A 288,358-nucleotide genomic window follows, 5' to 3' on the forward strand; every position below is an offset into this window, starting at 1 on the left:
ACCCGAGGCACTCTCTGCTTAGTGATCGCTGCTGCTGCCGAGACCCGAACCGAGTCGGCCCAGAGACTCAGTACTAAGCACTTCGCATTGCTACTCCGCCATCTTACATTCCCGCCGGCGCGCGGCTCTAAATTGCCCAGCGCCGGGTAGGCGGAGTCAGCGGGGAAGTTTACACCCCGCCCTTTCCGATTAGCTGAGCGCCGGCGAGGGGCGGGTCCTTGTTGTAGTTCCGCCTACCGCCGGCTGTCTCAGGGATTGACTGGAGGCCCTGAAGGGGGCGAGGCTAAGGAATCGCCCCGCCCCCTGTAACGAGGCAGTCTGAGAGGGCTGACTGAAAAACGCTGAGATACGCGCGCTTGGCTGGGGGTGGAGGGATGCTGATGACGCGTAGGGCCAGATCTTTCCCGCAAGTCACGCTTTCTTTTTTTCCTTCAGCACCTGAAAGCAAGCCTGGCTCTGGTTTACAGTTTCTTTTAAAAATATCTGTTTATCAGGATGGCAGCCACAGTTCGTCTGAATGAAGGGGAGATTTCTGAACGTGATTTGAGTTTGCATGTTTCTGAACATGATTTTTGTCTTTTTGTAAGGATGGGACTGAATTAAAGCACGTTTGCATCACAGACAGACGCCCATAGCACAGGCTCATCCAAAGGGCAAACACGCAATTTCAGTGTCGCCTTTGCCTGGCAGACAGGTCCCAAGGGGAAAGTGACTGAGGTCAGGCTACCTGAGTCATCCAGGAACACTGGAAGAGAAGTCTCATTTTGTTTTCAGCGCTGGGACCAAGTATGTTCAAACAAGTGATGAAGTATGGATTTTCCACAATATCTGGGCAATAAAGGTCTGATTTATCTGACCCCTGGAAAGGAGAGAAAATTTAGAATACTTATGGGACTTCAGATAAAGAACTGCGGAGGAATCAGAAAACCTGGTTTTTGGTCCTGTCTGCCTCATGTTATCCTCAGCATCATATTCTGCGTGTTGCTAATGTGTCCTTCTACACCACTATTTTATTATTTTTATGATGATAACTGCTAATTGGACCAAAGAGGGCCTTTATTCTCACCGCATTTTCATTAAGCATATTCCAACCATGGGTTAGAAGAGAAAAATCATACAATTTTAGAATCATACAATTTTAGTTATGAGTGCTATAATGCTCATAACTTCAAGCTGTAAAAATAAAAGGGACTTCAAAAATCATCTAGTCTACTGGCTTCATTTTACATATGGTTGAAACTGAGACCAGAGATGGGAAGGAATTTGTCCAAGTGGCAAAGGCAGAAAATATTTAAAGCGGCATCCTAGCTTTCCCTTCCTGCCATTTTCAGCAGTGTCCGCAGAAGACCTCTCCTTCTGACCTTTTGTCATAATTTTACGAGTTCAGAAATGTAACATAGGCCCAGGTGTATAGGAATACTTGAAGAAGGAAGTAGACTGCAAGGCAGAATATTAGTAGTCTTCCATCACATTTCATTCATCAAATATTTACTGAGTGCTTCATTGCATACAAGGCAGTACACTAGGCACTGAGGGGACTATAAAGTATTTGCCTCCAAGGAATTTGTTCTTTCAATATTTATTGAAATATTTATTGAATACTTCTAATGCACCGGGCCATGTTCTGGGCACTGAGAATACAGCAGTAAACAATCAATCAGAAACCCCTGCTCTCATAGAGTTTATATTCTCAAACAATAAACATGTAAATGAAGAAATTGTATAATATATCAAGTGGTGATAAGCGATGTGGCGAAAAATCAAGCAAGGAAGCAGGAAAATGCACCATGAGGGTGATGGAGGGGAGGAGGAGTCTAATTTTAAGAAAGGTAGTCAGAGAAGTCCTATCCGGGAAGTTGACATTTGATCAAAGACCTCAAGGAGTTAAAGGAATGAGCCATGTTGATATCTGGAACAAGCAGAGGGCACAGCAAAAACCCTAGGACAGGAGTGCATCTAACTTGTTTGGGGAATAGTAAGGAGGTTGATGTGTCTGGTGCAGAGTGAGTGTTGGGGCCGAAGGGGTAGAGTACACCAGTAAGAAAAAATAAGATCAGTGAACTAAGAGCAATTGGTGGGAAGGTGCCAACCATGTAGGACCTTGTAGGTCATTTTAAGGCTTTTTGCTATTACTGAGGAAGGATATTTACGAAAGAATGATATGATCTGACTGCTCTCTTAAAAGGAATAGAACATAAGCAGCAAGATAAGAAGTAGAGAGACCAATTAGGAGATGGCTTCCGAGATGAGACATTTATACAAATATTTATAAGACATGGCACAATTTAATACACTACCCTAGAGAACCCTGTGTTTGAGTAAAGGGTAAGCTGCTGTAACACAGACCCTAAAACACAGTGGCTCAAATAACACAGATTATTTCTCTCTTGCATAGCATGCTCCCAGGCCAATGGGACAATTCTGCTCCATGCTAGGTCATAAGCACATCCATGTTCCAGCCTATGGGAAGGAGGAAAGAGAAGACGCAAGGGATTTCATTTTAAACAAATCACGTGGAATTTGCTCATTTCATTTTCCATCACATCCCTTTGGAATGAGCTTAGTCACGTGTCAAGAGCTTAGTTGCAAGTCACACCTACCTGCAGGAAAGACCAAGAAATGTCTTGTTAGGTGGCCCTGTACTCAGGATGCAGAGGAAAAAGGGCTTTTAGAGGTACAACTAGACATCCGACCCAAACAAAGTCATATGCAGACTCAGCAGTAAAAAATCTCACCTCTGCCTGGGACATCCTGGCAGTATTGGACATCCTGTCCAGACAACCTGGAGGTATTTCTGGCAGTGGAAGCACATGAGCTAGGCCTTGAAGGATGGGCAGGGTTTTGACAGTGATGAAATACAATTCATATATTGTGGCAAGACAAAATGTTTCTCTGCCCGTTTGGGCCTCCTCCCTCCCCTTTAGTGTGTATTGTGTATCTGCACTAACCAGACCTCCCTAGGAAATAACCTTCCTTCTCAATCTTGTAAGAGGTCACCATGACCCACTACTCACTTTGTATGCACAGATCAGGATTATGTAAACTGTCAGTATATGATTTGATGTATAACCCTATGTCTCAAAAACTTATATATAACTGTGCTTTGACCTTTAACGGGCCGAACAGTCCTCACAGCTTTGTGAAATATTGTCTCCCACATTATAATCCTCAGGTTGGTTTGAATAAAATTTTCCATTTCTTTCTTAGATCGATTAATTTTTTTGACAACAGGCAATGATTGGCATAAGGTGGTTCTCCCCTGGCAGGAAGCAAAGGTGAAGAAGTAGAGGTTTTGAGGAAAGGGAAGTAGTCTGCTTTGGCTGGAGTATCAGGTACCATGTTGAGATTTTATTCTGCCCATGGTGGGAAGCCACTGACTATTCTGGAGTAAGGGAATGACATGATCATAATTGTGCTTTTGGTAAATTTAACTGTGTGAATTAATAATAGGGAAGAGATTGGAGGCGGGAAAATCAGGTTGGGAGGGTAAGTTAGTAATGTCCTTAATGGGGCCAGTAGCTGTAGGGTTTAAGAAGAGGGATGAGAGATGTGAATCTCAACCGTCTGGAAATCATGAACCCCTTTGAGAACTTTATGAACACAAGGGACCTTCTCTCCCTATAAATGATCAAAGAGCCCTGCGCTCATTAGATTAAAACTAATAATCCCATTAGGGCAAAAACTAAGTAATCTAATCAGAGAATTCCAGAATATAAATGTATGTGGGAAAAATGCTGTTGTCTTTGTTCCTTTTGTCTCTGTCTAGAAAGGTAAACAATGTTAGGGCATGGGGGATGGATGTCTTAGTCCATATCTAAGGTAAGGTAGTCTTGCGGAGAAAGTTTAAAGGAGACTTGAGTTAAGGTCATCTAGGAAAAAAAATGTCCTCAGACCTTTAGGGATGGATGAACGTGGACAAATTAGGCCATCAGAATAGGAACAATGTGTGTGAGGCTGGCATAAGGATCCTAAGATGAGAGGTTTTGAAAAGAGTATGCTGAGTTATATGTAAATAATGATGGGTTCTGTAAGTTTGATATCATTCAAAAGAAATGTGCTGTGGGACTTCCCTGGTGGCGCAGTGGTTAAGAACCTGCCTGCCAATGCAGGGGATACAGGTTCGAACCCTGGTCCGGAAGATCCCACATGCCGCGGAGCAACTAAGCCTGTGCACCACAACTACTGAGCCTGCGCTCTAGGGCCCGCATGCCACAATTACTGAAGCCCACGCGCCTAGAGCCCATGCTCCACAACAAGAGAAGCCACTGCAATGAGAAGCCCGTGCACCGCAAGGAAGAGTAGCCCCCGCTCGCCACAACTAGAGAAAGCCCACACGCAGCAATGAAGACCCAACGCAGCCAAAAATAAATAAATTAAATAAATTTATTTTAAAAAAGAAATGTGGGACTTCCCTGGTGGTCCAGTGATTAAGACTCCATGCTTCCACTGCAGGGGGTTCGGGTTCGATCCCTGGTCAGGGAACTAGGATCCCACATGCCGCGAGGTGCAGCCAAAAAAAAAAAAAATTTATTAAAAAAGAAATGTGCTGAGATCTTTCTATATGCCAGGCCCTCTGGAGGGTGGGTATACAGAGAATGAACAGTACACAATCCTTTCCCCCTTACAGGCAAGACAGATAGTTACAGAAATAAGGTTAAGTATGGGGGGTGGGGTATGAGAAATGCAATCAAACTGAGAGGATGTGGGAAGGGTCTTGCAGGAAATGGGCCTCCTAAGACCAAGGATTGCAACCTTGGGAAGAGGGTTGTTGCAGAGAAAGAAGGCGTGCAAAAGGATGGTCATGTCCCAGGTCTCAGGTGAATCCCTTGGACGAGCTGCCAAGTGTGGGTTCTTGGCCTTGCGCAGGAAAGAATTCAAGCCATAGTAAAGTGAAAGCAGGCTTATTTAGAGAGCTACACATTGACAGAATGCAGCCCATCTCAGAAAAGTGAGAGCGGCCTTGGAAGAAACATACTTGACAGACAGAGTGTGGGCACTGAAATATGGGGTGGTTAGTTTTATGGGCTGGGTAATTTATAGGCTAATGGATGGGAGGATCATTCCAACTATTTTGGGGAAGGGGTGGAGATTTCCAGGAATTGGGTCACCGCCCACATTTTGGTCTTTTATGGTTAGCCCCTGAACTGTCATGGCGCTGGTGAGTGTGTCTCTCTCTCTTTTTTTTTTTTTTTTTTTTTTTTTGGCTGCGCTGCAGGGCATGAGGGATCATGCAGGATCTTACTTCCCCAACCAGGGATTGAACCGTGCCCCTTGCAATGGAAACGTGGAGTCCTAAACACTGGACCGCCAGGGAATTCCTGGGTGTGTCATTTAGCATGCTGACATATTACAATGAGCATATAATGAGGTTCAACTTCTAGTGGAAGTCGAATCTTCCACCATCTTGGGCCTAGTTGGTTCTAACCAGTTTATGTTGTGTCCTCAATGGCTATGTCTTTCTTTTAAAGGTTGTGCCCTGCCCCCTTCCTGACTCAGGTTTATCAAAGGCCCTGGGGCAGAGGCGAATGCACAAGTGGGGTGGGGTGAGGCGAGGGAAGGTGTGTTGGGAGCTGAGGCAAGAAAGGCAACTAGAAGCCTATGATGGTCAGTTTTATGTATCAGCTTATCTAGGCTGTGGTCCCATTTCCTGAATCAAACACTAATCTGGGGGTGGCTGTGAAGGTACTTTTTAAAAAAATTTGGCTGTGCTGGGTCTTCATTATGGCTTCTCTAGTTGAGGCACATGGGCTCTACAGCACACTCAGTAGTTGCGGTGCGTGGGCTTATGTTTGCCTCGAGGCAAGTGGGATCTTAGTTCCCTTACCACAGATCGAACCTGCGTTGGAAGGTGGATTTCTAACCACTGGACCACCAGGGAAGTCCCGGTATTTTGTAGATGTGATTAATATTCCTAATGGTTGTCTTTAAGTAGAGGAGATTTTCTTAGACAGTTTGGGTGGGTCTGATTCAATCAGTTGAAAGGTCTTCAGAGAAGAACTGCAGTTTTTCTGAGGAAAAAGGAATTGCAGCCTGCCCTTCCTGATGGCCTGCCCACAGATTTCAGACTTGCTGAGCCAGCCCCACAAAGGTATAAGCCAATTCCTTACAAGACATCCCTTAATATACACTTCCTACTGGGTCTTTTTCTCTGGTTGACCCTGACCTATACAAAACCAGATTGTGGAGATCTTTGAATACCAGTTTCCAGGTGCTGAAGGTAGAGGGCTGGAATCCTGATCCCCAAATTGGAGAGGAAGGGAGGAGGAGAAGCACAGACTATTTTGTTCTAGAAAAGGCTGAGGAATGCCCTCTTGTCCATATTTCACATTTCCAACTAACTCCAAAGCTCAGACCACTGGGAGAATTTTGTAAACACCCACCTCCTTGGAAGGACCCCCTCCCTTCCCCTCCCCACATAGGGCAGGTATGGCTTTGCTTCCTTCTGAGATTCTAGGCATTATAGGAGGGTCTAAATTCATCCATTTATTCAATCAGTCACTTCTGCAGGTATTTCTTCGGCAGCAACTATGGGCAAAATAACAGTGCTCAGCCTTTGGATTACAGGAATGAATAAAACACGACCTTTTCTTTGAGAAGCTTTACAGTCTCATAAATGACTACTTTAAAAGCAGGCAGAGAGAAAGAATTCCCCCTGTAGGGCTAGAAGGAAGGAGTTGCAGCAGAATCTCTCTTTCCTGGGCCTGCCACTTCCTTTCCAGCACGCAGGCTTGTGGGATCTTCCCCGACCAGGGACTGAACCCTCGCCCCCTGCAGGGGAAGCGGGGACTCTTAACCACCGGACCACCAGGGAAGTTCACGCAAGGCTCCTTCTAGCGTCACCTTTGACTAGCTGGACCTCCTTATCTTCAAGCAACCTCTCCTGCTCCTTTTGGGTATTAGCATTTCTTTCAAGACATTTTCTCTTTTCTGTCTACTGCCTATGTTCAGATTTTTCCCTCTCTCGAGGCCAGTGTGGCCTGTCATTGTTCATACCCTCACCTTCGAATCTTCAGCCAACTGCTAATTCAATGCCAAATTGATGGCAGGTGGGCGTCTCTCTTTTGTAAGCACATCAGAGGGCTTTCAGGCCACCAGAAAGCACATCACATCTGTAGAGACAGCCCAGTGTGCTGCAGCCCACGCTGAGGGCACCAGCTCTCAGGAGTCAGACCTTCCATTAGGCCCTGAACTCCCAAACTTATGTTCTCTGTGTCTTCAGCAAGCATGCAAGCTCTTTGAAGCCAGAGACCCTGCATTTCCCACAGCCTCTAGCACAGACCCTCAGAGTAGATGCATTTTATTTTATTTTTATTTTTTTAACTTGTGGGAGTTTTTTTAAAGGTTTTTTTTTTTGATGTGGACCATTTTTAAAGTCTTTATTGAATTCATTACAATATTGCTTCTGTTTTATGTGTTTTTTTTTTTTTTTTTTTTTTTTTTGCCACAAGGCATGTGGGATCTTAACTCCCTGACCAAGGATCGAACCCACACCCCTTGCATTGGAAGGTGAAGTCTTAACCACTGGACTGCCAGGGAAGTCCCTGGATGCGTTTTATTTTATTTTACTTTTTAAAAATATGTATTTATTTATTTTTGGTTGTGCTGGGTCTTAGTTGCGGCATGTGGGCTCCTTAGTTGTGGCATGTAAACTCTTAGTTGCGGCACGCATGTGGAATCTAGTTCCCTGACCAGGGATTGAACCCTGGCCCCCTGAATTGGGAGCTCAGAGTCTTAACCACTGTGACACCAGGGAAGTCCCCTTGGATGTTTGTTTTTTTGTTTGTTTGTTTCTTTGTTTTTGCTGTACGTGGGCCTCTCACTGTTGTGGCCTCTCGTGTTGCGGAGCACAAGCTCCGGACGCGCAGGCTCAGCGGCCATGGCTCACGGGCCCAGCCGCTCTGCGGCATGTGGGATCTTCCCGGACCGGGGCACGAACCCGTGTCCCCTGCATCGACAGGCGGATTCTCAACCACTGAGCCACCAGGGAAGCCCCCTTAGATGTATTTTAAACGCTTAAGGATTTGAACTGAAAACCTGGATTGACACCGAAGATATATTAGGAGGTGAGTATTAATGGCTTTTCAAAAGGATTCACTTTAGGAGTCCTTTGAAAGAGCAAAGGGCATACATGTAAATCATGGTTTTATTAACAAACGTGTATCTTTTGTGTGTGTGTGTGCTGGGTGGCGTGGCTTGTGGGATTTTTAGTTCCCTGACCAAGGCCCTTGGGAGTGAGAATGCAGAGTCCTAACCACTGGACCACCAGGGAATTCCCAACAAGAGTCTCTTAAAAGCAGCCCTGTTCCAGAAGATTTATCTCATAAAACAAAGTTTGCTGTTTTACCTTAGGAATTTGTGTGTGTGTGTGTGTGGTATGCGGGCCTCTCACTGTTGTGGCCTCTTCTGTTGCAGAGCACAGGGTCTGGACGCGCAGGCCCAGCAGCCATGGCTCACGGGCCCAGCCGCTCCACGGCATGTGGGATCTTCCCGGACTGGGGCACGAACCCATGTCCCCCGCATCGGCAGGCGGATTCTCAACCACTGCGCCACCAGGGATGCCCTTACCTTAGGATTTGCCTGGACCCTTTAGATGCATTTCACTCTCCTAGGGTTCCTGTGAGTTGGTTTCCTGTGAATATAGGCTTTATTGTACAAGTTCAGTATCCCAGTGAGTTAGAATCATCTGGGGATTTAAAAGAGATGGGAGATTTCAGCCCCCCTTGACAGAAGGGAATTAGATGAAAGCATCAGGGCCAAGCAGGCTCTGTGGTCTGTTCTGGTGCTTAACTTTTATGAGTTAGAGAGTTCTCCCAGTTTAATTACTGATCTGAGGAGTGTTTGGGTGATACTAGAAGTACTTGCCTTTGTCCAAAAAATGTTTAATGTAGAGAAAGTGTGCTTTTTTAAAGCTAAAAGGCCCTCTAGTTCAACCCACTCCTTTTATATGGCAAGACACTGATACTCAGAGAAGGGAAGTGAATGCCCAAGGTCACACAGCTAGTTCTTGGAAGAGCTGCAAGTAGAACCAAAATCTCCTGGCACCTACTGCAGCTCTGTTAACACAGCCAAGCTAGTGTGGGCTCAGGGCTGCAGAAACTGCAAGTCAGATCAAAGCCTCTTCCATTGTTCAGCAGGGTGAACATCTGTCCATTTTCTACTTGGCTCTTTGAATTTTTCCAGGTCCCTGGAGGCATACATGCCTGCTGTACCGGGTTAGCAAAGGGGCAGGAATGCTTGTCTTTGCCTCGCCTTCCTAGCAATTCCCCCTGTCCTTGGGGGCCAAGAGTCATGCCACTGCCATATAGCATTTTTCCCCCTTTTTTCCTATAAACTGTACTAGGAAGCAGGAATTGTAGTTACCTCCAAGAAACTGCAAAACAGCTTGCCCATACTGCAGATTTATCTTCAAATGTAAATGAGGGGAATTCCCTGGCAGACCAGTGATTAGGATTCTGCACTTCCACTGCAGGGGGCATGGCTTTGATCCCTGGTTGGGGAACTGAGATCCTGTATGCTTTGTGGCTTGGCCAAAAAAAATTATTTTTTATATGAGGTAGGAAGAGACACGTGGGTTTCTGAGTTTACAAGTGGGCAGGCTGAGGGATTGAGTGATTAGGGTTCTAGAGAAGGCAAAGAGAACACTGTTTACCTTGATGGTTTAGACACTCCCCACTGGCATAATCCCATAACTGAGAGAAGGGATTTCCAGCAGCCACGTTACCAAGGTCACAGGCATGCATACCAATTAAAATATCAGATACATTGCGTCCTGCATTGGATGTGACTAAATCTAACTTTGTAGGAAGCCCTGAGGCACAGCATAAATTGCTCTGTGTGTTAATCGGATGGCTCGAAACCAAACATATGCCTATAATACCAGTTTTTACTTGGGGAGAGGAAAAGGAGGAAGAGGTCATTTTGAAGGGAGAACAGGCCTAGAGGGTTATTACCATGTAGGGCATTGAGAAGCCAGAAGAATGCTTGAGGGCCCAGGACATCCTGGCGAGAACAGGGGGTAGGGAAGGAACCAGGAGGTGGGAATTGAAGCCAGCTTTGCCTTCTAAGCCACCTTGCCATGATCTGAGAACTGAACTACACCTGCCCCCCACCATGGGTTTTCAAAAATCGTTTCTCCTGCTGCCGTTGGCATGCTGCCATAGGTTGGCAAACCGCTAGGGTGGGAGTGAATGCATGGGAACTAAACACTGGGCACAGTAGCTAGAATTCGAAGCTGTCACCAGGAAGCTGGCTAAGAGTTTGGAGTTGAAAGCCGTTTCCTGTGACCTAAGCCTAAATGATGAAAAAAAAAAAGAGAGAGAAGTTCAAGCCTCCTTGAATTATAGCTGCTTCTAGTGAAGAGGATGAGAATGAAGAGAGAAGAGGAGGGTGTCAGAGAAACAAGCTGGGACATTGGCCAAAGGCCAAGAAGAGCCTTGGGTCTGCCTGACTGTGTCCACCCCAGGACGTGGGTCTCTACTAACGTAGCAGGTAGGCTTCCCAATTTCAAAAGAAAGGCCCAAGAGGGAGGATGCCTCATATATGCCTTTTTTAGGGGGAGGTGGTTTTGACGGAAAATAATGGATAGTTGAAGGAAACAGACACCCAGTTTTCTAGTGCTAGGATCTTGGTGCAAGCTTAATTAGTTTCTGTGGACCAGCTGCAAATGGGACAGTTCGATTTGTATCTGTTAAGCTCATAAGGCTAGGATTTGGGATTTTTTTTTCTTTTGCGGTACGTGGGCCTCACTGCTGTGGTCTCTCCCATTGCGGAGCACAGGCTCCGGACGCACAGGCTCAGTGGCCATGGCTCACGGGCCCAGCCGCTCCGCGGCATGTGGGGTCCTCCTGGACCGGGTCACGAACCTGCGTCCCCTGCGTCGGCAGGCGGACTCTCAACCACTGCGCCACCAGGGAAGCCCAGGATTTGGGATTTTTATAGCTGTTTTATTCAGCACCATGTCATTAATCCTCTGAGCCTCAGAGAGAGGCTGAATGAAGACTCAGCCATCTTCATTTTAGAGAAGAGACCCAAACAGGTGAAATGACTTGTATCCCATCATATGGCAAGTCAGCGGCTGGGCTGAAGATAGAACCAAGCCGATTCTAGGGGGAAGCGCTCACCTTAGCCCACATGGCCTCCCTGCTCTGCTTGCTCATTACAGATGCGTAAATCTCGGCCGGCACAGAATCTGGCTCCCCTCAGTCTGTGCCTGGAGCTGTCCCTGTGCTAAAGTGTATAAGAGGCAACACTGGGACTGAGAAGGAGGTTTTGATAAAGCTGCCCCATCTCCTTCCTGGCACCCTGTCATGCCAGGTCTCTCATCCCCAAAGAAGTGCCTGACCCCCACCTGTGCCCAGATCCATGGAAATAGGCCAGTCCTAGATGTCCTCCCCTTGGGGCCCACACCACTAGTTAGTTCATCTGATGGATCCTGAGTGTGTCCAGCATTTCCACCAAAGCATCTCTGGGGTAGAGGAGAGTGAATCTGGATGCTGAGAAGGTGGACATGGGAATGAAGCCAGAAGTATCAGGCACAAGTCTCAAGTGTCTTTGAAATGATATGTTTTCTTTACAGGGTGTGCAACTTCTGCATCCCTCTCCATATCTTGACATAAAAACATTGAAGATATCATTTGTGTGATATTTGCCTCCAAAATCTTTCAGAAAAATGCAAATGCATAAGGTGTATGGGTCACAGCCTTGGGAGCTCAGACCCCTATTTGAGGAACACAGGGGGTTACCCTCATTTTGATGGTGCCTTTTTGGACACAGCTGCTCTACCCACAAATTTTCATGCACAGATACCACTCCACCCCCTGGTTCCGAGAGGCATGTGGGCTTGCAATATCCCACAGCTCACACCCCAACGTTACCAATGTCTGGTTACCTACACGCTGCCTGTACCCTGAGCAACTGTTACAGGTTATCCTCTGATGAGTGTGGCTGCATCCATACCTCTGTTTTCAGGGGAAGGGCTTCAGAGGCGGTGCTGGGCTGAGTACTGCAGGGTAGCAGGTGAAAGCTTGGGCTGGGCTTGGAAACCAACTGGCTTACCGCTTACCAGCTGTGTGACCTCAGGATAGTGAGTTAACCTCTCTAGGCTTCAGCTTTCTCCTAAGTGGATATGCTCATAGTATCTCTCTCAAAGGATTGTTAAGGAGATTAAATGAGATCGTGGGGGAATTCCCTGGCAATCCAGTGATTAGGACTCTTTTTACTGCTGAGGGCACAGGTTAAATCCCTGGTCGAGGAACTAAGATCCTGCAAGCCTCTCGGCACGCCCCCACCACCAAAGAAAAGAATAAATAAAACTTTTAAAAAATGAGATTGTGGGCTTCCCTGGTGGTGCAATGGTTAAGAATCCACCTGCCAACGCAAGGGACACGGGTTCGAGCTCTGGTCCGGGAGGATCCCATATGCAGCGGAGCAACAAAGCCCGTGCACCACAACTACTGAGCCTGCACTCTAGAGCACGTGAGCCACAACTACTGAGCCCATGTGCCACAACTACTGAAGCCCACGTGCCTAGAGCCCGTGCTCTGCAACGAGAAGCCACCACAGTGAAAAGCCCACACACCGCAATGAAGAGTAGCCCCCGCTCACTGCAACGAAAGAAAACCCACACGCAGCAGTGAAGACCCAACACAGTCAAAAATAAAAATAAATTAAATAAATTTTTAAAAAGTGAGATTGTGCATGTAAAGTACTTAACACAGTGCCTGGCATAGGGTAAGTGCTCGTATACAGTTGTTTGTGCACATTTAAGGGCAGCAGTCAGGTTTTCTGTGTTATGGAAGGCTCCCAACCTACTACAGCCGCATATTCTTTTCAGCCAAAGCAGTGAACATAGGAATGAGGGGTCAACATGCAGAAGGACGGACATCACAGACAGGAGGGCAGGGAAGCTCAAACTGAGCTCATTGCTAAGTGGTGGAGCTATTACTGCCATCCTAGTGGCTGTTTGGAGGAACTTGATCCTAAGACATGCTAAATTCATGCTTCTTCCCAGTGCTGGCAGTTGATCCTTACCCACCCCTTTGGCAGTAAAGCTCTGGCTGAGGCAGGTCCTTTCAAATCACTGTTGATGAAATTGCCTATTATCCACAGTGCCTTGACAGCACCTTGGAAAAAATGTGACTGTTCCAGCACCACAGACATCCTGGGCCCACACCAATAGCATGAACACATTTTCCTTGAATGGACTGAAGTTGGAAAGGCAGGAGTCAGGCTCTGGGGACTTGTGTCAGGTACCGGATGGCTGGAGAGCATCAGCTTCAGGCTACGGCTCAGGCCAAAGCTGGTGAGCAAGATGCTGGTGGGAAAGATGTCCCTGCCAGCCCCCACTCAGGGCTCCCAGCTCTGCAGAGAAAGGCCCTGGGAGCACAGAAAAGGAGCACATCGATCACCTCAGGGGAGTTGGCAAAGCTTTTGGAAAGTAGTCGGTGAAACTCAGCTGAGTCCGTGGGACACTGGGTGATGGACCTGACTCCTCATCTTTGATAGGAGGATGCCAAGTTGCCTGGCCTCGTCCAACTGCACTGACCTGGATTAGTCATTAGTCTAAGGGTACATTAGTCACGTAGCCTTTTCACGAGGGACAGAGGTCTGGGAGGACTCACTCACGGCAGTCATCTCATTCAACAATCATGCATTCAACAAATACTTATTGAAGAACTACTATGTGCCGGGTGGGTACCGGGTGGGTGGGTACCCAGAGTATAAAACCAAATAAGAATGCTTTCTGACCATAAGGAGTCACCAGTCTAGTTCAGGAGCCCAAGTTTCTGCACTGTCCAGTCAGGTCATTTTGAGTGGTGGCAGGCCTCACTTTACACTGGAACCAACTTCCTGAGTCCCAACGTGATGTTGTGGGACAGTAGCCCTCGCAGGCAGCATCCCTGATGGGCAGCTCCCAGTCTGACTGTGTTGTCTCTGGCTCCTCCTCCATGCTTGGCTTTCAAACCACTATATTTACTTATTTTATTTTTAAATTTTATTTATTTATATTTATTTTTAATTTTTTGAATTTTTGAATTTTATTTTATTCATTTTTTATATACCAGGTTCTTATTAGTTATCTATTTTATACATATTAGTGTACATATGTCAATCCCAATCTTCCATTACATCCCACCACCACCACCCCCTTCCCCCCTTGGTGTCCATACGTTTGTTCTCTACATCTGTGTCTCTATTTCTGCCCTACAAACCGGTTCATCTGTACCATTTTTATATATGCATTAATATATGGTATTTGTTTTTCTCTTTCTGACTTACTTCACTCTGTATGACAGTCTCTAGATCCATCCATGTCTCTACAAATGACCCAATTTCGTTCCTTTTTATGGCTGAGTAATATTCCATTGTATATATGTGCCACATCTTTATCCATTCATCTGTTGATGGACACTTAGTTTGCTTCCATGTGCTGGCTATTGTAAATAGAGCTGCAATGAACATTGTGGTACATGACTCTTTTTGAATTATGGTTTTCTCAGGGTATATGTCCAGTAGTGGGATTGCTGGCTCATATTGTAATTCTATCTTTAGTTTTTTAAGGAACCTCCATACTGTTCTCCATAGTGGCTGTATCAATTTACATTGCCACCAACAGTGCAAGAGGGTTCCCTTTTCTCCACAGCACTAGTTGTTTGCAGATTTTCTGACAATGCCCATTCTAACTGGTGTGAGGTGATACCTCATTGTAATTTTGATTTGCATTTCTCTAATAGTGATGTTGAGCATCTTTTCATGTGTTTGTTAGCCATCTGTATGTCTTCTTTGGAGAAATGCCTATTTAGGTCTTCTGCCCATTTTTGGATTGGGTTGTTTGCTTTTTTAATGTTGACCTGCATGAGCTGTTTGTATATTTTGGAGATTAATCCTTTGTCCACTGATTCGTTTGCAAATACTTTCTCCTGTTCTGAGGGTTGTCTTTTCGTCTTGCTTGTAGTTTCCTTTGCTTTGCAAAAGCTTTTAAGTTTCATTAGATCCCATTTGTTTATTTTTGTTTTTATTTCCATTTCTCTAGGAGGTGGGTCAAAAAGGATCTTGCTGTGATTTATGTCATGGAGTGCTCTGCCTATATTTTCCTCTAATTGTTTTATAGTCTCCGGTCTTACATTTAGGTCTCTAATCCATTTTGAGTTTATTCTTGTGTATGGTGTTAGGGAGTGTTCTAATTTCATTCTTTTACATGTAGCTGTCCAGTTTCCCCAGCACCACTTATTGAAGAGACTGTCTTTTCTCCACTGTATAGCCTTGCCTCCTTTGTCATAGATTAGTTGACTATAGGTGTGTGGGTTTATCTCTGGGCTTTCTATCCTGTTCCATGGATCTATATTTCTGTTTCTGTACCAGTACCATAGTGTCTTGATTACTGTAGCTTTGTAGTATAGTCTGAAGTCAGGGAGTCTGATTCCTCCAGCTCTGTTTTTTTCCCCTCAAGATTGCTTTGGCTATTCGGGGTCTTTTGTGTCTCCATACAAATTTTAAGATTTTTTCTTCTAGTTCTGTAAAAAATGTCACTGGTAATTTGATAGGCATTGCATTGAATCTGTAGATAGCTTTGGGTTGTATAGTCATTTTCACAATATTGATTCTTCCAATCCAAGAACATGGTATATCTCTCCATCTCTTTGTGTCATCTTTGATTTCTTTCATCAGTGTCATAGTTTTCTGAGTACAGGTCTTTTACCTCCTTAGGTAGGTTTAATCCTAGGTATTTTATTCTTTTTGTTGCAGTAGTGAATGGGATTGTTTCCTTAATTTCTCTTTCTGCTCTTTCATTGTTAGTGTATAGGAATGCAATAGATTTCTGTGCATTAATTTTGTATCCTGCAACTTTACCAAATTCATTGATTAGCTCTAGTAGTTTTCTGGTGGCATCTTTAGGATTCTCTATGTATAGTATCATGTCATCTGCAAGCAGTGACAGTTTTACTTCTACTTTTCCAATTTGGATTCCTTTTATTTATTTTTCTTCTCTGATTGCCATGGCTAGGGCTTCCAAAACTATGTTGAATAATAGTGGTGAGAGTGGACATCCTTGTCTTACTCCTGATCTTAGAGGAAATGCTTTCAGTTTTTCACCATTGAGAATGATGTTTGCTGTGGGCTTGTCGTATACGGCCTCTATTATGTTGAGGTAAGTTCCCTCTATGCCCACTTTCTGCAGAGTTTTTTATCATAAGTGGGTGTTAAATTTTGTCAAAAGCTTTTTCTGCATCTATTGAGATGATCATATGGTTTTTATTTTTCAGTTTGTTAATATGGTGTATCACATTGATTGATTTGTGTATATTGAAGAATCCTTGCATCCCTGGGATAAATCCCACTTGATCATGGTGTATGAGCCTTTTAATGTGTTGTTGGACTCCGTTTGCTAGCATTTTGTTGAGGATTTTTGCATCTATATTCATCAGTGATATTGGTCTGTAATTTTCTTGTTTTGTAGTATCTTTGTCTGGTTTTGGTATCAAGGTGATGGTGGCCTCATAGATTGAGTTTGGGGGTGTTCCTTCCTCTGCAATTTTTTGGAAGAGTTTGAGAAGGATGGGTTTTAGCTCTTCTCCAAATGTTTGATAGAATTCACCTGTGAAGACACCTGGTCCTGGACTTTTGTTTGTTGGAAGATTTTTAATCACAGTTTCAATTTCATTACTTGTGATTGGTCTGTTCATATTTTCTATTTCTTCCTCGTTCAGTCTTAGAAGGTTATACCTTTCTAAGAATTTGTCTATTTCTTCCAGGCTGTCCATTTTATTGGTAGAGTTGCTTGTAGTAGTTTCGTAGGATGTTTTGTATTTCTGTGGTGTCCGTTGTAACTTCTCCTTTTTCATTTCTAATTTTATTGATTTGAGTCCTCTCCCTTTTTCTTGATGAGTCTGGATAAAAGTTTATCAATTTTGTTTATCTTCTCAAAGAACCATCTGTCAGTTGTATTGATCTTTGCTATTGTTTTCATGGTTTCTATTTCATTTATTTCTGCTCTGATCTTTATGATTTCTTTTCTTCTACTAACTTTGGGTTTTGTTTGTTCTTTGTTCTCTAGTTCCTTTAGGTGTAAGGTTAGATTGTTTATTTGAGATGTTTTATTTCTTGAGGTAGGCTTTTACTGCTATAAACTTCCCTCTTAGAACTGCTTTTGCTGCATCCCATAGGTTTTAGATCTTCGTGTTTTCACTGTCCTTTGTCTCTAGGTATTTTTCGATTTCCTCTTTGATTTCTTCAGTGATTTCTTGGTTATTTAGTATCATATTTTTTAGCCTCCATATGTTTTTGTTTTTTACGTTCCCCCCCCCCCGTAATTGACTTCTAATCTCATAGTGTTGTGGTCGGAAAAGATGCTTGATATGATTTCAATTTTCTTAAATTTACTGAGGCTTGATTTGTGACCCAAGGTGTGATCTATCCTGGAGAATGTTCCACGTGCACTTGAGGTAATCTGCTGTTTTTAGGTGGAATGTCCTATAAATATCAATTAAATCTATCTGGTCTATTGTGTCATTTAAAGCTTGTGTTTTTTAATTAATTTTCTTTCTGGATGATCTGTCCATTGGTGTAGGTGAGGTGTTAAAGTCCCCCACTATTACTGTGTTACTGTAGATTTCCTCTTTTATAGATGTTAGCTTTTGCCTTATGTATTGAGGTGCTCCTATGTTGGGTGCATATATATTTATAAATGTTATATCTTCTTCTTGGATTGATCCCTTGATCATTACATAGTGTCTTTCCTTGTCTCTTGTAACATTATTTTAAAGTCTATTTTATCTTATATGAGTATAGCTACTCCAGCTTTCTTTTGATTTCCATTTGTATGGCATATCTTTTTCCATCCCCTCACTTTCAGTCTGTATGTGTCCCTAGGTCTGAAGTGGGTGTCTTCTAGACAGCATATATATGGGTCTTGTTTTTGTCTCCATTCAGCGAGGCTACGTCTTTTGGTTGGAGCATTTAATCCATTCACGTTTAAGGTAATTATCAATATGTATGTCCCTATTACCATTTTCTTCATTGTTATGGATTTGTTTTTGTAGGTCCTTTTCTTACTTTTTGTTTCCCACTTAGAGAAGTTCCTTTAGCATTTGTTGTAGAGCTGATTTGGTGGTGCTGAATTCTCTTAGCTTTCGCTTGTCTGTAAAGCTTTTGATTTCTCTGTCGAATCTGAATGAGACCCTTGCCGGGTAGAGTAATCTTGGTTGTAGGTCCTTCCCTTTCATCACTTTAAATATATCGTGCTGCTCTCTTCTGTCTTGGAGAGTTTCTGCTGAGAAATCAGCTTTTAACCTTATGGGAGTTCCCTTGTATGTTGTCATTTTCCCGTGTTGCTTTCAACAATTTTTCTTTGTCTTTAAATTTTGTCAATTTGATTACTACATGTCTTGGCGTGTTTCTCCTTGTGTTTATCCTGCCTGGGACTCTTTGTGCTTCCTGGACTTGGGTGGCTATTTCCTTTCCCATATTAGGGAATTTTTCAACTATAATCTCTTCAAATATTTTCTCGTGTCCTTTCTCTCTCTTCTCCTTCTGAGACCCCTATAATGTGAATGTCGTTGAGCTTAATGTTGTCCCAGAGGTCTCTTAGGCTGTCTTCATTTCTTTTCATTCTTTTCTCTTTACTCAGTTCTGTAGCTGTGAATTCCACCATTCTGTCTTCCAGGTCACTTATCTGTTCTTCTGCCCCAGCTATTCTGCTATTGATTCCTTCTAGCGTATTTTTGATTTCAGTTATTGTATTGTTCATCTGTTTGTTTTTTAATTCTTCTATGTGTTTGTTTTTTAATTATTCTAGGTCTTTGTTAAACATTTCTTGCATCTTCTCGATCTTTGCCTCCATTCTTTTTCCGAGGTCCTGGATCATCTTATCATTACTCTGAATTCTTTTTCTGGAAGGTTGCTTATCTCGACTTCATTTACTTGTTTTGAAAACTTTGTTTTTTTAAAATAATGTATGTATTTTATTTTATTTACTTTTGGATGCATTGAGTCTTCATTACTGCGTGCGGGCTTTCTCTAGTTGCGGTGAGCAGGGGCTACTCTTCGTTGTGGTGCACGGGTTTCTAGTTGAGGTGGCTTCTCTTGTTGTGGAGCACGGGCTTTAGGTGTGTGGGCTTCAGTAGTTGTGGCACGTGGGCTCAGTAGTTGTGGCTTTCAAACTCTAGAGTGCAGGCTCAGTAGTTGTGGTACACGGTCTCATTTGCTCCACAGCATGTGGGATCTTCCCGGATCAGGGATCGAACCTGTGTCCCCTGCACTGGCAGGCAGATTCTTAACCACTGAGCCACCAGGGAAGCCCCATTTAATTGTTTTTCTGGGGTTTTTATCTTGTTCCTTCATCTGGTACAAAGTCCTCTGCCTTTTCACCTTGTCTATCTTTCTGTGAATGTGGTTTTCCTTCCACAGGCTGCAAAATTGTAGCTCTTCTTGCTTCTGCTGTCTGCCCTCTCCCAAACCACTTTAGCCACGACTTTTGCAAACGTGAGAAAAAGCATCTGTGCCCAAGCTCTGGAAGGAAGTGACTCATCAGGGCTACTGTATATGGTTGTATAGTTTGTACAACCGGCCATCAAAGTAAGTGGGGCTGAAATTATCAAGATGTGTGCCCACAGGTCTAGCATCACCCAGAGGACTGTTTTTTGTTGTTGTTGTTGCTGTTGTTTTCTAATTCATCATGGTGGGTAGGTGCAGCAGAGAGAATCTTTTTCTAGTTGGCACAAAGGCATCTCATAGGCTAGAAGGGACCTGTGATTACCAGAAGGACCTAGAACAGGAGAAACAGAATCATCACCCAACATTAGGTAACTCTCTGAAAAGCCAGAGAAGTCAGCTGTGCTTAGGGTCCTGCTGCTTCTGTTGTATGGAAATACCCCTCTCCCAAGAAATCGCCAGAGGGCTTTGCAAGGGATTGGCTAGCCTGAGCTACAAGGCAGTCAAGCTACGTTCTGAGGTGACTGGACACGTTTCAGAGGGAGAGGCCCCATTTCCCAAAGCAACTTGAGAGCTGACCTGAATCCCTATCCCCCAATTCCCAGGCTGTCCTGTGCTGAGGAGCACATTGTTTTTATGTGCCCAGCCCACCCCATCAGGTCTGAGGTCACAGCCATGGTGGCCAGGTGAGTCAAAGGACCCAAGGTCAAGAGAAAGGAGTAGACAGTATCCAACTCCCGTGACCAACAGGAGACTTCTCAGAGGGACAAAGGGGAGGCGGGAGGAGCAGGGTCCTCATCTCTCCTCAACCACCAGGGCCCAAGTAGCTGGGGGCAGAGGCCCGGGGGAGCACCCAGCAACCAACAATTCAAGGACACAAGGACACCCACAGAAAGGCACTGCAAAGTCTTATTGGGATAGTAGGATGAATAGATTTAATCATTCTTGTTTGAAAAACAAGACATAAATTATATATATAGAATTTATATATTTTATGTAGTATATATACTATATACAGACATTAGAAAATGTGTTCTCTCCGTGAGGCTGAGGGAGAGGTGAAGGATGGCAGTGGAATGAATGACACAGGTGGGGCCTGAGTGGTGAAGGGGCAGGATCAAGAAGTTGGGACAAGAGGCAGACAACATCAGCACGCAGGCTCGCAGTGTTCGCGGGGGCAACAGTTCCCCACTGCCTGCATCTCTGGCCCATTAAACAACTTGGTCCTGTGGGAGGAGAGGCAAGGAAGAGGGGGGCTGGCTTTTGTAGAAGGAGCTCCTCTAATCCTTGCCGGGAGGAATTGCCACTCAGGGGGTCCTTTATCACACTCGGGGATACCAAGGATGGGCAGGGGTTAAGCACAGTGTACATCTTTATAAAACTCACATAAGAATGGGAGGTTTCACATGAGCCTCTCACGGAATGATGAAAGAGAGGCAGACACAGGGCACGAGCTTGTGGGAAATGGGGGGTATGGAGAGGTGAATGAGAAGCAATCTATACAGAAGAAACATTGGCTTTCTTTGTTCCCTACAATGGGCAATTAGTAGGGACTCCGTGTCTTCACTCCCAGGAACGTTGTAGTGGGGGCGGTGACGGCAGCAGATGTGTGTCAAGGAGGATGCTAAACAGTGTGGATTCCCTTCCAGATGACTCCAGGGGAGTAGGGAGAGAAAGAGAGAGAGAAAGAGAGAGAGAGAGAGAGAGGGAGGGAGGGAGGGAGGGGGAGGGAGGGGGAGGGAGGGAGAGAGAGAGGGAGAGAGGGAGAGAGGGAGAGAGAGGGAGGGAGGGAGAGAGAGGGAGGGAGGGAGGGGGAGGGAAGGAGGGAAGGAGGGAGGGAGGGAAGGAGAGAGAGAGATAGAGAGGGGGGGAGGGAGGGATGGAGGAAGGGAGGGAGAGAGAGGGAGGGAGGGAGAGAGAGAGAGAGAGATAGCTAGAGAGGGAGAGAGAGAGAGGTGCCGGACTGCACCGGGTAAGGCGCTCAGCTTCTTTTCGTAGAGAGACAAATCCACAGGGTCAATACACAGCCGAAAGCATATACTCAGGATTAACATATCACGCTAGCTTCCAGAAGTTTAAGATATAGTCATCAACCCCCCCGACCCCTCCCCCCACCCCCCACCCCCCATCTGTAGCTAAGTCGGACTCCTAAGGACAGTCTGTCTGGTCAAGAGATATTGAGAGGAGCCGCACGCCGGCAGCAACAGCCCCTGCGCTGGGCCGGGCTAGGCGTGCTCTGAGGCCTGCGCTGGGTCTCCCCAGGGCAGACGGGTTCACCAGGTCCCTTACCCAGAGAGAGCAGGGTGATCCCAGATGCTTGCTCCCTAGTGGACTGAGCCACCCTGCCCGTCAGCGAGGGGCAGGGCACTTTGGGGATGGCTGGTGTGGAGCTACTGGGCCCGGAGGCGAGCGCTCCCCGAGGCTGCCAGCGTGCCGGGCCGGCCACAAACAGCTGAGTGTGACTGTTTTCTGCAGACCCACTACCTGGGCACAGGCCCACCGGGGTGGCGCCTGCCGAGTGAGTGTGAGCCCAGGGTGGCCGAGCCTCTCCGCTCGCTCAGCGCTGTGGCCTGCCGCTACTGTCCCTGCTCCCCAGAGGGGCACAGGAGCCAAGAGGAGCTCCAGGCCCATGGGCCTCCTGCTTCAGGCCCGCCCCCCTCCGGCTCCCACGATGGAGCAGGAAGCGGACCTGACGTCACGTCTCAGCCCTAGAGAAGAGAGGCAATACAGCTCTGCGGCGGGCATAGTGACCGGGGTGGGGTGGGGGGGCATTGGCCCTCACAGTGACGCCCAGAGGCCAGGGAAGGGGTGAGGATACCCAGGGTGGCAGCTGCCGGGAGCCCTCAGGGACAGCCTCGACGCACGGAGCTGTCACTCCCTGGAGACTGAGGACTCTGGGACCCCGACTGGCCCAGAAGACACCTATACTCACAAGATGCAAAGACCACAAAGCTCAAACCTGGGGCCACGGTTGGGGAAGGGGGGCAGGCCCGGGCAAATGGCCTACTTAATAAGGGTTTTTAAGGAGCGGGTGAGTGTGCTCGTAACAGTCGCTGAAGCGGGGGGGCCCGGTGTGCGCCCCGCGGCCACTGCCTGCTGCTGCTGCTTAAGGCTCCGGGCGGTGGACTCCTCGGCTGCGCGCAGCAGGAAGGTGTAGTTCCTCACCACCTCTTCCACCTTGGCCAGCAGCTCTTGGCGCTGGGCCTCAGAGCGCACGATGAACACCAACCGCACGAACGTCTCAATGAGGCTGCTCAGCACCTGGAAGCTGCCCGTGATGGCCGCCAGCATGTGAGTGGGGCTCTTGTCCACGTTGGCCACGCGGCGGCAGGAGGCCCGGAGCTCCTTGAACTTGAGAGCCAGCTCGAGCTTGTACTCAGAGATCTGGGAGACGTAGGGCTTGGGGGCGCGGGCCTCAGGGCTGGCCACGCACTGCCGCAGGACCGTCAGCAGCTCGTTGGTGTCCAGCCTGGCAGCCAGGAAGCCGTCAGGCAGGCCGTAGGCATGGGCCCGTAGGGCGTTGATCTTGGCCAGGCTCCCCTCGAAGGTAGACACCCGCAGGTCGATCTCCTGGGTGCGGGAGGCCTCCGGGCTGCTGCAGGTGGCGGCATCCAGCACCTGCAGGGTCCTGCTCACCACGGGCACCACCTGCTCATCCAGCTTCATGCCGGGCAGGATCTTCATGGGGATGGAGTAGGAGAGCTCATCCTTGCCGTCGCTGGTGTCATCTGCCATGTCGCACTTGCGGTAGTAGAAGCAGTAGCGGATGGAGCAACACTTGCCGCTCTCGCTGTCCTCGTCCAGCTCCGCGGGCTTCCGGTACACCTCTTCTGGCAGTGAGAACACGGCCATCTGTCTGGGGCCTTTGGTCTCAGGGGCAACGTGGACGTAGGAGGGGTCTCCCAGGATCGGGGATTCCAGTGACTTGCTTTTGGGACCCACGCCTAGGGGGAGGCCTGCCTCTACCTCCTTGGCCTCCCTGGGCAGCATGCCCAGGGGTGGGTGCGGGTAGACGTCCGAGGTCAGCGAGGCCCTGTCGCCCTGGTCCAGCTCACTAATGCTGTAGCGGCGTATCAGTTTCCTATAGTTGGGAGCTCCTAGACACTCGCCCCCTGAGGCACATGTGGTCAGGCATGAAACCCCACTCTCAGGGTCCGATCGGCACTCTCGGGATTCCAGGCTGGTGGAGCGGATGCGCTGGACACTGGTGGGGCTGCCGAGGCTCAAGCCTGGGCCGGCCTCTGGCTGCCTCTGGGTAGGGGGGACCCTGTCCCTCTCCCTCTCCCGGAGGCCGGGCACCGGCGTTTGTGGGGCCTGAGGCCGGGCCCCCCGGCACATACGCTTGCAATCACAGCTGCGCCTCTGCTCTCGGGACATGCCAGGCCCCTGCTGCACGGGGCTGCTGCGGAGCTGGCAGCTGCAGCGGCCTGGAGCTGGGGGTTGCAGGTACTCGGTGCCCGACAGCTCCCCCTGGCTTGGTGGCTTGAGAAGTTCCTCAAGGAACTCCAGCTCATACTGCTTTACCTTCTGCAGCTGGGCCTGCCGCTCATCTGTCTCCTTCTTCTGGCGGGTTGGGAAGGTGGCAGAGAATAAGTTGCGGAGCCGGAAAGGACCCCGGGATGATTTGGGCTTGGTGGGGCCTTCGGATGCCAAGTGGGCTCCATCCAAGGTCGTTTCGATCTTTCTGGAGGGCATGGTGCTCACCTGCCAGCTGGCAGCCTGAGGCCTCAGCGGGCTCTGGCCTCGCTGCTGACAGCTGGGGCTCTGGCCTTGCAGTGGGCAGCTGGGGCTCTGCAGAACCATGGGGTAGCCGGCTCGGGGGACCAGGCTGGTGTCTTCAAGCTTGCTGCTTTGGGGGGTGCTCTCCAGCTGCCCCTTCTCCCCCTGGCCGGAGACGTTGCCCTGCTTGTGCAGGGAAGGCTTAGCACCCTCAGGCCCGCCCTTGCCCGCCACCTCCCCAGTACCTTGCTTGCCCACTGACTCTCGACTCACTCGAGAAAGATAGCTTTTGGGAGGGAAACTTTGAATAGGCAGCCTGTCCTCTTGTGAGGAGAGGTGCAGGCTATCAGCTCGGCTGCCTGTGGGTGCTCTGGAGCCGGAAGACACCTCTGGGCTCAGCTGCGGCTGGGAATTCCGTGAGGCCTCTGGAGCGCTGGGGCTCATTTTGAACTTAAGATTCTTATTGGAACTGCTGCTCATCATGCTAACTTCTGGCCTTCCCATGCTGACCTCTGACCTCCCCATGCTGGCCTCTAACCTCTCCCCACTGTTGGGGGGGGTCCCCAAGGCCCCGCCAGGGCCAGATGGACTCTTAGTATGAACCACCTGCTGTAGGGCAGCCGAGATGACGGCTGGGGTCACACCACCCTTCGAGTCCAGGATGAGCTTGGGGCTCAACCTGACCTCCTTGGGTAGGCTCTCCCTTAGCTCAGAGACCCGCTCCTCACTGAGGGACGGTGTGGCCGCCCCCAGTGACATCTCTAGGCCCGCCCGAGTGTGGCCAGGCCCTTTGTCCTCAGGAGCTGGGGACAGCAGGCTCGGATCTTTCTGATCACTCAGCTGAGGGGACAGTGCTGGGTGGACAGCCAGGGAGTATGTTCGCCCGTGCTGGGGCTGGGCCTCTGATGGGGGCACCTTCCTCCGAACACCAGGGGCGCCAGGACTCTGGCCTGTGACAGCTGGCTGGAAGGACGGGTTGGGGTCTGGGCGCCCGAGAGAGTAAGGGGCTGTGAGAACGGCCTGGGCTGCACAGCTCTGGATGCGGAAGGGCAGGTCCTTGCGGGCCAGGAGGCTGTCCTTGTTGAGATGCTGGGCCAGGAAGTAGGTGGTATTCTGGTGTTGCTTCATGGCTGACATCACCTCCGACATGTCCGTGAGCTCCGAAGAGTTGGTTTCATGGCCCGAGTCCAGCGACGATTCAGGGGTGATTGTGGCCAGCACAATCAGACCTGGAGGGACAGGGATAGGGTCTGCAGCATTTACTCGTGTCAAGTCCTTTCCAACCATATGTAGAGAGTCTATGAGGGTCAAGGTTAGTCAGCAGGATTTCAAGCTGGAAAAAACCAGTCAGGCCTGGGGGGCCTGCAGGGCTGAGGGTGGGAGGACGGAAGGGGAGGGGAAAAACAAAGGCAAGCTGGGAGAGAGGTGATGAAGGGCTGGAATCCGAAAGAGAAACAAGAGGCCTAGAGAAGATCTGGTAAGTTTGATGGCAAATTAACATGCAAATCACAGGCAAAACAACATGCTAATCATCACTATTTTTAGATTCAACAGCTAGGACATTTTTGTTAATTGTCCTGAAGAGAGCCAGCAAAGAGAGCTCCCTCTCTCTGGCCCTCCTCATCTGGCCAGGCCTGCCTACAGTCCCTGCAGCTGAGGCCATTTAGCTGAGCTTGGCCTCTCTCTGGCTATCACATGGGCCTCTAGCCTGGGAGCAGCCAGTGCTTGGAGCTCCAGACTCTGAGCAAAAAGAAATGCCAGGCCTGGAGGCCGAACACATGGGGGCTGCCCGACACCAAGGATGCGCTCACATACAGAAAAGGCAGGTACTCGCCCTGGTCAGCGAGGCTCCCTCGGACCTCAATTGCTTCACCCTCTCTGTCCACACTTGCCCTCGCCTCACAGGCTTTCTCATATGCCTTATTCCTCCCTATTTCCTTCCTGTCACTGTTATCACTGACCTCTTTGTTTGAAGGCGTATGTGTGTGGAAGGACGTATGTGTGACTATGGGTGCATGTCCGACATCCATGTTTGTCTACAAGATGGATGTATGTGGGTCTATAACAGGGCATAGCATGCATACTGTATAGTTCGCCCACTGAATAATAATAATAATAGTGGCTACCACTTACTGAGTCCTTACTACATGCTAGGATGTACTTTGCATGAATGATCTCATTTAATCCTCACAACAATACTACGTGATAGGACTATTGTTCTCAAATCCATTTAAGATGACAAAAGTGAGGCTCAGAGAGGGTTAAGTGCCTTGCCAAAGCAAAGGTGACACTGAAAGTGGTGAAGAAGCCAGGACTTGGATGCGTCTGACTGAGAGCCAAAGCTCTTAGGCGGATAAAGGCCTCAGCCCCGAGCGGTGAGGGCTCCTGGCTCCCCTGATCCCAGGTCCCTAGGTGGTTAGTTGGTCATTTTGTTTTTCTTCCAGTCATATGCATGCTGGATGTTCTTTGCCTGTCTTCTATATCTCTCACAATCTTGCTCTGATCCTCCATCCTGGCCTGGCTCCGTAGCTTTCACGGCCCCAATGCCTGGGGTCCATCGGCAAGACATTTCCAAAGCGATGGAATGGTGAGAGCCAGAGCTCTAGCGGGGACTGAGCAGCAGATCCCTGCCGCAGATTCGTCGCTCCCCCGACCCTATCTGAACTGCCTCTGGCCCATCCACTGCCCTGACACACCACGCTGACTTTGACCTCTGCTTGGGAAGAAGAAATGTCACCTGCTGGGCCTGCCTGGCCAGGAGAAGGAAAGGGAGGCAAGAGGGAGGAGGAACGCGCTGTTACCTGCAGTCTGAGGGGCTGGGGGGTGTGGTCCATCCTCTGAGGCTGCCAGGGCTTCCAGAGCCTGCAGAGTGGACACCAGGGCATCATCTAGCTCCTGGGCATGATCTCGGACTGTCCGGGTCTGCACGCTGTCAATCAGTGTCACCGGAATCTCATCGTACAGGAGCCCACGCAGGTGGCGTCCTTGCTCCTGGCTCTGGACGGCCCGGCGCTTGGGGTCCTCTTCATCAGAACTGTTGTCTCGGAAACCAGGAGGTGGGGCAGCAATGGCAGGCAACAGCGAAGTGCTCTCATCTTCCTCCTCTTCCTCCTCCTCACTCCCGGGGGGTGGGAGGGACATCAAGTCTACCATATTGTCACGAGAGGAGCCAGACCTCCCACCTTTGCGAGGGCCCAGCTGCTCCTGGAGTTTGGCTTTGCAAGAGTCACAGTAGAAATTCAGGGCTTCAGCCCCAAGGGAATTGTCCAAAGTGTAGGACCGGGCCCTGCTGGCACAAGGCTCGTGGTCTAGGCTAGCTGCATCAAAGTCACCAGGGATCACATCATAACCTTGGCCAGAACTCTTGGACGTGGGGTCAGACTTGGTCCGCGGCCTGGTCTCCTCAAAGAAGATCAAGTTCTCATTGACATCTGTCCGGCTTTCCTGATCCTTCCTTTGTTCGCGCATGTGGAGGTAGCAAAAGCTGACAAGCTCAGAGTCGGCAGGCGGGGGCGTGCAGCGGCTCGACTTCCTGGGGCTGGTGCCCATGCTGCCCACATAACTACTCTCCTTTTTCCCCAGGTGGCCCCCAGTGACAGGGCGGTGGGCGCTGTGCATGTAATCTAAACCCAGAAAGAGAATCAACACATGAGCCCTGGTGCTGAGGACTGTGGCTGAGTTTCCTTGGCGTCTCGGGCCTGGGTCTCTGGTGCCCAGCTGGGTGGTAGGTACTGAGGGAGCATTATCTGGCTGCTAGAGAGCAGGGGAAGGGGCAGCCGTGCTGCTGCTGCCTCTGAAAGTAAAGTGAGTAGAATCAAATGGCCCCATCACCTGTGAAATGGGAAAAGGCATGGGCTGGGGTGGGGGTGAACACCTTGGTATCTGGGCACAGCTGGACTCTTACATGGGTATGTCTGGTCTGAGAGTCAGCTGTAGGGTGAGGTTTGTGTTATGTCGCCCCTGGAACTGTCCCTGTCTCCAACCCCACTCTATTCAGAGTCTGTCCCACCCCCAGTGCTCTGTTACACTCGTGTTACGCTGGATCTCGAGGCAGAAGGAAATGAATCTGACAGGTTAGTAGTGGTTCAGTGGGCAAGTGTAAAATAGGCTAGTGCAATCCCAAGAGTGTGTATTTCAAACAGGATTTTCGATGGAGGGACCCTAAAAGAACAGAGCTCTACTAGTAAAATTCAGTGCACCTGAATGTGTAAAGCATATGAGGGATACACTGGGATGTGGGAGGGTGGGGGGAGCATTTTTGTCAATTCCTCAAATCATAGCACTTCTCTGTATTGATACAGGGCTAGCCTGCCTGCTCGACATACATGTGGCAAAATCTTCTAGTCAACAGTTTTTAACGATGCTAAGTGTGTGCATCTGAGAATTACCCATAACAAATGCTTTCTTTCTGGTTTCTCTCTTTTAGTCTGTTTTGGGGACCCCTTCCCATGTTATCTGTGAGAATATACTCAGACAATGCCAATTCCCTTTGCTATCAGCAGACTGACAGACAGATGGCAGGCATTAACTTAGGCTAAGGTCATACACATGATCCTATTTAATCCTCACAACAACCCAGTGAGGTAGGTGCTATCATTATCCCCATTTTACAGACAAAGAAACTGATCCATTCGTTTTGTGACTTATACAAGGTCACATGAGTTGTAAATGGCAGCATGGATTCTTTTTTTTTTTTTTGGGGGGGGGTGCCACGTGGCTTGTGGAGTCTTAGTTTCCCGACCAGGGATTGAACCTGGGCCCTTGGCAGTGAAAGCACAAAGTCGTTAACCACTGGACCGCCAGGGAATGCCCTGGTACTCTGGATTTGAGCCCAGGTTTGAGTGTCTACAAAGCCCTTTTTTTTTTTTTTTCTTAAACATCTTTATTGGAGTATAATTGCTTTACAGTGGTGTGTTAGTTTCTGCTTTATAACAAAGTGAATCAGCTATATATATACATATATCCCCTTATCTCTTCCCTCTTGCATCTCCCTCCCTCCCACCCTCCCTATCCCACCCCTCTAGGTGGTCACAAATCACCGAGCTGATCTCCCTGTGCTATGCGGCCACTTCCCACTAGCTATCTATTTTACGTTTGGTAGTGTATATATGTCCCTGCCACTCTCTCACTTTGTCACAGCTTACCCTTACCCCTCCTCATATCCTCAAGTCCATTCTCTAGTAGGTCCGTGTCTTTATTCCCATCTTACCCCTAGGTTCTTCAAGACCATTTTTTGTTTAGATTCCATATATGTGTTAGCATACGGTATTTGTTTTTTCTCTTTCTGACTTACTTCACTCTGTATGACAGACTCTAGGTCCATCCACCTCACTACAAACAACTCAATTTCATTTCTTTTTATGCAAAGCCCATATTTTTTAACCATTACCCTATATAGTTCTCATCATGGTTCTCAAGATGCTGGGAAAAACACCTCTCAAATGCCCTTCAAATTCCAGCTGGACAGGGTCAATGTATCAGTGTTGTTTTTTGTTTGTTTGTGGTATGTGGGCCTCTCACTGTTGTGGCCTCTCCCGCTGCAGAGCACAGGCTCTGGAAGTGCAGGCTCAGCGGCCATGGCCCACAGGCCCAGCCGCTCCGCGGCATGTGGGATCCTCCCAGACTGGGGCACAAACCCGTGTCCCCTGTATCGGCAGGTGGACTCTCAACCACTGCGCCACCAGGGAAGCCCAGTGTTGCTTTTTATTAGTGCTTACAGCCATCACAAAAGCATGGTGCTGTCACTTAACAGTGGAGCCCTGAAATACATGAAGCAAAACCTGACTGAATTGAAAGGAGAAATACACAAGTCAACCGCAATAGTTGGAGACTTCAATACCCTACTTTCAATAATGGATAGAACAACTAGGCAGAAGATCAACAAGGAAATAGAGGACCTGAACAGCACTATAAACCAACTAGACCTGATAAAAATCTATAGAATATGTCACCTAACAGTAGCAAAATATACATTCTGCTTAAGTACACCTGAAACATTCTCCAGGACAGACCATATGTTAGGTCATAAAATAGACCTCAATGAATTAATTTAAAAGGAATGAAATCATATAAAGTATGTTTTTTGAGCACAACAGAATTAAATTGGAAATTAATAACAGAAGGAAATTTGGGAAACTCATATATGTGTGGAAATTAAATAAAACATTCCTAAATAACCAATGAGTCAAAGAGGAATCAAAGGAAATTCGAAAATACTTGGACATGAATGAAAATGAAGACACAGTATATGAAAACTTATGAGATCTAACTAATGTAGGGTTTAGAAGGAAATTGATAAACACCTACATTTAAAAAAGAAGAAGGATTTCACATCAATTACCTGACCTTCCACCTTACAAAACTTGAAAAAGAAGAGTGAACTATGGGAATTCCCTGGTGGTCCAGTGCTTAGGACTCAACGCTCTCAGTGCTGTGGCTCAGGTGCAATTCCTGGTCAGGGAACTAAGATCCTGCAAGCCACACAGCACAGCCAAAAATAAAACAAAACAAAGCAAACAGAAAAACAAACTAAACCTAAAACAAAACAAGCAGAAGGAGAGAAATAATAAAGTATAGAGGATACAAAAATGGAGAAAAATCAATGAAACTAAAAGTTGGTTCTTTGAAAAGATCAATAATAATAACAAACCTTTAGCTGTACAGACCAGGCAAAAAAGAGAGAAGATTCAAATTACTAAAATCAGGAATGAAAGAAGGGACATCACTGCTGACTCTACAGGTATGGAATCATTTATAAGGTGAATACTTTGAATAAGCTTATGCCAACAAATTAGATAACCTGAGATAAAATGGACAAATTCCTAGAAATACACAAATTACCAAAACTGACTTAAGAAGACAGAAAATCTGAATAGGCCAATAACAGGAAGATAAACTGAATTAGTAATAAACTCTCCCCAAATCAATCAAGTCAGTCAGTCAGTCAGTCAGTCAGTCCAGGCCCAGATGGCTTCACTGGTGAATTCTGTCAAATACTCAAAGAAGCATTTATAGTAATTTTTCAAAAACCCTTCCAAGAAATAGAAAAGGAAGGGATACTTCTCAACTCATTTTGTGGTGCCAATATTACCTTGCTACCATAACCAGACAAAGACATCACAAGAAAACTACAGACCAATATTTCTTATGAATTTAGATAAAAAATATAATACAGATCTCAACAAAATACTAGCAATCTGAATCCAGAAACATATACCAAGAATTATACACCATGACCAAGTGGGATTTACTGCAGGAGTGCAAGGTTGATTTAACATCCAAAAATCAATTAATGGGCTTCCCTGGTGGCGCAGTGTTTGAGAGTCCTCCTGCCGATGCAGGGGACGCGGGTTCGTGCCCCGGTCCGGGAAGATCCCACATGCCACGGAGCGGCTGGGCCCGTGAGCCATGGCCACTGGGCCTGCGTGTCTGGAGCCTGTGCTCCGCAACGGGAGAGGCCACAATGGTGAGAGGCCCGCGTAACACAAAACAAACAAACAAAAAAATCAATTAATGTAATACACTATGTTAATAGAACAGAGGACAAAAGCCACATGATCATCTCAATAGACACAGAAAAATCACTTGACAAAACCTTTCATGAGGGCTTCCCTGGTGGCGCAGTGGTTGAGAATCCGCCTGCCGATGCAGGAGACACGGGTTCGTGCCCCGTTCCGGGAAGATCCCACATGCCGCGGAGCGGGTGGGCCCATGAGCCATGGCCGCTGAGCCTGCACGTCCGGAGCCTGTGCTCCGCAACGGGAGAGGCCACGACAGTGAGAGGCCCGCCTAGCACACACACACACACACACAAAAAAACCTTTCATGATAAAATTCAACAAAATAAAAGGGAACTTCCTCAACACGATAAAGGTTAACTATAAAAAACCAAAGCCGGGCTTCCCTGGTGGCGCAGTGGTTAAGAATCCACCTGCCAATGCAGGGGACATGGGTTCCAGCCCTGGTCCGGGAAGATCCCACATGCCGCAGAGCAACTAAGCCCATGTGCCACAACTACTGAGCCTGTGCTCTAGAGCCCGCAAGCCACAACTACTGAACCCGTGTGCCAAAACTACTGAAGCCCATGCGCCTAGAGATCGTGCTCCGCAACAAGAGAAGCCACCACAATGAAAAGCCTGCACACCTCAACGAAGAGTAGCCCCGGCTTGCCGCAACTAGAGAAAGCCCGCATGCAGCAACAAAGACCCAACACAGCCATAAATAAATAAACAAACAAACAAACAGATAAATAAAAACAAAGCTAACATCATACTTGATGGTGAAAGACTGAAAGCTTTCCCCCTAAAATAAGGAAAAGTCCAGGATTTCCATTTTCACCACTTCTATGCAATACCATACTTGGATTTCTAGCCAGGACAATTAGACAGTAAAATGAAATACAGTCATCCAGACTGGAAAGGAAGAAGTAAAACTATCTCTATTTGTAGATGACATGATCTTATATAAAGAAATCCCCCCCCAAAAAGAAAAATCCCAAGGAATCCACTAATAAGGTATTAGAACTAATAATCTCAGCAAGGTTACAGGATAAAAAGCTTTTTTTTTTTTTTTTTTTTTTTGCAGTACGTGGGCCTCTCACTGCTGTGGCCTCTCCCGTTGCGGAGCACAGGTTCCGGACGTGCAGGCTCAGCGGCCATGGCTCACGGGCCCAGCCGCTCCGCAGCATGTGGGATCTTCCCGGACCGGGTCACGAACCCACGTCCCCTGCATCGGCAAGCAGAGTCCCAACCACTGTGCCACCAGGGAAGCCCAGGATAAAAGCTTAATATGCAAAAATCAATTGTATTTTTATGCACTAGCAATAAACAATCTAACAGTAGAATTAGGAAACAATTCTATTTAAAATAACATCAAAAAGAATAAAATACTTAGGTATAAATTTAACAAAAGAAGTACAAGACTTGTATACTGGAAACTACAAAACAGTCGTGAAAGAAATTTGAAGAAGATTTAAATAAATGGAAAGACACTCTATGTTCATGGACTGGAAGACTTAATATGGCGAAGATGGCAATACTTCCCAAATTGATCTATAGATTCAACACAGTCCCTATCAGAATCCCAGCTGACTTTGTAGAAACTGATAAGCTAATTCAAAAATTCACATGGAATCACAAGAGACCCAGAATAACCAAACTGATCTTAAAAAGAACAAAGTAGGAGGACTCATACTTCCCAATTTTAAAACTTAACTACAAAGCAATGGTAATCAAAACTGTGGTACTGGCATAAGGCTTAGACATTATAGGTTATATGGAATAGAACTTAAGAGTCCAGAAATAAACTCTCTTTTATGGTCAAATAGCCCAATTTCAAAATGAGCAAAGGATTTGAATAGATATTTCACCAAAAAAGATATGCAAATGGCCGACAAGCACACGGAAAGATGCTCAACATCACTAATTATTATGGAAATGCAAATCAAAACTACAGTGAGATACCACTTCACATCTGCTACAATGGATATAATAAAAACAGATGAACAATACAAGTGTTGGCGAGGATATGTTGAAATTGTAACCCTCCAACATTTCTGAAGGGAATGTAAAATGATGCAGTCACTTTGGAAAACAGTTTGGCAGTTTCTCAAAATTAAACATAGAACAGCAATCTTACTCCTAGATATAAATACCCAATAGGAATGAAAAAATGTGTCCCTACAAAAACTTGTACATCAATGTTTATAACATCATTATTCATAATAGCCAAAAGGTGGAAACAACCCAAATGTCCATCAGCTGACGAATGGATAAACAAAATGTGGTCTATCCGTACAAAGGAACATTATTAGTCAAGAAAAAGAAATGAAGTACTGATACATGCTACAACATGGATGACCCTTGAAAATATTATGCTAAGTGAAAAAACCAAGCTACGAAAAGACCATATATTATATGATTCCATTTATACAAAATGTCCAGAATAGGCAAAGCTATAGAGACAGAAAAGTCAATTAGTGGTTGCTTAGGGCTGAGTGGTGATTTGGGGGTGGGGGAATGGGGAATGAGTGCTAATGGGTACAGAGTTTGTTTTAGAAGGGGTGAAAACATTCTAAAACTAAATTGTGGCAAGGGGCTTCCGTGGTGGCACAGTGGCTGAGAATCTGCCTGCCAGTGCAGGGGACACGGGTTCGAGACCTGGTCCGGGAAGATCCCACACGCCACGGAGCAACTAAGCCCGTGCGCCACAACTACTGAGCCTGCGCTCTGGAGCCAGCAAGCCACAACTACTAAAGCCCGCGCACTGAACAAGAGAAGCCACCACAATGAGAAGCCTGCACACTGCAATGAAGAGTAGCCCCTGCTCGCCGCAACTAGAGAAAGCCTGCGACCCAACGCAGCCAAAAATAAACAAACAAATTTATTTTAAAAAGTTGTGGCAAGGATTGTACAACCCTGTGAATATATTAAATATACTCAAAAACACTGAGTTGTGAACTTTAAATGGGTGAAATTTATGGCTTAGAAATTATGTCTAAATAAAGTTGTTTATTTTAAAAAAAAAGCACAGCCCTGGGTACATGAACTCCCAATTATAAAAAGAGCAAAAATGTGCTCTGTACTTTAAAGGACCTTATGGGGTTTATCTCACATGATCCTGTCAATCCCTCATGAGGTAGGACTATTATTATCCTCATGATCACACAGCTGGGATATGGCAGAGCAGGGGCTAGAATCCAAGTCTTTCTGACTTCAGATCCCAACCCCTGTTGCTTTCCATAAACCATGTTGCCTCTCTGTACAGTCAATGTAACCACACTGAGTGGGTTCAATTTAGATCATAGTGGCTGTATCTAGGGAACTCTGGGTCAGCTGGGGGAGTAGTATGTAATGACCTCTGTGCCTTAGGTAAGAAGTGCTCTAGGGGAGCACTGAGCCAGGAGCACAAACTATCAGTTCAGGAAGTCTCTACCCGCAGGCACTGCCCCTGGGTCCTGGCCATGCACCCATGCTAACTCCTTGTGACACAGCTGAACAATCAGCATAGCCAGCCTGGCAATAAGCTGCCATCAGAGGTGGCTCCCAGGGGCATGTCCAATAAGCAGGTGGTGACTTCTCTCAGACAGGATCTGGAAGTCTAAAGGTGGCTTCCCTCCCCGCAAGATGGAAACATCTCCCAACATCAGGTTGTCAAGGCCAGGTGATGCACAGCCTGCCACTCGGTACTGTGATTTGCACATCCAAGGAGCAGCATGGGGCTGTGTGGAGGAGAAAATGTGCCTGGAAAAGCCCAAATCTCCTCCGGAAAGAAGGTTAGAAATGCCAGTAAAGCCAGGTGCGGTAGGCTGATGGCTGGGAGAGCGTGCCCCTCAGATTGTGAATCTGCTGTAAACTGCTCATCAGCTTTCCCCAAGAGGGATGCCCTAGTCTATCGCTCTGTACTCAGCCACTCGGAAGGCTGACTTAAAAGAAATGTTTTCAAAGAAACGGAACAGTGATCCAAGTAGATCAGCATATATATATGCTCAAATATATATCTCACACATGCACACACACACACACACACACACACACACACACACACACACACACACACACACACACACACAGAGCATGATGTTGACCCAACCAGCTTTCTATTACTTGGCCTTGCTGTATTCTATAGTCTGATGATCATTACTGGTTATAATGACCTAGAAGACTTGGAATACGTTCATGTTCTTTCTGAATCATCATTAAAAAAAAAAAAAGTCTGTTATGTTCAGTCTAGCTTTAGCACTCTGCATGTTGTGGAGTTTTAACTTCATGAAAATCAGTAAGCCATGCATGGGCTATGTAGTAGCCTTTAACCAGAATATTCGATTCACTAGACCGAACTGTTTTCTAACCATGGGAGAAAATGTAGAGTGAGTTCATCCAACTGTGGTCCCAGTTGGGGCCCCCAAAGCCTTATTTTCCTGGATTTCCCCAGGACACAAGCGAATTCAAGGCTGGAGAGATGGTAGCTGCCTCTGGATTTCCCACCAGCAGTACAGCTGGAGAACTGGTATTTGTCTGAGCCTTTCTCAAGCCCAGGTGTTGTTCTGTTGTGTCAGCTGAATTTCCCCTAAATAAATGCAAATGTACTTACTGCATTGACATGATCCCTTTAATCATCTGTCGGTATTCCCCCACTAGATTGTAAGCTCGGTGAGGGCAAGGACCACGTCTGTTACTCATGGCTCTATCCGCAGTGCCTGGCACATAATGAATACTAGAGAAATAGTTGTTGGGTGAATAAATGAAATACCTACTGTGGGGAAATACCTACTAATACCTACTGATTAGGAAACTACTCAGGATTACCTAAGAGGTAATCCCTTCCCTCCCACTTCCCCATTTTCCTTGTTTTCTCGGTCTCAAAGGAGAGGTGATGCTTTCCCTTTTCCACTTGTGGGTTTCATCCTTTTGGCCCAGCCGGCTGAGTATTGAGTTGGCTAGCTGGCAGCCAGCAGCTGCAGAGGAACGAGAGTAGAGGGCCAGCCAGAGAGACCAGGCCCTGAGTAGGCTGGAGTTTTGGCCCCCAAGGGAAAAGCCCAGCTGAGATTGGCAGGATTCCTGTTCCCTATAGGCCTTTGCTAAACAACAGTTAGCACTGGGGCTTCTGTTCTGAAATGAAAGTGCAGGCCAATGGAGGAAACCCATCTCAACTTTGCACCAGGGACTGATGGCCCCTCACTGTAACCTGGGCAGAGGTCTCCTAAGTGGTGCCACTTGCTGTTCCCCTTGCCCATCCTTGGGGCCATGGGATAAGATGTGCATACCAGCCCCCAACAAGCGGAGCTGTGAGGCTCACCCTGTCCCACTGGCCAAGAGCACTGGGTGGCTGCTGTTGAACCCAGCATCTAACAGTCCCAAATGCCACACATCTGGGCCTCAGCGTGGACTCAGGGCCTTGGGGAAGTGAAGCACTGCAAACAGCAGGGACACCACCGTGGTCCATGTGGCTCCTGTATGGACAGAGAGGCCTTGTGCTAGAGGCAGCCTGAGCCCCCGTCACTCTGCAGGCCCAAGGGGGCTCTCAGGAATCAGGGAGGGGCTCTAAAGCCATGCCCAGCGTTTCTAGAAGTCTCCTTTCCAGGCTGCAACACCTCCAAGAGAAATCGATTTGCCTTTGGAACAGCTTCCCTTTTTCCCTTTCTCCCTCTCTATCCTGCTCAGTAAGAGGTATCATTGGGTGTGATGACAGAGAGGAAGACCACAGGTGACAGTGACAATGCTAATGCTGGCCTTGCCTTCCTTTGGCCATCAGAGGTTTAATAGTACAGATGGCCACCCGCTTCAGAGCTATTCACCTGGAGGTGTGTGGCAGCTCAGCCCTCGGCTCCTTCTATTCTAAGTCAGTTCCTTTGCTTCTCTATGTGGAGTCTCCTTCATATGCTTTGAGGCCACCTATCCTTTTCCACATCCGTGGCGGATTGCCTTCTAATTCCTGTGGACGTGATGAGACGTAAACATGGGCCTATCACGACGTTCGTGATGAAGAGATCATGAGGTGAGAGGGTGGGTGTAGGTACACGGCCCACGGGGTGCTGGTCATCCATCAGAAGTGTGTTTCTAGGTGCTTCCCTGGTGGTTCAGTGGTTAGGACTCCACGCTTCCACTGCAGGGGGCCCTGCAGGTTCGATCCCTGGTTGGGGAACTAAGATCTTGCAAGCTGTGCAGCGTGCCCCCCCCCAGACCCCGCCACACCAAAAAAAAAAAAAGAAAAAGGAGTGTTTCTACTCTCAAACTCTTCGCTCTAGATCACATGTGACCACACCGTAAACCAAGACAGCCTTGAAGAGAGAAAAAAGAGTCAAGCGGCAAGGCAAGTGGATGGAGACATCAGCACGTGAGGAGGGTGACTCCTGGGTGGTCAGTCTCAGCTTCCACCTGTGATGTTTGGGTGCTGGGATGGGGAAAGCCTCGGCTGTAATACGTAGAGTACCTATTCTTTGGGTCTCCCCCTTCTCCTCCTACTCTGGGGTTCAGGGCAGCAGCATTTGGACTGTGCCGATTTGTCTCGAGGCCCCTGTTTGTGTCATCACCAGGACGGCCCTGAGGGGCGGCTGTACTGTGTTGCCTAACTGGAAAGCCTTCTGTTTGGGGCCACCACTTGACCCTGTTTGTTCTCAGTGATCGTCCCCTCCTATCTCCACGCCTCCTGCTGGACTGCATTCTGGGCCTACACAGCCTTTCCTACCCCAGCCTTCCACGGCCTCTTACTTCAGGCAGCTCTGTCAATGCCGACTCTGATGGACAAAGAAAGGATTTAGCTTCATTTTCCACCTCCACTTTCAACTAAGCCAGAACACCCGTGCGTCTCTCTTAGATCACTGTAGCTCTAAAGCCTTGCCTTAGATCCAATGCAATTCTCGAACTGGCTCTACGTATTGCTCGTTTGCTATTTTTATCTTACGTTCCTTGATCAACTCAGACACAAGGTATTATCACAGGCATCCTTTGTGGGACAGGCCCATCTGAAGGCCAGCTGTCTTTTCCACTGGCTTGTGCCACGCAGGACGCAGTGGTACAGCATGGGTTCCTGGTAAACCAGGCGCTGGCAGAATGGGGTGAGCATTCCTCCATGTCTCCAGGGTCCAAAGGGCCTCTGTTAAACTGAAATCCGAGACTGAGCCCTACCTGCCTTGATCATTGGAGGTGGAAGAGGCTGGCTAGTGGGCCTGGAGAAGACCATCTTCCTGGAATCCAGCAGGAGGCGGCAGTACCCCGCAATCAGGCAGGCGAAGTTGGTGGCTTCGGGCCACTCCATCAACAGCACCAGAGGCTGGGGGAGACATGGGAGGAAATGTGAGGACACAGGAAGGAGGGGAGCAGGTGCGTGTCCAGGAGAACAACAGCAAAGGCAAGGTGACTTGCATAGTTATGAGAACATACTTTCTGAACCCCAAATTAAGGCACATAGCCTGACAAATAATTTCTTCTGATTTGAGAATTTATTTTTAGTAAACTCTTACCCAGGTACCAAAACGAAATCAACCTTTAATTACACATTTAATGAACCATTTTTACTGAAAAAGACTAAAATAATATAATATCACATGACTTCTTTGTGGCTGTTTGGGTTTTTTGGGGCTCAGCAGATGTGCAGGGCTGCCGGGAGAACAGGGCTGAACCTGGGAGTCTAGGCTAGGTTGGGGAACATCCTTGACAGGAAGTTCCTCAAGTGCACAAACTATCTCTTGCTCATCGCTATTACCCGCCTATGGTACCCAGAACAGCTCCCCGGACATGGACACTCTGTGCAATCTGGTTCTCACTGTGTCTTCTGGGCCACAAAGTCTTTATGGTCTGCAGTCCTGCTCAGACCTTCATGGTCTCCCCCCGTTTTCCTGTTTCCCAAAGTGCTCTCACGATGTTAACTGGTGCTCCTTAAAAGAGTTCCTTGGTCAAATATGTGTGAAACGCTGAGTTAAACAAAGCTATGCAGATAGTTGTACTTATGGGAATTCTCAGATCCTTTAATATATTAACGTGCACTGTGAAACTTCAAGAGGGTTTTAGTATTCCAACTTTTTCCAACTATTTGATCGAAAAATCTATTTTCATAGAACATCTCATGGTAGTAGGGTTGCTTTTTCTGCTTTGTTTTGTTTAACCCACGTTGGAAAACACTAGCATACCCTGTTGACTTCTGTTCCTGACCCTAAATCAGTCAAATTAATCTTGGCGTTAGCTAGTTGACTGCTTCAGAGACCTGGCAATGATATACCAAAAAAATCAGCATCTTTTTAAGAAACCTTCCCAATATCTGCACTGTAATTTTATGGTTTGAAAATAAATCCAGGTCAGACTGAAGTCAGCCATGAGAGGATTCTCCCTGCCATATGGCAGTGGCCTCCATATAAAGACCACTGAAGACTGGCTGAAGAGGGAGCCGTGGGGTCGTGGGGCATCTTGTATTTTGAGGGTTCCCAGACCAGGAATTAAGAGCTAAAAGAATTAAGAGCAGGGAATGAGTCCCCTCTCTGACTAGTGAGGGGTGAGGAGTGAGGTGAGGGGTGATTAGGGCCCCCACTAGGGTACTGGCAGTTAAAAAGGGACATAATGAAGACTTGATGGAACTTGGTCACCAACTAGACTAGCCTTCTTTGGCTGGATCATCACCTTGGGAACAATTCTGAATCCAAACCAGCTCAGCTTTTAGCTAAAGTTGTACCAGTTTTCTTTGCTATCTCTCAGGACCCTGACACATAGCTTGAGTTGAATATTTTCAGTTCATATAGACCCGGGGTTGGCAAACTTTTTCTGCAAAGGGCTAGATCGTAAATATTTTAGGCCTTGTGGGCCACATGGGCTGTGCTGCAAGACCTCTGCTATTGTAGTGTGAGAAAAGCCACAGATCACCTGTAAGCTAAACAAATGGATGTAACGGTATTCTAAGAAAACTGTTTCCAGAAATAAGCAGTGGCGGGTCAGGTTTGGCTCATGAGCCATAGTTTGCCACCTGATCTAAGAGAAAAGCTTCTTTCCAGTTAAATACAATTGTCTGTATTCATTTTCACACCTCTCAGCTTGTTTCATTTGTCAACAGTGATCTCCTTGTCCACTGGAAATTCTTCTCTTGGCTTCTGTTTCTGTGAGGTGACACTGTGCTCTGGGTTCTATAATCTCTGACCACCTCCATCTCTGTCTCTCTCTTCTGGTGCAACCTCCCCACCTGATGTCCCAGGCTCAGTGCTCAGCCCTCAGTTCTCCACAAGGGCATCAACTTTCACTTTTGAGCTGGGGATCCCAAAGTCACCATCTCTAGTCTATTTCCCCCTTGAACTCTTCCTATCTCAGAGCTCGTACAGTGCTGGGTCTGTATCATACAATCTCGTGCTGGATCGAATCCTATCTTGAGTTGTTTAATAGTTATCGTTCATCCAATTATACAGCACGCCATGGTAAGGCATTTGGATTCTGCCCCACAGGCAATGAGTTAGTGACGCTCCTATGGAACTCATTCAATATCATCAGGGAAAAAAAAAAAAGGAACCATCCATACTCGGAAGAGCAATGGCTCCTTTCCAGTGAGAAAGGGACCAGGGATGAGATGTCACTTTTGGGTCATCATTTGGAAGGGGCAGAGGGGATGTTTGTACCTCCAGTTAATGCATGCTTCTCAATCACAACAGAAGGGTCAACTCTGGGTACAACAAAGTAACGACAGAAGGGGAATAGAATGGAGGTGGGGGGAGAATAAGATGCCCTTTCCTTTCTGCCTCACCCCCTACCACCAATGACAGAGGTTTGGGTGTGGACAGCTGCTACTGCCATTACTATGAGGTCCCAAGACCTACTAAGCTGGCCTCCAGAGCATTCACAGACATCATGGCCGTCCCCACTGCCACTGCTTTATTTCAGACCCTCAACGTCTTCCTCCAAGGCCAAAACTTCTCAAGGTATATGTGAATGGGTCACAAGTGTGCTGAGATCCTGAGCCCCTCAGCCTCTGGCCACAAGGTGCCTCATCTGTTTATTCCAGTGGGCCATACAAATTGTGGTATTTTCATGATATGGAAAAGGTGGGGACACACTAACCTCAAGACCTTCAATAGCCTCCTGATCGGCCTCTCTGCTTCTAGGCTCTACCCACTTCACCTCCATACTGCTGCCTGAGTGTCTTCCTAAAACACAACTCTCACTTAAAATCTTCAATAGCACATCACCTAAAACCCACTGCCTTCCAACGTCACACAAAGCCTCTTGTGACCCAACCTATAGCTCCAAGCGTATCTCCCACTAACTCTGCTCTCCTCCCGCCACTGTCCCTCACTGTATGCTCCAGCAACACCACATCATTTACAGGGTGCTAGAGAGGCCTTGTTGTTTTACCCATTCACACCTTAATCTATGTTGTTCCCTCTGACTGAAACGCTCCCGTACCCCACTCTATCCACCCAGCAAGCTGCTACGCACTGGCTAGATGGCTCATGGACCACGCAACCCATTGAGAGATGCACCTGCGCACCCCAGAATGGGGCCAACGCAGGTCCTGCCCTCGCGGAGTTTATAAACCATCGGGAAATAAGACATAAATGAAGGGAATTTCCTGGCTGTCCAGTGGTTAGGACTCAGCGCTTTCACTGTGGTGGCCTGGGTTCAATCCCTGGTCGGGGCACTAAGATCCCACAAGCCTTGTGGTGTGGCCAAAAAAAAAAAAGACATAAATGAAATAATCACACAGAAGAATATGATTGCAAGGTATGATAAGCACTATGAAGGAAAAGTAGAGAGACCTACCAGAACACAGAATATCCTGGACTGGGGTATGGGTGGATGGGTGGGTGTGAATGTGTGCATGTGTGACTACTTTGGTTTCAGAAGCTGGTTGAGGAAATGGCTTTGGCTGACAAACAGAATGAGAGACCACTGGACCAAAGCACAGGCTGACTGACTGATGGACAGACTGACAGACTAGCTGGCTGCAGAGTAGCCTGACTCACTGATGTCCTGGCTAACGGACTGTCTGCAGGACAGGCAGAATGCCTACCACCCTGACATCCTGACCGGTTGGTTAGCTGCCTGGCTGGCTGGTCTGCTGGCCGATGGACAGATCAGAGGCTGAGTGCCTAACTGGCTGATTGACTTAACTGTCTGCCTTCAATTTCCCCTCTTCTCTCTTACCCCAAATACAGCCCAATGTCGGTAATAAAACAGTATGAAGGCAAAACCTTGTGCCCAGAGAGGGCCGAACACAGCCCGAACTGGTTCAGCACAGCACATCAGCAGCCTCTCATCTGCATCCACCCACAGCCCACTGGACCCCAGCACCGGCCAAATGCAGCTGGCAAAAGGGACACGGAAGCAATTTTTGCCAGCAGGGGTAAAAATCAAATCCAAGGCAGGCAAGCAAAGAGACCGGATAGGTTTTCTTAGAAACCTTCAAAAACAACATTTTATTTTAAAAAGAATTTTAATGATCATGACGTCTAATGTAATGCTTGTCCCGACAGAAAGCACGAGAGCAGTAAGGCACAAACACGAGAAGAGGAGACACGCTGGACCGCAAGAGAGATACCTTGGGACTTTCCTTTGATGGTTTCTTTTCCCCCCTTATGGGCTTCTGTGGTAATGGGGTATGGTAATGGCCCAGAGCTGTCTCAGTCCCAGACTGTGCTGTCTCCTGAAGAAAGATATTTGCATACTACCTCAAGTTTGCCCCACTAAAAGCAAGTAAGCCCAGTGAAAACTGTTAACTAAATATCCCAGGCCATCTTCAAATGGAAAAGGAGAAAAGGAGAATGGAGTTGGAGGCATGGCCAGCCCTGAGAAGGTACAGCAGGCATTAATTTGACATGCTCTAGCCCCATCATCTCCTTCCTGGGGTGCCCTGGGAGCTCAAAGGCAGCCAGCACTTTGGGATGCCAGCTAGGGAGGCGACTGGCTTTGGGGTAGCCTTACCTCATGCTAGCATCCCTGAAAACAGGAAAAAAAAATTGGAATCCAGGGACCTGGAGGAGTAAGGGTACAAGATGATGGTCCTTGAGTCCCAGGGGATCGGTACCTTTGAGTTCTTGCCTCCACAGCACTCACTCAGCAAAGTGCAACCTTCTCATAGCCCCCTCCACGCACCAACACGATGTCCTGTTTATCCTGCGATGTAGGCTCTCACCTCTTCACCGACCCACAATTTGGACCGTCCGTGTGCTGTGTGCACAGCACTGTTGTTCAGTGCACTCAGGATATAGGCAGCAGGCAGTAAAGGTTAGGTATGACTTGTGCTTTGTGTGTGCAAGACAGGAATGTGTAAGGGGATACGCATGCACTCTTAGTGATTCTATGTTTCATCCTCACTCTTTCTTTTCCATTACCACTGCTATTCCTCCAGCTCAGGCCCTGCCCTTGTCACTTCACTCCTGCGCTAGCACTACGATCCCCTCCCCGCTTCCCTGGCTTGGCACTAGCCTTGCAAACATCCATCTGGTACACTGGTCCCAGTCAGCTTTCATCCTGTCACTCCTCTCTTCAAGGGCCTACAGTGGTTTCCCACTATCCTATCACATTGAATCTCAATTCCTCGGATTGGCCTTCAAAGCTTTTCACCAGCTTGTTCTGCCCACTGCCAATCTCTCTCCAATCTCTTTTCTCATTATTCTCCTCTCCAGCCAAGCAACTATGCTTATCGACCTGCACATATGGCTTACTTATTTCTGTGCTTTACTCTCTTCCTGTGAGCATATCTCACTTCTCCCTGCTAATCCATGCCTATCACTTCAAGATCCAGCTTCAAATACCCTCTTGTGGGAAGCCAGTTCTGGTTAACCCCTTCCTCTTCTTTTGTTCCACGTTCCACACCACACTTACCTACACAATTTTACTTCATATGAACTTCTCCTCATTGCTGCTTTGCTTTGGCAAAAATAACAGGTCTCGTTTGTTGACTACTTACTCTGTGTCAGGAAGTGTCCTAAGACATTTTACCTACATCTTCTCATTTAATCCTGAACGACAACCTTTGGAGGAAGGCTCTCCATTTTGCAGTTGAGGAAATCAGGGTTCAGAGAAGTTAAGACACCTTTTCAAGGCCACACAGCTAGGAAGTGGTAGAACTGAGATCTGAACCTGGTCTGTCTGATTCCAGAACTCCATACATGTTCCAATGTGGTGTGATTAAGGCAGGTCATGTGCCTTTGTGAGTCTCCCCAATAAGAGCGAGACCCCTCCTGGGCAGCATTCATGCCCACAACTGTGGCCAGATCACTCCTAGAAATGAGAATAGTGTTCCTCACTCAGGCAACATCCACTGACCCTGCTTGGGCTGGTTCCTCCCAGAGCTTTGGACCCAGAGGTCAGTGGTTCTCAAACCTGGCTGTACTACAGAATCACCTGGGAACTGAAAAAGAAATAAATCCTGACGCTCAGGCTGCACCCTGACCAATTAAATCACAATCTCTGGGAGTAGGGTCCACTCATCTGTATTTTTTAAAAGCTCTCAATGAAATTCTATTGTGCAGCCAACATTGAGAACCACTCGTAGAACATAGGAGACTTGGTTGGAAAGCTGTTTCTCAGTTTTAAACCCTTTTTATTTCTCAGGAAGCCGTATCTCCCCTGCATGTCTTGTCTTTCCTCCCACGCTTCCCTACCTGTCCGTTTGGATTTTTACCCATCAACATCTGAGGAGGGAAGCAATCATTGGTTGAGGAAGTGGCCCCAAGCCAATTAAATACCAGCTCCGGGCAGGTTCCTAAACCAATTCACAGGGAAGCCTGTGAATCACAGGTGGAAAAATTAACGTATTAAAGCTTCCTGGGTTCCACAAAGACAAAAATAAATAATTTGCTCTTTTAGAAAGAGCAAACATTCCACCTGTTAATCTGCTAACAATATCTCCCCCTGGGAAATCCTTTAACAAAGGAAACTTGCACCTCCTCTAACAGCATTCGCCAGCTGGCAGTCAGGCCTTCCGCCACCCACACTGGTCACTGGGTGTTCAAACAGGAGAGCCACGGAGGAGGCGGCTGACCATGACTGTCAGACTCTGCACAGGCGACAGCTGCTTGCCAGTCTGAACGAGCTGATCTATGGGAAAGGTTCTAAGATTCGAGAAGAGCTGGACTCTGGGAGGTGAAATGGGGACGAGGCTCTGCCTGCTCCCTGTCTCCCCAGGCCCCCTTGGTTCTGTCCACATACTCAGACACCCTCTCCTCCATGGATCCAAGTGTGCACGCCTACGGCAGGGATCCCTAACTGGCGTGCACATATCTCTTCAGCCTCGGGGGCAGCCAGGTGGGGCCTGGGGTGGCCAGAGTCCCCGGGGCTGATCCATTTAACCCAGTGTCCCGCATGAATGTAATTTTCTCTGTGTGCTGTGACACGAGAAAGGTTGGGAAGCAATGGCCTGGGAGGTAGCTCCAAGTTCCCCAATCCCCTGCCCATTGCTGAAAACCTGTCACAGGTTGATCAGACACTTTCTAGCCTTCCCTAGCACCGCCTGACCTTAATATGGAGTCAAGACAGTGTCCCAGAGGGTTGAGAACAGAAAGAAAAATGAGCCCCCAAAGGCCCAGGGTCTGAACCACTTCAGAATCACTGAACCTCACCTAATGGGTTGACACTCTGTTTCTCAAGTTTACTTCTTCCTCTGTTCCCAAGGCCTGTTCCTGGGAAGAAGCAGCCCCTCAAAGCCGCACTTACCTTGGCATCCATGATGCTGGTCTCCACCCGGGCCACGCCCTGGTTCTCCCGGAACAGCTGGATCTTGCTGATCTTGCTGAACTCGGACAGCACAGTGGTGAGGTTGGTTTTGAGGTCAATAACATGGCTGATGCCGTGACGGGGTCCCACTAGGAGGGTGGTGGCCGACTGCTTCTCATCCTGGTGCCCCAGCGTGGCGGGCAGCATTCAAAGAAAGAAGGGCAGAGGAAGTGAGGAGAGGAGGCAGGAGGAGGACATAGAAAACAGGCGTTGGACCGGTTCTGCTGGAAGGTCTGGAAACATCTGGAGCTCAGTGCCAGGGCCAGAGGACAACCTCGAGGGGAAAATGGTCTGGGATGCCCCTGTTCTCAGGCCATGGCCCCGATCATCGGTCCAAATGGACACATTAGCCTCAGCAGAAGGGAGAGTGAAGAGGGCGGCAGCAGGGCTGGTTCTAGCAAAATCATCAAATAGGTGAGGTTTATTTTGGTGCCTTTGAAGCACCCTCTTCCTACCAAGCCCCAGGGATTTTCCATTTGTTGCCTCAGGCCACTCAAGGCTCCCACCCGGTGCTCTGTCTGAACAGGTGGCACCCTGTGTTTGGTCTTTACCCTCCCTCACCAACAGCCACTTGAACTTGCACTTCTCACCTGGTGCTAAAAGCTGAAGTGACAAAGTAACTCTGCCCAAGGTGTTAAAGGTTGACTGGGCGCTTAATGACTGGAGGTGTGGAGGGGGACCTCCCTCCCTAAGAAGATATTTGCCCTTTAATAGGCACTACAGCAGTCTTACCCCAGAGGAAGGACCTATAAGAATTTCAGCAGTGGGCTTTCCGTAATCCCAAAATCCCAGTATGTAAATGGCCACCTCTGCGCCCCATGGACTGGATTCCCTTAAGTGGTCCTGACAGGCTCCTTGGCGCCATCAAGCTGGAGCCCTGTGCCGGCCCAGTTCCTGGCATTAGCATCATCCCGAGGAACCTATCCCATCTGCTCTAGATGCTTCGATAAGCGGATTTACATCAGTTGCCCCACGAGCATGACAGCATGCTCCCCAAAGCATGATGTGCACCTGGACCCAGTCAGCAAGATGATTTGAATTTCCTTTCTCCGAGGCTCACTATAGGGTAAACTAGCCTGGGGCACAGTCTCAGGGGGACCATTGTGCCCCCCTGGAGAGGAGCGTTGCTATAGTGAAGGCCCTGGCAGGGAGGGGGGAACGAATGGGCTAGGGGATTGAGGGAATATGGGTAAGAGCAATGAAACAGGGCAGGGGTCGGCAAACTCTGGCCCACAGGCCAAATCCAGCTCTCTGCCGGTTTTTATCCAGCTCACAGACTAACAATGGCTTTATACATTTTCAAATGCTCGGAAAAAATGCAAAAGAACCTTATTTTGTGACATGTGAAAATCACATGAAATTCACATTTCAGTGTCCGTAAACCAAGAGATAGTGGAACACAGCCAGGCCCATTTGTCTATGCGTTGTTGAAGGCTGCTTTCATGCTGCAATGGCAGGGCTGAGTAGTTGTGACAGGGACCTACATGGCCTGCCCGCCAAGCCTAAACTATTCACTTATCTGGCCCTTTATTTTTAGTTTTTTAACATCTTTATTGGAGTATAATTGCTTTACAATGGTGTGTTAGTTTCTGCTTTACAACAAAGTGAAGCAGTTATACATATACCTATATCCCCATATCTCTTCCCTCTTGCGTCTCCCTCCCACCCTCCCTATCCCACCCCTCTAGGTGGTCACAAAGCACTGAAATGACCTCCCTGTGCTATGCGGCTGCTTCCCACTAGCTATCTATTCTACGTTTGGTAGTGCATATATGTTCATACCACTCTCTCACTTCGTCACAGCTTACCCTTCCCCCTCCCCATATCCTCAAGTCCATGCTCTAGTAGGTCTGTCTTTATTCCCGTCTTACCCCTAGGTTCTTCATGACCTTTTTTTTCCCTTAGATTCCATATATATGTGTTAGCATATGGTACTTGTCTTTCTCTTTCTTACTTCACTCTGTATGACAGACTCTAGGTCCATTCACCTCATTACAAATAACTCAATTTCGCTCCTTTCTATGGCTGAGTGACATTCCATTGTGTATATGTGCCACATCTTTATCCATTCATTCAATGATGGACACTTAGGTTGCTAACCTCTGAAATTGAGAAAAGGGGGCACAGAAGAGCCTAGAGGGATACTGTAAACAAATATAGCCTCCTAGTTTACATTTTATCTTTTCCTTTTGTCCGCATCACGCAGCTTGCAGGATCTTAATTCCCCAACCAGGGATCGAACCCAGGCCCTGGGCAGTAACAGCGCGTAGTCCTAATCACTGGACTGCTGGGGAATTCCTGAAACGTTTTATTTTATTTTTTTGCCTCCTACTTTAACCATTTTACCAGAGGTGGGACCAGAGCGCCACGGGAGGGAATAGGGAGAAGGAGGAGGAAGAGGAGGGGAGGCCTTTAGAAATATCTGCTGACAGAGCATGCCACCTAAAAGATCTAATGGCGTCCCACCTGTCCCCCCAGCCAAGGACAAGTGCCCCCGAAGGGTTCCCTCCCCCTCACTGCCCTCACTGACCAGGCCCACAGTGTTGAACAAAACGCCCGTGAACGTCGGAAGTTCATTCAGAATTCGAAGATACTGGAGTTTGGCCTGAATTGCAGAGCCCTGTGGAAACAACCGACTCAGACATATGAGAAACTTGAGGTGCACAGGAAAGCAAACCCATGTTTGCAGGAAGGAGGGTCAACAGCTTAGGACAGGCGCTAGTCAGACCAGTCAGCAAGCCCCACTGTGGGACGCTCGGGAGAACCACACGAAGGTTCCAGTTTGGACAGCTCTTGCCAGACTCTAGCATCTCATCTCCCTTCCTAAACCCTCCTCCTATCCCCTGATCCTCATTCCTGAAGAATCCAGCTTACTCATTTCGTTCCTCGGTTAATTTAAACACCTTTCCCCAACTCCAACACCCCACGACATCTATACCTCTCTGCTGAGATCCCTGATGGCCACTAGGTACTGGCCCTCCCCAACTGGGGATCGCACTCAATACCTTTATCCTGAGCACCTCTAAGTCCCGAGCCTGCTCCTCCTCTGGCAGAAAACTCTCCATCAGTGGTACCCGCATCCCCCAGGCACTTGAGCCAGAAACCTATCACACTGGACTCCCCCCTCAGCCTCTCACCTGAGGGCCACCAGTCAACAGATCATCTTGATTCTACCTCCCAACTCCCTCTCCACCCTACCCATCCCTCTTCTCTAGCCCCGCAGTCATTCCCTGGATGTCCCCCACTTGCATCATGGTGGCAGCCGGGTTACCTTCGGTACTAATACTCCTTTTCTTCCACCCCTCCGCGTTTGCAGTTAGAGGGAACAGCCTAAAACATAATCACACCACTGGCCCCTTAAACTCTTCAGTGGCTCCATGCTGCCTACAGGGTGAAGGATAACCCCTTTCTACGGCACACGAGGCCCTCCATGAACAGGTTCCTGCCAACCTCTTTGGCCTCCTCTCTTGCCCGCACCCCACTCAGGCAGGTTCCTTGAACCCTCCGCACTGGTTTATGCTGATCTATTTGGATCTCCCTGCCTGGGAAAGTCTTCCTCCCCGCAACTCATCTAGACAAACTTCGATCTGTCCTTTAAGACCCAACTCTGGCATCAAATGCACCGATTCCTGGCCTTTTCCATCTCCTTCAGGCTGGGCTGGCTGCTGTTCCTTCGTGCTTCCAGGGCACCTGCACTGGTCGCACTGTGTTGTGACTGCCTCTTGTTTCCCCACCAGCCTGTGCCTGACTTGAGGGCAGAGACCGGTCCTTCTTCATCTTTGTATCTCCAGCCCAAACACTGGGGGTGGGGGGCGCTCAGAAAAAGTGTTTGCTGAGGAGATGGTTGGGAGCCCTGAAGCTCTCAGCTGGGAAGAAAACAATCTGATTAAATATGCACAGCAAGGTAGGAATGGCTTAACTCTCCGGGGAAATCTGCATCTTAAAAGAGAAGCTAGTTGGTAATGCAAGGAATCTGGCATGGGTGGAATATAAGGGGGCAACTGTGTCCAGTGTCTCCATCTGCATGTGGATTCTGGTGCCCCTCACCACCCGCCTGCCTCCTAGGCAAGCTGACTGAGCCTTGCAAGCCTGAGAAGGGCCTGCGGGGCTGGGAAGGCAGGGAGTGGGAAAGTGCAGGAGAGCACAGCAGTGACCTGAGTCCTCCACCTGCCACCCGGTGACCCATTCTCCAGGTCAGGCTTTGTCCCATGGGGCTGGGCTTTTATCTCCCAGAATTCCCTGTACCGGGGCTGATGAATTAAAAAGCTGATGAGGGACAGAGCAGTCGTTTCCATGGGAAACAGGTCTCCCCAGAGTCCAGTGCTGTCCACACGACAAGTGCTTCATCAGCACTGACTAAATGGGTGGAACGACCCAAGAATATTCTCCTCCTGCACCCTGGTCCCTTTGCTTTGAGGACCCTGGGCTCTCTCAGTGACTTGCCACTGAGCAGTCTCTGGGGGTGTCTCAGGCTTGGGGAAAACCCCTCTCCACAATCATGCCCCATATCTGGCCAAGCTAGATGTGTATCCAAGTCAAAAACAGTGGAGAGTGTTCCCCAGAGGACCACACCTGCTGGGAAACCACACAGGAGTCCCCCATGGCCACTAGTGCCCGAGCAGGGTGGCCGGTGGCCTACTCTGGATACCTTGGTGCTGCTGGAAGGATGTGTTTGGTGCGCCTTCAGCTGCTGAGAGAGAGATTTCCGGAGGTTCTTCTCTTTGATGCCCTGTAGGAGGGAGGGGGGAAGAAAGGGTTCCAGGCCCCACTCCTTCCTAAAAGCAGAAGAAAAGTAAGAAATTAGAGAGACAAGGTGAGACAGAGAAAGCAAAATGGTAAGACAGAAACTAGCTGAAATCTGAGACAGAGATGGAGGAATGGAGATTAGGAGAGAGAGACAGAGAGGGGCTGGAGGCAGGCGAGTAACATTGGCCACAGTTCTCTAGTAGAAGCTGTAGCTCAAGGGCATCCTGGTCTAGGTGTGAGGAATTCCAATTCTCACTCCCATCCCAGGCCCACATTCCTAAAAAGCAGAGCAAAGCTCAACCACTGCACCTTCTCCCTACACAGCTATTTGCCCCCATCCTGAAGGGCCCTGGCGCAACTCACTCCACATTCTTGAGTGAGATCTTCTGACTAGGTCGAGTAGCTGAGACAGTGATATAGATGTGGAGGGCAGCAAGGCCCAAAAGCATCTCTGGCTTGGGGTCCATTCCAAAGCGTTCTCGGATGACATCGTTCCGACTCTGTGAGAGAGGGCAGTCCAAACCCATCAGTTAAAGGAGACGTTCCCTCCCCACCCTCCCACCCCCCACCACGGACTCCCTTATATCCTAGAAAAAACTTGCGGCGTAAGTAAGCATCCTAGATCAAGAGGAAGAGGAAGATTCTGCCCTTGGGGAAGAGGTAACAGAGGAACCTCAGATCTCAGGACACTATTTGCTTCATTCAGCGGATACTGGACAGCCCCCTTCTCAGTGACAGGTACACAAAATGGCAAGGCACAAATGGTCAGAACATCTAGGGCGCTGCAAAAGTGAGACATGGCACCACTCCCTTTCTTTCCTCCTGTTACAAGAGACCTTCCTGCCTTTTCTCTGGGGTCTATACTCACCGCCCCCCAGCCCCAGCCCCAGGAGGCTCCTCTACCAGCTCAGATGGGAACAAAGGAAGAGAGACACCGGGAGGGATTCTCTACAGGTCTCTGGCCCAGAAGCCCACAGTGAGAGATGGATTGCAGTGATAGGGCAGATATTCTTTCCTTGAGGTCTGAAGATCAAAGTAGTGATGAGTCAGTCTTCCCTATGCTATCCTAAAAAGGGTCTCCTGGAACTACTGGCCAAAGGTATGACAACCCTCAAACCCGGAAGGTCAGAATCCCAGCTATCAAGGATTCAGCCTTGGTTAGACCAGTTGCCCGTTGTGCTGAGGTGAAACCAGGATGAGCTAAGAGACTAGAGAGCCACAGTGGTATCACTACAGCATAGGAGAAAGTGTAAAAGGAATTGTCCATCAGTGATCATCTATGCAGAAAATCCAATGGAATCTACAAAAAAAAAAAAAAACTACTAGAACTAATGAGTGTTAGCAAGGTTGCAGGATATAAGCTCAATATACAAAATCAACTGTATTTCTACATGCTTGCAACAATCAGAAATTAAAGTTAAAATCAAAACCATTTACAATAGCATCAAAAAAATGAAATAATTAAGGATAAATCTGTCAAAACATGTAAAAGACCTGTACATTGAAAAGTAGAAAACACTGCTGAGAAAAATTAGAGAAGACCTGAATAGATATATATTGTGTTCATGGGTTGGAAGACTCAAACCAATGTATAGATTCAACACAATCTCAATTAGAATCACGGCAGGTTTTTGGCAGAAATTAACAAACTAATTCTAAAATTCACATAGTAATGCAAAGGACCTAGAATGGCCAAACCAACTTTGAAAAAGAACAAAGTTGGAGAACAAACACTACCTGATTTTAAGACTTATTATAAAGCTACAGTAATCAAAAGAGTGTGATGTTGGCATAAAGATAGACAAACAGATCAATGGAATAGAATGGAGAGTTCAGTAATGACCCACACATATACAGATAACTGATTTTTCACAAAGGCACAAAGGCAACTAAATGGAGAAAGGATGGTCTTTTCAATAAATGGTGCTGGAACAATTGGATATCCATATGGAAAAAAGAAGAACTTTGGTCAATACCTTGTACCACATGTAAAAAGTTAACTCAAAATGGACCACAGACCTAAATGTAGAACCTAAAATGATAACACTTCCAGAAAAAAATAAGAGCAAAATCTTTGTGACCTTGGGTTAGGCAAAGTCTTCTTAGATATGACATCATAAGCACAATCCATAAAAGAACAAATTGACAAATTGGACTTCATCAGAATTCAAACTTCTGCTCTGTGAAAGACACTGTTTGGAGACCGAAAAGACAAGTTAGAGACTGGGAGAAAATAATTGCAAATAACATACAAGTGACTTGTATCCAGAATACACAAATAACTCTCAAAACTCAATAATAAGTAAACAAACAACTCCAATTTAAAAAGTGGGCAAAAGATTTGAATAGACACTTCACCAAAAAAGCTGCATGATGACAAGGAGGCACATGAAAAGGTGTTCAACATCATCAGTCAACAGGGAAGTGCAAATGAAAACCAGAGTGAGATACTCCTGCATGCTATTAGAATGACGGAAATTTAAAAAATACTGCTAACATCAAGTGCTGATGAGGATGTGGAGAAACTGGGACTCTAACACACAGCTGGTGCTTCTATAAAATGGTACAGCCACCTTCGAAAACAGTATTGGAGTTTCTTCAAGAAATTAAAGAAAGATAGATCTACCGTATGATCAAGCCATTCCATTCTTAGGTATTTACCCAAGAGAAAAGAAAGCAGATGTCATACAAAGACTTGTACGTGAATGTTCATAGAAGTTTTATTTGTAGTAGCCAAAACATGGAGACAACCCAAATGTCCATCAGCAGGTGAACTGGTAAACAAATTTTTATACATCCATACCATAGAACACTACTCAACAATTAAAAGGAATGAACTACCGATACACACAACAACATGGGTGGACCTCAAAATCATTATGCTGAGTTGAAAGAAGTGAGATCCAAAATAAGTGTTCATACCATATGATTTCATTTGTATAAAACTGTAGAAAATGCAAACTAATCTACAGTGACAGAAGGCAGGTCAGTGGCTGCCTGGAGATGGAGTATGAATTACAAGGGAGCCTGGGGAGGCTTTTGGGGGTGTTGGATGTGTTTACTATCTTGAGCGTGGTGATGGTTTCATGGATATAAACATATGTCGAAACTTATCAAATTGCCATTTTAAATATGTGCAGTTTGCCGTGTGTCAATGAGACCTCACTAAAGCTGTTGAGTGTAAAAAAGGAATACAGCTGAACACATCCTCACAAAGGGGAGAGAGAGGGTGGACAGGGTCTTGTCACCAAATTCCAAACTATCTGAACTAAACATCCATCTCTGCACCCAGCAAACATCCACTTATCTTTCAAGGCTAAGAGCATGCATGTATCACTTCCTCTGTGAAGCGTGCGCTGTGCCCCTCCCGGGGAGAGTTGGCAAATTGCTTCCTGAGTGCCCCTACTGACATTGTACCCTGCCATCCTCACCGTGCCTGTCACACTGTCTTTATTTGTGCACATTATCTGCCTATGAGCTCTAGCGATCTAGGATAGTTCTCCGACGACCTTGATTGCCAGCACCTAGCACAGGGCCTGGCCCAGAGTAAGTGCTCAGCAAATGCTTCTGGATGAACTGAATTGGGAACCATCTCCTTAGTGGAGCTCAGGATTGGGGATTGGGGATTGGGACCTCCTGTTACTCAAATGCACTTGTTAAACCAGGGTATGCTGTGAAGATGCCAGAGTTACTGGGGTTGCTTCCTCCTGAAAACTGATAAGATCTGTCTAGCCAGACAGACAGGACTTGGAACCAGAGCCAGATCAGGTTGCCAGGCCAACCAACTTGACCATGGCCTACAGCGGTAGCAGAAAATGAGAGCCTTCAGAGCTACCTGAAGGTTGGAAAAACTTACATAGCGACTTCATTGTGATGGCAGAACAGCCTGCCAGCTTGTTTGTCCATTGGGTCTGTCTGTCTGTGTATCCCCAAGCCAGACTCTACCTGGATGTACAGGTACTCGAAAGCAGCAGGATCCCGACGCAGCAGCTCCACCGGGTCTTTGGGAAAGAAACTTATCCGGAAGAGGCATTTCATTCCATGATAGTGTGTCCGCTGCACTACCTGAATCCCAGGGGTTAGAGGTGGGAGGAAAAGAGAGCTGGGATCAATGGCTGGGTGCCAGGAGTCAGTTCAGCGGCTCTTCAAGGCAGGACCTGAGGCAAAGCTAGGGTGCTGTTTCCTATTCTGTCTTCTGCCCGGCTGATTGCAATTACCATTGGGGAAAGTGATGAGGAGCTAAGTCTTTTCTGCTCTTCTGACCCAAAGTGACTAGTATTTTCAAACCACTTATCCACGACTTGGCCTTTATCAACAACCTAAGGCCCAGGACTTGAGGTAGGAAGCAAGGGCTCCTGGCAACTTCTCTGATTCTTCTTGCTGTGGGGCTAAATGCCTTTGCCTTGCAGAGGGGCTCAGCCTCAAGCAAAGGAAGTTGCTTATGAGAAACCAAATCAAAGACTTAAAATCCCATTTGGAGGTGTAGCTGAAACAAGCTGGCAATACGCCAGTAACTGCTGAAGCTAGAATGGGTAATGAGGGTTCATTATCCAATTCCTTCTACTTTGGTGTATATTTGAGATTTTTTTGTAATAAAAATGCTTAAAAATCCCATTTGGAACAAGAGACCAGTTGGATCCACAAGGCCCCTTGAGGGGCGGGGAGGCGCTCAGGCCTCCCTCCAGGCAGGACACCCACCTTTCCTTCACAGGTGGGAACCTGTGGGTCTCTGGACTGCATCTGGCTGAGAGCTAAACTTGAAGAATTCTTCTTTCCTAAATCCTTTCATTTTTGTGTGTCTGATTTCAGCTTTTGTTTCACTTCCTTTAGACATTTCTTCCCAGCCGTCCCTCTCCAACTCCTTCCCTCCCTCCCTGGGAATATTTTTTTTTTTTTTAAGCAACTGAGAAATTATTTATTTATTTGGCCACACCATGAGGCATGTGGGATCTTAGTTCCCTGACCGGGGATTGAACCCCCATCCCCTGTATTGGAGGCACGGAGTCTCAACGACTGGACCACCAGGGAAGAAAGTCCCCACTCCCTGGGAACACTGATTGGCCCTGGTTGCCTCTCTTACTCTTCATGGTGCATCACCACTGGTGAAATACTATCCAGCAATCCTGGATTTCCTTGGCCTTTTTCCAGAGGCTGGGAAGATAGGACACTTTCTCCTACTCTACTTTGGAACTTGACACGGTGACATGCTGTCCATGCTTGGTCCCACTCAGCCCGTTCCCAGCCCACATGTGTCCTAGCCTCAGGGGTCCCACTAGACTCCACTCGCTGACCCTTCCATATTACAGCCTTCACCTGAAGATAAAGTTTCCCCTCGCAGGACGAAAAGTCTAGCAGAGCCTCCAGGAGACAGTGGAGTTGACACTGCTCAATTCAGTCTTGCACGCAGTAAATCACCACCCCATGCTTTCCCCACTAGTGACCGCCAAGACTAACAACTGTCATGCCTTTCCTAGGTCACAAGAGACATTTTACAGAGTTTTTTTTGGCTGTGCTGTGTGGCTTGTGGGATCTTAGCTCTCCAACCAGGGACTGAACCCAGGCCCTTGGCAGTGAAAGCACAGAGTCCTAACCACTGGACCTCCAGGGAATTCCCAAGAGACATTTTAAAAGGCCTCTGTGGGTGGGTCATAAAGATCTCGATTGAGAATTGGGACTTCTGGGAGCTGGCTGAGCATATCATGATGAATTCTCCAGAAAGAGAGTATCTGGTGGCCTCTTCTCTACTAAAGGCTATTTGCAAAGCTATCAGGCCAGAACAAAGGAGTTACTTACATAAGCCAGGGGCTGCTTGTCCTGGAGAAGCAGGAACTTGTGGTTCTGTTCTGGCCCGGCATACTCAAGGACAAGGGCAAAGTGCTCAATGTACCTCAGGGAAAGCCGGTCCTGTAATGTCACCATGACATCCTGTGAAGACAAAAGAGCCTTGAGAGAGAGATCCCTTCCAGCTCTAAGATACTCTAAGCACCCAAAATGGGAGAAGGGGACTGAACATCAAGAAAGATAGTCCTGGGGAGAAGGCTGAGGCTGGGAAAGTGGGCCAGACAGAGACACTGGCCTTTATGGTAGCCTAGGCACGGTGCTCCAGGATGAGGAGAATAACCCAGGAGTGCTGTTCAGAGGCCTGGGACCTGGGGAACACCACAGGTGCAGGGGGTGGAGGGAGGTGTTTCTGAACTTGGCCGGGCCAGACATATGGCAAAAGAAGGTCATGGCCCTCCCTCCCCCTCTCTCTCCTTTCGTTCAACAAATTGTCTCCTGAATGTGTCCTAACTGCCAGGCACTGTGTTGGTTCTTCCCTCAGCTTCTCACATAAGTCAGAGTGTTCACTCTGGTCTGTCCGGCAACTCTTTACTTAGGAATTAACAAAAGCCAAAGCCACAATTACATGATTAAAAAGTAGACGATTTCTGGATTCATAACCTAAATTGAATGACTGGAGCTACTGGCAAAATGTTCATCTTTTTGATTTAGCTGGCTTTTAGAGACGATCAATTTAGCAACTTGAAAAATGCATCCACGCAAAGGAACAATGTCATGTGTTTTATGTACAGTCATGAATTTGACTACTTCTGTACTCTGTCTGCTCTGCTGCCCTACTTTTAATATCAGGGTGTCTGGAAGCAGATCCATGGGGGCTGCCCACATGTCAGTTTTGAGACTTCTACCATTCATTTGCTATGACTTCAGCATACACCGGCCTCCAGCGTGTGTGTTCGTAGAATCAGCATCGCTCACCAGCCGAAGGCCGGAAAGAAGCAGGCTTGGGAATGCGAAGCTCCCTTCCAGCCAGGGTTGCCAAACAAGCCCCTCAGTGAACATTGACAGCCGTTTAGCTATTCAGATGTTAGGCTGGAAATTGGTGGGTACTTGAGAATATCTCTTTGTATTATCCAAGTAGTCACAGAGGTGCCAGTGTTGCTGAAGTGCTGGCAGGGAGAGATGAGATTTTTCTCTGCAGTTCGGCTGCTTTGGGACTGTGGACAGCCAAGCTGGTGACTGCCAACCAGTGTTACACGTCTAACAGCTCCCATGCCAGGCTGTCAATTCACCCAGGTACCTCTCTGGGACAAGCAGCCTGGCAGCCTCTGTCCAAGTTCCAATGAACAGCCAGTGCACCCTCCCTGAAGTCATGGTAAGGTCACAAGCCAGGGGACGCTGCTGTCCTGGAAGGCTGGGGCTACCTGAAAGCACTAACGGCGGTGACATTGTGAGGTGGGAGGACGCTCAGAGGAGCCTCCACGGGGAAAGAGAGGAGTAAATGCTCCAGTGTGGAAACAGATCGACAACAGACATACCGGTCCATGATTTAACACAAAGGAGGATTCTGACACAGAGAGATACCCACATCTGGAGGAGGGGAACTTGGACACCCCTGGGTGGCCTAGTTTCAATGTCCCTCCCATAGATGGAAAACTTCAATAGTCAAGAGACCATTCTGGGGTACCCTAAGGAGTGTGTTTTGGTCCTAAATCCCCTGGGGGACCCACCCAGGTCTAAGCCTTCCAAAGAAACTCTCTGTTCAATCAACATGGGTTAGACCCAGGCTTTTGCAACTCGGGCGCTACTGGCACTTTGGACAGGACAATTCATCATTCGGGGACTGTCCCATTCCTTTCAGGACATTTAGCATCTCTGACCCTGAGACACTAAAATGCCAGTAGTATGCCAAACCATGGGAATGACCCCAAATACCCTCAGACATTCCCAAAAACTACCTGGGAGGGGGCAGTGCCAACCCTGGCTGAGAACCGCTGGCAAGGCCAATTCTGAACACCTGATAACTCCTCTTAGGGAAAGTTTCCTGGCCCAAGGCTTGCTTTATTTATAGGGTTGTCTTAGCCCCAGCAGGGGCACCTCAGGATATTCGTGGGCCAAGGTGGGTTTTCTGGGTAGGCAGCACTGATTGCATGGAAACATTCATCCTGGGGATGGCATTCTCTTTCTGGAGAGAATCCAGAAGAAGCAGGGGCAGATATTTCTATCCCAGAGCAGAGCTGAACCTGGGGGTTAATGGTACATCGCCTCTCCTCCTCAGGACTAAGGGCATAACTATAACTTCTAGATGCCCGGCTGAGCCATTAAGAATCAGAGCTCATTAATTGCTCTTCCTGTGAAAGGAATAGCCAAAGGGACTGTTGGTGGACTTTTGAAATCTTGGTTCAGTGCTTAAGAGCTGGTTGGTATTTAAAAAGCAAGCCATGGCTAATCTCCTGAGAGATGGTTTGTTGATTTCTGTGTGTAAACTTGCGTAGGTGTTATTGTATCAATTTAAATCACTTTTGCTTTATAAATGGTTTAGTGATCTTCACACTCCTTAGCTCCTAAGAGTCTTGAAGGATGCAGTGTAACACGGACATGAAACAGTTAGCAGATGTGTGCACACACGCATGTGTACACGCATGTACATGCGTGCACGCACCCCCCCACACACACACAAACAGTCGCTAGCACACAGTTGGGCATTCAACTTTCCCTCACCACAGTCATCCGAGGACTGTATGTTTCTGCAACAGGGTGCTCCCAGAAGCAGGAGTTCAAAGACCAAGACCACCTCGCTCTGGTAGCAAGCGGCTTGATGCAGACTCTGAGGAACCCAAGGACCAGCAGTGGTGTGTGCTCCAGAGGAGAGCGCCTCCTAAGAGAGGACAACACCAATCCAGGAGAGGAGACCCTGTGGGTACCTTAACAGTGGTCCGGCCATCAAACGTGAACGACTTGATCTGCCCATTTTCTAAGAAAACCTTCAGGACGTTGGGGATGAGGAGAAGAGCTTCTTTCTTCATCATCTTCTGTGAACAGGCAGGGAAAGGACAAGGGGGGGGGACTCATTTAGAAGGAGGAGGGAAGCCAGAGGAAGGGCACGGAAAGGAAGAGAAAGGAGTGAGTGAAGGAGACAGGGAGCCAAAGGTATGGAAGGACAGAGATACAGAGGAAAGAACCCATCAATGATAATGTTATGTGGAGACCACAACCAAATTCTCCAAGAAGACACTGGGCCATATCCAAAGCTCACCCTTTATTCGATCTCAGCACATCCACAGTCTACTGTGGCTCAAAGCTCCACGGCTCAGAGGGGGCTTGGCCCATAGCGACCACCCACACTCTGAAGGGCTGATGGAAGACCTTAGGAGCCTGCCTCACTCACCTGCTCCTATCTCCTGACTCCTGCCTTTCCACCTTCCTAGACGAGGTGAATTGGATTTTGATTTTAAAGGAGGTGGCAGGTGTGGACTATTAGAGAGGCCAAACAACAACAGTCCAGATCTAGGGACTGTCACAGACTAAAGTATGAAAACATAAGCAAGTCCTCCTGGGTCAGGGTGTGGTAGGAGGAGCGGGGGTGGTGCTATTGTGACATCAGATCATTTCGTGATGGAGTCAAGCCACAGTGGGGAGTGATGGGATCTCAAGTTGGAAAAGTGACTCCCTGGTTCTCTCCCTGATCCCGAGACGCCTAGCTCCCGGCCAAGCCCAGAGGCCCCGACTCCCAGGCTGACGATGCTCAGCAGTGGCTGGTTTTATTTAGCACACTGGGTTGGACTCAGATAATTACTTAATTGATTTTGCTTAAAAATAGAGTTGGCAAGGAACACCCACAGGATTTATTTTTGCTCTGGCTGCTTAATAAAGCCCTGGGACACCAAGAGAAAGGGATGATAGGGTAGCTGGGAGTCACCTGGGACTGGACTCCCCTGGGACCTTACCAGTGGTGCAGCTATTACGGTCCACACTGGGATGGTGATGGGGGGGTGTATTGTGACATCATTTCCTGAGCACAGCGCGAGTGAGAAGGTTGATCCCCGTGTCTCTCCCAGACAAGAGCCTCCACCATGCTTGGTGGCCTGTCCAGGAGCGACAGAGTAATCCTGGGGGGGCTTCCAGCTACTCTGGGGCATTTATGTGCAGACTTGTCTGCAGTGGGGGTGGCTTCTGCCTGTGGCTAGATGTGACATGTGGAGAGGGGAATCATGTTGGAGGAAGGGGAGTGGGGAAGGGAGAGGAAGAGAGAGGGAGAAAGGAGGAAAAAGGAGGGAAAGAAGAGGAGGGGGAGGAGGGGAGGGATTCTTCACTGGGTGGCCTGGCCTCGGTGGGTTACTCGGTGATGCCGAGACGGGATAGGTTGCACCTATCTGTACTCTCCAAATTCAAGCCTCACTTCCTCTGGGTGTTCAAGGGCTCAGGACACAAATGTCCCCTGAGTGACCTGGACCTCAGGATCTGCTTTACTCTGATGCACAAGGACTCCAAACTGTTCCCTCTCCTCTCTGCTCACTGGCCCCTGCTTCTCTTCAACCTCTTCTTCTGTGACTGACACGGAGCCCAGCCACCAATTATTCCAACGGCTTAGCCAATGGGGCCCAGTTGTCACTTGGGCTTCACAGCCTTCCTTGAACAGGGATGGAGGAGGGCCTAGGTGGAGTTTGGGTATGAGAGTCAGGGAAATGGAGACGGAAGACACCTCTGTCCTCTATCCATCCCTTCGTCTGGGTGGCTCTGCCTCAAAGAACTATAGGGGTGCCTGGTGCCCCACTGATTTCTCCACTCAGACTGGGCCTCCTAGTTTGTCTCAGCTGCAGCTGTTCCTCACTACAGAAGTGCCATGGGCCTCCCGAGAGCCCAGCCCAGGACAGCCTGTAAAAGCACACAGCGCCTGTTAGCTCCAGCTGTCCTTCCCTCACCCACCCCCCGCCATGGGATATCACCAACTTCTGCGGATTCCTAGAGGACTTGGAGTTATCATCCATGGCCGCTTAATACACATCTTTCTGTGCTCCACCCACCTCTTCTCATTTGCTTATCTGGAACAGATGGCTCAGTTCATGTTAACCCCACAAAGCAGTGAGAAAGAGTGGGCTGGCCATGACCCCCCAGATTGGCTGCTGCATGGCATGGGCGGTCAAGCATCACCTGCTCCTGGAAATCATACCACCCTGCGGTGGATTCTATACTGTCTCAGTCTGAGCCACTTGTACTCCCAACATCACTGACAGGTATCCAGAGGCAGGGAACAGGCATTTATTTTGCATCTCTTGTAATGCTGGAAACACAGCCGGTGCCTAATAAAAGCTCTGTGACTTAATGAGTCTATATCATTTCCCCCAGGCTGCTTCACCCTTCATTGCACAGTCTTCTCCAATTGAGACCTGGAGCTGTGGGATCACTTCAACGTGAAGAGAGCTCAATGTCACCGCATCTTCAGAAAACCGCTATTTCCTTCCTTCAAGTAGCCAAACGATGTTTATGGATCACTGTGCTAGAGATGGAAATTTCTTGAAGCACCGTGAGGATTCTGAGTGTATCGATACATATTCCTTCTCCCCACAATGCCCAGGGCTTCTCTGGACGCCACACACCCCTCACTCAATACCCACCCAGAGCCCCGAGGTCCCCCCCTCCAACCCCTTCATAATGCTATCTAGGAGCAGTAGATGAGCAACTGGCCCAGAGCGAGGCCTCGACGGCCAGGCTGACTCTGGCCAAGGGCCGAGGGGAGGAGGCTGAAGCTGCACTTACTGCATCTGTTTCTCCGGTTGCCACCTGCTCAGAAAATCGGACCTTCACAGGATTGGATCTCAGCTTGGCCTTCTTCGAAGCACTGATGAAGGCAGATTTGGGGGACTGGAAAAAGAACAGAGAGGGCTGGTGAGTTCTCCATCCCTGGGAAAACCTGACCTTGGCTGCATGGGACTTAAGATGTCTCCGTATGGGTACCCTTTGCCTTGCTGATCAATAAATAAGTATTGATTAATAATAAGCCAATAAATAAGTATTGATTCCCTACTAGGTGCAAGGCAATGTGCTAAGTGCTTCCTTAGGTGATTGATATGTTCTGTGTAAGCTGGGCATGAATCGAATTTGAGTAAGTTGAATCCCATTATTAATGTTCTAGGCCTAGGGGAGTTTGCAAAAATTCTTTGTAATAACAAGCACTGAAGTTTTTATATATTTGACTTCCTTAATGTGAGATATACCTAAATGGTGGTTTTTATTACATCTGAATATGAACATCGCAAAGGATTTACAGAAATAATCTTATTCACTTCAAAGATATGCCCTGCCCCTAGGATGGAGGCTCATAGAAAATATTATTTTAGATGTGGAAGAAAGGAGGTCTAGCCCTCCAAAAGGATTTCTCCACAATTTTTACACTATTTGGGAATAGATGCATTAGGGATTTTACCCAGGTGTCCTGGCTTCCTAGTTCTGGGCTCTCCACTACTTTGTTCATCCTATTCTATAAGAAATGCTCAATCAGCTAGGCTCTCCAGTTTTCGAAAACTCAGCAGGACGCATGGTTAGCAAATGCTGGAAACTAAGTCTCTCCTGGGTAGACCATGGATTTGAGGAAATGCAGGAGTCCTGGTGAGGGGCCCCCTCATGTCTTTGGGGGCATTTATTAATCCGTGTGACAAATTTAGGGAGGGCCCACTCTGTGCCAGGCACAGTTCTAGGTGATGAGGGATCCAGCAGTGAACAAGATGGGCAAAACTCCCTGGCCTCAAGGAGCGCCCATCCTAGCAGGGACAGACAGACAGACAATAAACACAGAAATATCTCTTAGGTAGCAAATAAGGACACGAGGACAAATCGAGCAGAGTGAGGGACTACAGCAGAGACTGAGGCCATGAGGGTGGGGAGTGGCCGGGGTGTTATTTTATTTTATTTTATTTATTTATTTATTCATTTTTTTTTTCCGGTACGTGGGCCTCTCACTGCTGTGGCCTCTCCCGTTGCGGAGCACAGGCTCCGGACGCGCAGGCCCAGCGGCCATGGCTCACGGGCCCAGCCGCTCCGCGGCACGTGGGATCTTCCCGGACCGGGGCACGAACCTACGTCCCCTGCATTGGCAGGTGGACTCTCAACCACTGCGCCACCAGGGAAGCCCCGGGGTGTTATTTTAGATGGGACGGTCAGGGAAGACCTCTTCCAGGAGGTGACATTTAAGCAGAGGCCTGAAGGAAGTGAGGTTGAGACCGCCATGAAGATATCTGGAGCAGGAGCCTTCCAGGAAGAAAGAATAAGAAAGTCTCTGAGGTGGGAGAAGGACTGGGGTGCGTGGGGAACAGCCAGGAAGCCCAGTGTGGCCAGAGCGGAATGACTGAGCGGGCAGCCGGAGAGGAGTCTGGGGGCTGGATCACGTAGGGCCTTGTAAGCCATGTCGGGAACTTTGGATTTTGCTCCACCGGAGGGTTTTGAGCAGACAGGGTCTGACTTGCACTTAAAACGGATGCCTCTGTCTGCTGCGTGGAAAATAGTACACGAGGGTGGCAGCCAGAGGAGGGAGACCCATTTGGAGTCTACTGCAGGAATACAGTTTAAAATATGATGGAGGCTTGGGCCAGGATGGTAATAATGGCGCTATGATCCCAAGTGAGTGGATTCTGGCTAGATTCTGAGGACAGAACCAAGATGCTATGTTGATGGACTGGTTGTGGGAGGTGAGAAAGAGGGGTCAGCTGGAAGAATGGAGATGCCATTTACTGAGATGAGGAAGGGGGAAATCAGGTTTGGGGCTCCTTCAAACTGTCTCCCCTACCTGCCTTGCCATGGAGCCTGCGAGCCCTACAATCAAGCATTCCTTTGTGTTAAGGCCCTGAAGGGTCCCCACCAGCTGCGAAGGCAATACATTAAGCTATTTTCTGCCATTAACGCTGCGGTTGGGATTCATTTACTAGATCAGCCACAGGAGGGCAGGGCCCTAAGATAAAGACACACCAGCAACAAACGTCCTCGTCAGCTCTTGGGCCCTGGTCCCAGCTGTGTTCTCTTCTGGAGCCAACAGTCTCACTCCTCACAGAGGGCAGACTGCAGAAAGCCACTGAGTCCAGCAGAAGGTCAGGCAGTGCGTCTCAGTGCTGGCTAGAGGGCTGAAACACCGGAGGGAGGAGCTTTAAAAAAAAACCCCGGGGTTTAAAAATTTTTTTAATTCCTGGGGATGGGGCCCAGGTATTGGTATCTTTTTAAGCTTCCGATGATTTCAAAATGCAGCTAAGGTTGGGAACCATTGAGCTAAAGGAACCCTAGACTTCTCATCCTGAGCCACAGAGACAATTTGTTGGCAGCAGGCAATATAGCACAAGGAAATCCAGGGCTGGAGATCACTGCAGAAAGTGATTACAGTATTGATTGTTCATGGAAGTCGAGAAATGTCTTTGTGTTGCACAGCTTGGCGCTCAAATCTTGGGTGGAGGCTGTGGGCTGCAGCAGGAGCAAAGGGAGGGGGCAAGATAGAAGGATCCGTACTTCTGTTCAGGCAGCTCTGCTTGACTCCATCTCCACAGTGGTCACATTTCCACCGGAGGTGCCAGACACGAGGTAGGTGAACTCTGTTCTACCTGACAGCCACCCTCTCTTTTCTCTGTGATCATCTGTCATCGAATGCCCTCATGCACAGTGAGGAATGAGGCATCTCTAGAGACCTGAATGGGCCATTTAGTCCACCTTTCATTTTTACATAAGAAACGGAGGCCAGGGAAGAGGATACCGTTTACTCAATGCATCAAAATAACTGAGTAGTGGAGCAAAAAACAGAACCCAGATTTTCTGAGTCTTGGATTAGCCATCATCCCCCACAGTGGACTGAAGCTGGAAGTCCATTCCTGGTCTTTCGGTCACTGGTCTGGTTCTACCTTGGTCCTAGTGAATGGATTTGAACAAATGAAGAACCCTAACTGGTACCCTCTTATGTGTCACGTATGGAGAGGGGACAGCCTCCTTGCTATCCTCAAGAATTATAGTCATTTCCAATGTCTGTTGTACAGCTGTTTTCAGCTTGTTTGTGCCTCACTCCTCATTGACCCTTGTCCTGTTGGTTTCTAAGACTCCATCCTATTCTCGGTCTTCAGCCTCGATCACTGATGGTGACTCACTCGTTGCCAGCTGGTCTCTACTACATGTCATGGAGTCATGTCTAGCTTCATGCTTTGACACAGGTGACGCCTACCTTGCAGTGTGACTTGAGGGGCTCTCAAAGGTCGCCCTGTCCCAAAGCATCTTCGAAGTGCAAATATGGGGCCTGAAGTTCTTGATACTAGAGTCGCTCATTTGAATTAAAGTATTGAGAATTGGGAAGGCCCTGGTCAACATTCAAATGTGGTACCTAGAAGGAGTAATGAACCCACTTCAGGGGCAAGCAGATTATGGGCCTGTGTGGGCCAGCTCCTGCCCACCACATATTTTAGTAAATAAAGCTTTACTGGAACACAGCCATTCTCTTCATTTATGCATTGCCTATGGCTGCTTTTGTGCTACCGTGTATGGCCTACAAAGCCTAAAGTATTTACTATATGGCCCTTTACAGAAGAAATGCACAGAGTCCTGCACTAACTCATTAGCATGCACTCACCCACTATGTCTAAAACTTACCTGATGATAAGAATCACTGAGAAATGCTCATTAGAACAGAGATTTCTAGGCCTATGCCGGATTTCAAAGGTCAGAATCTCTTGAGAGGGTAGTGCCCAGGAATCGTTAGAAATGTCCTAACACACTAAGCATAGACTGAGTACCTTAAAGTTGGGACATCTGAGCTCCTGACTGACCCCATTTTTCCTCCAAGCAGCCTGGCGTCTCATTTTGCAATGGGCACCCTTTCTGGCTGAAATGAATTTGGGCCTGAAACACGGGACTAGAATTGCTAAGTACCTCCGGGGCCATTGCAAGCCCCTTGAAGTAAATATGAAGCCAGCGGCTCCGTGGAATAAGCAACAGAAGTGAGAGACTGCCTTTTCCCTCAGGACTGAATTAAGCAGCTGGTGATTCTTTGACCATGTTTTAATTTGGTGTCTCTATTAGTACAGATTTCAGGGTTGTGTTCACTTATACCTTGGCCAAAGACAGGTATACGGCCAAACGTTTCAGTGTATGATAGGGCCGCACTTTGATAATTGTGAAAGGATTTTAAGAACATGGAGCTCAGGTTCCTGAAGCTTTGACAGCCTCCTGATTTCCCTTTCTGCTGCCTCATTTTCTTTGACACCTGAGCCTACTTATAAGCAATTCCCATAGCAACCACTGTGGGAGCCGGAGACAATGGAAGGCCATCCTGGTGTCAGGGGCCCACTGATAAGGGACCCAGGGGTCTTTCCTTCTTGCATTCAGGACAGCCTAGAGGGGAACATGTCCTCTCCCCGGCTTCCAAGGTCCCCCACAAACCACACATAACCCTCACTCCCCATCTATCGCCTAGTTGGGTGTTCTGCCCACAGCTCCCCGGACACATGGGGCTTCTTCTCACTTCTGTGCCTACCTCATGCTATCTCTTCACCATCCCCACCCTTCAGGGCCCCCAGCATCCCTTTCGCTCAGCTAAATGCCACCTCTAAAACCAGCTCAAACTCTACCTTGGTCCTGAACCCTTCCCCAACCTTGCTATTCCCCTCCCTGGATTTCCTGCAATACTCCTTGTGAATCCACACCACCATTGCTCATCTCCCTAACCAGGCTGTAAAAGAGATGACATTTTATATTGCTGTGTCTTCCCCTAGCACCAAGCGCAGAGTAGGCACAGAATAGAAGGCAGTAGTTGATTGCTAGGGTTAATATCAAATTACTTCATCAATTCAGCAGATAGGGTTTGAGTACCTACTCTCTGCCAAGCAGTATACTGAAGAAGCTCTGTGGAAACTAATTCTTCTGCGGTGGTTCCCATTATTTTAGCTGTTTTTCTGGACAGGTGGTTCCAAGCAGAGGGGACTGAGACTCTTTGCATACAGGCTAAGTTTTCAAAACCACAAAAGTAGGGTTTCATTTGAAGGGACTGTCTGCTTGCTTTGCCAGGGCTATTCTAAGTCACAAGCCAGTACTTTATTTTAAAAATATTTATTGGGCTTCCCTGGTGGCGCAGTGGTTGAGAGTCTGCTTGCTGATGCAGGGGACACGGGTTCGTGCCCCGGTCCAGGAGGATCCCACATGCTGCGGAGCGGCTGGGCCCGTGAGCCATGGCCACCGAGCCTGTGCGTCCAGAGCCTGTGCTCCGCAATGGGAGAGGCCAAAGCAGTGAGCAGCCCATATACCGCAAAAAAATTGTTTTAAATATATAAATATTTATTGAGGGCATACGATGTGACAAGGTCTAAGGGTACCAAAATGAATACATATTCAGTCAATCATGGGGAATAGTTGGTCACTCAAAGATTAAAGAACACTGTTAAATATATAGAGACTTAATAAGTGGCTATCTATGCAGTATGGTTTGAGGGCCCCTGGGAAAGGATCCCTATGACTGCCCAAAATACTCCCCAATGATCTGCCATGGTAACAGTCACTCCTTTAAAAGGAAAATGCCATCAGAAAGACACTACACATTAGACCGTGTACCCTGGCTACATATCAGAATCATTTGGGGAGAGTTTTCAAAAGATCAGTACCTGGGCTCCATCCCCAGAGCTTCTAATTCAGTTGGTCCAAGGCTAGAGCCCAAGGATCAATATGTTTTAAGAGCTTCTCAGGAGGTTCAAATGTATAACCAGTAGAGAACCACTGTATTAGACCATTATCAGCCACAGACTGTAGCAGTGGCAGGGGCCTTAAAGACTGTCTGGTTCAATGTTTCCCAAATTCTACTGAGCATCAGAATTACTTGTGGCTCTTATTAAAAAAGTACAGATTCTTGGGCTACAACCTGGACCTATCAGGAGATTTTCTTCTGGAGACTGTCAAGCTTGAACATGAGAGTCTGGTAAGAGGCACCCATGAGATGCCAAGTGCTACCATGTTCTGTGATGTAGCTGTAACAGTGAACATGCGCTGGGTGTCTTCAAGAAGCTTTCACTTTAGCGCGAGAGAAGATTCTCTCGGTTGATTTCTGCTATTCATAGTTGTGTGAGCACTGAACTAATGAATACTGAACAGTTGTTCCTAGGGGAAATGTGTGTGTGTGTGTGTGTGTGTGTGTGTGTGTGTGTGTGTGTAGCTCACACAGACTATAATCTTAAATTCTAAAAACAACTCATCCTGGTAGATTCAATTTTCTTTATTTCACCAGGAGAAAATGGGGTTCTGAAGTGTTGTGACTTGCCTGAAGCTGCCCCGTTAACAGAGTTGGCATTCAAACCCCATCCAACTGTCCCCAGAGCTGGAGCTTCCTGAAATACATTGCACTGCCCCCTACCATCTCCATCCTCTGGACCACTCTGCATGATAGCTAAAACAAGAAGACAGAGCATTGTCTTGTTTGACCTCAGCTGGGAATGTGCATTAGGAGACTCAAAATTTTCACGCTGTGCGCATGTCAGCAAATGACCAGGAAACTGCCGTGAGTACGGATTTTGGGGTCACAAATAAATTTTAGGCAGTGGACGAATCTGCAAATACGGAATCTGTGAATACTGAGGATCGACTGTACGGGTATGCAAGGCTGACATTTGGTTGGGATGCACTGGTATGGCCATACCTGTTGTAAAACATTGAGGGATTCTCTCTCACTGATTGGTAAGTAGTCAGTGCCCTAAGCTTCCTGGGTGCCACCTGACCTCTCCCCTGGGACCTCTTTATAAACTATCAACTAAAGGGTTAACACCTGGCACAGTTAGGCGGCCTGCAAGACTATGCTCCAGCGCCTGTGGCTGGCTTACATTTTGATTGGAAGGCCCCTCCTGTACAGGTTAGTAATTGTTTTACCTATCACTCCTGTGTATATGTGCTCACCCACTTTTCAATGTTTCTAGGGTTTAGAGAGCACAAGGCCAAGAACTAGAATGTAAGCTCTCTGAGAGTAGGAACCATGTCTGTCCTGTGCACTGCCACATTCCCAGCCTGGAAGAGTGCCTAGAATAGTAAGCATTCAGTAAATGTTTGGTGAACAAATGAATGAACTAGAAACTCTCACTGAGGTTAGTCAGGCAAAGGTGTTTGGAAGACGTAAGTCTCAAGCCAGGTCTTCAAGGAAACAGCCATGTGTTAGAAGAGATGTGGACTAGGACAAGGACAGAAGTCTGCAGGGCAGTGAGAACTAAGAAATGTACAAAGGAGAGACGGAAAGCAGCCTGGCCATGGCAAAGAGGCCATGGGGTGGGCGGTGGGGGCATAAGAACTGGGGGACAAAGGGGTGTTGGGGGTACTAGGATGAGAGTTGAGACAGAGATGCGGGGGGGGGGGTGTTAGGCCCTTCATTCTGCACCTAAGTTTGGACACTTGAGTTTAGTTTAGTTTTAGTTTAGGTTGCTGGAAGTTGGATTTCTTTCATTCCGCCAACAAATACTTATTGAGTGCCTATTCTATGCCAGGTGCTGTTCCAGGCACTGGGGATACAGCAGTGAACCACAGCCTCTACCCTCATGGAGCTTACATTCTATTAAGGGAGATAGACAATAAATACCTATAAGTATAATATTTCATGGGAATGTAAACTGATACAACCACTCTGGAAAGTAGCCTGGCAGTTTCTTAATAAATTAAACATACATTTAATATATGACTGAACATTCACACTTTGGGGCATTTGTCCCAAAGGAATGAAAACTTAATACTCACACACACAAAAACCTGTACATGAATGTTTATAGCAGCTTTCACTGGGCTAGCCAAAGTCTGGAAGCAACCCCAATGTCCTTCAGTGGGTGGATGACCAAACAGTGGTACATCTATACCATGGAATACTATTCAGCAATAAAAAGGAGCAAACTATTAATACAAGCAATGGCTTGGATGAATCTCAAGGGCATTGTGCTGAGTGAAAAAAGCCAACCACCAAAGGTTACATACTCTACGATTCCATTTATATAATATTCTTGAAATGATGAAATTATAGAAATGGAAAAAAGACTAGTGGTTGACAGGGATTGAGGGTGGTGAGTAGGGGCACCATTAAAGGGCAACATGAGGGATCCTTTCAGTGATAGAACTGTCCAGTATCTTGACTGTGTTGATACATGAAGCCACATATGTGATAGAGTGACACTGAAACTTACACACACATTGTACTGACATCAGTGCCCCAGTTCTGATATGGTACTGTAGGTATGTAACATGTAACCACTGGGAGAAACATGGTAAAGGATGTCACTGTACTAGCTTTGCAACTTCCTGTGAATCCTCAATAATTTCAAAACGAAAAGTTAAAAAATATAATATTTCAGCTCTGTTGGGAAAATTAAGCAGTATCAGGAGATAGTGGCAGGTAGATTCTATCTTAAAAAGGATAGTCCAGGAAGGCTTCTACAAGGAAGTGACATTTGAGGAGACCTGACTAACAAAAGTAACCCACAATGGGTCTCTGATCAGAGAGGTAAATTCCAACCACGCCACAAGCATCATTTTTGGGGGGAACTGGTAGCCATTTTCATGGCAGGTGATTGGGGAGTGAGGGCTGACTGCCCACTGCCCACTAGGCAACTAATCATGTGCAGTAAGGTGGGGAGGGAGGGGCCGATTGGTAACACCCACTGAGGGGTGGAGCTTGCAAGCCCCGAGACAGGAGAATTGTAATTGAGAAAGGCCTAAATACCAGAAAGCATGTGTGTGTGCGCACACACACGTGTGTGTTTGTGTGTGTGGTTCACATTAACACAGAAGATGGCTGGAGGCCATGAGGAGAGGCAGTAAATGCCAGAGTTTGATTTGAACCCCATCTTCCAGACTCGTGAGCCCATGCCTTGCATCTATGCACTGCCCCTTGCTTTGCACAGAAATGTCATCTCTCTCTGGATAATCTTTCCCTCCATCTGTGCCTGGGAAATCCTGCCCCATCTCTCAAGGTAGAGCTCAGGTGCAACCTCCTCTGTGAAGTCTCCCCTGATTTCATGTCTCCCATCCCCAACAGATGTGACCTCCCCTGTGGCTATGGGATGGGGTTGGGACATAAGTGCTGGGGTGCAGGGTAGAGTTGGGGACACCGGAAAGGGACAACTAGGCTGGAGGTGGAAGGAGGGCTCTGGGTTTTGCATGCAGAAGTTTTGCACTTGGGTTTGTGAATCTGAGTTAAGGTGACTATAAGGATGTGACCTAGCAGTGGACACGGTGCCTTCTGATTTCAACCTTTGAGAAGAAGGGTCTGGGGACTTTCACCTTTAATAAACAGTCCTGGTGACTATTAGGAGCAGGCACGTCCAGGGAACACTGTTCTAGTCTAAATCCCTGAATTTACAGATGACGTAACAGGTTCAGGAAAGGGAACTAACTCACGCAAGGTCACATAGCCAGTTAGTGACTGAACCTGGACAAAGATGAACCTGTTTGTCCAACTGTACCTCCCCAGCGAATTTGCAGTAAATCCCCCAAAACAGTGCTGTGTCTCACATATTGTAGGCCATTTAGTATACACCTGTGTGAATGAATGAATAAGATTAGCACCCACCGTCTGCAAGGATTAAGGGAATCGGACACTGGACAGGGCAATTTTGATGGGGCACAGCAAAAAGGAGGTAGAAAATACGTCTGGAACTGGGACAGTGGTGGGGCAGCTTAAGTGGGGCAAAGCAGAAAGCACAAGGCAGAACAAAGCACTGTGTAGTCTCTCTCCTCCCCTTCTCCCATGGCTATAACTTTCCAATATGGGGATACTCTTGTCTCAGTCAGGAGGAAGGGCGGATGGCAAAGAGGCTCACTCACCTGATGAGTGTGCAGAACTGTAAGAACGATGAATTCCTTAGCGCTCCTACAGAAAGAGGGAACAGGAGAGTAGTGTATCATGCACTGGGTACTCATCTAGCACAAGAAGCAACACCAGAATTCTCCCCTGGGCTGCATTCAGGTATATAGATTAGGACAGAGGGCAATCTAAATATGTGCATGGCTGCCTTGCCTGCCATCATTTGTGGCGGCTGACACACACCATACATATAGGTTCACACAGGCGTCTGAAGATGGTATTACCATGATCTCTGGGGTTGTCATTTTTTAGGTCTTTTAAAATATTCCTTCTCACATTCTCTCTGTAGAAATCCTCAAACCCTAGGAGTCATTTTATCTATAGGCTAAAAAGTTCTCAAGGAGGGCTTCCCTGGTGGCGCAGTGGTTGAGAATCCGCCTGCCGATGCAGGGGACACGGGTTCGTGCCCCGGTCCGGGAGGATCCCACATGCCGCGGAGCGGCTGGGCCCGTGAGCCATGGCCGCTGAGCCTGCGCATCCGGAGCCTGTGCTCCGCAACGGGAGAGGCCACAACAGTGAGAGGCCCGCGTACTACCAAAAAAAAAAAAAAAAAAAAAAAAGTTCTCAAGGAAATCTAAAGACCTGAATTATGGAACTCAAAGGGAGCACAGTCAGAGTCCTGGGAAACGTGTACCATGATTATTGGCAATTTGGTATTTAAGCAAGAGGAGAAACTGAAAGGAAAAACCCAAAGGAGGTCATTTGGTCATCATGACTCATACTCAGCAGATTTGTTTTAATTGAAGGACCAAAAAAATGAGAGCCAGGGAGCAACAGATGGAAGGCAAGACTCTCCAGACAGCAAATATTCAAAAGGATGAAGAATTTGAAACTCTTCAGACAAGAATTATGCCAATGATCGAACAAGCTGTGAGGTATGAAAATTCTCTTCCAGGAATACATAATCCTTTAAAAGAACCAAAGGAATGGAAAGAGTTCGCCTTGAAGGAGCTTCCCCTCTCTTTGTTGGCCTTTTTCAAATGTTTCTGGGAACAAAGGTGTTCAGGAAGCAAAGTCAAGATGCCCTTGGACCATTTCCCATATTCAATGAGGCAGAGTCCAGGGATGAATCATCTGCAGGGTCTGGGAAGCTCCCAGGGGAAGGAAGGAGTTGTATTCCAGGGAAAACACCATAGAAAATCCTGTCTCTTGACCAGGGCAGGTGCCTAGTGTAAATCGGATTATGTGACTCCTGTGCTCTGGCCCCTGCCACGTCTCCCCATGTCATGTAGAACAAAGCCAAAGTCCTTGCAGTAGCTACAACTCTCCCCCTTCTTTACCCCACTCCACATGCTGGCTTCTCCCCTGTTCCCCAGACACACCAGACACACTCCTGCTTTAGGGCCTTTACACTGGGTTCTTCTTGCCTTCTCTAACATCCTCATTTCCTTCAAGTCTTTTTTTGCTTGTTTTTTGGCGACGCTGCGTGGCATGCAGGATCTTAGGATCAAACTTGTGCAGTGGAAGCATGGAGTCCTAACCAGTAGACCGCCAGGGAAGTCCCCAAGTCTTTCTTCAAATGTCACCTCCTCATTGAGGCCGACACTGGCCGTGCTATTTAAAGTTGCACTCTGCACCCCTGTGCCCAGCATTCCTGATCTTCTTTATCCTGACCCCCTTTCTATTCTTCAATAACATTCATCAACTTCTAGTATACTGTACAATACTTATTTATCATGTTTATTGCTTATGGTGTGTCTCCTTCCACTAGAATGTAAACTCCAACGGGCAAGGATTTTCATCTAGCTTATTCACTGCTGTATATTTAGTGCCTAGAACAATGCCTGATGCACAGTAGATACTCGTTATGATAAATATTTACTGAATGAATGAATGATCTGCTAGCCCCTGAGGTTATCAAGTGAGTGAGTTCTGCCTTGACCCAGAAAATGCTCTGGGCTCCCTCACAAAATCAGGCTACCTTGTTCTGGGGTGCAAAGATATCCACTAGAAGCAAAGCAAAGACTTCCGAGGGGTCAGCCTGAAAGAACGCCAGCATATCTGATGGGATTGAAAGAACTCACCCCATATTGGTGTGGTGGTGGAGTGTGAAGGGTGAAGGGTGGAGAGTGGGGGAATGCAATGGACAAACTGAACTTGGAGAAGAGACAAACTAAGGGTCATCAGGGACCGGACACATTCCAAGATATTAAGCTGGAGGGGAAGCATGTCAAGGAAGACCTGCTCTGGACTTCAGGAGGGAACATTGCAAACCCCTCCAGAGCTAGCAAGCGGGTACCGCTCCTCTGCCTTTGAAGGGGAGGGAGGGGGTCTGGAGGCAGGTGGGCTTTGGGAGAAAAAGAAAGGCAAGTGGGATGGAAACACTCCAAATCAAGAAGGGTTGAGGAGACGGATGCAGAGATGGAACAGACTACAGCAGGCAGAGAGGGAGAGCGGGAGGGCGGGCACAGGGTTCCATTTGAGGGGAGACAGCCCAGGTCCTCCAAACTGAGGTCAGCCCGTGGAATCTAGAGCCATCGTCTCTACCATCTCATTCCTTCTCAACACGTGTATGCAAGGGGGTGTGGGGGTGCTGTGTGTGCATGTGGTAGGCATGTGGGAGTGCCTACGGTACGTGCGTGTGTGTGTGTGAGCAGGCATGTTTGTAGCGCACAGTGTGTGTGTGTGGTATGTGGTGTGTGTGTGTGGTGCCATGTTTTGTGTCTGTGTGCGTATGGTGTGCAGGTGGGTGTGTGTGTAGTATGTGGTATGCATGGTGTGTATGTATGTGGTATGTGGTGGCATGGTGTGTGTGGGGAGGTATGTAGTGGCACGGTGTGTGTGTGTGTGTGTGTGTGTGTGTGTGTGTGTGTGGTATGTGGTGGCTTGGTGTGTACAGAGGTAAAGGAGAGGAAAAGTCAATGTGATTACTCCACGGACAGAGGGTGGTGGTCCTGCTAACACCCCTTTCTCTCTCTCACCTGACCCCATCTGGGGAGGGCACTAAGGGGTCACAGACACTGTGAGCAAAATCCACAATGGCAGCTTCCCTCCTTCAACTCACTGGCCAGGGATTTGGATTTTCTTCTTGGGTTTTTTTGTGGGGGGTTGGGAAACAGTGACTTGCTCACATCGTACTTATCTCAGAATGTCCTTTGAATGGCTTGTTTGGTTCTCACTGCTCACTCGGTGTATCTCATTGGTCATTCATTGTTCTCACTGGTGCCTCATTTGTTCTCATTGGTCACTTACTGCACAGCAAGTTGAAAGCCAAAGGGCATATGGGTAAGGGGAGTAGTTGGGTGGAGGGAGGTGAGGTGAGCTCTGGCAGGAGGCCATCCAGTGATGTCAGCGGTGATGTCTGTTCACATCACTGGACGAGGCTAAGCCAGAGTGTGTGAGGGCCCTTGGGCCCCGGATGTCCTGGGTAGCCAGGAACCCTGGTTCGGGCTGCCCTTCCTGGCAGGGCTCCTCTCTCAGGGCCAGGGAGAGCTGTGGCAGCCATAGCTATGCCACTGGTGGGCTGGGGAGGGCTGTACTCAGCTCTTGCCAAGGCCCTATTACCTGATGAGTTCTATGAACCTCTCCCTGGGGGCTTCGCTCACGTCCTCCTCATTAATAGCCACAATCTGGTCACCAGCCAGGAGCTTGTCCTCAGAGGGGCCTCCTGCAGAGGAGAGGAGACAGGCGTGAGGGTTGGGAAAGCGCAGGTCTGGGTGGGAGGGAGTTGACACTGCCTGAGGGAGCTGACGTGGGTGCAGGGGACACTGCGGGCCGAGTGGTGCCAGTGGCAGGGCCGCTGTTTGAGGCCCGGGCCACTGCTGCCTGTGGTGGATGGAGGGTAGAGGACTGGAGAAAGAGATTGGAGTGGCCCTCCTTTGGCTGGGAGTGGTGTGGTAGCAAAGGCCTGGTGCTCAGACGAGGTTCATAAGTGCTTCCTGGCTTGGGTCTAGAGGGGAGCACAAACTTCCATTTCACCAGGAGGGATCTGCTTGGGCACAGAGAATGGCTTCCAGACTACTGGAGGGGCTACAGGTGATGGGAGGGGGTGAGGAGTCTTCTTACTTGAACAGTATCCAAACTCACTGGTCTGGAAGGATATAGGCACTCACTTGCCTGGAGACAGGGGGATGGACTAAAAGACCTGAAGGGTTTATTTTCTTTTACCTCTGAGACATGCTACTCTCCAAGAAATGAGAGGAACAAGGCATAGACCCTAAATCATGAACACTTGGAAATTTCCTTTCCCACCTTCCCATCTCTACTGTCAAGGGTTAGAAAGCAGACCTGCCTGAGGGCCTTACCTTCCTGGTTGGGGTGAAGGGTGGGTTTGAGGGCTGCCCCGGGCTATGCTGCTCCTGGTGTTTAGCAAAGACCTTCTTGGAGGAAAGCTTTTTAGAGATTCAGGGAGAATGACAAGTTGGCCCCAGCTTAACTCAAACCTGAAAAGAGATGTTTAACGACATGCCTCTCTCAAACCAGCTTGGACGCTTATTGGGATCCACTCAAAAGGGCCAGATCCCAACTATTCCTCTTCTACAAAGAAGTGTGCTGTGCAAATTCCACAAACATGAACAATAACAAGGCCACTGTGTCACTTGAGCACAGCTCGGTGGCTCTGGAGAGTGGGGCCTGTGTGCTAAGGGTGGCTCAGCCAGCAGGCCCAGTCTCCTGACAGCACAGTGACTTCAGAAATGGGGAGCATGGTGGTGAAGAGTCCACTCTTTGCAGCCAGCCAGCCAGGCCCGGACTCTTAACCTCATATCTGCAATTCACTAGTTGTGGACGAGACATTTAATCTCTCTGAATCTCTCTTTCCTCATCTGTGAAATGGAAAAATAACATCATAAGAATGTTGGGAGGATAAATGGGATGATGAATGTATAGCACTTAAAACAGCTGATTGATGTTGGTAAGAGTTCAATAAATGGTAGTTATCACATCCTCCAAGGGACAATTCCTTCAACTCATTTCATTCCTCGTATCTACTTCTGCCAGTTACGCCAATCTTTTAGGTAGAAGCCACTCTACCTATTCCCTCCCTCCCTTCTTTCCTTCCTTCCTCCCTTCCTTCCATCCATCCATCCCTCCTTCCTTCCTTTTAATGGAGGAGGTCCTCATGGAACTCAATCTCCATCACAAGCCTTGGCTCTCTGATGGCAGTAGTAAGCTCAGTTTACTACTATTTTCACAGAATGCTTTGTTGGCTTGTTCAACCATAACTGTCCCTCTATAGGATGCGTCTTATCTTTTCTTGTGCTCTCAAAAACAAGTTCTCTGCAATCAGCCTGCCAGCCCTGTGGCCTCCTGTGGTCTCCCCTGTGGCTTTCCTTCTCTCCACTTCTCCAACCCCTTCTTCTACATTCTCATACCACCTGCAGCAACCCTATGAATTCTGTCTCCTCTGAAGTTAAACCAGGGGCTCCTGGTGGTCTGTTCCTGTTTTATCTGGGTCCCTCTTTCCCAGGACAAATTTGATTTCTGATCAGAGAGACTCAAAAACCTTTTGCCAAACTGCATGACTGACTCGGGAGCCTTAGGTCAGCCATGAACTCTTGTACTGAATTGTTTTTTTACTTTATGCCCTCTAGTTGAAGAGCGAGCTTACAAAAATCTTTTTCTTTCCCTTGGAGGATTGCAAAATTCATCAAATTTCTGCTAGACCAGTTTGTACTCTGGCTGCTCCTCTTGACTGAGCGAGAAACTGTTGTAAACATCTAAAGCCTCAGGCCCAGCAAGTCAGGAATAGAGCTCCTTTCCGTCTGTCTTTTCTGTCAATGCCTAGCAAGATTCAGAACAAAACAGTGCTCAGGCCCTTTCCCCTTTCATTCATGACAGCAGGCTTTTACAGTTCTGGTGGGGTTCTCACTTGGTCCACCCCGCACGGTCCCATTCAAGCCCTGGTCCCATTCAAGCCCTGCTCCCCCCGCATGGCATCACACAGGCTTAAGTGCAAATCCCAGCTCTGCTGCTTCCTAGCAGAGTGACCCTGGACAAGTCATTTCTCTTCCTCAGTTTCCTCATTTGTAAAATAGGAATGGTATTACTTACCTTGTGGGCGCAGCTGTGAGGATTGAACAAGATGATGTGAAGCACACAGTAGTACCTACATCAATGGTAGGTGTTGTATTGCCACTATGGCATTCAGAGATTTCACTCTCCTCTCCCACCTATGGTCTACATCCTGACTCCAGTCTTTAATGGATGACCTATTTCATGAACGTGTACTAGTCTCCAGAGCCTGATGGTTAGATTCTTGGGGACAGGAAGTCTGTCTTGTATTTCCCTATAACCCTTCCGGGCTTAGAGTAGGCGATCAATACATATTTGTTGAATTGAATCGGATGAGTTTTCCTCATCCAAGGCAGTATGGCTCTCCTATGAAGGTTCCGTGCAAAGGGAAGTTGTATTAAGACCCAGACCCTACTAAACCGTCAACTACAGCCTCTGTCCAGAGCCCAAGCAGCCTCGGTGGTGTGTGGGGGTAAGTCTTAAAAGCCCAGCCCCCTCACACAGTTACTGGTTGGCAAGTCTTCACCCACTCTTCATGAGTTCCTTGGCAACACAGTATACTCAGGCGCTCTGCTCTTTGGGGCGATGTGTGGGTGTTGGGGGGGTAGGAGCCAGGGCCACAGGGACACTCTGAGGGACACCTACCTGGCCTCACAGATCGCACCACCACAGGCCTCTCACTGCCGGCCACGAAGCCAAAGCCATATATAGGGTCCCGGTGAATGGTCACTTGTCGCAGCGTCTCTGCTGGCAGCTGCACACATTCCATATCATTTGCGCTCTCTTCCTGTATCACATGACTGAGGGGAAGGGGAAGATGGGAGCAAAACGAGACGCAAAGGCAACTAAGCCTCAGAAGCAGCTGGGAGGGACGCCAATAAGGGTGCTGGCCATGGCACCAAGGAGTTCACGCACATCGCTTCCTACATCCTCTGGCACCAGCAGAAGTGATGACTGCCTCATATTTCAGACTGCAGAAAGAGTCTAGAAAGGAGAAGCCACTTGTCTACAGGGCCAGGGCCAACAGAGGAAATTGGCGTCATGGAGCCTGACATTAGAGTCAGTCCTAAAAGGAACTAACAGCTAGTTAGTTCAAAAGGTTATCACCCATTGAACTGGCTATTAACTCCCTAAGAGAAACCAGACCCTTGAGGGAAGGGACCACAAAACAGGCAAGGAAGTGGGGAAGCAATGTGAAGTCATTTCAGAATGTGGAGCACCTTCACGAAGTCCTTGTGTAATTTTTTTTTTTTTTTTTTTTTTGCGGTATGCGGGCCTCTCACTGTTGTGGCCTCTCCCGCTGCGGAGCACAGGCTCCGGACGCGCAGGCCCGGCGGCCGTGGCTCACGGGCTTAGTTGCTCCGCGGCACGTGGGATCTTCCCGGACCAGGGCACGAACCCGTGTCCCCTGCATCGGCAGGCGGACTCTCAACCACTGCGCCACCAGGGAAGCCCTCCTTGTGTAATTTTAAATTTTAATGTCCTTTAGGTTATATATAAAAATAAACTATTGAGATGCCATATGTAAACGAACGGGCTCACGTGGAGGACCAGCACCGATACAACTGTGCATAACGCCAGCTTATTTCAGTTACTGGGATAGCTGGAGGGCGGCTCCCGTGGGCAAGAAGGAGAGCTGCTCCTGTGGCTGCCGGAAGACCCGAACCCAGACGAGCTGGGAGAGGAGAAATCACTGCCTCAGTCCTCGGGAGAGATTATAGATAGCACTCCGGATGCTGACAGCACAACTTACTGAAGCTTAGGAATTACACTAGGACTTTATAGAGGGTCTACAGCAAGGGCCAGGGTGAAGCATCCTGCAGGCAAGGATGGGTCTGAGCTCACTATTTGAATCAAGAGTCCTAAGGAGTGAGGGCGTGGGGGACCCCGGGCTTTGTGAAGGCACTGTGTGCAGGGGCAAGGGAAGCGGCAAAAAGGGGAATGAATGGCCGGCAGGCAGAATAGGGCAGGTGGAGGTAGAAGAGAGCGGACCAGAGCCAAGAGGCCCAGAGCCTCAGCCCCCTGAATTGGCCTAATAAAAGAGATTGAGTTTCCTAGCCTAAGTGTGTGTATTCTCAAAAATTAAGGTTCCAGGCAGTGAGTGCCCTTCTGAACAAGATACAGAGGGCCGGGAGCTAATTAATCAAACTAGCGTAAGGTTTGGAAAAGAAGTTAGGAGGTTCTGACACTATGAGAGTGATTGTTGACTAGCTAAGAATACCAAATTCCTCGGGAGCACATGGTTGTAAGCAATTAGGTTGTTTATCAGGACACAGATTCGGTAGGTTTAGAGTAATCGTATAAAAGAGAAATTCATAGTCCAGGGCTTGTCTCTCTCCCAGAAGAACTCAGGCAGGAAGACGGACTGTGGCTGATTTGATTCCGACCACATCAACTCTGGCTGCACTCATGCTGGCTTGGGCTCTGTCTGGTGCCCCTGAGGGAGGTGAAAGGAGCTGCTAAGATGAGGTCAAGCCTGCTGAAGATGAATTCAGAAACTGGCTCCTTTCCTCTCATGCTGGTAAGACAAGTGGTCACTCTTCAACAGAAAGTCACTTGGAAGCTGGAACTTGGCTGGCTGGTGTTCTGGATAGGGACCCTCCCAGGACAGGGGCTCAGTGAGGGTGGTCTCAGGCTGGTACCTCTCTCATTTCTGCTCCTGGCGGCAGGCAGGCACTTGGCCTTGAAGGGAGCCAGAGAACATCTTCCTGTAGCTGCCATCTTGCCTCACCCCTACAGCTGCTTCCCAAACGAGCCCTTTGCCTCCTGTCATCCGACCTCAACTCACTGGCACTAAAGGGGCCTCTTCTTGGGATGACACCAGCTCATTTCCGCCATGGGCACCAGCCAGGGCAACCTGGATGATGAGAGCCTGTCGGGCTGCACATCCTGGAGCATGGGGAGCAGGGACACTGCAAGGAACATCCAGGCACCCGTGGGAGCACTTGATACCTTGTCCTGCATGCAGGGCCCCCTGGCCACTGCAGCCTTGGTTTTGCTGCCTTTTTCTTTTTCCAAAGCTGGGGACATGCCAGTCTCCACTGGGCCTTGAGGCACCACCAATTCTCATGAAAATAGACACTCCTGGTGCCAGGGGAGCCAACAAGCTAAGAGCCTTTTGTGACCCAAGTGTTCCGCTTTCCTGTTTTGACTATGTTAATCCATCAACAGGTATTTATCGAGGGCCTACTCACACAGCTGGAGCTTTGGGGGGCCCAAGAAGTTACAGATCTCTGCCTTCAAAGATCTTCCAGTCTAGCAGGGGGCGTGGGGGGAGAGGGGGCAGGTCAGAGAGACAAGTGTACACTGAACAAGAGAATTAGAGTGGTAACTGAGAATAGTATATGAAGTCCATGATTAAGGCCCAAATTGTGTGTTCAGAGAAGGGGGTGGAGGACCAGAGAGGGCTCCCAGGAGGAGACGGGAACCGTGCTGGATGGCCAGGAAAGGGCAGTGATCGGAAGAGTGACAAGAGGCTAAACTGTCTGTGGGTGGCCCTCATCTCCCCACAAGGGACCCGGCTATTTCTCCCACAGTCACAGGCATGTCTCCAGGTGCAACTGGAACACACTCATCCCTGGCTTGTCCCTAACAGAGCTGGACTACCTGTCCCTAATTAGACCCTCCCCCAATTCTGCAAGCAGCCATTTTTTCACACTGTCTGGGCCTTCCCAGCATCTGTGGTCAGGGAAGAAATACCTCCTTTAACTGACCAGAAGGCCATTTTGCAATGCAAATGGAAGCTGTCCCTGCCCTCCTGGGGTTTGCGTCTTTCAGTGTCTGCAGCTCAGCCCCTCTGAAATTTGCTAAGTGCCTAGAGACTTGGGAGTGACACTGAAGTCAAGCGGTGACGGATGACAGGAGCTCAGCTGTCCACGGTTCATGTGACTGCCATCCTGGGGGAAATATGCACTTTGAAAGATGCTTGGCTTCTGGCTTCTGGTCCCTTCAAACAGGGCAACCCTGAACAAAATTATGAAGCAGCCAAAGCTTATGGTCCTCTCTCCCCACCCTCTGCCCAGCTTTGTTTCTGGGATCTGCTATTTTCTTCTGTTTTCCCCAAAGCACGCAGTGCCTTCAATCTGTCCCTTTCCTACCCAAGGCCCCCAAAGGTGTCCCTTCACCCTGCGCCAGGCTTGCCCTCTCTAGTCAGTGACCTGGGTAAAGGTCTAGCCTTTTATCTTCTGCCAAATGATAACAACACTTTACAGCCATGTTTTTTTCTCATTTTTACACCCATTACCTCATCAGAAAAAAAGGTGTTTTCACAACCATTATCGCCTCACAGCTGCTGTCGTGCCAAATGAGCTAGTCTCTCTCTGGTCCTCCTCCAGCCCAGACTCCAAGGTGGAGGCCAATGAGGGCCTCGGCTAGAGCCAAATTTCTTAGACAGGGCCAACAATCCCAGCACCCACACCCACACCCACTCAGGGTCCTGGACCCTCTGGCTATTCAGTCTCCACCACATGGTTGGCCCAACCCTGCAGCCAAAATTCTCCACATCTAGCCAGCCGGCCCACATCTGAATTCATCTGTCTCTGGTCCCAGTCACTCAGTGTCATTGGGAGAATGAAATGACATCATGGTTACAGAAACACTTTGGAAGGCTAAACATATCACGTAGATGTAGAGGTGGCAATGTTACTGGTAGCATCATTCAGGGTGGCTGGAGGGGCAGAGGACGGGAGCTGAAGATACACTTCACCCGCTTCCTACAATCCAGGCCCTTCCCCCATCAACTCCTTGCCTCTAAGTGGCTGCCCCATGATATGCCCTGCCCCCTCGTTTTCCAGGGAACTGTCCCAACGATTAGACGACCTGACTCCCTGTGGACACCCTGACTCCAGTTCCTCTTGGGGCTAAATTCATCTCCCCATCACTGTCCAAAGAGGGACTGGTGGCTGGAGCTCATGCTGACAACTGTTGCTAGGCAGGATGTGGCTGAAGGACAGGTGAACTGAGAAGAAGACGGATTGATTCTCAGCTGCTGCTCTCTCCCCTGAAGTTTTCGGCAGGAAGCTGTTACATTTCTAACAGCTAAACTCCCAGGCATCAGCTTTTAGTTCCTCATACCTCCTTGCCTTTAGCTCCTTTTTCTTTACATTTGGTTGGCTCCTTGGGGAGTCTTGTCACTCCCCTTGCAACTGGCAGGCTATGGAGCCACATGGGGCCAATTAGCTCTCTGATTCCAGTCACAGGAGTCCGACTCTCCTGGAAGCTCCAGAGATCCCACATGGCAGCTGGGACCCCAGGGGATGCTATCTTCTCCTTCTGGCAGGGATGGGAGCTCCTTCCCTGGGACTGTGAAGGAGGTTCTCTGGGTGTCCCCTTATTAGGACCTTGAACACTAACCCTTCTTCTGCTAAAGGAGCCCTCACTTGGGCTCCTTACTCTAGCAGTGCAGCTCAGGCTTGAGTGTGTATATGCACCACCTGGGGGTATTGCTAGAATAATTCTGATGTAGTACGTCTGGAGTTAGGTCTAAGTTTCTAGCAAATTCCAGGATGGTGGCCAGGCTGCTTGTTCATGGACCACACTTTACAATGCTATTCTCAGACGATGAGAGGGTCACAATTACGTGGGAAGGAGGAGGTACTTTCATTCTGTTGGATTACAGCACTGAAGTTAAAACACAAATGCTGAGAGGGTACACAGCAGAAGCAAAAACAACTACAATCCTGCAGCCTGAGGAACGAAAACCACATTCACAGAAAGATAGACAAAAAGAAAAGGCAGAGGACTATGTACCAGATGAAGGAACAAGATAAAACCCCCCAAAACAACTAAATGAAGTAGAGATAGGCAACCTTCCAGAAAAAGAATTCACAATGATAGTGAAGATGATCGAGGACCTTGGAAAAAGAATGGAGGCAAAGATAGAGAAAATGCAAGAAATGTTTAACAAACACCTAGAAGAATTAAAGAACAAACAGAGATGAACAATACAATAACTGAAATGAAAAATACACTAGAAGGAATCAATAGCAGAATAACTGAGGCAGAAGAACAGATAAGTGACCTGGAAGACAGAATGGTGGAAATCACTGCCGTGGAACAGAATAAAGAAAAAAAAATGAAAAGAAATGAAGACAGCCTAAGAGACCTCTGGGACAATATTAAACTCGCATTATAGGGGTCCCAGAAGGAGAAGAGAGAGGAAAAGGACCGGAGAAAATATCTGAAGAGATTATAGGTGAAAAATTCCCTAACTTGGGAAAGGAAATAGCCACCCAAGTCCAGGAAGCGCAGAGAGACCCAGGCAGGATAAACCCAAGGAGAAACACACCAAGACACATAGTAATCAACTTGATAAAAATTAAAGACAAAGAAAAATTATGAAAAGCAACAAGGGAAAAATGACAAATAACATACAAGGGAACTCCCATAAGGTTAACAGCTGATTTCTCAGCAGAACCTCTTACAAGCCAGAAGGGAGTGGCATGATATATTAAAAGTGATGAAAGGGAAGAACTTACAACCAAGATTACTCTACCCAGCAAGGATCTCATTCAGATTCGATGGAGAAATCAAAAGCTTTACAGACAAGCCAAAGCTAAGAGAATTCAACACCACCAAACCAGCTCTACAACAAATGCTAAAGGAACTTCTCTAAGAGGGAAACACAGTAGAAGAAAAGGACCTACAAAAACAAACCCAAAACAATTAAGAAAATGGTAATAGGGACATACATATCAATAATTACCTTAAATGTGAAAGGATTAAAAGCTCCAACCAAAAGACACAGACTGGCTGAATGGATACAAAAACAAGATCCATATATATGCTGTCTACAAGGGACCCACTTCAGACCTAGGGACACATACAGACTGAAAGTGAGCGGATGGAAAAAGATATGCCAAGCAAATGGAAATCAAAAGACAGCTGGAGTAGCTATACTCATATCAGATAAAATAGACTTTAAAGTAAAGAATGTTACAAGAGACAAGGAAAGACACTATGTAATGATCAAGGGATCAATCCAAGAAGAAGATATAACATTTATAAATATATATGCACCCAACATAGGAGCACTTCAACACATAAGGCAAAAGCTAACATCTATAAAAGAGGAAATCTACAGTAACACAGTAATAGTGGGGGACTTTAACACCTCACTTACACCAATGCACAGATCATCCAGACAGAAAATTAATAAGGAAACACAAGCGTTAAATGACACAGTAGACCAGATTTAATTGATATTTATAGGACATTCCATCTGAAAACAGCAGATTACACTTTCTTCTCAAGTGCACACTGATCATTCTCCAGGATAGACCACATCTGGGTCACAAATCAAGCCTTGGTAAATTTAAGAAAATTGAAATCATATCAAGCATCTTTTCTGACCACAATGCTATGAGATTAGAAATCAATTACAGGGAAAACAAAAATGTAAAAAACACAAACACATGGAGGCTAAACAATACGGTACTAAATAACCAAGAGATCACTGAAGAAATCAAAGAGGAAATCAAAAAATACCTAGAAGCAAATGACAATGAAACCACGACGACCCAAAACCTATGGGATGCAGCAAAAGCAGTTCTAAGAGGGAAGTTTCTAGCAATACAATCCCACCACAAGAAACAAGAAACATCTCAAACAATCTAACCTTACACCTAAAGGAATGAGAGAAGGAAGAACAAACAAAACCCAAAGTTACTAGAAGGAAATAAATCATAAAAATCAGAGCAGAAATAAATGAAAAAGAAACAGAAAACAACAGCATGGATCAATAAAACTGAAAGATGGGTCTTTGAGAAGATAAACAAAATTGATAAACCTTTAACCAGACTCATCAAGAAAAAGAGGGAGAGGACTCAAATCAATAAAATTAGAAATGAAAAAGGAGAAGTTACAACAGACACTGCAGAAATACAAAGCATCCTAAGAGACTACTACAAGCAACTTTATGCCAATAAAATGGACAAGCTGGAAGAAATGGACAAATTCTTAGAAAGGTATAACCTTCCAAGACCGAACGAGGAATAAATATGAAATATGAACAGACCAATCACAAGTAATGAAAGTGAAATTGTGATTTGAAATCTTCCAACAAACAAAAGTCCAGGACCAGATGGCTTCACAGGTGAATTCTATCAAACATTTGGAGAAGAGCTAACACCCATCCTTCTCAAACTCTTCCGAAAAATTGCAGAGGAAGGAACACCCCCAAACTCAATCTACGAGGCCACCATCACCCTGATACCAAAATCAGACAAAGATACTACAAAAAAAGAAAATTACAGACCAATACCACTAATTAATATAGATGCAACAATCCTCAGCAAAATACTAGCAAAAGGAATCCAACAGCACATTAAAAGGATCATACACCATGATCAAGTGGGACTGATCCCAGAGATGCAAGGATTCAATATATGCAAATCAATCAATGTGATACAACATATTAACAAACTGAAGAATAAAAACCATATGATCATCTCAATAGATGCAGAAAAAAGCTTTTGACAAAATTCAAACCATTTATGATAAAAACTCTCCAGAAAGTGGGCATAGAGGGAACCTACCTCAACATAATAAAACCCATATATGACAAACCCAAAGCAAACATCATTCTCAATGGTGATAAACTGAAAGCATTTCCTCTAAGATCAGGAGTAAGACAAGGATGTCCACTCTCGCCACTATTATTCAACATAGTTTTGGAAGTCCTAGCCATGGCAACCAGAGAAGAAAAAGAAATAAAAGGAATACAAATTGGAAAAGAAGAAGTAAAACTGTCACTGTTTGCAGATGACATGATACTATATATAGAGAATCCTAAAGATGCTGCCAGAAAACTATTAGAGCTAATCAATGAATTTGGTAGTTGCAGGATACAAAATTAATGCACAGAAATCTATTGCATTCCTATACACTAACAACGAAAGATCAGAAAGAGAAATTAAAGAAACAATCCCATTCACTATTGCAACAAAAGTAAAGCAATTATACTCCAATAAAGATGTTAAAAAAAGAATAAAATACCTAGGATTAAACCTACCTAAGGAGGTAAAAGACCTGTACTCAGAAAACTATAAGACACTGATGAAAGAAATCAAAGATGACACAAACAGATGGAGAGATATACCATGTTCTTCTATTGAAGAATCAATATTGTGAAAATGACTATACTACCCAAAGCAATCTACAGATTCAATGCAATCCCTATCAAATTACCAATGGCATTCTTACATAACTAGGACAAAAATCTTAAAATCTGTGTGGAGACACAAAAGACCCCGAATAGCCAAAGCAATCTTGAGGGAAATCAAAGGAGCTGGAGGAATCAGACTCTCTGACTTCAGACTGTACTACAAAGCTACAGTAATCAAGACAATATGGTACTGGCACAAAAACAGAAATACAGATCAATGGAACAGGATAGAAAGCCCAGAGATAAACCCACACACCGATGGTCAACTAATCTATGACCAAGGAGGCAAGGATATACAATGGAGAAAAGACAGTCTCTTCAATAACTGGTGCTGGGAAAACTGGACAGCTACATGTAAAAGAATGAAATTGGGGCTTCCCTGGTGGCACAGTGGTTGAGAGTCCGCCTGCTGATGCAGGGAACGCGGGTTCATGCCCTGGTCTGGGAGGATCCCACATGCCACGGAGCGGCTGGGCCCATGAGCCATGGCTGCTGAGCCTGCGCGTCCTGAGCCTGTGCTCTGCAACGGGAGAGACCACAACAGTGAGAGGCCCGCATACCGAAAAAAAAAAAAAAGAATGAAATTGGAATGCTCCCTAACACCATACACAAAAGTTACCTCAAAATGGATTAGAGACCTAAATGTAAGACCGGGCACTATAAAAGTCTTAGAGGAAAACATAGGCAGAACACTCTATGACATAAATCACAGCAAGATCCCTTCTGACCCACCTCCTAGAGTAAGGGAAAGAAAAACAAAAATAAACAAATGGGACCTAATGAAACTTAAAAGCTTTTGCACAGCAAAGGAAACTATAAACAAGACACAAAGACAATCCTCTGAATGGGAGAAAATATTTGCAAAGAATCAACAGACAAAAGATAAATCTCCCAAATATATAAACGGCTCATGCAGCTCAATTAAAAAAAAAAAAAAAAAACCAATCAAAAAGTGGGCAGAAGCCCTAAATAGACATTTCTCCAAAGAAGACATACAGATGGCCAAGAGGCACATGAAGAGCTGCTCAACATCACTAATTATTAGAGAAATGCAAATCAAAACTACAACAGGTATCACCTCACACCAGTTAGAATGGGCATCATCAGAAAATCTACAAACGACAAATGCTGGAAAGGGTGTGGAGAAAAGGGAACCCTCTTGCACTTTTGGTGGGAATGTAAATTGATACACCCACTATGGAGAACAGTATGGAGGTTCCTTAAAAAACCAAAAATAGAACTACCATATGACCCAGCAATCCCACTACTGGGCATATACCCAGAGAAAACCATAATTCAAAAAGACACATGCACCCCAATGTTCACTGCAGCACCGTTTACAATAGCCAGGTCATGGAAGCAACCTAAATGCCCATCAACAGACGAATGGATAAAGATGTGGTACATATATACAATACAATATTACTCAGCCATAAAAAGGAACGAAATTGGGTCATTTGTAGAGACGTGGATGGACCTAGATACTGTCATACAGAGTGAAGTAAGTCAGAAAGAGAAAAACAAATATCGTATATTAACGCATACATGTGGAATCTAGAAAAATGGTACAGATGAACTGGTTTACAAGCCAGAAATAGAGACACAGATGTAGAGAACAAATGTATGGACACCAAGGGGAGAAAGCTGGGGGCGGGTGGTGGTGGTGGAATGAATTGGGAGATTGGGATTGACATATATACACTAATATGCATAAAACAGATAACTAATAAGTACCTGCTGTATAAAAAATTAATTTAAAAAAAAAAAGAAAAAAAAAAGAAAACACAAATGCTGTCTTAGAGAGAGAATACATGAAGCCATGCAAACAAAGAACTCACTGCCTGCATCAGAAAAGGAAAGAACAGGGAGGGCTCCAAAAGTATAAGAAATAAGACAGGTAAGGTTGCATTAGGGGAAAGGAGAGACAGATCTGGAGAGATGGGGCACCGTTTAGCCTTACTGAAGAGCTTGGTCAGCAAAAGAACAGCTTGAGGACTCACAACATCTGGGAGTAAGTTGAAGAAGATGCTGAGAGAGCACGGTACTGAAACAACAGCTGCCATTTACTGAGGACTCGCAATGCGCCAGGTACAGTGCACATATTGCCTCGATCCAGCCTCACGACAGACACCCCCCAAGTAGGAGATATTATCGCCATTTACAGGTGCGGAAACTGAGAATTTGTGAAGAGAGATTAAGTTAAACTTGCTCTGGAACACCCAGCTGTATACACTGTGGTGGAGTTAAAATGTCACCCCAGGTCCGTCCAACTCCAGAGCCAATTTTCCCACAGGATTTTGGCCAAGAACCCATGGGCTAAGTAGCAGGCAAAAAGTACACGCGGGGGGAGGGTCAGCAGACAGCTCCTCTGCCAGTGAACGGAGGGCCACGCCAGTGCTGTCAGAGCAGCCTGCCTCGAAGCCACCACAGTAGAAGGGACATATCAGAGACTCCAGCTACAGAAATGACTTCCTACCTGCCTGTAAGTCCACCTTTCCATATGGGAGACTCAGCCCAGCGGGCCTCACATGCCTGTTAACTTCGGTCAACACCAAAGACAAGTTCACTCAACTCGGGTCATCCCTCAGAACCCAGGGATTCTCATCCCCTAATGCTACACTTCTCCTCCCTTCAAACCCTTCCGCTGTACCCTCAGGAGCTCTTGGTCAACAGAAAACCCCTCTGTATCTTTCATTTACTCTCTGAAAGTGCCCTTTCACCTTCTTTCTCAATGGAAGCCTGGTCTGTTCCTTGAGGACATCATTTGGCCGCCAGCCCTCTCAATTGGAAGCTGGATTATTTTCCCCCTCAGATCTCAAGACCTTCAGGGAGTGTGGCGGGTGGAGGTAGGTGCAGGTGCCTCCTGGCTTGCCAGTACCATTCCTCCTTCCTCTGCCAAAAATCCTGCTCCCTTGAGGAACATGCCTGCTGCCCACCTCTACCACTCTGTCTCCCTCCCCACTGCTGTCTATGACATCCTGGGTGGTCCCCGCAACTCACTGAGGACTTCAGTTCCTAGTCACATGGGATCTTCCCCTCTGCTCTTTTTATTTTAATTTTATTTCATTTTTGGCCGCACTGTGCCGCTAGCAGGATCTTAGTTCCCTGACCAGAGATCGAACCTGTGCCCCCAGCACTGAAGGCGCCGAGTCCTAACCACCGGACCACCAGGGAATCCCCTAACTTTTTATTTCATTGTGGGAAAATGTACACAACATAAAATTTACCATTTCATCATTTTTAAGCGCACAGTTAAGTGGCATCAATTACACTCACATTGTTGCACAACCATCACCACCATCTGTCTCTGGAACTTCATCATCCTCCCAAACCGAAATTCTGTATCCATCAAACACCGATGCCCAATTCCGCTCTCCCCACTGTCACTGGTAACCACCATTCTATCTTTCTGGCTCCATGAATTTGACTACTCTAGGAACCTCGTAGAAGTGGAACCATACAACAGTAGTCCTTTCCTAACTGGCTGATTTCACTTAGGCTAGTGTCATCAACGTTCATGCATGTTGTAGCATGAATCAGAATTTCCTTCCGTTTTAAGTCTGAATAATATTCCATTGTATATATGTACCACATTTTAGTCATCTGTCAATGGACACGGGTTGTTTCCAACTTTTGGCTATTGTGAATAATGCTGCCGTGAACATGGGTGCACAAATATCTGAGTCCCTGCTTTCGCTTCTTTTGGGTATATACCCAGAAGGGAAATTGTTGGATCATATGGCTATTCTATGTTTAATTTTTTGAGGAGTTGACATACTGTTTTCTACAGTGACTGTACCACTTATATTCTTTAATAAATTTATTTTTGGCTGCGCTGGGTCTTTGTTGCTGCACGCAGGCTTTCTCTAGTTGCAGTGAGCGGGGGCTACTCTTTGTTGATGTGTGCGGGCTTCTCATTGTGGTGGCTTCTCTTGTTGCGGAGCACAGGCTCTAGGTGCGAGGGCTCAGCAGTTGTGGCACGTGGGCTTAGTGGTTGTGGCGCACGGGCTTAGTTGCATGTGGGATCTTCCCGGACCAGGGCTCGAACCCGTGTCCCCTGCATTGGCAGGCGGATTCTTAACCACTGCGCCACCAGAGAAGTCCCCCATTTTACATTCTTAACAGCAATGCACAAGGATTCCAACTTCTTCACATCCCTGACAATACTTCTTATTTTCTACCTTTTTAATAATTAAACATTTTTTTGATAATAGCCACCCCAATGGGTGTGCCCACTCCAACTCTTGATACCACCACTGGTGAATTCAACATCCACAGGGTGATGAAGAGGCCTCCAAAAACTGCTTCCTCTACCTTCATTCAGCCACTCATTCCATCATTACACCTAGATTTGGGGTCGTCATCAGATACTGGACCACCTCCCCAAATCTCCCTTGCCAACATCCCACTCTGTATTCCCCATCTATCCTGCCAGTGTACCTCTGCAAGGACTCCCACTGCAGGACTAATCGAGATCACCTATTCACACTTGTTATTCCCTTCCTTGGAAATCTGTTCCCCCATTCTTTGCAGAGCCAACTCTTCATTCACCCTTCAGGTCTCAGCTTAAATGTCATCTCCTCAGAGAGGCCTCCCTAAGCACTTGCCCCTAGTTATTCACCTTCTGCTCTCCTTCAAGCCCCTTCTTATTGTCACTTCCCTTCAGGTTCACATCATTCTTTTGCAAAAACACCTTCACCTTCCTTACTTCCTCTTCCTCTGCTATTCTTCCCTTGCGAACTCCGCTCCTCAATAAACTCAACCATATGCGTTATCCGTGCCTGTATCCAAGTAGCTAAAGGCAGCTGGAGAAAAACCACACACTTGAGTAGATGGCTTTCACTTTGTACCCATGGTCTCAAACCTGGTATGGGCTCTCAATGCTATCTGGCCACCATTTTCTCACTCTCTCAGATGACTCTTTCATAGCTCCTCCTCTCTCCTAGATCTTCCTTCCCCACCTCCCCATTTGTGCCAACAAGTCTCAGCTGATGACCTTATTCCATATGTTACTGAGAAAACTGAAGCCATCAAATGAGAGCTCCTTTATCTTACCACCACCAAATCTACACACCACCCTGTCTGCACCTGTCCCTGTGTTTTCTTTTTCCCCTTCTACTAAAATGGAGGATCTTTATTTCCTCCTATCAATGGCAGATCTCTTCAGTTATGCTCTGGTACCATAGAGGGTACTCAACTTCTCAAGGATTTTACTCCTTTGGGCATTCACTCTCTTCCCTAAGTCATCAATCTCTTCACCTCTCCAGAATCGTGCTAGCACACTGATGGAAACCATCCATCCTTAAGAAAACTAACAGAAACCACCTGGCTCCACTCCACAATCCCCTTACACTGTCCCACTTCCCGCCCCTCTTCATGGCAAAATCGCTCAAGAGTTTTCTACCCATATCTTCTCCACGTCTTCGTCTCCCACTTGCTCCTCAAACCACTCTAATCTGGCTCCCACATCTTTCAATTCCACTTAGTCACTCTTGTTAAGGTCACCAATGGCCTTCATGGTTATCTCTCAGTCCTCAGTGTACTCACCCTCTAACCAGCTTTGGACACAGCTGACCACTCCCTCCTTCTTGGGACACTCTCCTCCCTTGGCTTCTGTGATTGCTTCCTGACACCCAACTACCTTTCTGCCCACTTTTTCTTAGTCTCCTTTGTGGGTTTCTCCTCCTCCACTTAATCACTGGATACTGTGGTTCTTCTCAACTGGGCCGCAGGCTTTCTCTTCTCTCTCTACTCTCTTTCCCAGGTGACCTCATCAGTCCCCTAGCTTGAAATACAATCTATGTGCAGACAACTCCCAAATTTCCAGTTCTACCCACACCTCTTCTGTGAGCTCCCAAACTCCTTCCAATGATCTACTCTGACGTCTCTGCTGCCATGTCTCACAGGAATCACAAACTTAACATGTCCAAAACTGAACTCTTGATTTTCCCCCTCAAGCCCAGGCCTCCCTCAGCCCTCCTCATCTTAGTACATGGCACCAACACCTCTTCAATGACTCAAGCCAGAAACCTGAGTCATTCTTGAGTTCTGTCTCTCCCTTTCCCTCACCCCCACCTCTAACCCTTCAGTAAGTCCTTGCAGCTGTTCTTTCAGAATCTGACCAACTCTCTCCATCTCCATGGCTGTCACCCAGTTCAAGCCACCATCATCTCTCCCCTGGATTGCAGCAGTAGCCTCCTTCCTGGTCTCCCTCTGTAGCCACTGCTGACCCCTTTTAAGCCTGGTCGCTACAGATATTGCAAAAGCCCGAATCAGATCCCATCACTCCCCTGCCTAACACCCTGTAGACATTTCCCACTGCAAGTGAAGAACATCCAGAGTCCTTTGCCGTGGCCTACAAGGCCCTGCTGTTCTCTCCTCCTTGCCAAACTTCTCTTATGCTACTCGTACTCTTGCCTAGAACAATCTGGCCCCACTGGCCTCCTTTCAGTTTCTGAACACATCAAATTCTATGCTACCTCGAGGCCTTTCCACTTCATACTCCTTTTTCCTGGAAAGCTCTTTCCCCATTCTTCCCGTGGCTGATCTTTCATCCTTCAGGTCTCCATGTAAATATCAACTCCTCACAGAAGTCTTCCCTGACAACTCTGCCCCTTGATATTCCTAACACTGCAACCCGATCTGTTTCCTTCGTGAGACTCATCAGGCTCTGTAATTATAGATTCATTTATGTGATTATTTGGCCATAAACCCCATAAGAGTATTGACTATGTCTCTTTTGTTCAACAGTGTATCTATCTCTGGCACCTAGTATGTACCTGGCACATAGCAGGTGCTACAATAAATATTTTCTTTTTATTTATCTATTTTTTGGCCGTGCCACACGGCATGCGGGATCTTAGTTCCCCCGCACCTCCTACATTGGAAGAGTGGAGTCTTAACCACTGGACGGCCAGGGAAGTTCCTTTTTTGGGGGGCGGGGGGCGTACTGCACGGCATGTGGAACTTCCCAGACCAGGGATCGAACCCATGTCCCCTGCAATGGAATCATGGAGTCTTAACCACTGGACCACCGAGGAAGTCCCATATTTTCTAAATGGCTTGATGGATGCACGGATAGGAGTGATTTTGAGGTATATGGATTAGAATCCTCTGGCCATTCCATGCAATCCATTACCAAATGCCTACTGGTTCTGCCTCAGCCTGTGAAAGATAGGTTTCTAGATGGGGAGTCTCGTCCACGGGAGAAACCCTTCAACATCTCTGCCCAAATACAAAAATAGGGAGAGAATGGAGTCAAAGGAAGAGTACAGGAGGGCTACAGTCTAAGAAGAAGCGGTGGGAAATCTAACGGCTACTCCTTCCCAGGGAAGGAATGTTTCTTTAAAGAGCAAACAACTCTTCTTTCAGAATGGCCAGAGGCCCAGGGGGTGGGCAGGATGATTTTTGATAGTCTTTTCCCTTCCTGAGAGCCTCTGGGTAGACAATTCGATTACTTTCCCAGGGCTGCCTCCTGGGCTTTTCTCCTTCTTTCCCTCCAGGCCTTCATGGCCCTGCAACTTCCTCCTTAGCTGAGCCTGCAGAGGGATCTTCTGGAAAACCTGCTGGCGTCTGGATTCGTTTTCTGGTTGTCCAAGCAGTTGCTTTTCCCTTGAAGGCTGGAATGGAGGCACCTGTCACCTGTTCTACCAGGTCACAAGGGAGCAGGTAGAGAGACCAAAGCCATTTGTCCTTCCACAAATACCTGGGAGACTGGAGTCACCTCACAAAAGACCGACCCCATGAGGCTTCTGAGAGGATACTGCAGAGGACCCTCTTGACAGCCGAGCCCTCCCCTCCCTCCTTCTCCCGCTCAGGGGCTACACATCCAATAGACTCAGACGTGTTGTCTAATAGGCCCAGACACGCTCCTAAACCCTCCGTGCTGGGGCTTCCAGCTCAGTGACAGATGTGGTGAGGGCTGTGCCAGATGTGAGGCTCATGCCATATGGCCCCGTGGGTCACCAGGTCTGAAGCTGCTGACACTGAGCTGTGGCAGAGTTAGTGGGGAGATGCCTGCATTATAGACCCCACTCACCTGTCACTGGCAGAGGCAGTGAGGGTGACTGGAGCAACGAAATACTCACGGGAGCCTGAAGGAGTTGTGCCCAGAGCCAAGGGGCTCTGGGCACCCCGCCTCCACCCTCCACGTACCACACCAAGTATTTCTAAAGTAGGCAGAGACAGAGATTGACCGAGCCAGAGGGGAAGAGGTGAGGACAGGAGGGGAAGACAGCTGAGCAGGAGAGGGGGCCAGACAAAGCCAGGAGGGAGGGGAGAGGCGAGATGAAGCAGAGAAACCCAGACAGAAGCGCAGAAATGAGACAAGAGGAGGGCCTTGGAGACAGTGAAGGAGAAAGGACAGGCCTGGAGAAGGCAAGCCTGGCAGAGAAACTGTGACGGCCGACTCTCATTGCTCTTAGCTTTTTTTGGCGGCCCAGTCCTGTGCCTCGCCTGCTCTCGAAATGCCCTCGAGCTGTCCCCAGCTCTGCCCTCAGGCTCCGGCAGTGGGCCACGCAGTCATGAGAGCCTTCTGGTATGGGACTCCGGGTGATCAAGCTCTTTGGGGAAGGGCACTGCTGCTATTCTGCCACACTGACAGCAGGACGGCACCCGCCCCATTTCACGGCTGGGGAAATGGGGAAATGGACACCGTCTCAACTTGGGCCAATTCCCCAGCCACCAGAGGCTGTATTTTTCTTGCGAAAGAGAATGAGATCAAGAGGAGAAAATGGGAAGGGGAGAGAATTCCAGAAGGTGAGAGGGAATGGTCATGATGGGAAAAGTGGAGTTGGCAGGGAAGGGAGCAGTAAGCCTGAATTCTTCCCCTCAGTGAGCACACCTCTCTGAGGCCAGGCTGGGCTGCAGAGCTCTGGCACAGAACGCTAAGCCGGCAGAGGGTCCCTGGCCACCCAGATCTTTCTCTCTTTCCGGATCCTAGCCTCTAGTCTGCCCAGGGCTGAACTGGAAACAAGGTTTGGAGGCCAGATAGGGGGAGCAGGTGTGGACAGGAGCTGCTGGGAACATCCCAACAAGTAGCTGCCCCCAGCAGCCAAAGACCCAGGGCTCAAACAGCAGCCCTCTGGGGGCTGCTTGGCAGGCGCCGGCTGCACAGGGTTCCAGGCAAAGCCTCCTGAAGCCAAATGAGGGCCTACTCAGTGGGCTGGCTGTGCCATCTCCCTCCTCTCTGTGAGGCTGCCAGGCAGCGATGGGCCGGGCCGCCAGCCTGGGACGCTCCAACCCCTGACTCTGGTCAAACAGCTGGAGAATCTCAGAGTTGCCGGGGACTTGGGAAGTTATTTATTTCAGCCTTATCCACTCTCTGCGGATTTCCAGAAGCAGCAGCCCAAGGCTTTCTGGAGAAGGACTGCAGCTGGGGACCACAGGAGGGGCCAGATTTGGGCCCGTAGAGAGGGAGGGCACGGAGAACTGGCCCAGAGACAGACGGGGCGGGGGGTTGGCTGGAGGCATGAAGAGGACAGCCCGAGTGGGAGAGGGGTGCTGGGGAGAGGTGGACTGGGGGAGCAAGTAGCTGGAGCTGACACAGGGAGACAGCGAGAGAGTAAACCTTCTCCTCGCTCTCTCTCTCACGTCTGGCTCTGCTGGGGCATAAGGTCCTCTCCCCAGTGCCCCCTCGGGGCAAGCCAGTCTAGTCATAGCTGGACAGAGAAAGGCACATCCTTCCCGCTGCTTTGCCTAGATGGCCCATCTGCCCCCTTCTTGCCTGAGATGATGCAGGTGGCATGTGAAGCCCAGGCACCATGCCCAGCAGGCACCAGGCAAACCTCTTGAGGGAGCAAACCAAGCAAGGCCCGACTTCTGCCCTATGCACCAGCTTCAAGCTCTGTCCATCGAGTACATGGTGGGGAGGGGGTACAGGGCAGAAATCAGGCCAAGAAGCAACTTAACAAAAGAGGCTATGTAAGCAGAGGCCTGGTAAATTCATGTCACCCTGTTTGGAGATGTCCAGAGATGCCAACTACAGCCTCAGGGCAACGAGACACCTTTTATTCTGCCTAATTGCATCTTCCTGCTGAGGGGGAGGAAGGAATTAAAAGGTCTTTTCTAAAGCACAAGGAAGATCCTATGGTATCAGAAAAGGGGAAGCAAGGTTGGTGAACCCTCCACCTAAGGATAAAAGTGAAGGGCAAGAGCGGGTGCTGATTTTCTATCTCAGAGGGCATGAGCTAGCACCAAACACTCTGCACCTCTTTCATGTTATTAGTTGGGCCCCCCTGTCAGTTTCGAGGATGTGAAAAGCAGTAAAACTGCAAACCTCAAAGGGCTTGTAGGCTTGTCTTTGGGTGAAGGTGGTAAGGTGATTATGCCGTATTCCGCAACCAGCCTTGGGAGAGATAGAATCCTCGGTAATCCCAAGAACCCACAGGCTACCTACTTGGCAACACAGATTCAGTGATGGACCCCAGATTCAATTCATTAATTCTGGTTTTCACTAGAAAACCAGGCCCAGACATTGTAGAAAGACCCAAAAAGGTAACGAAAAATACCTATTTTTTTTCGCCTAACCCTCAGTTACCCAGAACGTGCTACTAACCAGAAAAGACCTTCCCCAAGCGTTCAGGTTTTGGCATTACGGTGTATTTGTATTTTTTCAGTGAGTAAAATCCACAGAACTGGGACTCTCTGTTACAGAATAATACCAGCTCTGCTCCCACCTGCCTTCTTCTAAAGGGAATAATAGCAGAGTCCCTTGCTGTGAGTCAGGGGCTCCCTCCACCGGCTCTTAGATAGCATTCATTCATACACAACAAAAATGTACTGAGCACCTACTACGTGCCAGGTACAGTGCCAGGCACTGAAGAGGAACTAGGGCCAGTCTCGCCCCTCAGGGAAGTTGCAGTCTGACGTGGGGGTAGGTATGTCAACAGAAAGAAAAAAAAATCATGTGTCACCTGGAACCACAGGGGTCAGCAGAGGATGTTATGGGAGTACACAGGAGGGCTGTTCCCCCCTCCCCATGACTCCCACCAGACCCCAGCCCCACCCCAAGCTGAGTGGCGAAGGTGAACAGGAGTCCAGCAGATGGACAAGGCAGAGAAGGGCATTCCAGGAAAGGAGAAGATTCAGTAAAGAGGAAAACCTCTAGGTATTTAAGTCACTGTAATTAAGAGAAGTCATTGAAAAAATGCAGGCAATACTGAAGTGAATCTGTAATTTCTAGCCACAGGAATGAGGGCAGAGGACGAGTGCTACCCAGTGGCCCCTTTCGTGCGGCCTTCTGACATGATGCACTGAACTCAGGAGAGGCCACAGAGACAACCAGGGACACAGCCCAGCACTGGATTACCAGCCACACATCCTATGCACCACCCAAAAGCTACACGTGGAAGACCCCCCTCTCATGGGAGGGGGCAGGAGGAGTGGACCGCTAGCAGATGCACTGAAGTTCAGCCATAGTAATGGAGACCAAAGCCACGAAGCTCACACGCCGTTACGTCCACACCGAAGAGGGTCTGTGGAAGAGGATCTGTAAATGGGTCAGGGCTAATGGTGGGAAATTACAAACATCCCCACTGCAGGACCAGACATGCCTCAGGAAGAGCCCCTCGGAACCTGGCCACATTCTGTTCAGTTCACAGGGGCCATCCTGGGGGAAGGAGGGACAAAAATCAATAGGAATAGCAATACTTCTACACAAGTGTCTTCTGCAGTCTCTGCTACTTAAGTCCTGGCCGAAAAAGAAGCCCCCTCTCCCTCCGCAGGAGGTGGGAAGATGGCTTTGCTCAGCATTGCAAATAAGGTTCTAAAAACTTTTTAGAAAATAATTCCTAACAGTGGTACTCAGATAGAGCCATAATGTTGGATTAACAGGTCCAAGCCAGCAGACCAGACACTTGTCCAATTAATAAAACTTATAAAGCAGAACAACTTATTGATGTTACAGGCACAGCACTTAGTGCAACGACAAAACCCAAATCCATGCAGAACACTCCATGTTCTTTAGGAAGCCCTTTCTCCACCAACCTGTACAATCCTTTCTTCAGTGCAAACAGGGGGCTGGGGAATGGAGGGAACAGTGCAGGGCTCTGGACAACTGGCGGAGGAGGAGATGGCTCAAGGAGTTGGCACAAATCTGCCAAAGGTCAGATCTAATCTGGACTTTGGAGGCAGACGATCTGGGCTGGAATCCGAACTCTGTGGCAAGTTACTCAACCTCTTGAGCCTCAGTTCCTTCATCTATAAAATGGGGTTCATGATAGTACCTATTTCAAAGTACCTACATGAAGATTAAATGCACTAAGTAAGTGTTGAATCACTAGTGGCTATTAGCAATCACGATTATCATTGTTATGTTTAGATACTAATAGGATCTGCTGTCCTGTTACAGTCCACTTGGTTTGCCTCTCTTCACAGAATGTAATGAGGATGATTTGAAAATTGGTTCAAATCTCTTTGGACCTTGGGCCCTGACTTCAGATCTACAGGATAAATAAGCTGTACTGTGGGGAAAACAAAGCCTGTGTTATTACTTCAATAAAGTCAAATTCTCACCCTCTTTCTAGTGGTTAACAGTCTGGGTGCGGAAGTAAGAAGTGGGGGCGTGGAACACGGGGTGGGGGGGAAGCCCAGCTCTGCTTCTCACCAGCTGTGGGACCTTGGGCTTGTCCACCCCTCAATTTCCACCACCTCAATCTCCTCATCTGTAAAATGGGGAATTTATCAGGTTCTACCTCACAGGGTTGTGAAGATTAAACACACGTAAAGCACTTACTACAACTGTGCCGGGTACAAAGAAAGCACCGAGTGAATGCCAGCTACAGTTCTGACTGTACACGAATTCTCATTACTACCTAAAGAGGTCAGCACGATGCTTGGCACATAGTAACAGCTATTATGATCATCAGGACTCTTGGTACAGATGAGAATCTGGGGGGTGGGGGTGGCAAGCATAAGGGAGATCTGGGTCTTCTCTAAGAATGGGACTCTGTGACTTCGGATAAACTCACCTTTGTGATCTGAGACACCACCGTCCCCCCCACCCTAGAATTTTACAAAGCTCAGGAAAAGAAAGTGACAGGTACGGGTCTGCATATTCCCACCTGCCAAGCTTTCTACAAGTAATGCATCACCTTGTTGGGCGGGCGGTCTTGTTTCTCAGCGCCGAGATGCTTCGTGAACGCTGAGGCCACGCGAGGGCAGGCCAGCCAGGGTGCGCCGGCCCTGGGGAAGCTGCGCCTAGAAGTCCCCGCACTTCTGACGCCGGGCTCCGGCGGGGGGGCGGAGCTTCGGGACAGGGCAGCTGCGGGGAGGGCGGGGCCCGAGTCCCCCAGGGGTCGCCCCTGCCCCCGCCGGCGTGTGCCTCGCGGCTTCTACCTCTCCTCCCCCCCTCGCCACCGCCACTTCCAGAGGAAAACTTCCCGCTCACGCCGCCACTTTTCCACGGGCGTCCAAACCCTCGGCCCCGCGCATCTTGTCTTCCAATCTCCTCGCGGGTGGCCTGTCAACCCGAACGGCTCCTTAGGGACTGGGGGTGGGGGGCTGGTGGATGGTGGGGAGGAGGGATGTCGGCTCCGGTCGAGCCAACTCTGTCCACGGTCCATCGACTGCGGGAGCCCGGCGGGTGCGTGCCCAGGACCAGGGATCCATGCCAGCGCCGCCTGGAGTCGCTGTGTGGGGCCGGTGAGGACCCCAGCACCCGGCTGCCGACCCCCCCAACCCCACACACCCCGGCCTCATCAGCTGGGTGCCCCTCTTTCTGGTCCTTTCCCAGGCGATCCCAAACCTGGCTGCGCGGAGCGCGATACTTACTGTCGAGGCCCCCTGCGGGCCGCGGCTGGGCGGCTGCCCTGGCCGGGGAACCCTCTGGCCACCCTCTGGCCGTCTCCCCCTCGCGCTGCCCCGGGCTGTGCCCAGTGCCGACGGTAGCGGCAGCGGCGTCTGTAGGAAGAGAGAGATCACGCCTGCCTTAGAAACCCAGCCCCTGCTGTGACCAGAATCTTAAAGGAGGAGGCGACTGACTGGCTCGGCCCCAGGGCCGCGGCTGAGCTGAGGTGGCGAACTAGCGAGGCAACTGGTATACACAGCGTCTGCTGCCTCTCGCCCGCCTGCAATCCGCCGCGGAGGAGCTCCCCCCTCACCCTTCACCCTGGACAGGCCCCCGCAGGGGAGCCGGCGAGGGGGGGGCTCCAAGTACAGTGACGGGCGGATAATCCAGCTGCCGCTGGGTGAGCACTTACTAAGCACCGGGCACTGTGCTTTCCATCCATTTTCTCACCTCATCATCCTCCCCATTGTACAGAAAATAAAACCGAGGCTCAGGGGAGCAAAGGAAATAGACCCAAATGCAGGAGCTGGTAATGAGTGGCGGGGAGAGATCAGAAACCCGAAGGGTCGCAAATTCGCCGCTGCCTGCCTCAAAAGCCACTTTGTGCTACTGCAAAGCAATTATTTGAATACCCGGGTCTCCACCTCCTGTTCCCCCATTTTCCGGCCAGGACTAGGGACAGGTGGCAACTCCAGGCCAGTTTGCTGGTGGAGGTGGGGTAGGGGCCCTGGGAGGTAGGATCCTGACTGCAGTGCCTGGTGCCAGGGAGCGGTCATCCCTTTTTACCTCAGACAATTCACCTACAACGTGCCAGGCCTTCTGGAAGACAGGAAAAGGTCTAGGAGATAGTCTCGGTCCACGTGTGATCCAGGAGACAGGCAGTGAGCCTGTGAGGTGTGGGTTATGCTAGAAGGGTCAAAGGTGGCGGGTGCAGAGGCCCTAAAGGAGCAAGTAACCAGTGTCCTCAGACACCCACCACAGAACCTTGGGGAACCGCTGGCAGGGATCACACCACCCACTCCTCTTTAAAGGATGAGTGGAAGGCAGCCTTGTTGGGAGACTGAGCCCTGTGGCTTCTCTCTGGGAGCTACCCTAATCTCCCTGCCACGGCAGTGACATCTGTGAAATGGGAAAGATCTCTTACTCCTTCCTTCCTGGTCAAAATGATGAAATAACACCAAATTCCTGCCCTTGTATTCTGATCATAAAAAAGAGAGCAGTTTTCGAACTTGTATTCCTCCCTGCCTTGCTCCTGCTTATCCACTCACTCATTTGGCAAATGTTTATTAGCGTCTACTGTGTGTCAGGTACCATGGTAGGTGCTGGGCACCTCCACAGTTCTATGGGGGAGTCTACATGGGAGGCGGAAGGCACACAGGGCTGGCAGTTAGGAAACACATTTTAAGTCCTAGTTCTTTGACTAAATAGCTGTGTGACCCTGGATGAGTCATGTATCCTTTCGGGACCTCAGTTTTCTTGTTGGTCAAACAGGGATAATAACACCTCCCCATCCTATTTCACAGGGGTGTTTTGAGACTCAATGGAGATGATGGATGTGAAGGAGCTTTGAAAAGTATAAAGCCACTAGACAAATGTCAGGGATTAGTCTGTCTCCAAGGTGGGAGGGGGCTGCTGGGAAGTAAAGCTTAAGAGAAATCCTGGCTGACTTTCCCAAATGGACTGCACTGAATTCCATCTTCCCCAAGTCACTGATTCTGCACTCAGGCAGAAGTCTTTGCTCTGTGATACATCGTCTTCCATCAGCAGTGCCCATGACACCAGGGTTAGTGATGACCTGGTCTTAAGCCGGGAGATTGTTTGGGGGACTTGAGTGGAACCAGGGGGCCAGTTTTGCCTCTGGGTCTCTAATTTCTGTTAACAGCAGCATCCTCCCCCCAAATCGAGCCCGCCGGATGTGTCTAGATAGAAACTACTTGAGGCCCCCAGAGACACCCTTTCAGGAAGCACAGGGCTCATGTCAGACAGCAGTGGTGGCCTTGAGGGTAGATGCTCTCTCTGCTCTTTTGGAAGCTAGGGGTTCTGGGTTCAGCCCAGCTGACTGAGATCTACAACAGAACTGGGGGAACCTCTGGGAGGGTCTTCAGTGTGCTCAGTTCAGCCCTGAAAGCAACCTCAAAAAGACCGATAATCTAAATTATACTACTACACCTGTTATGCAACACAGCTACAAGGCAAATTCCCAAATTTCCAAGTACTCTCCCCTACCCCCAGCTACCCCAAGTAAACACACAGTCTAAGGAAATACAGGGTCTTACCAGGCAAAAAGCTTCCAGACAAATTTGCTAGCCTCCTTCCTTCTTCCCTCTCCCCCTCCCCAACAGACTGTCAATATGAAGTCCCTTCCATATAAAAATAGAGAACCGATGCAGAAAAGGGAGGACTCTGGGGACCATGGCTGGGCAAGTCCAGAGCTGCACTACACAGCTCTGGAGCCAAACCAGGATGGAAGTCAGAGGCAGAGACGGAAAGGAGCCCGGACTTGGGCCAGGGCACCTCCAGTCAGCAGGCCCCTGTGGGGGAGGTGCAGACTCCCAACCCAGCATCCCCTGGCGGTCTCAAGGCGCCCCTCAATGTCCTCATAGATTCCACTGTCACATCCATCTCGCCCAGGCTGCTCCTCTTAATAAAGGGCCCCTGCGGCCACACCAGACGGCCTGATGTTAGCCTTCTTCACTCTCCCACCCTCCTCCCCAGCGTGGGCCACACAGTAATGATTCAGGCCTCCTGGGTCACAATACAGTCTCCTGGAGAAACGCTTCCTGAGCGTCCAAGCCAGGGTGTGATGAAACTTTGGGTGTGGGTGTATCAAGTACTCCTTCCTTGCCCCCTCAGAGTGGCCTGGGCCCTGGATTCAGAGTCTCAGCCTGCATCTTCCTCCAGCTGTATAACCTGAGTCCAATTTGCAAAGCCCTTCCTTGGTGATTGTCAAAATAAATCCCCCATCTCTATCCCCCTGAAAGGCCAGAAAGCTTCAAGATCCAAAGGAATGAATCACCCATGGTGAAATTTCAGGCACAGTGACGGGCAATTGAGGAGACATATTTGATCACATCATGTTTACCTATGTGTAAGGTTGGCGCTGAGGATATTCTGGCATTTTCCCTCAACTATAATGAAGACTTGGAATAATAGCAAAGGAAGCCATAGAAAACACACCAGGCTGGGAGCGGGGACATCTTGCTGCTCATCCCAGCTCTGGTGCTAATTAGATGTATGGCCCTGAATGCCCTCCAACTGTCCCCACCTCCTTCGGATCCAGCAACTAAAGGGTTAATGCCTGGCCCAGTAGGGGCTGATCATTCTGCCTGGTCAGCCGTATAGGTGATATAATTAATATTTTTATTATCACCCCACTCTAGGATTCCACTCTAGTCTAACACCCCCTCCAGGCCATTTCTCTGTGAAGATGCGTCAAGGGCTCTCTGGATTGAGGTATGCCCCACTTCCTGCCTCTGAGGCAGGTGGGTCCTGGTTGTGTCACAGAAGGTAGAAGAAGGGAGCAGGGGTTGAGGGGGTGACTGGCTCTGCAGTTAGTAGCAGCTGCCCTGGTGACTCTGTCCTGGTGACTCTCCGTCCTGTGGTCTGGATGCACTTGCCAGAGGATGAAACCAAATGTGTTGAAGTTGGAGGGACACTCCTTTCGACTATTACCTGAACGAGGCACTGATTCTGTACCCCTCCCTGGCCTCCCCCCTGCCCCTGCCACCTCACCAAGAGCTGTCAGGAGCTCTTATCTGCTTCCCAGGCCTACCTGGGGTGCCTGCCACCATTTTCTTTCCCTCCTTAGTAGCTGACCACTTCCCTTCTGCTCTTAGCCGGAGCGAGCCTCCTCAGCATTGAAACCCCCCCTCACTTGGCCTGTTTCTCCGCCCTCTGCTCTTCTACTTCCTTCTCCCTGCCAAGGCCTGGCTGCTCCAATGGGTGCTTTGCCCCTGTGGTGCGAAAGTTCTCACAGGGCCTGGTGTTAACTTGCTCTCATTTGTGAGCTGCTTTGTTAACCTAAGTGGCCTTTTCTTGATGTGTTGTGCTTAGTGCTGTTACCTCCCCACCACACCCTCCTTAATCTTGTAATAAGAGGCCCTTCCCTGTGGAGAAGGGGTTGGGCTTTTTCAAAGCCCTTTCTGGTACGGGCTTTAGTAGCTCAGTACATCTTTACAACCACCTGAGGAAACACAGCGGGTACGATTACTGATCCCTGTGGCAACGATGAGGAAACTGGGGCTCAGGAGAGCTGAGAAGGCCTGTCTGCTTGGAGATACAGTGTGATGGCCGAGCAGGCCTAGAACCACAGCTCTTTTCCATAGGACCCCACGTGGTTATGTCATTCATCTTCGACACTGTTCTTTGAGGCCCCAACCAAGACCCCAGAAAGGTCACATATGCACACAAGCCCATGTGCAATTTTATTTATGAATTTGTGAGGGCTCATAGGACCTCTGAGGGTCAAGCCCCCTGCATCAGTATTTTTTTTAAAGCTGCCCAGGGGATTCTAATGCGCTGCAAGGAGTGAGAACCACTGCTTGAAAGGAAGGTGTGAAAATTAGAGACGAGAGTGTAAAAGTTTTAGAAGCCAAGAGCTTTTTTTTCGGTACGCAGGCCTCTCACTGTTGTGGCCTCTCCCGTTGCGGAGCACAGGCGCCGGACGCGCAGGCTCAGCGGCCATGGCTCACGGGCCCAGCTGCTCCGCGGCATGTGGGATCTTCGCGGACCGGGGCACGAACCCACTTCCCCTGCATCGGCAGGCAGACTCTCAACCACTGCACCACCAGGGAAGCCCCAAGAGCTTTCTTAAAAGCCTTGGGTGTCCCCGGGAAGAACTGAAGGGAAACTGGGATGGGAACTATAACCTAGCTTCCCTGCCTCAGTTTACTCCTTTCTGTCTGAAGGAAATCATTCTGCAGGCCTTCATCGCCCCTCCCCAACCCTGGACTGTCTTTGTCAATCAGTCAGCCCTGATTTTCCTGTGTGAAGGGACATTAAGAAAGAAATGCACCTCCCTCTCCATATATACACGTTGGCTAATTGCTGGGTAAGCACATCATTAGTATCTTCTGCCTACAAGGGTGAAGCTGAATTCCCCTGAGTAAGGCATGGGGGTCTCTCTTGAGGTGAAGGTTAGAGACTTTCATGTCAATCACCTAGAAAGAGGTGCTCCTTAGGTAAGAGACTGGAACTCCTAGGAATAATCATCCATCCGGATAGTTATTGTGGATTAAGCACTTAGTATGTAATAGGCATTATTTCACTTACATTTCCTCATTTAATCCTCAGACTCATCCTTCTTTTACAAATTAGGAAATTGAGGCTCAAGAAGTTACATTACTTGCCCAAGGGTCACCCAGCTAGTAAGCAGGTATGTTTTGTTTGGCCAGCTCAGTGTTTTCAAAAATTTTACAATGTACTGCTAAGATTTAAAAATCCTGGCTTCCCTGGTGGCGCAGTGGTTGAGAGTCTGCCTGCCGATGCAGGAGACACGGGTTCGTGCCCCGGTGCGGGAAGATCCCACGTGCCGCGGAGCGGCTGGGCCCGTGAGCCATGGCCGCCGAGCCTGCGCGTCCGGAGCCTGTGCTCCGCAATGGGAGAGGCCGCGTACCGCAAAAAAAAAAAATAAATAAATAAAATAAAATAAAATAAAATAAAATAAAATAAAAATCCTCCGACTTCCTACCAGAATCAGGATTTCTGACTTCTCTCCAGAAATCCTACCTGGCAACCCTGGGCCTTAAAGTCCCACCTAACCAGGATCAGCTGGCGCTAAGCAGCAGAACCCCTTCTGGATGAGGGATGCGCTCTCACAGTCCCCCCAGCCTCCATCATTCCTTCTGTTCTCTAATCATGGGGTCAAGTGCCAGCTGCCATTTAATATTGTTCTTGTAGTGCTGTGTTCCTGGTTTTTTTATTATTTTTCAAAAAATTTTTATCAGAGTATAGTTGCTTTACAATGTTGTGTTAGTTTCTACTGTACAGCACAGTGAATCAGCTATATGTATATATATATATATCCCCTCTTTTTTGTATTTCCTGTTTTTATTAAAATAATAATAAAGAGGAGAATGAAACATTTCTTGGGCATACATCTGATCTTGCCCTAGCGAATACATTTACTCCTTTAGGTCTGGTCCTGTACGCATCTGTGCCTATGATCCCTCCACGCCATTCCTGTGCACTGCCTCTTTAAAGTGGGGAGAGAGAAGGCTGAGCACCCCAGTTTGAGAGGGCACTTGTTGGTGGTTGGGACTATCGGTGGTCTCTGGTCCATGGAGGTGGGCTGGGAGTTAGGAAGGAGGAATGGGTCCCCAGGGGACCCCAACAGTGAAAGATGACTGAGCCGTATCTTCTACGGCCAATTGTCTAGTCTAGCTTCCTGGCCTTTATCTGTGAAATGGGCGTAATGATGATAATAGTACCATGTCTACTTCATGGGCATATTAGGAGGATTAAAATGAGTATATGTGTACATATACATTTAGAATCGTGCCTGGCTCAAAGGAAGTGCTCAACAAACGTTAGCTATTTTCATTATTATTATTCTCCATGTTGGTTTCCTAGACTCTTGTCATCTCCTAGCCTTTGACATATGAAACTTTCAGCCTGATCTAAACAATACTGTAGAGTATTAAAAGACCCCTGGGATGCGTCAGTGTTACAGGGGAAGGTGAATCTCACAGATGCTTCTTCCCGCTGAAACCATCTCTTTCTAGTGCCAATCGTGGAGGTTCTGGGTGACATTTTATTAAGTGAGATGACATTTCCTACTCTAGGGAGAAGGCAGCCTTGCCTTGCACACCAGAATGCCCTCCACCACCTTGTCTACCTGGCAATCTCCTACACATCCTCTGGACTCAGCTCAAATCACTTTCTCTGGGAAACCCTCTCTGAGCCTCATCTGCCTCCCCAGGTGGAGTTACTATAAAAGTCTACCCCTCATTAGAATATGAGCTCACTGAGGGCAGGGCAGGGCATGACTTGTCCACTGGATCCCCAGTGCCCAGAACAAGTATAGGTGCTCAGTAAATGATGGTTGAATGAACTGGGAGAAGGGGGATGTGGGGCAAAGAAAGGTTCAAGCCACATTTTCGGGGGGCTCCCTGGCTCCCAGCAGACCTTCTAAGTCTGCTTCTGTGTGGCTCCCTAAATTCTTCAAACCAGCATCACAAAATCTCTGTGCCCCTCCCAGGCCTATTTTAAGGCTCACCTGTAAGGTAGATGGATGTGACCGTTTTTTGGAGCCTTCCCCAACTTTCAGCATGCCCCTGCTCCTTTGAACAGCCCCTCACTATGATGGACCCATGAGCTTCCATCCCCTAGGCTGTTCAGGGTGTCCCCAAAGCATTGAGCACTTCCTGGGGCATCCCTCATGAGCATCAAAACTGAGATGTTTTATGTCCCCATAAAACATGTCAGGCCCTGCTCTCCCACTAGGTCGTCCTTCCCAGACGAGATATATGAATCTCTGATGCCCCCATCCAAAGGGCATTTTGAGCCCTGGGAGGCTAGCTGGGGAGCCACTTCTGTGTGAGTAGGGTTCCAACAATAATACAGCTGGGGTGAGATTTGTATCATCAACCCTGCCACCCTCCATTAACAATAACCCAGGGCAGCCATGGAAACCCCCCTCCCAGCCCTGCTCAGCAGTCTCCCCCAACTCCGCTCAGTGTGATCCTGGTCCCCATCTCCTACCCCACTGCAACTTCCCTGCCCCATTTCCTCTGGAAGATCTCAGTTCCTTTACCAGGAGCAACCTATCTGCATGCAAAAAAACAACTTGAGAGCCATTAACGGGAAAGAGCATCTTTCAGAAAAGCCAGATGATTTTAAAGCATTAATGGACACCTTTGCAATTCTGTCTCAGGAGGAGATGATGTCTCGTAAGCTGGCACTGGGCTGAGGACTGCTCCGCACAGCAGCCCTCCAACACTGAGAACACATGCCCTAGAACCAAAGATATGCCAGAAGAGCCAGGTGAGATCCCAGGAGCAGTGAGAAAACCCAAAATGTGAGCTCCCAAGAGTGCCAATCCCAATGCACGTGTGCATGCAGCACACGCACACACACACACACACACACACACACACACATCCAGAGACACAGGTGGGGCCACACGTTGGCACAAAACCACCACCCACACTCCTGCTATAAGACCCACGTGTGATTTGCCAACAAATTGCAAATTAACCTCCTAGTGAACAGATTAATGGTATTCATGGTAATTTACACTCCAAGTTTCATAGCAACAGACCTTGAGCATTCTGGTTGCATAAGAATTCAAGGATTTTCAAGTTCCTGGAGACATTGTAGTAATTAACCTGATAAGCCTATGCAAATTAGCCCCAATTTGACACTGTCATTTTTTAATCCAATATCCAGGGTATTTGCCCAGAAGGTTGCCTGTTGCCACTCCAACTCCTTGGCTTGAGGTGCTAAGCTGACAGATGCCAGTCTACATTTGTCTATGCAAATGAGGCCCCAGAGCAGAGCTCCCCATCAGGCTGGGGAAGGGACTGGACAGTTACAAATGGGCTCCTTGCACCGTGATGAGAATGGAGTCAAGGCTTCCAGGAGAAATGGGGGAGGGGGCTCCAGTCAATTTGCACACTACTGACAGAGCTATCTTTTTAAGATCCTTGGTTTGAGGACAAAAATTCCTGACTTGCACGAGTTTGAGCTTTTCACCTGAAGGTCAGAAAGAAGCCTCTTTGGGGCCTGTTGCCAAGTGCCATTGGAGTTTTTTTTTTTTATCTTTCCAGAAAGATCAGCTTCTTAAAATAAAACCGAAAGCTGGGGTTCCCTATTTCTTCCCTGGGAAGGTGAAGTTTAATTGGCTCTATTTCCCATTTTGAGCAAAAAATCACAGAACATACTCAACTCCCTCATCAAATCAATCAGCCTATGGGCACAGCGTGTGTGTTCTCTCCATGGGTGGACTGGTTCCTGTCTGATAATGTTTAGCCTCAGAAGGTGGCCACTCCACCCGCCCCCCACAGAGCTCCAACCTTGACCTCCTTCTTGTTTGAGCTCTTGAACCACCAGGAGTCACTGAACCCCTGGGGTAATCTGCCTTGTGCTTCGCGCTCTGCAGGGCACAGTAATGAAATGTCACAGAGGACAGTATTCTTGGCCCACTGGCTACCCACTGCTGCCCCCAGCTCAGCTCTCCCCAGGACCTCAGCTGGTTGCTCACGGTGCTGCCACCCCACAGACTGGTTTAGAAATAGCTTTCTGGAGCCCCGATTTGGGGGCAGGGGTTGAGGACGGAAATACTGCAGAGAAACTGTCCAGATCACCCAGACCCAACCTGCCCCTAATGGGCTACCATCTGGAGCTCAAAATTCTCTGGAATGCAAGGCCAGGCAAGGTGATGATCAACACTCTAGAAGAGCTAATACTTGGAGGTGATAAAACACTTGAAATATATACCAGGGCCTTTCAGTAATATATCTTTACCTGTCTTCCTCAGTAACCTTTGGTTAAGTCAGGATTTCAGAAGTGCTGGAAGGTCACCTGTGTAACAGTTGGCTTCCTCTCTGAATGCATACATCAAGCCACCAATCCAAGATGATGCCACTCTCCCTCTTGTCTGCCTTCCCCTTCTCACCATGTCCACGTCCCTCTTCACCCAGCTAGCAACCCCTCTTCTTTGACTGCCAATAACACTGAGTGTCCACCACACTGGCCCCCAGAAGTGTGAGCCCAGCACTCCTGGGCCGCAGCATACTGCAAGAGGGATGCACATCCATACACTCTGAAGCATTACCTGTGGATATGTCAATCAATAACCGTACTATGATGATGATGGTGATGATAATAGTAATAACAGCTCCCATTTGGGGAGCATTATACTACATGCCAGACACTCTACATGAGCTTGACATGCAATATCTGACTGCATCTTCATAACATCCCTGTGAGCTTGGTACTATCATTAGCCCCGTTTTGCAGACAAGGACACTGAAGCAAAGATTTAAGCAACTTGCTCAGGATCACACAGGTAATACTTGGCAGCGCTGCAAATCAAACGCTAGCTGACAGATGCCAGAGACTAAGCATTTAAGCACCATCCTAAAATATCTCACACGTGTCTGTACCACTATTTTCCAAGTGTGAGGCAGATGTCATAATGATTAACAAAATTACTTTTAAAATATCACATATTTAGATTACTTGGTGGTCATTATGTGTTCCTCAGTCAATGGATACTAAGAGTAAAATAGCTGTAAGAAGGGTCCAGAATATGGGCCATTGGCTTTAGCCAGATTGAGAACTGTGGGTATTTTGTGCATAGAGTATTCCCACCCCAGGTCCTCTCACCCATGAAGGCACATATTCTTTTTTCTGCTCATCTTCTATTTTATCTCAAAGGACCTATGTGTCTCTGTAGCTATGATGCAGTGGGGAGTCATGTTTAAAGCTATCTGTACATTCATTAAGCAAACATTTATCCTACGATGTGCCAAACATGTTCTAGACATGGGGGACACTGCAGTGAACAACATAGCTAAAAAATCCCTGTCTTCGGGGAGCTTGCCTCCTAGTGACGATATACAAATAAATAGGTAAAATTACATGGTATTTTAGAGAGTGAGAAAGTGCTTTAGAGGAAAAATGAAGCAAGGAACCGCACAGGCGCAGGCCCAGGGATGGAGTGTGACTGGGGTGACCAAGGACTGCAAAGGAGGCGAGCTGTTGGAACAGTCTGTCTACGAGAATGTTGTATGTAGAGAGGTGGATTCAGAAATGGGCTCTGTCATTAGCTCTCCAAGTGGCCTATGAGGGCCACCTTAACCTCGGCTGGTCTGCAGGACTAGCTCGGGGCAAAATTATGAGGCAAATGCTTCTGTCCGTCACTCTTCAACTCCCTAGTTCTTTCTTGTTTCCTCCTCGGGAGCCCATTTGCTCCCCTCTTCCCCAGCATTTGGGGCCTCTCCAGTCCCCGAGCCTGAGAAATAAAGAGTACAACTTGGGGCTCCCAAAGATCTGGGCTTGCCCCCTGGTTCCGCCTCATACCAGCTGTGGGACTTTCTCTGGGTAAGTCATGTACTTCTCTGAGCCACCATTTCCTTATTTTTAAAATGGAGATAAGAAGGTATTGGGAGGATTAAATGAAATAAATGCATGTAAAATGTCGAGGCCTGTGCTCCAGAAATGGTAGCTGCTATTACTCATTCACACCCAGGTATAAGCTATAGAGACAGTCTGGGTGCCTTGGGACCCCTGAAAGGCCTGTGGATTTCTTGCAAGGAAAATTCTCAAATACACCAATTGTGGGTTGTCTGTCAGCAGAGAGAGAAAAAAAAATGCAAGTAGAATCACTACTGTCAGGAGTGTCCTAAATTTTTAACATTACAAATGGGTATTGATACTTAGAAAGCTTAGGAACTAGTGGCATCAATTAGCACTGGCAGCATCATTGAGCAGGTGGGAAATCCAAAGGAAGCCTTGGATCTTCTGATCCAGCGTGAGGAGGTGTTTCCATAGCCTCTTCCTTCTTTACCCTGTTGCTTCTGCTCACATGGGAGAACGGGAGAGGTCAGAAATCATGGTTCTAAACCCAGAGTAGGCAACCTTTTGGGTTGACAGGCCTTCCAGCCCAAAGGGCCTAGTGGCGTATGTGTTTTTTGCTTTCACTCATCTCTAAGTATCATCTCGGTGCTCCTGTTACCTCCTCTTCCTGTACTCTGAGCCAACATTCCTGGCCAGCCAGAGGAAGTGGCCACTGAGAAAGTGCTTGGTGATGACATCCAGGAAACGTTGCTGAGGGCTTTGCCATGACCTAACCAGAGCTTGGGTCATGTCGGCCTCTTACTGTACAGAACGGTTGCAACCTGGACAAGTTTCTCACAAATCACCATTTCACATATCAAAGCCTATTTTCCGTTTAACTTTGAACATAAAATTGGAGATGTGTTTCTCAGAGGAGAAAAAAAAAATGGGGCCCTGAGACTTAATAAAAAGCATGTTTATGAATGCAATGCAGCAACACACTTGAAAATCACAAATGTGAGTGGAAAAAAATGAGAATTTTCTTATAAAATATTAACAATGCCCTCAAATGAGTCGCAAGATCTGAATACAAAATAGCTAGTGTTATTTCGATGTTTGGCACAATAGCTTAAAGGCCCTAAAGAAAAACAACAACAGCTTAACTGAACAGAACACACTGAACTGAAAAGTTGCCCTATAAAATTGCCTTTCTAATGTTTTACAGCAGGGGACCAGGCACATTCTTTGGAGGCTCAGATCCTGAGCTCTAGCACTCTGGAGAAGCTGCTGGATTTCAGAAACGAACAGGTTGATGTGGCCCAGAGAATAGACAACGCAGCACAGCCGAGGTGATGCTTAAAAATGCCCCAGGAAATGAGTTAATTGGAGCCATAGAGGTATAGGAAGACTTTCTGGTAACACAAGACTTGAAACTTCTGTAAAGTGAGGCTTTGGGTCATGTATAATGAATCAGTCCTCCAATTTCTAACTGTTACTCTGGCTAATGTCTTTCTATGGAGTCTCTAGACAATGAGAAATTTCTATGAAGGGCTTTCTACCCTTGGCACTTCCCCCAAAGTATGTGGCAAGGAACACCAATCCCAGAAGAGGCTCCATAAATGCGTTTCATGGACAAAACAGTGTGAGAAATGCCTGGTTCTCTAAATCAGTGCTTCTCAAACTTTAATGTGCATACAAATCAACTGAGGATATTGTTACAATGCCGATTCTGACTCGCAAAGTCTGGGGTGGAGGCCTGAGACGTTGCATTCCCAGCAAGCTCCCAGGTGATGCATATGCTGTCAGTCCTCAGATGACACTTTGGGTGGCGAGGCTCTAAATGTCCTCTTGGAGATTCATGATTCTCATTAGTATGTTAAGGGCTCTGTGAAACCCTGTAGTAAAGTTGAGCTTATCTAACCCAGCATTTGTTAAACTCATTTGTACTCGGAAACCTTTCTGTCTCGTGGTACCTATTAATCCCTCACACTCTGGGTACTGTGGAAGCCAATTTGGGAAGTGCTGCTCTAGCCAATACTACTCTACCTGGAGTGACTTCGCATAATCTGAGAAGTCTATATGTTTGGGTCGTGGCCATAGCCCTCATCTAGGGCTGGTTAATAGCCCTGCAGAGACAAAGGTATGCTAGGCCTGTGAACTGCCATTGGTTTCCAAAGACTCCAAGCTCAATGACAGCAAAATACTATAAAACTCTATTTACCTTCCTGCCATACTCACCACTTTCCGAAATGCTTTACAACCTTAATGTGGCTTGAACTGAAATGAAAGCAGGGAAAAGTGAGATTTGGAGCACAGAGGGGCAGGCATTTTTGAAGGAGGAATGAAATAAGATGAGCAAATGGCACTGAAAGCAGACGGGAGGTAAGGGACTCAGGGGTTAGCTGGGGTGAGGAGGAGGGAAGAGGCATCAGTAAGAGATGCCAGTGGGCAGGGTGTCCCAGAAGTGCAGTGAAGAGAGAATATACACTCTATAAAATCCAGCCCCACAGAATGAGGAAGAAGAAAATACGAAGAGAAGAGTCTTCTTGTTTACCTGGCTTCCACCTGTACAGGTCTCAGCTATGTATTTTCCCAAAGTTCTGCTGTACAAATTGTTTGGCCGGGAGGCCCTCTCTGGGCAGGTTTCTCATTCTCATGGCATTGGCTGCCAGATGGAAAGGGACTGGGTTGTCAGTTCATGTAGGAGGGCATCTGCTCACACCCGTGGTGGCCTGTCACTCCAGCCCCTATCCCAATTAGCAGATGGGTCCGAGAGAGCTCTCCAATTATCAGAAGCCAGTGGCAGACAGTGTTTCCAAACTGGAAAACAGGGAGGGATGGGAACTCCTGCCCTGGGAATGAGAGAGAGACCACACCGGAGCTCCACTGCTCACACTAGCCGTGAGGTCATGGGGTAAGTTAGCCCATCGAAACTTCAGTCTTCTCCTCTCTAAACCAGGGTTAAGAATAGGATCTATCTCCCAGCAATTTGGTGAGGAATGATTAGGGTGATCCTGGTAAGATGGTTAGGACAGTGCCTGACACAGAATAGGAATCCAATAACTGTTAACTGCTATTAGTATTATTCTTTTTTTGTATTTATAAAGGCTGTTTTGTGCAGTTGCTTGGCACAAAGAAAGTACTTGACAAATGATCGCTGAGGACAGGACGACAATGACCATGACAATGGTGACAGTGACAATGTTGCTGTTCTTGACGGCGAGGGAGCTTGCTTTGCCTTGGTCCTGCTTTGACAGTAGCATTGGAAGGGGGTGTTCTTTGAAAGGCTCTGGGGTCTGATAGTCTTGGGTGTGAATCCTGACTCTGCTACTGACTAGTGGGTGAGAGCAGTTTTCCCATTTGTAAAATGGGGACGATAATTCTACTTACCTCCCTGTGGTGAGCAGGGAAAAAGATGATGCATGTGGAGCAGGAAGCCCAGTGCCTGGTGCACTGTGAGCACCAATAGCTGTGAGCCAGCTAGCTAGCCATCCAATGTGAGCCAGCTAGCTAGCCATCCAATGTGAGCCAGCTAGCTAGCCATCCAATGTGAGCCAGCTAGCTAGCCATCCAATGTGAGCCAGCTAGCTAGCCATCCAATGTCTGAGAACTTGAGAGAGTTCTGGAGAGCGAAGTGGCAGGAGTCAAGGTGCCCTTAAAGTCCAATCGGAGAATCACAGGCCCATAAAAGGTGTACATACACACCACGTGCCTTTTCACACATTCCCATTTCACACATACAAAAGGGAAATAACTTGTTCAGGCCCATATGCAGAAACCCACTCGTGAGCTGAGAATTTCCAGTGCATAGAAATTCCTGACTCAGAGCTTAAAATGTTTGTTTTTCTTTTTTAAAATAGTGCCTTTTTGTTCAAGAAGAGTGGTTCCAAAAAAAGATGACTAAAACCCTCTAGACTGCCAGCATCAGGCATGCAGGTTTGGGTCAACATCAAATCCAAAACACCTAGTCCAGTGACTGGCATACGATGGTGTCCAATAAATATCCACTGAATAAAACATGACGTTTTCATCTCAAAGTAGTTCTGTAGCAAGAGTATCTAGCTATGTATTTTTTAGGTCATGAATCAAGGACGTTTTTATCAGCACTTGGGAGAGTCCCGCCAAGTCTGCAAATGGGCCAAATTTGAATATTAGCCATAAGGGCTAGACACCCACAAGTACACAAAGACTCCCTCAAGTGGATACACAGACAGTCACTCTCCAAATGCTTTGCCAACTTTGGGCCTCCCCTGCAAGACGTAGGCCCTGCTTCTTCGGATGGAAATAGCAGAGCACGCGTCTGTGATCGTTCTCAGAGCCAGTGGAGATACGGCGATGAGGCCATCCAGGGTCCTGGTCCAAACCAAGTGGATCTGGGGTGAAATTTCAATCATCTCACCAGCTGGCACCAGAATCCCTCTTAAGGAGAGAACGGGGACTGTCTTTAGGAAAAGATGTTGATAAGCTACTTGCCTTGACAGCATGGGTAGGCAAGAGTCAAGGCAATGGAAAAGACAGCATAATGCCAGGTGGTGAAAGTGAACGGAACTTTGGGGTTGGTGGGGAGCAGAGGGGCGAGGAGTAGATGGAGGAGAGAGAGAGGAACTGGGGAACATGCTGGGAAGCTAGAGCCTGACTGGGAAAATGACCAAGGCCTCCTTAGGTCTAGGATTCCTATGTTTACATTCTCAGTTGTTTGTGCAATCTGCACAACAGAATCACCTGAGGGAGCTTTTTTAAAAACCTGGGATGCCACCGGGGCCTCCCTTCAGAGATTCTAACATAATTAGTGTGGGGTGGGGCCTGGCATCAAGGTTTCTAATAGCTCCCCAAGTGATTCTGAACGAGCCAAGGTTTAGAACCACTGCTCCAGATGGAACTCTTTCAGGAGAACCACGTGCTGGGGGTGAGGGATGAGGAGAAGGGAGGCCTTCCCTGGGAATGCAGAGGTCTGGGAGGATGGCGATTTGGAAGGATCTCGATCTGCTGGGCAGAGAGGACCACGCAGACTCCTGGATTACAGGGATAAGTGATGCCCATTGTCTGATTTCCTCCTCGGCTGCCCAGTCCTCCCTCCCTGCATGAGCAGTTATGACTCCCGGCTCAGCTAGCACATTATGCTTCTCCTTGTTGCAAATAAAACCTCTCTCCCGTTCCCATCGAGCATTATTTGCCCTGGATCCCATTTCTTTGTGAGCCTGCTTTTTGACAGGTAAAAGCCAATGAATCCGATATATGAAAACTTTCCTCAGACCAAAGAAAAAAGAAAAAAAAAAAGATATTTTAACAAAGGTCTTCAGAGGACAATGCCTTGACTCATAGCAATAATGACAAAGCATGGAGAACATATTCTGGCGTGGAAGGGACCTGTGGAGGTCCTCAAAGCACACCTTGTGAGTAGATGGCTAGCCATGAAGCTGATGACTGGAGATGCACGTCTGAGAAATGTCGGGAACAGCTGGGTCCATTCTTTGTGGGCGACTGGAGATGGCACCCAGGAAAGGTCCAGGCGTCCCCCAGCTTCATGGGGTTCTTCTGACATCCGGCCACCAGTGTCTTCCTCCCCACTCCTCCACCAGCCTTTCTGGCTCTTTACCCCTTCAATACAGCTCTGAAGAAAATAAGTTCCGCAGGCCAAGCTACCCTGTTAAAAGCTCACTTCATCACAGGTAAGGCAGGAGAGTCAGCATCTTTGTGGTGCTTTAGCCTCCACCAGAAAAGACATAGGCAGAGAAAGGCAGATCGCAGGTGCCCATTCCCTGGTTTTTATAGGCCCAGGCCTGAGGGATGGATCATCCTGTGATACCTCCTGAAGTGAAATGTGACAAGTAAAGTGCTTTTCAGTGGGAAAACCATTAAGCAGGATGGAACCAAGGAGGAACAGTCCTCCTTCCCCTGTGGCCCTCCCTCCATCCACTCCTGCCCTCCACACCAGGAGAGCCTAAGATAAGGTGAGGTTTCCAAGAGCCTAGGGTCTCAGAGGCTACCAGTGAGCTGTGGTCACAGCTCTGTTTCCCCGGGTGACTTACTCAGAGGCAGGAGCTTGAATGGAATAGGCTGCAAACTATACATCAGAATGAAACCTGTTAGACAAATGGATAATGAATATGTGGCACATATATACAATGGAGTATTACTCAGCCATAAAAAGGAACGGAATTGGGTCATTTGTAGAGACGTGGATGGATCTAGAGACTCATACAGAGTGAAGTAAGTCAGAAAGAGAAAAACAAATATCATATATTAACGCATATGTGTGGAACCTAGAAAAACGGTACACATGAACCGGTTTGCAGGGCAGAAATTGAGACACAGATGTCGAGAACCAATGTATGGACACCAAGGGGGGAGGGAAGCGGTGCCCTGGGGGTGGGGTGATGAATTGGGCGATTGGGATTGACATGTATCCACTAATGTGTATAAAATGGATAACTAATAAGAACCTGCTGCATAAAAAAAAATTAATAAAATTCTAAAATTCCAAAAAAAAAAGAATGATGCCTGTTAATTTGCTGACCCCTTCCTTCACCAAACTGGGATTCCTGTCTTATTGAACACAGAACTAGAGTGCTTTTTAAAACCTAGTAAGCCAATTAAACCTGGGAAGGAACCTGCATATTTTCTAACATTATTGAACAAAATTTAAACACCTACTACATCTGAGCAGGACTAAACATTTAATTTGGTCCAGGATCGTTCTCCGAAGCTGGGAGATGCTTGTTTGGGAACTCTTTCCTCTGCCTCGACCTTTTCCTCTGCTCCCTGGCCCCCCACCTGTCCGGTGTCCCTGTCCCTAAGCTCCCCACCCCCGCAAAGAAAATCTCAACTGACAAGTTCCTGCAGTGGGATCCCTGCAAGGACGCACTCAGCCCTAAACCAGATTCCCGAAGACCCGCCTCACCGGCAGAGGAACCCAAGCTCCACGGCATAAGCAGCCCTTCCATCGCACAGTGCCTGCCCCTTTCCTTCCCCCTCACCAAATTACTTGGTTGGCTTAGCCCACTGGCGTGACTAAATTGGAACACTCTTCCAGGGTGTGCTCGGCTCCTGGTCCAGGCGGGATCCATCTAGAGTTGGACTTGCCCTGGTCTGTATATTCCCTAAAGGACCCAGGCTTGCTGGGCTTCTCTGCACCACCCGGAAGAGCCTCCCACCTTCTGCCCCGGTCCCTGGCTCTGAGACCCAGCACCGGACTGCGTCCTGTCTCAATCCCACTGGCTCCTCCTGGCTGAGACCCGAACCCAGCTCCCCTCCCCCCCTTGCCCCAAGGAAGTCAGCAGGAGCCAGGGATGACGCAGCTTGTCAGGGCAGGAGATTGATGGCCGGCCCCTCTGCTTTCTTTCTCCGCCCCTTCTTCCACTGTCTGGCTCCTTCCAGCTCTGGGATTTGGAGACGAGGGAGGAGGCAGAGAGGGAAAATGCTTAGCTGTTCCATTCACATTCTTCTTGATTCAAGGGCTTTTGCTAGTCTTCATTTGAAGGGGTTCAGCTGAAAAGACGCTGGCCTCCTTATCAGAGTGGAGAGGTTTAGGGAACTGGGCTCCCTCCCTATCGCCTCACCCCTGGCTGGCCCAGCGCTGGTTCTGACCCGAGGCCCCTTTCTGAGGCCCCTCTCGTCTCGGAAGCACTTTGGACAATTTGCTTCAGGCCCATCTGGCACCATAATCCCCTGGCCTCTGGGAGGGCCCAGAGCGCTCATTTGGAAGCCTTGGGCCTGGGCCTTCACGCAGTGGGGGAGGGGACGCTTTAAGCATCACCAGAAGGAACTTCTGGATCCCAAGGATTAACCTGTCCTCCCCTCAACACGCAGCTTTCTCCCTGTTCCTGGCCCTGCCGCAGCTCCTCCGCTGCAGCTCAGGAGGACAGGGTGGGGTCTTGACAGGCACTATGTGGATACAGCAAAGCTCTCCAGCTGAGAGCCGCCGGCCACTGTCGTCCTCCTCGCCCCACCTGGCACACGTGTTCTCTGGCAGTGAAAAGCACCAACAGGAGGCCTCCATCCAGACAGGCACGCAGGGAGCAAGAGCGAGCTGGCGTGCTGAAGGCAAGCCCCCCCAACCAGGGCCCTGCAGGCCTAGGGGCTGAGTGCTGGCTGCCACAACTGACTACAGAGGGGCAGCTAGGAGGGCAGGGCACAGAAAACTGGGCACACAGCCTCCAGAGTCATGATTCAGACAACAAGTTGGCACCAGACTACCAGGAAGGGAATGGGCATCCATGACGTGGTAGCTGAGCCAAACAGGTGGGCAGAGCACAGGAGCAGAAAATGCAGGGCTGAGAGAGCTGAGAAATCTGGGAGTCTTCCTGAGGTGGGCCTGGGGCCCAAGAGAGCTGCCTCTCTAGATCTCCTGCCCTCATGCTCAGAAGATGGCTGCCAAGAACAAAATTCCTGGGACCAGGGGGTACACAGGGAGGGGGAGAGCCTCAGGGGGCAACTTAGGAACCTAAGGGTGGGTCACCATGGAGCACAGGAGCCCATGGCTGATGGCAGCCAGAGCCGCCAGTAGTCTATTCAGTGCCTTTGTGTAAAAAGCTTAGAAGAAGCTACTCCCCCTGGGTGAACACAGCCCCATGAACATATGGCTTTGTCAGATGAAAAATGTACCCCTTCATCCAGGTGGACTCAGCCCTGCACGAGGGCACATAATTTGCGGAGCAGACTACGGGCGGGATTTCCTCCCCTACTTACCTCTTTGTCTAATCACCTTTACGCAGTTCACAACCTGCACAACTGTATGAGGCAACCAACCCATACTGCAACAGTTAACTCCCCTACTCCTCCACATTGAGGCGCAGAGAGACTGAGCTGCCGAAAGCAAGCCTTGCCCACATCCCATCCTCACCGGTTTAGAAGCAAGGAAAGCCAGGTTCACCGTTGTCCCATTGGACTGGGGTACCAGACCATTGGGAGGCTGGGGTACCAGACCATTGGGGGGCTGCATTGTGAGGTGGAGATAAGAGGTCTTTTCCTTTTTGAGTTATTTTCTAGGTCCTTCTGTCTGTCAGCAACTTTGCAACTTTTTGTTTTTCTGTGTTTTTTTTCTGTCATGGAAGCAATACACATGTCTTTTGTGTGTATGTGTGTGTTTTAGGGGTCAAGGTTTTTAATGCAATACATACAAAAAACCTATATTTATTCTATCACCAACACTTATCCAGGAATTATTTTATATTTTTTAAATTGTGGTGAAGTATACATAACATCAAATTTAGCATCTTAATTAAGTGTCCAGTTCAGTGGCATTGAGTACTTCCATATTGTGCAATATACACGTGTCTTTTGCATCCCCCAATGTCTCACCTGCATTCCCCTCCCTCCAGAGCCCCCATGTAACCACCCTGCCCAGTAGTGTTGGTATGAAAGCCAGCTCTCTGTGGCTCTGCTCTAAAGTAGAACCTAAGCTATGTTATTGTGACAGTGCTCCTTAGTTCCCTTATCTATACAGTGGAGGCAGATCAGTGTCCCTTCCTGTTCTGAGGGTGTGTGACTATGAAAAGCCCGTACCACCCCCTGCCCCAACGTTGGCTTCCTGACCCCTCCTGTCCAGCAACTCAACAGAGGGCCGCACGGCCCTGGAAGCTGGGGTGGGAAAAATTACAAACCCTGGGGCAGAATCTGGTGACAACTCGGCTCAGAGTTGAAGGGGAGAGTTGGGCCAGGTGCAGCATAGATCAAGCGCCTCAGCCCGGACCAAGGGAGATAGATGGCTGAGCCCATAGTCATCCAGCAGCTACCTACTAACGAGCACTTCACTGACATTATCTTCATTCTGGAGTGGCCTTTCCAGCAAGTCTCTGCTGACAAAGGCGAGGGGGGGGGGCTGGTGCTGGAGGGGGTGCTGGAGACTGAGCGAGGACCTACTGGATCCTGGCCTGACTCCAGAGCATGGCTACCTTGCTGGGTAAGACAGGGAGGGAGGAGGGGCGAGCCTCTTCCAAGACTGAGCTTCTGTCAGGGCCACCTTGCAAAGATGTTTGAGAGAAAAAAGAACTCTCAGCTCACGGGGGGTTTGCCTGCCAGCATAATGTTTGTTATGATTTATAAACAGAGGACTGGAATAGGATTCAGAGGCTCCACCTGGACTAATTAATTAGCTGGGTGACCTTGGGTAAGTCCCTTCCCCATCGCTGAGTCTCGATTTCCTTCTGTGTACAATTCGGAAGGAAATTGAACTAGTCAGTCATCTCCAGCATTCTATCCTATCCAGGTCTGTCCAATCTCCCACCTGCATTCATTTGTTATGATGACACTGCATCAGGCCCTGTTCACAGCCTGATTTCTTGCAGCCCCAGACTCCATTATTTTGGAACATGGCCATCAAACATGACGTGGAAGGGGATCCAATTTTCAAGAGGCTGAAGTGAGAGCTCACCACAGATTCCTTCTGGCCAGCTCTTTTCCAAAAGATCTTGCCCCCCCCTCCCATTAGGCCTCACTGCTGGCTCAAGCGTGCGCTTGCGCTCTCTCTCTCTCTCTCTCTCTCTCTCTCTCTCTCTCTCTCTCTCTCTGGTTCTTGCTCTCCCTGGCCTGCTCCATTCTCTTGGTGGCATTTATCCTTTATGGTGATTAATGTAGACACCAGGCAAATGCTGGCCAAAGGAGAATGCAAATTAAGTCCCTGTCCTTTGTGCACTGGGAGGGGCAGTCAAAAGCCCTTCTATCTATGTCTGCTGAGGAGGGATGAGGCCTGAACCTGGTGGGTCTAGCAAAGCAACAGCAGGAGCAAAGTGACCCTTACAAATTACAGCTTGTCATGTGCTTGGGAGGGCCAGACCCCACCCTAATGGCTCTGTTTGTTGAGTTCTGAACTGACCCTTAAGCCCTGCCAGCAGTGAGATGGATGGCACCTTCATACTCCAGCCAAGAACATCTGGAAGGTCCCCCAGCACTGGGCTAGATCCTTCTCTCTCATCAGCAAAGGCTCAAATGGCCGACAGAACACGCAAAGGTAGAGCTGGGTGACTGAATCACAGGTCTTTCCTTTTGACTTCTCTTCTCGCCAAACCTTGGACCACCAAGCCATTATGGATCACCTTTCAGCTAGCCCTTCTGACACCCACCTAGAGGATGTGTATTTTGATAAGATTTCAAGAGTGGAGAGGAGTCCACAAAACCAACCAAAATGAACTGATGACAGTTTTAGCAACTTCTATTTCTGTGTCAATCAATCATGGAAGACTCAAGCATCTCCATGGCCCAGAGAAAGGGATGAGGCAGAAACTGGACAGCCAGCCTCTGAATAACTCAGAGCCCTTGAGATACCCGTAACCATGAGCTGTGTTATGTTGCAACCCAGGGACCCTCCGTGTGACAACTTTCCTATCACGCACCCCAGGTAACATCCAGAGTGGAAAACTGGCTGAGCTCTGCCATCATACCTGTCAACTAACCAACAATGGCCAACCACACAGCAGCTCATCATTGCCTCCTCTCCATCATGTGTCCCAAATTTCCACATGCCCTTGGGGCCCGTGACTCAGCTCTGGTACAATGTTTGGCTGCTTCGGACAACCATGTGTCCATTTTGCCATAAGCCTGCTCATACTAAGAGTTTCTTTTATTCCCTATGTTCTACTACGAATGTTTTCAAATATACGAAGCTGCTAAAGTAGCCCTAAGCCCAATACAATAATCACCTTTATAGTCCTCACCTAGATTCAACATTTATTAATATTTTTGCTGTTTTTGCTTTATCTATCTCTGTATATTTACATATATTTTCATTGTGGTATGGTAAAATATCACAACATAATAGTTACCTTTTAAACCATTTTTTTTTTTTTTTTCGCGGTATGCGGGCCTCTCACTGTTGTGGCCTCTCCCGTTGCGGAGCACAGGCTCCGGACGCGCAGGCTCAGCGGCCATGGCTCACGGGCTTAGTTGCTCCGCGGCGTGTGGGATCTTCCCGGACCAGGGCACGAACCCGTGTCTCCTGCATCGGCAGGCGGATTCTCAACCACTGCGCCACCAGGGAAGCCCCTAAACCATTTTTAAGTGTACAATTCAATGGCTTTAAGTACATTCACATTGCTGTGCAACCATCACAATCATCCATTTTCATAACTTTTTCACCATCCCAAACCCAAACTCTGTACCCATTAAACAACTCCCCATATTCCCCAATCCCTATTTATATCTTTTTAAATGCTGTATCAGTTTAAAGTTTCAAACATCATGACACATCGCCCCTAAACACTTCATCAATCGGCTCCTAAGGATCAGAAAATCCCCACATAATCACAATGTCATTCTCACACTGAAGACAACAATCTGGTATCCAGTTGTCGGGGTCTTCTTAAATAAGCAAAGGGTTCTACATGTAAAATGAGGGGGATGAGTCACACATAATCATTTCATAAACCATGGAGTGCTGTATAAATGTAGGGCATCAATAACCTTATTAGATGATGTTGAAATTTTGGTTTAGCTCTAAAATTCAATTAGTGTTTATGATTTTTTTCCAAAGGGTTCCACCTCCAGATCAGCTGATATGCCAGAGGCAGCTGCGAACCCCGCCCTAGTGCCCCAAGGCAGGGAGACACTCCTGGGGGTGAGAGCCTTCCCATTCCAGCTGCCTTTTCTACCCTTACGCCTAATCAGCAATCAACAAATATATCAAATAAATCCGTACAAATCCCAGACTGACTCCACAAAGGAGTAAAAAGGCCATATAAAGTAGGTTCTCGAGACTTGGAACACGAAAGGAGCTGTAAGTACCTGGCCACAGCCAAGGGGGCCTTCATCAGCACGTGGAGGACGGCAACAGCCAAAGTGGCCACTGGTCCAGTGAGCAATAGGTCCCAAAGAAAGTAGGGTGCCGAGAGCCCTCCCTCCCCACCTCTAGCACTGCCCCCACCTCTCCTCAAAAGAGGTTCCTGGCTCTGTTAGCGCAAATATTTGAGCTCCTTGGTCTCCGTTTTCGTCTCTGCCTCCAGATATCTGCGCACAGTCACCAATCACTTGAGTTTTCAGCTGCTTTTTTCCCAGCCATCTTAACAATCAATTTCTGTATGATTGCATGGCTTGGCTTTGCAGTCTAGCACAACCAGGCACTGAGTCAAACGTTTTCTTTTTCCTTATTTATACTGTGTCTTGTTTCAGAAAGGATTTAAAACGAGGAGACAAACATTTAGTAAACATCCTGGACCAGATGCTCCAAACTGCGCTAGGTGCTGTGGGAAATGCAAGAGAGAACACATGGTTTTTTCTGGGGGATTTGTTGTTTTGGTTTGGCTTTTTGTTTGTTTTTACCCTCAGTTGAGTTTACAATTCACTTGGGGAGACACAACTCTCTAAGGAGGCAACTAACACACAACAGAGCTCTGGCCTGGGAACTGGGAGCCCGAACACCTGGGTTCTTGCTCCCAGCTTGGCCACTAGCCAGCTGTGTGATCTGGGAAAAATCACCTCACATCTCCAGGCCTCAGTTTCCTTACAGGTAAAACGAAGAAGCTGTGTATGAGTGTAGAGACGGAATGAAGAGACTGGTAATATTGATTTTCTGAGGGGACAGGATCAGAGGGGCTGGAGAGGGGGGATACTTTTATTTTCTTGAAGCTTCTCTGTGTTTTTTGACTTGTAATGAGCATGCATTACTTTTGTGGTTAAATAAATCTAGCATTTACAAGTGGGGATGGATGGAACTTGCTAAATTCTGCTTTGGCTCTAACCACGGTCTGTGACTATCTGTGGCTCAGGGGAAGCTCACTGATGGCTCTGACAGTCAGGAAAGGCTTCCTAGAGGAGGGGAGACTCCAGGCAGGTCTTGAAGGGTTGGCATGCTTTGGATTGGTAGAGACATGGAGAGGGCATCCTTGGCATGGGGTGGAGATGGGCAATAAACTAGCTGAGACCATAACAGAAGATGGAGGACAAAGAGTAGACTAACTCTTTCCCAAGGCCCACATGCATCTTGGGTTGGGGATGGGGGCATCTCAAGCTGGGGAGGGAGCTTGAGAGCAGGAACAACGCAGCTCAGTCCCCTCCCAGGGGGCAGACCCCAGGCCCACCTGCCATCACAGCAGCTGCAGAATCTGAGTGGCAGAAAGTCTAGAGGCCCGAGCCTGGTGCTCTTGGATCACGGAGTAAGCATAACACTTGGGTATTAGCTAATCAATCTCGTAAATTCATCTCTCTTTTACTGGGATCTGTCAGGAAGCTGATTAAATGCTGTGCGAGTGGGATTTGGCTCAGATGCTAGCCGGGAGCTTGGGGCTGAAGTTTTCCAATGTTCAGCTCATGCATAAAATTCATAGTTTATCGTTACCCAGACTTGCTTCTCTAGAACTATCCAGATGGGAATGCTTCTCTGTGACAGTCCTATCCTGGGTGTGCCGGTTGCCTGGCCTCCCCCCCCAGTTCTTTCTGCAGTAGGTGCTGCCCCGGCCCCCACCACCAGCTCAGCTCTGTCTGCCGAATCACTGAGCCAGGATGCCAACAGCCCTGGGCACTCAGCTGGCTCTTCCTCCTTCCTGGGGCCCCAAAGGGATTCCCTGGGGCAAAGCCAGCACCCTATACCTCCGATGTCCTCGGGCAAAATTGGGGAGTAGGCTGGATGTCTTTAAGGAGAGATGTATATGCCACCACTACCACTCCCTGCCCCCATCCCTGGCTAGATTCCCTTTGGCTATCTTTTTGGCCTGGGTGCCCCATTCATCCCTGCTTTCCTCTCTCAAGGCCCCAAGCTCCCCAAGTAACCTAGGCCTGGACTCCTACCCCGGAGGCCAGTCCCTCTTTTATCCTAAACCCTCAGCCTAACCAGGAGAAGTAATCCCAGCCAACAGGCCGATGGGAAAGGACCAGGGAGGAGACTGAGCCCAGACCACAACCTTCTTCAGCTTTGGTCTCTCTGCTTCCTTTTCCCCTATCTTCTCTAAAGGGACAGTGCTTAGATTTGCCACCAGCACACTGCCTCTGACTGCCTCTGACCTTGTTTCCTCATCTGTAAAGTCTCTTCCAGCTCTGCTATTCCCCTTGCTATGATTACACATACAATTCTAGCAGTCCCAATGGAATTGGAGAGCCATGTTCATTCCTACTGTCTTCCCCAGTTTCTAGGTAGCCCCCAAAGAATAATGATACTAGGACCCGCAACTACCATGCATTAAGTACTCACTGAATGCCAGGCCCTGTGCTTGTCCAGGTCTCAAAGCAGGGATCCCATATGAACCTGCAGCCTGGCCAGGGGTGGAGGGATCAAGGCATCAACACAGGCACAGATGTCAAACATGACTAAGCATCAGGTAGGTGCTTGCAACTGAACTGGAAGCTAAGGGGCTTGATGGTGTGGGGCAGGGTACAGTGTGTCCCTGGGGGGTTAAGCAATGGGACAAATGATGAAATTTCAGTCAACAAAAGTCCAATCTTCTGATCCATCAATTGATCATATACACGTTTTCTTCACTTGGCTGTTTGGTAAAAGAGGCAAAGGCTAATGAAATAAGCCTGCACGAGGGAATGATTCAAGTAAGTAATTATCAGGGGATAGTCTGGATTCAGTACACATTTTTGCCTATACTTTCTCCAGCCTATAAAAATAACAAAACTCCATCTTACAGACAAGGAAATCGAGGCTCTAATAGGATAAGCCACAGCCCAAAGTCACACTGCTAGTATGTGGCTGCATCGGAAGTGGAACCTGCATTCTCTGACTTCTAAAAATCAGTGTTCTGACTGATATACCACACTATCTTCCTGTGACCCCAAACATCGAGGCTGATATTTAGAAAGCAAAGTCTTTAGTCATCAAACAGAATCCATTTCACTGAGCCTTACATTCCAAGGCAAGAAAGGGGCCTCAGACTTCAGAGAGAATTTCAACAATGAATTGAAATGAAAACCCTCAATCCACCAGAAAACTGCATTACTATCTGCCCATTTCCAAATATTCTGGTCAACAGAGGTTTCGCTCCATCTATGGATAATTCTCTTTTAGGCATCTGGAAACAATGGCCGAGCTGACATTTCATTGGCTCGGAGATTCTTCTCAAACCAATGATTGCTTCCCCCTTTGGATGTTGTTGAGGAAATAGCAGCTCAGGCTAAGGTTGGGGCAGAGGAAAAAGGAACCGCAGAAAACAAAAACACATTCCCAGCTGGGGCCCCTCTTCCACAGAGCAGAGCAAGACACTTGACAGGAGCTCAGGGAGGAAAGAGAGCTGGAATTAAATGGCCTTCACAGGCCAAGTAAAGATCCACTGCCACCCAGACAGCGGACAGAGAGCATAATCCCTTTCACACACACTGTGTGTGTTATCCATGGGTGTGCAATGCGTCTGTGTACCGGGAGAGGAAATGTTCCTCTCTGGGAGCACACATACACAACACACACACATACACGCACACACACACACATATTCAAACACATTTGGTGTCCTTACTCTAAATTCAGAGCTAGTCCTGCTGTTGGTGGAGGTGGGCCTGATACTTCTGTAAAATAAGATTCTGGAATATACCTCCATCCTCTTTGGGGAGTCTCCCATACCAGGCCTTGATTTAGTCAACTTGTCTTCCTCGGGCTGCTGAGCAGAAAGCCTGCATCAGCACCCCTGCCCTCTACACCCCCTTAGAGGCAGTTTAAGCTGTTGCAGCCTTTGTAGACCCTTTTGCTTCTTTCCTTTTGCTTCTTTCCTTTTCTTTACTTCTTGTTATTTGATTTTCTTCAGTCTCATCTGCACATAGGAGGTGCTTTATAAATGTTGCTCATCAGTGGCAGCAGGGCCAAGGGGTGGCTAGGGGAGAAACCAGCCTTCCCCATCAATCTCTAACAAGCACCTGCCCCCTGCAAGCTACCCCCAAGAAATATGCAACCTAAGTGAAAACCATGTGCACAAAGGCAGCTTCCAGTCAAGCCTCCTCAAGTCCCTACCAATGAGACTGTTGCCCCTATGTTCGCCCTGTAGGACAATTGCGGAGGCCACTCTTTCAGGTTTTCTCTGCATTTTGCAATCTGAGTTTGCCCTCCTTATCTTCCCTCCATTCCTCCTGTCTCTCAAACTCCACTCTTCCTTGATTTTCTCTTCCCTTTCCCTTAGCCTCTCTCAACGCTTGTGCTTTTTTTCTTGATCCTCTTTTGACCTCTCAGATCTGCACGTTCCTCACCTCACCCCCCTCTCTCTCCAGACTAAGCCTCAATTCTGGAATCTTCTCCATTCCTAATTCCTTGCCTCAGACTCCAAGGGTTTCAAGCTCTTCCGTCTCTGCAGCTATTGCAGATAAAGAAGAGGATGAGTCTGCCCTGAGCTGTGAGTCCAGGGCAAGTTGTAGCCAGCCCAGATCCCCACCTCCTGCTGCAGGGACCGAGGTTTCCCTTGGTAACGAACGAGGGGAGGGCATCTGCATCTCTGCAACAGATGACTGTACTCTTGGAGCTTAGCATTTTGAACAGGTCCTCAAACGCACCTGCATCCGCTTCCCAGTTTCTTGATCTCAGAAATGTGTTCGAAAGGAAATTAGCCATTTGGTAGAAAAGTGTGTGTGTGTGTGTGTGTGTGTGTGTGTGTGTGTGTGTGTGTGTGTGTGTGTGTGTGTGTTAGGTGTGAGGGTGGGAGAGTGTTGTTAAACAGATTAGAACCTCTACTCCTGGCTCAGCCATGTGGAGACAGAGTAGAAACTGCAATGCGAAGTCGAGTTTGTGGGGCTCCAAAAGGTTGTATGATCTGGACCCAAAGCCTTCTCCCTTTGTAGCCAACCTCCATCGCATCCTGAAATCGGGCTCATGGCCAACTAACTGTGGGTAGGATAGAAAAAGGGCAGATTTGGGACCATGACCTGGGTCATGGTCCCAACTCTGCCACGTGTTATTAGCTGTGTGCCCCTGAGCAAGTCACTTCACGTCTTTGAGCCTCAGTTTCCTCTTATGTGAAATGGCGATCATTAGCATGCCTAACTCATAGACCATGTAAAGCCCTCAGCAGAAGAAGACACACTCAGAGAGGTTTCCTTATTGGGTTGGGAAGTGGGGTCTGCATTGGGAGAGATCTGCCTCATTTGGGCTGGGTGCCCTGGGTCAGAGCCAGGTACATAAGTAATAGCAGCTACCATTTATTGGTACTTTCCCTACATGAGCTCACAATTCCTCACAACAACCCTGAAAGCTAGGGACTATTTATCTCCATTTTGCAGAGGAGGAAATGGAGGCACTGAGAAATGAAATGACTTGCCCTAGGTCACAAAATCAGCAAGTGGTAGAGCCAGAACAGGAACACAGGAGCGATAGCAGGAAGGAGGAGGCGCCAGCAGGCAGTTGCTACCCACAGCACTGCTTTGCCCAGGGCTGGCTGGGCCCACCTACCCAAGGCCCAGACCCATCACACCCAAGGGAGCCCACAGCCCATGCAGCCCTTCTTTACTGTTAGCCAAGCTCACCACCCTGCAAACAGAGGCTTGGAGCTGACACGGCGGCAGTGGCCTGTGGGAGGCAGCCAAGGGCTAGCTCAGCAGATATGACATACCCTCCTGCTTCAGCCCCTTGTGTGAAGCTAAAATTAACAACTTTCCCAACTGCAAACAAATGCAGTTGCTGAACCTGCATTCCCCTCTCTTGCTTCTGCTGCCACTGGGCTTCCTGGACCTCATCCCAGCTCCCTCTTCTCTCCCTGGCCACGCCCACAGGGTGGGTCTTGTGGGCAAGGGCTGGGGGCACTGATACCTCTGCACAAATATGGGCCTGGATCAGAGGGCCGCAGGGCATCTGGCAACTCCAGGTGTGGGTCAAACACCTCCCAGCTACTGCCCACGCGACATTTTCTTTCCTCTCTTTGCCCCTTTGGTATCCAATATCTCTGGCTATCACTAAGTCCAGTAACGACTTACGCTGACCCTCAGTTGGCCAGGATATTCCAAGTTTCCACTTCACTGGGGACTTTGTAACACCTACCCCATCAATCCTCATCCCTTTGTGGCAGGCAGCCTCTAAAATGGTCCTGATAATCTCCAGTTCCTCATATTTACATTCTGTGTATCCACTCCCCGTGAGCTTGGGCTGGACCTCGGGGCTCATATGTAATGAATAGAATATGGCAGAAATGATGGGATAACTTCTGAGATAAGGTTAGCAAAAGACTGCGGCTTCTGCCTTGGGCTGGCCCACCCTTGGTCATGCATCTGCTTTCTCTCTCTGATTAATCATACTGGAAGAAGCAAGCTGCCATGTTATGAGCCACCTAATAGAGAGGGCCACAGTCATGACAAGGAACTAAAACTCGTGAAGTCTGCCAACAGCCACTTGAGTGAGTTTGGAGGCAGATCCTTCAGCCCTAGTTGAGTCTTCAGATACAACAGCCCTGACCCATGACTTGACCACAACCTCCTGAGTGGCCTTGAGCTAGAACCACCCACCTAGGATGCACTCAGACTCCTGACCCACAGAAACTGTAAGATGATAAATTTTGTTGTTTTAAATGGCTCAGTTTGGGGATCATTTGTTATGCAGCAATAGGTAACTAATATACCATCTAGTATCCCATCCCCTCAAAGCTCTGCTTTATCCCAGGTAACAATGGCCAATGACCTAATGTTTTGATTTTGTTTTTTTAACATCCAGCTAAGAGGATACCTTAATTCAGTTAAAAACACTTGAGTCGGGGCTTCCCTGGTGGCGCAGTGGTTAAGAACCCACCTGCTAATGCAGGGGACATGGGTTCGAGCCCTGGTCTGGGAAGATCCCATATGTCGCAGAACAACTAAGCCGGTGTGCCACAACTACTGAGCCTGCGCTCTAGAGCCCGCGAGCCATAATTACTGAAGCCTGCGTGCCACAACTACGGAAGCCTGCATGCCTAGAGCCTGTGCCCTGCAACAAGAGAAGCCATCACAATGAGAAGCCCGCACACTGCAACAAAAAGTAGCCCCTACTCACTGCAACTAGAGAAAGCCCACACGCAGCAACGAAGACACAACGCAGCCAATAAATAAATAAATCAATCTATTTTTTTAAGCCAAAAAAACAAAAAACACTTGAGTCTCTAGCTTACCACTAAAGAACAGTGGGGATTTTAGATGCTGGTACAAGACTGATGGAAAAGATTATTGGGGCAGAAGTCCCACACTTTGTACACATTGGGTCCTGAGCCCAGGCAATGCTTACAGCTTCTTAGAATCCCCAGCTGATCAAATTGTGACCAAAACAACTCAAGGTTCATGGCAATGTCCACACTGTACCTCCTCATACCAGTTTCCTCCTTGGATAATAGTAGCTAAAGTCTAAGTACTTCATATATTGTACAACACAGGGAATATAGCCAATGTTCTATAATAACTATAAATGGAGTATGACCTTTAAAAATTGTGATTCACTATATAATATACCTGTAGCTTATATAATATCATACATCAACTATAATTCAATCTTTTAAAAAGTCTAAGCACTGCATAATGATTAACTCATTTAATTTTCACAATAACCCCATTCTACAGAGGAGGAAACTGAGACACAGAGGAGTTAAGTAACTTGTCCAAGTTCAGAGTCAGCAAGTGGCAGAGCAGGGATTTGAGCCCAGGGTCATAACTGTTTTCTTCTAGGTGAGCCCACGTGTACTGGGCAAAAGGATGGATTATGGTTATTCCAAGTTGTCAGGACCTTTCCTTTGTCTCCTTCTGTCTTCCTTTCATTTCATGCTCAAAAACTAACAGCAGTTTCCCACTACCTACTGGATCAAGTCCAAAGTCCTCTTTACAATCTTTACCATAATTTGGCGCCAGCCCATGTATCTTTTTCTATCCTCCACCATATTTCTAGCTACAATAATCCCGATTTTCCCCCCACCCATAAGCTATCTTCCTGATTTTGTCCTACTTGGAAAGCCTCAAAGTTTCTAGCTCGAAATTACTAGGTGTGACATCGAAAAGGTTTTAGAGTCAGATCATATGGAAAAATCCAGCAGACCCTTCCTCTTACAGTGGTCATCTCAGATTCCAAGGAGATTAGGAATGCTCTACCTGAATGGAAAAGCAGCTCTCAGTGGTCAAAGCTCTGTGCCATGCACTTCAGCCAGCCAAACCCCATCTCCTCCTGAAAGCCTTGCCCACTTCCTTCCTCCCGTACGAAGTCTCTGTCTGAGGCACAGCATGGACTGTCCTCGAGCCATTCAATTCTGAGCTCAAACATCACCTCTGCAGAAATACCTTTCCTGACTGTTACTCTCCATCTCTGCCCCTTGTTTCTTTCCTTCCTGGCAGTTATCAATACAAGTAGTTAATATTTATTTGCTGGCTTTCAAAACATATGTTTCGGGCTTCTGTGGTGGCGCAGTGGTTGAGAGTCCACCTGCCGATGCAGGGGACACGGGTTCGTGCCCCGGTCCGGGAGGATCCCACATGCCACGGAGCGGCTGGGCCCGTGAGCCATGGCCGCTGAGCGTGCGCATCCGGAGCCTGTGCTCCGCAACGGGAGAGGCTACAGCAGTGAGAGGCCCGCGTACTGGAAAAAAAAAAAAATATATATATATATATATGTATATATATATATGTATATATATATATATATATATATATATATGTTCCCATTGAAATGTATGCTCCACAAGGAACGAGATTTTGTCTATCCTGTTCACTACTGTGTTCCCTGTGCCTATAACATGGTGGGACACGTTAGAGTTACTCACTGAATGTTTGTTGGGTGAATGAAAAAGATGCTTCACCTGGAAGTTCCTTGTTTTTCCCCTGGAAGTAGTTGAGAACAAGTGTCCAAAGGGCAAAGCCCATGTCATAGTCTTCAGTTTTCCATGGCACGTAGCATAACACAGGATAGAAGTAAATCCTGAGACCATACTTGTAGAGTAAAACTGTTGGGATGTCTTGCCCCAGGACTCAGTTTTTTCAACCCATTTAACTGCACTACGCCAACCTACTGGGCTGCCGGGGATGGGGAGTTGCAGAGTGGGCATGGGTTTTTCTACTGCACGATGTTCTAGTCTTGAACCTTCCAAGAGGGTGAGCGGGGTGGGGTGGGAGGCCAAGGCAGGAGTGGGGAGTTTGGCAGGTTTTCTGCAGGTTCTGGGTAGTGGAGAGAGTCTTTGCAGGGGAGAAGGTACAGCAAAGTCAAAAGGAAAGATGGAAGGAGAGCTACCCAGACAGGCAAAAGCTGAAGCCCACATATGTCGGAGAAAAGGAAATCCTGGTCCTGGAGCAAGAGGGGGCATTTGTGGTATCCAAATTGCAGGGTGGTCAGGACATTTTGAGGCTTCAAAGCAATCTCTGGGGGTCTCTGTGTGAGTAGGAATGTGGACTATTACTGCAGGCCTCAGTGACCTGGCATGAGAGAGGGGGAGAGAGAAAGGAGAGAAGGAAAGCCTGGGGGGGGTCTTCCTGTCTAAAAATAGAAAGAATCTAGTGAGAGGGAAAAGCCCATTTCCTAACCTTGATGCAGTTAGGCAGCGGAATAAACTGCCTAGCGAGGAGGTTCAGTCACTGGCATTAGAGGCATTGAAACTAGGCAAGATCAGATCCTAGGGGGCTTCTCAGTACCAGCAAGCCCTTCCAGGCTGCGGGCAGTGGGGGAGGGCACAGGGGTTCAAAGGGATCCACTGAGAGGCCTTTTGCACGGTGAAAAGGGTGAAAAGGGCTATCACACTACAGAGATTTCATCCCTTCTCCCTACTGACAAGTCACTTCTCTGACCCTGATGCCCCCGAAAAAGTCCAGGTGTCCCGTATGCCTCCTCAGTCAGGAAAGATCCAACAACCTTGCAGATTTACCTTCACACACACAGGCATGTACATGTGTAGTCTATGTACTTTCTCTAAATACATCCTCTCCCTCTCTCTGTCTCTGTCTCTCACCGGGAGCTACTTTCAACAGCTATCAGCTGGACTCCTTCACCCTTGTGTCCCTCTGGTTCCCAGAGGGCACCCCCTGCCTTTCTGACCCTCAATGCTTCCGAGATTCTCTTGGCATAAGACAGGAGTTTTCCCTGCCTCCAGGGGTATCCTTGCTACCTCCCCAAGGCCCAGTGATGGCTATAGAAGTGCCCATTCCTGCTCTGAGAACGCAGGGAAGATAACAGACTCGCCCGGGGTCCTGCAGAAGAGGCCAGGTTCTTTTTCTTGCCTTCCCCCCACACCATCCTCTTGTTCCTTCCTTTGGCAACAGAGAACTCAAAAGCCTCCCCTCAGTCCCCCTTTCCCTTCCCACTGAAGGGAAAAGGAAAGAACATGACACAAATGAAATGGATCAACTAGTAGACTGAGAAATTGAAACTACTCCAGAGGCCCAGGGAGGGAACGGAGAGCAGCAGGCAGGGAATGAAAGTGGAAAGACCCCAGCTGAGAAGCCAATGACCACAAATGGCCCTGCAGGGGACTGGCTCGGCCAAAGCTGCTCTGCTCTGCTCAGCTGGCTCAGAGCTGAGAGCATCTACCAGGGTGGCCTCGTGGTAAAACTGGGAGGTAGGGGGAGCTAGTCTCCAACATCCCCTGGCTTGTTTTTCTCCCAATTTTGAGGCTTTCTCCCAGACTCCCAGTGCTCTCTCCCTGTCCCTCCCCACCACAAAATTCTCCCAGCCCTGTCCCATTTCTGCAGAACCTTGGGTGCAGTGAGTCATTTGTGCACCCGGGTGTGAATTGCAGGGTCATGGCTGAAAGCTGAATCCGCCAAAGCTATTGTATGGATGTTCACAGACTGCATTTGAGAAGGAAAAGAGAAGAATGGTGGTCTGTGGTCAAATACATACTGAAAACCTTAAACAAGGATAGCAGGTTTCTTTACTGCGGGACTTCTCAGAGCCTTTAGTATGGCAATGTGCATTGTGAAGATCTAAGAAGGGGATCTAGCATTTCTCAAACTTATTTGGCCACAGAATCTTTTTTTTTCTTTTTTGTAGAGCAGCTTACAAGGGTAGTGTAGGAACCTCAACTAGCTCCTGTTGAAAGAACTGAGAGGCTTTCAGCATGGTGAGCTGAGGGGTAGGTAGCAAGCAGCTCTTTTGAAAAAGGTGACTCAGTCCTGTTGAGGGTTGGTTACCTAAGAACAAGATGTTCTCTCTGACAGCTCTCCAAAGGTGAGAACTATGTAATATCAAGCTGTTCATAAAATCACTGTGTCTACTGTGTGCTAGTTAGAGGACCCCAGGAGGACTGTTCAGTTCTGGACAAGACCCCTAAGAAGCATCCTCACAAACCGGAGTGTTACCAAAGAATGGTGACTAAGATGCTATAAGGCCAATGGACTAAGGCCTCTTCTAGGTCCTGGACCAGTGTTGAATGTTATGAACACAGGGTGGAAGACATGTAGGCACACTTAGCCAAGGTTTTACATCACAATTCCAGGAGGTCCGTGGACCTCCAGGTTACGAAGCGCAGCTGTACAACCATACCACAAAAGGGATCACTGAGCTGGAAGCAACCTAAATGTCCATCAACAGAGGAATGGATAAAGAAGATGTGGTACATATATACAATGGAATATTACTCAGCCATAAAAAGAAATGAAATTGTGCCATCTGCAGAGAGATGGATGGACCTACAGACTGTCATACAGAGTGAAGTCAGAAAGAGAAAAACAAATATCATATAATATCGCTTATATGTGGAATCTAGAAAAATGATACATATGAACTTATTTGCAAAGCAGAAATAGAGACACAGACATAAGAGAACAAACATATGGATACCAAGGGGGGGAAGGGGGGGATGAATTCAGAGATTGGGATTGACATATATACACTACTATGTATAAAATAGATAACTAATGAGAACCTACTGTTTAGCACAGGGAACTCTACTTGATGCTCTGTGGTGACCTAAATGGGAAGGAAATCCAAAAAAGGGGATACATGTATACATATAGCTGATTCACTCTGCTGTACAGCAGAAACTAACACAACATTGTAAAGCAACTATACTCCAATAAAAGTTAATTAAAATTTAAAAGTAAATAAATAAAGTAAAAAAAAAAATCATTGAGCAAACTGGGTAGATTTGAAACCAACTCCCCCTAAAACCCAGGTCCCCTGAGAGTTTATGATTATCCTCTCTATCCAGAACGTGAGTTATGATTATCCTCTCTATCCAGAACGTTATTCCCTTTCTTGTCCCGCCCCTATTCCCCTCAGGATTGAGGAGTATCAAAGAAAAAGGGGGACTGAAACCGAGCAGGACCCTGTGGGGCCCTACCAGGTACAAAAGTCCCACTGTGTCCCCGTTTCTTGTTTGTAGGAAAAGGTCTCCTAGGCCTTCCCTGAGTTCCAAAGAGCAGGCATAAGCAGTTACTAATTAGGGAAGTAAGGGAATGCAGAAACAAAGGGAAAACATTTAAACCATAAAAGTAATGATACTAGTTCAGCCATAAAACAGAATCCTAGTTCCTCCTCAAGAAATATACCTAACAATCTGATGCATATCTTTGAGCTGTTCAGCAGAAACTAAGACACCCCCCACCCCCCTCCAGGATGGTGACTACATGCTGACCACAAGACTGCTTGGAACCAGAAGGCTGATGATTAAAATTCCTGAACCACCACCCTGTTACCTCACTACCAACCAGTCAGAAGAAAGCCATGCACCCTGCAGCCCTCACCCCAAATGTTGCCTTTAAAAACACTTCCCTGAAAGCCATCCGGGAGTTGGCATCTCTTGAGCATGAGCTGCCCATTCTCCTTGCTTGGCACCTGCATATAAACACTGTACCTTCCTTCACCACAAACCAGTATCAGTGGATTGGTTTTACTGCGCACAGGAAATGGACCCAAGTTCGAATATCAAAAGACAGAGAGACTTGAAGAAACCTAATAGCTATATTCAGATACTTTAAAGGCACTGCCAGGAGGAAGAGGAAGGAAAGAAGTTACTGAAAGACTTTCAGGTCAATACAAAAAAAATGTTCTAATTAGACTTTTTCAACATTCAAATGGGCTACTTTAGGAGGCAGTGGATGCCCTGCTGTTGAAAGTGAAAATGTGAAAGGAAGACTGAACTAGATGATCTTCTAGGACTGTCTTCCCAACCTCACGTTTCCTTCTATCCATGTGTTTCTGTCTGTCACTGCGAACCTTCTTAGTTAATTGCAGACCCAGAGTCACAGTCCTGCTGACAAACCAACCGCAAAAGGCAAGGGCAGGTGGGAGGTGGCCCAAGCTCTGAACTGCCTGTCCCCCTCAATCCTCTACTCCCACCTAAAGTCCTGTATCTTACTAGCCCCCTGACTAGGGCTCTCACAGGTTGCTCTGCACCAGCTAGTTGATCTGATAAACTAATCTGCACTAATGGGATCATGAATGCTAATGAATTAATGTGTACTTTCCCAAGTGACATATTTGCATTTTAACAGAGGTTTTCAGGAGATAATGCCTTAACTCAAAGGAGTGATTAATGTTGAAATTTCGCCTGTTTGGCAGTCTAGTAAAGGAGGTATTTTTGGAAAGGGAACCTTTTTCTACCCTTCACATCACACCATCTGCTAGAAGAGCAAAATGTATGTCCCTGCCCTTGAGGGGTTTACGGTTTATAAAGTTGGGGGATTACAATGGCTGATATTTATTCTGCCTGCACCAAAGTGTCAGGCCCTGTGCTAAGTGCTATATAAATACTATCTTTGAATCCTCACAACAACAGCCCTCTGATGTAAGTACAGATTTTGCAGAGAAAGGGGCTGGGCCTCGGAGAGGTTAAGTAACTTAGTACCATTATTTCATTGACTCTAGAAATTAGAGGGAACATTTTCTTAGGTTTCCCTGAGGAAGAAAAGATGCTGCCAGCTAGCCTATAATGCACCATGGATTGCAAGAAGCATTTCAGTTTCAAAAAGGTTAAAATTGTGTTTTTGAAACCATGGAATACAGTAACTGTTAAGGCTGGCTCCAGAGTAGCTACTCTGCCTAATGCTGTTCACAGAATGCATACAGCAACTAACTGAGCAACACCTGGATATAATAATATAATAGCAAGCACATAATATTTTAATACAAAATGATTATACAAAGACTGAGAAGGTTGCACACTGAGTCTCAGGTCAGTGGCAGCATGTGTCAATGGGGTCATGAACCTCAATGGTGGAGAGAAGCAGGGACAGGACTCCAGGTAGAGGGACTATGTTACGCAGGGCTTGGGACCAAGGTGGGGGGGGATGCTGGTAGCAAATAACCTGTCAGACATCCTTCCACTAGGGAAGTAGGGTTTTGAGGCTATGGCACACTAGCTGGCTTGGCTCAAGTGACGGGGTTAATTTGGGAAACCATGAGCGGTACCTTAGCAAGATGGGATGGGGAAGGAATGTGAACTGGCAGATGGTTTTCCAAGGCCAGGATGAGACGTTTCAATTTGATATGATGGACAAAGTAAGCTACTGATTCTTGCAATTTAATGCCAGCATATTAGGAAATGCTCATTCTGGCTACCAGGATGAACTAAAGCTCTCACCTCAAAGCCAGAGGCTTTCTGAAGGGGGAAAAAAACCCCAGCACCAAGCAAGGGGGTTGTGTCATCAGAGGCAGCAGAGTTCCAGGGCACCAGGAACGCTGACGTCTCAGCACTCTCTCTGGATGTGCGGTGCCCTCTCTCCAGCTGCATTCCTCCCCTGGAAGAGGAAATAGCAGCACCACCTAGGTATGTGCGGCTCTTCCCTCCGCAATGGGCAGAGAGGTACAGACTGGATGATGTACAGCTCATCTCTCCCCTCCACCCACTAACTAGGGTTTGTTGAGCCCCTATGATGTATCCGTGTGTCCAGCACCACCCGGCGTGGTACATGGATCAAAGAGGCCCCTGAAGGGACTTCTCTGGTGGTCCAGTGGTTAAGACTCCATGCTCCCAATGCAGGGGGCCCAGGTTCCATCCCTGGCTGGGGAAGATCCCCGTGTGCCACATAGCACAGGCCAAAAAAAAAGAGGCCCATAAAGAGCTGACTCCCTAGCTGTCTGGATTCCAAAATGGAAGAGGGGAAACCGTGGGTGACAATTTCTTTTCCTATATTTTTCTGGATTCTCAAAGTTTTCCCCTCTGTATAGGTATTAATTTTTATAATCAGGGAAAATTGATAATTAAAAAAAAGGAGGGCAACCAACGAGGGTGAGAATGATCAGGAAAGGCTTCACAGCAGAGATTGGACTTGAGCGTCTTAGTCAGAGGATGCAATGGAAGGATTTCCACAGGTGGAGAAAAAGGGGGGCCCTGCAGGTGGGGGAACAGCAGGAAGATGAGTACACAGAGAGGAGTAAGCTGTGAGTGGGTTACAGCAAGGCACAGAGAGTAAGGAGACTCATGGAGCTTCGGGGTCAGGAAGAAACAGGTCACAGGGCATATATATTTATATGGTGAAGCTCAGCTCTTGTGGAAGGCAGGCCTTGGATACCAGGGAGAGGAGTTTCTATTTGACACCGTAAGCAAAAGGAAGCTATTATAGGCTCTTGAGCAGGGAAGTGACATGATGAAAGATGTTTTAAGGAGATTCCTTTGGCAGCAGTGTTGAAGGATCCCTTGGCGGGAAGGGGGGTAGGTGTAGCAGGCAGTAATCTGGGCACCAGGTAACAAGAGCCTGGGCTACGATGGCAGCAGTGGGAATGGTCAAGAAGGCATGCATTCACGAGGCACTTGTGAGAGATGAACTGCCAAAACACGGTGGTGACTGATGGGAGTGGGGCGGGGGTGACTGATGCCAAGTCTCAGCCCATGGGCTATTGAAAGAGTGATGGTGTCACTAACAGAGGCGGAGATCCAGGGAAGGGCTCGGGGCTGGAGATCAGTGTGGAGGGAAAGGTTGGAGAGGAGATCCGGGGTTTCGCTTTAGCTATGATGAATCTAAAGTGATGGTAAACTCCTAAGAGAAAATGTCCTTAAAGGTAATCATGAAATGGAACTGGAGCTTAGGTTAAAGGCCAGGCTTTATCATTTCCTGCAATCACCCAGAATTCCAAAGCAGGACAAGCTGTATTTAGACTGACTGTAGAAACCACTTGAGAGAGAAAGGGGGAAGAAAAAGGAAAAGGACCCAACAGCCAATTCTGATTTGGACTTTGCAGGTGACAGACCCTAAACTGTGTGACAACAGCAGGCTGGTGGGTCTGTTTAAATGCCCCCCCCCTTTTCTCTGTCAGTGAGTGATTTCCCTACGTATTAGAAAGATTACAGCTTGACTCCAGGTGACAAGATGAATATGGAACAACACTCACTTTATTAATCGTATCTGCATTCTCTGTGATTTCACCGAGAGTGGCAACAGAGCCAATGCGGCACACAGCGCCCTCGCCAGCCCTTTGAGTGGGCTGGTTTTCAAAGTCCCAGCCCACAAACGCAAGATCCAGACTTTGGCTGTCTTGATACAGAATCGGAGGCAAGTCCCAATAAAAAAAGAATCTGGGGGACTTCCCTGGCGGTCCAGTGGTTAAGACTCTGAGCTTCCACTGCAGGGGGCACAGGTTCAATCCCTGGCTGGGGAACTAGGATCCCACATGCCACGCGGCGTGGCCAGAAAGGAAAAAAATAATAATAATCTGGGTACCTCAGTTTCCCCCTGTGTCAACTGGAAATTCATCTGTAACTGACTTGCTTGGGTCTGGGTTAGAAGGGTATGACTACTGAAGGGGAAATGGATAGATGAAAAACAAAACTTGGGAGAGAAGCAGAGTGCAAATTGCAGCAAGATTTCCAAAACGAGAGGTCTTGACACTTCCCTGGTTGCCTCCTAGGCCAGCTGGCACCACCATGCCCTCCTCTTTTCCACTTTCAATGGGCTTTTCCACGTGAAGGGTCATAAATGGGACAATCACCCTCCTCAGCGACTTGCACTCCCCTCCTCCCAATCCCGCGCTTCCATGAGAATCTTCCACTCGGGACACCTGCCCGCTTCTCAGCACCCTCCTTCCAACCATCACCCCTACCAACAACCAGAAGATTGATCAGAAATCAGAACACAAACCTCGACAGACTACGCATTTTTTTTTGTGTGTGTGTGTGTGTGTGTGTGTGTGTGTGTGTGTGTGTGTGTGTGCGCGCGCGCGCATGTTCATCCACCAGTCTAGCCATCTGTTCCTGTTTTCCCAGTGGGTTTGGATCAGAGCAAAGAGAGGCCTGTTTGGGTGGTCCTGCCCCCAGAGGTGAGTTCCCTTGGCGGTTTTTGGAGCCCACAGCCTGGGTAGACTTACTCTCCACTCATTCATCTTTAGAAGACATCATTCCCTCCCACAAGAAGAACCAGTAAGAGGAAGGGGGCTAAAGTCCCACAAATATCCCTTTATCGCAGTTCTCTATTCCCCCCCTACCCAGGGATGGGGGACTTGGTCGAGACACCTGCCCAGGGATGAGATTCAGTGGGCTGGGCAGGCAGGGGAGAGCTGGTGAGGGAAGCAAATGAGCAGGCAGGGACCTCTACCATCACCCTCCCACCCACCTGTGGGCTCCTCGCTCATTTCTCTCATACCAGCTGTAACAACAGGGCTCCAGCTGGCATAAAAGTGCTGTGGTAGCTCTTGCCATGCCGCGGCACAGGTGTGACCTCCACTGGGATGATCCCAAGCGCTCAGAGGTGTTTTCAACCTGATTCTACCAGAGCAGTTGAAAGGTGTCTCCCCTCTCATAGATCTTGGGAGCTTGAAGCAGACAGCCCCTGCCCCCAGCCTCCCTGTTGGGGGTGTAGGACTCAGCACTCCAGCTCAGCTGTCCTCTCAGCCAGATTCTGCGGCCAGACTCCCCATTGCTCACTCCTTCAGGTGGGGGCATGGAAGGCCCGGGTACAGATCTACTTTACTCCGGATAGTTCAATTAACCCATTGTTGCCTTAGCTCTGGTGAAATTCTGCCACATGAAGGCCCTGAGGCCTGGGGGCAAAAAGAATGTGTAAGTACTGAGGTTAAGAGGAGGGTGTGGATGAGACAAAAACAAGTCAGGAGAATCTACTCACACCAATGCCTTCCATGCCTTTTGGATCTGACCCTCCTCTCTCTGCCCACTGCCACCACCCTAATTATTGTACCTCTCACCTGGATTGCTGTAGTAATTCACAAGCTGGTAGCAATCCCTCCTTATTCCAATCAAGTCTGCTTCCTATGGCAGGGCTACTACCCATCCTAAAACACTTCGCTTAATCGGCCAATAGCCCTCCAGGGCCTCCCCAAGTCCAAACTCCTTACGCTGACATCAAAGACCCCCTAAATCCAGGTACCCCCTTCCCCAGTAAGTCATTTTCCCCCACCGCACCTCCACACCCACCCTCTTCTCTAGTCAGATCTCCTCACTCTTCCTTGATCACACCATGACCGAGCTCTCCAACTCCCGCCTTTCCCCTAACTGAAACAGGAGGGAAGGGGTCAGGGCACAACCTTTAAAAGAATGACACAGCCCGAGAACATGACATAAACTGATTAGAACCAACTAGGTCCAAGATGGCGGATGAGTCAACTTCCACTAGACCTTGAGCCTCAGTATACGCTCATGGTAACACATCAGCACGCTAAATGACACACCCACAGGTGCCATGGCAGTTCCAAGGCTGACCATAAAGGTCAAAAAGTGGGCCGTGGCCCAATTCCTGGAAATCCCCACCCCTTCCCCAAAATAGCTGGAATATTCCTCCCACTCATTAGCCTATGAAATTACCCACCCATATAAAAACTGACAACCCCATACATACCCTGGTGCCGCTCTTGCCTTCTGAGATGGCCCACACTCTGTCTGTGGAGTGTGTTTCTCTCTACATAAATCCACTTCTTACCTGTCACTTTGTTTCTCACTGAATTCTTTCTGCGATGAAGCAACAAGAACCTGAGCTTCATTAAGTCCTGAGACCAGGTGTGTGATCTCAGTTAAAAGACCATGGGTTCAAGTCCCAATCTGAGGCACACAGTTTCATAACCATGCCTCCCCCTTGGAAGCCTGCTCCTTTTCTAACCAACAGTCTCAATCTCACACATGATTCACCACCGAACTCAAGTCCAACCTCCTCGGAGAAGCCCTTCTCCCGCCAATCCAGCCCACACTGCTCTCTCTCTCTGAGCCCTGAACCCCTATGATGCTCACTGTCGAGAGCACGTAATGTGGTACATACTTATTTCCCAACTTGTATTACTCTTAGTTGCTTCGTATGAGTAAGTATGATTTTTCTGCTAAATTACGAATTTCTAAAGAGCAGACCCTTGGCTCTCTCCTTCTCACCAGAACACTGGCATTGGGCTAGACCCAGGAACACTCGAGAGACTCCTGTTCCCTTGCCTTAACTCCCAAATGAGGAAGGAAGGATGAGGTGAGTGAAGGCCCTCTGAGGATCTTCTCTGTCGGTTGCCTCCACTTTCTCAAAAGACATGCCAGGCGGTTGAGCTCAGAGCTGAGGCTGCCCAGAGGCCTAGCCAGCCAATCGGCTGATGCATCTCTAGTTTTCAGTCCACTCCTACCTCCTAAGGCTTTCAGAGCGATCAATAATGCTGCTTAAGTGATCAGTCTGAGACACAATGGGCTGCAGGGGCCAGTGTTTGATTAACTCAAGAGAATAAATGTATGCTGGAAGAGATGGAGCAGGGAGGGAGGAGGAGAAGAAAAAGCAGGAAGAAGGATGAGCTGGGGGAAGGTGGAGGGAGAGGTTTTATGAATGAGGATCCAACAGCATGGAGCTGCGAGTAGTTCTCACCTGATCTGATTCAACAGCTGAAGCATGTTCTTACTGAGGCAACCAATGTGGGGACGTTCTCAGAGCCCATTGAATATCCCGGGGCTGCTGGGCAATTTTTGACCTTGGCAGGACCACTGCTGCCATGGCCCACTGAGGGTTTAAGAGGCTGCAGGCTCCCTATTGGATGGAAATTGGGTGTGGGATGGAGACTTCAGGGGACCCTAAGGAAGGACTTGGGTCTTGAGCAGTGCTCACTGGCTGAGTCTACAGATATCCCAAGCCCTGGCATCCTTCAGTCCTCCACCCAAGACTGGTGACTGTCATATCCATGATGATATGGGACACTTGGCTGATCTGCCAGGGTGATGTCAGCATTACCTTTTCTCTGTCCATTGGTGTACACACTACCCCCCTCCCTCCAAGGCTCAAGGCCTGGAAATTTATTTAGCAGTTAACAAAAAATGAAGAGCTCCTTTCCGATTTTCTTTTTCTGGAGGGCCCAAATTTCTAGCTATACCACTAATCAAAGTTTTCTGGGAAAGATAGTGTTATCAGAGAAAAAACAGCAGCTGGCCTATTACTGTGCAAAAGTTCCTCCTTTCATCTAACCATGATTCCTGCCGCTCTCATTAAAAACCCATCCTTCAGATATGATATGATGGTATTATTACTCTCCCCATCACACAGGCTCAAAACCTCGGAATCACCTTTGACTCGGTTTCCTTCCTCACCCCACTCATCCCATGGGTAGGTAAATCAGGCTTCTTCTACCTCCAAAATCCATCCATCCACCTCCTTCTTTCTATCCCCAGCCAGCTATTGTAACAGCCTCCTAACTGGTCTTCATGCTTCCAGGATGGTCCCCTTTTAATCAATCTGCCAAAGGGGAAAAAAAGGAGAAAAAAGAAAAGTGAGCCTGAAGCTAATCAAGCCTAGAGATAACTTCCACTTACAAGAGATGCAGGAGATAGTGAAACAAGCTAAATGACAACAAGGGTAAGCAAGCCGACCAGAATGTGGGATGGTTGATGGAACAACGTGACTTCTCTAACAAGTCAGAGACAGGGAACTGTCAAAAGGGCCTTAAGAGACATAATGACAAAATGTAACGTGCAGAGCTTTTTTGGATCTTGATTCTAACAGGCCAAATGTAACCCATGTTCTGAGACAGCTGAGGACATTCCCATATGGACTGGGTCATGGATAATAAAAATGACTCTTGTTACTGTTGTTAGATGTGTTAATGGGACTGTGGTTATATGGGAACATGTCCATTCTTCTCAAATATGCGTAGAGAGGTATTAGGGGTGAAATGACATAACTGATGTTTAAACTTTATTTTAAAATACTTCAGCCAAGAAAAAAAAAGATGAATGAAGCAAATATGGCCAAGTCCTGGTAATTACTGAATGTGGATAATGAGTATGGAGTTACTATACTATTTTCTCTATTTGAGGGGAGAAATGTTCATAATAAAGAACAAAAACAAGGGACTTCCCTGGCAGTCCAGTGGTTAGGACTCCACACTTGCTTCCACTGCAGGGGGCATGGGTTAGATCCCTGGTGGGGGAACTAAGATCCCACATGCCTCGAGGCCAAAAACAAAACAAAACAAAACAAAAACAGTCATCCACTATATCCCAGACTTCCTTCCTAGCTACTCCTACCTCATTTCTCTATGACACCTACCCTATGTCCTTGCTCAGATGGTTCCTGTCTGAACTTCATTTCTTCACTTACTCATTAATTCATTTGTTTACTCAATAAATATCTAGTAATGACCTCTTGTATGCACTAGGCCCTGTAAATGCAAAGATGACGGAGGCTGAGGAAGACAAGAGGTCTCCTTCATCTTTATATCCTTTCTAGCAACTAGCACAGCACCTTGCACATAATAGGTGCTCAATAAACATTTATGGAGCTGATGTACAGGGGGAGATGTGATAGAATCCCTATCTGCTATTAACTAGTATTCAATCCAACCCAAGAAATGCTTATTGAACACCTATATTGTGTAAGGCATTGTGTGCTGTGGAGATAAAAAAAAGAGATGAAAGGGCTTCCCTGGTGGCACAGTGGTTGAGAGTCCACCTGCCCATGCAGGGGACGTGGGTTTGTGCCCTGGTCCGGGAGGATCCCACATGCTGCGGAGAGGCTGGGCCCCTGAGCCATGGCCGCTGAGCCTGTGGGTCCGGAGCATGCTCCGTAACCGGAGAGGCCACAACAGTGAGAGCCCCGCGTACCACAAAAAAAAAAAAAAAAAAAAGAGATGAAAAACACCAGGCTTTTTTTTTTCCTTCGTTGAGCTTATAATGTAGACCAGACATACACATATAATAAGTTATATTTGCATGTGAGGGATATATGAATTAATGATTCAAGCAATAATAGTGAGGTGTATCAGTGATGTACTTACCAAATGTATTTTAGAGACTGTAAGTGCAGGAGGAGTTCAGAGGAGGGAGAGAAAGGCCTTCAGTCTAGAATGATCAGAGACTTCACAGAGGAGGTGAATTTGAATGAGAGGTGAAGGACGGGTATTGTGGTATTGGATAGAAGTAGAGCACAGGCAGAGAGCAGAGGTCGACCCTGGTGAGTAGGATGGCATGAACAAGAGCACAGTTGCAATAAAAAAATGTACAAAAGACACGTTTAGGAGAGCCTGACGAAAGAATCCACTTAGGACTGTGTTTCTCAAGTAGACCAAGAACTTCAGCATCACTTTGAAACTGAGCAGGATCCTGTGGGGCCTTCCATGGTACAAAAGCCTTTCAGGCATCCTTCAGTTTCTTATTTGCAGGATAAAGGCTTCAGCCCCCTAGACCTCCAGGGAGTTTGAAAGGGCAGATTAAAACAGTTGCTAACCAGCAAGGGAGGAAATGAAGAAACAAGGGAGGAGCAGTCCAGAAACAATAGTGCAGCCTTGGGGCAGGAACCTGGCCCCTCCTCAAGGAATGTACATAACAATATCTTTTGAGTTCTTCTGCAGGAACTAAGGCTCCCTGTGGGAGGGTTAACTCCAGGCTGAGCACAAGATTCCTGGAGCACCACCCTGCTACCTCACCACCAATCAGAAGAAACCCATCAGAGGAAAGTCACACATCCTGCAGCCCTCACCCCTAATTTTGCCTATTAAAAACTTCTCCCCCCAAAGCATTGGGGAGTTCGGGGTTTTTGAACAGGAGCCATGCGACTTCCTTGCTTGCAATAAACCTTTCTCCATTCCAAACTCCGACGTTGCAGTTTTACTTGGCGTCGCTGTGCATCGGGCACATGAACAAACAACTTGGGGGAGTCTGTTCAAGTGTATATTCCTGGACTCAGGCTCTAGACCTACTGAAGCAGAAGCTCAGATGGTGGTACCCAGGAATCTGCATTTTAACACTTCCCCCAAGCGATTTTGAGACACATTAAAATGTGAGAATCCATGATGTGGGCAAAGAGGAGGAAATAAGCTTCAAAGAATACACAGTGTTAGGCCAACTCAAGGAGAGCCTTGAATACCAGGCTCAGGAAGCTGAAATTTACCCTACAGGTATCACCCTCTCAAACACATTGATCATACATGTCTTGAATAAAGGATATTTAGGAATATTAATCTGGCAGGTGTATTATGGACCAGAAAGGAAAGAGACTAGTACAGTGTAGACATGAGGTGGTGGCAGGGTCAGGGTGGACCAGGGTAGAATCAGAGATGGTTCTGTATGTAACAGAGGTCAGAAGAGCAAGGCATCTTTGGGAGACAATGAGATGAGTTTGTGACAGCTGAGTTTGCGACATGATGACAGACTATCCAAGGGGAAATGTTCAGCAAGAAGGTGGAAATAGAGGACTGAAATAGCGGAGAGGGGTTAAGTTTGGGCGAGAGAAGTGGGAGCGGCCAGGAGAGGGGTGAGAGGGGAAGCCATGACCCCCAGCTGCCAACAGAGGAAGAGGACACTCAGATCTGAGGGGTCAGGAGGAGTAAGTAGCAAAGCAGAGAAAAAAAGGAGGAGTCACTGAGGTGGAAGGAGACCCAAACAGTACAACCAGGCAGAGAGCATCTTCAAAAAGCTAGGGATGGGGCTTCCCTGGTGGCACAGTGGTTGAGAATCCGCCTGCCGATGCAGGGGACACGGGTTCGTGCCCCGGTCCGGGAAGATCCCACATGCCGCAGAGCGGCTGGGCCCGTGAGCCACGGCCGCTGAGCCTGCACGTCTGGAGCCTGTGCTCCGCAACGGGAGAGGCCACAACAGTGAGAGGCCCACGTACCACAAAAAAAAAAAAAAAAAGCTAGGGATGGCTAGCAGTGTGGTGACTAGCTAGGGATGCTCCCAGGGAAACCTGCTCATCTCTGTTCATCAACACAACACAACAGGCACACTGGCTCCTCCGTGTAACAGGCAGCACCCCTCCCTAGCCTCCCCCTGCCCCCGTGTCATACCCACACTGATTTCCAAGCTCCTTCCTTCTAACTGCCCAGGGGAGCAGGCACTAGCGTGCCACTGTACTGTTAACATTCCACCGTAAGGATTGTGCCCTCAGAAAAGGGGGCGCTGCCTGTCGTGGGTGGGAAATCACACAGGACACCAAGGTCCCTTCCCTCTCCTTACCAGCTCAGCTGAAGGGGGACTGGAGAGAAGGTGGTGCACTTCGCTCCCCTTGCTCCCTCCCCTCTTCTCCCCTCCCTATGCCCCAGCCCTCAGATTTCACAGCAGGGCTGCAAGGTCCAGCCCATTTTCAGAGTCCTTCATTTTGGCTGCTGCTAAGGCAAGAGAGTGTTTTCCTTTTTGAATTTATGGTAAGAAGGAAAACAGAAGTCCTTGAGAGAAGAGCCAGAATAGAGTTTTCTGCTTCGAATGCTAATAGCCTTAAGGCTGGACCACAGCGGAAGCTATCTTGGGTGTGGCCCCCTCCCAGGGGCCTGTCAGAGCTAAAGGTCTTCGCCCAGTATCAATGGGGACCCTCTCAGCCCCCGCTAAAAGGGATCACCAGGGCCTCTGAAGGCATGAACCCCTAGAACCCCCAGAAGCTGAGCTTGTCAGCATGAGCCTCATTTCCCATAATTTGCTCCAGGTGTGTGTGTTTTTGTGTGTGTATGTGCCTGTGAGCACAAGCGTGCTTGTGTGTGTGTCTGTTTGGAGGTACCGTGTGCAATTTGTGTGTGTGTGCGTGTGTGTGTGTGCGTGTGTGTGCGTGTGCTGTGACTTCATCTAGCCTAAAGGCTCCAAAAGAACAGGGATCCTTCTTCCATTGCATGGGTGCTACCCTCTCAGGGTGCCTCGTCTGCTGCTGGGTGCAGAGCCCAATCATTTCTGCAGAGTGGGGGGGTGGATACAGAGTGCTTCCGCTGTCCTGCATCCACCTGTGCTTCCCTCCAAGGACCGAGGGGGGTACTACTACAGTGGGGTGGTGCCGGACCAATGCCTCTCCTCTGCCCCTGCCTCACTGAACAACCCCCAACCCCCTTGCGCCCTCCTGCCTTGCCCAGCCTGCTGCTGTTATCAGCAATCCCAGGGCTTTCCTGTTGCACTTTTTCAATCTACCATGGCTCCCAAAGGACTGAGTTGGTGGCAAAATCCCCTGATCAGGCCACACAGCTCACTTCCCAAGACCCTGGGACTGCGCCATTCACCAGAGAGCGAGGTCCTCAGACTCATTCAGAATGGGGCCTACAGCCTCCTAGGAGTCCTCAGCCCCCTCACCCAGGGGGGCAGAAGCTCCACTGCATTCTCAGAAGCCACAGCAATGACAGCATCACTAGCTGGTGTTTATGGGGGCACTAGCTGGCTCTGGGCAGCTAGCCCAGCCAGTCTGCAGGGCACCTCAGATGTGGGAGATGCTAAGAGCCAGGAACTTAGGGCACCTATCCCCCTACTCTGGCCCGCCTTCTCTCTCTCTCTGGTGGTCATCAGCTAACACTTGTAAGGCAATTGTGGTGGCCACTGCCTGTGGGAGAGAGGGGAGGATCTCTCCACACGCAGCAAGGAGTGTTTCTCCTCTGCTCGGATCATATCCCTCCCTTCTCAGAATCCTGCAGTGGCTCCCAACTGCCTCTCACATCAATTTAAACCTTCTCTCTGTGGGCCTCCAAGTCCTCCATAATTACATCCCACCTTCCCACATCCCCACTCCCACACACACATCACGCGTAACTCGGGGCCAGACAGAGACGGTCGATGCCATCCAGCGGCTCCTGCCTGGGTCCTGCCACAGGTGCCTGAAATCACCACCAAAGGAGCAGCTCCTCAGCCTCCTTTGAAAATGCAAATGTTAACTGAAGGGTGAAGGCAATAAACCACCATCAGCTATTAACACCTTGGTCAGACAGGGATTCTGCCTTCAGATTTGATCGAGCTTGGATCAAAGCCCCAGCTAAGAGGCTAAGGGGGCGGGGGAGGGGACCCAGAGGCGCCTGGAGCAGCAGACGGGAGGGGTGCAGGGAAGGGGTTCTGACGTCGAAGCATCTCTGTCACGATTTTACCAAGGGCTACAGTCTGACTCGGCATCTCCACTTAAACCCGTCAAACCCTCTAGTCCTCCCTCCCTTCCCCCAACCTGCTTCCCCCTCCACACATACATTATGTCTTATTTCACCTCACGGGTGTCCTCACGCCAAGCTTCTGAGATTGAATTGCTTCTCTCACGTGGAAAAAAAAAAGCTACGAAATTGGGTAGAAGCTGGCATGTCTGCCTGGGCATGGCCAAGTCTTGCTGAGGTCTCCCGGGGGAGAGCTGAGAGCCTTTCGCTCAGTGGAAATAGCAAAGGCTTCCTGGGAAGCCTCTCTCAGCTCCCAGGAAGCTGAGGGCTGGGTTCCCCCGTTTCTCCTGCAGTGAGCTTGATGGGCAGGGAAAGGGAAGGAGGGGCAAGGTCCCCCAGCCGAGGGCCCCAGTGGCTGAACCGCCACAGCACCCCAGGCCCTCAAGGCCAAAGTGTGTGCCTTTTACCCCAAGACTTCCAGTGGGGAAAACTCACTCGGGGCTTCTCTCTGAGTCAGCATAGACTCACCCACCCTCCACGCCAAGAAGGGCGCCCCCAAGGGAGCCTTGCTCTTATAGCAGTTTCTCCAATGGGCAAGAGTCCAGAGACTGCCCCGCCCTCTGCAAGAGCTGCAGGATGCTGAGACCACCCGGTGGACTCCAGGGCTCTGCAGCTGGACTAAGATGCCAAGAGGAGGGGGCAGGTCTGGCAGAATTCAGCGTACACCGTGATCAAGGGCTCTTTGGTGGCAGCTACAAGACAAGGGTGGAGATGCCACCTGCTTCTAACGGAAGGTGTCAAGCATTTTTGTCCCTGCAGTGGTTTCAGTGTGTTTGTATGGGTGTGCAAGAGAAGCCCAGGACCTCGGGTATGCATGGGCACGACTACAAGAGTTGGGAACGCTTTTGGCCAGAATAGAGTTCTTAAGGGCCCTGGTAGAGGGGTCTACAGCAGCTTGGGGTTGGTTGTGGCTGTGTGTGGGGGGGGGGGCAGCAGGTACTGATCTGCAGTAATGTGCAGCTGTCATGTAGTTTCTCAGGGACACTCTGAGACACATACACTCACTCCAAGCTCCAAAGTACCCGGCTGGGGAGTAGAGAAGCGAGCGTGTGTGTGTCTGTGTCTGTGTGTGTACATGTGTTAGCGGTGCTGGGGAGGGGGTGCATGTAGCTGTTTGTGTTTGGGTGACTGCTTCCTGGTGGGAGGGGGCAGCTATAGCTGTGTGTCTGTGTGTGTGTGTGTGTGTGTGTGTGTGTGTGTATGTTTCGCCTTTGGATGAGGGAGACTGTGTAAGCTGAGCGCCGGGTATACGGTGCGGCTGTGTGTGCGTGTGTGTGCGTCCGTGTCCGCGTGTGAACATGGCCCCGGGAACCACGCACATGCTTCAGACAGCTGTTTCTGGCAGCCCGGGGGGGCTCGGGTTTCTCGGGGCACCCCGGTTAAGGGGCCACCTCCCAGCAGCCAGGCCCCGCGTCTCCCCGGCTCTCCCAACTGTGCCCACGGCCCCGGCGCGCACACAAAGGCTCCATAATGAACGCGCTGTGCTACCCTGCGCTCGGCTCCTCAACCCGCACCCTCAGCGGCCGAGGCGAGCCCGCCACTCCGGCGACTCACCGGTCAGTGGGCACGCCACCGGCCGCTCCCCCCACCCGCCCAAACTCCGGGCGGCCCGACGCTCGAAGCCCCCTACCCCGGCCCCAGCTGCCGGGGGCGCCCAAGCACCCGGCCTCCCCGAGCCTGCCCGGGGCGGCACGCTCCCGCCGCGCCTCACCCCCAGCCGGGCTGAGACTGCGGGTGCGCCTCCCTTTAGGCAGCGCGCCTCTTACCTTCCTCCTCCGCCTCCTCTTCCTCCTCCTGCTCTTCGGCGGCGCGGCGGCGGCGGTGGCGCGGCGGCGGCAGCGGGACTAGGGCGCCCGTGTCCCCGAGCCCGGCACGGGCGTGGGGCTCAGTGGCGCCGGGCGGCAGGGCGGGCGAAGGTTGGCGGGGCGGCAGCAGCTGGCCCGGGACGCGGGGAGCTGGCGCGCAGGCGGCGGGCTGCGGGCAGGCTGGCAGCGGCGCGCGCGGGCTCCTCGGGCGGGCTCCATGGCTGCGCCGCGGGCGGCACCATCGCCGTGGCTCGTTCGTCTCTCGCTCGCTCCAGGAGTGCGGCAGGCTGCGAGGTGACGGATGGCGGCGAGGCGGCCGGACGGCCGAGGAGGGGAGGGGAGGGGGGCGGGGGAGGGGAGGGGAGGGGGAGGAAAGGGGGGGAGTACGGAATGAGGGGCCTCTCCGGCGCCTCCCGACCCTCGAGTGCGGGCGTCGATTTCCCCGAATGGGAACGCGGCTTAAAGGCACAGCTGCCGGCTCGGGTCACAACTAAAAATACGCACAAAATTGACAATTGGGGAAAGAATCTCCCAGGATACAACCCAGCCACCCAGCTACCCAGCCCGGCGCTGCCTCACTTTTTGAACCTGACCGTTCCGCCTGGGCTCTGCCAGGAACTGCTGGCAGCGAAGAGGGCAAGCCAATTTCCAAAGTGCACCCGCGAAAGTGTGGGGAATGGGGACGGGTAGTGAACTGCTGAGAAGGGGCCACGGGAACGCTCGCTTCGGGACTCCATTCCCCGGCCCCTGACCTTGCCTCCCCGAGCACCCCCTCGCCCCCTGTTTGCTCGCCTTCTGCTAGTGTTGCTCTCCCTGCAGCTCCCCTTCTGGTCGCCACCGCCAACGTCCACACGCACCTTGAGTTTCGGCTCCGGCTCCAGCTCGCAGCGCCTCTCCCCAGCACTGGAGTGCGAGCTGTTTCGAGCCCAGGCCCGGCCCGGGAGCCCACCTCAGGAAGGGAGCGATCTGCCAGCTGGCAGAGGTCCGCTTAGAGCATGCGGTTGGTTTGGTGAGAAGGGAAGGAGGTTAACATGTGTGTGCGTGTTTGTGTTCACCAGCAGATGGAGGGAGGGTCCTGCACACCACACACACACACACACACACACACACACACACACACACACACTCCCAAAGGAGAGCAACCAGGCACACAGCACAGTGCCTGATGAATGATCTCAGGACATTTTTAAGAGACACGCTGTGAATACTAAACATGTAGCAACCGAGATTCAAGGAAGGCTCTTGGTCTCCCAGGTGGCTCCAGACCCCTTTGGAGGAGTTCTGGGGATCTAGAAGAAAGGCCGCTCTTAGGCCGCTCTTCTTCTCCCCTAAAAGGTAGCTTCAGTGGGGACCCAGAGGGACTGGGAAACTGTACAGTGGGTCTGGGAGGGCAAAGTTGAGGCCAGGGAAAAGAAAAACAGAAGGAAAGGATGGAGTTGAAGCCTCTGGTGATGCCAAATGCATGGTGAATTTTTGCACACCAGAGGCCCCTCGCAGACACAACTAACATTGGCACACTTGAGCCTCAGCAGTTCTAGGGTGAAAAGTGAGCCCTCCTCCATTTCCCTTGTGTGCCTGGACTCTGGAAGGGAGGCTGTTGGGAAAAGGGGACCAATTCCAGTTGGAATCTCTTCCCCCACTCCAGTTCTACTTAAGCATTTGGGTAAAGCCTCAGAAGAGGCTGGAGGGCTACTGAGGGGCAATCGTGGGGCAAGAGGATGGTCTTGTGAGCTGCATGGAATTTCCAGGATACAGAGGGGAGCTCCCAGTGCAGGGCTCTGTGGCTCCCCGTAGCTGGGATCAGCAGTGGAGTAGCAGATTTGCCCATCAATCCACTGAGCACACTTTTTGCTTCCTTCCTGGCACTGCCTACTGTGGAAAAAAAGGATGGAAATTCCCTGCATCTGGATGGGTTAGCCTAGGCTGGAAAAACAAGCCAATGGAATTATTAAAAATGGATGGTGAGTGAAAGTAAAGACATACAGGGTGAGAGACACACAGCATTCCTGAGCAAACACACAGGCAGACCAACACACAGGAAGATGCTCTGAAGAGCACAATACACACACAGGGACACACACGGATCACACATGGGGCCACAGACACACTGAGCTAGTACCAAAAAAAAAACAGTCTAGTCTAGCTAGAGAAGTGACTCAGACTTCATTTCTAATCCTTCCAAAAGAGAGAGGTGAAGAGAGGCAGGAAAGAGCTGGCCTCCTGTCTCCAGGGACTGAGAGGGAGCAGGGAACCAGCTGTCTAGTATGAATAATGCTCTTTGCAGCCAGACGGTCCCTAGCTGGTTTCCTTGGGGTGGTGGCTTCGGGGCGGGGACATCCCCTCCAGAGTTCCCTGATCCTTACCCAGTTTGTTCCTTATTAATTTTAACATTAATAACACGTACCAATAAGTTGGTTTGTAGCAGTTCTTACAATTAAAACTCAACGGGTTAATAACTAAAACAAATGCATTTTACAACTCTGATTAGCCATCTTCTGCTGCTTGCTGGGCTCGCTGGGAGCAGATGCCAGTCTCCAGTCATTCTGCTGTGCAGTAAACACAAGCAAATAAGGGGTACTGAAGGGGAGAGAGTATTGGGAGGGACTGTATCACTGGACATATGCATGTGTGAGGGCTCCTGGGTGAGGAGTGAGGCAAGGTACAGTTTAGAATAGAGATTAAGTATATAGCTTTTGGAATCTGCTTCTTATTAGAGGTGTAACCTTAGGTAGGTCACTTAACCTCTCTAAGCCTTACCTGTGAGATGGAGATGCTGGCAGAACCTACTTCACAGAGTTATTGGGAGTATTAAATGAGATAATGGATGTAAAGAGCACAGTTGATGGTAGCTGTTATTCTTTATCAAGAGGAATCTGCCTCCTAGTCGCCTACTAGAAGGCTCCCCGTTTGGTTCTCACTCTGCTTATTTCCTGTCTGAAGTGATGTAGGTTTTTAAAAAAATAAATTTATTTATTTATTTTTACTTTTGGCTGTTTTGGGTCTTCGTTGCAGTGCGCGGGCTTTCTCTCTAGTTGTGGCGAGCGAGGGCTACTCTTTGTTGCTGTGCACGGGCTTTTCATTGTGGTGGCTTCTCTTGTTGCAGAGCATGGGCTCTAGGTGTGCGGGCTTCAGTAGTTGTGGCACGCTGGCTCAGTAGTTGTGGCACATGGGCTTAGCTGTCCCGCGGCATGTGGGATCTTCCTGGATCAGGGCTCGAACCCGTGTCCCCCCGCATTGGCAGGCGGACTCTTAACCACTGCACCACCAGGGAAGTCCTGAAGTGATGTAGCATTTGCATTGTGTCTTACTCTTGGCCAAAATGAGATCTTGAGCCTACATGCACACCGGCGGGTTTCATTTCCAAAAGGAGAACTCCCCCTCCCGCCCATCCTCCCTACCCTCCCCAGAATCCAGAATCACATAGTAGGATTTGGGGTTTTTTGGCCACGCTGCGCAGCCTGCGGCATCCTAGTTCCCCAACCAGGGATGGAACCCGCACCCTCTGCAGTGAAATCGTGGGGTCCCAACCACTGGACCGCCGGAGAATTCCCAGTAGGATTTGTTTCTGTTTTTGTTATTTGACAAGCTGTCTGCACCCCCTATGCTCAACAAGGAGGAGGGAGAGCAGGAGACAGGGTACGGAGAGGGTTCTTCAACATTCTTAACCCTGTGCCCAAATGCAGCAAAATAAACACTTGCATGTAAAATTGAGACCCTCAATCCAGTCACACTGAAATTTGGTGAGGAAGATCCCCTCGGGATAAACATTTAGTCTCTTCAAATCTCATGACAATTGGATGACGAATGACGATCTTCCAGCCAGAAGTCTATTTCCTATTGAAATCAGTGCACTGAGAAGAAGCTTATAAGTGGCCCTATTTTTCTCCCCTGCACACTGAGAGTGGATGGAGGCAGCCCAGCCTCACTGGCACCTTGGACTGTAATCAACAGTTAACAACCAAGCAACTCAATTCACCTTTAACTGAGAATCCAGAGATAAATGGACAGAGACTCTCTTGGCCTTCAGTAATAATAATAATACTGATTACAATTTATCAACCCATCACTCACTTTGAGCTGGGCGCTCTGCTAATGCTCCTAGGAAAAGGCGGATGGTTCTTCATCCCAGGGGATAAAATTAGTTCCACTTCCCTGGTAGGACCTCCAGCCAGCCCTGAGAGCTTTACATGCATTAACTCATTTCGCAGTTATCACATCCTTCTTACTTAGGGAACATGATCATCCTTTTTTTACAGAGGAGGAAGTAGGCAAGACTCAAATAGCAATAAGTAGTGGAACCTGGATTCCAACCACAGAATGAGCATTAATAGTAGTAATAATGATACTTGCTAACTTTTATTGAGCACTTATTATGGGCCAAGCACCATGCTAGCATTTTGCATGCATTTGCAAGTGTAATCCTCACAAGAAACCTGAGAGAGTAGGTACTATGATTATTATTATTTTAAAGGAAAATGAAAGAGTAAGTATTATAATTATGGCTATTTTAAAGGAAAATGAAGGCTCAGAGAGGTTAAGTAATCTCCACAAAGTCACACAGTTAGTAGGGCCTAATCCAGGATTTAAACCCATGCCAATTTGACTGCAACAGCTATAGTGTCTCCAAAAAGGCTGTGACTCCCAGCCTTCAACTGGGGTTACACAGTGTAGACAAGCTGGTAGCCTTTTCCAGAGACATACTCAACTACCTGCCTCTGCTGGGACAATCCAGTAATCCACTAGCATCCAGGGAAAGATGAATAAGTGAAGAGTAGAGTATCACCAATGGCCAATGGCAAGAGCAGGAAGTGCATCTGCCTAAGGCAGCAAGGCCCGCCCCCACTCCCAGTTGGCTAGGCAGGCCCTGGGGTGGTAGAAGGAGGAAACCACTCACTTTGTAAATTTTCAGCCCCAGCCCCTTGGTCTCCATCTTGCCTTTTGGCAAGACACCCACCAATCCTAAAGCATCTGGGGTCAACCAGAGCCCTGATGTTTGGGACAGGGTGGGTGGAGAAAAATCGAGAGGAACCTTCCGATTTCCTGAGCTCCTGGGGAAACTGGGAGCTACCAGGAAAGCAGGAGGCCAGAGAGAAACCAGAGAAAAATGCAGACAGAAAAGGGCCATTTCAAAGGAATTGTCACTACTAGGATTTGTCGCTAAGAGGGCTTTTTAGTGGCCCTTTGTGTGCTGAGCCTGCCCACCCAGTGTGGGCTGGGAGACACTAAGGGACCACCAACTCCTGGGCTGATGAGCTGCAAATTGCCAGCCAGTCCTTTCCCAAGCCGCGCTGGCTGGTGCCCTCTCCCCTCCAACACAGCTGCCTGGTGCGCCATGCCACCTGCTCATTCTGTGGGTCCCAGCTAGCTCCCAGCTTCCCAGTCTCAGTTCATGCCCCTGTAATTCAAGAACTGTGGTTCTCCATACAGAGGTGCCCTGGGACCAGAATGGGGTCTTGGCGCCTCTCTGAGGCTTGGCGTCAGAGGGACACTCTTTGCATGCATAAATCCCAGGCCTCTTCGCTGTTGCCAGCTCCCTAGTCTTCCCTGCTTCTCAATTACTCGATGGAGATTGGCTTAACAAGATTTCCTAGCATCCCTCCACACCTCCCCTCAATAAGCCCCTTTCTTCCTGGATCCTCTTTGTGTGCCCTTCCCTAGACAACCTCTCAGGCTCTGGGTGTTTCCCAAATGCAATCTCTGTCCCCCATCAAAATGTATCCATCCCTTGTCCTAGTCTTAGATAATCCGATAAACTAATCTATACTTAGGGAAACACAGACTGTAACTGGCAGTGCTTCTCAATTTTTACGGACACACACACACACACACACACACACACACACACACACACACACACACACGGAGTCCCTAAGAACAGAATAAATGAGAATCCAGCCGTGAAGGCCAAGATGGCCCAAAGTGTCAGATTTCTTCAGTCTCACAATTTATTTCAGAAACATGAATTTTCAGATTCTATTCCATAGTACGCTGGTGTTTGACTCACCATGTAAGTATTGCATAGCTCTAAAATCCTTGCATACATTGAAGCTCCATAAAAGTGCACTGTGTTTATCCCATGGCTCTGTGTACCCCACAAGAGGTACAGACACCCCCATTCGAGCAGCTCTGAATGAACGCATCATCCCAGAACCTGCTTGCTTTTGACCCACTATCTCTACTGAAGACAGCGGTGAACAGAAAGAATGACTGGAACAGTTTGGAGTGTTGGGGCATGGAAGAGTGCAGGGGGAGCCTGTCTTCTCATGAAGCTCAATTTCTCCCGCAGGACCCGCAGCAGAACCAGCTGTGCCCCTAGGTGCCAGAGGGCAGCGGCAGCCTCCCACCTGGCATGATGCGAGCCTTCCCCTTACTCACATTCACCGCCCCCCAGCTGCGTGTGCCGGAAATTCTCCTTCGGGTTAAGGCCCAGCCTCCGGAAGGTCCTAGTAAATTGCACATGTTATCTGGAATGGACAGCACATTAAGTCATTAGCACCCATTAATGCACTCACCTGAATAAATCTATCAGATTGCCTGTCACCTCTTGGAGGGCAGAGCTGTGAGGGGATGAGACAGTGACCAGGGACCTTTCCTTGGGGTGTGGTGTGGTAGGGTGTCCGAGCTCGACCGTAGCCTTTCCCCAGCTGTGGTCCTGTTGCAATGAAAATGCTGATTCCTGGGACCCACCCTGGACCCTCAGACTCTGTATTTAGCAAGTGCCCTGGGACAAACCTGCATCCAAGCACAGCCAAAGCAAGGCTGAGGAGAAAGAATGCTGCTCTGGGAGAGTTGGGGGCCAGGGCCAAAGGAGAGGCCACTGAAGGGAGGGAATAAGAAAATCTCCCCACCAGCAGCCTTGCATTGCCCTGGCCCTACTCTGGAGCTTCCTTTTTCTCTCTCTCTCTGTGTCTCTCTCTCTCTCTCTCTCTGTCTGTCTCTCTCTGTCTGTCTGTCTGTCTGTCTGTCTCTCTCTCTCTCTTCTGCACTACTGACCCTCCCTGCCCACCTCCCTCATGCACAGGGAGCCTCGTGGAGAGAGAGCCAATGGCTCAGGGAGGCCTTGGAGTAGGAGCTGAATCGACAGATTCTGGGGAATCGCCCATCGCTTCCTTGTGTGCCTTCCTTCTCTCCCCACTGCTGGCATCTTAGGCATGTTTGCCCTCCTGGAGTTAGGAAGCAAAACACCAATTTCAATGGATGCTGACAGAGCCCGTCAGATGCCAAGTGCTTGCTGCTGCTGCCGCCACCAGTACAGCTCTTCCCCACAAGAGATTCCGGGTGTGTGCTTGGGGCACTGCTGCCAGGACCCAGCCTCCTCACCCTTACTCATATGATTGGGGTGGGAGTGGGGTGAAATTTGAAAAGGGGAAACTGGATGGATGACAGGAAATGTTCCCAGGCTGGTGAGCAGAGGCCTGGGTGCTTCTGATCTGATAGGCTCTCCATCCTGGCTGGGCCACTGTGTGGTCATGGATGCTTGACTTAACCTCTCTGTGCCTCAGGTCCCCCTGGAAGAAAAACCCAAAGGAGGGTTGAATATTTGCCCAATGCTTTTCATGGGGATGCAAACTTACAAAAGGATGCACGTGGACCTTTTTGGAAGGAAAACACATCCAGAGATAAATGTCCCTTGAAAGACTCTAGGGAAGAACGACTGTTTAAATCTACCTCCCCTCAAAGCCCTGGGGGTCCCCAGTAATCTGATAAATGAATTCTTGCTAATGTGCTGGTGAGTGCTAATGGACCAATGAGTTCCCCTCCCAAAAGTTTGCATTCTTGCCCAGAGCTAACCTATCAATGTCTTTCTCCAAAAGTGTGATGAACGGTGGGAATGTTTGACATGGAGGCAGGAGGCTGAAGAGTTTGAGAGTATGGAGGCCTTTCCTGGTTCACCTTCAGACAATCTCTAGTTGGCTTTTATTTGATTTTCACAATAACACTGTGAGGCATGTAGGGCTGCTATAATTCTCATTTATAGATGAGGAAATTGAGGCTCAGATTGACTAACTGACCGTCCAGGAGCACACAGGTAGGAAGTGACTGATTCCTGGTGACGGTGGCCCTCCCTCTTTTCCATGCTGACTCCACCTGAGCACCGGGCTCAGGAACACCAGGCCTGGAGGCTCAGCTGGCTTCTGCCATTTGCATTTTCTGTCTGTCACTAATTTCTCTTTTCTTCACTCTGTCTTTTCTGGACCTCATTTTCTTTTATTTATTTAGTTAGTTAGTTTTGGCTGCGTTGGGTCTTTGTTGCTGCGCGTGGGCTTTCTCTAGTTGCGGCGAGCGGGAGCTACTCTTCATTGCGGTGCACGGGCTTCTCATTGCGGTGGCTTCTCTTGTTGAGGAGCATGGGCTCTAGGTGTGCGGGCTTCAGTAGTTGTGGCACGTGGGCTCAGTAGTTGTGGCTCACAGGCTCCAGAGCTCAGGCTCAGCTGTTGTGGCACACGGGCTTAGTTGCTCTGCGGCATGTGGGATCTTCCCGGACCAGGGCTCGAACCCGTGTCCCCCGCATTGGCAGGCGGATTCTCAACCACTGCGCATTCTCAACCACTGCGCAACTAGGGAAGTCCTGGACCTCATTTTCTGTTCCTCTGCCTGCCATTCACCAGACAGGGAAGAAAATAAAAAATTAGCTTTGCAAGGAAAAGAGGGCATTGGTTTGTGTGTTTCAGTTGGCTAAAGCAATAACCTCCAGACAGACCTTACTAGAACATTCTCACTGCTGGACTGCCAGTAACTTGCTGTGTTTGGCCTGAAGTCAATTGATTAACCTTTCTGTCTGCGAGTTCTCATCTTTTCAACTTGCAGAAGCCTTGCCACATTCCTGGTGGGGTGGGCCTTAGGAAAGGACGGGGAGAGGAGTGGGAGATGGGGATGCCTAATGAATTACAAGAGCTGAAAAGCACTTTGCAACCATCCCTAAGTGATGCATTGATACTGAATGGCATTCTCTGCCTCAAAAGTCATGGCTCCGAAATGGGAGGCATTTGTTAAGGCACTGCAAGCAGTTCCCTGGTAATCCAAGAAGCCTCCTATTTCAGGAAAAAGCCTAATTATAGCTTTTTTCCCTTATCTCCTTCTCTTGTTCATTAAGACCAAAGGACATTTGCTCAGGAAATCAGATCTTGGTTTCAGAAGATTTCATCTGCTCCCACAAATTGAATTTCCCACCTGGAGTCAAATTCTCTATTTATAACAGAGATATCATCTGCCCAGAAATCTGTCCTTGGTCCGGGCCTAAGCTTGCTGAGTTGTGCTTTGAATGATGACCAGCTCCATGGGTTTGGTGGGCCTGAGAGAACGGAGGCCATGGTCTCAGGGTGTGGAGGCTAGACTGCATCTTTTGGAGAGATGCTTGGGCTCCAGCTGCTTTGTCAACTGAGGCCTGGCCCCTCTCTGTGCTTGAGCACATTTTCAGTGGCTGCAGCTGCAGGAGGTTTCTTCAGGGCTGTGCTGTTAGCCTTGGTCTCTCTGTCTCCACCTCCGATCCACCATGCCTCAATAAAGCCATCTTGCCAAAGCAGGGCTGGTGGCAAGACACCCCCCTGCTTAGCCGCCTGTAGCATAAAATGCAAACTCCTCTGCTAGCGCCCATCTCCTGCTTAGTCCATACCAAGAAGTGCTCACTCCACCAGGCATGGCTCCTCGCTCTTCCTTGCTTCTACCCTGCCTCCTGCATTTTGATCTTGCACTTTCTCCAGCCTATGTTGCTCTCCCTCTTCTCTGCCCGGCCACATCGTGTCCTTCCCCTAGGCTCTGGCCCTATCACCTGTGGAGGTCCCATCCTCCTCAGAGTGCTGAACCCTTCTCACTGCACCAGCCATTTGGCATATATCAGAGAGTGAGTGTCTTGTTGCAGCACTTGTATTTTCAGCTTGGACTGTAATTTGTCCTTTTGTGAGCATAGCCCAGTCTCCCTACCTTTGTGGGCAAAGGCCAAGCCTTGAGCTCCTTTTGATCTCCCGAAGTGCCCGGCTGGATACTGGGCCAGGGGGGTAGCTGGGTTCAGGCTGCCTGCAGCTCTGCAGTCTCCCGTGGCTGCTTTGTTTTCAGCCTTCAGGGCCTCTCCCTCCCCATCCCCTTTTCTTGCCCTTCACTGGAAGCTCCTAGCACCATTCAGTAGCTTCGGCCTTTTATTAATCATTTTGGTGGTCCTTCCTTGGACCCTCTTCAGTTTCTCTGAAATTAATCAATACAGAGGTAGCCAAGAAAAAAAACTGGGAAGTCGGGGAAGTTGGTCTTTCATACAGACGTTTCCTCCACTGGTGGCTCAGTGTCTGCTGTTGAGCCAAATAAACATTGATTTCGCTTCCTGTTCCCTGAGATTAAATTTTACTAAAAAAAGGCATGTAAATATCCTTTTTATGATTAAAAACAATTGTGATTGCCTAGCAAGATGCTCTGAGTTCCTGAACCCTGAGTAGCTGGAAGCTGGGAAAAGGTGATTGTTCTAAGAAAGTCAGAAATGCATCATTTCCTGGGGCTCAAAGTGAGGCAGTGCAAATGTGTCCTTAGCTGAAGGAAGAACCTTTCTCTGTTCTGGGAGGGATCACTTTTAGTCACCTTGACGGCCCAGGAAGTTATTCAAGTGCAACTACTTCAGCCTGGCCTGGGAGATCTCTTGAATCAAGAGTGGGTTAGTTGGGGGAGGGGGGTGCACCATTCATTGGTTGGGGAGCAAGAGCCTATGTTTACTGAGCCTTTACCACGTGCCAGGCATGGTGCCATGCAGGTTACATCAACGGTCTCATTAAATCCTCAAAACATTTCTATGAGGTAAATGCTTGTATCCTTGACCATAGGTGAGGAAACAGAGGCACAAACAAGTGAAATAACTTACTAGTTAGTAATTGGCAGCATTGGAACTCAAGCCCATGTCTATCTGATGCCAAAGCCCATGAACTTCACCACCACTCTATTCCGCCATGACAAATAAAATTGCCTTTGAGGAGCCAGCATCTTAAAAAGGGCTACCCTGGGGCTTCCCTGGTGGCACAGTGGTTAAGAATCTGCCTGCCAAGGCAGGGGACACGGGTTCGAGCCCTGGTCCGGGAAGATACCACATGCCGCCGAGCAACTAAGCCCGTGCACCACAACTGAGCCTGCGCTGTAGAGCCCGTGAGCCGCAACAAGAGAAGCCACTGCAATGAGAAGCCCCGTGCACCGCAACGAAGAGTAGCTCCTGCTCGCCACAACTAGAGAAAGCCCATGCAGCAACGAAAACCCAATGCAGCCAAAACAACCCAAACAAACAAACAAAAAACACGAAAAAGAATTATTCTTTAAAAAAAAAAGGGCCACCCTTTCACTACTTTCTCTATACTCTCAAGGCATGCTTTGAAGCCACTAACTGTGACTTTCTTTTTTCATCAGGGTCTTAACAGCCACAATGTACCCCATGCCTTGCCCTGCATCTTCTTTACTTATCTAGTACAGAAAGCCAGTGGATGAGAGCACAGGCTCTAAAGCAGACTGCCTGGGTTCAAATCCCAGCTCTGTCACTTTTTAGCTGTGGGAATTTGGGTAAGTTGCTTAATCTCTCTGTGCCTCCTTTCCCTCATCTATAAATTATAATAATAATAATACTTACCTCACAGAATTGCTAGGATATTTAAGTGAGGTAACGGATGTTCTGGAGATGGATGGTGACGATGGTTGCACCACAATGTGAATGTACTTAATGCCACTGAACTGTAAACCTAAACATGACTAAAGTGGTAAATGTTATGTGTATTTTATAGCAATTTTTAAAAGCAATCCTTTTAAACGTAAATTCCTTAACCTTGTGATGTTCCTAGGCACTTGAGGACACATAGCGAATAAGACAGACGAGGTTCCTGCTCTCATGGGGCTAACATTCTAGAAGGGAGGGAGAGACAAAATCTAGTCAACAAATGAACAAATAAGATATTTTCAGATATGAAGAAAATGAAACAGTGATGGGGGAAAACCACTTTATTTATTTATTTAGCTGTGCTGCGTGGCTTGTGGGATCTCAGTTCCCTGACCAGGGGTTGAACCTGTACCCTCAGCAGTGAAAGCACGGAGGGAGTCCTAACCACTGGACCACCAGGGAATTCCCAGGGGGAAGCCACTTTGGATTAAGTAGTGGAGAAATGCTTCTCAGAGGAAGTAACATTGTGACAATTAACCTGAATTCTGAATGATAAAAGGAGCCAATCATATGAGGATCTGGGGATAAAGACATTCTAGGTAGAAGGGACAGCTAGTGCAAAGGCCCTGAGGTTTGAACTAGCTTAGTGTGAACTAAGAACCTAATGAAGGCCAGTGAATGTGGAGATGAGTTTGGAGAGAGACAGAGACCAGATCCTGGAGGGCCTTACAGGCCATGGTGAGGGATTGGATTCTAGTCTAAATCCAATAGAAAGCCATTAAACATTTTTAAGCAGGAGAGTGACATGGTCTGAAAAACTACTTTAAATAGATCGTTGGCATATGTGTGAAGGGTCGATCCAGGTGAGAGATGATGCTGGCTTGGACTAAGATGGCAGCAGTGGAAAGAGACAGAAGTAGATAGATTCTGGATATATTTGGGAGTTTGACAAGCTGTATTGAAGGACTGGGTATAAGAGATGAGGTAAAAGGATGACACTTGGATTTTCCCTGAGCAACTGGATGATTGGTGGTGCCCATGTACTAAAGATGATGGAAAGTAGGGGAAGAGTGATGTTGTGGGTAGAAATCAAGAGTTCTGTCTTGGCTGTGTAAGGTCTGAGATGCCTATAAGACACCCAAGAGGAGATGCCAAGTAGACAGTCAGATGAAATAACAACAACAAGCTTTTATTGATGCTTACTATGTGGCAAATACTGTCCCAGATGCTTGACACGTATTAGATCATTTAATTCTCACAACAACACTGTGAGGTCAGGAATTACTATCATCCCGCTTTACAGAGGGACCTGTCCCCAAGAGCAATTCTACTGTAGTACCATTTATGAATGTATACAAACCTCATCATTTAGCATAGATATGCCCCCTGCACCAGGGCAGAAGGATGGTATTTTAAAAGATGAGGAAATAGAGGCAAAAAAGGCTAAACAACTTGCTTAAAGTCACATAGTAAGTGGAAGAGCCAGGATTCAAACTCGGGCTGTCTGACTCCAGACCCTGTGCCATCATGTCATATGTCTGGAACTCAAAGAGGAGATGAGGGCCACACATAAAAATATGGGGGTGTTCATCTTAAAAATGCCATTTAGAGCTGTGGGACTGGATGAAATGATCTTGAAAGAGAGTGAGAAAGGGGTTTAGGGCCGAGCCCTAAAGCATCTCAAACCATGTCTTTCTCAACACATAAAGACTTTCCAGGGGACAAACACTCTGTAAATCATTTTTATGTGAAGACCCAGAGACCCATTTTGTCTTGATCAGGGGTTCCCTGATTCAGGACTATTATTAGTTCAATCTATTGGTGGTCACTATCCAGCTCTCAGCAAAGCCTGTTCTTTTTCTAGGAGCAGCTTCTACCTCTGGTCCCTGCTGAGCCTTCCTTGAGTAATCAGTAGGTGTCCTCCACCTTCCATGTCTCACAGAACTTACACTGCTTTGTTTTTCTCTTCCTTGAATTGTCCTTTGCTTTGCTCCCACCATGAAGAGTGGCACCTGACTTTCATCTATTTTCAGAGTGGGGACCTGCTGGCTACATTCAGGGCCAGAGGGACCTGTCCCCAAGAGCAATTCTACTGTAGTTCCATTTATGAGTGTATACAAACCCCATCATTTGGCATAGATATGCCCACTGTACCAGGGAAGAAGGATGGTATTGAAAAAGATGGGGGGAGGGACTTCTCTGGCGGTCCAGTGGCTAAGGCTCCGTGCTTCCACTGAAGGGGGCACAGGTTCTATGCTTGGTTGGGGAACTAAGATCCCACATGCCCCGTGGAGCAGCTTAAAAAAAAAAAGATGGTGGGAGAATTCACTAAATTCCTCAGGTGAATCTAAATTCAATCATATATACTTATATGTATATTTATATATTCACATATGTACAATACATATGCAAAACTATATACAAAATAATATATACATAAAACTAGATCTAGATCAAGATCTATTTATAGATCCATATCTGTATATAAAGCAAAGGAATGGAGACCCCTGGTTTCCTAAGACATACAGTGCCTCACAACGTCCCGAGATCCAACTTTTCCAGCAGGACAGGTGACTTGAAACAATTTTATAACCCTCTCAGTGCCTGACCTATTACCATACACACACACATACATAGCAGATCCTTAGCAGGCATACGTTGAATCTACTAGAATTAAATGTGAGTTGGACCTTGGCATCTGACGTTGCTAATATCTGTAGGGCTAGTTGGGGTTCTAGTTCAGCGTGATCTTTATTAAGTCACTTTATCTTTCTGGCTCTGACTTTTGACATGTGCAAAAAGAACAAATTAAACTAGATGATTTATAAAAGGTCTTTCCAATTCTGGTTGCCAATGATTATCCAGTGCTAGGGTCTACAGGAGATGGAAAGGATCCAAGGGAAATCTCTTCTTTAAGAAAATGTAGCACTGAAAGGCTCGCAATGACTGGAGAAGAGTGCAGTGGGGGAAAGGAAGAGTAGGTATCTGAAGCTAGAAGAGCAAGTGAATGCGAGAGGAAATAAAGGACTTTTCATTCCTTATAATAATAGCTAACATACTGAACCCTAACTAGGCGCCAGGCCCGTTACCTGTCTCACTGAATCCTCACAATTGTACAAGTTAAGGACTGTTGTCATTCTCATTTTAGAGATGAAAACCTGGCACCAAAAAAGGTAAGTAAACTGTGCAAGGCCGCACAGCTGGCCATTGGCAGAGTTGGGCTGCAAACCCCGGTGATCTGACTCCAGAGCGTGTGTCCTTAACGACTGTCCTGCCTCCAGAGACAGGAGAGGAAGATGATATTGAATGTGCAGTTCCATTTGGGTCTTTGGTGAGCAACTCGGAGAAAAGGAAGCCAAGCCAGGTGCACGAGCTGGGAAGAAACCAGTTAGACATCAGGAAGAAAGCAGTTCAGCTCTCAATCCCTATACAACACTCAGCGCCCAGAGTGTAGTAGCTGCGTTCTGAGTGAGTCCTGAGACTCCTGGGTCCCTGGGGGTGGTAGCAAGGACAGTGCCACCTGCCAGCCCGGCAGCAAGCTGTGTGCCGCCACCAGCTTTTGCAATCACTGAGAGCAGGAACATGATGTCCTGCCTTTGCCCTGGGCCCTGAGAACCATGCCCAGCACGGGAGGGGCATTTTTTTGTGTGCTTTCCATGCCAAGCCCTCCCCACTTATGAGAAATGGCCTTAGTATTCATCTCTCTCCTTACAACACCCCATCCTCCTTCACCTGAATGAACCTGTCAGTTGTCTCCTGAGGAGGAGCTGCAGACAGAGCTACATTCAGCAGTAGTTCAAAATGGATCAAATAAACTCCTGTCTTTGACTTATTCTAGAAAGAGAGTGACCACAGTGCCTACTGAATATCTTCAAACTCACCCAACCCCGGGGGAACCTGACCAGAGGGAGGTTCCAGGAACCTGGTAGACAAAGCTGAAACCCTGAAACCATCTGCTGCCTTCCTGGAAAGGGGGAAATGTGTCTAGGACTGCTGACCAGGAACCTTCTCCCTGGGAGCCATCTTGCCTCCCACCCCAGATTTTTCACTGGCCTTTTTTCATGCTGGCCTCTTCTGGGTTCCCCTCATTTTTTTTGGAGGTATCTGATTTTCTTGATTTTTTTGATGTGGACCATTTATGAAGTCTTTATTGAATTTGCTACAATTTATGTATGTATTTATTTATTTATGGCTGCATTGGGTCTTCGTTGCTGCACACGGGCTTTCTCCTCATTCTTTTTTTTTAAGTTTTAATTTTTATATTTTTTTGGCCATGCCGCACAGCTTGCAGGATCTTAGTTCCCCAACCCGGGATTCAACCTGGGCCCCCTGGAGTGGAAGCACAGAGTCCTAACCACTGGACGGCCAGGGGAGTTCCCGGGTTCCCCTCATTATAAGAACATTTTCTCCAGGAAAACCCCGTCAGCCCACGGGGGGTTCTGAGGGGTTGTCTAAACCTCAGAAATCTCCGTAGGGACTTCCCTGGTGGCGCAGTGGTTAAGAGCCCACCTGACAATGCAGGGGACACGGGTTCGAGCCCTGGTCGGGGAAGATCCCACATGCCTAGGAGCAACCAAGCCTGTGCGCCACAACTACTGAGCCTGCGCTCTGGAGCCCGCGAGCCACAACTACTGAGCCCACGTGCCACAACTACTGAAGCCCTAGTGCCTAGAGCCTGTGCTCCACAACAAGAGAAGCCACCACAATGAGCAGCCCACGCACCAAAATGATAAGTAGTCCCCACTCACAGCAACTAGAGAGAGCCTGCATGCAGCAACAAAGGCCCAGCAGAGCCAAAAATTAAAAAAAAAAATCTCCGTACCCGTGACTTTGCAGTGGTCAGGGGTGGGGCTGAGGTCAGGAGGGAGAGGCCTCACAGGTCACCTTTAGTCACCTAATCAGGAAATGAGCAGGTTTGCCCAAACCATTGCCCCGGCATCCCCCAGGTTCTTAGGGAAGTGGCTCTATGAGATTATGGCAGCTTGTTTCCCTTGCTCCCCACTCCAGCCTCTCTTGTTCTGACCTCCAGATAAACTACAGCTCAGCCACCAAGCAGTTTCCAGATTCCTCCTCAGAGCTGTCGGGGAGGACCACCAAATCAACTGCATCCTATGGACCTGCCGCTGCTTACCAACAGGCACAAGCCCAGGCCAACTGAAAGGTGGCCATCTCCCAGCTGGTGTCAAAATGCTGGAGGCTCATCTCACCTAGCCTAAGAGGTGCCTCTGCTCTTCTCCCTTCCTTACTCCACCCTGCAGGAGGTCCGTTGAGAATTTCTTTTCCCCTTCAAGGCACTCTTTGATGTTCTTTTATGCATGTATTTATTTATGTATTTATTATTTATTTATTTAACATCTTTATTGGAGCATAATTGCTTTACAATGGTGTGTTAGTTTCTGCTTTATAACAAAGTGAATCAGCTATACATATACATATGTTCCCATATCTCTTCCCTCTTGTGTCTCCCTCCCTCCCACCCTCCCTATCCCACCCCTCTAGGTGGTCACAAACCACCCAGCTGATCTCCCTGTGTTAGTGTATATATGTCCATGCCACTCTCTCAGGATTTCAGTGCTGGAGGGATAAGGACATACCTGATTTTCCTCAGCTCACACCCCCACTAGGAAAGGTTTCCAGCCCTTTCTGGGGTATTATTTGGCTGTAGACCCTTTCTCATCTAATGCCCATCCTTGCTCTTGCTCCTTGGTGGGGGCATTACCTTTCCACAACAGGGCATTTTCTTTTCTTTCTTTCTTTCTTTGGCCATGTGGTGCAGGCGGGATCTTAGTTTCCCTACCACGGATCAAACCCATGCCTTCTGCAGTAGAAGCGCGGAGCCCTAACCACTGGACCGCCAAGGAATTCCCCCAGGGCATTTTCTATCTCAACTGCCAGTTTGTCCTAAAAGGAAAGTTTGGACAGACCTTTGAATGAGGAGTTCCCAGCATGGTATGTGTGGTACAACCCTGACTCCCGGGTCACATTCTGTGCCAGGCACTGTGGTAAAAGAGACAGACTTTTCGTGTCCTCATGGAGCTTACAGTCTAACGGGGAGAAAGACAATAACTGAGTCATCACACACATAACTAAAGTAGTTACAAGTTGGGATCAGTGCTCAAGCAGAGAATAACAGGGGCAAGAGAAGTTGACTTCATTTTTATCAAAATGACACACGCATCTGGTTATAAAAACCACACAAACACTATAGAACAACTTCGAGTATAACAAACAGCATCCTTTCATCCTCTCTCCTCAACCTTCAGTTCCACGAGGCTGCTACTTTTAACCTTTCTCTTTGAATTCTTTTGCGGATTGACCTTTATTTCTCTAGATAATATGCTTCTGTCCTCTTTTCTTGATTTATCAACTTGAAACATTCATCTATTGTATTTCTCCTATGATAGATGAGTGTGCAGTGGTCAACGGTACACGCACTTTCATTCTCCATGCCTCCCAATGTAGGTATATAGTACTGTAGTTCTATTACTAAGTACAGTTGTATCATTAAACAATGTACATAAACCCTTATGTATTGTTCCATCAACTGTAGACTGCCTCTCTTGACTCCCCACTTTTATCAGATAGAATTGTTTAAGTCTGTACCCTGCCCTCCACCTCTTTCCCCCTTCTACCTCTAGTTTCTGTCAAATGTGTAATTACTTTTACATTGTCAAGGTTGATAACATTTACATACTCTTCTATAGCTGTGATTATATGTATCATGCTTTATTTATCGGTTGATTGTAAAAGTTGACAACTAATAAATACTGTTTACATTATTGTGACTTTAAAAATATAATTCACCGCAGACAAGGAGGTATTATGATTTTCATGGGCCCTTTCTTCATAAAAGAAAGAATCAAAAATGATGTTTTGTATTAGTATAAAGATAAATATATTCATCTTATATATTAAAGCCTTTCCTTTGACCTAAAAGTTCATTTTTCCTTCTGATTTCAAATTAAATTAAAACAAGGAATTCCCTAGCGGTCCAGTGGTTAGAACTCTGTGCTTTCACTGCTGAGGGCATGGGTTCAATTCCTGGTTGGGGAACTAAGATCCCGCAAGCCATGCAACCAAGTTAAAAATAGATAGATAAATAAATAAATAAAGAAAAAGAAAAAAAATTAAAAGAGACCAGATTCTTAAAAATAATAAAAAAGTAAAATAAAACATTTTTGTGGTTTCCAACTTCATATAATGGAATCATACATATGTATCCTTCATGTGTGATCTTTGTTCAATTAAGTTAGTATAATCTTTACAATCTTTAAAAACAGCTCTATTGAGGAATAAGTGACCTACAATAAATTGCATATGTTGAAAGTGTACAAATGCTAAGTTTTGACATAGGTATATATTTGTGAAACAATCACCACAATGCAGATATTGAACATATGCAACATCCCCAAAAGTTTCCCTGGGCCCCTTTGTAATTCATTCTTCCCATCCCTAGGCAACCACTGCCCTGCTTTCTGCCACTACAGATTAGAATTTTCTATAACTAGAATCATGCAGTATTTATAGTTTTGTGTCTGATGTCTTTCACATACCATATTTGTGAGATTCATCCGTGTTATTGAGAGAATCAATAGTCAATTCCTTTTTATTGCTGAGTAGTACTCCACGGATGGCTGTACCAAAATTTGTTTATCTATTTGCTTTTACTGGGCATTTGAGTTATTTCCAATCTTTGACAATTGTAAATATAGCCTCTAAGAACATTTGGGAACAAGTTTTTGTGTGGACATATGTTCTCCTCTCTCTCTAGGAGTGGAATGACTCATATGGTAGGTATATGCTCAACTTTATAAGACACTACCCAAATGCTTTCCAAAGTGGTTGTACCATTTTAAAATCCCACCAACAATCAGACTTCCAGTTGTTTGACATTCTTGTCAAAACTTGGTACTGATATTCCTTTTAATTTTAACTTCTAGTGGCTGTGTAGAGGTACATTGTTGCATGCAGTTTTCTTGGGCTGTATCCTGCAGGCTTGCAAGCCCTGTACTTGCCCAGCTTCAAGACTGAAGAAAGAGCCCAGAGTCAGCGACAGAGACATCAAGGGTTTAATGAATGGGGGACCTTATGCGTCTGAAGTGACACCCCACCAAGTGTGCAAACGGTGGGCAGGACATGGCAGCAGTCTTTGCTGGGGGGCGGGGGAGGGGGGAGGTTACCAATTATAGAGGGAATTGACATCAGGTTGGCTCATCAGTTACCTGGGAAACCAGCAGAGGAGCACATCCCTTACTGCCCCTTGGTAAACTATCATGGTAGAGATGTTCTGAACTAAAGATTAGAACAATCATTAGCTGGGGCCAGGTGCAAGCATGTAGGCATTTACTCATTAGGCTCTATGATTTAGAGGGAAGGTCAGTCATGTGAGTAGGGCATAGGTAGAGCAGGGATGGTAGAGCAGGGGATGTACAGAGAGCAAGGGAAGAGCCATCTTGGGTGGTCTGACCATACAAATTTTAATTCTCATTTCCTGAATGACCATTTTAATGTGTTTATGAGCCATTTTATATCTTCATTTGTAAAGTGGCACTTCAAATCTTTTGCTCATTTTTAAAAACTTGTTTGTTTCAATAAATCTTATTATTGAGTTGTAAGAGTTCTTTATATATTCTGGATACAAGTCCGTTGTCAGATATGTGATTTGCAAATATTTTCTCCCAGTTTTTAGGCTGTCTTTTCATTCTCTTCACAGAGCAAAAGTTTTACATTTTGATGAAGTCCACTTTATCAATTCTTTTCTTTTGTGGATCAAACTTTTGGAACCATGTCTGAAAACTATTTTCCTAATCCAAGATCATGAAGATTTTCTCTTATGTCTTCTAAAAATTTTATAGTCTTAGGTTTTAACATTTAGATTGAATATTCATTTTAATTCATTTTTATATTAAGTGTGAGATTTAGATCAAGGTTCTTTATTTAACATACAAATTTCTAATTGTTTCAGCATTATTTGTTGAAGACTATGTTTTCTCCATTGAATTGCCTTTGCACCCTTGTCTCTCTCTTTTTAAAATATTTTTTTTGTTTTTTTACCTTTGTCTCTTTTTATAGGTCTCTGTCTGGACTCTCTTCTGTGCCATTAATCTATGTGCCTACCCCTTCACCAATATACCACACTGTCTTGATTACTTAACTTTTTGTGTGTGTGTGTGTGTGTGTGTGTGTGGTACGCGGGCCTCTCACTGTTGTGGCCTCTCCCGTTGCGGAGCACAGGCTCCGGACGCGCAGGCTCAGCAGCCATGGCTGACAGGCCCAGCTGCTCCATGGCATGTGGGATCTTCCCAGACTGGGGCACGAACCCGTGTCCCCTGCATCGGCAGGCGGATTCTCAACCACTGCGCCACCAGGGAAGCCCCTTGATTACTTAACTTTATATAAATCTTAAAATCAGTGTGATTACTCTAATTTTATTCTTTTTTTCATATATTGTCTTGACTTTTCTAATTCCTCTCCCTTTCCATATTAATTTTAGAATAAGCTTATCTATAGCTACAAGAAACCTCTGGGGGTTTTGATAGACATTACATTAAAGCTATTGATCAATTTGGTGAACTGATATTTTAACCATGTTGAGTTTTCCAGTCCATGAACAGATATGTCTCCCCATTTACTTAGGTTTGATTTCTTTCATAAGCGTTTTCTAGGATTCAGTATATAAGCCTTGCACATGGCTGGGAACTGTAGCTTTGAAAAAATTACAGTTGACACTTGAATGATGCAGGAGTTAGGGGCACCAACCCTCTTCACTGTTGAAAATTTGCATGTCTTTACAGTCGACCCTCTATATCCTCAGTCGTTCCTGTAGTACTATAGTATTTATTGAAAAAAAATAAGTGGACCTGGGCAGTTCAAACCCGTGTTGTTCAAGGGTCAACCGTAATTCTACATTACATTCAGTTGGCTTTTTAATTAGAAAACACATGTCTTCCATCAACGTTGGGAATTTTGATCATAGTACTCCTCTGATAATTTTCATTTTCCTTCTTTTTGGAATTTCTAATAGTTAGATGTTAGACACTGAACCTCTTGAATTTTTCTTTTTTGTTGTTTTTAATATTTATTTATTTTTTTGGTTACACTGGGTCTTAGTTGTGGCAGGTGGGCTCCTTAGTCGTGGCATGTGAACTCTTATTTGCGGTATGCGTGTGGGATCTAGTTCTCTGACTAGGGATTGAACCTGGGCCCCCTGCATTGGGAGGGAGGAGTCTTATCCACTGTGCCACCAGGGAAGTCCCTTTGAATTTTTCTTCTTTATTGTTTTTCTTTCCTCCTTTATTTTTCATCTTTTTTCTTCATTGTGGGAGATTTCCTTATCTTTATCTTCCAATCCTCTGTAGTAGGCAGAATTCTAAGATGACCCTCAAGATTCCTGCCCCCTAGTGTACACGCCCTGTATAATCCCCTCCCTTTGAGTGTGGGTGGGCCTATGAATATGATGGGATGTTACTCCAATGATTAGGTTATATGTCAAAGGTGAAGGGATTTTGCTGATGTAATTCAAGTCCCCAATCAATTTATTTGTAGTTAATCAAAAGAGAGATTATCCTGGGTGGGCCTGACTTAATCAGGTGAGCTCTTTAAAGGAGTAGAGTTAATTTACAATGTTGTGTTAGTTTCAGGTGTACAGCAAAGTGAGTCAGTTATACATATGCATATATCCACTCTTTTAGATTCTTTTCCCATATAGGCCATTACAGAGTAGTGAGTAGAGTCCCCTGTGCTATACAGTAGGTCCATATTAGTTCTCTCTTTTATGTACAGTAGTGTGTATATGTCAGTCCCAATCTTCCAATGTATCCCTCCCTTGTGCCCCCCACCCCACCCCATTCATCTTTTGAAATGAGGCAGTCGAGAGTCTGACTGGGAGCTGGGTGCATGAGCAGACCTTGCCAATGGGCAGATTTTGCTTAAGGATGATGGGAGAGGAGCTGGTTATGAATCTTTGATGGGGGGATGGTGGGGGGGGAGAAAGGTCCAGATACCAAACTGCAGAAGGCCTAAGTCTGAGGCACTAACACCCAGCTAGCTGTCCTAATTCTGTCTAAATACTTTGTTCAGTTTCTGTAAAGAAAAAACCCGTTGTTTTTAGGCTGGCAAGTAAATATTGGGCTGCCAGACAGTCTCCATGTAGGAGTTTGGGGGTCAACCCTGCACTGTACAGACCTTCAGTTGTGAGGCCCTGTTGTCAGCTTCCCTTCTCACTCTCACTCTTTGTCATCCTTGCAGTCTTAGCAAGGCCAAACCTTGCTAAGGTTTGCAAGGTAGGTGGGCTGCCTCTTTAGCTGCAGCACTTCCACACGTAGTTTAAGCTGATTGTTTGCTCCACTCTGCTTCATCAGTTAGCACTCTTCCAGGTGCTTTCTGACTTCAGAAATTTATTTAGATTTCTCATCCACTGACGGCTCCCCTCCTGTTCTCTTTATTGTGGTGGGTTTATGCAGTTTAAAATTTCTGTACTATTATTTTAATAAGGTATCTGGAGGGAGAGAACTTACACGTTTGTGCTCAGCCTACCATCTTGAACTGAAAAAAATGTACAATGAGGATAATAGTGGTGCTTATTACTTTTTTGAGGATTAAATGATTTACACATGTAAATTGCTTAGCACAGTGCCTGGCACATATTTGATTATTTATAAATATTAGTTATTATTATTATTATTGCCTTGACAAGCAATTGGGGAGTTGTGTTTCTGGACGGGAAATCTTTTCCTGATGCCATGGGAAACCACACCAGGCAGGTGACCATTACAGCCACCATTGAATTAAGTCCAAGTTTCAGTGCCTTTGGTTCTAAAAAAAACAATGCTTTGGGAAAAAGCTTTAGGTTTGGGGAGAAGTCATGGGGGTAGAGGGGTGGTTGGAGGGAAGAGCTACATGTCTCAGGGGGCAAGCCCTGAAATGGAGGCAATGAAGCAGAACCAGAGTGACAAAATCTCAATTTTCCCTTGCAGCAAACTGGGAGCCAGCTGTGCTGATGGATGGAAGATGGTCTGCAGCAGCAGCTGCAGCAAACTCAAGTAGAGACCAAAACCAAGGCAAAGAAGGTGACAACAAAGGGCTCAGATTTGCCATTGACTCAAGGAAGCCAGGAGGCATGGAAGCAGGAAGTAGGAGGTGAACGAATAGGAATTGGATTTGTTTTTCTCTCGGAAGGATTGGAAATCTTCCCACTAGCAACTCTTTCCTTTCCCTGTTCATCAGGCTTCCCTTGCTTCCTCCTGAGTGATTGTGGGCACTGTACCTTGCTACACCCACTAACCCCAGAAGGGTGAGTTGCTGTGGGCCTGGATTCCCAGTCCTCCCTTCCAGCAGAGCCAGCTCCCTGAGGATGGGGCTGATCTTATATGCAGTGGGAGGAGAGAGCTTGCCTTGGTTTTCTAAAATCTTTAGCAGACCTGCCAAAATACGATCTTGACCAGAGATACCTCCCTCGCTAGCCTGCTATGCTGCTTGAAAGCCCACAGTTCATTTCGGTTTGGTGCCTTCAGAGTTCCTACTTACAGTGCAAACAAACATCATGGGAAGTTTGGTATTCAGGCATGACTCCATTACCAGCCAGAAGACATTAGGTCTAATTCATTTGTTCAACCAAACAGCCACCTCGCAGATTTCCCAAAAGAGGTGGGAAAGGAAGGGTACCTATACCTGGCAGGGAGAGATGGATAAGTCAGACCAGGATCAGGGGTACCCTCCAAGAAATCTTCTCAACTTGGATGGGAGGTTGGAATGTTTTCCAAGCTCCCTTCTCTTCCATGATTTTAAAGTTTTGAGACACTAGAGGTAAAATAATTTGGCAATTCCTCTTGTTTATCTGGAATTCCATGGTATCCAGTCACTTCAGAAAAAGAGGGAAGGACAATATGGCCTGGGCAGTGGGTGAAATGCCTGGAAAAGGATTTGGAGCAAAGCCCTGGGAGGCCCCATCCTTCACAAAATCTTTAGGGAAACACACCAGAGATAAAAGATCCCTGAAACTTGATGTAGGGTTATGATTCTAGCCCAAACACACTCTATTTTCTAGGATAATCACTTGCTTTCTCTGCCTCAGTCTCTTTATCCATACAATGGCCACGGCAATCCCTGCCCTATATCTATCTTCACAAAATTGTTGTGAGGATCAAAAGAGCTGACAGCCATGGAAGTGATCCAAATTGTCAAGAGTTCTTTAGACATAAGATATTTTTATATATTAGCCTTCACAAGGACATAGTAGCTGGACTCAATTGGAAGGAAGCCTTTTTTTTTTTTTGTGGTACGTGGGCCTCTCACCGCTGTGGCCTCTCCCGTTGCGGAGCACAGGCTCCGGACGCGCAGGCGCAGCGGCCGTGGCTCACGGGCCCAGCCGCTCCACGGCACGTGGGATCCTCCCGGACCGGGGCACGAACCCGTGTCCTCTGCATCGGCAGGCAGATTCTCAACCACTGCGCCACCAGGGAAGCCCAAGGAAGACTTTTTAAAAATAACTTTTTTCTGATTATGAAAGCATTATATAATTATAGAAAGTATAGAGAGGGATCAAGAGAAACATTAAAATCACCCTTAATCCCACCCAGAGACAGGTACCTTTAAGGATCTGGATTTTGGTGTATTTCCTTCTAGTCTCTTTTCCTCCATGAAGGCAAAGACTGTGTCTGTTTGTCCCACCACTGTATCCCCAGAATCTGCCAATTACCCAGCACACATTAGATCTTCAATAAATATTTGTTTAATTAATGGGTACATATACTTATTTTTTTTTTTCCCTTTTTTTTTTTTTTTTTTGGTACGCGGGCCTCTCACTATTGTGGCCTCTCCCGTTGCGGAGCACAGGCTCCGGATGCACAGGCTCAGCGGCCATGGCTCACGGGCCCAGCTGCTCTGCGGCATGTGGGATCTTCCCGGACCGGGGCACGAACCCGCGTCCCCTGCATCGGCAGGCGGACTCTCAACCACTGCGCCACCAGGGAAGCCCACATATACTTATTTTAATTAAAAATTCTGTGTGTACATTTTTATATCCTGCTTTTTTTAACCTAATTATAATCTGAGTATTTCCTATGACATTAAATATTCCTTGGGACTTCCCTGACGGTCCAGTGGTAAAGACTCCATGCTTCCAATGCAGGGGGCACAGGTTCGATCCCTGATGAGGGAACTAAGATCCCGCATGCTGCATGGCATGGCCCCAAAAATAAGTAAATAAAATAAATTTTAAAAGATAACACTTCTTATAAAAATATTCCTTAAGATATGATTTTCCATGTCTGTACTGTATTCCATCATATCAGTGTATCAGCTCTCTATTATTGGACATCTGTGTTGCTTCAAACTGTTTGCTATTATAATTAAAGCTGATAAATATCCTCATAGCAAAATCTTTATGCCCATACCTGTTTGTTTCCTTTGGATAAATTCTTAGCAGTGGGATTCCTGGGTGACATAGTAAGCCCATTTAACAGACTTTTAATACATTACTAGATTGCCCTCCGTGAAAGTTGTACCAATTTACTTACCTGCCAGCTGTCTATGTTTTTTTTAAATGCACATAAGTTTTTGATTTTGACTGTGTCATGGCTATCTGTATTTTCCTTTTGTGACTTCTTCCATTGCATTTATGCTTAGAAAGTCCTCAGGGAAGGTCTTTTAAAATGATAAAAGGTCAATTTGTATGCGGTTCCTGCTTTTGCAATGCAATGTATTCATGGAAGCTTTATCATAAGACAGTCTACATACTGGGAAATGGACCAAGCTTATGCATACACATAGCTGTATTTATCTATCACAATTTTATTGGTTTCATCAGCAGAAACTAATGAATATGTGGGTGAAGGCAGCAAGGGGTGAAGTATAGGTGCTCAGAAAGCAGTGTTGCAGGGCAAGCAGTGAAGAACATCACATGCCTCTTAATGGTTCCTCTGTCTTTCTTGGATATTAGAGAGTTTTCATGCAAACTCAGTTCAGAAAACCTCCTTCCAAATCTGGAGGAGCCCTAGAGTGTAAGACCTCTGTGACTAGTAGGTGAAAAAGAGGTTCAAGGAAGTCCTAGGGTTATTCGTAGATTAAGGAGATGCTAGAGAGTGATAAGCACTTCAGAGAGGTTCACCCTGATTCTGACCTTCCTTGACTGGGAGGCTTGAGTGATTTGAGGGTTGGATGGCTGGGTTTCGGAATCAGGAAAGCTCAAGCTGGCCCTTAGCAGAGAGTTTGGGACAGTGTCTCTGGCCAGTGAAAGCTGCTTGTGGTTCACTCTGGGGCAGAGGAGGTAAGAGTGTTCAGAAAGGAGAAGTTCAGTTGTTGATCATCTCTATCTCCACAGCATCTAGCAGAGTGTCAAGCACATAATAGACACTCAGTAAATATTTGTAGAATGCATGAATGAATAAACCAATAGTTGCTTTGCTAGTCTGTGCACCCTGAGAGTTATTTGTCCACTCTCTAGTAGCTTCTATGCCTCGGCTTCCTCACCATCCAAACTTCACCATCCTGTTTCCCATTCTCTTGGGGAGCCTTTCACAAGGTCCTAAAACTGGATATTCTAATTATAACATTGGATAATGGTTAAGAGCACGGACTCTAGGTCCATGTAGGTTTGGTGCAGCACCCTCAGTCTACCACTGAGTGGTATGTGACATCGGGCAAGTTATTGATCATTTCTAAATTAGTTTCTCTATCTGTAAAACAGGGTTGACAATAGTATCTACCTATTTGGGCTGTTGTGAGGATTAAAGAGATAACGCACATAAAGGCTTTAGCATAGTCCCTGGTACATAGTAAACACTCAATGGTTGGTAGCTGTATTAATTTCCTGTGGATGCTATAACAAAACAGCACACACTGGGTAGCTCATAAACAACAAAAATTCATTTCTCATACTTCTGGAGGCTGAAAATCCAAGATCAGAGCACTAGCTTGGTTGGGTTCTGATGAAATCCCACTCTCTGGCTTTTTCTGGTTGTGTCCTAACGTGGTACAAGTGGCAAGGGAGCTCTATGGGGTCTTTTTTATAAGGGCACTAATCCCATTCATGATGGCTCCACCCTCGTGACTTAAGTGCCTCCCATAGGCCCCACCTCCTGATACCATCACGTTGGCATTAGGCCTGTAACATATGAATTTAAAAGGGACACAAACATTGAGACCATAGCACTGCTTTAATAAATTACCACAAATTTGGTGGCTTAAAACCACAGAAATTTATTCTCTCACAGTTCTGGAGGCCAGAGTCTAAAATCAGTTTCACTGGGCTGAAATCAAGGTGTCAGCAGGGCCTCACTCCCTCTGGGGACTCTAGGGGAGAATCTATTCCCTGCCACCTCCAGGTTCTAGTGGCTGCTAGAATTCTGTGGTTGTAGCTGCATGACCCCAATCTCTGCCTCTGTGGTCTCATTGCCTTCTCTTCTTCTGTCTGTGTGTTTAATCTCCTTCTATATCCCTCTTATAAGGATATACAGGATTGCATTTAGAATTTACCTGGATAATGCAGAATAACCTCCTGTAGTGTAAGGCCTAGAATTTCATGTGCTCCCTCAATATCTTTGAGACTCACGGGGCCTCAAAGTCCTAACTGGTTTCTCTCATCCAGCAGGAAAGAATCCCAACTGGTTAGTCCCCCTATCAGCTGGATCAGCTGAACCTCACTCAGCCCAGTCCTCAACCTAACTGGTTTTGCCTCCCTAACCGCCTGTGAAATTATTCAAACAAACCCATCACAGTCTCCCTTGGGAACCAAAGGGTACCACACCCTTCTGTTAGTACAAAGCCTGCCAGCTTCCCACAGTCCCTTCTGCTTTACTCTATTCCTGAGTGCAACCTCCGTGTGGCCCTGCATGGCACTTGGTGTTCTCCTCCTCTGGACTGTGACTATATGTGACTAATAACTGCTGTCCATCTCATCTGTCCAGTGTCAGGTGCCATGTATTTGACCATCCCCAGAACCCTAAAGTGGGACTCTCTCCCTCGCCGGTGGGGTGACGAGGAGGGGAGAAAACATCGCCCCATTTCAAGATGCTTCATTTACTCACATCTGCCAAGACCACCCGACCCCCCTCCCTTTTGCCATATAAGGTGGCATTCACAGATTCCAGGGATTAGGAGGTGGATCTCTTTTGGGGGCCAATTTTAGCTACCCACAGTAGTCTTTATTATTATTTAAGAGAGTGCAAGTTCACAACCCCCTTGGTAACTCTAAAGAGATAATTATTTAATTTGGTATATCTCTGAGTTCCTGCCGACTTGTCTGTTAACAAATACCAAGGACTTAATTTTTTTAAGGAAAGTGAGGCAACATTGCAGAGTAAAGAATTTAAGGTTAATTTTGAACATCACTTAATGGTGGGAATATTCCTCTCTAGTTAAATCTTTGTTTCAGTTCTCCCCTCATATCTGATTTTCAGGGCTGTGGAAAAGGCTGCTGCTTGGCCCCTCATATCCATTCTCCTTTTCTTCCATAGTGATAGAAATTTTAACTGAGTACATGGCTTCCCAGAAAAAAAAATTCCTTTCTTCACTTCCGGCCATGGGTGTGAGCCAGTGGTATGTAACATTCAGGCTAACGGGATATAAGCTTAAGTGACATATGTCATCTTCTAGGAAACTTTTTTTTTTTTTTTTTGTGGTACGCGGGCCTCTCACTGTTGTGGCCTCTCCCGTTGCAGAGCACAGGCTCCAGACGCGCAGGCTCAGCTGCCGTGGATCATGGGCCCAGCCGCTCCGCGGCATGTGGGATCTTCCCGGACCGGGGCACGAACCCGTGTCCCCTGCATCGGCAGGCAGATTCTCAACCACTGCGCCACCAGGGAAGCCCCTAGGAAACTTCTTTAAGAAAGCTGCCCATGTCCTTAATTTCCAAAATATACAAACAGCTCATACAACTCAAAAACAAACAAACAACCCAATCAAAAAATGGGCAGAAGACCTTAATAGACATTTCTCCAAAGAAGACATACAGATGGCCGATAGGCATATGAAAAGATGCTCACCATTGCTAATCATTAGAGAAATGCAAATCAAAAGTACAATGAGGTATTACCTCACACTGGTCAGAATGGCCATCATTAAAAAGTCTACAAGTTATAAATGTTGGAGAGGGTGTGGAGAAAAGGGAACCCTCTTACACTGTAAATGGTAATGTAAATTGGTGCAGCCACTATGGAGAACAGTATGGAGGTTCCTCAAAAAACTAAAAATAGAGTTGCCATGTGATCCAGCAATCCCACTCCTGGGCATATACCCAGACAAAACTATAATTAGAAAAGATAAATGCACCCCAATGTTCTTTACAGCACTATTTACATAGCCAAGACATGGAATCAACCTAAATGTCCATTAACAGATGAATGGATAAAGAAGATGTGGTGCATATATACAATGGAATACTACTCCACCATAAAACAGAATGCAATAATGCCATTTGCAGCAACATGGATGGACCTAGAGATCATCATACTAACTGAAGTAAGTCAGACAGAGAAAGACAAATGCCATGTGATATCACTTATATGTGGAATCTAAAATACGACATAAATGAACATATATATGAAACAGAAACAGATTCACAGACATAGAGAACAAACTTGTGGTTGCCAAGGGGGAGAGGGGGTGGGGGAGGAAAGGATTGGGAGTTTGGGATTAGCAGATGTAGACTATTATATATAGGAGGGATAGAGAACAACGTCCTAATGTATAGTATGGGGAACTATATTCAATATCCTGTGAAAAACCATCATGGAAAAGAATACGAAAAGGAATATATATATATAACTGAGTCACTTTGCTGTACAGCAGAAATTAACATATTATAAATCAACTATATTTCAATAAAATTTTTAAAAAAAGCTGCCCATGCATTTTGCCTCTTCTTTGAACCTTCCTTCATCTGCCTCTCTAGAATGCAGATGTGATGGTAGGAGGTCTAGGTTGGAGGTCCACTTTGGACCATGAAGACAAGGGCCATACTGTAGGAATGACAGAACGCTGAGCTAGATGTAGCCTGGATCTTTGAGGACATCATGGGACAGAACCACCATAAGCCTGACACTCACATGAGAGAGAAACTATACTGCTGAAACCATGGCTATTTTTGAGTTTTCTGTCATGAGAAGTTGAACTTAATCCTAATCAAAACAGTTTTCTCTTCCTACTCCTCCACCACCTCCTCCTCGTTTTTGCTCTCCAAAAGGCCTACCTGCTAAGAGAGTTCAATTATGATGACCTTTGTGAAACAGCCATGTTGTCAACTTATTCATCTGGCCTCTCCATTCTTTGGTATCTCATTCCAATAACCTTGTCCTTTATACCACGTCAGCCACCCAGGACTGTTCAATCTCTAAAATCAGTAACCCAAACACCCCACTGTATGATCACAGCTTCCTCTTCTTCTTAACTACTTATTCAAATATTCCAACTATGACCCTTTTGACCTAAGCAGCACCTTCAGTATATTGACCCCTTAATTTTATCAGTCCATCAATCTCTCTTTTCTTCCATTCTTATTCTGCTTACAGAATTCATTATTTCAACATTTTGCCACTGCCTCAGACTCTCTTGTACCTCCAATTTTTGCTGCACCTGCCTGGTAAAAGCCTAATTATGCATGAACCCTATTATCTAGTTTCTTGATTCTTTAACCCAAGCACCCAAGCACTGCCAAAGAAGTTAATACAATAAGACAGACTGGGATCACTATAAATTTATGACAATAGATTATTCCAGTGAAACATAGCATATTGAACATCTACCTATTCCCTCATTAAGCCCCATCAAAATGGAAGTAAAGAAAAAAAAATTCAAGTATAAACCCATGAGAAGAAATTGCAGAAAAGGAGACCACAGAGGATAAGAGAGTATGAACACATTTTTTTTTTTTTTGGCGGTACACGGGCCTCTCACTGTTCTGGCCTCTCCCGTTGCGGAGCGCAGGCTCCGGACGCGCAAGCTCAGCGGCCATGGCTCACGGGCCCAGCCGCTCCGCGGCATGTGGGATCTTCCCGGATCGGGGCACGAACCCGTGTCCCCTGCATTGGCAGGCGGACTCTCAACCACTGAGCCACCAGGGAAGCCCTGAACACATTTTTTGAAGATGGAAAGAAATTGGAGGAGATAGCAGAGCTGAAAAGGTTGAATAGCAAGCCCATGAAAACGATGATGCTGATGAGAAGCAAGCCAAATCACCTGCAGAATTCCAGAGAGGCTCAGGAATTGGAGGTGCTAGTTAGTGATAGTGAGTAAAGGATGGGAAATGACTAGAGGTGAAAAGAAGGAGTTTACTTGAAAACCTGTGTAAGAAAGAGTTACCCACCCCCTTGGCCCACCACAAATCTCTTCCCCCATCTTGGTAGGAGATAGGAGATTTAGTCCACAGAGAAACTGAACCAGAGAGACTTTGGTTTGGGGGTTATCAGGCACAGAGCATGGTACCATTTGAAAATAGTGTGATTAAGCAAAAGTCTACATATCCAATGGTGGAAACCTCCCCCCACCGCCAATACCTCTTGTGTCACGTAGCTCCAAGCATGTCAGCAGCTAGATATATAGTAGTCACTAGGCAAGGGATTGGAAGTTTGCTCTCCAGAGAAACCAAACAGCCCAGAGAAGAGACCTACTGATACAGGCAGTCTTTCATTCATGGCAGGGTGAGACCATAAAAATGACCGTTGCAAGCTGGACCATGCAAAGTGACTTTAATAATCAATGGGGAAAAGTACAATTATCCCATGACCTTTAACATTTTTTATTTTTATTTTTTATTTTTTGCGGTATGCGGGCCTCTCACTGTTGTGGCCTCTCCCGTTGCGGAGCACAGGCTCCGGACGCGCAGGCTCAGCGGCCGTGGCTCACGGGCTTAGTTGCTCCGCGGCATGTGGGATCTTCCCGGACCGGGGCACGAACCCGTGTCTCCTGCATCGGCAGGCGGATTCTCAACCACTGCGCCACCAGGGAAGCCCCCTTTAACATTTTTTAGTCAAAATGTTAAAAACTCTCTTACCGTTGGGTATAAATGTATAGGGAAATGATGAAAATGTAAAACTGATATTTACTTAGTATTCTGCAATTTAAAACATAAGGAACATTGAGAATGAAAGTGCTTTATTATTTTTTTGAGGGGAAAACTTACCAAGAAGTAGTTTGAACAGTGCTTGCCTTCTTCTCATAGTATAATTTACAATATGGAACAAGCATCTTTTTTATGCCTTGGTTTGGAAATTGTCATACTCTTTTCTAAATTTGGATCAGCTTCCATCATTTTATCCTTTGCACTTTCAATCTTGTGAAACATCTCTGAGGGGTCCTTTAATGTGAAGTTTTTTGCCAGCATCACTTCCTTTGAGACATCTTCGTCCTTTTTGCACAACACCTTTCCTGAGTTATGTTGATCAGCTCATCCTCACTAAGATGAAGTTTCTCTGGCTGCATATCTAGAATCTCTCCTTTATGGCCACTTCATGATCCTTCATCTTTTGTCATGTAAGTTATTGATGGAATTGCCTTCTAAAAGAGACCTCTCTCCTCAACATCAAATGGTTGATGATCATTATAACCACCTGCCTTAACTAAGCTTTGGTATCTTGGTGCAAATTTTACAGCAGTACCCTCATCTGTGCTAGTAGCTTCACCAGGTAAATTAATATTAATCAATTCATGCCAACTTCGGAAATGATTAAAGCAGCCTTTACTGGTAATAACTTCAGTGCTTTGGCCTGAACACTAGCCAGATTGATGAGGATTTTTTTTATTACAATCTTTAATCCAAAGTAGAAGTAAACACTCCATTTCAATCATAAGCAGCTTTCTGTCCCTAGTGCAATTTAAACCAAAAGTTGTTCATGCAACTTTACTTTTTTAGAAAATATTGATCAAACTTGTCCAATGTTGTTTGTACTATAGCTTCATGCAGGCCTAGGTCTTGTCCTGTTTGGCTTTGCTGTAGCCATTTTCGAATCATACCCAATTTCATTTGCAGCATTTTCATTTTTTGGCTGTACTTTCATCTTTGTTAGCCAATTCCCCCTTTTGATTATCCATTTTTGTAAAATGTCGTGGGGTTTATCACCGGGAGACAAGGCGTCAACACAACTACAGTACATGCTTTGTAGTCTTTGCATGAACTGAATAATAGATTCACAGGGACCAATCACCAATGGGCTTTGAAAGAAGTGACATGTTCTCTTTTTTTTCAGTTTTATTTATCTTTGGCTGTGTTGGGTCTTTGTTGCTGCGTGCAGGCTTTCTCTAGTTGTGGCGAGCGGTGGCTACTCTTTATCACGGTGCGCGGGCTTCTCATTGCTGTGGCTTCTCTTGTTGTGGAGCACGGGCTCCAGATGCGCAGGCTTCAGTAGTTGTGGCACACAGGCTCAGTAGCTGTGTCCCGCGGGCTCTAGAGCGCAGGCTCAGTAGTTGTGGCACGGGCTTAGTTGCTCCGTGGCATGTGAGATCTTCCCAGACCAGGGGTAGAATCTGTGTACCATTAATTGGCAGGCAGATTCTTAACCACTCCACCACCAGGAAAGTCCAGTGACATGGTCTTGATGCACATCTGTTATTTACATAGTGATTTGTGGGCTGAAGAGCTAGCAGCACAGTTTGTACTTTATGCAATTACTTACAGTTAATATACTTTGGTAATTGAAATTTGAACTGTGCTGTTGGGGGACTGGTGGAAGCTGAAATTTGTTCATATAGGAATCATGCAAAATGAAGATTGCTGGTCTTGACTATTGTTTATCCTCCGGTGAAATGTCTGGGTTCCTGTGCAGTCATCTACCATGAAGCCTACCAGTTAGTAAGCCTTAGAAGAACTTGCATTTAAAGTAAATGGACAGAGGATGGAAGGCTGAAAAAAAATAAAATATAAATGGACAACAGAGGATCACCAGGCATTTGAGGAAAGCCTTTAACACAAAAGAAAGAAAACAGTGAGAGAAAGGGGGGGGGGCGGGGAGAGAACTCAAAGGAAACAGAGACAATGCATAGAGCAGAAGACTTTTAAAAACTAATAATTAATACCCTTAGAGAGGTAAGATAATTCATGCAATAAGCAGAAATCCTTACAAAAACAAATAGAGAGCAAGAAAGAGCTATTAGAAATTAAAAACAGTATAACTGGATTTTTAAAAAAATCACTGTAAGAGTTATAAGATAAAGACTCTTACCCAGAAAGTAAACAGATAGTTATACAGAAAATCAGAGAGAAAAGATAAGAAACATTAGAGAATCAATCCAGAAGGCCAAAATTTAATCAATAAGAGTTCTAGGAAGAGAGAAGAGAAAAATGAATAGGAGCAAATTATAAAATAAATAGTGTACACTTCTGGGAATGAAGGACATGAGGATCCAGATTGCAAGGGTCCAACAAGTGCCCAGCTCAATTAATGAAAAGGGACATGGACTATGACAGAATATCATGAAAACTCAAATGCTGGGGATAAATAAAAGATAGTAGAAGTTTACATAAAGGAAAAACAGGTTACATACAAAGGATTGGGGAATCAGAATGACATCAGACTTTTCAACAGCCATATTGAAAGTTAAAAAATAATGGGAGGGCGAAGATGGCGGCTTTGGGATCCGCCTGGTAGCCACCTTCCAAGAAGGCGACCACCTGCGCTGTCTTTGCACAGCTGCCAGTGTACAGGTACCTCAGGTACCTCAGGGCCGTGTTGGACACTGAGGGGACCGAAGTCTCGGGCTGAGCAGGATGAACTATCATTACAGAGCAGAGTTTCTGATGTCTCTGTGACTCCACTGCTTGGAACTGACCCAGCCCAGGGCAGGAGGCACTCGTCTGGTAGTCGACCTGGCTTCTGCTAACTCATTGGTTTCTTCCCAGGGCCCTGATTCTCGAAGGAGGGTCCGCAGTGACTTGAGGGGCTTTAAGACGTTCAGTGGTATGTTATTTTTGAATAAAGCTTGAGAGCTTTGGAAGCCCAGCCGGGGCAGTGCCCCTTCACAGAGATTCAGGGCTAGCCTGGTGGCTGAAGGCCTAAAGTTTGGAATTCTCCTCTTGGAGAAGTGCTGTTGGGATAGTTGGGATGCCCTGGTAATGGTTCCTGCCACTTCATCAACAAGCTGTGACAAGAAGTGGAGAGTAGCGTGCCTTCTACTTGGGCACTGTGAATTTTGCTGACACAAAGAATGTTCTCTACCTGGTGTTGGACAGATCCTCGGAACTTCACATCTTTCCTGCATTAACTCACGTGAGTAGCTGTCAACCTCCTGGGGTGGAGGGAGGGGACTGCCTAGAAATTTGGGGACCAAAATCAATTAGGTGGCCTTTACTTGGTCTTACCCAAAGGATTCCAATAAAAAATTTTAAAGCAATTAAAAAATAGATTGAAAAAAAATAGATTGGTCTCAGTGAAAACAAGATGGTACAGAAAGGTTTAGGGACATGAAAGGTTAACCACCAGTGAATGAGCATCACAGTTGACATCTAGCTGTACCTCTTTGCAGCGACATATAAAGAGTAGATTTGCCACATATTGACACCAATGTTAAGGATTTCTAGATTGATTGTGATAGTATTCTAATATTTGAGGTTTTTATGATACCATTAACACAGACATCCAATTTGCCTTTTGATCAATTGGTGAAAACATAGGTTGTCCAGATATATTTTAAAAGAATATACTGGTGGTTGCCAGGGGCAGGGAATAAGGAAATGAAGAGTTACTGTTTAATGGGTATAGAGTTTCCGTTTTAGAAGATGAAAAGTGTTCACGGGGATGGATGGTGGTGATGGCTGCTCAATGTGATGAATGTGTTTATTACCACTGAACTGTATGCTTAAAAGTGGTAAAGATGGGGAGGGGGATAAATTGGAAGATTAGGATTGACACATACATGCTACTATATATAAAAAAGTTAACTAATAAAGAGCTATTGTATAGCACAGGGAACTCTACTCAATACTCTGCAATGGCCTATATGGGAAAATAATCTAACAAAAAAGAGTGGATATATGTATAGCTGATTCACTTTGCTGTATACCCGAAACTAACATGACATTGTAAATCAGCTATACCCCAATAAAATTTTTTTAAAATGGCAAAAAAAAAAAATAATGGAAAAATGTTTTCCAAATTCTAAGGGGAAATTCTTTCTAAAAAGAATTTTATGTTCAGCAAAACTGTTAATCAGGATTTAGGGTAGAATAAATAAATTTTCAGACATGCAAGGCCTTAGAAAACTTAACTCCTATGCACCGTTTCTCAGGAAGTGATTAGAAGAAGTGCTCCAGGAAACAGGAACATTTGCAACCCAGGAAATAGGAGATTCATCATAGAAGGGGAATGAAAGGAAGCAGTAAGATGAGAACTGTGTAGCAGGGGACTTCCCTGGTGGTCTAGTGGATAAGATTCCAAGCTCCCAATGCAGGAGGCCCGGGTTCGATCCCTGGTCAGGGAATGAGATTCCACATGCCGCAACTAAAGATCTCACATGCCACAACGAAGATCCTGTGTGCCACAACTAAGATGCAGTGCAGCCAAATTAAAACAGAACAAAACAAAACTGTGCCGCTGGCCTAGAAGGCAATGAGTCTAAATTGGAGCAAGAAGATGGAGGCCTGTAGGACAGATGTCTCTATTTAAAAAATGGAACTGATAGAATACGATATCTTTGACCATGGTAAAAAACAATATTCTTGGGAGAATATAATTAAAAGAATATCAATAATACCCAAATAGTAAGCCCACAATTTTTTTTAAAAAAAGGACCAATTTACTCTAAGGAGAAAAAAGCATGAAGAAGAAAGGAAGTATAATCATAGTATACTACTTGGCTCAGCAATGAAAGATATTAACATAGTCATAATAATGTAAATGATGAGTATCAGGGAATCCCCTGGCGGTCCAGTGGTTAGGACTCTGAGCTTTCACTGCCAAGGGTGTGGGTTCAATCCCTGGTCGGCAAACTAGGAACCCGCAAGTTGCATGGCACAGCAAAAAAGGAAAAACAAAAAAGATCAGTATCAATTTAAACAATAATTGTGATGTAACTCTGCTGGAAGGATGGAGGGTAGAGAAATCTGTGTGTGTGTGCGTATGCGTGTGTGTGTATGGTGTCTTAAAGAGCAAAACTCTATCTCCTTAAATTATGGATGATTTGATGATTTTTTCCTCTCTATATTAAAATGTCTTACTATAAAACTATACTAATCTAGACAGTGTGGTATTGATGTAAGAATAGATAGATAGGGGCTTCCCTGGTGGCGCAGTGGTTGAGAGTCCGCCTGCCGATGCAGGGGACACGGGTTTGTGCCCCGGTCCGGGAAGATCCCACATGTTGCGGAGCAGCTGGGCCCGTGAGCCATGGCCACTGAGCCTGCGTGTCTGGAACCTGTGCTCCGCAACGGGAGAGGCCACAACAGTGACAGGCCCGTGTACCACCAAAAAAAAAAAAAAAAAAAAAAGAATAGATAGATAAGTGGAACAGAATAGCATATATATACACATACACGTATACACATGTAAAAATATAATATATATAAATTCAACATATATATATATATTTACAAATGTACCAAAGTAATTCAATAGGGAAAATATACTCTTTTTAACAAATAGTACTGGAAAAACTGGATATCCTAATGCAAAACTGAACCTCTATTATTACCTCACCTTAGACATAAAAATTAAGTTGAAATGGATCATATATCTAAACATAAAATCTAAAATATAAAACCTTAGAAGAAAAATAATAGGAGAAAATCTTTATGACTTTGCAGTAGGCAAAAGCTTCTTAGAGCGCCAAGACACAAACCACACAATAAAAATTAATAAATTGGACTTAATCAAAATTGTAAAATTTCGCTCTTCAAAAGACACCATTAAGAAAATGAAAAAGCAAGTCACAGATTGGAAGAAAATATTCACAATACATAAATCCAATAAAGGAATTGTATCCAAAATTTATAAAGAGCACTGACAAATCAACAATGAGAAGACAAACACCAATTTTAAAAAACGAGCAAAGGATTTGAAGAGACACCTCACAAAAAATATGTGAAAGGCAAATAAACACATTAAAAGATATTTAAGGGCTTCCCTGGTGGCGCAGTGGTTGAGAATCCGCCTGCCGATGCAGGGGACACGGGTTTGTGCCCTGGTCCGGGAGGATCCCACATGCCGCGGAGCGACTAAGCCCGTGAGCCATGGCCGCTGGGCCTGCGCGTCCGGAGCCTGTGCTCCGCAACGGGAGAGGCCACAACAGTGAGAGGCCCGCATACCGCAAAAAAAAAAAAAAAAAAAAAAAAAAGATATTTGATATCTTTAGTCATCAAGGAATCACGAACTAAAATCACTACTCATCCAGCAGAAAGGCTAAAATTTAAGATATTGACCATAGCAAGTGTTCATGAGGATGGGGAGAAGCTGGAACTCTCACACAGTGCTAGTGGGAATGTAAAACAGTATAACCAATTTGGAAAACAGTTTGGAAATTTCTTAAAAAGGTAAACTTAAACCTACTACATGACCTAGGCATTCTACTTCTAGGTATTTACCCAAGAGAAATGTAAGCCTATGTCCATACAATGACTTGTATACAAATATTCATAGCAGATTTACTTATAATAACTGCAAACTGGAAACTACCCAAATGTTCCTCATTTAATGAATGGAAAAACAAATTGTGTTAAATCTATATAACATAATATTACTCATCAATTAAAAAGAACAAATTATTGGTATATTCATCACCATGGATGAATCTCAAAATCATTATGCTGAGTGAAAGAAGCCAGGCCCAAATAAGTACATACTGCATGGGCCCATTAATATAAAATTATAGAAAATGCAAACTAACATGCAGTGACAGCAAACAGACCACTAGAAGTCTGGGAATGAAGGTGGAGGAAGGAATGGATTACAAAGGGGTACAAAGAAACTTTAGGGGGATGATGGAAACGTTTGTTATCTTAACTGTGGTGATGGTTTCACAGGTGTGTACATGTCAAAACTGAGTGAATTGTATACTTTAAATATATGCAGTTTAATGTACTTCAATTACACCTCAAGAAAGTTGTTTTTTTTTTTTTTTTTTGCGGTATGCGGGCCTCTCACTGTTGTGGCCTCTCCCGTTGTGGAGCACAGGCTCCGGACGCACAGGCCTAGCGGCCATGGCTCACGGGCTTAGTTGCTCCGCGGCATGTGGGATCCTCCCGGACCAGGGCACGAACCCGTGTCTCCTGCATCGGCAGGCGGATTCTCAACCACTGCGCCACCAGGGAAGCCCTCAAGAAAGTTTTAAAATATTTTTTAAAAAGAAACCAACTAGGGTTTCCCTGGTGGCGCAGTGGTTGAGAGTCCGCTTGCCGATGCAGGGGACGTGGGTTCGTGCCCCGGCCCGGGAAGATCCCACGTGCCGCGGAGCAGCTGGGCCCGTGAGCCATGGCCGCTGAGCCTGCGTGTCTGGAGCCTGTGTTCCGCAACGGGAGAGGCCACAACAGTGAGAGGCCTGCGCACCGCAAAAAAAAAAAAAAAAAAAAAGAAACCAACTACTGATACACTACAACATGTATGAATATCAAAATTATTATGCCAAGTGAAAAAAACAGGTGCAAAATATGTAGTACATATTGTATGATTCCTTTTATAAGAAACTCTAGAAAAGACAAATCTAATCTATAGTGGTTGCTGAGGCCAAGAATGGGCTGTGGAAATTAATTGAGAAAGACCACAAGGTGTATACAGTTGACAAAACTCATCAACTATTCACTCGAAATGGGTGTATTTTATTATATGTAAAGTATATTTCAATAAAGTTGATTAAAAATTAAAACCATTACTATTTTTAGATGATATACCTGGTTACCCAGAAAATTCAAAATAATCTACAGATAAACTATGAGAATTAATAAGTGAATTTAATAAGGTCATTGTTAATGAGGTCAATAAACAAAAATCAATTGTATTTCTATATACCAGCACAAACAACTTGAAAATAAAAATTTTAAAGCTATACCATTACTCTGGATTGGATCTTGGAACAGAAAGAGGACATGAATGGAAAAGCTGGTAAAATCCAGGTAAACACTGGAGTTTAGTTAATAGTAATGTACCAATGACAGTTGCTTTTTTTCAATAATTAATTAATTAATTGTGACTGTGCCGGCTCTTAGTTGCTGCTCCCAGTATCTTTAGTTGTGGCATGCTGACTTTTTAGTTGTGGCATTCAAACTCTTAATTGTGGCATGCATGCAGGATCTAGTTTCCCAACCACGGATCGAACCTGGGACCCCTGCATTGAGAGTGCGGAGTCTTACCCACTGCACCACCAGGGAAGTCCCAACAGTTTCTTAGTTGTGAAAAAAGCACCATGGAAATGTAAGATGTAAACAATAGAAAAAATTGTAGGAGTGGTATAGAAGAATTCTCTGTACTATCTTTGCAACTTTTCAGGAAATCTAAATTTAGTCCTAAATAAAAAGTTTATTTTTAAAAAAGCAACCCTTAAAAATAAAAAAATAACATAAAATAAATTAACTTAAATTTCTATCTAATAATAGAATTATTCAAAAAATTTTAAAACAGTAATTTGACTGTACATCTCCAGTGGGATATACCTTACAGAGATAAATAATTGTAAAGAAACAAATAAAAACAACAATACGCTTTAATCCTCAGTATATCAGCAGAAATAGTCATCCCATTTAGAATCTGGATCCAATATACACTTTTAAAAAAAATTTATTTATTTATTTATTCATTTTTGGCTGCATTGGGTTTTCGTTGCTGTGCACGGGCTTTCTCTTGTTGCAGTGCGTGGACTTCTCATTGCGGTGGCTTCTCTTGTTGCAGAGCACGGGCTCCAGGCACATGGGCTTCAGTAATTGTGGCACGCGACCTCAGTAGTTGTGGCTCGCAGGCTCCAGAGCGCAGGCTCAGTAGTTGTGGTGCACGGGCTTAGTTGCTCCGCGGCATGTGGGATCTTCCCGGACCAGGGCTCAAACCCGTGTCCCCTGCATTGGCAGGTGGATTCTTAACCACTGCGCCACCGGGGAAGCCCCCAATATACACTTTTTGATATTTATATTTTTGTCATCTTAACAAGTAATTTACAGAAGTAAGAATGAAGACAAATAACTTTATAAAAACATTTGGGAAGGATTTTAATATAACAAATAATTTTGTATCAAGTAAATTTTGGCACAAAAACATCATAAACAATTTAGAATGTAGTCACATGGCCTCTTAGCATAAAGGGATGGTTCAGGTCCATGTCACAAAATATGGCATAATAAAATATTTCCTGTTAACTGACTGTCATTCGTTTTTGTGTGAGTCTTCTTTGTTTTGTTTTGTTTTGGGGGGCTTTATAATCATTCCTTTTTGTCTTTAGAGATATATTATAGACACATCAATTCTTGAGTTTGAGAAAATTTATCTAGGATATATATCTTCATCTGAAGACTCATAATCTGAGATTTCACTTACAGAATCAATTTCACTGTCATAATCTGAGTCTGGAGTGCTGTTATCTTTCTCATTATATTCATTCACATTCTGACTCATCTAACAATTGTGAAATACTCTCCTTTGTTAACTGCCATTATGAGAAGACATTTAAAAAATTTTGGATTCTCAAATGGGTTTATTAAAAGTTAAAAGTACGTTATAAAACAAAAGCAAAACCCCTAAACCATTTATAATAGATTGAAAAATATTCAATACCTAAGAGTGAAACTAGGAAAATTGTGCACAACTTCTAAACAGAAAGTTCTGAAACACGTTTGAGAAGAAGTAAAAAAGACCTAAATAAATGGGTAGATTGTAAACGAATTGTAAATCTCAATATTGTAGAGATGTCAATTCTTGCTGATTTGAACTAGAAATTCAAGACAATCCTAATCAAATCCCAGAAGTTTTTTCCAATGGTGGAAAATAATGGGAATTCCCTGGCGGTTGGTCTGGTGGTTAGGACTCCTTGCTGCCACTGCAAGGGGGCACGGGTTCCATCCCTTGTCGGGGAACTAAGATCTTGCATGCCACCTGGCTTGGCCAAAAAAATTAAAAAATTTCAAAAAAAGAAAGAATGAAAATGACAAACCAAGTAAAATTTATATGGAAATACAAAGAGCCAAGAATAACCAAGGCAATATTGAGGAAGAACAAAACAAGACATAATACCAGAAACTAAGCTATATCTAGCTACAGTTATTAAGATCTTGTGGTATAGACACAAGGACAGACAATTAGACCAATGGAACAGAATAGAGAACTTAAAACAAGTCCATATCTATAGTCACCTGATTTATGTCAAAGATGACATTGCAGTTCAGTGGGGCAAAGAGTAGTGTTTTCAATAGATGGTGTTGGATCACTTGATTCTGCGTACAGGAGAAATTATATGTCAACCTCTTTTCATATTATACACAAAGAGGAATTCCATATGGATCGCAGATATAAATGTGAAAGGTAAAGCAATAAAGCTTTCAGAAGAAAATTTAGAATACAGAGCAGGCAACTCTCAGAAGCCAAGTCTGGGGCAATCTGAACAACAAAGTTAATAATGATAGCAATGAATTATAACCCATAGAATAAAAAGGGTCTGTATAAAACAAATTTACATGGGTCCATACTCATGTAAGTAAATAAGTGAATAAACAATGTAGGGGAGGGATAGATCTTTCTTACAGAAGAATTCTAATTAATAAATGTAGAAGGAATAATGGAGATAGATCATCATCATGAGGCAAACACCACAGTAATATTTATTTCAAGCAGGAAACGCTGATGGATGCTTAAATTACTGGGCAAAACTTGAGGAGGAACAGGATAGTATGATAGCCTCAAAGTAGCTCCTTTCAAATATTTATCAATAACAAAGGGAAAAATAACTTTATAGTGGAGAAACCTAATAGACACTACCTTAACCAAGTAATTAAGGTTACCATGACCAATAATAGGGCATGATGACATCATGTACCCCCTGACATGATGCACTGAGAAGGACACAGAATTACCTCTGTGATATTAGTGCCAAAAAAAAATCATAACCTCAATTTAATCATGAGAAAACATCAGACAAGCTCAAGTTGGGAATATTCTACAAAACTAGTACTCTTCAAAAGTGCAGGATCATTGTAATATTTTCCTATTGTTGCAGAGACAAATTACCTTAGTGGCTGAAAACAAAACAAATTTATTTTCTTACAATTCTGGAGGTCAGAAGTCTAAAGTCAAGGTGTCAGCAGGGCAGTGCTCCTCCTGGAGTCTCTAAGGGAAGAATCTGTTTCCCTGTCTTTTCAGCTTCTAGAGGCTGCCTGCATTCCTTAGTTTGTGACTCCCTTTTTTTTCATTGCTCCATCATTTTGCTTCCATTGTCACATCTTCTCCTACTGACTCTGTTCTCCTGCCTGCCTCCCCCCTTATAAGGACCCTTGTGATTACATTGGGCCCACTTGGATAATGCAGGGTGATCACCCCATATCAAGAACCTTAACTTAATCACACCTTCAAAGTCCCTTTTACATGTAGGCTAACACTCATAGGTTGCAGAGATTAGAACATGGACGTCTTTGGGGGCCATGATTCAACCTACCACAGTCATGAAAGACGAAGACTGAGGGAATTGGCATGGATTGGACATGAGACTAAGGAGACATGATAATTAGATGCAATTAGATCAGGAGCAGGAAAAGAACATTAGTGGGACAACTAGCAAAATACAAATAAGCATATAAATTAGTTAATAATGTATCAGGGCTTCCCTGGTGGCACAGTGGTTAAGAATCCACCTGCCAATGCAGGGGACACGGGTTCGAGCCCTGGTCCAAGAAGATTCCACATGCCATGGAGCAACTAAGCCCGTGTGCCACAACTACTGAGCCTGCACTCTAGAGCCCGCGAGCCACAATTACTGAGCCCACGCACCACAACTACTGAAGCCCATGTGCCTAGAGACCGTGCTCCGCAACAAGAGAAGCCACCACAATGAGAAGCCTGTGCACTGCAACAGAGTAGCCCCCACTCACCACAACTAGAGAAAGCCTGCACACAGCAACAAAGACCCAATGCAGCCAAAAATAAATAAATTAAATAAATTTTAAAAAAAGAAAAAAAATAATGTATCAATGTTAATTTCTTGGTTTCTCTAGCTGCACTATGGGTATATAACATGTTAACATTTGGGGAAGCCACGTGAGGGGTATACAGAATTCTCTAATATTTTTGTAACATTTTCATTAGTCTAAAATTATTTCAAAATAATTAAAAGGAAGACACAAACAATAACAATAACAACATACAATAAGATACCACTACACACCCAACAGATAGGCTGAAAAAAAAAAAGACAATACCAACTGTTAGTGAGGATGAAGAGAAAATTGAATTGTCACTCATTGCTGGTGGGAATATAAATTGGTACAAACATTTGGTAAGCTCTTTGGCAGTATCTTCTAAAGCTAAATATACACCCTGACCTATGACCCAGGGATTCCATTTCTAAGCATATACCAAACATAAGTACAAATACGTTTACCAAAAGATATGTACATGCCTGTCACTGCTGCCATAGTCCCTGAGAGCCTGAGAAAGGGGAAATGAGAGGGAGCTATCAACTGTCTTCAGATGGTGGCAGCAGTGGTGGTGGTCACTGCCATTGCTCACTGTAAAGCAGGCTGGGCTGGAGGAAGCAGTGGTTTGCACGAGCCACAGGGAACTAGAAAGATAAAGAACCACCAAAAGCAGGGAAAAGTGGGAAAAGTTCAAAAGGATAAAATACAGTAGAACCAGAGTGCTGCTGTCAAAAAGCTGGAATTACAGAGCTCGAAATTACCACTGAAAAATGCCAAAATGTTGGGCCCTTCAGCACCTCTTCATAAGGATACCAGTAGCTGCATGTCATATTAAGCCTGACACATGGCAGATCACTGTGCAAATTATTTTGCAGAAATCCAAATTGATTCACTTATAGTTCATCTGAACTTTGAATAGACTCTTACTTATTGATAGTTTTTCTCCTTAGTTTTCACCATCCTATTTCCACCCACTTCTGGTTCCACCCAGATACTAAAGATGATTGACTTATGCATGTGAATTAAACCATTATTGTTCACGTTTTTACTCTCCTGTCTCTCAACATTCTTCTTAATTTGAACATTTCAATCTGAACATTTCAAATAGGTTTGCTATTTCCATGCCAGTTTTCAAACTTTAAAATATCACATCCACCTTCACAACCAACAGTTGCTTTATCCTGTGAATTCCCCTCTATTAGGACATTAGAGCATACTTGAGAGATGTAGAGAACTGGTACTGGTCCAGACACAGTAGCCCAAAAGGCTGGGAAAATAATACTAACAAAGTAAATGTTAAAGAACTTTGTGGGCTTCCCTGGTGGCACAGTGGTTGAGAGTCTGCCCGCCGATGCAGGGGACATGGGTTCGTGCCCCAGTCCGGGAGGATCCCACATGCTGCGGAGCGGCTGGGCCCGTGGGCCATGGCCGCTGAGCCTGCGCGTCTGGAGCCTGTGCTCCGCAACGGGAGAGACCAGCAGTGAGAGGCCCGCGTACAAGAACTTTGTCACATGGTTCATTGTTCTTTCAGTATGTGAAAGGTAATACTGACTGGTTGTTTTCTAGTCTTACCAAAGACAAGATGGGGGAAATTTTGGTTAAATTGCAGAATATACATATATATATATATATATATATATATATATATATATATATATATGTATATACATTTTAGTTAGAAGCAAGGGAAAATTTGGCAATATGGATTTTTAAGTAAGAAAACTGAAGCCTTGGAGATTGGTAGTAAAGGCTAGAGTGGTGAAGGGGAAAGTGCTTTAGGTGAATTGTTACAAAATAAAAGTGCCCATTCCTGCTCACCATAAATGTCACCACATGGAAATCACTACCATATGATCCGGCAGTTCCACTCCTGGAAATCATTTAACTTCTGTGGCATTGTTTCTTCTTCTCTAAGATGATTTGATGAGCTTAGGATTTAGTTGTTTTTAATTATATTAGATAGATTAAGCAGGATCCTTCTTGAGGAAAATTCCCCTGCAAGATGTATGGCCAATTATATTTTTCAATGTAACAAAATACTGTTCAAGGTTATAACTGCTGCAGTGTGATTTTTGCCTTTTCCCTGTTTTGTTTCTTGACTAAAGTGTATTGGTATATTTTTTCTTTTTCTCTCTAAAATAGAATGTTTGTTATACACTAATACCACTTCTGAATATAGATGTAAAAATCCTCAAAAAAAACTACTAACAAACTGAATCCAGTAGCATATCAAAAGTATTATACACCATGACCAAGTGGGATTTACCCTCGGGATTCAAGGGTGATTCAACATAAGAAAATCAATCATTATAAAACACTACATTAATAGAAGGAAAGAAAAAAAAAACATATGATCATCTCCATTGGATCAAAGGACATTACTAAGAAAGTGAAAAGGCAACCTACAAAATGGGAGAAAATATTTGCAGATCATATATCTAATAAGGGTCTGGTGTCCAGAATATATAAAGAACTCTTACAACTCAACACAAAAAGATAAACAACCCAATTTAAAAATGGGGAAAGGGGACTTCCCTGGTGGTGCAGTGGTTAAGAATCTGCCTGCCAATGCAGGGGACACAGGTTCAATCCCTGGTCTGGGAAGATGCCACATGCCACGGAGCAACTAAGCCTGTGTGCCACAACTACTGAGCCCGCATGCCACAACTACTGAAGCCTGCTCACTTAAAGCCCGTGGTCCGCAACAAGAGAAGCCACCGTAGTTAGAAGCCTGCGCACCACAGTGAAGAGTAGCCCCCGCTCGCCGCAACTAGAGAAAGCCTGTATGCAGCGACGAAGACCCAACGCAGCCATAAATAAATAAATTTATTTATTTATTTAAAAAATGGGCAAAGGATTTGAATAGACATTTATCAAAAGAAGATGTACAAATGGCCAAGAAGCACACGAAAAGATGCTCAACAGCATTAGTCATCATGGGAATGCAAATCAAAACCACAGTGAGATACCACTTGATACTCACTGGGATGGCTATTATTAAAAAAATAAGAAAATAATGAATGTTGGTGAGGATGTGGAGAAATTGGATGCCTTGTACATTGCTAGTGTGAATGAAAAATGATTCAGCCATTGAACTAAATAGTTGGAAGTTTCTCAAAAAATTAAACATAGAGTTACAATACAACCCAGCAACTTCACTCCTAGGTATATCTACAAAAGAACTGAAAACAGGTACTCAAAAAGATGTAAAATCATATCTACAGCAATACTATTCACAATAGCCAAAAGGTGGAAACAGCCCAAATGTCCATCAATGGATGAGTGGATAAACAAATTGTGGTATACACACACAATGGAATATTATGTAGCCATAAAGAGGGATGAAGTACTAATACAAGCTACAACATGCAGATGAACCTCAAAAACACTATGCTAAGGACTTCCCTGGCAGTCCAGTTGTTAAGACTCTGCGCTTCCACTATAGGGGGCGTGGGTTTGATCCCTGGTGGGGGAACTAAGATCCCGCAAGCCGCATGGCGCAGCAAAAAAAGCCAACAACAAACAAACGAAAGAACACTATGAGAAGTGAAAAGAAGTGAAACACACAGACACAACAGGGCACTTATTGTATGATTCCATTTATATGAAATATCCAGAATAAATCTATAGAGACTGAAGGCAGGTTGGTGGTTGTCAGGGGCAGAGGGGAGGGGGAAAGAGGAGTGAAGAGCATCTGCTTAACAGGCACAGGGTTGCCTCTTGGGGTGACAAAATTGTTTTGGACCATGATAGTGGTGGTTGTTGCACAACATTGTGATCATACTAAGTTCCACTGAATGGTTCACTTTAAAATGGTTAATTTTATGTTATGTGAATTTCACCTCAATAAAAAAAATTGAAAAAGAAAAATAGAATGCTTGAGTTTGACTTGTTGCCTATTCACATATGTCCTGGAAATAAAAGTTTCTGTCCAGTACTTAAGTGCTGGCTTATTTTATAGCTAACATTTAAGGAATGTGGTCATAAATGAGCTCATGAATTACTTGAAGTAGGAAAATTATTTAGAGAGTGACAGAGGGGATTCCTTTTTCAAGCAACTTTCTCATTGTAACATTTAATCTATGGGCGTATAACTAGAAACATTTTATGAATATTTAGAATCAATAAATTGCTCTGAAATTCCTGAAGTTAACTTTGTAGGATTCTACCATAGGGTGGTGTGTGTTTTTTTAGCTTTTTTTTTTCGGTTTGTGTGTGTGTGTTTACAAAGTTATGTTTTAAAATGTTTGAGTGCTTTCTGAAAAGTGATTTGTTTGAAACACATTTAAGACTTTTTGAGTGTTAAAAAATATATATAGACACAAGTATGTAGTATTTTATTTTATTTTATTTTTTATTTTTTTATTTTTTATTTTTTTTTTCTTTTTTGTGGTACGCGGGCCTCTCACTGTTGTGGCCTCTCCCGTTGTGGAGCGCAGGCTCCGGACGCGCAGGCTCAGCGGCCATGGCTCACGGGCCCAGCCGCTCCGCGGCACGTGGGATCTTCCCGGACCGGGGCACGAACCCGTGTCCCCTGCATCGGCAGGCGGACTCTCAACCACTGCGCCACCAGGGAAGCCCAAGTATGTAGTATTTTAGTAACCCCAAACTGGAAATGACCCTAATGCCCTTTAACAGTAGAATGACTAAATTAACACAATGAAATAATATATTGTAATGAGACTAAATACACTACTATAACACACAACAATATGGATGTATCTCACAAGCAATGTGGAGCGATAAAAGCTAGACACTTAAGAGTGCATGTTGGATGATTTCATTAGAATTCAAAATAAGGAAAATTACTCCATGGTATTGGAAGTTAGGCTAATGGTTCTTTTCAGGGGCTAGTTACTGAAATAGGTTACAAGGGGACTTCTGGGGTGTTCTCTCTCTCTTTTTTTAAAAAAATATACTTCATTTTTTCCAGTAGCTTTAGGTTCACAGCAGTATTGAGCAGAAACTACAGAGATTTCCCATATCCCCCCGCTCCCACACATGCATAGCCTCCCCCGTTACCAACATCCTCCACCAAAGTGAACCTATGTTGACGCATCATCATCATCCAGAGTCTGTAGTTTACATTGGAGTTCACTCTTGGTGATGTACATTCTATAGGTTTGGAAACATGTATAATGACATCCATTACAGTATCATACAGACTAGTTTCACTGCCTTAAAAAAATCCTCTGTGCTTCACCTATTCATCCCTCCCTCCCCACTAACCTTTGGCAACCACTGATCTTTTACTTTCTCCACAGTTGTACCTTTTCCAGAATGCTGAATAGTTGGAATCATACACTACGTAGCCTTTAGGTGTTCTTTTTTTGATCTGGATGCTGGTTATGTGGGTGTGTTCAGTTTGTGGGAATTCATCAAGCACATCTGATTTGTGCTTTTCTGTATGCATGTTATACTTCCATTAAATATCCAAAAACAGGCAAGCAAGCAAGCAAACAAACAAAATCCCTCAAACTCACATACCCTTTTAGCTAACTGCCCTGTATCTCTTCCCTCCTCCGTATCACAGCCAGCTTCTTGAGTTTTATATATTCACTGCCTCTATTTCCTCACATTCCACTCATTCCTCAACCCACTCCAATCTGGCTTTCTGTCCCCATAACTCTCCTAAAACAGCTCTCACAAAGATCACCAATGGCTTCCCATGTTGTTAAATCCAACGGAAATTTTTCTGTCCTTAGTTTGCCTCCCTTCTCAGTAATATTTAATACTACTGACCACTTCCCTATTTCCTTTTCTGTCTCCGTAATCATCCTCCATGGAGGGGTTAGCTTTCAAACTTTCTTTCCTTGTTTTCAAATTCTCTTTTTAACTGAAGTCTAGTTGATTTACAATGTTCTGTTGGTTTCACGTGTACTGCAAAGTGATTCAGTTATACATATATATGTATATCTATTCTTATATATTCTTCCTTGTTTTTTGAAGCATTCTCTTCCCATGGATTTTTGTGACCCAGTGCTCTCACAGTATTCCTCTTACCTCTCTGGCTACTCCATCTCTGTCTCCTCATTCTCCTTTATCCAGCCATTAAACACTGAAGTTTTCCTGAAGCCTCAGCTCTAGATTTTCTCTTCTCTTTCTACACTCTCTCCTAAAATGATCTCATTCATGCCCATGGCTTTCCGTACAATTTACATCCTAACTCCCAAGTTACAGCAACATCCCAGACTTCTCTAAGTTCATACTCAGATATTCAATTACCTAATTTACATCTCCATTTGAATATTTCACAAACATCTCAAACCTAACTTGTCTAAGATGAAAATCTTGATTTCTCCCTGCCCCAAGCCTTTTCCTATCCATCTCAATAAACTGCACCAGCATCCATCCATTTGCTCAAGCCAAGGAATTTTTGTGTATTCCCCAGCTGCTCATGCCCCAAATCCAGGCATCCTGTACCACTCTTCTCAAATGTCACTTCTAGCCATGAAAGAATGTTCTAGAAGATAGGTGAAGGTGAAAGATTTACAGCAACCTGTTCTAAAGCTTTCTCTGAGGTCTGGCCAGGTCAATAACTAGTGGATGTTGTGGTGCAGTTTACCCCCCATCCCCAAGTCTACAGATGCTGGAAGCATTGGTTGTTGATGGCTCACAGTTGTAACCCTCTCTTGCCATTGCTATTAGTCAAAGGTGACCTTGCCCTAGGTTATACTTTTTTAGGCAGGGTGCGGTGTGGTAAACAGCACACAGCTAATGACAGTAGAAAGGCTCACCAAAAGCTCACCAAAGTCTCACACCCCTTGCCTCAATTTTGGACAACCCTGAAAGGCTATCCCAGCTCCAGAGCTCCCCATAAGAACAGCTGTGGCTTTCCAGTTTGCCTTCTCCCTCCCCCCAGGTCCTGCTTTCCGCACTCCCTCACAGGCAGAGGTCCCGAGTGTACTCCCTAACAACCTTCCTGTATGCACATCTCTGCATCAGAGTCTGTTTCTAGGAAACCTGAGCAAAGATAACAAACTCAAAACGGGCCTACCTGGAAGAGCAAAGGCAGAAGAGACAACACTCCAATTTAATACAAAGAGAGAAGTATTACTATCAGGGTGGGGTAGATGGGATTGGAGCAACTCTACCCACAAGGAAGCCAAGATGGCTACAGTTCAGTCAATGAATGGGGAAAGCTGTGCTTCTGGAGGCACAGCTAAGAAAGATTTTGCCTCTGCTCAGCAGCAAATTTCAGCTGGGCCCCTTCTTATGTAACTAGTCCAGGTTACCCCTCACTTCTGTTTCCTTAGGAAAGTAAACTCCTGCCAACCAAGCCCAGAAAATGCCAATTTGCTCATGGCCACATTATTCAAAGGCTAATGGTGGAGGTTCCTTCACCCTCTGTGCACATCTGTCCCCTATACAGACATAGACACACATACACAGAGAAACAGACACATACACATGCAAACACAGATCACCCACAGACAGATAGACACATACACACACAAAGTATTGCTTACTACAGACCAGGGCCTAAAAAATTTATTTAAACAACTCCCTGAGGATATTTATATTTTTGAAAAAAAGTCACCAAATGTGAAGGCAATACTCCAACTCAAAGAAGAAGGGATTTACACCTGTGTTTTCTGCAGTTTTATAGTTTTATCTCATATTTAGGTCTCAGATTCATTTTTATATATGGTATGAGATAGGGGTCCAAATTCATTCTTTTGCATGTGAATATCCACTTGTTCCAGCACCATTTGTTGAAAAGACTACTTCTGAGACATTGAAATGTATTGGCACCCTTGTTGAAAATCAGCTGCCCATAAATTGCAGGGTTGGCATTCAGTTCTTTCTTTCAAAATAATGTGTTATATATTTTATATTTTATTTATTTATTTGGTTGAGCTAGGTCTTAGTTGCGGCAGGCAAGCTCCTTAGTTGCATCTTGTGGGCTCTTAGTTGCGGCACGTGAACTCTTAGTTGTGGCATGCATATGGGATCTAGTCCCCTGACCAAGGATTGAACCCAGGACCCCTGAATTGGGAGCACGGAGTGTTAACCACTGCACCACCAGGGAAATCCCTGTTATATATTTTAAAGAAGAAAGTAATATATGTTCATTACAGAAAAATATATGTGAGCAAAAATGAAGATCGCATATCATTCCACCTTCCAATCTCAAGGTCACACATTCTACTATGGTTAACATTTAAAATATATCCTTCCAGACTGTTTTCTGAAGTGTAGTATATTACAAACATGATATACTATAATACTGATTTGCATCTTGCCTTTTAAAAAGCTTTGCAATGTCATTGATATATTTCCATGTCAATAAATACAGATCGATATCACATCATTGGCTTTATTGACCTCGTGACAGTCCATGGTATGGATATGGCTTCATTTTTTTCACCTCTTTCCCTATTGTTAGACATTAGGTAGTTTCCAATGTTTTCCCATTGTAACATAGCTGTCACTAACACCCTTATGCATACATACGTCTTTACACACCGGTCGAGTTATTACATGGGTAGCAAACTGACAACCCACTGGCTGGCTGATTTTTGCTCACAGTTGTGTTTTGCTTGGCCAGCATACCTTTTTTAGTAAAAAAGTTGTTTTGAATTTGGATGATTTGTTAGCGTATATTCCTAGAAATAGAACTGCTGGATGTCATGACATTCAGTGCTGATTTAGCAAGGTTCTGCTATTTGCTTGCCCCCAGATGGTCATTGGTCTCTTTCCCTGAGCTAATGCCATATTGGGTGGGTGGATGACAGAGAGAATGGTGTGAGGCAAGCCTTAGACTTGTTCTCTGAGTTTACTGAGGACTCAACCAAAAAAGGTCTCTTTGGGGATGTAAGACACCAGACTAGGAGGACTACTGGATTAAGAATCAGAATATCTGGATCTAGTCCTAACTCTACTATTATATAGCTCTGTGACTTTGGGCTAGCTATTACAGCTCTCTAACTCTCATTTCCTTATAAGGTTGTTAGGAGAATCAAATGAGATAGTGCATGAAACATGTTTTGAAAAGCACAGAGTCCTATACAATTACAAGGCAGTACTATTTTTGTAAATTACCAAAAGTGTGCTTACATGGGGTCAAACAGATCTAAGCTTAGAATGCAAAGCATTGTCTGCTCTCAGAACTCTGCTTTTAGAGGAGCTCCTTTCCAAGGATAGACATGATTCTAGGTTGCCAGGATCTGATCTGGTGCACTCCAGTTCCACAATCATTTATGGATGGTTTCACATGCCAGACCTTGTGGGTACAAGAGTGATTATGATTAGTCTCTGTCTTTACAGAGCTTTACAGTCCACTAGAAAGAGACAGATATGTATTGAGATCATCAGAAAACAGAGGGATAAAGAATGTAATAGAGAGAGTCAAGACTGCAATGCATAGGAGGAGCACTCAAGGCCTGAAAGGGGGCCTTTTGAGGCAGAATTCCACAAATAGCACTGAGGAGGAGAAAGGACCAGGGGTGTGTGTGTGTGTGTGTGTGTGTGTGTGTGTGTGTGTGTGTGTGTGTGGTTGTCTATGCCAGTCGAGCCAATCTGGGGCTAGACTTTATCTTAGATTCTGTGCTCATTTCTATGCATTTACATTTTCTTTTTTTAGTATTGTGTTTCCCTTCATTTCCTAGTCAAGCTCTTTTTGAAAAATGCTAATCTGGTCTCCGCTGTACTAACAGGAAAAGAGATTTGTCTACACCCATGCCAAGAGACTTGGAGAACCCAGAGTGTTCTGGAAGCCAATCTTGCTGGTGAAATAAAGAGCCCATTTGGAAACTAGGGAAGAGCTTGGAGGCGCTCCTTCCTCCCTGGGTGCATGCTTCATCTTGCATTCTTCCCGGATCATTTCCAGACCCCTCACCCTCCAACCATGTGTCTGCTGCCACCGAGGAAGCAACAATGAAGATTTTAGAAAAAGCCAGCTAAACATCTTCTTGCCCTTCTCTATAACCTACCTCCTTCCCCCACTTTGGGTCATCTGAACTTTTCCACTACAAATAAAAAACCCAAATGCAATGATTATTGAAGCCAGAGGAAATAAAGGATGTTGTTCTACTCTTAATGCTTATTAAATTTGGACTTAATCTTCTTTGTCGCCATTAAGCCTCTAAACCAGCCAATATACTTAAACGAGGTGAAATGAAAAGACTTACTGTAAGAGATGACAGGAGGCTCTTCGGGAAATGAAAATCTCCAGAGATTTCCAAAGTGAGAGTTACTGAGCCAGGAAGGGGAAAGAAAGAAAAGGATTTTTAAAGCTCAATAAACAGGATGCCAATTAAGTCTGGGGATTAAAAAGCTAGGTGATGTCAATGGTATCGATAGGAGGATAACTGGAGCCGGGGAATTAATAAATTCTGTGTTGTTTCTAGATTCTTCTTTGATTCATTTTCTTGGAAACCTGCTGGCGGTGCCTTTCCTGTCTCAGTTTATCCCTCTGCGACATAGGAAGAAACACAGGGCGATGAGGAAATTCCTATCTGCTTGTGTAAAGGTTCAGAAAAGGTCTTTCCCCATTAACCAAGTCCCTAATCCTGTTCTGACACTTTTAAGGCTGTAATTCGGGTGAGCTCCCTGCCTAGTGACTACAGACTGAGACTATGCCATTTTAGGAGAGAAGATGTCAAAGATACCCAATAACCCAATATAGGCTTAGACTGGGAAAATGACCTCTGCTGGGTTCCGGAAGTGCCTGGTTTTCTGTCACCTTTTTGGACAAAGAGCCCTTTCCCAGAAGCTCTCCTTTACCCACCCACCCCCGCCCCCTGCTCCCTCCCAGGGCAAACGAGAAGCAGCTCTAAGGCGTGGGAAGGACACCTCCCAACTTGGGAGGTTTTCCAGGGCCCCAGTTTCCACCAGGCAGAAGTTTGATTTACTGGCACCATCTGCGGGAAGACAAATGGCCCCTTCTGGCTGTGCTGGTCAGATGCAAGGAAGAAAAGGAGAAAAAAATGGAGGAAGGCAGATTAGTAAATCAATAAATACCCAAGTGACATATAACGAATGAACAAATAAAAATTCCTCACAGAAAGGTGGCGGGTGTCCTGAGATGGTGATGTTGAAGTGCAAGGGGTGACACTATCTGTTTTTTTTAGCCCAAGGATAATCTCTTAAATTCTGGGTACAAACAATACAGTATAACTCTTATGGTTGCTATGACAACACAAATCCCTCTCCTCTGATGTCAGGCTGCCCTCCCCCCATCCTTCGGAATCCAGAGTGCCAGTTTTCCTTCTGCTGTAAATGCTGTGCTTGGTTTCAAGTGCTCAATGATGGGCTCATCTAATAACTCCCTGTCTCCCAGGACTGTTTGTTCCGGATCCTTAAGGTCACATTCCTTTTGGGGAGGAGGGAGTCTGACATGTGAGAGACTAGACCAAGGCAGACAGATAGTTCCAGTGCGGCATGTAACCTATTTCTGCTGATGTCTGGGTCAGTCTCTGACCAATCGAGGGTGCAAACCTCTCCTCCCTCCACCTTGTACTGGCCTATGCTGTGGGAGAAAGCCAGACCTGACTTTAGGGTAACAGAAGACCAGGACCTGCTTTGGGAAGCAGGCTGCGGGCTATGGTATAATTTGAAGCCCTCCGGCCAAAAATCTCTTCCCCAGTTGGTCTGACTGAAACTCTCATCATTAGAATAATTTTTATAGATGAAAGCCTTAAAAGTAGCTTTCAAATGAAAACGCTGCCCATGCATGGGAAGAATAACTAGCTTGCAACACCCCAGCGTAAATTAGAAAGGGAGGACAGAGCTTTTGAGGTACTGGGACACAGGATAGATCAAGTTTGAAGCAGGAAGGGAAGGACTCGGTTCGTCGAGTCCGGCTAATCATTAATTCATGTCTCATCTGTGCTACTTCCTGCATAAGCCTCCTAACTCATCTCCCTGCTCTCATTTTTGCCCTTTCCCCACCCATTCTCCACCCTGCAGCCAGAGTGATTACTCAAAAATGAGAATGCAGCCTTCCCTGATGGCACAATGGTTGAGAATCTGCCTGCCAATGCAGGGGACACGGCTTCGAGCCCTGGTCTGGGAAGATCCCACATGCCGTGGAGCAACTGGGCCCGTGAGCCACAACTACTGAGCCTGCGCGTCTGGAGCCTGTGCTCCGCAACAGGAGAGGCCGCGATAGTGAGAGGCCCACGCACCGCGATGAAGAGTGGCCCCCACCCGCCGCAACTAGAGAAAGCCCTCGCACAGCAACGAAGACCCAACACAGCCAAAATAAATTAATAAATAAATAAGATTTTTTTAAAAAGAAAAGAATAGCCCTAATTCAAGAGTGAGACACACACCCTGCTCCAGGTTTTCCATGGATCTGGTACAGAAAGCAAGCTGGTGAGGGGAATTTAAAAAAAAAAAAAATGAGAATGTGGTCATGACACTCCTCTGATTAAAAGATTTCAATGGAGTCCTCTTGCCCACTGGGTACAGTCCAGCTTACAGAGCACAGCATTTAAGACCCTCCACACGGGACCCAGCTCCTGCATCTCCAGCTCTATGTCACATCTCCAACCCCAACCCAACATTTCCCACACATCCTACACTCTGGCTACAACTAACTGCTCCTTGTGATTTGTCAAGCTCATCGCTTTTCTGATCTTTTTCACAAGAGGCTTGCTCTCCCTGGAACCCCTTTCCATTTCTTTCCCCTTTACCTAGTTTACTCGTATTGGTCTTTCAAGGGTCAGCTTGTGTGTCACCTATTCCAGGTCTTTCCTGACCCCTTCCCCAGTCTCAAGTCCAGATTAGTTACTTTTTTGCCAGGGACCCACAGTACTTCTGCCTTGCTCAGGAAATTATACCAACCACATTGTCTTGTAATTATTTGTTGATTATCTACAATTCCCAGTAGACTGTGAGTTTCATGAGGGCAAAGACTGTATCATTATTCATCATTATATCTCTAGTCCTTAACACACTATCTGTCAATCGGCAATACCCAGTAAATATGTGTTGAATAAACAAACGATACCCAGATTGTGTGGATAAGCTGTCGTTCTTGGTAGGGGAGAGATGGCAAAAGGGGTAACTGAAACTCAAGGGGAAAAGGATAGGTAAAAAGTCAGGAAAATTCTGAAAGAACAGCATTTGAGGAGAAACAAGGTCTATCAGATATTAAAACACGTTATGATGCTACCTTAAAACAGTTGAGTTCTTGAGGAAAAAAAAAATGCTTACTAACAACCCTCAATACATGTGGGAAATTAGTACATTTCAAAGATGGCATGTCAAATCAATGGGGGAAAAGATGAATTATTCAAAAGTTATATTTGCATAATGGCCTAGCTGAATTCTCTAACTTACTCTTTACGTCAAAATTAATTATAGATGAATCAAAGATTTTAATGTGAAAAATGAAACCTTAAAAGTACTAAAAGAAAATAAGGGGGGAATTTAAATACATATAATCCTGGAAAGGGGAAGGCCTTTCTAAGCAGGCCACCAATCTAGAAATCAGTAAAAAAATTGATAAATGTGACCACATAAAAATTTAAAATTTCTGCATGGCAAAAATATACATAAACAAAGTCAAAAGACAAATGACAAGCTGTAACAAGATATTTGCAGCACTATGCCAAAGGACTAATTTCCTTAATTTCCAAAGAGATCAAACAAATCTATAAGAAAAACACCAACAAGCACAAAGACAAGCAAGCAGGTGATATGAACTGCCAGTTCACAGAAAAAGAAATACAAATGGCAAATAGACATATAAAAAAAGTTTAACCTTGCTCCTAAACAAAAGAATGCAAATTAAAACAGCAAGATGCCCTATTTTCACCTACTGTACTGGCATATGTTTAAAAAGATTGATAATATCCAGTGTTGATGAGGACATAGGGGAACAGACAATTTAGCTACTATAATTTTTAATGTACATATCCTCTGACCTAGCAATTTCACTTAAATAGCATCGTGATTAAGAGCACAGGCTCTGGAATCAGACTGCCTGCATTCAAGTTCTGTCTTGATAACTTAGCTTTATGACCTTGGGAAAGTTCCTCAAACTTTTTTTTAAGCCTCAGTATCCTTATCTGCAAAATTGGGATAATAATAATACTGTCTTAGTCTGTTTGGGCTGCTATTAAAAATACCAAAGACTGGGCAGTTATAAACAACAGAAATTTATTTCTCATAGTTCTGGAGGTTGAGAAGTCCAAGATCAAGGTGCCAGCATAGTCAGGTTCGAGAGAAGGCCTTCTTCCAGGTTGCATACAGCCACCTTCTTGCTACGTCCTCACATGGTGGGAGAAACAAGGCGGTCTCTCTGGCCTCTTTTATTTAATTTATTTTTTTAACATCTTTATTGGAGTATAATTGCTTTACAATGGTGTGTTAGTTTCTGCTTCACAACAAAGTGAATCAGTTATACATATACATATGTTCCCATATCTCTTCCCTCTTGTGTCTCCCTCCCTCCCACCCTCCCTATCCCACCCCTCTAGGTGGTCACAAGCCACCGAGCTGATCTCCGTGTGCCATGAGGCTGCTTCTCACTAGCTATCCACCCTACGTTTGGTAGTGTATATATGTCCATGCCACTCTCTCACTTCGTCACAGCTTACCCTTTCCCCTCCCCATATCCTCAAGTCCATGCTCTAGTAGGTCTGCATTTTATTCCCATCCTACCCCTAGTCTCTTCATTCTGGCCTCTTTTAGAAGGGCACTAATTCCGTTCATGGAGGCTCTGCCCTAATGACCTAATCACTTCCCAAAGGCCCCATCTCTTAATACCATCACATTAGACATTAGGGTACATGGGCATTAGGTTTTCAACATATGAATTTTGCGGGCGAAGACACAAATATTCAATCTAGAGCAAGTGCTTACCTCATAGAGTTGTTATAAGTATAAAATGAGATAAGACATATAAAGTACTTAGCACAGTACCTAGCATATAATAAGCATACAACAAATGTGAGCTGTCATTATTATTACTGTGCCCAACGAGGCATTTATTAGTAAACCCATTGCAGTATTATTTATAATAGCAAACAAAAACAAAACAAAACACCCTAGAAACAACCTAAATATCCATCAATAAGGAACTGATTTACTAAATTATGCCATACGGTGTAGTGCTATGCAGCCATTAAAAAGAATGAGAAGAGGGCTTCCCTGGTGGCGCAGTGGTTGAGAGTCTGCCTGCCAATGCAGGTGACACGGGTTCATGACCCTGTCCGGGAGGATCCCACATGCTGCAGAGCAGCTGGGCCCGTGAGCCATGGCTGCTGGGCCTGCGGGTCTGGAGCCTGTGCTCCGCAACAGGAGAGGCCACAACAGTGAGAGGCCCATGGTACCGCAAAAAAAAAAAAAAAAAAAAAAAAAAAAAAAAATATATATATATATATATATATATATATATATATATATCAGGGCAATTTCTAAGCAACTCCCTACAAACAAAGGCAATATAATTTATATTCTTAAAACATAATCCTTGAAAAATTCTCAGTCTTGCCAAGTCTTGTATCTTTTATGGGTCAATAAAAAGGTAATCCCACATCCAGGCATTTCTAGATCACTCAGGTTGGTTTCTCCTCCAAAGAGGCAGGAGACAGGGTGAGCTCTGCTAATAGAATTATACCTGGTTACGTGTGGGAGGGGCTGTGGGGTTCGAGCGTCTTAGAATCCTCTCAGCTCCCATCCAGTGTCCATACTTTTCTTCCTCCAGCACTGACTCAAGTACCCTCTCCAACACCCTTGTGGAGACTGGTCATTTCTGGGAGGTGGTAATGGTGGCTGCAGATCTTAGAGTCTGATGGGAAGTTGTACTATCTGGGATATTGAGCAAGACATCATGGCAGTATCCCCCCAACCAAGTGACTAGCAATAAAGTCATAAGCATGAAAGAGCTCAGAGAGGAGAAAAATGGTGGAGTCAAATCCATCAGCTTAAGAAAACCAAGTCATTGGTCTGAAAGAATGTCCTGTTGTTCAGGCATCAGGTGATTTGATGCTTATAGAGAAAAGAGTCTACTTGTAACTCAGTAGTTCTTAAACTTTAACATGCCTGTTAAAAGTCAGTTTTGTAGGCCTCATTCCCATAGGTTCTTACTCAGTTAAGTTGAGGTAAGGCCTATGAATCTGCATTTATGAAAAACCCACAGGTGATGCCAATACAACTGGCTCTTCAAGGACCATACTTTGAGAACCAGAGTTTTTAATGTTTTATCTCACCACTTGTCAAGTTTTAATGTGCATATGAATCACCTGAGGATATTATCAAAATGCAGATTCTGATTGATCAGGTCTGAAGTGGGGCCTGAGGTTCTGCATTTCTAACAGGTTCCCTGGGGGTGACAGTGCTACACTGTCACAGACTACACTGGCTACTGAGAGTTTAGCATGTGTCCCCTGTGATGGTTAATCTTATGACTGGGCTACTGAGCGGCCAGACATTATTCTGGGTATGTCTGTGGAGAGGGGGTTCTGGATAAGATTAATATCTGAATCAGTAGACTGAGCAAAGCAGATTGCCCTCCCTAATGCAGGTGGCCCTCATCCAATCAGTTGGAGGCCTGAATGGAACAAAAGGGTTGAGTAAGAGGGAATGCCTCTTGCCTGACTGATAAGCTAGGATATCCATCTTTTCTCATTTTTAGACTCAAACTGAAACATTGACACTTCTTGGGTCTGAAGCATGCTGTGTGTCAGACTAGAACTTATATTATCAGCTCTCTTGGTTCTCAGATCTTTGGACTCAACCAGAACTATACCATCACCTCTCCTGGGCCTCCAGATTGCTGACTGTAGACTGTGGGACTCCTCAGCCTCAACTAGTGCATGATCCAGTTCCTTATACTAACTTTCTATGTATATCTATATCTATGTGTATATCTATATTTATGTCTATATCTATATCTATCTATTTATCCTATCGGTTCTATTTATCTGGAGAACCCTAACTAACATAGCACCAGTTCTGATTTGAAAATCCAGTCCCCCAGTGACTGGGCACTGTATATCAATGGCAGGAGATATCAATTTATGTTAGGATTCTGGAGACCTAAAGGGTCACACTCTTTGGAATTAGAAACAGGGGCCAAAATCTGCTATGGGCTCTTGGATCCCTGGACCCCTGGACTCCGTAAACAAAAACAACTAGTGTTTACTGAACTCTCACAGTGTGCCAGGAACTATGGCAAATATTTACATGAATTATTTTGAAACTCCCAACGGGTACTATTACTATGGTCATTTTATGAATAAGAACATGGAGACTCAAAGAGCTTTAGTAAGTTAAGTAAGAGAAACACAACCTTATTCCCTTCTTTAATTTCCAAAAGAAGTTTTGGTAAGTGCTTTTAGGCGGGTTTGAACCCTGGCAGTCCCACAGCAAGCCCAAGTTTCTATCCATAATATGACACTGTCCTCTCTGCTGGTCACTTGTGTCATTGCCTGATTCACATGAGAGGCTGAAGGAAGATTTCAGAGACACATCTGCTTGCTGGTTAGCCGGGAGACACTTTGAATAAACTTACTTTGGTTTCCCTCTTCTCCCATGACCATAGGTTGTTTACATTATTAAATATGGCAACTGCTCTCAACTCTGCATGGCTTTTTTTTTTTTTTTTTTTTTTTTGCGGTATGCAGGCCTCTCACTGTTGTGGCCTCTAGACGCGCAGGCCCAGCCCAGTGGCCATGGCTCACAGCAGCTGCATGGCTTATTTTTGAGCCAGGGCTGTATGTTGGGTTTCCTTGGTGTAGGTAGCTTACAAGTAGTACCTTCTTCTGGCTCATATCAGCTCTGGGTTGACTATTTTCAGTAGGCCAACAGTATTTATGGATCTTGTGTACATGCCTCAATATTGCAATTATCAGTAGATATCAGCTTCCAGAAGACAAGATCTAGCAGTTTGGATGATGGGCAAGGGGCCTGTAAATTTCAGTCCCAGGAGACACTTCCTATCTGTGTAGGTGGCAGTAAGCAGAGTGATGCACCAGATGAAACAAACAGTTCCGGGAGTGGCCCAAGTGCAGATCCAGTAAGAGCTTTCTTAGAAGCTCCCCTTTCTGAAATAACCCATAATTCTCAGAGGAGAGGAGTATGGCTGTTTCAAAAGCCAAAACCAAACCCTCTCTGAGCAGATTAAACCTTCTGCCACAGAGGTAAATCTCAAAACTAAAAAACTGGCCAAGGAGCGAACCCAATGCCCAGCTACCAGCCAATCCAAGGGTGAATCAGAGAGCACACAGGATGGGGGGCAGAGTCAAACCAGTTGAGTCAACCGGGCCCTTAACTGTCAGAATGAAAAATATTTCTCAGCTCAACTGATGGCATTAAGATCACAAAGGACTATGGCTCATTTACGGAGGTTGTTGATACATTTGTTTAAGGATCACGTGTGTGTGTGTGTGTGTGTGTGTGTCCCCTTACCTCTTTTGTGTGTGGGCCTCTTCTCTGCCCCATTGTGCAATTGCTGCACGAACTCAAAATTCTTTTGGGCCAGAAGTCTGAGTGGCTTGGCCTAACATTCACCCTTTGTGCAGAGTGAGGTTTTAGTGAGGCGAAGGAACTGGGGCTGGGCATAAGCTCTGAATAGATTTTTGGTGGCTTCGGCAGAAGACGCCTGTGCTGTCAAAGCCTCCATGTCTATGTGTTTGCATTTGTTTTCTAATTCCAACCTTACCTCTGCTAAACTGAGGATTTGTCCACAACTGGCCAGCATCCGTCCTGGTTCAGGATTCTAGGTAATGCCTGTAGAGGTGGAGGAGGGGCAGATAGAGAGTGGAAGACAGGAGGGGAAGGCAGGCCACTGAGGTTGATGTGTCCTTCTTGCTTGAGACCGTCCTTCCCTTTTGATGTCTGTAACAGAAATGGCTGTACTACTACTATGTAATTTTAACGTCTCAGGCTGTGTGAGGAAATGCCACCAGTGCACCTGATTCACAGCTATCCAGAAAAGAGAGGTCAGCAGGACCCCTGGGCCCAGATCTTGAGCTCAACACAGCATCACATTCTGGCTGATGCTCAGGGGCTTGTTTGTCTCAGGGAGCAGAATGGGGGTCCCTCAGAAGTATTGATCCATCTATCCTGCCTCTCCCAGCTCTCCAGCCCTAACCAAATCTGTAGGTGAAAAGATGGATCCAAGGGAGAGGTGCCTCAAAAATCAGAAATCTGTGTGGGTTTCTTCGAGAGGTCTGGGGACTTGAGGGGCGGCAATGTAAAAATTATTGGAGCCAAATCTGCACATCACCTCAGCTTGCAGATTTTCCTTTCTTTTCTTTTCTTTTGGCTTCATTTTGTGATGGCAAAACCACCCTCGAGTGGCTTTCTTAATTAAGTAAATTAAGGCCAGCTTGCACCTTTGTGCAAGAGAAAGAGTGTTTCAGGATCTTTTGCCTGATATGCCTCATTAGTGTCCCCCTGCACCCACCCCTAGGTATCTCTCCCCAGAGACTTCAGGTTAGGGAAATCTGGCCAAGTGGCTAGATCTAACCACAGTCTCCTGGCAAGAAATGACACTGCAGGCCCCGAGGACAGTTCAGTGTGATGGAAGGGGAGTCAGCCATTCTGGAGGGCTTCTTTTCCTCTGCTACCCACTCTGCTTCTAGCTTCTGCATCTGCTGTTTTTGTTTGCCTTGGGATGTCAGGCACAACCTCAGTCCCTTCTTTGATTTCCAAAAGAAATCTACTTGTCTCCAGTATTCAGCAAGTCTGGGTAGACTTCACTGATGTTGGGGATAGAGTCCCAGGAAGGGGATCCCAGGATGGAGGCTTCTGCCAGATCCCTTGCATTCTGCTCCCTCTCCTCTCTTCTCTGCTCTTTTTACACTCCTCCTCCTAGACTGTGTTCCTACCTCTCATGCAGTTTCTTCTCACTCTATTAGAGCATCTAGCAGATTAATCATCTAGGCCTCAACAGATTTAAGAACGTTTCTTTTGTGTACCAGTAGCCACCCTCTTTAAAGGGAGGATGGGATTATAAATAACTATTTATTTTTTTTGCGAGGTCATTCATCCTCATATTTTCCCATAAGACAGATGGAAAAACTGAGGTCTTAGCCACCTACCAATCCAACAGTGTTGCTCAGCTCCAGACGCAAGTCCTCTGTATACTAGCCTGGTTCTCTTTTCTTCAGGTTACTCTCTCTCTCTCTGTCTCTCTCTGTCTCTCTCTGTCTCTCTCTCTGTCTCTCTCTCTCTCTCTCTCTCTCTGTCTCTCTGTAGCAGCTTTGCCAGCTGTACATATTCTAATGTGAAATCTCTTCTGGATGGTGGATGATCTCGTTGCTTGTTGCTATGCCCTAGGCTCCATACTTCTCTAGAATCTCAGGGGAAAACACCATCTCCTCAAAAGCTGGGAGCTCTTAGAATGCAGCCAAAGACCCTTCCAGGATCCATGAGAGCTGTCCAGCTTGTTTGGGGTGTGTGTCCCACTTTTTAAAACCCACTTCAATACTGGCTGAGAGGGAAGAAGTCCGGGAGAGATGACTGGAAAAGGTGGAGAAAAGAACTCTCTCCCAGAGGATCTTTTTAAAAGCCAGATAGCCACCTACCACCATGGTCAAGTCAGGCAACCCAGTTCTGGGCTTGTTCGGGAAAGATCTGTCCCTCCCCTTGCACAAAGACCGCCTGCTTCTGAATTCCATATGCAAGGAGACATAGCAGAGCAGGGGGAGGGAGCGATGGCCAAGGCAGATGTGGCCACGGACATGTAGGAGATGCTATCAGAGCCCACTCGAGGTTTTGAAAGGGGTACGTTTCGGAAACCACAAATAAATGTGATTTTATGCAACAGGAAACAAATGTATGAAATTCATTAACCTCGAGTTCGTGTAAGCTGAAATTATGTGTAAATACCTTTTAAGAAGGGTTAGATGCATTCATAAATTTATGCATAGCCGGTTACTAAGGGCAACGAGCATGTTTTCATAGGAAGCTGGAAACAGAAGAGACTTTAGAGATCGGCTAATCTCTAGTCCTCCGGCCCCCTCCCCCCCACCTCTGCAGTGATGGGCCATCAGAAAGGGGCCTCCTGGAGCCAAAGAGGGCACTAGATGGGAAATGGGTGATTCCTAGTGGTCTCCCAGGTAACCCCCGCCCTCAATCTTTTTCTTCAAAGTTAAGTTTGAGAGAGGAGAGAGGGGACAAACCAGCCTAAATGCCTCTAATTAGCTGGAGGAGGCACAGAGACTCTGTGTGTGGGGCTTGGGGGACAAGCAGAGGGCAAATATGAAAAGACGGAGAAGAAAAAGATCCTACCTTTGCCCTTGGAGAGATCATAGTCTAATAAGGGATACAAATAAGTGAGAAAATATTACGAGATTATGTACAACACAGCAGGATACCCCCTGGGGGTGTCGAGAAGGGATGAGTGCTGTGTACAAAGAAAGAGGGGAGCAGGGCACATTGGCTTCCCGATGTGAGAGAGCCTGAAGCAAGTGGCAGCGTTTACTTAAACACACAGGGAACGGTTAGCCCTCCCATCATCCAGTCAAGCCTAGACTCCATTGTAGCGCTCAAGGTTCTTCAGAAACAATGGGCATAGCGCCCCCTGGAGTTGTGCATCTCAGCAGCCCTTCTCAAAAATCAGCTACTGTGACTCCGTCATTTCCAGGTGAGGAAATGGACGCCTGGAGACATGAATGAATGAACATGTCGCACAGCTATTTCACGTCAGGGTGGGGCTCTACGTCACTTCTACCAAACTGCAGCCCAGCCCTCTCACAACACACGCCTTGAGATCCCTTCCTCGGGGCCACCCTTAGCCAATACACATTACAGTGAAATAAGTTTCATTAATTACAGTTAGAAATGCTTCTTTCTATGAATGGGAAATAGGGTATCCCTTCCCCTACGCAGATGCAAACCCTCGCAGGGTGCTCGGCTTGGCAAAGGGATCCTGTCCCAACCCGTACAGTAGCCCTGCCCATTAGCGACATGAATCCTGGTCTGTGGAGCTACTCCAGGAAACATTTGTCATTGTAAAGACCCAGCTCCTGCCCGAGCCAATCCCTCCCCTCCCTGATCGCCCAGCCCCCAGGTGATGGCTTTTCAGTGGTGGAATACATAGTCCCTATCGAGTTTCTTTCAGATTTTGAAGTCTGTAAAGCGCTGTGGACTCCCTCAGGCTATAAGACAGTTCATAAACATAAGATGTTATTATCTCACTATTAAATAAACAGAACAACGATTAAGTCTGATCTGAAAAAATGAACCAGCTTCCTTCACGCTGCTGGAAGTTCTCAAACGAGGTGCCAAACTTCATTTTTAGTGCCTGTTGAATAAACAGCTCACTCATCTGCCTTTCTCCTAGCAGCGCCTTCCAGCTTTGCAATTCCAGTCACCTCCTCACGTCAGGTGGGACCTCAGCTACCAAGAGCAGTCAGCCTCCTCCCCCTGCAACTCTCTGAGGGCTGCGAGCGGACCAGAGCTAGATCTCTTCCTCTCCCCTCTGGCCCATGCGACTTGTCTCCCTCCTAAACCATGTGTCACAATTAAGCGCAACAACAGAAACTCTTAAAATTGAGCCAGTACAAACTCCTCTTTCTATTGTTCCTCCATATCCTAGGGCCCAGAAGATAAGATTGAACAAGAAGCCTGGGGGAAAATTTCCCCCCAGGGCCCACCACTCAGTAGCACTTAGAATTCTCCCAGGAGTTCTGATTTCTTCCCAATGCGTGACTCTGAGAATCTCTAGGTAATTACAAATAGTTCTGATAAGGAGAACACACAGTACCAGTCACTCAAGCTGCAGCGTGAATGTGCTTATCATATCTTTTTCCAATGAGACAGAAGGATATGTGAATCAAGAGACATGCGAATATCTCACACTGTAACAGAATGGATGTACTCCATCAAAGATAGCTGTAAAAGAAGTTCTAGTTCTTCATTAACTGTTTCCTTTCTCTCTCTTTCCTTCTTTCTTTCCTTCCTTCCTCCCTCCTTTCCTTTCCTTTCCTTTCCTTTCCTTTCCTTTCCTTTCCTTTCCTTTCCTTTCCTTTCCTTTCCTTTCCTTTCCTGAGATTATTTCATTCTCATTGTGGTGTGAAATATTGTTGGGCAGAATTCTCCTAAGCCAGTAAAAAGCCAGTTAATATAAATCATCACTAACTCCCTTCCTTCCTCCTTCATTCCTTCCTGCCTCCCTCCTTCTCTCCCCTCTTTCCATTTGGAAGGCTATAATAAACAGACTTATTACGGGGGAAATTCCTTCAACAGGCCTAGTTTAACTATCCGATAACAGTTTAGTGGGACTTCAGTGGGAGGAACAGGAGAGGCTGTGAATGGCAGAGGTTCCTGTTCTTATCTGAGACTGTCCCACTAGGATTTGCTGCTGTGTAAAGCCTGATATCTGAGTGGGGTTAAGACTGGTGGTGGAACCCAGCATGCGCTGCTGGTTTTAGCGGGAGGAGGGTTTTTGCAATTCTTTTGGAGCCTAACTATCCCTTTAGCCATCAACCTCCATCTCCTGGGCAATGCCAAGAGTTTCTGTCTCCTCACTTGTGCCTTCCAGAACTGTTTCTCACACATTCCTTCCACTTTTAAAAATGAATAGACTATCTTTTAGAGCAGTTTTAGGTTTACAGAAAAACTGAGCAGAAAGCACACGTACCCCCTCTCCCCCCGCACCAGTTGCCTCTATTATTAATATCTTGAGTTAGTGTGCTACGTTAGTTACAATCGATGAACCAATAATAATATATTATTATTAATTAAAGTCTATAGCTTTCATCAGGGTTCACTCTTTGTACTGTACAGTTCTATGCATTTTGATAAGTGTATAACACTGTATCCACCATTACAGTATCATACAGAATAGTTTCACTGCTCTAAAAATCCCCTGTGCTCTACCTATTCATGCCTCCCCCCTTTTAGCCCCAGCCCCTGACAACCACTAATCTTTCTACTCTTTATAGTTTTGCCTCTTTTAGAATGTGATATAGTTGGAATTATGTAGTATGTAGCCTTTTCAGACTGGCTTCTTTCACTTAGGGATATGCATTAAGTGATATTAAATGTCTTTTCATGGCATGAGTGCTCATTTCTTTTCATTGCTGAATAATAGTCTATCATCTGGATGTACCATATTTTATTTATTTGCCTATTGGAATATATCTTGATTGCTTTTAAGTTTTGGAATTATAAAGAAAGCTGCAATAAACATCATTGTGTGCAGGGTTTTTTTTGTGTGGACCTAAGTTTTCAACTCATTTGAAAACTACTAAGGAGTGAGGCTGCTGGATTATATGGTAAGACTATGTTTAGCTTTGTGAGAAGCTGCCAAATTGCCTTCCAAAGTGGTTGTACCATTTTGCCTTCCCACCAGCAATAAATGAGAGTTCCTGTTGCTCCACATCCTCCTTGCCAGCATTTGGTGGTGTTAATGTTCTGAATTTTAGCCATTCTAATAGGTGTGAAGTGAATGGCATCTCGTTGTTTTAATTTGCAGTTCCCTAATGACAAGATGTTGAGCATCTTTTCATATGCTAACTTGCCATCTATTTATCTCCTGGTGAGGTTTCTTCTCAGATCTTTCACCCATTTTTAAATTAGGTTGTTTCCTAAGTTTTAACAGTTTCCTATATTTGGATATTAGTCCTTTATCTCTTATGTGTTTTGGAAATATTTTTTCCCAGTCTGTGGCTTGTTTTTTCATTCTCTTAAGAGTGCCTTTAACAGGGCAGACTTTTTAATTTTAATGAAGTCCAACTTACTATTTTTTTCTTTCATGGACTATGCTTTAGGTATTGTATCTAAGAATCATCACCAAACCCAAGATCACCTACATTTTCTCTTATGTTATCTACTAGAAATTTTATGGTTTTGCACTTTACATATAGGTCTAAGATCCATTTTGAGTTAATTTCTGTGAAAAGTATAAGGTCAGTGTCTATGTTCTCTCTCTCTCTTTTGTTTCTTTTGCTTGTGGATGTTTAGTTATTCCAGCACCATTTGTTGAAAGGGCTATCTTTTCTTCATTGAATCGCCTTTATCTTTCTGTCAAAGATCAGTTAGCTGTATTTGTGTGGGTCTATATCTTTTTCTCTTCCAGTTTTATTGAGATATAATTGGCATACAGCACATTGTATTAGTCAGGTGTACAGCATACAAATTTGACTTATATACAACATGAAATGATTACCACAAACCACAATAGTTTAGTGAACATCCATCATTTCATATAGATACAAAATTAAAGGAATAGAAAAACATATTTTTCCTTGTGATGAGAACTCTTGGGATTTACCCTCTTAACAACTTTCATGTATAACATACAGCAGTGTTCATTATATTTATCATGTTGTACATTACATCCCTATTACTTATTTACATATAAATAGAAGTTTGTATCTTTTGACCACCTTCATCCAATTCCCCCTCCACTCCCCCTCTGCCTCTGGTAGCCACAAATCTGATCTCTTTTTCTATGGGTTTCCTTGTATGTTTGGTTTTGAAGTATAATTTACCTACAACACTATGTTAGTTCCTGTTGTACAACATAGTGATTCGATATTTCTATAGATTTCAAAATGATCATGACAACAAGTCTAGTTACCATCTGTCACCCTACAAAGATATTACATAATTATTGACTATATTCCCCACACTGTACATTTCATACCAGTGACTCATTTATTTTGCAACTGGAATTTTGTACCTCTTAATCTCCCTCACCGATTTCTCTCCTCTCCCCACCCTCTGTGGGTCTACATCTGGGTGCTCTATTCTGTTATGTTGATTTATTTGTCTATTCCTTTCCCAATACCACATTGTCTTGATTACAGTAGGTCTTGAAGTTGGAGAGTGTCAGTCTTTTGACTTTCTTCTTCATCTTTTTCTTCATATTGTGTTGTTTATTCTGGGTCTTAATACCTTAGCATATATACTTTAGAATCAGTTTGTCAATATCCACAAAGTAATGCTCTGGTATTTTGATTGGGATTGAGTTAAGTCTATAGATCAAGTTGGGAAGATCTTTGCATCTATGTTTATGAGAGATATTGGTTTGTACTTTTCCTTTCTTGTAATGTCTTTGGATTTAATATTAGGGTGATGCTGACCTCACAGGACAAGTTAGGATGGGTTTCCTCTGCTTCTATTTTCTGAAACACACTGTAGAGAATTGATATCATTTTTCCTTAAATGTTTGGTAGAATTCACCAGTCAAACCATCTGGACCTGTTGCTTTCTCCTTTGTAAGGTTATTAATTATTGATTGAATTTCTTTAGTCACTATAGGCCTTTTTAGATTATCTATTTCTCCTTGTCTGAGTTTCGGTAACTGTGTCTTTCAAGGAATTGGTCCATTTCACCTGAGTTATCACATTGGTGGGCATAGAGTCATTGTTAATATTCCTTTGTTTTCTTTGCAATTTCCATAGGATGCCCTCTACTTTTACCCCATTCATTCATTTAAAAATTATGTGTTGAGCACTTACTATTAAAAACATGAATTCAGCATACATTCGTTGAATGTCTATTATATGCTAGGTACTGTGGTAAGGTTAGGGATAGCATGGCATTGTCCTCTTGGAACTTACATTCTAGTGAGGAAGATTGAGTTTGAGTAAATAAATAGACACATAAAACAACTGCAATTGTAGTGGATGCTAAAGAAGGAAATAAACAGTCAGGAGAAAATTTCTATAGTAAGGGTGAGCCAGGAAAGTCTCTCTAAGGAGGTGACATTTTAGCCAAGAATTAAAAACTGAGAAGGATCCAGCCCTGAGAAAAGCCTAGGGAATAGCACTGCAGGCAAAAGGAACCACATGGGTGAAGACCCTCCAGAGAAGGAAGAGCTCACATAGCAGAAGATGAAATCAATTCAATGTGTCTAGAGCATAGTGAGCAATGGAGACAGTGGCCCCAGAAGAGGTCTGAGAGGTAGGCATGGGCTTGATCCTGGAGGACCTTATAAGTCACGGGAAGGAGTTTGGATTTTCTAAGTGAAATGAGAAGCTTTTGAAGGATTTTAAGCAGGAGAGTGACACGATCTGATTTACATTTTTCAAAGATCACTCTGTGATCTTTCCTTACAGCTGTGAGGAAAATAGAATGGAAGGAAATGAGAGGGAAAAAGAGGAAACAAGCAGGGAAACCAGATAGGAGCTATGACTTTTGTCTAGGCAGGAGGAGCTGGGTACCTGGACTTGAGCAGGGAGGGCAGTGACAGTTGAAATGGGGAGAAGTAAAAATGAATGAATTGGGATCTATTTTGCCAAGCATAGGACTGGACGTTACAGGCTGCATTAGCTGGGCCATCCACGGAAGGATGCCTTTCTCTACCTCCAGTTTGAGGATTTCTTCCTCAAGAATCTCAGTTGCTCAGGAGCCACAAAGTGACCTCACTGGTTCCTCATATTATCCCAATAAGCTCTGGGAGTGACTGTTATTGTTCCCTGGGCTTATCAATGACATATGTTCGGGGACCACAATTTCCATCTCAAACAGGTGTTTCTGCATTCTGGGCACATTCCAAATAGTGCAGCCCTGAAGATCTCTGTTCTCATCTCTCCCAGGTGGGTGACATTTATAATGATTATTGTTCAGCAGCACTCAGACTTCTACTAAATGGTACGGCAGAAGGAAGAACCTTGACTATCAGCATGATTAGACAGTGGAATGGATTGCCAGAGGAGGTTATGAAGTTTCCTCCAGCCAGACAAGCTGCTGAAATATGAAGACATTACGTACCAACGTGAGCAGCATCTTTATATTCTAAGGGTGGGTAGAGAAAGCAATTCAAGTGACAAGGGGAGTAAGGTGGAAGGACACGGTCAGTGCTAGGTCATGGGTGGCTGTCAAACAACGCAAGCCAGGACTCACAGCCAGGCTGGGCCAGCAGGTGAATATGGGAGCTAGAATGAATGTCCAGGGAGCTAGTCACCGTGAGTTATGAGGTTGGAGCCAAGGTCTGAAACCAGGGTGTAAAACCAAACTGGAGTACACAGACAAGGTCTGGAGTCTGAATAGACAGGAAAGAGTAATCCTGCAGAGGTCCAAACCAGGCAGAAAGCAGTGTCAGGACAATCCTGGTCTAATGGTGGTATTGGTCTGTGGCTGGGCTTCAAGCGAAGAAGAGAGAAATAGGTGGAGATAAAATCAGAGTGGGACACGTATCTCCTGAATCAGAACAGCTAGGTGGGTCCACATCATAGCTCAGCCAAGGATGTGCCACTGGATCTCAGAAATGGTACTCATCTGCCCTCTGCCTTATTTCGAAGCTTCCCAGAGAGAGGCAGTTTCACAGATTTTTGTGACTTCAGCACAATGCTACGGGCTCTGGGGGATGGGGCCTCACTGGGTGATCTACTGCCCCTATTTTCTGTGGTCTGTGGACATCCTTTTTGTGTGTGTGTGTGTGCTAGGCGGGCCTCTCACTGTTGTGGCCTCTCCCGTTGCGGAACACAGGCTCCCGACGCGCAGGCGCAGCGGCCATGGCTCACGGGCCCAGCCGCTCCGCGGCATGTGGGATCTTCCCGGACCGGGACACGAACCCGCGTCCCCTGCATCGGCAGGCGGACTCCCAACCACTGCGCCACCAGGGAAGCCCTGTGGACATCCTTTTGACGTGGCAAACAGATTGGAAGTAAAATCAAGTTCACAACATAATCACGAAGAGGAATTTCTCTGACTCTGCCCTTGCCTGTATTCGCCCCTCTTCAAAGCCTTTCACTAATCCAACTATTTCTGCGAGTCTCCCAGAGGTCTGTGTCATAGGTTCATTAACGATATCCTTTCACCTCCCCAGTGGCTTCCACCACTTCCTCCTTTCCTTCTCTAGCTCCCTGGGGTGATAATCTGCTGCCAAGTCTTCTGATGCCTGTAACAAAGGCATTGATGCATTGAGGTGGCCGCTGCTCCTGCTGTCGCAAAGCTGCTTCCCATCCAACTGGAACTACTAAAGCCAGTGCTTCTGATGTGCCCTGTGTACTCAATGCCCCACAGAGATTTTAGTGAAATAGTCCTTTAAATTGGTACTTACTCTTACAAAGCCGTCTCTACTTAGGACTCAGGTATGAGTCCCAGGAGGTAGATCAGAAGATAACCAGGGTAGTGGCCTCTGGTGGGTATTGTGTTGTCGTTGTTGTTATTTGGTTTTTGCTCTTCCCAGCAAGCTTTTCCACTCCCCTTCAACTGGTTATAGCCTCTACGCCTGGCCTCAGGGATAAGTATGTGAACTAGAGCTGGCCAGTCACAGAACATCCATTCTCTTAGCAACAGTTATTGGACCGAATGATGGGCACATGACCAAAAAAAAAAAGGCCAATCAGAAATGTTCCCTGGGATAGATCCATGGACTCTGGGAGATAGAATTCCTCTTTGTGAGGCTTTGCCTGCTGACAGCCATGTCTCTTTCAATATGGAGAAGACCAGTCTGCAAGAAAGGATGAGACAAATGGGGAAAGAGAAACAGAGATAAGCAGAGATGAAATATAGACTCAGAGGGTTCTGACAATGTTGAGTCTCCAACCTTGTTTCCTTCCTAGCCTTCTGAACCAAAGCAATCCTTTTTTTTCTTTCTGCTTAAGGTGGGTTGCGGTACGCGGGCCTCTCACTGTTGTGGCCTCTCCCATTGCGGAGCACAGGCTCCAGACGCGCGCAGGCTCAGTGGGGCCCAGCCGCTCCGCGGCACGTGGGATCTTCCCAGACCGGGGCACGAACCCGTGTCCCCTGCATCGGCAGGCGGATTCTCAACCACTGCACCACCGGGGAAGCCCCTATTTCTTATTTTTAAATGTCCTGATTTTAATTACAACCTGAGAGTTATAGTCAACATCTTCCCTCCCTTTCAACTCTGAGGTCTAGGAGGGATCTTAGATGTCCATTCTTTCTTCCATTAGAATGCTGTCTTTCCTGCGAAGCTCTTTCAGTTTCTAAACACATAGTTTCTCAGTGGACCCACCTCCTAGACCCTCCAGACAGAACAATACATATGTGAATCCAAGGGTGAATCCAATTTAGGCTGCTAAGTTAGGCCTTTTCCACATAATCACTCATTTAACAAATATTTATTGAGCTCTTACGATGTGCCAGACACTGTTCTAGGAGCTGAGAACACAGACGTGAATAAAATAGACAACATTTCTACCCTCATGAAGCTTGTATTCTGATGATAATTAGATAACAAATAATTACACATATAATTTAATCTCATCAGTGTTATGAAGAAAAATGGAGCAGGTTAATAAGATAGGAAGTGATGGGGTAGAGTGCTATTTTTAGGCAGTATGTGCTGGGGAGGCCCTCCAAGGAGTGAACAGTCCTGAATAAAATGTGGATATGAGTCATGTGGATATTTAGGAGAAACATAGTTTAGGCTAGGGAGACAGGAAGTACGGAGGCCTGGAGGTGCTTGACATGTTCAAAAACAACAAAAGAGGCCAGTGAAGTAAGGTGAGTTAAAAGGAGGAGTTGTAGAAAATGAGGCCAGAGAGGTAGCCAAGGGCCAATCTGCAGCAGGCCTTGGAGGTTGGGGTAAGAACTTTGCATTTTCCCCTAATTGTGATGAGAAGCTATTAGAATGTTTTGATCTGGGGATTGGCAGTATCAGATTGACCTTTTACAAGCATCCCTCTGGCTGTGGTGGAGATAATGGATTGTAGGGGGTGAAGCAGGGAGGCAAGACAGGAGATTATTGTGTGAGTCCAAGTAAGAGATGATGGTGGTGCCAACTAGAGTGGCAGCAAGGGAAGCAGTGAAAAGTAGGTGGATTCAGCATCTATTTTTCGGTTTTGTTATGACCAGAAAACAAGTGAGAATTTTTAATTCACAAAAGATGAAAACATAAGACATTGATCTCATTATACATACAATATTACAATAAGCTGATTAGCTGTGGACTATGAAAACATTTAAGACTTCACCTACACACATGTGTACTTTGAAACAAGAAACACAGGACAATTTTGATCTTTGATATGTCATAACTACCAAGAGAAAGAACACTGATTTGAGTCTAATTGTTTTCCTGGCATGCAATCACTATATAGGCCAGGCTGAAAGCACACTGTATATTGTTAAGGACATCTTTAGCCAAATAGAAACATTCTCATTTGGGAGCTTTTTCTCCCTACCCCAAACAATCTGCTTTTCCATGGCTGTCAAGTAGCTTGGTTTGTTATCAGTTTAACAAGATAACGACAACAAACAAAATTTTCAGCACAAAACTCAGGTGAGAGGTTTTTACACAGGTCATACAAAAAATATTCGTTCCCAAGAAAAGCAATCTGTAAATTATAGATGCAACCCTAAGAAAAAGAGTCTTGGTTACAAATCATTCACTTTCAAATATTGATGAAGAAATAAGGAATGGAGGGGTGGGTAGGGGTGTGTGGTAGAGGCGCTGGCATGGCAGGGAGCACAAAAGGTGTGAAATGAGGAAAACATTTGCCACAGACAGGAAATACTGGATTCAGTTGATTTTTAAAAAATGAGGTATTATAAGAGTGTGCCAGTAAATGCAAGAACAAAACAAAATTAAAAACCAAAATGCACATTTCCAATGGAAAAATCTCTAAACCTCTTATAGTTTTCTTTATTCAGATTAGACATTTCATATACAGCAGTTAATCTAGAAAAATACATTTAAAAAAATCTTCAGCAGACCATGCTCTCTGTAACAAAACTTTCCAAACCCTGTTTTATTATACAAACCAATCTACAATAGTAGTGTACAAAGAAATTCTCAAATTTAACGAAGTCGAAACACACCATTGTAAAGCAATTATACTCCAATAAAGATGTTAAAAAAAATTTAGCAATGTCATTTTCGATCTGACATCCATCTAATTTACATATGGGTTTCCACTATTCATATTGCAGAGTTAGAATTCTGTAACAATTTTTCTAAGGTATTCTGTACATATGAAATAATCTAAAAGGTTCCTCTTGTAGTGCATTTACCATTTAGCAAGTCTATTCAGCATTTTTCCAGTACCATTTGCATTACAGTGATTTGCCTGTAAATGTAATTAAAATGTAAAAGTGCACACAGTTAACTTTCTCAAATAACGGCCTATTTCTGGAGGAAACCTAATATTCACAGAAAAGAATTACCAATATTGTGATTAGAAATGAGGGGTTAGAATGCACTCTGAGACTATATAGCACAATTATATACGTAAGCTAAAGTACAGTGAGTCTTTAGCCTGTATTTACATCAAATAACGTTGATTTCCACAGGGTCATACCAAGAACTCAGTATGGCACTAGATAGAATTAGGATTGTTAGCTACAAGTCAGTGTAGCACAGAGACTCCAAAAATACCCTGAACTGGCTTATGCTAAATTAAAGTCCAGTATATTACAGTGTTTTAAGTACTATTAGTGTGCTGCTGTGCTATTCCGTAAAGACAGCAAGCCTTCATCAAGGGATCGCATCTGGGTTATAATGGGTCCTAGCAATCAGAATGCCACTGTATGCAGAATCCCTGAAAAAAAAACACACAGGTTTCAAAACAGATATACTTCATTTTGTTTAAAATGCCCAGGAGTGTTTTCAAAATAACTGATAGTAAGTATTGTTCTATAGAGTGATGAACCTATTGAATCATGAGAAGAAATTCTACGTTATCCAGTTTGAGGAGAAAAAATGTAGTATTCTTACCAAATTATCCAGTGTATAAGACTGGTTAGAATCGCCAAGTTTTGATTTTTACTGAAATTCAGAGTATGAAATTCAAATATTCAGGATAAAATTAATTCAAACGTACACACAGTTCTATCAACTTGCAACAAAGCAGCAAATATGAGGGCCTATCACACATCTGGACTCTCCCATTCCTTTCTGGTCCCTCAGAAAAGTGCAAAATCAAAGAGTCACTGCTTGGTCCAAACATAAAATACATCAGGTATAAGGACTTGGAATCTGATGAAATCCGGCTTCTATTCCACAGGTTGTCTTCAGTAAGAGTCAACGTCCGAAGATGGAATTTATCTCGAGAAGAATTAACTCTACAATCTGATTCTGGTAGATGGTATGAACTGCTATGTTACCAGTCTCTTTCTCTGGCTTTAACAGAGTGGGACCAGACACAATTGCTATACTCTGATACGTCATTCTGTTTTTTTCTCCGTTTTCCATAACTCTTTTGAGATGTCTAAACAGAGTCTGCATTGTGTCCTGATTTGGCTTTGGCAACTGTTTTATTAGATCCTTCACAGCAGAGACACGCTGTCTTGGTTCTTGTTTAACTGCATTAACAAAATCATTAAAATGAGCAAATGTAAGGAGAGGTTCTGGTAATTCTCGAAAAAAACATTTTCAGTGCTCCAGTGATGACATGAATATCTTCCCACTTACTATCCTTCAAGTCCAATTACTCATCACGGTTGACTGCAAACCTCAGCTTCTGGATCACTGCAAGGTTGCCACTAACTCTGTAAATCCCATCAACATCCAACCCATATTGTTCAACATATTCAATGCACAATTCCACAAATTTTGGCATTCTCTCTCCGACACAGATTAGCAAGATTGGCTCCAAATACCTGATCTTTAATATAACCTTTTTCACAAACAGCTTGCAAAATGGGGCGTCGTGTAAGAAACTTCTTTAAGTTCTTGTTTTTTTTTCTGTTCTGAAGAATCTATGCTAGATACTTTTGTGGAACGCGATTTCTTCAGATCCTTATTGTCCTTTTCTTTATCATGCTTTTCTATTCCTGGTGAATCTGGTATATTTTCCTCAATTGCTTCATCGGGTTCTACTGTCTGATTACTGATAGTGCTACTAAGAACTTTAAACCACTCGTTGATAACAGCATCATTATCAAACTGAATCAGCAGTTCTGTTCCTTGACAGGTTTTCAGCTCAAATACATTCTTTTTGCTGGATTTATCCTTTGATGCCATCTCAATCATCGCCTCTTTAAGGTCCACCATGAACTCTGGTTTGGACTGATTACTCCCAAACCAGCTTGTGCTACTTTCTTGAGTTTTGGTAAACAGTAAAGATGAACCCTGCAACACGGCCCAAGAAGACAACTAGTTCTTTTGAACCTTTTTTTCCTATTTTCAGTAACTTTTGTTACATTTAATAATCCATATTTCTCTTGACCCTTTGGGCTGCTGGCTGTATCTTGGTTCTTTGGTGAAGAGGGAGAAGACTCATTTTCGGAGTAGCAGGGTTTTGAGACAGTTGGAGATTCCTTGTCATTGGTATCCAACACAATGGTGCTATGTCTCCACTTTGTTAACACTACTGGTTCTTGCAGCCTCCTGTCCAGACTCCTACTTTTAATAATTTCTCTTTGCTGCTGAGATGAGGCATTATACTTTGGCAACTCCCATTCTGACCGAGATCCATCTGCACTGTAGTAATATTGTCTACCTTGATCGTCAACTTGCTTGAGCCACTCTTGATCTCCTGGACTTTGGGAATCTCCTTTGCTTATGTTTGTATCTCGAGTCCAACGAGGGGGTTTCCAAGTTCTTTCCTGTGTTCCTCTGTTATAGTAATAACAATGTCCTGAACTATCTTTATGAGGTTCCCATTCTCCATTAATCTGAATTTCTGGGCTTCCGGGGATTGCGGGGGGAGAGACGACTGGGATATTTTCAGTTCTTCTAGGTTAGCATAGACAGGAGAATCTGGCCACCCTTGCTTTGGAGGTGTTGTCGTCCTTATCTGCTCAGTGGAGCTGCTGCTAAGCTCATCACCAGACTCTGAATCCTGATGTATCCGTTCCAAGCCTTCTCCTGCTGAATCACAAGACTGTTCCTGGGAGAAGCCAGCTTTCTATACGTCCAAGAACTCTGGACCGGGAAAGTGACCAAATAAACGTGTCCTATTCTGGCCAGAAACTTTGGGAGAATGTGAGTCACTGTCGAACCTTCCATTATTATGGGTCAGGTTCAGGCTGAGGTTGACAGTCTGACCTGGAATATAATTGGGTCCAAAATTCTGATTGGCATCACAAATAAGACCGTTCCCTTGAACAGACAGCAATGGCTTTCCAAAACTTGAAAGCTCGGGCAATTTGTTCACGTTTTCTGTTGACCTCTGAAGGTGGAGACTCTGCATCGTTTTCACAGAATGATCCGGCCCCGCTGCCTGTTGCACAGGCGGCATCAGGGCTCTGCGGCCGACCTCCCTCACGTACTGGGCAGGCACATAAAACGCTTTGGAGTTCTCGTCCAGCTTGACCTGCCACCAGTCATCCCTGGTCTTCTTCACCAGGATGTATTGCTCCCCTTGTTTTATCACGACCTTTCTGTCCTTTGCTTCGTATTCTTAATCATACTCCATTTCAATATACACGTGCCCTGGAACAATCTTCCCACCTCTGTCAGCCGTTTTCTTTCTGTAATATTCACCTCTCAGAAAGGATGCTTTGCCACATTATGACTCTGTGGCTTGTTGGAGCAATATGGCTTAGAAGGAGAACTAAACGTCCAGTCTTACTTTTTTTTTTTTTTTTTTTTGGTGGTACGCGGGCCTCTCACTGTTGTGGCCTCTCCCGTTGCGGAGCACAGGCTCCGGACGCGCAGGCTCAGCGGCCATGGCTCACGGGCCCAGCCGCTCTGCGGCACGTGGGATCTTCCCGGACCGGGGCACGAACCCGTGTCCCCTGCATTGGCAGGCGGATTCTCAACCACTGCGCCACCAGGGAAGCCCCAGTCTTACATTTAAACCGAGGGCCCGGGGGCCTCGCGGGGGCCGGCTCCCTCCTGGCCGCTCGGCGGCGGCGGCAGGGAGCCCAGGCAAGCTCGAAGGGTGCTCACCCGGCCGCAGCCGGGCTGGAGCGTCCCCATCAGTAACCATTTTAAAGGCAAAGCCAGTTAAAGCAAGTAAGCCGTGCTGATGAATTGGGCATGGAGTGTGAGAGAGGGTCAAGGATGACTCCCAGTGTTTCAGCCTGAGCAACTAGGTTAATCGGGGTGACGTTTTTTGAGATGGGGAAGAATGAGAGAGGCACCGGTTCAGGGATGGGGGAAATCCTCAATTGAGTTTGGGACCTTTTAAATTTGAGGAGCCTATTAGGTGTCTAAATGCAGATGTGAAGAAGTTTGGAGAAAGGAAATATATATCAGACAAAGGGGTGCAAAGTGCTTGGATGGAAAGGGGGAGTTTCGGAGAAGCAAGCAGAGTTCCAGCAACACCCAGGCAGAGCACATCACACTGCCAAAAATGGAAAGAGAGCAGATAACATTTTTTTTTCTCATTATCTCCCTAACCAGGGCCTGGCAAAAATTCAAGTTATATTAATTGGAGGGGGTTTTGTTATTGTAAAATCAAGATAGGTAAAGGAACAGAGACTTCCTCTGGCATCATAATCCACCAAAAAGGCATGCCAAGAGAATGTCAATGGCAGTGTGGAATGTTCAGCTTTCTCAAAGAGAGTCCACCCTGAGGCCAATCTTTGGCTCTGCTCTCTCCATCCCCCTCCACTCACAGGACTGGAGAGACTTCTTCATCTCCATTCAACTTTGGAACTGGATGGAGCTGAGTGACTACCCAATCTCGACCACCCACATCAGACAGGGAAGTTCCCAGAGGTCCAGGGGGATGGAGAGAAGAGGCGTGGAAAGTTTTCCCACTGACTGCAAGAGGGGGAGGAGTGCTCCAAAGCATGTAGAACAGAGGTCTTGTGCCCACTGAGGAAGTGAGAATTGAGTGGAGTAGTAAGGGGCCACTCAAAATCAACATGTCCTATTGATTCGGATTGGTTAGAATGTGTGATTTAAACGGGGAATAAAGGCCATTTTGTGCATTTTTTGTACCCCGTGTATATATGGGTGACCAACTAACATGCTCTTTTAATCTCTCTCTTTCTTCCACCCAGGGGTTGCACAAGTATTCAGAGCACATGGAAATACCGAACTCTTTGAGGGCAGGAACTGGCACTTAGTTTAGTAGCTGGCACACAGTAGGCACTCAATAGGTGCTTGCTGAATTTTTTTTAAAAGCTAAAAGAATAATCCAAATAAACTGAGGTGAGAATCAAACCAAAGGGATAAGTGAGCAGAACAGAAGGAGAGGAGAAAAAAGAGAATGCAAATGTGAGGGATAAGGGCTGCCCGGCTGCACTTGGGAGAACAGTAAGGCGCAATAAGAGTAGGGAAATAAAAAGGAAGCAAATTAGAGAGGTTAAAGTTATCATTAGAAAAGAAAGGTAGAAAAAGAAAAGAAAAGAAAGGTAGAGCAAGTTTTGGCTGCCAGCTTTTCTGCCTGACTTCTACCAACAGGGTGTGCAGTTTTGTTTTGTTTTATTATTATTATTATTTTTTTGCGGTACGCGGGCCTCTCACTGTTGTGGCCTCTCCCGTTGCTGAGCGCAGGCTCCAGATGTGCAGGCTCAGCGGCCATGGCTCACGGGCCCAGCCGCTCCGTGGCACGTGGGATCTTCCCGGACCGGGGCACGAACCCGTGTCCCCTGCATCGGCAGGCGGACTCTCAACCACTGCGCCACCAGGGGAGCCCTGTAGTTTTGTTGATGACGACTTTCTCTTGGCCCTGTGCAACAATAGATAGACCACAGAAGAAAACTCAGAGTTTCAGCATTCAGAGGTCACAGCCAGGCAGTGGGGACGGGAGGCAGCCGTGATCAATGCAGAATTAACTTACAATTTAATGCTTTTTTGTTTCAAAGTAAGATACCAGAAGAGGACAACTTGGGGGCAGGCTTCAAATTCCTCCTGCCAACACTGAAACACTAATAGGAGGAGTTGACATCATTGAACACAGGCTACACAGTATCAGGAGAGGATGACCTGTGGAAAGGGCATGACAATGAAGAGGTAGTGGGAAAAAGAAAGGGCAAAGACCTAAAAGGGAAGGCCAGGAAAGTGACGTACAGAGAAGTGTCAAAGGAGGGCTAGACCTATAAAATAGAAAGTGATGGATGAGGGGATGAGGACATTAAAAAGATCTTTAAGAGGCTTCAGGGACTGTAAGAAAGAGGGCAAAGCAGAGATGTCACGTGGAATACCTTACATAACAAGCAGCTAGTGAAAGCTATTGTAATATATAATATGATGGAAAGAAGGGTGTTCATGTGGAGGAGGAACGCCAGCACTTAGTGTCTGCATGTAAATAAAGAGTGGAAATTCTATGGCTACCCAACCAGTGGAGCCCTGATAAAACAAAAGTAGATGCTACGGTCCCTCTCTTTTAAACAGAAAGGAGACTGAGGCAGTGTGGTGACCAAGCATTTGTGTCAACAGAGTGGCATTAAGCATCTCAGTTCTGTCATTTAAAAGGTGACCACTTTGTGCAAGTTCCTTTGATTTCTAAGCCTCAGTTTCCTTGTCCGTAAAATGGGGACAATAAAACCTAAATCACTGGGTTGTCATTAGTATTAACAATGTACAGATGGTGCTTTGCCCATGGGAGGCACTCACTATTATGACTACTAGTACTAGTACTAGTACTCCTACTACTTTTTCTATTGATTCTATTATTCATCCATCTTTTTACTTTAAAAAAATGAAATGAATAAACAAAATACCCTGTTGAGGATTTTCCCAGCCCTAATGAAAACTTCTTTTTTTCTCCTGGTAAGGAAAGAGAGTGAACCAAAGGAGGAAGGGCAAAAGGCATGACCTTAGACATAAAGCCTTATTCAAGTAGGAGAATGCTGGTGTGTGTGTGTGTGTGTGTGTGTGTGTGTGTGTGTATTTGTGTGTGTGTGTATGTGTGTGTGTACAGCAAGTTGTCAGAGCAGAAATAACATATACAGTTGGCCCTCTGTATCGATGGGTTCTGCATCTGTGGATTCAACCAACTCTGCATGCAAGCGGTTGGGAAAAAAATTCCAGAAAGTTCCAAAAAGTAAAGCTTGAATTTGCCACTCTGTGGCAACTATTTACATAGCATTTACATTATATATACAACTATTTAACATAGCATTTACTTGGTATTAGGTATTATAAGCAATCTAGAGATGATGTAAAGTATATGGGAGGATATGCCTAGGTTATATACAAAAACTCAGCTACTTTACATAAGGGACTTGAGCATCCGTGGATTTTGGCATCCATGGGGGTCATGGAACCAGTCCCCCATGGATAATGGGAGACTACTGTATTAAGGCCATAGATGGGGAAAGGGTGAAGATTACAGTTTAGTGTGTTGAAAAAGTGGTGTCGACCATTTGTGGAAAGGTGTTTGGTGATAGGAAATGAACTGTAAATGGGCAGAATAACTTGAATCTTTCATAATTAAAAACCCCATGGAGGAAACTTACACAAGCCTCTTAGATAGCCTCATCCACCAGAGGGCAGACAGCAGAAGCAAGAAAAACTACAATCCTGAAACCTGTGGAACAAAAACCACATTCACAGAAAGACAGACAAGATGAAAAGGCAGAGGGCTATGTACCAGATAAAGGAACAAGATAAATCCCCAGAAAAACAACTAAATAAAGTGGAGATAGGCAACCTTCCAGAAAAAGAATTCAGAATAATGATAGTGAAGATGATCCAGGACCTCGGAAAAAGAATGGAGGTAAAGATTGAGAAGATGCAAGAAATGCTTAACAAAGACCTAGAAGGATTAAAGAACAAACAAACAGATGAACAATACAATAAATGAAATGAAAACTACACTAGAAGGAATCAATAGCAGAATAATTGAGGCAGAAGAACAGATAAGTGACCTGGAAGACAGAATGGTGGAAATCACTGCTGCAGAATAGAATAAAGAAAAAAGAATGAAAACTAATGAAGACAGCCTAAGAGACCTCTGGGACAACATTAAACGCAACAACATTGACATTACAGGGGTCCCAGAAGGAGAAGAGAGAGAGAAAGGACCCAAGAAAATATTTGAAGAGATTATAGTTGAAAACTTCCTTAACTTGGGAAAGGAAATAGCCACCCAAGTCCAGGAAGCGCAGAGAGTCCCATACAGGATAAACCCAAGGAGAAACACGCCGAGACACATAGTAATCAACTTGGCAAAAATTAAAGACAAAGAAAAATTATTGAAAGCAGCAAGGGAAAAATGACAAATAACATACAAGGGAACTCCCATAAGGCTAACAGCTGATTTCTCAGCAGAAACTCTACAAGCCAGAAGGGAGTGGCATGATATACTTAAAGTGATGAAAGGGAAGAAGCTACAACCAAGATTACTCTACCCAGCAAGGATCTCATTCAGATTCGATGGAGAAATCAAAAGCTTTACAGACAAGCAAAAGCTAAGAGAATTCATCACCACTAAACCAGCTCTACAACAAATGCTAAAGGAACTTCTCTAAGTGAGACACACAAGAGAAGAAAAGGATCTACAAAAACAAACCCAAAACAATTAAGAAAATGGTCATAGGAACATACATTTCAATAATTACCTTAAACGTGAATGGATTATTTTATTTTTTTAACATCTTTATTGGAGTATAATTGCTTTACAATGGTGTGTTAGTTTCTGCTTTACAACAAAGTGAATCAGTTATACATATACATATGTTCCCATATCTCTTCCCTTTTGCATCTCCCTCCCTCCCACCTTTGCAATCCCACCCCTCTAGATGGTCACAAAGCACCGAGCTGATCTTGCTGTGCTATGCGGCTGCTTCCCACTAGCTATATATTCTACATTTGGTACTGTATATATGTCCATACCACTCTCTCACTTTGTCCTAGCTTACCCTTCCCCCTCCCCATATTGTCAAATCCATTCTCTAGTAGGTCTGTGTCTTTATTCCTGTCTTGCCCCTAGGTTTTTCATGACCTTTTTTCCCCCTTAGATTCCATATATATGTGTTAGCATACAGTATTTGTTTTTCTCTTTCTGACTTACTTCACTCTGTATGACAGACTCTAGGAACGTGAATGGATTAAATGCTCCAACCAAAAGACACAGGCTTGCTGAATGGATACAAAAACAAGACCCATATATATGCTGTCTACAAGAGATCCACTTCAGACCTAGGGACACATACAGACTGAAAGTGAGGGGATGGAAAAAGATATTCCATGCAAATGGAAATCAAAAGAAAGCTGGAGTAGCTATACTCATATCAGATAAAATAGACTTTAAAATAAAGAATGTTACAAGAGACAAGGAAGGACCCTACATAATGATCAAGGGATCAATCCAAGAAGAAGATATAATTATAAATATATATGCACCCAACATAGGAGCACCTCAATACATAAGGCAACTGCTAACAGCTATAAAAGAAGAAATCGACAGTAACACAATAATAGTGGGGGACTTTAACACCTCCCTTACACCAATGGACAGATCATCCAAACAGAAAATTAATAAGGAAACACAAGTGTCAAATGACTCAATAGACCACAAAGATTTGATTGATATTTATAGGACATTCCATCCAAAAACAGCAGATTACACTTTCTTCTCAAGTGCATGCAGAATATTCCCCAGGATAGATCACATCTTGGGTCACAAATCAAGCCTCAGTAAATTTAAGAAAATTGAAATCATATCAAGCATCTTTTCTGACCACAACGCTATGAGATTAGAAATCAATTACAGGAAAAAAAAACCGTAAAAACACAAACACGTGGAGGCTAATCAATACGTTACTATACAACAAAGAGATCACTGAAGAAATCAAAGAGGTAGTCAAAAAATACCTAGAGACAAATGACAATGAAAACACGATGATCCAAAACCTATGGGACGCAGCAAAAGCAGTTCTAAGAAGGAAGTTTATAGTTATACAAGCCTACCTCAAGAAACAAGAAAAACCTCAAGTAAACATTCTAACTTTACACCAAAAGGAACTAGAGAAAGAAGAACAAACAAAACCCAAAGTTAGCAGAAGGAAAGAAATCATAAAGATCAGAGCAGAAATAAATGAAACAGAAACAAAGAAAACAATAGCAAAGATCAATAAAACTAAAAGCTGGTTCTTTGAGAATATAAACAAAATTGATAAACCATTAGCTAGACACATCAAGAAAAAGAGGAAGAGGACTCAAAGCAATAAAATTAGAAATGAAAAAGGAGAAGTTACAATAGACACCGCAGAAATACAAAGCATCCTAAGAGACTACTATAAGCAACCCTATGCCAATAAAATGGACAACCTGGAAAAATGGACAAATTCTTAGAAAGGTATAACCTTCCAAGACTGAACCAGGAAGAAACAGAAAATATGAACAGACCAATCACAAGTAATGAAATTGAAACTGTGATTAAAAATCTTCTAACAAACAAAAGTCCAGGACCAGATGGCTTCATAGGTGAATTCTATGAAACATTTAGAGAAGAGGTAACACCCATCCTTCTCAAACTCTTCCAAAAAATTGCAGATGAAGGAACACTCCCAAACTCATTCTATGAGGCCACCATCACTCTGATACCAAAACCAGATAAATATATTAAAACAAAAGAAAATTATAGACCAATATCACTGATGAATATAGATGCAAAAATCCTCAACAAAATACTAGCAAACAGAATCCAACAATACATGAAAAGGATCATACACCATGATCAAGTGGGATTTATCTCAGGGATGCAAAGATTCTTCAATATATGCAAATCAGTCAATGTGATACACCATATTAACAAATTGAAGAATAAAAACCATATGATCATCTCAATAGATGCAGCAAAAGCTTCGGACAAAATTCAACACCGATTTATGATAAAAACTCTCCAGAAAGTGGGCATAGAGGGAACTTACCTCAACATAATAGAGGCCGTATATGACAAACCCACAGCAAACATCATTCTCAATGGTGAAAAACTGAAAGCATTTCCTATAAGATCAGGAATAAGACAAGGATGTCTACTCTCGCCACTATTACTCAACATAGTTTTGGAAGTCGTAGCCACAGCAATCAGAGTAGAAAAATAAATAAAAGGAATCCAAATTGGAAAAGAAGAAGTAAAACTGTCACTGTTTGCAGATGGCATGATACTATACATAGAGAATCCTAAAAATGCCACCAGAAACCTACTAGAGCTAATCAATGAATTTGGTAAAGTAGCAGGATACATAATTAATGCACAGAAATCTATTGCATTCCTATACACTAACAACGAAAGAGCAGAAAGAGAAATTAAGGAAACAATCCCATTTACCACTGCAGCAAAAAGAATAAAATACCTGGGAATAAACCTACCTAGGGAGACAAAAAACCTGTATGCAGAAAACTATAAGACACTGATGAAAGAAATTAAAGATGATACCAACAGGTGGAGAGATATACCATATTCTTGGACTGGAAGAATCAATATTGTGAAAATGACTACACTACCCCTAAGCAATCTATAGATTCAACGCAATCCCTATCAAATTACCAATGTCATTTTTTACAGAACTAGAACAAATCATCTTAAAATTTGTATGGAGACACAAAAGATCCCAAGTAGCCAAAGCAGTCTTGAGGGAAAAAAAATGGAGCTGGAGGAATCAGACTCCCTGACTTCAAACTATACTACAAAGCTACAGTAATCAAGACAATATGGTACTGGTACAAAAACAAACATAGATCAATGGAACAAGATAGAAAGCCCAGAGATAAGCCCACACACCTATAGTCAACTAATCTATGACAAAGGAGGCAAAGATATACAATGGAGAAAAGACAGTCTCTTCAATAAGTGGTGCTGGGGAAACTGGACAGCTACATGTAAAAGAATGAAATTAGAACACTCCTTAACACCTTACACAAAAATAAACTCAAAATGGATTCGAGATCCAAATGTAAGACTGGACACTATAAAACTCTTAGAAGAAATCATAGGAAGAACAGTGTTTGATATAAATCACAGCAAGATATTTTTTGATCCACCTCCTAGAGTAATGGAAATAAAACCCAAAATAAACAAATTGGATCAAATGAAACTTCAAAGCTTTTGCACAGCAAAGGAAACTATAAACATGACAAAAAGACAACCCTCAGAATGGGAGAAAATATTTGCGAATGAATCAACGGAAAAGGATTAATCTCCAAAATATATCAATAGCTCATGCAGCTCAATATTAAAGAAACAAACAACCCAATCCAAAAATGGACAGAAGACCTAAATAGACATTTCTCCAAAGAAGACATACAGTTGGCCAAGAAGCACATGAAAAGCTGCTCAACATCACTAATTATTATAGAAATGCAAATCAAAACTACAATAAGGTATCACCTCACACCAGTTAGAATGGGCATCATCAGAAAATCTACAAACAACAAATGCTGGAGAGGGTGTGGAGAAAAGGGAACCCTCTTGCGCTTTTGGTGGGAATGTAAATTGATATGGCCACTATGGACAACAGTATGGAGGTTCCTTAAAAAACTACAAATAGAACTACCATATGATCCAGCAATCCCACTACTGGGCATATACACAGAGAAAACCATAATTCAAAAAGACACATGCACCCCAATGTTCACTGCAGCACTGTTTACAATAGCCAGGACATGGAAGCAACCTAAATGCCCATCGACAGATGAATGGATAAAGAAGATGTGGTACATATATACAGTGGAATATTACTCAGCCATAAAACGGAATGAAATTGAGTCATTTGTTGAGATGTGGATGGACCTAGAGACTGTCATAGAGAGTGAAATAAGTCAGAAAGAGAAAAACAAATATCGTACATTAATGCATGTATGTGGAACCTAGAAAAATGTTACAGGTGAAGTGGTTTGCAGGGCAGAAGTTGACACACAGATGTAGAGAACAAACGTATGGACATCAAGGGGGGAAAACCGTGGTGGGGTGGGGATGGTGGTGTGCTGAATTGGGCGATTGGGATTGACATGTATACACTGATGTGTATAAAATTGATGACTAAAAAGAACCTGCTGCATAAAAAATGAACAAACAAACAAAAAACAACTAATACTAAACTTTGTTTGGGTTATTTGTATGGAAATATGTTAATATAATAGTTTCAGACATTATAAAAACAGAAAAACCAAAAAAACAACTAAAAAACCCCTCATGACATGGCTTAGCCCTTCGTCTGTCTCGCATAAAACAGGGGCAGCTCGAACAGAACTGGATAATCTTATCCTTTTCCGAGCTGCCTCTTTTTGCTTCCCTTCTCTTGCCCCAGAGAAGAGGCAACCGTCCCAGAGCCTCAGAGCTGAGCTGGGCTACACATCGATAAAATGCTTGCCTGGTAGAGCTGGGGAGGTTTCTTTTCTTTTCTTGGCCATGTGTCTTATTTTAGTAATAAGCAACAAGCAATACAGAGAATGCTCAGACTGAGGGGGAAGAGGATAAGACAGACAATCCTCTCAACTCCGGTGAAAGCCTGTTCCTGGGGGTGTGGGTAGGAGTGCTGCCCACGGAGAAATGCATTTCATCAATGGTTCTGAAGAGGAAAAGGAGCCCCAGGAGGGGACAGAGACTGGAACAAGCCACACAGGCAACCAAATCAAAAAGCTGCCAGTAAGAAGAGCAAGGCTTATAGCAGCCCCAAAGTTAAAAAGCAGAGAGCTTAGAAATGCAAAAGCCTACCTACCTATGCTGTTCTTCGGGGCGGGGCTCAGGCTGGCTGCTGGTTTGGGGTCAACCTCGGGGGCTCAGAGAGGCCTTAGGAAGACGAATGGCTACATAACTTGCAAGGCTCAGTGCAAAATGAAAATGCAGGGTCCTTTGTTCAAGAATTATGAAGAATTCCAAGACCGTGACAGCAGAAGATTAAACTAAGCCTGGGTCTCATTGAGCGTGGGACCCTGTGGGACTGCATGGGACCCACACCCATAAAGCCAGCCTTACCTAGGAACATTTTAAAGTAGATCCCCATATATGGGCTCATTTTATTTTATTTTATTTTTTGGCTGCGCGGCCTGTGGGATCTTAGTTCCCTGACCAGGGATTGAACCTGTTCCCCCTGCAGTGGAAGTGTGGAGTCAACTACTGGACCTCCAGGGGAGCCCCTCACTATTTTACTTAATAAATCAAGATGATAGGGCTAGAACAACGTTTGTGTTGTTTTGTTCCAAGCTTTGTTTTCTGAATTTGAAAACTTTTATATTATTTTATATTGTAAAATATATAGTCTATTAAAACAGTGCAATCATATAGTCATAACAGTAAATGAAGAGAAAGTGTGAATATCTTTTGCAGATGTGCATGAATGACCAAGTGCCTATCCTTTAAATAGGAGCTCTGTTTCCTATTTCTTTTAGCGGCCCTGGTCGTGTGTGATTTTGACTGAGGCTCCGGAAAATGGAGAATAAAGGAGGGGAAGACTATTTCCAGGACTCGCCTTCTCCCAGCCCCATCCTGCACATATATTCTCATTCTGGACTCTTCTCCCAGCTCCCCTCCCTCCCAAATCTTTCCCTGAGCTCTTTACTGTTCATTCTGCTTATTTGTCACCCCTTGTGACTGCTATTAAACCAAATCCTTGCTTTGAGCCTTGATAATTAAATGGAAAGAATTAAGCATTTATCCTGCCTTTCCAGTAGGAACTATATTTCAGCATAATTAAATAGCCATAGTTTCATTTTACTTTGTATTTATTTAACACTTACATAGTACTTACCATGCACCAGGCCTTATTCTGATTGCTTTAGTAATACTACCTCCTTTAATTCTCATAGCAACCACATTTTACAGATGAGGAAATTGAGGCACTGATCAGTTAAGTGACTTAGTCAAACAGGTAGCAAGTGGTGGGACCAGGATTGGAATATAGACAGTCTGACTCCAAAGTCCATACTCTTACCGCTGCCCTAGGCTGCCCTGGTTGAACAAAGGAAGATCTTTCCTGAAGAATGCCAGCTAATAAATAGAGATGGAGTGATAGAATTAAGAAACTATTTTTAAAACTGTCATGAGTTCATTGATCCAGGCAAAAATTGTCAGGTGGGATTAAAACTATTGTGTGGATAGTTGATGGGGAGCTGGACATCTGTGTGGGGCTAAAGTAACAGTCCACAGACCATTTTCTGGGCATATGGAGGCAAAGATAACTCTATAATGGATCTGGCTGCCATCATGCTGATGCAGTGGTCAATCATAGTGTTACTACCGGTGGAGCAACCAGACATGCGTCATCTGATGTGCTGCAGTATGTGACACAATGCCACATTGATGTATACTAGCCAAAGATATTGAACTTGAATGTGATCAAGTCTTTAGACCTAATGTCCTGTTTACAGGAAATATAGGAGATTGAGGAACAGCTAAATAATACCACAAGCAAGCACATAGACAAATCCCCAAAGTGGGACTTTCTTCAGAACAACTGGCCTGGTTTCTTCAATAAGTCAAGTTAACATGAAATTTAAAAGAGTGTTCTGAAGTTAAGGAGATGTAAGGGACATTATCAGATGAATGCATGATTTTGGACTGAATCCTGATTTGGACAAACCAGCTATAAAGGGCATTTCTGGAATAATTAGGCAAAATTTGAATATGGTTTGAGCATTAGAAGGTGTTAAAGAATAAAAATTTGTACACTGAAGTAAAGAATATATATGATTATTTTAAAAATGTCCCCTCAAGCTGCTGCATAGCACAGGGAGATCACCTCTGTGCTGTGTGACTGCCTGGGGGGGTGGGATAGGGAGGGTGGGAGAGAGGGTGATGCAAGAGGGAGGAGATGTGGGAGCATGTGTGTATGTATAACTGATTTAGTTTGTTGTAGAGGGAAAACTAACACACTATTGTAAAACAATTATACTCCAATAAAGATGTTAAAAAAAATAAAAAATAAAAAATAAAAAAAATAAAAATGTCCCCTCAAAAGTAATAAATTAGGTCCTTCACTCTTTTTTTTTTTTTTTTTTTTTTTTTTGTGGTACGCGGGCCTCTCACTGTTGTGGCCTCTCCCATTGCAGAGCACAGGCTCCAGAAGCGCAGGCTCAGCGGCCATGGCTCATGGGCCCAGTCGCTCCGCGGCACGTGGGATCTTCCCGGACCGGGACACGAACCCGCGTTCCCCGCGTTGGCAGGCGGCCTCCCAACCACTGCGCCACCAGGGAAGCCCACTCTCACTCTTTTTTTTTTTTTTTTTTTTGTGGTACGCGGGCCTCTCACTGTTGTGGCCTCTCCCGTTGCGGGGCACAGGCTCCGGACGCACAGGCTCAGCGGCCATGCCTCACGGGCCCAGCCGCTCCGCGGCATGTGGGATCTTCCCGGACCGGGGCACGAACCCGTATCCCCTGCATCGGCAGGCGGATTCTCAACCACTGCGCCACCAGGGAAGCCCCACTCTCACTCTTTTTACAGCATGGTCTGTCCACTTCTTTGCTCTGAGTCCTGGCTCCCTGCCTGCACATTGCTTCCTGCAGCAGATGTTGTTGATGCTCCACCCATGTCTTCTGGGCTTTTAACATTTCTGTCCGTGCTACTCTGTCTCTTTGCCTGCAGTTTTTTCTCCAGCCCCCAGAGCCCTCTTTGCCTGCACATAGAAGAAGCCAGAAGTACCAGGGGATGCTTGACCTCCCTAAGACAGCTCTGAATCAATAACTGACAGGAGAAGGTTATCCCTCAGGTGGGATAACTCTGAGATGCATGTTCTACTGTATTTCCTAGAATTCTCCAGCATGATTAAGCTCCAGTTATCCACAGTGGTAATTTGCTTTATAACACACCCATTTATTGGCTTTCTTCTCTCCCATATCTCACTTCCCCACTCCTTTATGGGAATTTCCTACAATCACCTCGCAAACAGAGTAGTTATGCTGGAATCCTTATCTCAGAGTCTGATTTGGGAACAATCCAAACTGAAACATTTCCCCTAGAGCTGCCTCCTGTGGGGATTGCTCTTTCTCTCAAAGTCAGAGAGGGAGAGAGACACCACCAGCTTCTTCCTAGCACCCTTCTTTCACTCGTGCAATATTTCTTCCTTCTTTCATTCTCACACCATTTACTCCTATGCCTCCTCATTGCTATCATTTATCAGCATCCTGGTCACTACCACAGATCCATGGAAGATTCTGGTACTCCTCTGTACTCCCTTTCCTGTCATTAGCCCGAGGGCCCCATATGGAAGTCCCAACTCTTAGCTTCTTGGTGCCTTCATCTCAGGTTATCTTCAGCTCTGCTCCATTTCACCCACTGCCTTAGCCACACTATGGACCTCATCATCACCCACTGCTCTATCTCTGAATCTCTAAACTCCAATTTCCATCCTTAAACTGTAAGATCCCACTTCACCAGCTCTTTTTCTTTTTTGATATTTCTTTTTGGACCTGGCTGCACCTGCCCTATAAGCCTCCACCCAAAGTCAGTCCTATAATCTACCTTTTCTGAGAACTGCTGGAGAAGATCACGCAAGCTGGAAGATCATTGACATGGTCTTCAGTCTCATGTGAACTCTCAGCTCTTAGTCAATCTTTTGCTTATGGTTAGCAGCCTCTCTCTCTAGTAATGTTCTTGACAGCTGCCTAGGGCCCTTCTCATTCGCTCCCAACCTCTTCCAACTGGGTTTCCATTTTGCCTCTGAGTCTTGGCTCTGTCCTCTTTTACAATCTTCCTTTTCCCATCTAGTGGTTCCATTCTTCCTCAAGGACTTGGCTCAAATATGTATGCATAAGGTTTCCTCTAGCTGTCCCTTCAGGACCCCAACTCTGGCTCTAGGCTTCGACTGGCAGCCCTTCTGGGCCCATCCAACTTCACTGCTTCCCTAGTGCTTTCCCCTCCCCTCTCAACCACTAAAAGGGTTTTCAGACAACTCCTATTCGTCAATTCATCTTTTCAACAAATAGTTGTTACGTTATCTCTTGAGCCTGGTGACAGGTGCACTGCCAAGAACTATGCTAGGTGCTGGGATATGATGGTGAATGAGAAAGACAAGGTTTCTGACCTCATGGCCTTGTACATTGTGACATTACCATTGAAGAAATCTGATAGAAAATATTAATAGTAAGAAGGAACTATTTTAGGTAGGGTAGTTAGGGAACACCTCTATGAGGAAGTAACATTTGATTCAGGACTTGAAGGTTTAAAAGGAAGCAGACATGTGAAGAACCCAGTGGAAAAGCATTTTAGGCAGAGGAAACTACAAATGAAAGAGTTCCAAGGCTAGAGAGAGCTTGATACATAACTCAAATACAGAAGGCCAATATGAACAAAGTATAGTAAGTTGAGGGGAGAAGAGTAGGAGAAATGCATGGGGCCATATCTGGTAGGAGTTTGAATTTTATTTTAAGTGTGGTGGGAATCCAGTAGAGGGTTTTGATCAGGAGAGTGACATTATTTAATTTCCTTTTTTTTTTAATTTTCAGTACGCGGGCCTCTCACTGTTGTGGCCTCTCCCCGCTGCGGAGCACAAGCTCCGGATGCGCAGGCTCAGCGGTCATGGCTCATGGGCCCAGCCGCTCTGCGGCATGTGGGATCTTCCCGGACCGGGGCATGAACCCGTGTCCCCTGCATCAGCAGGCGGACTCTCAACCACTGCGCCACCAGGGAAGCCCTTAATTTCCATTTTTAAACGATTACCTTATCTTACAGTTTGAGCAAGAGATGAGTTTCCCTTGGGCTAGGATAGTAAAAGTGGAGGCGGGAGAACTGGATGAATTAGAAATTCATATTGGATGTAGAATGGTCAGGATTTACTGATGGATTCAATTTGGGGAGTGACAGAGAAGGAGGAATCGGTGATGACTCCCAGGTTTCTGACATACGTTAGTGTCATTTTTCTAAGATGGAAAACATGGGGAAAGACAGATTGGGTGGGAGGAGGGTGTCAAGAGTTCTATTTTATAGGTGTCGTATTAGAGATGTCCAATAGAAGTCCAAGTGTCAATTTTAAATGGGCAGGTGTATATATGAATCTGAAGTTTAGAGTATTGTTAGGGTATTCACTGAGAATCATCAGCATAAAGATGGTATTTAGAGCCGTAGACAGTGATGAAACCACTTAAGGAGTGATTTGAGAGAGAAGAGAGGAGAGGGAGCTCAAGATAAAATATGGGTAACTCTGATATTTAGAGTCCAGGTAGAGGACACTGAGAAGTAAAGATTGGTAAAAATAAATATGGTATTTACAAAGCCAAAGAGGAAAAGTTTCAAGGAAATAAGGAGTGATCATCTGTATCAAATGCTAATGAGATGGCTAATAAAATTAGGACAAAAATGTAATCATTGGATTTTTTTTGGGGGGGGGTCAAAAGCCCCATGTTTTATTATTATTATTGAAGAAGGAGCACCTAAAAAAAGGGTTTGAAGGGTTAAGTACAAGGTCTTAAATTGATCATATTTATCCTTTTGTTTAATTTTATGTCATTCTACCCTTTCTCAAGCTCCTTTGTAGATCACAAGTAGATTTATTTATTTATTTGTTTGTTTATTTTTAACACCTTTATTGGAGTATACTTGCTTTACAATGGTGTGTTAGTTTCTGCTTTAGAACACAGTGAATCAGCTATACATATACATATATCCCCATACCTCCTCCCTCTTGCGTCTCCCTCCTCCCACCCTCCCTATCCCACCCCTCTAGGTGGTCACAAAGCACCGAGCTGAGCTCCCTGTGCTATGCCGCTGCTTCCCACTAGCTATCTATTTTACATTTGGTAGTGTCTATATGTCCACGCCACTCCCTCACTTCGTCCCAGGTTACACTTCCCCCTCACGGTGTCCTCAAGTCCATTCTCTACGTCTGCATCTTTATTGCTGTCCTGCCCATAGGTTCTTCAGAACCATTTTTTTTTAGATTCCATACATATGTGTTAGCATACGGTATTTGTTTTTCTCTTTCTGACTTACTTCACTCTGTATGATCATTGGATTTTGCAACATAGATATCTCTGGGGATTTGACAAGAGTGGCTTCAGTAGATAGATGGGTAGAAGCCAGACTGGAGTGGATTTAAGATGAAATAAGGCGTGAGGAAGAAGAGGTTGCATGTGTAGGCAACTCTTTCAAGAATGTTTTCTGTTAATGGATACAGAAATGTGGGGAAGCAGCTGGAGGGATAGTAGGGTCAAGGAAAAGTTTATTTGGGGGATAGTAAATGCTAACTCATGAATTATAAGCTGCTAAGAATTGTATGTTGCTAAGAATTATTTAGTAGAGAGACTTCCTGGTGGTCCAGTAGTTAAAACTCTGAGCTCCCAATGCAGGGGGCCCAGGTTCGATCCCTGGTCAGGGAGCTAAGATCCCACATACCACAACTAAGCCCACACGATGCAACTACTGAGCCTGTGCGCTCTAGAGCCTGCACACTGCAACTAGAGAGCCCACGTGCCACAACTAAAGAACCCCACGCACGGCAACGAAGATCCAGCACAGCCAAAATAAATAAATAAATTAATAAATTAATTTTAAAAAGAATTATTTAGTAGAGACAGCAAAAGTCCTCATAAAGGAGAGAAGTGATGCCGTGGCAATGACTTCTAGATATCCTCTAATAACTGTCTCCTCCTCTTCCACGATAATAAAACTCCCAATTCATAGCTGGCCTCATGACCTACTAGAATAAAGGTTATACTTTCCAGCCTTCTTTGCTGCTAGATGTGGCAATATAACTATCTCTGGCTAATAAGATATAACCAGAAGTGTCATGTGACAGCTCTTGGGAACCTTCTTTGAAAGACAGCTGTCACATGCCCTTTGTCCCATCTTTTGTCCTTTCCTCCACCCAGTTGCCTGAAATTTGGATGTGATGGCTGGAACTCAAGCTACCTTTTGGGTCTTGAGGACAAGGGCCACATCCAAGGGATGCAGTGAGTTGAGAGGCACATGAGCTTTGAAGATTTTGTGGAGCAAGGTCACCATATCAACTCTGGACTGCCTACTTTCATTCCTTTATGTGTGAGAGAAATAAACTCTCTTGTCTAATCCACTATTATTTTGGACCCCTGTTGCTCACAGATGAACCTAATCCTAACTGATTTAGGTGGGATCCAATGCACAAGTGAAAGGAATGGTTTTTAACAGCAGACAGTTCATCCAATATATCAGAAAGCAAGGGTACAGGTAGAGGTAGGTGGGTAGATGTGGCGGTGAGAAAGTAGGGAAGTTCTCATTTAATTCATTCTCTTTTCTCAATGCGGTGAGAGGTGAGGTTATCAGCTGAGAATGGGGATGGACAATAGAGGGTTGTATGTAGAACAGAGAAGGTATCAGACAGAATTTAATATCTAGAAGAGCAAGGAGATGGCTTTGACATCTGTGAGGAACCCTCTATTAGAGCTGAATTATTTCTCTCCTTATTTCTACCAGCCCTGTTCTCCTGAATCCTTGACTCCATGATCACTTTTTTGTGCTTTATTTTCTAGAGTACCCTGATTCTGATATCCTCATGATTTCCACCTAGTACTTCCAAAGCTGTGCCCTTTCCCTGAGTTCCCCAGATAGGATTCCCCTGGGATCTCAGTGCTTTCCTAAAACTGAACTAGATTTGCCATGCCCTTGTTGGACTGGATTGGCAGGTTTTAACACCTCAACCCACCCCACCCCGGTCTCACCATTTACTTTTCTGATTTGCCTCATAGGCCTTCTAGCTTTCTCTCTCTTAAGCAAACTCTGGCCATCAACAACTGACACCTTCTCCATTTTTCATCCCAATTTCCAGCTTTCCCATCTTCCAAACCCTAGTTCTTGTCACGCTTCCTTCAGGAAGCCTTTTCTAACTCGTTTCATCTACCTTGATTTTTAAATTAGTGAATGAATAAGTTGACACCTGTTATGTGACTAGAGTTGATTTCTGTCTCTGAATAACTATCCGTAAGTATCCATACACTTATAATCTGTACCACGTAGTTGAACACGTGACGTGTGGAAGTTTCTTCCCACTCTTTCCACTCTCCCCCTTCTTTCCTTGCACCTTACCCTCTTACTAAGAGTGGGCTTTTTGCAAATAAAAGAAAAGATTCAGCGTTTTCCCCCTCCAAAATGAAGCATTGGAGTCATGCTTCAAGATGAGGTCAATACTAGCAAGAGAGGTTTATGTTGTACATGTGTTACTCTGAAGAACATGAAAGACCATAGATAGTGTTTCTTGGACCGGTTACATCAGACCCAATCTGGAGAGCTGGTTAAAAAATGAAGATTTCTATGAGCCAAGAGACGTATGTAAGAATATTTAGGGTAATGTTATTTATAATAGCCAAGGAAACAAACAATAACAACAACAACAACAAAACTGGAAACAACCCACATGACCATGAACAAGAGAATGGATAAATAAATTGTGCTGTACTCACACAATGGAATACTGCATAGCAGTGAAAATGACTAAACTACAGTCAAATGCACCAACATGAATGAATCTCAAAAACAGTGTTGAATGATAAAGCAAGTTGCCAAAGAATATAAATAGTATGACATCATTATATAAAGTCCTAAAACAAGCAAGCTAAATAGTTTTTTTCTAATTCAAAGATACAATCACATGTGGAAAACAATAAGAAAAGCAAAAAGTAATTGATATAAGATTCAGAAAAGTGCTTGCCTCTTGGAGGAAGAGAGGAATGCAACTGGGGAGGGGTACACAGAGAAATGTTCTATTTATAGAGCTCAGTGTTTGGTACATGGGTGTTCATTGCATTATGGTTCTTTAAATTATGCATATGTATCATACATACCCTTTTGTATGAGGACCTCACAGTGAAAAATTTAAGTGTAGATTTCTAGTCCCTGCTCAGATCTACTGAACCTGAATTATTAATAGTGAAGTTCCTGAATCTACGTTTTCATTTGGTACCCTGAATGATTCTGTAGTCAGAACTACTGACATGAAGCCTCTTTATGTACATAACCCATAGAGCCAGGAACCTGGAGCTGAGAAGCAGGCTAGAAAAAGACCCAAGGGTCTATGGAAGAGAAGAGAAAGAGAAACTATAGAACAAAGGGATGCCAGATATCCCTTCCAGATGCCTATGTGTTGCCTGGTAGAGGACCTGAGGTTTTGGAAAAGTCAAGACAATTTGTATACCATTCTTTGAGTTCCATATTTTAATTGTGATTGGTGATAGAAAAGGCTTTTCTATATCTACACACCCTCCCAGATATTAAAGGCAAAAGAAAAGTGTTACATGAGGTTTTTTTTCATCTTACTACAAGTTCCACAACAGTATGTGTACTAGTCAGCTAGGGCTGCGATGACAAAATACCACAGACTGAGTGCCTTAAACAACTGTATTTTCTCACAGTTGTAGAAGCTAGAAGTCCGAGATCAAGGTGTCTACAGGGTTGGTTTCTTCTGAGGCCTCTTTCCTTGGCTTGCAAATGGACACCTTCTGGCTGTGTGTTCACGTGGTTGTCTCTCTGTGTGAGCATGTGTTTGGTGTCTCTGCCTGTGTCCTAACTTCTTTTAATAAGGACACAGTCACATTGGATTCGGGCCCTACCTAATGATCCCATTTTAACTTAATGTCCTCTTTAACGTCCCTATCCGCTGCATTCTGAGTTACTAGGGGTGAGGGGTTCAACATATGAATTGGGGAGGGGTGCAATTCAGCCCATCACAGTATGGAATGTGTATTTTGGTTTTGTTTGTTTGTTTTGGTATGACCTTTATGGTACCCTGCACAGAGCTGTGCATACAGTGGTGCCTAATTCATATTGATTGCTTGATCAGTAACTCAGCTAAAAGGTTTGGTGGGGAAAAAGGTATAAAACAATGTATAAAATGCATTCATCTTTCTCCAGAGTTGACTGGTTGTTGCATGTTCATCAGATTGACTAGCTGATCAGTTATCTTCAATTCCAAATAAGCCAGGCATTAAGAATCCAGGAGACATTCACCCCAAAACATTATAAAGCGTTAAGCTACTTGAAGCCTGAACTCTTAGCAGTTTGACATTTCCTTTAAAAGCTGTTGGAATCCCTCTCTCCAGGAAACCCCGTCGGAGGGAGCTTAGTGTTTTACTTATCCAAGTCTTTGCAGCAATGAATTAAACACGTATAGAAAAGGGAGGCAAAGAAATCTTGCAGCATCTCCGTGTCCCATGCTGAGCTGGCACGTCCCAAGGGCAAGGCCAATCACCTCGTCATGGAACGGCCCAGTCAGACAGATGTATTGGAGAGGAGGAAAAAAAAGCAAAGAAAACCCTTTCCTTGGCAAAGAAAGCCTTTGATTTAGAGCTGCTGAGACTGTTTCTTTGACTCCTACCAGCACCGGCTTGCCCTCTGGGGGATCTGGCAGGCATGTGGGGATGGGAATGAGGGAAGGAATCAGAAGTTTGTAAAGGAAAAACAAAGCAAACCTGGCTAGACCCTGCTAATAAACATCCAATGTGCACATCCACATCTACCACTTCATTTCACCTTCACAACATCCTTAGGAAATAGGCAGGACAGGTACTATTTCTCTCTCATTATAGATATGAAAAAGAAGCCCAGAGAAATGGAGACTTGTACAGACAGCTGGTTGATGGTAGAGCTGAGGCTAGAGTCCAGGGTTCCAGGGCTCTTTCAACAGACTGGTTCTCCTTGGGTTAAGAATTAATCTAATTTTCCTGCCACCTCAATTTTATATAGGGAGCAGGAGGGGATGATTTGCACCACAGATTTTAGAATGAGAATGTAACCTTGGAAATCATCAGAAGAGAATACGAGAATTCAGGGAAAGACCCAGCGGGACTCCAGAGGTCTATTTCTTTCCATAACTCACTTTGTAAAACCACCTCTGTGAGATGGCCTGGCTTGTGCCCCCTCTGAAATATCCCACTGATCCAACTTCAGTAGTGACCCATGAGGTCTTCCTGTGCCAAGCCCTGCTTACCACTCTGACCTCCCCTCTCTCCAAGTCTCTACTATTGTCCCACGATCCAGCCAACAGGACCATGAACAGTTCCTGGAGCATGCTGGGTTCACACCTCCCAGCCTTCTAACACTTGCCTTTCTGCCTTCTTCAGTCTCATGAGCTCTCCATTCTCCCAGTCTGTTAGTCCCTTCTTGGTCTCCCTTCCTTCTCTACCAGGCAGGACCCCATGGCATGCACCCTCAGCATTATTGTCCCTTTGCTAGCACTCCTACCCTTCATTCACACTCACCCAACCAAACCCCAACTGGGGACAGCACAACGTGACTTCTCTGCTCCTACAGTTGAACGGCTAAGCACTGCTGGAGGCAAATCCCACAACTCTGGAGACTGCTGCTCCTATAAACTTCCAGTCTCTTCAGCTAGGCCTGCAGCCCACTTATCAGGCCTCTCACTTTTCACTACCCTCCTCAGTCCCTTTACTTGACCCTGCTTGCCTCCCTCTTGGCAGAAAACTTTGCTTCCCACCTCACTGAGAAATGGGAGGACATTGGGATGGATCTCTCCAACTTCCTACTCACACCAACTACAGTCTCCTCTCCATCCGCACCCATCCTTCCTTTCTTCTCACCCAGTTTCAGAGGGTGAGGTACCCTCTTCCTGTTTAAGGCCAACACGTTTAGCCAGGCCTTGGACCTACCCCTCCTGCTTCCTCCAGCACCTTACTCTGTCAGATGACCCCTCTCTCCCTCATCTTCTAGATCTCTTCCTCAACTGGGTTCTTCCCCTCAGCCTAAAAATTCAAGCCTCTCTTATAAAAACAAAACAAAACAAAACAAAACAAAAAAGCCCAAACAAACCCAAACCTATGTTTTGGGGGGGGCCCTTTTTCTTGATCCCTTCTAGCTACTATTCAGTCTCTTTTCCTCTCCTTCTCATCTAATTTTCTCAGGAGAGTATTCTATATATGCTATGTTCACGTTCTTTACATTCACTTCTCAACCAACTAAAGTCTGGCTTCTGTCCCTCCCCTACTACTTCGCTAAATACTCTTGCTAAAAAGCACTAGTTACCTACTCCTTGCCAACTCAATGGACACTGCTCAGTTCTTAGCAAATCTCTCTGAGGTTTTTGAGATTTCTGAGCACTCCCTCTTTAAAGAAAAAAATAACAGGCTCTTGGCTTCCACAGCCCCCTGTTCTCCTTGTAGTACCCATTATTTATCCCTCTGCACATGTGTAGGCTCCTCTTCTGCCACTTACCCCTTCACTGTTGGTATTCCCCACTGCTGTCCTTAGCCCACTGCTTTCATCCTGTGCTAGTTTCTCCCTGCATGATCTCATTCATTCTCATGTTAGTAACTCCTCTTTTGGTTGGAGAAAAACAAAAAAACCCTCACTCAAATTATCCTCGATGGCTGGGCTTTGATTTGAGGCTGCACATAGACTGAGATGGGAACTCTATCAGGTAGTGAAGCAGCTTCAAGAATGGGCAAGTCCCTCCATCTTTTTTTTTTTTTTTTTTCGGTACGTGGGCCTCTCACTGTTGTGGCCTCTCCCAATGCGGAGCAGAGGCTCCGGACGCTCAGGCTCAGTGGCCACGGCTCACGGGCCCAGCCGCTCCGTGGCACGTGGGATCTTCCCGGACCGGGGCACGAACCCGTATCCCCTGCATCGGCAGGCGGACTCTCAACCACTGCGCCACCAGGGAAGCCCCCTCCATCTTTTTCTTGGGCCACATGCTCACTTTCTCTGTGTCTCTCTTTTTGTATCCTTTTGTCCAGTGTCTACTCCATTCTTCTCTTTCTACTGCCTGATATCCTCTGTTTATCCATTGTTTTCATCCCCTTCTTACTTCAGCTTCAAATGGCCTCAGCTTGTCATGTCCCAATTTTCTACAATGTTCCATCTTCGACTTCCAGTGTTAACTGGCCTGGAATCTCTGTAGTTCTTAGTTCAAAATCCTTAGAGAGAGATTCTAATAATCCCAGTTTATCTTTTTCATCAGGCCATGGGTCATAAATCTCTGGTCAGTTTACAGATTGGCTGCCCTCAGGTCAGGGACATACTTGGTTCCATTGGCTGCAAGCACAGCAGGTGGGGGGAGTAGGTTAGATAGATCATGTAGCACAAACTATAGCTGCTTGGACATCAGACAGTGGATGCATTAAGTTCCCTTAGAAGTGCTGTGGTCATGGCAGGCCATGACTAATATCCCCAGTGTAATCTCACATCTGAATCTTTAGGACAGACTCTCCCCAGGGCTTTAAATGTTTTACATTTTTAATATTAAAATGGAAGCATTTAAATTTCAAAATACCTGCTAGGCATCGCCTCTTGGATACTCCCTAGGTACATTAGACTCAACATGTCCAAGAGGGGAAATTCTCCATTTTCTTCTAAACCAGCACTACCTTTTGGATTCTCTATCGTAGTTGATGGCACCACCATTTTATCGCTCTTTTTATTACTGCTGTTGTTAGTACTATCGAAAGAGCTACCCAAACTAGAGATCTGAGTATCATTTTGAAGTTTCCTTCACATAAATCATCCATATTCAATTGATCACAAAGCCCTGCCTATTTTGCCTCCTGATTTTTTTTTTCTTAATGCCATTCTCTCCTTTCCACACTGCTCCAGTTTAGGCCATTATTTTTCACGTGGATGGTAGCAACAGCCTCCCAACTGGGTTTCCCTTTTATGGTCTTGTCCCTCTATAACCCATCCCTCACACCACAAGTAGAGTGATCTATAGTTCTAAAAGCATACATGACCATTCCTCTTGTCTGTTTTAGATCTTGCAATGACTCTCTATTGTCTACTGGATCAAGACTAAGCACTTAAAATAATGTACAAGGCCCTGCTCTAGCCCCTCAGCTACCACGGCTTGCCTTTCATTTCCTATCTCAGCATCACCACACTGCTTATTCCCTCCACACAGCATATGCTGTTTCTCACCTCTATGACTTTGCTTCTGCTTGGAATACCTTCGCCCTGTTCCTCCCTCCACATGACAGGATCATTCAGATGCTGTTCAGGTATAACTTCCTCCAGGAAACTATTTTGTCTTCTCTCCTGTTTCCAATGTGAATGAGGCAGTCCTCTATGTTCTAATTATGTCCTGGTCTTATTTATACCATTGTGTATCTTCCCACATGGCTCTTCAGAGGGCAAAACCTGTGTCTTAGTCATATCTATATTACTAACACCTAGCAGAGGTCTTGGCATGCAGTAGGAGCTCCGTTTTTGTTGAATGCATGAAAGAAGGAGAGGAAAAGAATGCTGAGGCAATAATAGGCAGGCTGTTGAGACAAAGGAGATGGGGAGGATGAGAGGAAGAAGGGAAGGAAGATAGAGAAGATGGGGGGGAGTGAGAGAGAGACCAAGAGGAACCACCACACCGGGTCAAACTAATCTTTCCTCTGACCTAACTCAGAGAAACTAGCCAGAGGGCTGGGAGCTGGCTCATCCCCCTTTTCCCTCCCCTAGAATCACAAAAGCTGGCAGAGCTATGTCAAGGGCTGGGCACAAGAAGCCCTGGAGACAGATGGAAATGCAGGCTAAAGGACTGTCAGCTGGGTCACTGCTGACAGCTGTAGCAAAAGGGCAGCAGACTATAAGAGGATGTGGTCCTGCTGGGCTGCTGGAACCAGAGATGGGAGAGCCATTAGTTATTAATAACCATAACTAGGCAGTGGTGGCGCAGAGAGGGGACTGCCTCCAACTGGCTAGGATTCCACTTTTCAAATAAGCCATCGCTTCCCACACCTGTGGGTAATGGCGCAGTTCCCAAAATGAAGCCACAGTCCTATCAGCCGATCCCAGGTGGTTTGCGCTTTTAAACCACATAGAGAAATGACAAATGACAAGGGCTTTGAAATAAGAGGCTGAAAGCCTAGGAATTATGATAGTGTGGCCTGGACTCAAGGAAGACTAATCCTAGTAGAAGCAGAAAGAAGGCCCTTCCCCTGGAACAGAATGCTCCTCCATCTTCCTGTTTCCCCCAAACCACTCCTGGCGCAGGCTTCCCCATTTCTGTCAAGGATGTAAATAGCCTCTCAGTCACCAGGCTCTTCCTCACTATTTAATCATTAATTATCCAAGACTTGCTTAATCTTTGTATAAAATTTCTCTCTGCTCTTCCCCAGTTAAGTTCTTTACACTCAGGTTAACATATAACATAGTTGCCTCCTAAAGCCCAAAGTCTTCAGTGGTTCCATGGTGTCGAACAAATGGAATCCACACTGCTAATCCCAAACTCTCTTTCCAATTTTGTTTCTTACCATCTCCAGTATCAACCTTTTACTCCTGCCAGTCTAGAAACTCGCAGTTTTCTGAACTCTCCCTTATGCTGTCCTACACCTGGGCTTGACTTGAGGATTCCTTCCACCTAAAATGCTCTTCACCAATCTCTCCCCCCAGGACATCACTGCTAAGTCCATATTCAGAGCCAAGAACAGCCCCTGTCATTTACTATCAGTGTGAAATTGGGCAAGTTGTGTTGCCCCCCTAAACTTCCATTTCCCCATCAGTAAATGGGGGTAAAAACAATACCATTCAGGGCTGATGGGAGAAATACATAAATTTTAAAAAGGCATTCGGTGCTCCTTAGTGCAAACAACAAAAGCCAACTCTAGTTATGTTCAGAAGAGGGAATTATTGAAAAGATAGCAGGCTGCTCACAGAATCAACTGGAAAGGCTGGCTATCCAGTTCGGAAAAGGGTCAGGGACTGAGGGAAGCTGGGCAGGGAGACCCCCAAGTAGCTCACATCTCAGGGTTAGTCTAACTAAAATGCCACTGCTGATGCTACCTTGCCACGGGTACCACCCTTGGATTCCTGACACCCCTCTGCTTAAGTGCTCCGTGAATGGTAGCTTTCATATTAAATCTTCACCATCTTTTGAGTCTCAACTCAATTACTACAATAATAATACCCTCTCGCCCCCCAGTTTCCAACACGCTGAAATGTTGATATTCTCACTTGATCCTTTCAAGCACCTGGTCAGGTAGAAAGTAGCCAGCTGGAGCAGAACTGGTTAGGTCTAGGACACATGGCCAGTAAGTGACAGACTGAAAGTCAAGTCTTCTGTCCCTAAATTCTATAACAGTAAAATTTATTTGGTGATTACTATGTGTCATGCACTATTCTAAGAGTTTTGTGTGTATTAACCTATCTAACCTTAATATAACCCTATGAGATAGGTATTATTATATAGCCCCATTTTACAGTTGGGGAACTGAGGAACAGAGAGGTTTAGTAACTTGCCAAGGTCGTAGAGCTGATAAATACCAGATCTGAACCCAGACAGTTAAGCCTTAGAGTCTATCTTCTTAACTGCAACACCTAGGCCAGAGTGCCTTCAGAGCCTAAGCTCTGAACTGCTGTACTGTATTGCACTGCAAGTCTGAGATCCTTTTTTATGCAGACTAATGTTCCTCCTTTTTCAGCGACCGGTCCAATCACCTCAGCTAGAAGTGATGCCACACACCTAGTTCATCTCTCATGCTACAGGGTAGATATGCAGCATTTACAAGATATTAAGTTCCTTGAGGGCAATGTGCTATATCGCTTGTAGCACTTCATAACTGGTGAGTGATTGAGTGAAGGAGGAAGTGAAGTGAACAAAAGAGAAAAAAGACAAGTGAATTCAGCTATGGAGAAATGGGCATTGGGTCCAGGGTGCGTGTTGGGGGAAGATTACAAACCTGGTCAAGCTCCATGTCAGAGGCACAGATGATTAAGGCCCAGGGATGACTCTGAGGGTACCCCAGCATCCCAAAGCTGAACTGGAGCCCAAGGTTTGCTGATGATTGGACCTTGTCTTAGTTTGCTAGGGCTGCCATAACAAAACACCACAGACTGGTGGGCTTAAGCAACAGAAAGTTATTTTCTTATAGTTCTGAAGGCTGAAAGTCCAATGTGCCAGAAGGCTTAGATTACTTGAGGCCAACCTTCTTAGCCTATAGATGGCCACCCTCTTGATGCCTCTTCAAGTGGTTGCCCCTCTGTGCCTGCATGCCCCTGGTGTCCCTTTTGTGTGTTCAACTTTCCTCTTCTTATAAGGACATCAGTCCAGTTGGATTAGGGCCGACCTTGAGGGCCTCATTTTATACTTAATTACCTCTTTAAAGGCCCATCTCCATATACAGTAACATTCTGAGGTATTGGGGTTAGAGCTTCAACATATGAATTTTGGGGGACACAATTTAGCATGTAACAGGCCCCTTCCTCCATCTTACCCTTGGCTTTTTCCCAACTAGGGTAGAAGGGAAATGGGTGTGCAGTGGAGGTAAACGCATTGAGTCACACTGGGCCTTGTTCACCTACCCGGGGACCTTAGGCCTGTGTAACTCTATGCATTTGCCTTGGGCCTGAAGTGGGTAGAGAGTATCTTTTGAGATTGGACTTAAGGTTAAACAGGACAATGCTGGCGACTTTAGTGCATCCCTTCCAGATATACAGAAAATGAAAGTTGTGCCATCTGGCTTTTAATATTCCACTTGGGTGCCGTCTATTTAGTTAATAAAAGAAAACCCTAATCACTGTCCTTTGCTAAGCGAGCTGTTATAACATCTGTTTGAAAGCCCCCTACACACAAGTAATTAAACAGGCACCGTGTCCTCTGGGGGTGAGGCAGGGAAGTCAGCTGTACTGCCAGCATTCTCCAGCTGCACAATGCTCAACATCCCAGAGTGCTAGTTCATTCAGCAGCTATTTACTCAACGTCTACCATTGCCCAGGCCCCAGGGGAGGAGGTGGGAATAGAGACAGAGGGAGGCCTAATTCTTGCCCTTGAGAAGCTTACAGTCTAGTGGCGGAGAAAAATGGGTAGCCAGATAATTCAGTACAGTGATCAGTGCTCTGGCAGAGAGACACACCGGGTGCTGTGCAAGGCGAGGAGGGGCATCTCACCCAGCCTTGGGAGCCAGAGCAGGTTTCCTGGAAGAGGAGGAGACGAAGAGCTCAGTCCTGAAGAGGGACTTCCCTGGTAACCCAGTGGTTAAGACTGTGCTCCCAATGCAGGGGGTGTGGGTTCCCCGGTTGGGGATCCTGCATGCCACACGGTACGGCCAAAAATTAAAAAAAAAAAAAAAAAAAGAGAGAGCTCAGTTCTGAAGAAGCAGAAGTTAGAAGTTGGTGAGTTAAAGATGGGGACGGGCTGGTTTGGGTAGGTGAGTAGATGCTGCAAGCAAGGTGATTGTGTGGCACAAATCCAGGGGGCGCCATTCACCCTGTGGTCTATGACAGAAACTGCCCCTGGAGTTATGTGACTCAGTGACGAAAGGAGTTAGCCTCCCAATTTACCAGAAAACCTTTTTTTTTTTTTTTTTTTAACTGATTGGTGCTTTTTCTCTTTTCTTTTTTTCTTTTTAATTTTATGTTGGAGTATAGTTGATTAACAATTTTGTGTCAATTTCAAGTGTACATCCAGAAAACCTTTAAAAAGCTAGGCTGAGAATCTGGACAAGGTCTTATGCTAAATGCAAAGAAAAGGTCTTTAGGAGGAGGCTATGGCATGAGGGAAGGGGGCACGAGTGGGTTTCTAGGTTCCTACAAAGACTGAGTTGAGACCTCCACTGAAAGCATCTCACCATGCCCCTAGACCGGGAAACAGTGCTGGGGCCTGGCTGGAGAAAGGAAAGGCTGTCAGGAGGTAAAGCTGGAGAAGGCTGCAACTTCAGACCGGGAATGCTAACAGGCAAGACTCATCCCTAATGGAAACCAGGAAAGAAATTCACCTTCAGTCTCACATTTTACACTCAGGAATGGCTCATTTTCATAAACCCACTTTTAATACGAGAAAGCCCCGGGCAAGATTGTGAAATAAAATAATCATACTCCTTTCATTCATACTGCATTGTGGGGTTTACATAAAGTTTCATTTTCTTCCTTTTTTTTCATCCTAGCTTCACAATAAGCCAACGAGGCAGGTAGAACAGGGATTGCCACTCCCTTCTGGCAGATGAAAAAACTGAGGCCCAGAACAGTTGAGTTACCCCAATTCATAGAGAAGCAGCCGAGCAACAATTCAGGCCCTTTTAGACCTGGTCCATGCTTGTTCCACTCACCACGGAGAAAGGCCGGCCTTTGACAGCTTGCTGGCAAGCTCCCTCGCCCCCACCTCCTGCCTTGGGGCATCACACGCCTTACATCCACTTCCGATTTTTCTCCCCCTTCCGGCAGCTACCCTTTCTAGGCCACACGACCTCATCCACATCCAGCCTTTCTCTTATCTCAGGAATGTGTCCAGGTAGAGAAGCTCTTTTTTAAGGTTCTACTCCATGGGAGCAGGGGGTGGTGGGGGGGAGAACTTACACACTAACCTAATTAATATTCCTGAGAGGTTTGGGAAGTGACTGTTACCCCTCCCAGAGAACAGTGCACTTGAAGTTCTCAATGCCTTAATCCAAAGGATGGACTCCAATGGTGAGAATTCTAGCGTTTTGGCCTATTTTGAAGCACACTCAGACATGTACCTGCCCACAGCACACACACACCTGGGCCTAGCCCCACCTGGGTGAGCTAACAAGCTACTCATCTAGTCCTTTGCCCATAGGTTAGACAAGTGCCTTCTGCCCTCTGAACCCCACGTATCCAGGGACCACATCTCCTTGACTCACAGCTGACCAACTGGCACGGTGGCCAGCTGGCACCGTGAGCTCTCCAGGGAGAGCCAGCTTCGGGTGCTAATGGCGCACTCCTCCCTGGTCTGGAGAGCCGGCCCCCCGCCATAGGTGCCCCCTTCCTGCCCCTCCAGGTAGCTGCAGCTTCCCTCTCCTTTCCCCTGGGATGCTCTGGGATTCTTGTCAGGTCGGAGCCAGGAGGCGTGCGGCCCAGGATTGTCACGATGGGAAAATGGAAATCATGGGAATCACAGTCACAGAGCACACGTGTGCTCTGTGCTGACCGAGGTACCAGTCCTGGGGCAGGTCCACTCAGGCCTCTGATAAGACCCTGGGAAGAGAAAGGAGGAGAAAGATTTCACTTGAAAGCCAACGAAGCCCAGAAAGGAGAGTGCCTTTCTGTAGGAAGGGCTTATGCCTGGCATTGAGCTGGAGGAAACCGGCCACGCTCCCCATAACTGGGAAAAGGGATGGAGCTGCACAGGCGCCTGGTGAGGGCGAGTCCTGGGGTCACTGGGAGGGAGATCAGGAGGCCCATTTAGCACTTTGCTCCTGCCACCTCCCTCGGACTGACAGGTACAGTGGGGGAGCGCCGATTCCTCTCCCAGCAAGAACTCTGTGGAGCCACCACTGTGGGAAGGGAAGTCCTCTAGTCCTCGGTGCCACTTGCCTGTAGGTCTGAGCCCCTGGCCCTGATTCGCCCTCTGGGCTTCTCCCTCAGAGCCCCTTCCCGTCCCTGGTCTCTCCTATCCAGGCCCTATCGGTCAACCCTGCTGTCCTCCAGCCCCCTCCTTCCACGGTGAGGGCTCCACAGTTTAATTATGCTCCAGCACTGTGTTTCCCTGTTCCCCTGGCTATAAAACTGCCTAATTTAGCTCTCTAGATCTATTTAGATCTCTAATTGATATGACAGTTGGAGCATATATCTCCCCCACCTCTGCCCTTTATTTTCTTTCTTTATTTTCTGAAATCTGTTTGCCTTTCTCAAATCTTCACAACTGGAACTGAAATTAGAGCTGTAAAGCACATCATGCCAGTGGCTGCAATGAAACCAAATCTCTGGTAAAAGATGCTTATTCATATTGTATTCCAAATGTTCTATATCATGTGCCAAAGCTTTTACCACTAGCAATGAGCCATTGGAGAAATAAGTACTAAATGTAAATCGAGTTAGACCAGCCATGGGTCCTATTTGAAACGACTGGTCAGAACAGATAAATTCAAACAGTAGGACTTCCCTGGTGGCGCAGTGGATGGGAGTCCGCCTGCCGATGCAGGAGATGCAGGTTCGTGCCCCGATCCGGGAAGGTCCCACATGCCCGTGAGCCATGGCCGCTGAGCCTGTGCGTCCGGAGCCTGTGCTCCATAACGGGAGAGGCCACGACAGTGAGAGGCCCGCGTACGGCACCAAAAAAAAAAAAAAAAAAAAAAAAAAGAAAAAAAAATCAAAGAGTAAAGTGGAAAGGGAATTCCTTCTAATTAGGAAACAGGGTTTTGTATATCCTCTCTCTCAATGTTTTTGTCTCCCTTTTTATCTTCTGTGTAGTAAGGAAGAAAGAAGTAGCCAGAGAATGGGGCAGCTGAAAAAGCAAATGAAGTTAAACTCTTTGCAAAGTCTAGGCCAGTGGTTCTCAAACTTGAACCTGAATCAAAATCACCTATGGGTCTGGGGCAGGGCCTGAGAATTTTCATGCTAACATGTCCCCAGGGGCTACTAATGCTGTTGGTCGGGACCACACTTTGAGAACCACGGCTTTAGGGGCTGTGCTGAGTAGGCTTGAAGGTCAAGAGTCTCTGGTCCTGGGAAGACTTGCCCAGTGGCAGGGACTGCCCCGTGTGCCCTGGAGGAGGTTCTAGCTCAGCGGGCAGAGCTCAGCAACCCGCTCCTGGGGAGCCTACAGTGGCCCAAGAGCACAGGTTACGCCCGGGACCTCCTGTCAAAGGCCTGGTCTCTTGTGGAGTCGTCTAACTCCTGCCAAGTCACGCCTCCCTCTTTCGGGTGGCGGAGGGATCTGCAGCACTGATCAGCCCCAGGGAATGTGGCCTAAGACGAGCCCCAGGCTGCAGAGCAGGCATGGTTCTCAAACGGAGCATGCATCAGAGTCTCCTGGGGCAGGGGTGCTTGGGAAAAGCCAGATTGCGGGGCCCACCCGCAGAGCTTCTGAATGTTAGGTCTAGGGTGGTGGTGGCTGAGAATGTGAGTTTCCAGCAAGTTCCCAGGTGATGCTGACTGTCGCCTCTTGGCCAAGAGAATAAAAAGGCTTCTGTGTTCTTATGACTGAGGCAGAGAGACTGCTGAGAAAGATGCAGACCAAGAACAGCCTGAGCAGAGACTGGGTATTTACTTGGCACCAGACTAAAAATTCTGAGTGACTAGATTTTTGTTAAGGATTGGTGAGAAAAGCACCAAATTATATACAGCATTGACTCATTCTAAATATATTTGAAACTAATCATTGGATGATGTTATTTACGTTCAAGCTGTTTCAACAAAGGGAAGAGGCTTTGCAGTAGGCCCTTTACATATGTTACCTCGTTTGCTTCTCACAACAAACAAATGGAAAAAGACATCCAAAAAACAGTCTTCATTTTTCCAGATGAAGAAACGGAGCCTCAAAGAGCTTGAGTGACCTGCGTAAGGTCACACAGCTGAGAAGAGCTGGACCTGAGTTGAGGTCTGGCTCCAAAGCCCTTTCCGCTATACCCTGCTCACGAATGCATCCTTATTGAAAGAGCAGAGGAAGGAGGGAGAGTGTTTTCAGGGAAATCATGATAGAAACAAAATATCTGCCATGGAGAGTAAGTAATGAGGATGGAGGCTGAAGGGATAGGTCAGGACTAGATTGGGAAGGGCCTTGAAAGTCACCCAAGGAACTTGTACTTTATCATAGTCAATGAGGAGCTGCTGCAAACATTGTAGCAGGGGTGGGATGCTAAATTGGGTGTAGCCTAAGAGGCCCGGTGACGGGGAGCCCTGGGGGTAAGAGCAGAGGCGGTGGAAGCACAGAGCCCTGGAGCTGGAATGTGACAGATGAGAAAACTGGGGCCCAGAGCAGGGAAGTAACTTGTTGGAAGGATGCGGTGGGGAACCGCCCAGCTCCACCCCTACCCTTTCGTTCGGGAGCCCTCATTCCCCAGCTGAAGGGCCTGTTGGTGATTGACAGCACACAACCCAGCCCCTCACCGGGAATGACCCTCAGCTGAAGAGAGCCATCGTGCCCAAGGCTGTGCACCCATCCCAGGTGGCAGCCTGCATCTAGTGACTGGTCAACGCAGGGACATAAAGCCCTGGCTCCTTTACCACAACCTAGGACATCTCTGAGGGGTCATGCCGGCTCCAGAGCTCCCCACGTTGTGTCTGCATCACAGTTCAACTTCCTCCTCTGCCCGCTCCTGCTTTCTTCACTCCCCGCAGGTACTGACACTGACGGTGCGCTCCCCAAGAATCCTCCTGCCTGCGAAGCTCTGTGTCACACTCTGTTTCCCTGGGAACACAGCTCGTGATGCTTCCCCAAGGTCACAGGCCAATTCAGTGGATTCGGGACAGGAGCCCATGTCTTCTGACTTTCGACATTTCTACCACACCTGCTTGGCTGACCCCCCCCACTGATTCCTCTTAGGCTCTCTCTCTATAACATCCATCCAGGGATTTGGGACAAGTGACCTTAGACACTGGGTCAAAGGGTGCTAGGAGAAATGCCCCTCGTGAACCAGGAGCGCCCTGCATGGTAATGAGCACATGCGTGCGTCGAACAGTTAGAGCTGTTACTGGTTCATCCGCCAGGAGGAAATGCGTGGTGCCTTCCTGGCTCCTCCAGGCTCCTCCACTTGCCTGGGACAGTGGCTAGGGGAACTCAGCCTGGACCAGGCTGAAATAAAAGACATCCTGTCAATGGCTCAGGGCTTGGAACCCAAGGCCCTGGACCAGGTGAGGCTGGCCTTGAGGACTAAAGCTCTGCCCCAAGACAGAGAGAGGTGTGCTAGGGATTTTCAGAGTGCCCACCACACCCTGCTAATGCATTTCCTGCTCCTCATTTTGCAGCAAGACCCAGGGGTTCACAACTGGCACCTATGCTGTGCCCACCGGCAGGATCTATCTGCCCACCGGAGTCCTCCCTCACCGTGTGTCAGCTGCCACTGCATTCTGTTTGGTGGTGGAGTATGAGGAACCTCGCATTATGGCCTGTTTACAGCCCGGTGGAGCCACAGTGATGGAATTTGTATGGATTCCTTTGCTGCTTCTGTTTATTGCTGTACAGTGGCAGCGAGGCCCAAAGGAGACCAAACCCTAGACCTTCAACAGCTCCCTGGGCCCCTCCGGATCGCCCCTCTGTCTTGGGGAGCTGGAGAGGGGCTGAGAGGAGGTCTCTGACCCCAGTTAACAATCAGGAGGCCAAGTACTTGGGAAGACACAAAGCTTTTGTTTAAATATCAAATCCCCCAAGTAGCAAACAGGCCAATACTTAGTGCAGCGTTCACAATGTCCCACAGCAAGTGAGACAGATGGACCACGGGCCTTAGGAGAAGGCCAGGAAATGGGCGTTTTTAGACGTTCCAAGACTTGAGCCAAATAAGAGTGAGGGCCAAACAAGGCTTTCACAAGTGTTGTGCTGGGCTGAGAGGGAGAACTGGCAGTGGGTCACTGTGCAAGGAAGATTATGGATGCTCGGTCAGGACAGAAGGGTGCTGGTTAAAACCTCACCAGAATGGACATTTATTGTCCCTGCTTCTGTGTCCTGCTTAATGTTTCTCTCATCTGTAAAGACCAATCTCTGTCTTATTAAAACATTTTATCATGAAATATTCAGATATACAAAATATATAGAATAGCCTAATATACACCCATTTATTCACCATTGTGTTTAAGAAATCAGACCTTACAAATAGAATTGGCATCTCCTGTTTACCCCATTCCCATTCACTTCCCCACTCCCAAGGAAGAGTACCCTGATTTGGAGTTTATTATTCCCTTGCATGAGAAAGCACCTTCTTTGTTCTCTGTTAACCTATATTCATCAGTAATTTCAAACCTAGGGCAAAATTCACTGCCTGGCGCAAAATCATCTCCGATTAATCACACCTCACTTAAATTTCTTTATTCTCTCTTCTAAGGTTTACATCTTCCACTTTTTTTTTACTCTGTTCCCTTTTACCTGTGGATTCATTCCTCGATAACAGTAAACTTCCTTTATGGGCTCGCTTGATCCCTCCAACCAGCACTGATGTTAGTTCTGAAGGGGAAATATCATTGGCTTTTAATTTAAAATAGTCCTGGATTCGAATCCTGACTTCATCACTTACTAGCTCTGTGACCTTGAGCAATCATCTCCTTTCTCTGGGCCCCTAGTTCCTTATCTGTAAGATAGGGGGGGGTCACATTAAGTTTGCTGTGAAGATCAAGAAAGATAACATATTGGGGTTTATCATCCCCATGCATGTGAAAATCATCTTCAATGTATGTATTGAAATCCACAGCCATCATCAATTTCAAACTTGTAAGCATTGATTTGGTTGCTTGTGCTTAATTCATCTATTGGTTACACACTGTCTCCTGATACACTATAATCGCTCCATGTGCATAAATGTCTTGTCTTCCCAGAAAAGCTGTATGCTCATGAAAAGCAAAGAGTGAGCCACACAGAATGGCAATATAATTTACTGCCCAAACCAAGATATTTTTTAGAGTAAGGAAGGGGTGTTAATAATTGCATCAGGTCCCAGCATAAACAAGGACTGTCCTAAGGGAACCGGGATATATGGTCATCCTAGTCATATATCTCTTCAGAATCTCCTCCAACCCTCAGCCCAGTGCCAGGTAGGGAGTAGATGTTTGCTAAATCAATGCTGTGGAGTGGAATTGAAGGGCTGGCAGCCTTGGAAGTTAGCAAACATGGCTAGCCTTGTATAGCTCATCCCTTCCTCCCTGTCTCTTGCACGCCCTTCTCCTTATTCAGCACTAATGTCACCCCCAAATGGTACATTCATCATCTCAAATTAGCCATTATTAAAGCCATTCATTTGCAGGGCTGCAGCTAAAATGAATTGTGTTATTATTCCAGTTATGGCAATGAATGGCTGAACATCAAAAGCCATTTTGATTTTGCAGCAAGAAGGCAATCAATTATTGTATCCTGCTGGTTTGTCCAAAGCAGCATCTAGCTTGCTGCTGGTGAAAAGAGTCTCCCTCCCCACCTAGTCACACACACAATTTCTTGGGCCTCCCCCTCACGACACTTGAGAGCCTAAGAAGGGGAAGGACATATTTCTGCTACCAGTCTGGGGTCAATTTTACCTCTCAAAACCTGGGGTCTTCTTCCACTACAAATGCAAGAAGAAAACGTCCTTGTGTTTTCTCTCTGATCGTGGTGGCCAGATTGAATGGAGGAATACAGCAAAAAAAATTTGCAGCTCACAAATAACCTTGTGAGCAGTAAAAGCCTGCTTTACTCCAAAGAAGAATTTGAGTTTACAAGAAAAGTATTGGAAAATTATTTCCCTATACCCTTGCCTTCTGTGATTCCACTTTTAAAAGCATAAGGGTTGGGACTTCCCTGGTGGCGCAGTGGTTGAGAATCCACCTGCCAATGCAGGAGACACGGGTTGGAGCCCTGGTCCGGGAAGATCCCACGTGCCGCAGAGAAACTAAGCCCATGCACCACAATAACTGAGCCTGCACTCTAGAGCCTGTGAGCCACAGCTACTGAGCCCACGTGCCACAACTACTGAAGCGCGCGGGCTGGAGCCCGTGCTCTGCAACAAGAGAAGCCATCTCAATTAGAAGCCTGCTCACCACGACTAAAGAAAGCCCACACAGCAAGGAAGACCCAGTGCAGCCAAAAATAAATAAATAAATAAATAAATAAATAAATAAATAAATGAAAGCATAAGGGTTAAGTCTAATTAAAGGCAAGCCAATGGGGGAAAAAAAAAACACCGTGGGGTCTTGGCTTTGAGGCTGAGGTATGAGACTCCTCCTGGCTTATACTGCTTTCATCTCTCCCCTGCTTGATCCCTACGGACACGGGCAGTGAGCCAGTCTTGGGGTGATTCGTTGGCTTAGTCCCCTCTACTGTCCTGCTTACCTACACTATAGGCTGGTCTTGTTGGAGGCAACGTTGCAAGGCCCAGCAGCCTCATTTCTGGGTGCCTCCTTCTTGAGTCACACAGTTCTCTGGATCCCCACCCTGGCTGCCCAGTACCATCACGTTGCAAAGTTACTGATACATGAAAAAGGCCTAAGGCAGATCATCTCCCGGAAAACACCTGCATCTTAATAGGGTCTTTACTGCTTTACCTCAAAGGAGTGATTTAAACTCACAGGGTAGGACAGTGCAGGTTGGGATGGAGTGACGGTGACAATCTTGCCCAGATAAGGTATTGATTAGCAGGTCCTTTCTGGGCTGGGAATCATGATGACGGTGATGAGAATAATAGCAGTGACTGGGCTTTGGCTGTTTACACTGTGCTAGACATAAACCAAGCAGGCAGGGCTCCTCCAAACCCCACTGTGCACAGCCTTGAGCTGTTGGGAAGATTAAATGAGCTAAAGTATTGCAACGCTTCAAAGCATATTTCCTGAGGGCTGTACTGGGTAAGGTGCTGTCAGCTTTGCTGCTTCCTTTCATGCCACACTTTGGCTCTGCTGCCTGTAGCCAGAGCTCCTCACTGATAGTCCGTCTCCCCTTCTCCCAGCTTGGCTTTAGGAGTCAGGCCCGGGGGTAAGACTTAGCAAGAGTGTGTGACGTAGAGCAAGTTTCCCAGGCCTGTCTCCTCATCCACAGGTAGTGGGAATGGAGGCCACGTTGATTAGCTAAAATGAAGTTCTCTCAGTTGGAGAGTGCCCCCAAGGGCTACCACTATAGAATTCATTTGCCTGTGCCCAGTGACAGAAATTACACAAGCCCTGGCATTTCCCCCAAGCCCCAGAAACAGAACTGTGTGAGACTGTCAGCCCCAAGGCTCTCTGTTCACCACCACCCCTGCACTCCTGATCTGTATTTCCCAATATGTTGTGCACACACACACACCACACGTACACACACACCACATACACAGCCACAGCCACAATACCTCCCCCCACATCTCACCCCCACACACACACACACCCACCCCTCCCCACCCCCTTACCCCTCACACACACACCCTGAGGAAACTTTCTGGTGAGATCCTCCTAAGAAATGGGCTACGGGGACAGAAATAGCCCTCAAGCATCAGCCCCCAAATACTTGCCAGCTAATATATGGATTTTTGATGTATATTTGCATTGTCTATGGGAACACAAGCAAGATTATGAAGTATTTGATCAAAGTTTTTGTTTATGTTTTTAGCCGCATTTCTGCCACTACCATGAAGAGGAAGGCCTCTATTTCCAGGAGCAAAAACAAGTATGAGAAGTAAGTGACTTGTCGAAATGGTGTGACAAATCAGAAACTGGACTGGAACAGCAAATGTAGCTTCAGAGTTTCTCATTTGTTTCCTCACTTTTTTTTTTTTTTTTTTTTTTTTTTTTTGCGGTACACGGGCCTCTCACTGCTGTGGCCTCTCCCATTGCAGAGCGCAGGCTCCGGACGTGCAGGCTCAGCAGCCATGGCTCACGGGTCCAGCCGCTCCACTGCATGTGGGGTCTTCCCGGACCGGGGCACGAACCCGCGTTCCCTGCATCGGCAGGCAGACTCTCAACCACTGCGCCACCAGGGAAGCCCTGTTGCCTCACTTTTAAGTTATCTCTGAGTTGAGAGTACTCATTTATTTGTTCTGTTGGGCCAGGAAGATCCCAAAGGTTACCGTGGTCCTGCAAGTACCCATCCAGCTTGTCTTTCTCTATTCCAACTTTTTATATCCCAATGGGGAGCAACAACCTTTAAAATACAAAGCCCAGTTCTTTAAAAAAAAATCTGTAATTTTTTTACAATGTAACAGTAAAACAAGCTTACTTCAGATGTTTAGAGAATGAAGATAAGCTGACATATACACAACCTGTGAGCATTTTGGTGCATTTTCTTTTTGTCTTTTTTCTGTATGTGCGTTTGTAGACGTATTTCAAACCGCATTTCCTGAATCCTGAGATGCATATTCTTCATTTCTGAAATCAGGATGCATCTTATAATGGATATCAAAAGTGATTTGCAAATGGCCAGACAGAAGAATCCACTGTGATATTGTTGTCATTGCCTGTGTGTGTGCAGACTTAGCCGGATGTCAAGGATATCTGTCCATCTGACTCTCACTTCAAGCGAGTTATTTGCATTGGTTGCATCACTCATGGTTACATTTTTAACTTAAATTTGGCTTTTCCCTAATTGTCACTTAAAATGTCTTCTAAAAATTACACCACGATGCATCATTGAAGTGAAAAATTATTGTGTCTGCAGAAGATTGCCTGTCGTAGTCTAGACAATGCAATTAAAGACAGTAGAAATTGCCAGATCTCTCGGAATAGATCATAAAATTTTCAAAGCTAGGAAAGGTTGGTGTGACCGTTGCATGCATTGTGAGGGACTATTACTCAGGCACTGAACGTCTATCTGTCAAAAGCTTCTGAGTGACTTTCAAGAGAAAGTCTGATTGATTTCTAGCTAATGTAATTGAATTGAAAAAAAAAAATAGACAACGGAAAGAAAAAAAGAAACTATGAGTTTAACCGAAGAGGAAATGTGGATGAACTCCCAAGATTCTTCGACATGCTTTGATATGATCTTGTCACATCATCACAAGCCAGGGTTATGAAAAGCAGCCACATCTCAACACAATATGCTGCGACACTGCCAATGGCCTAAAGTAATTCAGAAGGATCTTTAGATTCTGGAATGTGAAGAAAGGTTAGACTACTTTTGGGGGTGTTCCTGAAGAAGAAAGTGGTATAAATTGTATGGATCTATGCACATTACTATCAACAGAATACAATTTGGGTATATTAAAGGTAGTGTTTCTTTTCCCCCAAGCTATTAATAAACCAATTTCTTACAATCTATATCTTCTCTGAATTGAAAAAAATAGGATCATACTGTGTGTACAGTTTTGGATTATGCTTTTTCATTTAATATATCATGAGCATTTTCAATGTGGCTGAATAGTTGAAAACCTGATTCTATGGCTTGCTAGTTTTTAGTATGTGATTATACTGTAATTATTTCAACCATTCCCCTATTATTGGACAAGTAGTGTTATAAATAACATTGAGATCAACATCCTTATCTTTTATCAGGAATTCCTCAGTTGAAAGACATAAAAATTGTGAAGGCTCTTGATACATGTTGAAAAACTGCTTCTCAGAAAGGTTTTGCCAATTTACAATTCCACCTACAGTGAATGAGAGTGTATTCCATCAGTACACATTTTTTCAATTGAAAAATTGGCCTTTGCTAATTTGATAGACAAAAAAGATAGCATCTCATTTATACTTGCAGTTCATTGATTACTACTGAGGTTAAATGCTTAAAAATATTATTGTTGGCATTCATATTTTTGTGTACAGTTTGCCAGTTCATAGCGTTTGCTCCTGTGTCCACTGGAGTCTCAAGGTCTGTCAGATTTGTTTCTAGTTATGTCCAAGATGCTGTTGATGTCCGGTATTCCCCAGCCCACCTGATTTCACCTGCAGCGGCAGTTTCCAGCATCCTGACAGTCATCCATGTTAAGTGGACTGTCTTTCCTCTCTGTCTGCGGCTTTCTCGGGCACAATAGAAGCTTGCTCTGCCTCACCCAGGTGTGCTCTGGAAGTGCAGGATATTTTAACACCATTGAGGCTAAACTTCAACCAGTGGGGATGGAAGTCCATGGACAAATATCACAGACTCTCTGTCCTCCAGCGGGATGATTCTGAGACACGTCTCACACAGTTTCTCAGAAAGTCCCCAGAAGGCCTGAGTCCCAGCTGCCCACAGGTAACTTGCTCAGTAACATTCTCCATATTAGTTTTTCTTCCCTGTCTCACTTTCCCTATTTTATTTTTGCGCTTCCTGAGATCACCTCCCAAATAAACCACCTGTACCCAGATCTTTTTCTCAGGGTCTGATTTTGAGAACTGAAAGTAAAAAAAAAAAAAAAAAAGAAAAGAAAAAGAAAAAGAAAAAGGAACCAGAATGTTTTCTGTCCACAAGCCTTTTGACAGCAATGTTCATTCTCTCAGATATAACTCCTCCAATATGAATGGCATATTTGAAAACAAACACAGAAGAATGAACACTATCCCCTTAGTAAACTTCAGAGTGCAGGACACGGCAAGGCAGATGGTCCCGTCACCTGGGAAATACCAGTTGGTTGCTTCCAAAACCTTGCAGGAGATGTCTGCACTCTCAGCGTAAAGACAAAATTAGCTTTCTGCAAGGCTAAAGATCAGAGTCTGGATTGAGTGAATTCAATAAGGTAAAGTCAACTTAAGCAGGCTCATGTGGCTTTTTGATACATAGAAACTTCAATAACGTTTGTACTTATATCTATATTTCTCTATCCTTCACAAATATATTGGTATTCTGGTCTTACATATAGCTATACTGGCATGCCAATTTATTAATTTACAATGAGAAATACAATTGTTAAACAGGCTAAAATGTTTGAGTGGGCAGATCACTGTTTTCTTTCCCTGTGGGCAAGTTGTATGGGGAGTGAAGTAAATTATCAAAACATTGCTTGGTGAGCATAAAATCAGAACAAGGGGAGTTAGCCGATCATAAAAATGATCTCTCAGATTAGACAACTTGAAGCACTCTCATCAAGTGTAGGGCCAGCCTTGCCAAAGAACCCATGATGCTGGGTTCACTTGGCCAAGATCATTCTCTTGGATGGAACTGGCTGGTAACTGTCATTTCTTTGCTTCTAGCTGGCCAACTACTTTCTATTCACTCCAAGAAGTGTATAATACAATTAATTTGGTTTCCACTTACCAAAATTACAGTTGCATTCCAGTTCTGCCTCCTTAAGATTTGTCCCAGTTCACCTTGAGCAGAGTTTTGAGAGTTTGCAAAGTTTCCAGTCACGTGTTTACTGATAATTTCCTGGTTGATTTCCAGATATCTAATCCTGTGCCTTGCATGTGAATTTTACTAGTTTAACTCTCAGGTGGCAACTTAATTTACTTTTTTTGGAGCGGGTAGAGTGTATATAGGGAGCATCACAGAGGTGCCCCCACTCCTGTTGAGATGAAAACTACTTTCAACTCAACAGATTTCTGCCTTCTTTTCCAGCTTCATCTCCCACAATCGCTCTGTGTTCTAGTAACAGCCTTCAATGTGCCATCCCCAGAATAGCCAAGGCTCTTTCTCTTTCCCATAGTCCACACATGAGAGAATGTGCTTCCTGTCCTCATTCCCCAATGAACTCATCCATTCTTCAAAATCCAGCTAACATAGCACTTCCTCTGAGATTACATCCTTGAACCACCTCCATCCCTACTTCAGCACCAAAGAGATGGATTCTTTCTCTTTAGTGTTGTCACAGAACTTAATTCAAACTTCTATCATACCATTTACCCCATTGTACTACAATAATTTATAGGTCCACCTTCCCAATAGACTATGGGATCCGTGGTGGCAGAGGCTAGAGTCTTATTTATTTATTTGTTTTGTTTGTTGATTTATTTATAAATTTATTTATTTTTATTTTTGGCTGCGTTGGGTCTTCATTGCTTGCACGGGCTTTCTCTGGTTGCGGCGAGTGGGGGCTAGTCTTCATTGCAGTGCGTGGGCTTCTTATTGCGGTGGCTTCTCTTATGGCAGAGCACAGGCTCTAGGTGGATGGGCTTCAATAGTTGTGGCACGCGGGCTCAGTAGTTGTGGCGCATGGGCTTAGTTGCTCTGCGGCATGTGGGATCTTCCTGGGCCAGGGCTCGAACCCGTGTCGCCTGCATTGGCAGGCGGATTCTTAACCACTGTGCCACCAGGGAAGCCCCTTATTTATTTTTATATTCCCAGTGCTTAGCATAGTGCCTAGCCCTCAGTAAATGCTTGAATAAACAAATTATCCAAAGTCAGACAGCCAAGTATCCAGGAACTGTTATATTTCGAAAACTGTTGTCTTGAAAGATATATGACAGAAAATCATCGGGGGTCATTTAACAAAGTTGACAGAGAGCCATGAGCTCATATCTTATGCCATCCAGTCATTCATCAACAAATATTTGTGCCCAGCACTGGTGACATAGCAGTGAGTAAGATACACAAGGCCTCTATTTCATGGAACTTACATTTCTATTTGGGGGAGACAGATGATAAGCACATAGATAATTAAAATAATTTCCAGATTGTGGCAACTATTGTGAAGAAAATAAAGCAGAGTGACATGAAAGTAAGTGATCTGAAGAAAAGGGGGTTTCTTTGATTAGGTGGTCATGGAAAGCCTTTTTGATAGAATGACATTTGATCTGATATCTGAATGATGAGGAGGAGCCAGGTATTCAAGCATCTGAGGAAAGAGTGTGCCAAGCTAAAGGAATGGCAGGTGCCAAGTCCCTGAGGTAGAAAGAGGCTTGTGGTTAAAAGAACAGAAAGAAGTTCTCTGGGGCTGAAGAATTTGTGAGTGCTGGAAACATGGTGCAGGATGAGCTCAGAGAGGTGAGCAGAGCTCAGATCATGCAGAGTTGTGTAAGCCACATGAAGAAGCTTGGGTTTTATTCAAAGTACAATGGATAAGCACTGGAGGGTTTTCAGTAGGAGAATGATATGCTTTGATTTGCATTTTAAAAAGATCACTAGCCTGTTGCAGGATAATTATACATAGAAACTAAGATTCCCATAAGCAATGCAAAACTGAAAGCTATCACTAATTCTGCTACTTCAACAGCACTCGGTCTAATGGTACACTGATACACAAGGGAGTGAAAAACCAACTTAAGGCTCTAATATACCCTCCAGAAAGTTAGTTGAGTGGCACCACTTTTACAGGTGGTTGGGGCAGGTCATGAACACCTTACTCCTTTATAAAGAGAACTTTAAAGAATGCAGAGTCCACTCCAGCTGGATACTTAAAAATGAGGAGGGAAGAAGAGTAGTCCACAAAATGTCCTAGAGTAGGCTGGGGAGGAGACTCTTTGGTCCATGGTCAGATTCATCATTAAGGTATAAGTAGCTTTCAGCTCACTTTTAGTGGTCAATAATCTGTGCTGAAAACCCCACCTAAACTCCCTTACAAAGGTTTAGGAGTTGGAAGAGAAAAGGGCTGAGCAGGAAGCTGTCCACAGAGCACCCACATTCCCCTCCTGATAAATCACTGCAGAGAAACTACACAGCCGCTTGGTCTCATTTTCAGCTCCTCTCTGTCAGCTTCAGGGTTGGGAGCAATACAGGTGCAATTACAATTCCATCATAACATAACCTGTGTGCCCTGTGAGGTTCTGGATTTGAATTTCCCTTAATAAATCTTAGGAGAGATACGGGAACAGAGGCCCACTGAAGTATTCTGTCAGAGTTAGGCTTTTTGCTTAGAGTAAACCAAGAAGACTTCTGGTGAAGCCTGAGCAAGACAGAGCAACATCATCAACTAGGGAAGAATTTTGAGGCAGAACCATGGAGGCTATTTCAATCTCAACCCCTCCCCACAAAGAGGCAGGAGCATTGGATAAGGAAGGCAGACCTAGGACTCATATCTTAGAAACCGAACATGTGGAGGGTTGAGCCTAGCAAGAGGGGGGAGATTTAGAATACAACAAGGACGAGGTCCAGATGGATGCTGCAAACTGCCGGGAATCTAAGGTAACACACTGCCAGAGGTACTAGTGATGCTGATGAGACAAGGTCTTTGCATGAAAAAGAAGAAAACAAAAAATCCAAGGCATTGGGACTACCTAGATGGAAGAAGGGGGCTACTAATCCTGTCTGTCCCCAAAGGATATTTAGAATCCAGGTGTTATAGGCAGCAGATCAGGGTCCAGCTGTGAAAGTGAGGAAAGGGTTTTAAATTATTTTCCCTAATGGGTACACAAAAATTAAGGTAGCATCTAAACCAGGGGTGCAATTGAAACATCAGGTATGGGAATTGAAGTTGCTTCTAAACTAATCAGGAGAGTTTGGCCATGTAGATTAAATTCAAAGTACTAAGGCCTTAACCAGTAATCTGGCATCTATATGAGGGCCCCAAAGAAGGGAAGGGCCTGGAATTTTTAAAATGAGCACCTGGGGAGAGGTTTTGCTAGTCTCTCAGTGAAAAGGATCCCCAAGAAGAGGGCAGGAAGAGAACTGAATGGAGGAGCTGCATGCTGGGAGTAAAATGGCCTACCTAGTGAGAGGAACCTAATGGAAATGTGTGGGAAGGGCTGATTAATTAACTGACTTGTATGGAGGGATATAATTATAAATCTCCCACAATTCTATTACAGCGCCTCCAGTAGGGGTGGTCATTTACTTCATAGCCCTTGAGCACCTGAATCAACAGTGCATGCGGTGCTCCTTTCCCCTCCATACGAGACCATCATCCAGAATTGACTGGAGAAGTTTACAGATCGTATATGAATGGTGCACGGAATTGTACTAAGCCAGGCGCATGTGGGATGAAGGGTGGAGGGAGAAAACAGTGATCCCGAGGTAGGGAACTCATCTTTGAAGATGCTGATTGGCTACTCAGGTGCCAAGGGCCTATTAAGGAATATCCGTATCAATTGCCACCTGCCCCTCCTCCCCAACATATTGCAGAACTACTTCAGGCTAGGGAAATATGACACCTCGTCAACTGGTGGGAAGCCAGAATGGCAACTGCATGATATGCCGTCTGGAAGACAGCTGAAGCTGCAGGTTGGAAGCAGGACATTAAGGGAAGGCGTGAATGTCATGGCTCCTCTAAAGGGACATATCACAAAGGAGTCCATTTTTGTTATATTGTTTGACCTGATGTGCTTGAAATATAGCAAACTGTCCAACTCTGTAACACTTGAAAGATTTTGGCCTGACAGTTCCTGATTCCTTCAATATGGGTGGCATTTCATTTAGAAAAAATATGTGACCATCGTCAGAAGAGATATAAAGCTGAGAGAGAGAGAGAGAGAGAGAGAGAGAGATCCCAGCAATAGTTAGCCAAAGCTCTGTTGACCTTTTTCTCAACTTTGGGTTGATCTGTCAAGTCTAAATTGTATTGTATTTTCATAGAGCCTTTAGTTACTGTTTCAAAAGTGTTCACAGAGGCAGTGGGCTATAGGGATAGAACACTGAATTACACTCAGACCATCTGAGGTCTAGCAAGCGACCGAACAAGGATATGAGTAGCTTAACCTCTCCAAGCTTCAGTTTCCCCCCATAAGGAGGAGCCAAACCTCATCTACCTCACAACATTATTTTGAAAGTCAGCTGAGAGAAAATGGATGTGCTTTGTAAACTGAAATGCACTCTATAAACATGAGGGATTATTGTTTATCATCACCATAGATCAGGGTCAACAATCTTTTATTTGTAAAGAGCCATATAGAAAATGTTTTAGGTTGGTCAGATTTGGCCTGTATACCATATAATGCCAACCTCTGTCCCATCTTATCAACATATTTTGGGACTGATGATCCACCTTCTCTGTATTTTGCAAGGTCCCCCATAAAATCTATCTTGACTGTAAAACTATAAGGATTATTTGAATCTCTCCAGTTTTATTAAGGTAAAATTCAAACAACAGAAAATTCTCCATTTTAACCATATTAAAGTGTACCATTCAGTATCTTGAGTACATTCAAAATGATGTACAACCATCATTATTATCTAATTCCAGAGCATTCTGATAACACCAAAAAGAAACCCATGCCACTAAGCAGTCACTTCCCTTTTCCCACTTGCCCCAGATTGGCAGCTGCCAATCTGCTTTCAGTTTCTATGAATTTGCCTGTTCTGGACAGTGAATGTAAATGGAATCATGCAATATGTGACTTTTCGTGTCTTGCTTCTTTCATTTAGCATAATGGTTTCAAGTTTCATTGATGTAGCATATATCAGTACTTCATTTTTTATGGCTAAATAATATTCAATTGTATGGACATTTTGTTTATCTATTCATCAATTCATGGATATTTGGGTTGTTGCCACTTTTGAACTATTAAAATAGTGCTGCTATGAACGTTCATGTACACATTTTTATGTGCACATATGTTTCCATAGTTTCATATTCTAAGTATATATCCATTTCCCTTGCGTATGTGGTTAACAGTGGAATTGCTGGGTCATATGGCAATTCTATGTTTAACATTTTGCAGAACTCCCCCCCAGCTGTTTTGTACAGTGGCTGCACCGTTTTATATTCCCACCGGCAACGTATGAGGGTTCTAGTTTCTCCACATGTTCATCAACAACTTGTTATTTATTGTTTTTTTCTTCTTCTTCTTCTTTTTTTTGGGCTGTGCCGCATGCGGGATCTTACTTTCCTGACCAGGGATTGAACCCATGACACCTGCATTGGAAGCAGAGTCTTAACCACTGGACTGCCAGGGAAGTCCCTTTTGTTTGTTTTGTTTTTTAATAATAGCCACCCTAAATGGTATGAAATGATATCTCATTGTGGTTTTGATTTGCATTTCCCTAATGACTAATGATGTCATATGCTTATTGGCCATTAGTATATGTTCTTTGGAGAAAAGTCTACTCAAATCCTTTGTCCATCTTTAAATTGGGTTGTTTGTCTTTTTGTAGTTGAGTTGTAAGAGTTCTTATATGTAGTCTGGATATTAGACCCTTTTCAGATACATGATTTGCAAATATTTTTTGCATTTTGTGTGTTGTCTTTTAATTTTATTGATAATGTCTTTTGATGCTCAAAGTTGTTAATTTTGGTAAAATCCCATTTATTTATTTTTTTATTGCTTTGCTTTTAGTGTCATTTTAAAGAATCCATTCCCAAATCCAAGGTTACAAAAATTTACACCTATGTTTTCTTCTAATAGTTTTATAGTTTCAGCTCATACATTTAGGTCCTTGATCAAGTTTTAGGTTTTCTTTTTTTAATGCGATGTGTTGATTAATTTTATGTCAACTTGACTGGGCCCCAGGAGCCCAGATATTTGGTAAAACATTATTCTGGGTGTTTTTGTGAGCGTGTTTTTGGATGAGACTAATATTTAAATTGGTAGACTGCCCTCTGCCAATTTAAAGGGTAAAGTAGAATGCTCGTGTGGATGGACCTCATCAAATCAGTTGAAGGCCTGAATGGAATAAAAAGACTAACCCTTCTCTCAGTAAGGAAGAGTTCTTCCTGCCTTTGAACTGGGACATTGGCTTTTTACTGCTTTTGGACTCAAAATGAAACACTGCCTCTTCCTGAATCTCAAGCCTGCCAGCCTTTGGACTGGAACTACACCATTGGTTCTCCTGGTTCTCAGGCCTTTAGAATTGGACTGGAACTACAGTCTCCTGAGCTTTCAGCTTGTCCTCCACTCTATCATCGATCTATCGATCTATCTATCTATCTGGAAGAACACAAGAATGTGTGCTCTCACTACTCCTATCCAACATTATATTGCTATTGGCTGTGTTTCTCTGGAGAAACTTAGTACATATTGCATGAGGTCTAACTTCATTCTTTTGCATGTGCATATCCAATTATCACAGCCCCATTTATTGAAAAGATTCCTCTTTCCTCATTGAATGTCTTAGCACCCTTGCAGTAAATCAACTGACTATAAATGTAAGGGTTTATTTATGGACTCTCAATTCTATTCCATTAATATATATGTCTATCTTTATGCCAGTATCTCAGTATTTTGATTATAGCAGCTTTGTAGTAGGTTTTGAAATCAGGAAGAGTTTCCCAACTTTGCTCTGCTTTTTCAATATTGTTTTGGCTATTCAAAGTCCCTTGCAATTCAATAAATTTTAGGATCAGCTTATCTCTTTTTGCAAAAAAAGGAAGTTGAAATTTTTATAAAGATTGCATTGAATCTGTAGATCAATTTGGGTAGTATTGCCGTCTTAACAACATTAAGTATTCCAATCCATGACCATGGGATGTCTTTCCATTTATTTAGGTCTTCTTTCAACAATATTTTGAAGTTTTAAATTTACAAGTCTTATACCTCCTTGGTTAAATTTATTCCTAAATATTTTATTCTTATTAATGCTTTTATAAACAGAATTTTCTTAATTTGGTTTTCAGATTGTTCATTTCTAGTGTATAGAATATAGAACTACAGCTGATTGGCATGGGAGGATGTGGAGTTTGCCTCTCCTCACAACTAGGGCACCTGCCAGTACACTGGTGGGGGACCTTGATGGCCAAGGAGACAGGAGGAGCCCCCGAGTGACCGGGTAGAATGTTGAGGGGAGTGAGGGGGGAGGACAAATGGAGGCCAGACAGGACCAGCACCCCTGAGGGGTGGCAGGGAGAGGGGAGGTGTTCCTTGGCCTGGAGGGAACCTTGGGGCCTCAGAGGATCAGGGGAGGCATGGAGGGTGTTTCCCCCAGCCACTCAGGCCCCAGGAAGCATGCTGGGCTCCCAGGCCTGGACCTCCACCCTCCAAGGCCCCCTCTCGCCACGAGGGAACTAGGGGTGTAGGAGGGAGGGACGAGGGGGGAAGAGGAGGAGAGTCAGACAGGGGGGACCCTCCGGAATCAGAGGTTCAGGGGGAATGTGCCTAGCGTTTCCCCACCCACACGGGCCCATGAAGCATGCTGGGGTCCCGGACCTGGTCCTCCATCCTCCAAGGCCAGAGGCACTCCTGGGCACCTCCTGCTGCATTTAGCCTAAGCCCCACCCCACCACCCAGGGCCTTTTCCAGCCCAGTGGGTCCTAAGCATAGGCCCCACCCACTGCCTAAACCCTGCACCTGCCTAAGCCCCACCCCCACAGCCAAGGCCTTTTCCAGCTTTTTTTTCCTCTTTTTTTGCCATTGTGGTTCTGTTTTACCTTCAAGTTGTTTCACCTATATTTTTATTTTGTTACTTTTCTAACATATCTGTTAGTTTTCTAATCTTATTTTATTCTTTACTCCTTGTTACTGTTCTGCTCCTTTTTTCCTTTTTCTTTTCTTTTTTTGCCTCCCCACGTGGCTTACAGTATCTTGGTTCACAAGCTGGGGGTTGGGCCTGAGTTCCTGTGGTGGGAGCTCCAAGTCTGAACCACTGGACTAACAGAGAACCTCAGACCACAGAGAATATTAATGGGAGTGAGGTCTCCTGGAGGTCCTCATTATGGCACCAATACCCAGCTCTACCCAACACCCTACAAACTCCAGTGCTGGAGGCCTCAGGCCAAACAACCAGTAACACAGGAACACAATCAATCCCACACATAAAAAAAAAGAAAAAAAGAGATGACAAAAATTGTGTCACAGATGAAGGAGCAAGGTAAAAACTTACAAGACCAAATAAATGAAGAGGAAATAGGCAACCTACCTGAAAATGAATTCAGAGTAATGATAGTAAAGATGATCCAGAATCATGGAAATAGAATGGAGGCATGGATCAAGATAACACAAGAAATGTTTAACAAAGATCTAGAAGAACTAAAGAACAAACAAACAGAGATGAACAACACAATAACTGAAATGAAAAATACACTACAAGGAATCAATAACAGAATAGCTGAGGCAGAAGAATGAGTAAGTGAGCTGGAAGATAGAATGGTGGAAATAACTGCCAAGGAGCGAATAAAGAAAAAAGAAAGAAAAGAATTGAAGACAACCCCAGAAACCTCTGGGACAACACTACATGCACCAACATTTGAATTACAGGGGTCCCAGAAGAAGAAGAGAAAAACAAAGGTACTTAGAAAATATTCAAAGAGATTACACTGGAAAACTTCACTAACATGGGAAAGGAAATAGTCACTCAAGTCCAGGAAGCACAGAGAGTCCCTTACAGGATAAACCCTAGGAGAAACACACCAAGACACATATTAATCAAACTAACAAAAATAAAATTTAAAAAATTAAAAGCAGCAAGGGAAAAGCAAAAAATAATATACAAAGGAATGCCCATAAAGTTATCAGCTGATTTTCCAGCAGAAACTCTGCAGACCAGAAGGCAGTGGCAGGATATACTTAAAGTGATGAAAGAGAAAACACTACAACAAAGATTATTCTACCCAGCAAGGATCTCATTCATATTTGAGGGAGAAATCAAAAGCTTTACAGACAAGCAAAAGCTAAGAGATTTAAGTACCATCAAAACCAGCTTTACAACAAATGCTAAAGGAACTTCTCTAGGCGGGAAACACAAGAGAAGAAAAAGACCCACAAAAACAAACCCAAAACAATTAAGAAAATGGTAATAAGAACACACATATAGATAATAACCTTGAATGTAAATGGATTAAAAGCTCCAGCCAAAAGACATAGACTGGCTGAATGGTTACAAAAACAAAACCTGTATATATGCAGTCTACAAGAGACCCACTTCAGACCTAGGGACACATACAGACTGAAATTTATGGGATGGAAAAAGATATTCCATGCAAATGGAAATCAAAAGAAAGCTGGAGGACATAATAGTTTCAGAACTCCAGTGATGGGTCAGACTTGTTCAAGTGAAGGCACATTGGACGGTGGCAGGAGAGAAAGTTGACTGTCTCAAGATCTTTCAATAACATTGCCCCAGAAGCATGAAAGAGGAATAAAAGGAAATGTCAAAGTTGAATTATGGAAGAAGGCCTCCTCACTGACACAATTAGACTGCCATGTGGCTGACAGGATCTTGGTGCTATGGCCGGGTGTCAGGCCTGAACCCCTGAGGTGGGAGAGCCAAGTTCAGGACATTGGGCCACCAGAGACTTCCTGGCCCCACATAATATCAATCAGCAAGAGCTCTCGCAGAGATCACCATCTCAATGCTAAGACCCAGCTCCACTCAACAACAGGCAAGCTCCAGTGCAGGACACCCCATGCCAAACAACTAGCAAGACAGGAACACAGCCCCACCCATTAGCAGAGAGGCTGTTTAAAATCATCCTAAGTTCACAGACACCCCGAAAACACACCACAGGATGCAGTCCTGCCAACCAGAAAGACAAGATCCAGCCTCATCCATCAGAACACAAGAACCAGTCCCCTCCGACAGGAAGCCTACACAACCCATTGCACCAACCTTAGCCACTGGGGGCAGACACCAAAAACAACGGGAACTATGAACCAGCAGCCTGTGAAAAGGAGACCCCAAATATAGTCAGTTAGGCAAAATAAGAAGACAGAGAAACACACAGCAGATGAAGAAACAAGGTAAAAACCCACCTGACCAAACAAATGAAGAGGAAATAGGCTGAAAAATAATTCAGAGTAATGATAGTAAAGATGATACAAAATCTTGGAAATAGAATGGAGAAAATACAAGAAAAGTTTAACAAGGACCTAGAGGAACTAAAGGGCAAAGAAACAAGGATGAACAACACAATAAATGAAATTTAAAATTCTCTAGAAGGAATCAATAGCAGAATAACTGAGACAGAAGAATGGATAAGTGACCTGGAAGATAAAATAGTGGAAATAATTACTGCAGAGCAGAATAAAGAAAAAAGAATGAAAAGAATTGATAGCAGTCTCTGAGACTTCTGGGGCAACATTAAATGCACGAACATTCACATTATAGGGGTCCCAGAAGAAGAGAGAGAAAAGGGACTGAGAAAATATTTGAAGAGATTATAGTTGAAAATTTCATTAATATGGGAAAAGAAAGAGTCAATCAAGTCCAGGAAGCACAGAGAGTCCAATACAGGATAAATCCAAGGAGAAACACACCAAGACACATATTAATCAAACTTTCAAAAATAAAATACAAAGAAAAAGTATTTAAAGCAGCAAGGGAAAAGCAACAAAAAATATACATGGGAACTCCCATAAGGTTAACAGCTGATCTTTCAGCAGAAACTCTGTAAGCCAGAAGGGAGTGGCAGGACATATTTAAAGTGATGAAAAGGAAAAACCTACAACCAAGTTTACTCTACCCAGCAGGATCTCATTCAGATTCGATGAAGAAATTAAAACCTTTACAGACAAGCAAAAGCTAAGAGAATTCAGCACCACCCAACCAGCTTTACAACAAATGCTAAAGGAACTTCTCTAGGCAGGAAACACAAGAGAAGGAAAAGACCTACAATAACAAACCCAAAACAATTAAGAAAATGGTAATAGGGGCTTCCCTGGTGGTGCAGTGGTTGAGAGTCTGCCTGCCAATGCAGGGGACATGGGTTCGTGCTCCAGTCCGAGAAGATCCCACATGCTGTGGAGCAGCTGGGCCCGTGAGCCATGGCCGCTGAGCCTGTGTGTCTGGAGCCTGTGCATCCAGAGCCTGTGCTCCATAACGGGAGAGGCCACAACGGTGAGAGGCCCACATACCACAAAAAAAAAAAGAAAAAGAAAATCGTAATAGGAACATACATATTGATAACTACCTTAAGTGTAAATGGATTAAATACTCCAACCAAAAGATATAGACTGGCTGAATGGATACAAAAACAAGACCCATATATATGGTGTCTACAAGAGACGCACTTCAGACCTAGGGACACATACAGACTGAAAGAGAGGGGATGGAAAAAGATATTCCATGCAAATGGAAATCAAAAGAAAGCTGGAATAGCAATTCTCATATCAGACAAAATCGACTTTAAAATAAAGACTGTTACAAGAGGCAAAGAAGGACACTACATAATGATCAAGGGATCAATCCAAGAAGAAGACAGAACAATTATAAATATTTATGCACCCAACATAGGAGCACCTCAATATAAAAGGCAAATGCTAACAGCCATAAAAGGGGAAATCAACAGTAACACAATAATAGTGGGGGACTTTAACACCCCACTTTCACCAATGGATAGATCAACCAAAATGAAAATAAATAAGGAAACACAAGTTTTAAATGACACATTGAACAAGAAGGATATCATAGATATTTATAGGACATTCCATCCAAAAGCAAGAGAATACACTTTCTTCTCAAGTGCTCATGGAACATTCTCTAGGATAGATCATATTTGGGGTCAAAAATCAAGCCTTGGTAAATTTAAGAAAATTGAAATCATATCAAGCATCTTTCCAACCGCAACGCTATGAGACTAGATATCAATTACAGGAAAAGAAAACTAAAAAATATAAACACATGGAAGCTAAACAATATGCTACTAAATAGCCAAGAGAGCACTGAAGAAGTCAAAGGAAATTAAAAAAATACCTAGAAACAAATGAGAGTGAAAACACAACTACCAAAAACCTATGGAGAGGGAAGAGCTATGGGAACATATGTATGTGTATAACTGATTCACTTTGTTGTAAAGGAGAAACTAACACACTATTGTAAAACAGTTATACTCAAATAAAGATGTTAAAAAAAAAAAACCTATGGGATGCAGCAAAAGCAGTTCTAAGAGGGAAGTTTATAGCAATACAATCCTACCTCGAGAAATAAGAAACCTCTCAAATAAACAAACTCTCCTTACACCTAAAGCAATTAGAGAAAAAAGAACAAAAAACCCCCAATGTTAGCAGAAGAAAATAAGTCATAAAGATCAGATCAGAAATAAATGAAAGAGAAATGAAGGAAACAATAGCAAAGATCAATAAAAGTAAAAGCCAGTTATTTGAGAAGATAAACAAAACTGATAAACCATTAGCCAGACTTATCAAGAAAAAAAGGGGAAAGACTCAAATCAAAAGAATTAAAAATGAAAAAGGACAAGTAACAAGTGACACTGCAGAAATACAAAAGATCATGAGAGATTACTACAAGCAACTCTTTGCCAGTAAGATGGACAATCTGAAAGAAATGGACAAATTCTTAGAAAAGCACAACCTTCTGGGGTTGAACCAGGAAGAAATAGAAAATATGAACAGACCAATCACAAGCACTGAAATTGAAACTGTGATTAAAAATCTTCCAACAAACAAAAGCCCAGGACCAGGTGGCTTCACAGGCGAGTTCTATCAAACATTTAGAGAAGAGCTAACACCTATCCTTCTCAAACTCTTCCAAAAGATAGCAGAGGGAGGAACACACCCAAACTCATTCTATGAGGCCACCATCACCCTGATACCAAAACTAGACAAAGATATCTCAAAGAAAGAAGACTACAGGCCAATATTACTGATGAACACCTATGCAAAAATCCTCAACAAAATACAAGCAAATGGAATCTAACAGCACATTACTATGACACTGATGAATCAAATTTAAGATGATACAAAGAGTTGGAGAGATATATCATGTTCTTGGATTGGAAGAATTAACAATGTGAAAATGGCTATACTACCCAAAGCAATCTACAGATTCAGTGCAATCCCTATCAAATTACCA

The 288,358-nt window shown here is 45.9% G+C and overlaps 2 protein-coding genes and 1 pseudogene across 12 annotated transcripts in view; all 3 read right to left on the reverse strand.

Annotated features, from left to right (window-relative positions):
* The window catches only part of PRPS1 (phosphoribosyl pyrophosphate synthetase 1), a 19,005-nt gene extending 18,853 nt beyond the window's left edge, over positions 1–152 (reverse strand). The window contains exon 1 of the mRNA XM_059051345.2: positions 1–152. This exon is cut by the window's left edge and continues 133 nt beyond it. The gene's annotated coding sequence lies outside the window, so the exon portion shown is untranslated.
* Positions 153–21,558: 21,406 nt separating this feature from the next.
* FRMPD3 (FERM and PDZ domain containing 3) lies at positions 21,559–153,590 on the reverse strand. Of its 11 annotated transcripts, XM_067023375.1 has the most exons (16): positions 153,405–153,523; positions 101,576–101,704; positions 79,288–79,442; positions 76,195–76,297; positions 72,651–72,696; positions 62,616–62,720; positions 59,783–59,890; positions 56,874–57,005; positions 55,026–55,145; positions 51,444–51,580; positions 50,983–51,109; positions 48,865–48,954; positions 46,275–46,454; positions 38,772–38,916; positions 26,949–27,770; positions 21,559–25,376 (listed from the first exon to the last, which is right to left on the reverse strand). In XM_067023375.1, exons 3-16 carry the CDS (start codon positions 79,409–79,411, stop codon positions 22,432–22,434), a joined length of 5,184 nt encoding a protein of 1,727 aa, XP_066879476.1. In that variant the 5' UTR covers positions 79,412–79,442; positions 101,576–101,704; positions 153,405–153,523; the 3' UTR covers positions 21,559–22,431. The 11 variants fall into 11 exon arrangements, with proteins under 11 accessions (XP_066879476.1, XP_066879475.1, XP_066879484.1 ...); XM_067023374.1 differs by lacking the exon at positions 101,576–101,704 and having other exon boundaries at positions 153,405–153,458; XM_067023383.1 differs by lacking the exons at positions 26,949–27,770; positions 153,405–153,523 and having other exon boundaries at positions 101,576–101,656.
* Positions 153,591–230,838: 77,248 nt separating this feature from the next.
* LOC131748057 (rho GTPase-activating protein 12 pseudogene) lies at positions 230,839–233,781 on the reverse strand (annotated as a pseudogene).
* Positions 233,782–288,358: the final 54,577 nt, after the last annotated feature.

The sequence above is a fragment of the Kogia breviceps genome, chromosome X (genome assembly GCF_026419965.1).
Source record: "Kogia breviceps isolate mKogBre1 chromosome X, mKogBre1 haplotype 1, whole genome shotgun sequence".
In the NCBI taxonomy this organism is placed as follows: domain Eukaryota; kingdom Metazoa; phylum Chordata; class Mammalia; order Artiodactyla; family Physeteridae; genus Kogia; species Kogia breviceps.

What these genes read in the sequence shown, in the direction of transcription:
- FRMPD3 (XM_067023375.1), bottom strand. Translation starts at nt 79,411, where the DNA reads ATGGAATGTGTGCAGCTGCCAGCAGAGACGCTGCGACAAGTGACCATT. An exon ending in CAACCGGAGAAACAGATGCA is followed by an intron (nt 59,891 to 62,615) that starts GTAAGTGCAGCT and finishes GCCTGTTCACAG; the next exon opens with AAGATGATGAAGAAAGAAGC. An exon ending in ATCCTTCCAGCAGCACCAAG is followed by an intron (nt 48,955 to 50,982) that starts GTATCCAGAGTA and finishes TTGTTTCCACAG; the next exon opens with GGCTCTGCAATTCAGGCCAA.